Here is a 234,009-nt window from a genome sequence, read left to right as displayed (position 1 = left end):
AAGGTTAGTATTCTAATATGCACATCAACCAGAATGCCCTGTAACAGGGGAAAGATGTATATATAAATTATTTTGGGGTCTGTTAGAAAGGCTTGCCTGACTCAAAGTCTCTTGGATTGTTTTATGCACTTCATTTTATACAGTCCAAGTAATCCCACTGAAAACAAAGTCAAGCATCTGGCAAACCCCTGCAGGATTTTGGTCCGAATCTAAGTTTAGCAAAAACATGAGCACAGATCCACCTTTTTTACCAAAGCCCTCAACTATCTGTTTGCATTTATTTATATAGATAAAATACTATTAAAATCAACAAAGACTGCTAAAATGAAGCCTTATCTTTAGCAGTTATTTTAGATAACCACAACTGGTTAAACACTTCTTTGTCTGCCTTTAGATTTTTCTGTCCACAACAGTGAAAACTTGGCTTATTCACTGGAAATCTATTTTTTTTTCCTTAAAAGTTAAAAGGCGTTCTTCCCCATTAAAAGCTTTTAGAAATTTTAAAATGAGTGCATTCAAGCATGTAGACACAAAATAGGTGGAAGTTAAAAAAATATTATTTATCTTTCCAGATTAAATCAAACTCTCAGCTTCTCTTATTAACTGCTTATTTAATGGAAAGTTTGGTACCACAGCAGCTTTAAGGATTTAGTACAAAATTATCTTGGCCTCTTTGAAAACTGGTGCTGTTGCAGTTTTATAGAGGAAGAAATGGAGAAAACTGGGGTATGTGAAGCAGGATGAAGGATGAAGGTGAGGAGTGGGTGCACTTGTGCCTCTTACACATCTTCTTCTTGACATAGAGACTGTCTAAATATAAAATGACAGTGAGGAGGAGTTCTATTTCTTCACATTTGCATTAATATTCACCCGAAAAGTGGACTGATACTGCAGCAGTACAACTGTTTAACAAACTTCTTTCCTTCCTGTAACACAGCAACCATTTTTGTGACACTGGATTTCAAATATAAAATGCAGAAGTTCTACGCAATCTAGATAAGTTGTTGTTTCAGCCAAAAACAGGCTTCAGCTCTTTCATTTCTGCAAAGCTATCTGGTATTCCATTTTTTTACCTAGATATTGCCAGGAAAAACAAAAAGAACAGATAAGATTTAAATTTTGAAAAGAGAGCAATGGGATGAAAAACACCAACCAAACCAAAACAGAAGCCTTGCAAATCCTCTTACATAATAAAATAGTTCTCCTGCCTCTCTCATTCCTTTTTTTTTTTTTTTCTTTCCCTACAGGCATAGTCAGGAAAAAAAGCTTAGACTTCTTAACTCCCAGCTATCTACTTTACCTGCCTGGTTGCAATTTTACACTGTACTGGTGTGGCACAAAAAACCCCATACAGCAAGGAGGAGAAAGCACTCTTCTTCCAGGTAACAGCCTGAGTTACAGGTAGCTGCACAACAAACCACCTTTCATCATAGCAAGAAAGGATTGAAAGGGTCTCTTTTTCCAGAATGGTGTATAAGTTATCTATACATGTCTTAAAAGTACGTGCAACCTGTCTAAGATGTTGGGATGCAGTAGGGTGTGGGAAGGCAGTTTCTTAGTCTTACAGCATAACACAAAACTGTATTTTATAACTGTCATATCCCTGGAGTGAAATATGTAAGTAAGTGAATAACACATTGAGCTCCTTAGATGCCTCCTTTCATAATTCCCAGTTATGACTTCATTCTATAAGGGCTTCTTATGCTCATGCAAACTCAGTTTTCTTGGCTGAGTCTCTTGTATAACATAGCTCCAGAACTTCTCTGAAAGCAAAGCATGTCAGCAAACACCTCCTACAGCTTCATGACACACAAAAAAAAAGAAAAGCAAATGCAAGAGGGCAGAGGAATTTTTCATGGGTATTTTATGCATTTCATTTTCTTGGCAAATTCTTCTACAGCCATCAAATACATATGATGCATAGAAAAAAATTGTGAAAATTGTTATAAAAAGGTTAGCTTGACAAATGATATTTTCTCATTTAGCATAAAAGTTTGTATTTGTCCAGCAGTCAAACTTCATCCTGATAAATTAAGCTTTTCTAAATCACTTTTGAAAAATAGTCACATATGGATGGTATTATATATGTAGGCGTTTTGAAGCCAGAAAACATATTTTTTGTTCTGTGTCTGCAGCACATAGCAGAGTGGAATGCTGGTGGGTGACCACGGCTCCCAGTTGCAGAGATCATTACAAGCCCAAAACCTGACTCTACATGTAGTAGATGCTAAATGAGAAAGCTTTGCAGACTATCAGGACACCATACTTTTCAGAGTGGCATCCCAGACTTTGAAAGTTTTTGCATGCTTAAAGCTTTTATCTTGAACCTATTTATTCTTCTGATTTCCAATGTCCTATTTCTGAACACTGGCAAATTACCCCTACATGAAGTAATACTTCGAAACTAAAAAAATAAAAGCATTCCATTTTCAAAACCAAACCCAACCCCAAGATAAATATTTTCCCTTATTCAATTTTCTCTCATTCAGCTGATGGAAATCTATACATTAAAACGTTTATATTCTATCAACCTAAATCCAAAATACTGGTTTTTCACCAAGTACAACATTATCCAAGTTTTTCTTCTCAATCTGTGGGGTGGGGCCTCCATCACATGGACATTAATTCTAAAACTCAAATAAGAGAAAGATTTAAATTCTTTAATTAAACAGAATTTTTTAATATGAAGCACAGTCTTAAGCTTGATTTTCTAGTAGATTTTGTGATAAATTTAACTCAATTCAGACTAATCTCAGCCTTTTCTGGTATTGCTTTATACTGCATGATATGAAGTACAAAGCTATTTAAGTGAGGTTTTTTTTCATACAATAATCTATAACAGAATCAAGAGTGCAGTATTTCAATAAGAACTATAGGGCTGTCAATAGAGTATCTTGAAACCAAAGCCCACAACATCTCCTTCCCTCATCTTATGCCATTTATTATTGTCTACCTACTTAGGTTTGAAATAAAAAGTGAAAAATCCTTTTCCTACTTGGTTTATCATACGGCATTTTACCCATTACTTTTGGACATATCCAAAACTCCCAGGAAACTGGATTCTTTGAGTATCACTTCTTTTCTATGGCAAAACATAGGGTTCTTATCCCATGTAAAGCAAAGAAGCTCCCACACCTGGGCAGGAATGTAACAGTGGGCCGGTCCATCCAACACACACTATGCATGATCTTGCTTATGCTCCAAGTCATTAATTACTTCTCAGATACTGCTTGTCTTCCCATCAAGTCAGGAAGATCAGCAGCGTACACCACAAGAAGCTTGACAATCCCCATAACACAAAGATATCCCTCTTCTCTAAGTGCATGTCCTGCAAAATTCATTTCTGAAACCAAACATCTCTGCAACGCACACATCTTTTGTGGCACCAGCTAACAACTGTGGCAAACTTCATCGCCTCACACCTCTGCTGTACAGCTTTGAATATCCCCTAGGACAGCAGGTGGTGAGCAGCAGACTACAGTGGAAGTCAGTGCTTGCTTCCAGCCTTATTACAAGCCTGGTAAGAAAAGTTATGGTTGTATTGGTGAAACAAATTCTTAATACTACATTCCCTTATTTTCACAAGTTTTTCACGAGCACCTCTAGAATTTTAAAGGGCAAAAAATCACTGCAAAACATCAGTACCTCTATATTAACAAGAAGCTGAAGCACACAGGTAGGTAGGCAGGTAAGTAGGGAGGTAAGTAAAGTACACACATTAATATTTTCTGCTTTAAAATATGTGAATAAAATGGCTTGAGATTACTCTTCTTGAATATTTCCAACAGAAAGGAAACTTCTCAAGATGCTGTCATACAAAAAGCACTGAAAACATTACCGATTTTGTCATCAACTGCTGAGTTTTATGTACCCTGTTAGTTTTTCCTCCATAAATTAGCGCCAGATTCACAGCCCTGTAAACTAAGCTTCTTTCTCTCCTTAGCAGAACAGTTCAAAATACCAAGTAAAGCAGTTCAGATGTGCCCTGTCTCTCCTGGACAGCTTGCCTTACTTCTGACCTGGAGGAACATGTCTAGGAGTGAGAGATGTTGCATTTCCAGGTATATTAGGGCCAGATTCTCAAGATGGCATAAATCAGTTACATTTCCCTGAAGTTATTATAAGCTATTCTAATTTACTCAAGAAGAGGATCTGGCCCCTGTCAGTCTTTGGCTTCTCTGCAAAGGCTTTTAGTAAGGCGCCAACTGTCCTGGCAGCGAGGATATACTGAGAAGCGCTCAAAGTTAGCAGTAGCAGACAGGAGCTCAGCCCAGTAACATTTTTCTCTGCAAGAATTAAGTACAGCACTCCTTTTAAGCTTAAAACAATTCTTACTGTTCCACTAAAACAAAGAACAAATCACACAGTGAAAACCAGCAAGAAATGGAAGAGGAAATTAAAAAAAAAAAAAACAAACACCAAAAAACAAAACCAAACCCGAAACTTAAAAAGCCAACAAAACAATAGCAAGCAGCAGTTAAAATCCAGCCAGGTTCATAGTACATGCCACTACCACCCCATGACATTGAAGCTCTTAATCTCAAACCTATGCCACAAATATATGCAGATTCCCACAGACCTCTTTTATACTAAATAATTGCACAAAATTCCCCAATCAGTATTCCAGCTCCAATTAGCAGCAATGACAAGCATCAACAGAATTTCAAGTGTGAGTAAGGTGCAAGCAAGAAGATACCAAAACCTTGTCTATGGCTGGGATCTGATCAGCATTACTGAAATTTTGGAGTAAAATTAGGGAATGTTTTGTTAAAGAATCTAATGGTAAAGGAATACAAACTTCCAAGCTGGAAATTATCTTCTGGATACCTGATGTTAAAAGAACAATGAAGAAAGAGATATTTTTACCCCACCTCCACAACCACAAAGAAATAAATAAAAATAGACATGTTTCTTTTTTTTTGACAAGCCTTTTTTTTTTTTTAATTAATTTATTTATTTATTTCTACCTTCATCCAGTCCAAGGAAGCAGATACAGCTACAATTATTTACCTTTTTGGTAGCCAACTGCTTTGTTTTCCTGAATGAGCAGGCAAACACTTACAGGAATAATCCTACATTCCAACCATCAGAGAAATCTGGAAAATTGTCTTGCTGGACCCAAGATGCTAGTGCCTACTTTACTTAAAACACTCTGTGGATTAAGCTCAGTAAAAGAAAACAGATGGGAAAATATGGTGCAGAACGTTCAACTGCAAGAAATGAAGACAGATCTTAAGGAGGGAACACATCTTCCAGTCCAGGAGATGCTTCCTAAAGGGTTTCTTAGTTTGCTTTAAGTTGGAGTGAGATCTATTCCAGATCAGGGACTCCGGCTAGATGTTTGAGTGCAGTAAAGCAATAAGTGGAGATATTTGCTCTGCAATAGATGCCCAGAAGAATCACCATCTAGGAAAGTCAATGCCAGAGTGGCACGTAAACTACATCCCAGAAAAGTACAGCAGAGGGGCAGCTTGCCTGCAGCAATGCCAGCGTCAGTGCCATCATCGGGCATCAACAGGAGCTCAGGGCAAGTACAGAAACCACTTCCTCCAGCACCCGTGTAACACTGGACCATGGCGCTGGGGAAGGGGCGGCAGAGCAGCTCCCCAACCACCCAGGATGGCCCTAGGACAGGCAACCAGAGCCAGAGAAGGCTCGAAGGGCAGGAGAGAGGTGAATAGACCTCTTCCCTATGCATTAGTACAGCTACTTCACAGAAGAAAAGAAGCATAAAGTCTTTTAACATACTGAGAGATGGGAATTGCGACTTTTTCTTCGGATTCACAGAGGAAGGACCCCAGTTAATTAAAAACATCTACTGATTTTAGTAGCACTGTTTTTTGAGTAAAATAACAAAAAAAAATCTTTAAAAATCCCTAGGCCTCTCCTTCCATCCAACTAGATGCCATTTGCTGTGATTCTTTGCAAGTAATCCTTCACTCCTTCACTGTATTTGAATTTCAGTGGCCCCTGCACATGGATGCATTTTCTCTCTCATGCTGCCACCTACCACTGCACTATGGTTGTTTGCCCTGTGATTGAAAAGATTGTTTTTTAACAAGCTATCGCTAAATGTGTATGACAGTTTCAGCAACGGACCTGATTTACTACCTTGCTGAGCACTCACCTACATAACTGGCACCACGTGGAGCCATGCTCTGGCCCTAGCAAAGTACAAGTTTCTGCTAAATACTGTGACAAGTCAGAAACCTGGCATCTTGCCTACCCGCTACCCCTAATGTAGCAGATACTTTCGTTTGAATTCATCTTCCAATCTGCAAAACCAGGGACAATAAAAATCCCTATTTGTCAGGTGAGATCGGGCCTCTCAAGGCCCAGGGTGCTGTCAGTGCTGGGATGCGGAGGTGCAGGGCTGGCTGCCCTCTCCCGCAGCAATTTCTGCCGGGCGGTAAGCCGAGGTTTGCTTGCAGCAAAGCGGCAGGAACCGCCGCTTTGCCTCGCTCTGCTCCGCGGGGGCTGATGCCCACCGCTGGAAGCGGCAGCTGACAAACGGCTCCTTTTAATTAGCAGGCCTGAAGGTCAACCCGTAGTTCAGAGGCTGCTCCCGTTAGTAGCGACTCTCGGTAGCGCTGCCGCACTCCGTGGTAAAGCCCGTGGAAGACAAACCCCGGTGCCGGAGCGGGTGGGTGGTACAGAGGTGCCCGCGGTGCCCCTCACCCTGCAGACTCGGGGTAAGATTCGGCCAACCGCAGTGCAGAGAGGAGAGGCGGCCGCCGCTCGCGGCTGCAAAGAGCTTGGTACGCAACGACGCTCAATCGCCGCCGGTCTTTGCCTAATTCCCTGGGATCCCTGGGGAAGCTGACCCGGGAAGAGCGGCCGCCTTCCCCAGGGGCTGCGAAGCGGCGCTGAGCTGCCCCCGCCGCCACCTCGACGGTCGGACTGCTCCGGCCGCCGCCGCTTTCAGCCCAAAGCGGGACGTGCACCTCTCTCCGTCCTGCCCACCGCGGGATGCCTGAGGAGCCCGAGCCCTCGGAGATACGCAGGGACGGGAGGGGAAAAAGCCACCCAAGGTGTCCTGCCTCTTGCGGGACAAAAATAAATAAATAAAAATAATATAAATAAATAAAACCCTCTCACTGATGCAGAGCTATGAGCGCGACTGCTGACCGGGAGCCACGGCTTGACACCACCCTCCACACATCCCCGCGCACACACGTACACACAGGTTTATGGGGGATTTTGCCAAAGATACGTAACTCCGGTCATATCTGCAGAAGGCAAAGCTCCTCAATGCAAATTTGTACCAGGGACGGTCGGAGAGATGGCTGCCTCCCTCCTGGCCCCGGCTGGCCGGTGAAGGGCTCCCAACGGCAGCACAGCTCGCCTGGCCGGCTCTCGGGCAGGAAAGCTCCCAGCAGCTCAGCCCCGGCCCGGCAGCGCGCCCAGAAGGGCAGCAGAGGTGGGGGGCTGGAGGCGGGGGGGGAGTTTAACTCTTCTTGGATGTCATACTTTAATGGGGATGGAAAATGTGAATTTTCTTTGCATTCCAGGAACAATTCCTCGGGGTGGTGACCTTTAGCACCGATTCTCTTAAGAGAGTAAAGCAGTAGAATGTTTATCTAGATGACTGAAAGCTTTCCCTGGTGGAGGTTTATGGAAGTGTTAAAGGGGGCGGATAACACGGGCTTTGGAGGCGCTTGTCCAATGATCTGGAGGGGCTTGGAGAGCAGATCTCAGCTGGCAGACATTTAAATGGGAGACAGCTCGGCGCTGCTGCAATTTGTAGGCAGGATCCGAGACTCTCTCTCTATGGACTCCCAGGCAGCTCCGGGCTCCCACGACACCCGCTCCGCCTAGTGAGCCGCCGGGCAGAGCCCCACAGAACCCCGGACCCCGCTGAGGATCCGCCGCCGCCGAGCCGGGCCCCGCCGCGGAGCCTCCGCCGCCGCGCAGGTGAGCTGGGCCGCGCTGCGCTGCGCGCACTCACAGCGGGGGAGCAATCGGGGCCGCAAACGAGGCAGGCAGCTGCGGAGTTCTGCCGGTCTCTGTGGGAGGCAGAATTCTAATCTACCCTGCCTTCGGAGAGGGGTCGTTCGTCGGTGTGTAGCAAAACTCCGGGTCCCTCGGCTTTGCAGAGGGTGATACCCGTCCCTCCCGTCCGCTGCAGCGAGGCGGACACCAACATTTCCGCTGCAGTTCTGGGGATTAGGGCGCCGTTACATCCCTGTCCCCTGACAAGCACAGGGATTGCAAAAGCCCTGTTAGCTCTGCCTCTCATCTCCGCCTACAGCATCACTCCCGACAAATTGGATTCGGCGCCCATCCGACACACGGCAAAATCCCGGCCCGGCCTCTTCGCGGAGCGGGGCGGGGGCAGATCCCCATGTGCCGGCACCGGCGCCTCCCGCCCCGTCCTGCCGGGCTGCCTCCACGAGACCTCTCAGCCCCCGGCTCTGCTCCGGCCACCTTTGCAAACCTCGGGTCCTCCCGGACGGCGTGCCCTGGGCCTACAGGAGCTCCCCGCGGTGGCTGTGCAGCCCGGGGGACTGCGTGTGTGCCGGTGGGGTCGGGCGACGGGTCGCGAAGGGTCTGCACCGAAGAAGGGTCTGCACCCGCGGCGTGCGAGCGCTGCGCGTCCTGGGGCGCCGTCGGGCAGGACGGACCGCGGCCCCTCCGCTGTCCTCGGCACCTCTCTGCCTTTCCCACCGCTACCTCCCCACCCTGCCCTCCCACCTGACTCGGAGCCAGAAGCGTTTTGCCGCGCAGACGGCCCTGGGCATCCGTCAGCCACGGCTCCCCCTCCCCGTACGGACAGGCCTCCCCGCAGTGCGCCGGCCTGGTGCTGACCCGCTCTTCTCGGCCCCGGGCTGACCTGGCGCTGGGCTTTTCCCTTCGGGAGGGCGGTTTGCTCACTCGCCCTGTCCGTTTTAATGCCATCCTCCGACGGCTCGGGAGTCACCGCCACGGAGCTCGTCCTCCGCTGGGTAAGCCCAGACGGCGGCCGCCTCCCTGGTGGAGACCCGGGTGGTGTCTCCAGCTGCCTCGAGAAGCGTCCGCGACCGCCGGGAGCCGGGCTGAGCCGCTCCCGGCTGAGATGAGGATGCCAAACCGAGCAGAAGGCTTCTCCCCTCCGACGGCGTGTCCACGCTGCGCTCAGTGACAGCCCGTCTTACCTAGGCGGGTTGGGCGGTGCCGCGGCACCGTCCAGTCCCGGGCGGGGCCATTCTGTCCGGTGCGGGGCTGCGGCGGCGAACCGCTGTCCTGAGCCGTCCTGGCTGTCTGCAACGGCTTCTCTCCTGGTGTCCCGCTCGTGGCTCCTCTCAGTGAAAGTCTCGCGAGTGAAGCCCGTTTCGCTCATCGGGACTGAGACCCAGTTCTGGGGAGACCCCTTTCTGAACAGACACCAACGTGCGTTTGGCTCGCCCTGCCAGCTGGAAAGGGTTTAGTCACCCCTTTGGTGAGAGGCTGTTAGGATGGAGCGCCAGGAACCCCCCGCCGCAGCCGCTCTGAGCCCAGCCCAGGGAGAGGGAGAGCAGCCGCTCGTCTGCTGCCCGTCCTCACCGTGCGGGAACTCCGGAGTGATCGGCTAGCGGGCGTGGAGACTTTCATGTCGAATTTAAAGGGGGCCAGTGCCCGTAGTTTCCTGCTGCTCTTTCGGATTCGGGCTCAGTCTGTGCTAAAGCGTTCAGTTTTCCTTTCAGCGATGTCACCCAGAAAGGTGTAGCTTCTCCCGAAGACTTTCTCCTTTCAGCACGCGTGGCAGTGCGCAGGAGAGCAGTCCTGGTGGGCCCAGGGCTCCGCGAGCAAATCCGTCTGGAGGGAGCTTCGCTCTGGTGAGCGGAGCTGTCAGGCTTCACGGGTGTCATCAGGAGAGTGTATTTCGGGTTTGCTACCAGCCATGCCCACCATGATGTTCGCCTTCCGTGTGATCCCTAGAACGTCCTACAGAGCAATGCCTCCGGAAAGGGGAGTTTCAAAGTTCTTTTTTTTTTTTCCCTTTTTTTTTCTTTTTTTTTTTGTATTGCTGCCGCCACTCATGACGTTTCTCAAGAAAAGGCATCTCCATGACTTGCAAGAAGAAATTAGCCGAAATGTCAATGTACTCAGATACTACCAGAGATGATAGTTTTGCTGTCTTGATCTCAGGGAAAAGAAAAAAAAAGTTTCTCTGGGAGTTGCCATTGCCATGCCTTTTTGTGTATTTAAAAATACAGATCCTTGAAAACTATGAAAACATTACATAAGACTATTTCTGTAATTCATATATAATAAGCCAGGCATAAAATTATTCCGATCCTTTGGGACACAAACCACTTCAATTTTCTCAGTAGTCAAATGGTTGTGTTTTGCCTCTTTCTTTGGCTGATATTTGAAGCCCGCCAAACATATGTATTTTTTTTAGGTCTTTGTCATATTAGTCTTCATGTGAAGTGCATGAGCCCATGATTCATCATAATATTTTCCTAGTAAATATGGTTCACAGATGAAATTACAGGCCTGCTGACGTCTGTGAGAATTTTGCTGTATATTTCAACAGAACCAGGATTCCATCCAGTTCTTTTGAACAAGTTGCTGTGTACTAAAACTTTTACTAATAACTTTCTGACTGTGCCTGGGAACTCATAGGGAAATTCTGCTTATGAACTGACACATGGCAATCCTTAATTTATAGCAGAAAACGTATAAATGAAGAAAATACAGCTTAATTGCATGAAATAATAAACTTGAAAGCATTTACACTTCTCTAGAAACAGTTCCTAGTGTTAATCCACCAGATTTCTAATCTGTTTTAGATGATGAGATCCCAGGCTCTAGATAAACCACATATGAAGTGATATGAATGTTAGGGCCCAATTCTGCTCCTGTTTGAAGTCAGCAATAAAACTTCTTTTGGCTTTAGGACTAAGAACTTACAGATGAACAGTAGAACTCATTTTAGCAGTGAAATATGAAGAAAATAGATTTTTGAAGTATTTTGTAACTTTAAAAAAATATTAATTCTATCAGATCTCTCTGAACAAAGTAAGGGGGAATCGATAATTTTGGTTATAGTCATCTGTTTGTTCAAAGGCTTCTCAAATGGATCTTCAAAAGGATTTCTGGCTATGCCAGTGTAACAGCCAGTATCAGGTACTGAAAATTTTGCTGAAATCTGGAATATAAGCTTTTGCAGCCTGATTCCTCACAGATCCTACCCAAGCTCCAGAGTTATTATTTCTGCAGAGTTATGACTGTGACAAGGAAAAAAAAAATTATGCTAGGGAGAGATTTCTTTTTGGTAGAACTTTGGGTATGGTAACACTGATTTAGCTACCTGTACTGTTCTGCATTCTATTTTTTTTTTAATTTTTTTTTTTACTAATAAAAGCCTGCTAAGGAAACATTCATAAACATTAATTCATAGATGGATGGACCACTCTAGTTCCTAATGTAAGCAAATAGAAGTGTCGTCTTCTCTTGCAAGCAAATGGCTTGCCTTGGGACCAGAGATGGTGCAGAGTGGCTGCTTTCCTTGCTGAGGCATACCCCCTCATTCTCCTTCATATTTTCCATTTTTTAAAAATAATCCTTTTTTTGTTGTTGTTGTTAATAAATGTTTAGTAAGTCTCTATAAAAAGAAGGTCCTTTTTGAGCTGCTGTGGGGGTCATGAAGTTCACACAACCTTTTTGATGGGTCTATGTTTAAACTGTATTTATCCCTAAATGATTGGATTATTTGTACTTTTAGATGTGTGTTTTGGAAGGGACCATAACAAACGTTTTTGCTGAGTTGCTAATTTCTATTTGAATCACAGTCTCTTTAATGAGCATGTGATATAGCTTCCACATTTAAGGCTGGAAACCAACTCAGTGAAAAATTGCCTCCTGAAATTTAGGATTATACTGAAACACATGCTTGCATTTCCTTAGGGTTAAGCACGTGCTTATTAATCATTCATGAATCTGCAATACAGATATTACAACAGTAAACGTTACCATCAAATTTCCTCTAAATTCCCATCTCAAAGTACATCTCATTTTCCCATGATTAGACCTTATTGTGTCATCAATTGCATGTTTATGGCAGGGGGTAGAGAGAGAAAGATGAAACAATGTGGAGGTCATCAGTTTTAAAAATAAAAATAGTCCAGGAATATGTTTGTTGGTAGAACTTCAACTCAGTTATGGGACACTAAGCAAACACCTGAAGCATGCTGGCACTGCTTATAAACTAGCAATCTATTTTCAATTGCATGCAATAACTTTTTTTTTTTCTTAAAAAAAAAGGAGAATTAAGTTTCAAAAGAAGCATGTTTAAATAACATTCAGGTTGCGTAGAAATAGGGAAAGAAAGCAAATGTGAAGTCCAAGCTGACACTTGAAATTGTGTTACACTAGTCTTCTGTTAGAATTCCCAACTTTTTTTTTTTGTTGTTCTTGTTCTATTTCAGAGCCTTAGGGCTATTAGAATTGCATGTTTCATTTAGATATTAAAAGCAGCCCTTCCAAGTTGTCCACTGGAGTCGGCAGCAGTGTCATTCTTGCACCCCTTGCTTGAAGCCTGAAGTTTCTGACAAACATAGGACATACTGGTACAGAAACATAAATGAATAAACCAAAAGCATATATTTATCATACACATGATTAACTCTAGGTGCTCTAACAATCTGTAGACAAACACTTAAAATATTAAATCCACAAGCAAATTCCTGAATACATTGGAAACTCCCTATGATACTCTTCCACTCCAGTAATTCCTTTCCCAGTCCATTTGGTAAGAAATGCTTTTTGAACAGCATAATCTAATGCTTATTTTCTCCGTATGACTGGGAAGACTAGTAATTGAGAAATTAACAGATATCTTTTCTAGCAAATAGGCTCCACCCTGAGCCTCTGCTGAGTCTCTAGGTGGCCCTTACAGCATTGGCATTTGGCTGCTTTCCTGCCTAGTTGTGTGGTCTTGGGCAGAGCGGGTAAAGCCATCCAGCATGGTGCCCTTGGTTTCCCATGTTTCTTGGATAGTAGCACAAGCAGGACTCTTCAGTTCAATCACTAATTTCCCCCTTACTGATAAAACAAGCCAAATAAGGGATATAACTGCAGCACTCCAAGCAGGTAGAAGACATCCCAAACTACCCAAGTTGTTTGGGGCTTGTATGTTTGTTTGTCTGTTTTTATGTATGTATATTTTTCACAATTCTTCCCTTTTTAATGCATGTGCCTCTTGGCAGGTCTCCTTTTTTACAGTTTTTTTGCAAGCAGTAGTTCTTTTCTGGTGGCTTCTTCCAAGCTCCCACTGGGAGGGTCCCTTGCGAGCTTTTTTCCCTGATCTGTTTGTCTTGCTTGCCACAACCCTGGCTTTCCAGAACAACATGGAAACCATGGCACTTCTGGAAGGGGGAAAAGTGTGACAGGTGATGAGTCTTCTGGCTGGTTGGTGTCTAACTGAGCAGCCAAAAGAACTCAGAGCTTTGGGAAGCAGCAGAAATGGTGGAATAAGAGAGGAAAGAAAGGCTGTTCTTATGCTATTAATTAGGTTTGGAGCAGGGGTGCAGTTTTAAGAACCTCATAGTCTCCACTTACTGCACTTCTCAAAGTGGGTTTTCTTGAGTGCATGAACTACATGACGTTTAGTGTCATATATGGAATTCTGTTGTCCTCATATGTTCCTTTCAATATCTTGCTGTATATAATGAATAAAATTCAGAGATCTGAAAAATTCTTAACACCGTGACTACATCTGTATAATTTCTGTCAAAGATTCAGAGTAATGTGAGAGAATTTGTGTAATTTGAAATTACAGATGTATCTCTTTTAACACACATCTACGTGTTCATTAATGTTAGTTGCGTGTCTTGTTGCATATTTCTTACCTTAAGCAGCATTACACTCAGACACATTGGACCATTTCAGAGGTGCGGCGTGACTGAGCTTGGGATGCTGTAATTCAGACAACAGGTGGATATAGCGTGCACATTATCTTCTGGATGTATATTGTGCAAGAAGCTGTACAAAACTTCTGAGACTGACTTAGGAACACATAGCTAGACTAGATCTCCTGAGTCAAAGTGTTTAGTTCTCTGGTATTGTAGATAGCTATTTCATACAAATCCTCGTGTAGCATAAAATCTGCTCTTCCACCAGTGTTAAGTTGGGAGTAACCTTCCTAATGTCAATGAGGTGCAAGAAGAGAATGAGAACTCTTAACTAGAGTAGTATACATGGAGAAAAGTGATGGAAAAAGGCGCATGATGCACAAAATAGAATTCTCTTTAGACTTGCTTTAGCCTCCTACTTTCGATGACTGTATATGAAAGCTTTTATCACTTGGTAATTTGGAAATTGCTTTCCAGCTGGTAAAAGCTAATGCTTATCTTTTGTAAATGTGTGTTTGCACACACACCCCACACCCCCCTCCCCCTATTTCTTTTATGGAAGTGAAAATATACTGCATGTCTGTCTTCTGTTGATATCTGAAATCCACAACTGTGCTTTATTCCCTCAACTTCCTCCATATAGGATGGTCCGCACACTGTACGCCATCGGTGCTGTGTTTCTTCTGATGGGATTTCTGCTACCAACAGCAGAAGGGAGAAAGAGGAACCGTGGATCTCAAGGTGCTATCCCTCCTCCTGACAAAGATCAGCCCAATGATTCAGAGCAAATACAGACACAGCAGCCATCGGGTTCTAGGCATCGAGAACGAGGAAAAGGCACTTCGATGCCTGCAGAAGAGGTGCTAGAATCTAGTCAGGAGGCATTGCACATCACCGAGCGCAAATACCTAAAACGGGATTGGTGTAAAACTCAACCCCTCAAACAAACTATCCATGAAGAAGGCTGCAACAGTCGTACCATTATCAACAGGTTCTGCTATGGCCAGTGCAATTCCTTCTACATCCCCAGGCATGTCCGTAAAGAAGAAGGCTCCTTCCAATCTTGTTCCTTCTGCAAGCCCAAGAAATTCACAACCATGACTGTTACACTCAATTGCCCTGAGCTTCAGCCCCCAAGAAAGAAGAAAAGAATCACCCGAGTTAAGGAATGCCGGTGTATATCTATTGACTTGGACTGAACTGAGACAAATGTAGTGATTGCACTCTGACTGTAAGCAATCATTGCCAGTGTGAGAGTGAGCAGCATGAACAAGCATGCCTTCAGGGCTTGGCAAAACTGAGAGCAACCTAGCAAATTACCTAAAACAAGTAAAAAAAAACCACACACACACACAAAAAAAGAAAAAAATATCAATGTAAAGAAAGGGCATGCATGTGTGTGTTTGTGTGTAAGTGAAAAAATGGATGTGTGCAAGCAAATCTATGAATGTTCACTACAACAAAAAGAAATTAACAGAGGTAGGAAATATTAAAAAAAATCTGTTTACCTGCAGTCATGAATTAGCTTTCCTAGTGTATATTCACATTTTTGCCGCTTGCTGGGAAAGTGGAGCTGTGGCTTTTGCTCATGTTCACTTGCCGTGCTACTTGCTTTTATTGTATTAAGAGAAACATCAAAGTGAGAGGACAATTTATTTAAAAGCATAAATCTATTCTTACATACAAAGTAGGCAAGAAGCAGTTTAAAGTGTAACAAAACCATCACTGAAAATAGCAGCTGTATCAAGAGTTTGTAACATGCTTCTTCAAAAAAAGATCTGTAGTCCAAAAGCCATGTCTGGAGAACAATGGGGGATGTGGGAGTGTTGAAAAGTCACTATAGGAGGATGGAAAACAGAGCTACAGCAAGTTAGAAAGCAAAAGGCCAAAGTAAGTAGATGGGGAGAGTACAAAAGGGAGTAGAAAAAGGAAAGATACATAAATAGGAATATCCAGAGGAAGAGATAGTCTTCTGTTTATGTTTTGCTTTAATTTATATACCTAGTCATATATTACATAAATTAAAAAGAATCTATATACTAGGCTATAAATACACTTCTGAATTCTAATGGCTCTCTGAATCGATCAAAACCCATTCTTGTGCCACTAGATCCATTTGATGTCTTGTATTTCTGATATCAGTTATTCTTCATATCTACATATATATACATGCAGTATCTTTTAGTCATGGATATCTATACATACATACAATGAGTATGCATACTCCATTGTGTGTAACTGAACTCTCTCCTCTTTTTCACACACATACATAAAAAACATACATAAACCACAGCATAAAAATCTTGCTAATTAAGATCAAGTACAAATGGCAGTAATTTAGTACATAAAGAGCAAAGCAAAAATTAAAACAAGCGTCATGTGACTGCAAATGCAATAACCACACAAGAGACAAAAGACACGGCGTTCATGACTAGTAAACATTGCATTGTTATTGTTATTTTAGCTTTGCCACAGGCATGCAGTTTGTTGGAAAAGAGATGCAGAACTTTGCCAGCAATAATCCTCTTTTATATCTTTTACCACAGACTTGCATTTAAACTGAATTTGGACAAAGTAAAGAGAATTTCCTGAAAATTAAGGGCTAACTGCCCCTCTCATTTAGGAGGAAAAAAAACGTAAAAGGGGACACAATACTTCCAACAGCTTGATGGATCTCACCTATGAGGTTGTCCTGTCTTCTCTTTCCTTCAGGATTAGAAGCTTAAACTTGATGAGGGCTGTAGGTTTTGGCAAGAGCACAGACGGTCCTGCAAAAGAAGCTGTTTTTAGTGAGGTGGACCTTGGGCCATTGAACCCAAGAGGCATGTTGCCCTTGTTTTGCTGGGCACTTGATGAGAAGCCTGGGGGGTGTCTTACTGGACACATCTCATACCACATGGTATGAGTGCAGGCTGCTCATGCTGTCCTGCATGCTGGCTTTGCAAGGGCACTCTCCAGCCAAGTGCTGAAGAGGTCACAAGGTGCTGCACACTCTCCTGTCCATGTTGGTACCTGTGCCTGTGCCTGCAGCGCCCTGGCAGCAGGTCCTGTCTGATAGGATACCGAAGGAAAGGCATATTCCTATGCCAGAGTCAATACGAGGCCTGAAAGGAGTCCTGATATCATCATGGAGGAGAGTGAAATGGGAATTAGGTCCACATTAATTGTATGATGGGACTTGAATAGCCCAGGACTCAGTTTCACCAGTCGGCAGCAATATTCTCTAGTATCCACTGTCAGGGTAATTGTCCTCCTACACCAGATGCCTCTCTCAACCACAAGGTGGTTATCTTGACACTATTTCTGTCCACCGACCACACTTGTTATCTTGACACCATTTCTGTCCACTGAACACTAAGGAAGAAAATTCTGCTCTTACTAATATGCTCAAAGGGAAAAATACACATTGAGTGGCATGTCACAGGTGAATCCCGAGTGCCCTCATTGTATTAGATGCTCCAGCTGTTACACAGTGCATCACACAGTTATTGGCAATATCCTGCATCTCTGAATTTAATATATGTTTATTGTAATATTCACTGCTGTGAGGTCTGCATTTGTAAGATTAAGAGATTGCAACTCATTGATTGATATTATTAAAATGCATTTCATCTGGTGTATTCTCACTCAGCAGGTTTGACACATTTCTTTAAGGATTTTAAAATCCAGTTTTAAAATCTGGAGTTATTGGAGGTAGATTTCCACTGTGTGGAATGTGAATAGTTAAACAGAAAGATATGGCTATTTAATGTTATTATTGATACAAATCCTCTTTCACTGATAACAGGCAGGGGTTGTTTATACTTAAATTACCTTTTTGAGTTGGCTTGCAGGGGAAAGGGTCAATCCCAGTTGTTGATGAAAGTTTCATTGCTGAAAGTTTTGTACTAGCTAGGGTTTCTGTTGAAGAAATGGGAACACCTTAAGAATGAATTTTTCCCTTCGTGTGAAGTTGACAGCAAAACTCCCATTGTCTTTTACAGTGACCACTTTGCCCCTAAACCCTTAGCCACTAAGCAAAGCTTCAGACATTACTTACTCCTTTATTTAAGATTAGGCTAGCATTCTGAAGGAAAATTGGTAGAAGTTTTAGAAGTTTTAGTTTTATGTTCCAAAACAGCTCATGCATAGATCACGATGGAACTCCCCTTGAGGCAGGTTCCCTCCCCCCAGTATATAAATTTTATACAAAGAACTTCTATGAATTGCTAGTTATTGCCTGAGAGTAAGAAAGTTCTGCTAACTTACAATTATACAAGATATTTAATATCAACCATTTAAATGTCTGCTTTATTCTAAAAACAATGGACTATATAACCTAAGGCTGCAGTATTTTCATGCTCGGTCTCACAAAGCAAAACTTGGTTTAAAATGAAGTTTTAATTATTTTGTAACTGAATAGAATTGGAGTTTTTTCTTCCCAGCATCTTGTACGTCATTTTAACTACTAGTAACAAATAAATAAAATATCTTCTCCAGCCCATGTCTATTGTTGCATTACTTTTTTTCATTTCCTCCTTAAGTTACCAGCTCTGTCTGGATCTGTTGTACTTTACTCTGACTTCTGTGGTTTCTTCTAATTATAAAAGGGCTTACATTATGACAATGAGACAGAGACAAGCTATGTCACCATCATTCAACACAGCTACTTCAGTAAGGTTTTTCAGTGAGATCTGTCACTTCCCCTCACCCTTCCACAATTTATAGAAGGAAAATCTCAATATTTACTCACACTTTTCCCTTGTAAACCATATAGCGACAGTTCAAGATATAAATCACCCTGAAATTGTTGTAGAGTTAAAGTTGGAGTCAGCGCGCCTGCTTTACACCTTAGCTCAGTTTTACATCTAGCTAGCGGTTTACTCTCACTTTTAGAAAAAAGAGTAAGGAACACCGTACAAATACAGCACATTAAAAGCTGTAAACGGGGACAGAGGTTAAAATAGTTACAAAAAAGAACAGGAAGATTTGTCCCTGCTGGCAGCACTTAAGCAAGGTCAGGGCTGAGGAAAGACTGCAGCCACAGAAAGCAGGTTTCTTCGAACTTTCCTCCCCAGCGGTGGGAGATAGGCAGCAGTGGTATAAGTTTTACCTTTCCAACCTGCCATATTGTCAGATGTATTAGGGACCTGGTTGGTCACTGCAGATCTCATTGCAGTCTTGCCATCTGCAGTAGTAGGGGCATTGTCTACCCTTTTGAAGAAGGCTGCTCTGACAGGGAGCGCCATCTCGCTGAACCAGACTGAGTACGATCTTTGATTTTGCATAAACCTCTGAGCAGTGATATAAGCCCAGTAATTTTTAGACATGTACCTTTCAGTTCAAAGGAATGAATGATATAGTCATGTATACGGTCATATAAGTGAACAGCATGTAGGGTTTTCCCATGGAGCACACAGATAACCAGAGAATAGGGTCAGATGTCTCATTTCCAGCTTAGAAAAGCAGGGTGCCAGTAAGATCCAGTCTGTTCTTCCTTCTTGCAACAGTGGAGCTGAGCACTCTAGTAGTACTGGCTTTTTGGAGTCTTTTAAAGTTTGGGATTTTTTTGTTTAGTCTTCCAGCTTTTTTCACACCTCCAAAACTTACTGAAAGGATAATAACATTAAAATAATTATTTTTAGAAGGCAATTGTCTATTTTTTGTTCTGAGATATGGCACAGTTGAACAGAATAAATTTCCTTGAGAAGACGCGCATATATATTTATTTGAACATTTAAAACAGAGAGAAAAATCTCCTGGACTTACCTTTCTAGTACTCTGTAGTACCATGGTCTTACTATTTATCTGCTAACAAGTTCAGATACTCATTATAAGTTACATTTGGCCTACATGCCAGCTTTGAATTGAAGATACATCCACTGTGAAGTCGTCACTGCTTTATAGATTGAAGAAGATAGTGAGAGAACTCACACACCTCAATCAGCTTTCAGGGGCACAGACAGAAATAAGGCTATTTTGTCTCACTCCCCAGTGAGGTAGGCTACATTTCTGTTTGGGATTTCTGTGTGTGCTCTGTCATCCATGTGCTCTGCAGTTGATTTGCACACACGTTATAGGACTGAGGCATCAATAGCATGTCAGTTTTGCTGAGCATGTGCAAGACATCTGAGCGACACATGCGCACAGTAGGTATGGTGCATCCTGGATGGGTCAGTGGAACAGACAGCATTGTGGCTCATCTCCAGCTGCCTGTCAGCAGCAGCGCCTGGCTGGGAAGGGGGACAATGCATTCGCAAAAATAATGCAGTAATTTAACCTTGTAATTTACCTTCTCCTGAAAAGAAAAATAAAAGGAGCACCAGAGATCTGCACCCTTGGGAACTGGTATTTCTGTGTGCTATCCAGTGTACAGGAGTAAACCTAGAGCTGTTAGTTCTAAAACATTTCCTAAAGGAGAAGCACCTAGTCACTGGTAGACTGAGATGAGAATGCTGGCTTGCTTAACGCAATGATCTCCTTACATGATCTCCTTATACATTCTTTCTTTGCTTTTTAAAAACCATACATCTTACTCACTCGAAGTAACTCAAGCCTGCCTTAGGAACTACTTCATTAGTTACTGAAACATAGAAATCAGTACTGGCAGAAGGTCCCAATTTTTCTTCTGAATCATTCTGCTTACTTGTGTGGTTGCACTAAACAAAGTCTTCCAAAAGGGAGATCTGCGTAACTTAAGATTTCAGGGAGTGAAAAAATTAATGTATATTTGGATTTAGCCAAAACACTGGAGATAGATATCACTGGTATGTATTTTTAACAACCATTCAGTCTTGGCCTTAACATATCAAAAAGATTAACCATAATAAGATTTAGATGCCTTGCTTTATTTTTTTATCAGATGAGACTGAAATCAGGAATATAGAGCAACTCACAGGTCTCATAACAAAGCCCAGTGCAGATTTTTGATGCTACCTTCTAATGCAGCTTCATAAAAACATCTGAAGCCTGTCTGCACCGCCTGCCTGGGAATATAGCTGGTGACTTTAAGGTGCCCTTTGACAATGTGTGGCTTCTGGCTGCCCGAATTCCTCCTCTAGCTTTTATGGCTCTGAGGAGAAGAGAACAGAAATTTTGTCACTTGCTCCCTTTCCTATTATTTCCTAAAAATACTGAAAACAAAATCAATAATCTGCCTTTTTCAAATGCACAAGGAGCAAGATCAAATTATATATTGACATAAAAGAAGAAGGTTTGGGATTGCATTAAAGACCCCAAACTTCTAAGCTGTGATGATCAATAACTTCTCCTTGCTGTGATACAGATGTAAATAACATAGTTTGGGGATGAATCAAATGGAGAAGTTACACTGACTCCCAATTAAAGTTCTGCAAATCAAATTTGAAATCACCATGTTTGCATTTCTTTTTTAAAGAATGCCTTATGGAAACAGCCATATTCCAATTCATATTACAAGAGATCAAAAGAACAAAGGTTAAAATAATTTCTCCATCTTTCTCTAGAATAATTGAGAACTATATCTTATCCTTCTGTCCAGTGATATCAATATGGATTCCAGCAAGAAAGCAATTGGAAAGAATTAATGTGTCACAGCTCATCTGGGACAGCAACACTCAAATTCATTAATCGTAATTTTATAGTTACTTCATGGCATCACTACAGAGCACTGTTAAGTTTGTTTGATTTATTTAATGATGAATTTGCAGGCCTTAATATTCTTTTTCCTTTAAACTTTACTGAATTTCTGTTTTGCAATTAGTTTGTTAAAGCATAAAGGCGCAGTCTTTTGTGTTTTTAAGAAGCAACATATTCTTAGTCGTAGCTTTGTGTTAATGTATTCTTCTATTTAGAGAATTAAAAGATTGTGTTATATAGATATAATATACATTTAGCTATCTCTCTAAACAAAGGTATCAAAAGCCTAGGAATGCATTAGGTATATTTAGAAGTCTGAAAAAGTACATTTGATAAGTTTATACGTAACAGTATGGGCCAGTTTGTTCATAGTTTAACAACAGACTTTGAGTGCTTAACATAGAATAAAGTCAACAATGAAAATAATTGCAGCCATAAGCATAAAAAATGTTTTTTAAGGAAGGGGGCAGGGCTGTGTGTACTCAGTAACTATTTCTAGACAATTACACGTGATGGCAAAGACAAAGGCTAGCTGAATCTCTCTCCTTAGGATCTGACGGACCTTGGATGTTCCTTAGGAAACAGCTGTTCATGAGGAACGTATATTTCCATTTTTGTTGTTAATTTGTTTCAACTCCACATGAATGAAGAGGGTAGAATTTGGGTGTTAAGTTAGATGTAGCAAATATAAAGGAGAAAGAAAACTATGTGTACAATGGAAAGAACTTACTGAATGTCTCTAAACCCTATGGTAGGTAATTTGATCTAATTTTTGCAGAAAGGCAAATGCCAGATGTGTGCTCCACTTTGATCTTAATAACACTTTAGGCTGCAGACAATAAGATTGGTTTAAAATTTATTGTCTCTTTGATTTCTCCATTCTAATGCTTTTTAAATTCTTTACACAAGACAGATCTATATATAGGCAACTGGGGTGGCATCAGAAGCGTTGTATACTTAAGACATTCTTGAAAACCTCAGTGTGGAACAGTGTTTGCTGTTTTATGCGTCAAAACAAAGCCAGATTTTATACAAGCAACATTCAATTTTCATTTTATTATAATGTCTCTTTTTATTTTTGCATATGAAGTTCTGAGTGTCGCATCTGTAGCACAGCTCCTTATATGCTTTTATCTTTCAATAACCTTATTAAAAGTCAAGTCAATATATTAAATCAACATTAAGCGGCAGGAGTTGAAAGTTAAGTTAATCCATTCCCTTGCATTAGGAGTATAATCTGTGTAGTTTTTTAATTTTGCTGTTAAGTTGCTTTTAGGATTCTTTTTTGTACAGCATATGCTTTAAAAAGAGAGTTGCCATTGAATGGGCACTAGTGAAAGCCTCTGAGAATGCATAACATCCAAGAGGCATCCAGCTTGCCTTCAGTTTGTATGTTCGTGTTCTAGGAGGACATTGTCCGTGAATGTGAGTTGAACTCAGCTTATGTCTGCTGATTAAGTGGCCCCAGGTTCCCCAGCAGAATGTCTTGTATATCCTCTGTTACTGAGAAACAATGGAAAGCAAGTGAGACTGAGAACAAATGGTAGAGCAAGAACAATAATTAAAAAGAAACAAATAGAAAAAAAAATAATCATGGTATGCAGCCTGAATGTCTTATCATAATTCTCTGGCATAGTTCAGAGCCATCTGTCCCTTAGGTCCAAGCATGATGTCTCTAACCAATTGTTTTCACTCTGCTCAGCCCAGTAGCCTGGAAGTTCAAAAAGTCAGACTCAAGTTTTCCTCTGAAGGAAATTCTGAACTTTGCTGATGAAACTGCCATCACTCAGCCAGTCCTGGCAGAGCTTTTTAAAATGGTGGTGTTGATGGACTATCAGAAGTGGTCAGCCTCTCTCCTCTTGTACCGCCAAGTTTAGTTCTTGCAACAAACTCCTTTGTAAATGAAAGAAAAATTCCTTCAGAACCAAACATTTTAGCTCATTTCCAAGAAGAAAACATTATACAGAGAGACTTGGTAATAAATGCTCTTCCTATCACAGAACAATGACAAGTGAAAAGACTTCCTGTTACCTCACCCCAACAGAATTGCCTTAGGTCCAAATGCATCTTCATGTCTTTTCTTCCTTATCTTTGCTACATCTCCTGAGCTAAAACATCTTTAAGGTAGTTTGCTATCTTTATTTATCAGAATTACATTGAAATTCTGTTTGCATAATTCCAAGGCATGGTTTGTGAATCCTGTCCTTGACATAATGTACCACCTGTACCATTAGAGAAGAGGCTATTTGAAAAGACTGGACAATTAAGTCACAAAACGTAGGGAGGTTCAAATAGCATTTGATTTCAATTAAGAGGCATGCAGAAGCACCGGTTTCCTGAAATTCAGGCATGATGTTAGGAGACTCTGAAAAACTTTTGCAACACTAGCCTTTGTGCATCATAGTTGAAAGGTGTGCAAATACTACCCAATGAAATTTAATGGAAGCCACACAAAGAAAGGTTTTAGCCTTGACATTTATCTTTACCAACACACAGAACCACCTTGATCTGTTTTACTGTTGGTGAAAAAAGAAGGTAGTGTCTATTTCATAGGAGAGGATAGGAAGTAAGAGTCAGTGTGATGGATGGTGGAAAGAAACAAAGGCCAAGAGGGAAGAAATATGAGCGTCAGGTACTGATCTCAAAGATGAGGTCTAGTCTGCTGTCAGAATGTGTATAAATAGCTTATTAATAACAGAAGAGATGTATATGCATTAGTGTGAAAGAAGGAGCATACTCAGTTTGTATTGTTTTGTCAGAAATAAGCCATCTGTGTAGACTACAGTTTATATTTGTTAGATATGAGTAGACTACACAAGTACAAGTCAAGTACACATCAATTCCTGTGAAAATATTCACTCACCTCAAGGCATTTATCCAGCAGATGACACTGCAGTAACCTCTGCCATCCTTAGCAAATCTGTCACATTCACTTACTGGGGGCATAGCTGCACTGCAGTGCAGCACAGAAATCCAGAGGACTTTTAACCTCACAGACATGGTTACCAGCAATAATTTAGTTGCAAAAGCTTGAAGTTTATTCTTTAATTAGTACCACTCAATGGGTGAGAAAAAAACCTGTTTTCTGTCCCAGAAAGGGTTATCAGGGAAATTTTCTTTTAATCTTTCATAATTATTATATCACATCATTGCTGAGCACACCAACATTTAGGAACGACCCCTATTTTCTCCCTGGTTCTCTTCTCACTTAACTTGCCTGTTCCAACAGCAGCTCAGCTTCCATCTGGGACTGACACACTGGGAAAAGGAAGGCCAAAATCTCATAGGGATTTATGCTGAGGGTAAACCCTGCCAAGTGAGTTTGGTGCTACTTTCGTCTTGTCCTTGATGACAAGGGAGAAGTGCAATATCAGAAATATATCTGCAGGGCATCCTTGACACAAGTACAGCAGCTTGCTGCTGGAATTTCTCACTGCGAGTGCCAGTACAACCAACATCTCCTGGGAATCAATCTGGTTTATTGCTTCATGCCCAGATTTTTATTTTTTTTTGGTGATATTTAGGAAATGCATCATTCAATGTTTCAGGTCTTGCTTGATTTAGGCACCTAAGTCTCATCTCCAGTGACTTGCAGTGAAGTTGCTCTTTGATCTATTATTTCTTTTCCAAATAAAATTAGAATTGGACAATATATTTTGGTCCTGGATTTTCAGATTTCAGAGACTTGATTAATTCAATTTGCTGCTGAACAACACACTTCCTGATAGCCATGGAAATAGGTTCTCCAATCTGTGGATTGTACCTCTAAAAATAAACTAAGCATAGAGTCTGTTCAAGTGAAATGTTACAAAGGAGTTGCAGTCCGTAGCCTTTCCTCAGGGCTCATTGTTGCTACAACAATGTGAAGTATATGTACGGTTTTCATTCAGGTCAAAACAGCCTGGAAGCTGGGGTGGCAGCTCTAATTTTTATAGCTTCAACCTTAGTCTGTTTGACTTTGCATAAAAGCCTAATCTTAGAGCACAATCTTGGTCAAGACTTGCTTTACGCACATGGCACAAGCTTCCAAAGCTTGTGTTTGGGGAAGAACTTCCACAATGTAAGGCCTGGAGTGCTTATTACCCTCTGAGTTGAAATCGGATGTTACTCCCTGAGGCACAGGTCAGCATGTCCATCATGCACAGACAAGACCGTCTGCTCCTCTCGGTTGGAAAGGGATGTTATTTTCTTAAGGAGCAGGATGTCATTCCTAGAGGTCTGCCCCTTGGTAGGGTCAAGAGTAGTATTTTATGGTTAATGTTTACGATTAATTTTGGCTGTGGCCTTTCCCTTCAGAATCTGTACCGTGTCAGTTCAAGTTGGTAAGGGGGAAGCTTGACAAGGTTAAGGCGTGAACCATATACTCACTTTTCCTTCCAAAGTAAATACTACAACAACAATGCACATGGGAACCAAGCAGCACATTCCTAAATCAAACCAGAAGATTCGAAGATTCACACAGGGAACTAAAACAGCAGGGTCCAAGAGGGTGGGTTTTGCAGGTTTTTTTTTGTTTTTTTGTTTTTAATACAAAGGATACATTTTCAGAAGGATGCCTTGGAAATTAGCTCTACACAATCCCAGGAACAAAAAGGGCAGTTTAGCATCAGATTCCTTGTGCTCACATTACTTAAGAATTAGTACTGCCTTTCCCCGTTTCTCTCAAAAAATGTCTGCTAAAGTAAGGTGAATGATTCTCAGCTGTTCAGTGCTGCTTAAAGGACATGCTAGCATCACAGTGTGATGCAAGTTTATATTAAGTCTTGCTTTTGGAATATATCCAGATTTTCTGTCTGGTTTTGAATAGGATTTTTAGATTCACATGCAAATTGTTCTCTTTTAAAGAATCTTATCTCTTTTCTCAGCTTCTGGAAATTCTGATTTCCCTTCACATTTTTTATTAGTGTTCTAGTTTCACACTAGGCTTGCAGATGGATTTGGTTTGATATTTTAGTAGACACTTAAGACCAGAAGAGATGGGAAACTTCTAAAATCCCAAAGTGTTCTTCTTCTCTCAGAGACTTTCTCTAGCTCTTGTTTCTTATTCATTCTCAAGGAGCTAATTTCTGTAGTGAGAGATTACAACTTTAAAATTCTGGGATCACAACTTTAAAATTCTGGGATCTTTAAAAATCTTTCAACCCTAAAATTACTGAACTTCAGACCCTAAGGGTAGCATGTTTTGGGAATGCATACACCTCAAACATCTGAAAGCATTTTGTGATCTATAATTAAAATTCTGTTATCCCACATCATGAATGCACAGCCTCCTTGGAATACTGCCATCATGCCACTGCATAGCTCAAATATGGGGTTGTTAGGACTGTTCTGAATCACATATAAAACTAGCACTGCCAGTCTTCGTCAGTTCTTCAATGAAAATTAAAGCTGCTCAGTGTAAAAAAACCAAACCAAATACAGGAACAGCTCACTTCTGATTCATAATCAACAGCCCACAATATTGCTATACATGCTGCAAGTGAGATTGGCAAAGAGCACTTTCAAACATCATCATGTTGCCATTTTTTGAGGTTAATAAGAGAAGCAAAAGATTAAAAATATGGACACCAGAATTTAAAAATATTTCCCTTAACTCACACAGAGTCCTTTGGAGTTCACTTTAAATGGCCATCTGTGGGTCAAGCTTATCGTAACAAGTTAATTTCAAATTTTAGCACTCAGCTGATTACATAATTGCAGAATTCTCAATGGTTGACTGGCACTATCTTGATTAGTTACGAACTGCGTGGAAAGCTTTTGTGCCTCTGTGACTAATAGAGTCTGAAAGAAAAAAATGTCAGTATTAGTACAAATACTTCCAAGTATGACCAACAATCTGGCGGAGAAACTTGGAGATCAGTTGATGGAGCCATTTCAAATGGCTTAATCATTCCAGTCTTGGAATTTACAGTTTGAATAAATTCATTATTAGCAATGAACAAATGTTGGAGCTAGATGAATGCACATAGAACCAGCAATGGTTTCTTAAACAGGGAGGGAGAAAGAGTAAGACAAAATTTACAAAGAGGAAACAATGCAAAAGAAAAGAAAGAAAGAAGTCTTATAACACACTGTGATTGAAAAAATTACTCCTCACTCACCCCTCACATTCTTTTTAAGAAGCTGCAGAGGGTTTTCATGAAGGCCCAGCATGCCTAAACAAGTTTCACTCAGAAAGAATAAGTTGTAAAAGTTAAATCACCACTCATTTCTTTTGAGCCTGTCTTCAGCTGTGGTCTGCGCAGCTTTAGTTTCTCTTGTCAGGGATAGATAAAACAGAACTGTAAGACCAAACTTGAAAATCCTAAATTTTCTTAATTCGGTGGGAATTACCTATATAAGAACAGTATTTCTTCTAACAGTAGCTCATGCAGAAGATAACCCATATGGAAACTAGAAAATTTAGAAGCCCATACACCTGTTAATGCAGAAGATGAGATTTGGCACAATTATGAATGTGTCAAAGATTGTTTGTAAGATGCACAAAATCCAGAGCAAATAGACACAATGAAATGCAACAGTCATGTAGAAAGCAAAATGAAGACTTGCAAACCATTTTGAACATTTTTTTCATCCTTCCCAAAAGCACAGCACAGACTGAAAGGCAGCTATCCTATTTGGCTGGCTTTGCGGCTTGTACTTTTTTTCTTTGCATCTGGAATCCCTTGGTTTGTTGACTCATAGTGGTGGCACTCTCAAGACCAAGGATTGCTTTGTTTGACCTAGTGTATTTATCAATATTTGCATTGTTAATTCCATTATTTTGCAAAGCACCTTGGGATACGTCTCATGAAAGAGGTTATACATAGATATCTCCAGTATGCTTTGAATAAAGCTTTCCGACAAGTGCATCTCAAATATTAGTCATCAATAATTTGCTTTTAAATTATTTCAATAACTGCAGTATTCCAGCTGTATTGATCTTGTGCTAACTATCCTTTCCTGAATTAATGATGTATGAAAATTTCATTATATAATAGATCTATGACTGGGTTAATTTCTTTTGCCATATAAATAGCATAGCTTGTATTAGAGATGAGTGTATACATGCGTATTAGAAATATACATACGCATATGTATGCATCCACATATTAATAAAATAACATAGCGATTGCCTGCTTTTATCTCCAACTTTAACCCCTGGATAAATGTCTCTAATGTCTACAGATATGAAACAGTGCATCTCTGAAATTATTTAATTGTAATCTGCCTATTAATTACAAGCAGAAAAGTCGTATTATAGTACTTAACAGCAGTCAATCATAAATTCATCCTGTATTTATGAAGCAACACTTCTCAGTAACCCTAGAGCTGAAATACACTAACAAATAATGAAGAATTGTACAGCATAGAAAGCAAAGTTTATGCCTGGTGAGAAATTTATATGTTCATAAAAGTAGCATTTAATTTAGAACTTCAAGGTTGGTCTCACTATTTTGGATTTCTGTTCAACTTTGATGTTATGCTGGCTTATTCTTAGAAGTATATGCTCTTTATCTGGTGTATTTGCTTCCCTGCATGTGGTAGTTCTCCCTCAGAATAACTGGCACAGCGTTACAGCAAATACTGCTCTTTGGCTAGATCTTGTCAGTTGCTGAAAAAATCCTGCATTCCACCGTAAGGCCAGTTCATGAACTTTGGGACTCCAACACTTCTTTTGGACCTGAGGGCCTGAGGGTCAAATTTAGGTTCTTAATAAACAGTATATCAGTCGTTCATGTGGATGAAGAAAAAGAATGTGTCATCTGACGTCTTCGCTATCAGTAGGATTCCAAGCAAAGAAGCTTATAACATTAATTTCTTCACCAGTACGTCATTTTATTGACTTAAAGGATCAAGAAACTAGACAATAAACAGTAAGAACAGGAAAAGACAGCAAATGTATCTTAGTTAGATTGCTTTGTCTTAGCTAATTTTAATTGGGATTATCTGGCTCATTATATGCTTGCTTAACTGTTCAGTGCCTAGCTAGATATTTCTAACATGCTCGTCATGGTGGTATTTAAGCACATCTTCCCCCATACCTTTGTGTTCCCTTCTCTTCTATAGAAAATGAATTGCAAATGATTCTTCACATTTGGTTAATGTCTATGTCTTGGTGATTATCTCTATCTGGCATCTCCAATTCATTTTTGTAGCTGAAATCCTTGTTCAGGTTCTTATCTTCTCCAGACTCACCACAGTAGTCTCTTCTGTGATGAGAAATACATCTTTTCAAACCAAAAAACCATGGGTTTGAACATGCTGCTGTAGATTTGCCAACTATCTCCAGTGAGTCACTCTTTTAACCTGAGGACTTTATGTTTTTCAATATCTTTCATAGCGTATCTTTGCTCTTACTCTCTGTTGACATGATCCCTCCAACCTTTTATTGGCTAAGGATAATAAATACATTAATGATGTTCTCATAAACATCTGAAAACACATCATATTCTATTCTAAATTTATGTGATGTGTGATGCCAAAATTCCCTCAAAAGTGCCTAAATTATACCAGCCTTTGGGGAGTGCTGGGCGCCCTGGTGAAGATGCGTTCAGCTGCTGTACTCTCCCAATGGTCAGTTGCTGGATGAAATTACTGCACACTGTTATAGTTATATTTTAATTGTTTTCTATTCTGACTGTAGAGAAACTGGAAAAAATATCTCTAATGATCTATAGTAAGGTTTCCTGGCTATCAGTCTACACTAATACAAGTAACTGTAAAATACAGATAAAATATAGATAAAATTGTACTGTAAGTTATAGTTTTTTTCCCCTTCAATATTGGAGCCCAAATATGGATACATACATTTGAGATACTATTTTAATATATAATTTTGTGGGCAATATGCTTCAATATCTGAAGAGCTTTGAATATTAGGTATTTGGACATGCGGAAAGTTGCCAAAGTGGCCTAAGAACTAAAAGAAATTCACATAGCCAGACGTGTCTGCAAAATATTTCAGATACAACCCTCTCCCAAAAACTTACTAAGATACCTTCAAAAAATTTACACCAGTAAGATACATATTTGAATTCTTTGTGGATCCCCAAAATATTGTGTATCTTCTTAAAAAGCATACTGAAGCTGGAATACTAACTGGATCAGTAAAGCAGTGTAAATAAAAACCATTATTTAGACAGAATTATTTAAACACAGAAGCCTACAGTATCTTGACAATACATTTTGCATACAAAAATACAATTGATAAAATGAACAAAAATACAGAGGAGGAAAATTTAGTCTTTTATTTACAGTCAATGGTTCCTTAAGAATACAGTTTAAAAATAAATACTCCATTCCACTACAAGAAATTTTACAAAGTTAATCATGTGCACATCTTGGTGTTTGAGAAAATTAAGCTTTCAGATACATAGTAGAAACACACACACACGTATTTAATTACAATGTGAAGGGGAAGGGCGGGAAAGCACCTGAATCTATTTAGCTTATTCTTTTAAGACAATGATAACAGACTTAGTCAAGAACAACCCAAAGGAGTTTAATTCCTGAAAACCAAAAATCCTAACCCATACTATATTACATTATTTTTGCTGCACATTTTGTGGGATGAAAAATACAGAGTAGAGCTCAATTCAAATAACAGCAAATATATATGCTGAGTCTATGTGTGAACATTCAAGCAAAACTATGATTTTATTAAAGCAAATCCCATCTGGACGTGAAAGACTTAAACGCTGTTATGTCTGTGAAACTTGCTAGGTACACAGAGAATATTAATAACATTGCAACAGAATTTGACATTTTGCTACAACTTCAAAGAGAAGTTAAACAGCCAACACAAGTTGTATTTTGATGATCAGAAGAGAGGGAAGCGTACCAACAACAATAACATTCAACAGTACTACTATTCAACTCAAAATGATTGGGAAGGAAAACAAAAAGATTTCAAAGAACTAAATGAAAGTTGAAAATCATACTATAATCCTACTGAAAACACTTTCTGGATGCCAACTCTGATTCTTCCCAAAATAGTATTTCTTCTTTATTTTTGCTTCCTGTAATTTCTGGGTATGTCAAAGCTTTTAGCCTGTACAGAGGGTAATAGCTAAGTACAGTAACAGGGGCATCTTTTCTTCTTGATTCTGATATACCACCCAAAATTAAATATTATTATAATAAATATATATTTTAAAAGACCTATAAAAATAATTCTTTCTCCTGGGCAACATATTTTCAGTCGTCAGGCTGGGCATTCACATGTTTTCTGAGAGCTCCTGCAAAACCCAGTACTTTTATCAACTCTCTGTAAAAAGTCCTTATCCAATCCCTTCTGACATGGAGCATGACTTTTTCTTTGAAACAGCTATCACTGGACTTTCAAACCAAGTGCAATAAATGAATGTATTTAATTTGGAATAGCTTTTCTGAACTTGAAACCTGAAAATCCATTAAATTTCCCTCTCAAGTCTCTCCCTTCTCTGAGCCATATGCAGATAAAGCAGTGTTATTCAAGGCTACAGTAGCTACAAGTGGACCTGTTGAGCATGCATACAAAATATTACTTGACTAGAACTTGAGCTCCATAGAGGCCTGTCCAAGACAAGCTAGCTTGATTGTCTATTTTAATAGAATCTTTTAATTGAAATAAACAAAACCAAACACTTCAATTGGAAGTTATGTGAGGATGAACTTCTTCAAATGAAAAACCATTAGAAGGAAATAGTAAGCTTTATATTGTTTCAGTTGCATTATTTATCAACATTTTCATTTTACGTACTTTACTGAGTCTCTTTGCTTGGCCCCATGATAAGCTATGGAAAATACATATAGAACGTAATGCCAAAATACTCAGATACATCTGCCATATCACACATACATCTGGTCTGGAACCAAGTAGAAGTCGATTACATAACTAAACATAACTAAACACACAAGTTCTGCCTCCTACTCAGAGAGACAAGCTTTCCTTATGTAAAATGATAAGTAATAGAAATGCATGAAGCCACTGTTATCAATTATCTAATTTTCTGAAACTAAATTATGTTCAACTTAGGCCAATTACAAAAAGTTCAACTTGTGCTCAGTAAAGACACATAAGTCTTTCTTGTGGTTTGGAAGTTAATCGACCTCTCCTCACCCAACATTTGAGCTTTTCTTGGGCCTTTCGCAACCAGTTTGATAAGTACATGAATTTAGTTTTAATAAAAGAAGGAGAGTGAGGAATTATATGAATTGCTGAGGAAAAGTGGTGGTAGGGGAGGAGTTCTGCATGGCAATTTGCTGAACTTGAACATTACAGGAAATCTTTAAGGAATGAGATTCATAGCTGAACCTTCTAATTTCTTTACAGCCCTTCTAAAACACAGTGGACTGAAACACCAAATGAATAACTGAATAAAAAAGGAATCAGAAAAAAAAAAAAACCAACATTGTTTTTATGAGAAATGTAAGCAGTTTTATTCCTTCACCTTCCTGTCAGATATGACAGAATTCTAGAATAGAACTGTGCCCTTGTTCCATTTTGATTCATTACAAAATGGTATCTTTCCCCCTAAAATCTAGAAGATACTAATACCACAAAACCTCATTCTGATAAAGAGAAAAAAGTAAGAATTATAAGAACATGGCTTTTATCCAGTTTACAGTGATTAGCTAGTTATGGCAATACGTTCCTTAAGATACTTTACAACTAAGAAATAAGCATCAGGCAATATACAATATATATATTTCATTTGCTGACTATCAGTGCTCCAAGCAATAAGAAATAGCGCTATATTCTTTGATATCTACATATTTTTTGCAGTTTCTATAACATACTCTCTGTGGATGGTTGCTCAGGATGAGCATTTTTCAGCTACAATGTATTTACAGCATGCCAAATGAGAAAGTAAAAATACTGAACTACAAGCCTGGTCCCACTGGCAGAAGTCAGAGAGAAAATGCACCATTTGAAGTTTTCAAATGCATAATTCACAGAATAACAAAAGTCATCTTGTTGAAGTTTCAAAAAAAGATTAAAGAAACACAATCAACCAGTCATGCCATCTGAATTTATGATGAGGAAAGGCTGAGAACTCAGACGGCATGACAGCTGAATTCATCTTACCTCTAGGAAAATGTGAAGGTTCCTGGCAGAACAACACTGGAAAACTTGAAATACAACTGCCTGCTGGGACTCAGTTAACGGATCTGTCTTTGAACAGTTTTTGTAGTCACCATTTTAGTGATTGCAGCACAATAAACAAGTAGGAATATATCAGTGATTCTGTTCATATTAAATAATCACATGAACAATAAATACAAGAACACAGGCACAGAATGAAGTTCATACAGGAGTGCAGAATTTCTGAAATCTGTATAACCTAAAGAATAAATACAATTATTGAAATTTCTGCTATTTTGGAAGAGTCTGCTATCTTTTACTTTAATCTGGAAATGTAACTATGATCTCTTTCCCCTTTGAAAATGCATAGCTGTTGACAGTATTTTCCAGTCTCCCTTCCAGGAGTACCTGGGACAGATTGGGCTCAGGGAATTCAACTGCAGTGTTAACTCCAGAGAAGCCATACTTTTAGAAACTGATCCCTAAAGCAAAGATGCCATGCCAACAGCCTCAGTCTCCATGCTCCAAAAGGTCCCAGAGCTCCAAAATCTTTAGAGGCCCATGTTACCATGAAATCCACGTCCCATACTAGGACAGTTCAGGAAAAATTCCGTAACAGGATTCTGAAAGAGATTTTATTCAGTCCCATGATGCCATAATGTCCTCTGGATATTTTTTACTGTGTGGGCCACAGGAATACTTATATAAATAAAAGTAATTGCATATATACATCAGCCCCTCTAAAAAGGCTTTGTATTACCTCAATATTAGATTATTGAAGATGAAATTGAGGTGACAAATTATTAAATGAAATTAACCAGAAGCATCTAATAAAAAAACCAACCAACCAAACCTCTGCCTTTAACTGGCTCTAAGATGACATCCAGCAGAAGCAAATCACAGGAAACACAGTGCTGTTCTACATGATGGGAAAGCTGATGCCTGATGTCATCCCAGGAACATGGTGCTTTCTGTGTCTAAGTTATCAGTTCAGCATTTTTATTTCATTCTTTTTAAAACAAATGTTCCTTTATACCCATTACATTTTACAAAGAGGAACTAATTTAAAAGCTTGAATTCTATGAGGTATCAAATAAAAATCATTTAAAGCCAGCTGAAGCTTGTCAACTTACTGAAAATATTACAGACTTTAGGCATGCCACATTTTCAACAAGCGGAAAGAAATTATCATTCATTTTAGTAATGCTTCTAAGAATATTTTTTAATTTAAAAAAAAAGAAATAAAAGTTCTTGCAGACATTTTGAAAAAAAGAACCCAATTTGAAAAACCAACTATTTTTGACTAATTCTATCAATTTTGCTTGCACAACTGTAGAATTTTAGATCTCCAAAAAACACTATGGAACTAGTGTTTCAGTGATCCTGGTTTTGCATTGTGCAATCCAAAATGTCAGTTTTCTCATACCTAACTTGAGAATCTCTAAAACGGTGTTGAATTCCAGAGCATATAAATTTGCTACCTTGTTAATACAACAAGAGCCATCAGGCAGATGTTAATTAATAATTTGAAATAGCCATAATTTGGCAATGGTTTCCTACATTATGTTGTTTAAACCACGCTATTTGTGATATTTTAAATTTAAAATCACAACCGCTTTTCTAGCTTGTATAAGAATATTTCATTACAGCTGAGAAAAATATTTGATTAGCTCTTTTGATATACTTTTCTGTCTAGAGGAACTATTTGAACTATTGAGTCAATGGATATGGGATGCCACTCAGGTACATCTGAGTCTAATAAGCTGTATTAGACTACACAAACTTTTCAGAAAGCCGTTCCATCCTATTTTGAAAACATCAGAAAATGGAGAAATCACAACTATCTTTGCAAACTTTTTCAGTGCTTAACTAGCCTCATTAATGATAGTTTGGGTTTTATTGCTAATGTGAATTTATTTGGTTTTAATTTCTATACTGGTTTGTTGCATTTTTCTTCAAGGAACCATTTATTTCCTAGTATTTTCTGTCAATAGTCAACTTATTGACTATTATCAAGTTACCTCTTAACTTTCTATTTTATTATCTTTACACAGACAAATGCATATGCTTATCTCCAAAAGAAGAATGCCAAAGAGAACTCTCCAGACTGGAAATCCTGAAATTCACTGCAACTGGCATTAATAAATTCTAAAGGCATTAAAAAAAAAAAAAAAAAGAGCAAGATCTGTAACAATATTGAACAAAATTGAGACAAGGCCAAGAAAAAACTAGGTGGATATGATTTTCTGAAATCAAAAGCTTAGACTGGTGACTAAACACAGATTAGGGAAGTGGAATTTTAGAAACACATCAATGCTATAATGAGATTAATATTTCTAAGTTGTTTGGGTATTTCTGAAATTCCACACCCACACAAGATTAAGGCATTCATTTCTAAGATGACCTGAAGGAATGAAGAAATAAGATGACTAAGTAAGAAAATACACAGTCGTCCAGTGCCCCATATTCATCAGCCAGGAAAGATGTTTAGATATAAGAAAGAAATTCTTAACAATTTACTGGAAAATCAGGGCAATGAGCACCCTGTACGTCATATGGAAAACTAAATATTTTCTTCATGTTTCATGTAGAAAAAAATAAATTGATGAGAGATGTTCTGGCTGTTTATATCCGGTTGGAGAAGATATCCTCAGCAATTCAGAAAGGTTGATATCCTATGTAAACTTTATCCTTAAATTATTTTCTCTCTGCTTCCTGAATATTCCATCCATTCTACTCTAATTTTCTGAACTACAGATCACAGTTTCTATTTTGCTGGAAAAAAATAAGCTAAATAAAAAAAGTATAATATTCAGTCTATACATTTATAAATCTATAATAAAGCACATGACAAAGCATTGACATAGGTTAGTCATGGCAAAACACCTGGGTAGTTTTTATAGATTGATAAAAACTTAACGAAAATATAATTTATATTGTTAAAAAATTTAAAGATGCTAAAAGATCTTTAATTTTAAACTTAGTGAGTGATAATGTTGTAAATAAGGTAAAGAGCACTTCACAAATTATTGAAATTTACTCATCTAAACTGAAATCTTCCTAACAATTTGATTTATAAGTCAGTAAGATACATAATTTTCCTGGGTAAAAAGCACCTACTGAGCAATATGGGGTTTAGTAGTGTTTTGCTTTACAGACTTTGAGAGGCTTGCTTGGCAATAACAGAAGAGTTGAAAACAAAACAAACAAAAAAAAAAAGAGAAAAAAACCCCACTCTCATGCCACATCTACTTTGTGGTCACTCAAGTGACTTCTGTGTAGTGTAGAGGTATTTTAAATTGCATAGTCCAAAAAACTGTAACTGTCTAGCTATTGCTGCTTGGCTTAATTTAGTCTACTCTTTACTTTTACTTCCTTGACAGCAATGTAGACATGCAGCAGAGACTTCTGTTCCATTCCATCTTTTTATTTTCTTTCTCTCCTTTTAATTCCCCCAAACTAAAAAGCTCAGGGCAAACTCAGGCACCAAACTAAATGCAAGGTTAAAACATAACTTTTGGTGACACTTTGTGACCCCAAGATTAATGCTAATTGATGAACACTTGTTGTGTCTGTAGTGTCTCTATATATAATATTTTAACAGTTTACAGAGATATATAATACCTGTTGATATCTCTTTTCTAATACAACATTTTAGTGTCTGAAGACACTTCTTGGTATCACTAGGGGTGTAAGTGTGATATTTAGCTGATGAATTCCATACAAGACTCTTGAAGTCTTGATTAAAAGAATGAATCAAAAAGTCTGGGTGAATTGGTTTTTTTTCACTTAAAAATAGTCTAACTAGTAGTAGAAGATTTAAGTCTTGGGTGAAGCTGGAAACAGAATCTGTTTAGGGAGGAAAATCAGTGCAATTAAAGATGAGGAAGAAATAATGTCTCTGAGCTATGTAAGTTTCTGAATCTTCTGAAAAAAAATAGCATACAGTATCCAAGCTCTGGTAAACTGATAATCTGAAAAAAATTATAAATCTGATCAAGGAATGCTTTACACCAACAATTTTAATTTTAATCCCTTTTTATATACATTTTTCAACATTTTCAACATTCATTTTCAAAATGAAAAGGCAATTTGAACTAAAAAATGAAATTTCACATTTAGAAATTTTGAAACAATATTTCAATGATTTAAAATTTTTCTTCATAATATATTTTTAATAAGAATTCTCAAGACCAATACTTTTTCACAAAAAGTGCTACCCTTCTTAACTAACAGTTCACGTAAAACATTTCAGTGAAAAATTCCAGATCAAGTTAAATGGCAACATACTCTAACTCCATGATAGACAGAAAACCATATCAAAACTTGTTTGCTTAAATATTCTCCTTGCTTGCTGTTGTTCTTGGCTTTTATAAGCATTATTGCTCCTGTTGTTTATCCCTAATAATACTGGGGAAAAATGCACTTTACCTATTTGGTGGAATATACTAAACTTAAATCTCTGGAATTTCTCTGCCATGGGAATAGACAAATTACAAATCAGGTTATTGTAGCTGGTATATTATTGACTTTTTCATAAAAATTATGCTTACACATCTTGAGTTTATCTGCAGCAGCTAGAAATTTCAAAACACACATGGGAATCTTGGTTCCCTTATTTTTGTTCATGCAAGAGTGAGTCTCATTTAAGAAACCTGCAGTATATGAAATCTTCAAGTTAAGTCATGTATGGGGGAGCTCCACAACTGCTGTTTTCATTGAAAAGTGTACACTTCTAGCTATGACGTTGTCTTAAGATTTATCACAGTTTCTCTATCTAATTTACTCTATGGATAACCCATGCCTGTCTCCTGTATTTTCTTCCCAGCTTCTAAGCAAAGGACTAATACCTTCCCCCTATTACCCTTTTGTACTCTTTTGCTTCATCTAATTTCTCTTCTAAATCGAATTCAGACATAAAGAAGGGGATTTCTCTTTTATGGACAGCAAGCAGAAACATGTTTTTTATCCAAGTTCGTTGTTCCCATTTATAGGTTGTTACCTACTTGTATTTAAAAATCACTTTTCTGTTTTACCTTAAATTAACTACTGCTTCAAGATCTCTCCTAAGAATCCAAACCCTTAAAATGCAGTAAGAAGCTCTGAGTAACAGTGGATATTCTGTAGGGGTTTTTTTTTCAGGCTCTGACACTTTATGAGCAATGGTTATAATGTTACAGGAAGATAGTGAGACTCTTTTATTTCTTCCTCAAGTTTTACTTATTAAATTATATATACATATGTATGCTGGACACATTCTTCATACAAATATAGTGGGGCAAATGCAGGCTGTATAATATATTTTCGAGTGAGATACTAAGTTTAAAAGAAAGCTTTCAACAGAATGGAAATCCAGAGATTTAATGGCAAACATGTAACTTCATGGAGACATACTGTTGTTTTTTAGTTCAACAAATAATGATTAATAAAACCATAATTTTATGGAATTTATAATTTCAATATATACTGAAATAAAAAATTGATTTTTTATATTTTTTCTTTGAAGCTCAAAATTTACGAAATGTTAGGTTAAAACCATAAAAATAATGACTCAGTTATACCATCAATCATAAAGCTAAAGAATTTTAAGCTATTCTTTTTCATGTGCAAAACATTGTTTTCATTTCCATGTATGGCATAAGCTGAAGCTTCTATAAAAATATTTATAGTAAAATACAGCATAAATCTATAATTACATTTAATCAGTTTTAGAAAGATGCATCCAGTACTTACACACTGTGAAATTATTTAGAATCAGTCAAGTTTACCTCAATTACCGCTGAAGTAACAAACATATGATGTAATAGTCTTTTGTAAGCTGAATGGCATATATTCTCTCATCTACACAAAGCCCTGTAAATAACCTACAGGTTGTTAGTCATTACTTAATTCAGCATCCAAAACGCTCTTTTTAGCTCTGATATTAATGCATTATGCACAGAGTACTTCAAATAACCATCAGCAACCAGATGCATTTAAAGCAATGTAAGGAAGTGTTACAGAAAATAATTCATACTTTCCATGTAAAAACCATCTTAGAATTCCCGCTATGGAATGTACAAACCCCTCTGAAGGAACTCAAAAGTCTTTAGTTGATTGTCTTGGTACAGATCAGCAAAGAATTCAGTATCTAACATAAGGTGCTCCCCAGGCCATGGCTGTAGTAAAGCATCATGCAAGGTATGAAGTCCACTATAATTTTCATCTTTCTTCTTTCAGTTAGCTGTCACATTGGCTTCCTTCTGACGTAGTCTTTCTTTCTGTTAAAGAAAGAGATTAATTATCATTCTTGTTCATACTTTTCCACCTCCTCTCAAGTTGCCATGATCATTTGGTCTAGCAGGCTGAGAAGTACTAAATAAATCACAGTAGATTTGAGTTCTAGCTAAGAAAGAAATAATGCCCTGAGCACTAAAGGAAGGCTCAGAACCAGTTTGTTACTTACTGTGGAAAAACTGAGCTTGCTTTAGGTACACACTTGTAAAATACTTTGTACTTTTAAAAGTACATAGCTCTGTGAAGACCATTGCAGCTAGGGCAAACCAGACACATTTCAAATTCATGTGAATTTAATACCTTCTCTTGTCTGGAGCCGCTTCTCCAGACATGAAATCTCCAATTAAGCATTATCTAGATTATGTTGTTTAAGGACCTCCTCCAGGCAAGTGCAGTCATTCATATCTTTGCCACCTGTCCTGCAACTGATATGCTCTGCTGGGAATGGAAATAATACACTGATTCCTTCATGTACATTTCCTTCCCTTAGACTCTTGCTTCCTAAAGATAGGGAAATACTGATGTAACCTATGAGCCTTGCACACAGACAAAGGTTTCAGCTACACTGCAAATTACTAGTCCTCTTTTTGTGTGTATCAAGGACAAAAAAAAGGAGGGTATGGCAAGGAACAAACTGGGGACTTAATACCTTCCACAACTATTCAATAGAGCAAAGACTTTGTAAGGCTTTGAAAAAACCCACACTTATCCATTAGACAAGTATATGCAGTGAGCCTCAATGCACTACCGAGCATGAAAGAAAATACAAGAGACTTCAGTGGAAATGGGGGAAGAAACCAGAGAAGTAGCTCTTATCATACTTTTTTATCTAAGATAGCAGAGCCATGCATAAGCATAACTAAAGTAAGTTTTAAACTTACATGTTGGACTACCACAGGACATAAGCTTAAAGAGTTCTAATTGGGAACAAAATCACTGCTAAATTCAAAGTAAGCATAGTACATCACCCTTCAACAACAGCAGAAACCTGCCATCATTCTGAATGACAAGAATAGGCATCACAAACCCCTTTCTGAACGTCATATTGATGAACACATCGTACCAGGCTAGCTGTAGGATTGATTTTCTTCGTTTCAACTTTCTTCTCTGCAGTTAACTTGCTTACTAATTGCTGAGCCACTTTAATTCTGAAACAAAATACACAGAAAACAAATTGTTAGATTCAAAGAATTTGGAGGTGTTCTGGCTCTGCCTGGTATATACTCTGTAAGAACTAAGATTTTTAGGCACATTAGCTGAACAAACTACTATTACTGTCCAATGGCACTTAATAAAGTACCAGAAGTAGATCAAAGTACATTTTTAATCAGAGAAAGGCAAAGCAAAAGGAGGGCCTGCCTGTATTCCTCACTGAAAATGATTTCTCTGCTCTTGCAGGATCTGGGCTTTATGGAGTATCTGGGTTTTATGGAGTATCTTTCCCACCAAAAAAAGCTACAGTATCAAGACAAGAAGATACTCCTCTGAAAAAAAAAACCAACAACAAAAGCTAGCTTGCTCAATCTGTTGCATATAGAGAATATACTATTTTATTAGGCTGTTTGCCAGGGTACACCTTATAATTCCTCTGAAAACCTTGAAATTAAAGCATTTATCAGTTTTTCCTTAATGTTTTCCCTGTTGCTTTACACGGAATTGATTGACCAGCCGCACTGATGCAGCAATAGGAGAGGCAAATTAGAGCGGGTTCTTTTCTAGGGGTAGTTAAACCAGTCTGCAGCTACAGTTCAGTCTACCAAAAGCACTACTGAGATAAGCAGTAGGAAGAACATGGATCTGATTCCTGTTTCTTGCCTTTTGCTCTTAGGGTGTTGCATACAGAACCCTTGTTCCTGTGAAGATTTTACAAGAACCCAACCAGAAGTTTAATCAGGAGGAAAAAGAGAAACAGAATTTAACAAAAAGGGACTTGACTCTCCTCTTACAAACAGTGGAAAGGGCAGGGAAGATGATGTGCTAAACAGTGATAGAAAAGGGAAGCACTTTCTTGGCAATCCTAAGACAGGATCTGCTCAGCTATCAGTGCCTTTAAAATGCTGATGCTATGAACACCTACTTTACAATTCCATATGCAAAATGCAGAGGGAAAGAAGTTGTAAGTGAATTTTTACAAGGAGAACTCAACAAACCAATTTTCTCTAATGCACGCTAAATTGTTCTTTTACTAGAAAAAACACGTTTCTTGGCACTCCTGAACTGAAAATTCTACTTTCTTCTCCTATTTAATTTTTTCCACTGGCAGAAATAATTGCTATGGCCAGGCAAAAAGTATTTAAAATACCATGTCCAGTTCAAACCACTTTCGACACACTCAATTTTTGAGGAATTTTGGAAGAAAAGCAAAAACGAAAGTGGATTAGAAGCTGCAATTACTGATGTGTACTTCCTTGCTGTAACACTAGCAGCAAACTAGATTCTTTTAAAAATATAGAACACAATCATAAGTTCATTATTGTGTTTATCAGTGCTTACTACTGGAAACTAAAATTTCTTCTCAAAGCTACCTATCAGCTGAGTAGTATTAGTGTCTCATCTTCCAGCGCTTAAGAACAGGAGGAAACAGTTACACTACTTTCAGGTAAACTTACTTTCAACACTGTTTAGCTACAACATTGATTTAAGCTGCAAGTACACAAATATGAAATTACGATTCTGTACATTTTAAAATATATCCAAAGTTTTCTTAAAACTTAATTAGTGTTCCCTGTTTCTACAGGCAAACGACTAAGCAGCAACACACCATTCCATCTTTTTACAATTTCGTTAATCAGCACAGTTTACTTCTTAGTGATGGATGATAGCACCCTTTGGACAGCATGTTATTCCTCACAGCTGCAAAGTTTATGCAAAGATGATGATGTATTTCAAGTGACTGTATTCAGGTTCAGCAGAATCACACTAAGGGATCATTTTCTAAACTCTTCCCTTTTTTGACCACATTTTTTTTCAACCACATGTTTAAAGTCCATATTTTCATCTGAACAGAGAATTCGAGGGATTGTAAACTTTTAGACTTTGAAAGAAAAATTTGCCTGTCACTTATTTAGGCCTAGCTGTGTGTGTTTTATTCTATATTTGCACAATTTCTGGAGAACTTTTTTAAAAATAGAATGCATACTTTGGAATACAAACCAGAAATAAACCAGCTCACTAAAATGATTTGAATTATGTGATATTTGACTTATAAAAACAGCAGATTTTTTTTTCTCTCAGGGAAAAAGCCATCACTTTGCTAACATAAGATTAGCAGGCATCAGAAACATAAGTGCATAATTTCAAAGGAATGTAATTCTTTGGGATTATTTAAATTCAGATGGCTCAATTTTAATAAAGTAGTTAGCTCAGTAATTACACCAGTAAAGCACCTGTGCTATAATGGTGCCTTATAATTAAAAATTATTCTTTGTTAAACATGGACAGGGTACTAGGACTGGCTACTGCCCTTGGAAATACTATCCCTGGAATAAGTACAATGAAATAGTTTGAAAATAGCAAATTTTTTTCTTCCTATCTCAGTATAAAATAGCATGGATGGACACACTAGTCTGGCCACACTTTAGAGATGTGAAGAGAAACTGGGATTGAATCTAACAGATGTGAAATCAAGGAAGAAGAAAGGGAAACAAATGTCAACAGAAGTGTATCTAAAACAGGAAAGCAAAAAGGGATACAAGTGTGTAGTAAAACATGCTAGGAAAATACTGTCAAGGACACTTTTGAACAGAGATCACTGCGGAGGACAGAGATCAGAAAGGGTGGTATGACAGCTGAATCACAACACAGAGATAAAAGATACGCAGGTGCTAACTTAGCAAAGTGACGAGGCCAAAAATTAAGGAATGCAGGTTAATTATGCCTGAATCTGACCAGCTGCAACATGTGCTCAGAAGGAAAGTTGCTTTCCTTCAACAGTGAGTAAAAGAGGTCAACATCCCTTAATGAATAAAGAAGATGAGGTGTCAACTGTGATACTGAGTAGTATTGCATGTTACCACATAACATGGAAACCAAAATTGAATGAAATTGTCAAAACAATGTATTTTAAATAGGAGAACCATGAGTCCAGTATTGCATATGGATCTTTACTATAAGCAATGGGAATATAACTGGATTTTTCCTGCCTCTATGTGACAGGTGTTGTCTTACCCTATAAATTGCAAATCAGGCCTTGTAAATTAGAAGATATTGGTGAAAAATAATGATATTTTTTATTCAAATTTATTATTTTTATTTTGTATCTAGGTACACAGAAACTAAATCTAAACATAAGCCTGCATTTATTAATAAGTTTCCTTTATAAGCTCATGAAAATAATTTTTGTCCTCGCACAAAAGATACTATTATCAAGCCAGGGATTAACCAGATAAACTCATTATCATTTTCACCCCTGCTTCCCATTCAGCTCAGACAGAAGGCATGAGCTGGAACAATCCATGCTCTAAAGCCCCCAGTTAAGAAAACCAGAATCCCTTCTAAAAACCCAGTTGCTACTCATGTATTTTGAAGCTCTGCTGTTTTGCAAAGACAGGGACCAAATATATGGTTCTTTCTCAACCTCTTGATATTCTGGAATAATCCATTCAGTCCATCTGAGCTAGCCACTAGCAGATACCTAGGAGCATATAAGGACAGCCAAATTATACAGTGATAATTCTCAGAGTATGTTCACATGTAGAAACTTTCTTCATATGTTAATAGTCCTTCATGGATTTTTCTAATCTGAATTTGTACTGTCACCATTTTTATATGGACCATGAACCATGAGCCTCCAGCCTGGTAATGCTGTAGGGCTCATTGATCAAATTTTCTCACAAATATGTTGCCTTTTTCCAATGCTGCAACTGTGAGCACAAGGAACTCCCAGCATAAATCCATAAAGTTACCTAAGGTTCTTAATGATCATATTTCAAATATTTTCTTAAAACTCATTTATGCCGTGATTCCAGTCTGCTTTATTAGACCATTAGTTTAACATCAAATGAAATAAACAATGTCGGTTACATGCATCTTTTGGTTTTAATACAGGCAGATTTTATACGTGGATGATGCCCTATTCTGTAGTGTTTGACTAACTCAGGACAGTGTTCTACCATAGTACATCTTGATCAAATAGGCTGCAAATCAAAGACTTTTACTGACTGTCCTTGTCTTAGGTAACATATAGATGATGCACAATAGATGTACAGAAATCAACTATTTGAATCAAAGCATAAAATAAAATCTGGTCTTTAAAAATATAGTATCTTGAAGCAAAGATTACTTCTTCTACTTGCTCACTGTGATATCGAAAATGAAAATATAATCCTCTAGTTCCTATGTGGCAAGTGTTTTTGTCAAAATTCAGTCATTTGTTAGGCACAAGATATTCTCATAATTAGCTTAATCAATGGTTAAAAATATTAAATATTGTATTGGCCAGTACTGCTAAGAGATTCTGTAATTTACATGTTATCTCTTATGATGATGTGGTGTTACAAACAAGGGTTCTTCAGACTTACTCTTTTCCTGCGCAGAAATGGAGTGCAATGAGCACAATTCATTCTGTTTTTAATAAACGGAAGAGTTGGGTAGAAAGCTATAGCCACCTTTAATTTACTACAATAAACAAAAATTAGGTGAGCACAGCTCAGTGCTTTTTCTTTTTTTATGACATTTCCATCTTTACCATTAGCTACCTGCACTGCTACAATTAGAGCTCCTACTTGTCAAAACTGTTACTGCATTTGTGGCAAAAAAAAAACCCTCACCATATCTTTTTTTTCACCAGGTTAAGGTGAAGCTATCAATATGTTTTGTGCTAGAGATTAAATTCCAGAACAAAGAAAGCACTTCTAAAAAAGAACCTTTTATAAAAAGTACCATTAAAAAATAGGACTTTTCTCCTATTTTTAAGATAATGTAATTCTGTTCATTAAATAATAATCATGTCTTCTCCAACTACTGAGAGAAACTTTGATTCTCTTTTTCTGTTCTAAATTCTGACTCATAAAATCTGTTCAATCTGAAAGAGATGGCTTAATCTAATAAGGTAACTATTGTAGTAACCTTAGCTTTGTAGTGTAATCAGTGTGTCAAATTAACAGCAATAATCCCTTTTTATATCTAATTATGTCATATTTCAAGGCTAACACCAATGAACAGCTAATGATAATATCTGTCACATTTCTTTTGCAAAACATACAGTCACGGTTTGTGATGAAACTCCTCACTGCAAACTATAGTATTTTTCTTAATTTATAATTTTTCCCTATATTCAGAGTTGTCTAGGATATCCTCTTAAAACGTACTTTAATAGACCTTGAATCCTTTAATGGATTTAGAGAGGTGTTCACGTATATGTAGTTTTTATAAATACATATTTGTTTTTATTCTCAATTCACAGACATGCCAATGCAATCTACCATGATGTAAGTCCCTTGTTGCCAAAAAAAAAACCCAACCCACCTTTGTTTTAGCCTTCAATTCAGTTATCATCTCAATGTTTTATAAACAGAAGGAAGTATAAAAGGAGTTATGTACTTGGATGCACAGACATACTGAATTATAAAGCTGTCAACAACAAAACTGGGGTTTAATGCAAAGCAAACCAAAACCACGTCTCCAACATTTGGCGAGTATTACAGTGTGTTTCCATTAAGCGGCTTTTCAGAGATGAAGAGGTGACCATCAAAGCAAATTTTATTGTATTGCAGTTGCATTCTAATATTGAAGGGAATACTAAGCCTGAAAGAAAACTGTCATCGGTGAATGACAGAAATCAAGACAATGACATCAAGAAAACCTTTCAGGAATATGGTATTGAAAATTTTCTTCATTTTATGTTTATACTAATTTATATATCATATTATGTATCATATCTAGTTTTGTTATCTATCTGTAGCTGCCTTGCATTCCTAATTGGTGTGCAAATTTTGTCCAGGAAAGAGACAATGACTCAACTATATTTTGCAGGCAGCTGATTTATTTTCACGGTAGGTTAAATGCAGGGCAGCTCAGTTAAAGTGTTTCCTTTCCTTTAAGAAAAAGTCTCATAGAGGTCTAATTAGATTTCTACAGTTGTGTTACATTTGGGAGCCTAGTAGTTTTTACACAAAACAGACTCTTGCACCTGAGGCTGTCATTTAGTTCAAGGCGGTATTCTCTTTTTTTCTGAAATTCAGAGACTTTAAAGTTGTCTGTTACACAACACAAAGTAGTTAGTTTTTAGTATAAATTTTTTAGTTTGGAATCTTATTTTGACCTATTTCTACTGCAGCAAGTTTTAAGCTAATAAATTTTTAATTATGCCTTTGCCTAATGATAATTCTGGATATTAAAATTTAATTTTGACTTTTCAGAGCCGGAATTATTGAGAGACAAATTATAATCTAATACTAACATTCCTATATGAATGCAAACAATTAAATACATTTTTAGATAACTCTGTGACTAATTCAGACATATTTTATGCTGAATTGATGCATCTCCTGAAATTTGCAGGGTAATCCAATTGTAAAAATGTTCACATAAGGATATCAAAGCCTCAGTTTCAGAACCCAAGTTTGAAAATACTGACACTGCCAATTCTTCGTCTTTATTCTTTCAAAACAAAATAAGTGGCTCATGATAAACAGATATTTTTTATTAAATTGCAATCTTTAAAAATGCAAAACAAATAGTGCATCCAATTAATTAGCAGTTAAGGAAGACACCTGTCCATTCCTGTCATACTAAGGTTTTTAGTTACCAATGTGCACAATGAGTCTTAGTTTGCTTTTATGAACAGCAGCTCACCAACTCCTAGTCTCATACTTTGTAAAACAGAACCTTGAAATGGTCATAGCTTTACAGACCATTTTCAGGTGATGAAAATAGCTTTTCCATCACTCTAATCCACTGATTTCATGATGTTCTTCTTTTCAGTAGCACGGTACAGGTCAATTTAAAATGATGAAAACAGCTCTTCTGACATTCTAATTTAATTCTTATGCAAGGCTCCTTATTTCAGCAGCTCATTGTCTTGACAAATCACCCAAATTCTGAATGTAAAGGAGGATGAATTGTTCTTGTGAGATTAATAAGACTTTGTAAAAATAATTTGAAGTGAACTCCGAAAACATAACACAGCAACTGCTGCTCTTCATTCTACTAGTATTGCCTTACACTTACGAATAGGAATAAAAGTATTCATCAAAGCAGCTGATAAATTATTAGTGCTGCATTTTTATTTGTAGATTTTATTTATATAAGGATTAAACCATGAAAAATTCCATGTAGGAAGGCTAAGAATATAGCAGTTTACATCCAAACAAAAATTTCTTGCATATTGTATTAAGAAAGTTATAAAGTTATGTAGTGTTAAAACATTTGCAAGGCATTTTATATTAATTTTTTTTGAAGGGATCACTGTATGCTATCAGTAAGGTCCTAATTACATAAAAAGGAATGGATGTATGGTCTGGAAATCATTTTTTTTTTCCTTGCTTACTTAAATTCTATTCTTCCTAACTGCTTTTGGTACAAAACCAAGTTATGATTCATCAGAAAATATATCCCTGAGATGATCTTTTTCATGATTATATCTACTTGTGAGTGTTCACTTTATACAGTTTTTAATGTGTGAACCAAAGTTGCATATTGATCTAGACACACGGAAATAACAGATTCTTTGTAAGTTTTGCAGTTACCAGCTTCTAAAATCAATCTAATCATTACATAGACCATACAAAAAGCTACAATTTTCAAGTGTTTAAAACCTGTAACATCAGTAAAACAATGTAGATAATTGGAAATTTATAATTTCTACATCTTGTCCTTTAAAAATCTACTTCTATATGAACCTAAAAGCCCTACTGATTTGGAGAAATATGGAAAATGTAAGTGTAAATGAGTTTACTGCTTTAGCAGATACTATTCAACACATTGTTTTCTAAATCTGTGTCAATTTGGAATAAGCACCTGGATTTGTATTTCATGCTGAAAGTGATTAGACCATTCTCTTCCAAAGCATGAACATGCTACCACTTTTTAGGTCTTTTCAAATTAATTGAGCTATGGTAGCATGGTGCACTTACAGTGAAAATGTTTTTTTCTTTGTAAAAGATTTTAAGCATTTTTAAGAAAATCACTAAAATAACAAGGTTTTTGACTTTTTTTTTTCTTTTTCACTCTAACTAATAAAATCAGGAGACTCTGGTGAGATTTAGCGGCAAGTGGTTTGATGTCCTCAGCAGGACACCAAAAGTCAGAAGTAGTGCTGTAAATTCAGTGTGGGGCTTCAACACTGTGCTAAGTGTGGCCTGAATCTCTGGGGCTTCCCTTTGATGCAAGTGCAGTATATTAACTGGAAAAGCATTCACTTTTATTTGTCTGTACTGTCTGCGACAGCAATATCGCCTCATTTAGGCTAGTTCAACATGAAAATGCACAGAGAAGCAATCTGTTACAAATTAGCACAGCTCTCCTTTCATTTTACTAGCTAGTAATTGGAAGGGGTTACAAAAGTGTAATTTATCAGATTATACGTGTTTATCTTTTTGTGGGGACAGCATGCCTTTGGTGAATTTTCCTACAAACCCTTAGGGAATAATCTTTCCTTGATGTCCATTAGATCTGAAAGAAAACAATGACGCCTGTGAAATACAGGAGTATAATTTGTTGGGTTTGAGAAGGAACAGTTTCCCAGACATCTAAAATGGTATTAATGACTTTATTAGAACCTTACCGTTCCTTAGAAATGCTTTTGCTCTCTCGTTTCCAAATGGTCTTGAAGTCACTGCAGAATTCATACCACACCATGAAAACGTAGTTTGGTGTGATCTCCTTCTCACCAGGCTTTGGCTTTATCCCAAAGTATCCCACTATTTCTTCAAAGCTACAAGGGAGGGAAAAAAAAAACAACTGTCAACACATAAGCCCACTGGGGAAACAGTTTCTCTGAGATCTGGCTCCTGATTCAGTAGTAGAGGCTGGTAATTAATGTAACTTCCCCTTAGCCTTGGAAATCTTAGCAGCAATTCATGATGAGTATAACTAACCTTCCAACACCTACGTCATTCCCAGGAGAGTAACTTGACGATGCATGAGCCATCAGAAAGATACATCACACAGGCAAATCATGGACATTCAATTTTAATGAGAAAAAAATAACTCCTTGCATTTCAAGAAATGCTATATTTTATCTACTTCTTTAATTTTAATTTGCAACAGTCTATGAAGATCTTATTCTTCCATTTATCTTTTCTGAAGGACTATGGAAGAATCACATGCCAAGTCAGGAAAAAGTCTCCAGGCTTGGTTAAATATAACCCTCAAATACTTAGGGAGAACTGGGAGTAGCGACAAAAAAGCCCACAGACAGTGCAGCAGTCAGTATGCAAAATTTTTACTGAAAATAAACCACATCCTTCCTCGTGTCAATAAGCAGATAATTTTATGAAAATACACTGCCAATATTTTAATGCTTTTTTATTTTATAACACGGTTACTGAATTGCTATGAAGCTGGATATTTTCAAAGTAGTCTCTTATTATACTTCTAATAGCATTTTTAGTGATTGTGCATTTTTAAGCTTAGTGATATGGCTTTGTATAAATAGAATTGAATGATTCACGACTAGTTACTTATTGAAACAAGCCAAAAGTACATTAACTTTTGCAAAGGTTGAATAATTCTTCTCTGCAAAGCAGATGGACCAATCCTGAAAGATTTATTGACAGTTACTAAAAATAATGCTATAATTTAAAAAGGGAACGGTCTCTTTCAAAATAACTTTAAAAATTATTTATTTTATTTAAGCAAAATAAAGTTATATTCTTCTTTACAGTTGACAATAGATTCTAAATCTAGACCACAGGCAGTGTAAATATTGAAAATAAAATAAATAAAAGGTATTTTAAAGACTTGTAAGGAGTCCCCAACTATTCCAACAGATGTTACTTAAGCAACAGATGAAGCTGCAAAAAATATTTCTTTCTTAACTTCTACTTGCATTTGCATAGTACACATTGCACGTTTTCATACAGAATTGCCATAGTTACGGTCAATTTTTTTTGCCTTAGGCTGAGATTCAAGCTTTTAGCTAGGCTTGAAGAATGTAAGTAGCCACCAAAAAATAGAGAAGAAATACCCCAAAATAATAAAGTACTTCACAAAGTAAAGAACACACTAGGCAATATACTCTGTTTTTTTTTTCTACTTAAAAGATGGATACAACCCTAAAAAAATTAAAATAATTTAGACAATCACATAGTTAGAACAGTTCATATCCGCTAGGCAATGTAATTTCTACTACATTCACATGGGCCAAATATTCTTCATCTGTTCATACCCCTCTACTAAGATAGCTGATCCAGGAACAGTAATATAGAAATCTCTTTTATCTAGAAATCTCTGCTCAGATTTGCTTCATGTAACAGCAGCCCTGGTAACATCGTGCTCTCTTCTTCCTAACAGAAGCCTTCTCCATCCCAGCTGTAGCTGATACAGTTGTCCCTGCTTGCTCCAGGATTCTGAATTCCTATACACTATCATTCTGCCTTCATCCTGACATGTAACTCCTCAATCCCTCTTCATGTTTCATCTTCAGCCCTTCCCCCAGTAGGTCTGTTCTGCTTTCAACCTGCTTAATCTGGCTTTCTGGGCTGCTTTCTGACTTTCAAAACTCACAAATATTTTTAGCAGTAATTTGAAAAAGTGAACATTTAGTTAGCAACTGAAAAACCCAAACTCCATTTCAGACAATTAATTCCTTAATTCATCTGTAAATTAAGTGCATCTCCACACCTCGGAGAGTCTACTCTGCTCCAGAAAGGCTACAAACCACCCAGGATATGAAAGAGCCTGTGCCATAAATGGTAAGTTTTGACCTAGGTAGAAAGGAAACAAGCCAGGCGCCACCCTCGACAAATGAAATGAAGAGCTAAAGACCTAGCTCATGTCAGTGAAGACTCCAGCCAATTTAGGCACCTTCTGCAAGCAAATAGCAACAATTCACCAAAGACTTGAACTGCATTTGGGAAGTGCCTATCTCTCCTTTCCTGATTGTCCAGGAAGATTAACCTAGGTGTCTCAATCAGATGGAATGACTCTGGGTTTAGAAAAGTAACATTAAAACCCAGACTACCACTAATTTCCCTTTAGCGACCACAAAGACAAAATACTGACAAGAAGTTAACAATTAGTTTACCCTGCTTGATTTATAGTAGCTCCATAGCTAACACAACATTTAATGCAGATCCTTCACTCTCACAAAACTAATTTGTTTAGAAATACTAACTTATTAAATATTTTACTATCTATCTAGAAATCAATTTCTCTCCTCATTTTTCGCCTCTTTGGCCTAACTAAGGCACAGATAATCAGGTAATAAAACATTAGGATTTCACCAATTCCTCAGTATACTGCATTCAGCAGGATAAGGGCTGAAAATGTTCATTGACAATGGAATACATTTTTAATACATGTAGTAGTTAATTAGATATTACTATATTCTGTTAAAACTGTGATTCAGTTCAATGTTGACAGTAATTAAAACCTCAAACATAGTACACTGTTTGGCTAAAAAATCAACTGAACTTTTTCCTGGAAGACTATATGAGAATTTTTCAGAAAGCATATTACTTCTTTGAAGCACAGATCCTTTTTCATATTTAATGCAATCCCTAAGATCAATAATGTCTTTGACCAAAATAAACTGTTAGAAAGCACTAGCAAAAACCTTACCATTTTTGTGCATTTTCCAAACTACTCTCTTCTTTTTTACGTTCTTCTTTAGCTGCCAATGAAAAACATTTAAAAGTTATAAATCCCCACCTTACTGCTTTAGAGATTCCACAGATTAAACATCTTTTACATTTAAAACTGGTTAGGTTGTATACTAAGTATAGTAAGTGTGATAAAGGTTTGCTAATATTCAATTTTTATTTATTTCTTGTACCCAAATGAAATGCACACCAATAAAGTGTATCGGATTTGAAAAGTCATTTAAGATCCATAATATAAAATATAGTCGTAGACATTAATCTGAAGAAAAAGCAAATAATTAAACTTGGCTTTCAGATTTTTAGAAAAGAACATTAAGTTGTGTATGTTTATTTATTGTTGCAGACCAGAACTTACAAATTTAAACCTGGTTTTGCAGCCCAAATAATTGGAAGTTCAATTGGAATTGAACAGGTACCAAACACAGTTAACACCAACTGTTCCATATAGCTATCACATTTTGTTCAGGAAGCTGGAAAGTGAAAACACATGTACTAAGTTTTAAGTGTATGGTATGTACATGATTTTTTCAAAAAGCAGAGCAGAGTTTGAAATATGATTAGTCAATCTGAGACCCTCTGTTACAGAATCCTCATACAAAGTACTTAAAAGAATTTGATTTTCAAAGAATGGGCATTTCTACTTTTGAAAATGTTTTCTGACCTGGGTACTTAAGCAAAAGCATTATTTTTTATTAAACTGTTGATCATTTTTTCTTAATACAGTGGAGCAACTTTAGCTGCGGCAGAATACCATGCAAGTAAAATAATACTAACACAGAAGTTATTCCTACCCCACATCAGAAGAATCCTGTGAGCGCAAATGTTAATATAAACAGAATTCAGACACTTCTTTATACAAAGATAAAGAACTGTATCTTTTTGCTGTCCCGTCTATAAGAGTGCATTGTCTAGCTGAAATACAGTTACAAACTTGAGTTCACAGACAAGGCCACTGCAAAATTTATCCAGAAAGCTTCCATTTTGTTACAAGGCTACTGACACATAGGTTTGTACAAAGAGACAGTTAAAATAATTTAAAAACTGGATTACTTCAGAATATTTCTTGTTAGCAAAAGAAATTAATTTCAACTCATATGTTTTCCTATATTGAGCAAGAGTTCTGGAGATACTTATTCAGGTTATTTCAGCATGACAAAAGCTAGAAAGAACACTGAGTGGCCTTTGCAAGGAAAATGATTAATTCTATACCATTAAATTCTCCGCCTCAAATCCTGGTGGCAAGTCAGCTACAACTGAAATAGGTAAGGCAGCTCTGATTTACTGCTTTCATCCTAGGCTCCTGAGAAATTCAGCTAACGTTAACCTACTGTACTTAATTTATTATTTCCACATCCCTTTCTTTTTATATCATTAAAAATAAAAAATATGGGTTGGAATTCTGATGGTTCATCATGACACAAAATTAACTACATATAGAAAACCAAGAATGGTTAAAAGCTGAACTGTGTATAAAACTTTATGATTCCATTAATAATTCCTTTCTGGTTAAGGAAATGAAAAATTATTAGGTAAGGCAAATCTCCAAACATTCACAGCTACAACAGAAACTGAATATCCTCAGGCCCCTGCACATGAACAAGAACACAATAAGTAACAAGGACTTAATGTATGCTTATACATTTATAGTTAGAAGATAAGACCTGACTTACTAGCTTTTATTCTTCTAAGAAAAAAATAAGGTAAGATACAGGAAAGAGATTTTTAATTTGTTATAGAAAGTAGAAAAAAGGTGTGACTTCTAGGAAGGAATACACAAAGTTTACATGAATATAATAGTGTGTGTGTTTGTGTACCAATATAAGGGAAAAAAAAGAAGGAAGAAAATAACAGTCTTTTCCGTATTTTTAACTGTAAAAGTCTACTAAGGAACTGCTTAAAAGCATTTATTTGAAATTTAGATGTTAAGACTTGCTAAGAAAACAAATTAACAACTCTATGCAACAAATTCTAAGTAAATAGGAGTTACAAATACCACATAATGTTCAAGACAAGAAACCAGAGGAATTCTCTAGTCTTCCATACAATTTCTAAGTAACCTTCCACTCAGAATTCTGCTCTTTTCCTCCTCTCCACAACCTGCAGTGAATAACACTATCAATGCTCCCAGTAATGTTTTCCATGAAACTGGTTTTCCTCAAGAGCCCTCAAAACCCCATTGTCAAAATACCAATTATCATCTTAATTCATGGAATTACTGCAGGCAATTAAAATGAACTATGTAAATTAAAGAACTTGCACTTTTTTATTTCTCTGGCAACACCATCTTTGCTTGCTTAGAATTTCCTTTTTGCTGAAGTGGGATCAAATAATTCTTTCATCTGAGACGACATGTTTGATTTCAGTTTCCTCAATTTCCTTAAATTAAGAATGAAATAACAGCCATACCATATTGGCATAGGGATTCATCTAGGCTAATATCCTGCCTCTGGCAGATACTGAAGCAGGTACTCAGAGTTAAGGACCAGGACAAACACATGATCCTTCTTCCCCTGAGTGTTTCTCTGACTCTGTAGTTTATACAAAATGCTTCCTGCACTGGATGCCATTTCAATGTAATTCTCAATGGATTCTCTCCCAAAAACTTGCTCATTCTCTGCTTAAGCTTTTATAAGCTTTTTAGCTTCCACAGATTGTTGTGGGAAGTGCTCTATAGCCTAACTATATCTAGCACATATTGTTTGTTTTGAAATAGACTCCTGGTATCACTCAGTTCTGCATACTGGAGAAAAGCATGACTGTAATCAACACTGAAATACAGTGACTATTGGCATTAGCTTTTTAATAAGCTAATTTCCTCACTGTCCCCATTAATTGAGCACTGATTTGGTTTGAAGCTAAATTCTGGTGCTTGCAAACTGATTTCCATTAGGAGAAAACTAAACAGGAAGGTCCACAGCAAACACACTCCGCTACTTGATAGGGACAAAAGGACAAAAATAATGCTTAAGCCTTCAGGCAGCCTTGAAGCCTGTGAGATGGACATGTTCACCTCAGATTAAATCTAACTCAAAGCTTACATCTCTACTGCAAACACAATGGCGTCAGCCTCTACTGCTCTGATGATCCAATCCTACTGCACCAAATTATTTCATAACGTAGACACAGGTATTCTACATTACATGCATACATATTAAATAGAGGTCCTTCAAAATCACTTCCCATAAGCGGCATCTGGTATGGAGACACCCTTCTGTCTGTTGTTGGAGTCATTAGACTTAGCTAGCTCTGAAAATGACAGGAAACTATGAAATGTAGAGTTTGCTGTCTGGTCTCACATCTAAATGGAAGTTCTTAATATGCTCTACTGTTTGGATTAGTTCATATCCTGAATAAAGTATCAGATCCTGTCCTATGTCAAGCAGACAATCTTAATCAATGTACCTTCTTTGAATATAGATACAAAAGCCAGGATCAATTAAGAATTTCTATGTCTTTCTACAGACAAGAACTTTGAAAGGAAAAGAGGTATTTACAAAATATGCAGTTCTAATTTGCTGTAAGAATATTCTTTTCCACTAGAGATAGATACAAACCCCGACAACCAAAACCTAGTGTTATTAATCTTTCTAGCTACCTCAAAGAATAAGAGAATAAATGGACTATGATACTATGAATTTTCCTTAGATATTTCTGGTGACTTCTTTTTACTGAAATGCAAAAATAAGTGTTTGAAGTCATCATTTTATAATGATTCTGAGTGAAACAGTACTAGAGTGAAATGGTAACTCCCCTTAACTTATTTCTTCTACATGTTCTATTTGCTGAGGATGGACCAGCATGCCAAACACCATTTCAGAATGAGAAATTACCAGAAAATATTTATTTTTAATGGGTCTAATATATGCATAGCAGCTTCCATTTACAACAGAACTGAGACCTCTTCATGGATCGGACTACTGAAAAAATGAAAAAAAATACTGGATGATGGCACAGACTGAAAGCTGGAGGTCAGTAACTAACAGAGGCAAGCACAAAATGGTGAAACTACTTGCTCTAAGAAGGGAAGACAAAAAAGAAAAAATGGGTAGACACAACGGCACAAAAACTTAAGTTACTTCTGCCCCTCTAGTGAAAATTTTTAATGCTTACTGAGTCTGACTAGATAAATTTTCTGTTATTTCTCTCTGACCTTAAATACATGAAATCATGCAAGAAGGATAGTTTACAGAAGCCTACTGATCTAGTTGTACCCGTTAACAGCTTTTTTATTTTTTCAGTATCTTACTATTTTCAGAATTGAAAGCTCTGGCGCATAACTTTTTGTAACTTTTTGTAGTGAAACAAGGAGGCACAAAATCACAAAATGGAATATAGAAACCTTTAGAATTAGATTTAAGTTAAGTTTGATGGCTTTGTAACAGTAGCAATGGAAAATTACTGAGGTGCATGATACATAGAGAAAAATATAAACAGAGTACAGCTAGAAAACATACTGAGAATTCTCACAAGATAAATCGTTATAGTTGTGACATAGTTTTAAGAAAAACAGTCTAGAAGAACAGGACACAGGGATAAGGAGTATCTGGGAACCTCAGGTGTCCAGGATGGGCTACAGTTAAACTAACTGATAAGGAGGATTATTATGTCTCTGGTGCTAACGAACCAATTAAACTGGTATGAGCATCTACTGCGCATGCTTCAAAGGCTGCCAGAAGTGATGAAGATTGTTGGAAGAAGTAAACGACCCTCAGAGACGACCACCACAATTCTGTACGCATGCGGGGAACTTTCTGGAAAATAATGTAATCCATACGTAGCTTCATGAATATGTATGTATGCCCAGTGACTATAAAAGGACAGCTTGTGTGGCAACGGGGAGACACACGTTAGGAGGAGCTATCCCCCATGTCTCCCGGCACCGCAATAAAGAATACCTGCTTGTCAGCTTGAAAACTTTGTTGGCAAGTTTGTTCCTGGAGTTTTCTCCGTATCAGTAGGTTTTCTAAGCATTCTGGAGCAATGACAATCTTCAGAATAATGAGAACACTCAGGCCACTAAGAGTTAGGATGAAGACATTAGAACTCTTTGTTTTATATTCCAAGACTGAGTTCATGTGGTTCAAAAACTTATGCTTCATGAACTTTTAGAGACTGGTAAATTATAGGCTTTTCTGTAGGGGAAGGAAAAAAAAAAACACCTTAAAACAAGGGTTTTGTTTCCCTGCAGAAGAAAACAGGTCTTTTCTGGCTCATGTCTTCCAATCAGCCACAGTTAAGACAGAATCTAGGATAAGACATAGACAAAAAAAAAAAACAAACAACAAAAAACCTGAAAACAAAACAGCCAACCAAAAAGCCAAACCAAACCATGCAAAACCAAATCAAAACCCCTGATGACATTCCTCTGTGAACTTTAGAGAGCCTGGACAGAGGCTGTTTAAATAATGACAAAAGATTATTATGACATTTTCTAGGCTCACAGGAATTCACCCTCCTTATTAGTCAAGACTAAACCCTCTTAAGAAGGCATGCTGAAAGGTAGTCATAAGATGAAACCCATCCTAGAAACATACTAGCCCTTTAATCAAGGGTTGAGGAAGAAAAGTATATCCTCCAGAGAGGTTCAGTTGTGCTGCCTTTTTCCAAAGTGCCATATTCTATGACATTACTATGTGAAGAGAACAAGCTCATCTTATTCTCAAAAGACCTTATTTTCCTGGTCTTTTTAAAGCATAAAGACATACCAGTATTTGATAACAGAGATCTAAATTCTTAGAAATTATCCATTGCTGATATACTTGGGTATCAGAAGCTGAGCTCAGAAGACTCTATGGGTAAGAGTACGCTATATATATATCCATCCTCAAGTGCAATTGTCATACAAGGGAAACTTTTTAATAACCCTATTTAATCAAAGACCATGTAGAATGGAAGAAAAAAACTCAAAGGCCTTCTAGGTGGGTAAAAAGCAATATAGATGTTCTCTGGTTTTGTGTAAGATTCTGGACATGCTTAAGCTCCCATGCCATATAGTAGTACAAATAACAGCAGGGTCAACAGCGAGATGAATTTAGCCTTCTTTGATTTTGCTTTCAATAGATCTGTTAACACTAATCTTTCTAAATAGACTTAATTTTTACGAAATCCTTTAAAAAAACCTATCTGGACTACAGGTAATAACATGGAAACCAAAATTTTCATGGCGGTGCGCATTCTAGCACCTGGCAGTTTTTTGAGCTACAAAGAACTATCATGAGCAATTTAATGAAAGTGTGCTTTCCTAATGATTGTTATTTTAGAGTAATGGCAGCCAATAGCTATGTAGTACACAGCACTTGCTCTTTTGTCCCCTCACCCCAGTGGGATGGGGAGAGAACAGGAAGAGCAAAAGTGAGACAAACCTACAGGTCACGATAAAGACAGTTCAGTACATGAAGAAAAGGGGAACTAAAAACAAGTGATGCAGGACAATCACTCTCTACCTCTCACAAACTGACTGATGCCCAGCCATTTTTTGAGCAATGCCTACCTCTCCCAAAATCCTTTCCCCTCCTTCATTGCTGAGCATGACATGACAGACATGGCATATGCTTTTGGTCTGAGTCAACTATCCAGGTTGTGTCCCTTTCCAACTATTGACCACCCCGGTCTACTTGCTGAGGGGACAGAATGAGAAAAAGAGAAAGCCTTGACAATGTGTAAGTGCTGCTCAACAATAGCCAAAACACTACTGTGTTGTCAATGCTGTCTTAGCCACAAATCCAAAACAACTCCCATACTGGCTGCTGTGAAGAATATTAACTCCATCCCAGCTGGACCCAGTACAACAGCACATAGTTATACAGGAAACTCACTGTAGATGAATACTAAGATTTAGATCAATTGGATCATTTGGACAGTTTTTATGCATGAAAATCAAGTCTATAGGGTTTTTTACCTTCAAAATGTCCAGACATTTGATTTATCATGTTAAATGATCTGCAGTTTCCGATGCAGTGTGACATTTTATTGTTTCGCTGATGACAGCAAAGCAAATTTCATGGGGCTAACAATTTATACAAATTGTTCATAAGTATCATCAACATCAATTTAATCTTTTTATTATTCATGTTATCATACTATCTAGAAAAAGATAGAGCCCTGCAGAAAAAGGCCATGAATAGAATACATTGTAAACGTTATAAATTGACACTTGCGTACCATAACACATGAAAATTTATTTCATTACCTGACACTATCAGAATCTACTTTCTTGAAATGTGAATTTCAAAGGAATAGAAATCAAAATAACAGAATCTTTTAAACTAATTAATAAAGTTCAAGTGCAAATAAACAAGTATTCACAATAATACACATTAGTGCAAGAAGATGTGAAATCAGAAAACAAATAATTCACTTGGAATACAATGCATTTTGAAAATGGCTTAACTAACAAGAATAAGTTTGGTACTGAGTATGGAAATTGGTGTTTTAGAATTGTTAAAGACACAGAAACTTAATTTCTAATCTACTCTCATATGCTACTGGAATGAAGTCTTACATTTCATACAGACTGATTACAAATTTAGAACTGTTTTACTTCTTAAAAACACATCTTACAATAAAGCATATAGCAACAGAGGGTATAGAAGTTCTCATAAATTAGGTACACACAGTAAAAATTAATTTTGCAATTTCAGACATTTATACTTTTGACTCTGATTATTGAATAGGCTTTATAAATAACCTCAAAAGGTTTTAGCAAATTACAAAGTTTCAGAAATTCTAGAGGAGGTGTGTATCCTGTTCTAGGCAGAGATATACTCAAGAAAAATAGACCTACCTAGAGCTATACATAAAATCTGAATGTTCTGTTTTTTCTACATTATAATATTGAGTTACTTCTAACATAACTCTATGCTTTGAGATATAATATTAAAGTTAGCTCTATAAAAATAGTTCTTATTACTTAATAATTGACTTCATATATAAAAGTAGCAAACAGAGGAGAATATATAGAGTGTAAAACATTATTCATTTGCTTTTTATTGTATTGTATTAATTTCAAATTTTAAAAATACATACCTAATATGACTGCAAATTATTTCACATGGCTAGAGTCCATTATTCTCACATAGAAGCATTTTCGTCTTATAAAAAAATATGTAAATATTTCACTGCATGTCCAGTATACTGGAATACAAAAAAATCCCCAAAGCAAACAATGTCACACCTATCAAGAGATCTTTTTTCCATGGTGTCCATTAAGCAAGATCTGGGAGCAATGGAATCAATGAAACTTGGCCTACTGTGCCAAATCGGTATTTTAGAGCTAGTTCCCAGATGGATTCATTAATGATTAATTAAGGGTTGAGTTCATGATACAGCCTTTTTCTCCTTGGAAGGCCAATAGGGTCACTCTTGTCTATTTAGCCACATATTTTTATTAAGTTTTTAGGAGCTTAGTATCTTAGAATCTCTTAACTCTGTCACATTTGGTCAAAATTGGCCAATGCATTAAAAATTATTGGCAGGGGAGCAATCAACAGGCAGTGGGATCCCATAAGCCTTGTTTCCTTTACCTCTTCTCTAAATTAGAAAATATCACATTCTTAACATGGGATTTTGCTATGCAATTTTTTTTAGATTGTTTAAAACATGGTATAGACATCTTAAATCCTTTCAAAACAATCTTCAGAACACTTGCTGCCATGAGGGCTTAATCATGCTTCCCTTGAAACAGTCCTTACAAGTTTATTTTCCTTTGCAGTGGTACAATTTTTTTTTTTTTTAAACTAAGAAACCCACATCCAGTGATGAACATGTACTAATGTTTCATTCATACAAAGAGTCCCTGCGCAGTCTTGGGAAGCCGCATAACAAACAAACAAGTTTGCCCACAAGTAATCAGGAATATTAGTTATCAACCTGTATCTTAGGTACTGGGCAAGGTCTAATTAACACGGACCACAGAAATTCTTTAACATTATAAAAGATTCAATACTTTTAGTGTTATCAAAACATAACGAATTGTAGACATTTATACACACACAGAGGCACAGAACACCAGCAGAACACATTCAAGCAACACATTAGAGAAAGTGTTTATTAACATAGGTAATAAAAAACCTAGGAAATTATGTTTTCTTTTAAAAGTGATAACGCTGTCTATAAAAGTGCCAGAAAAAGTGTTGAAGGTCATTTTACTAGAACATTAGAGCTAGCTATAAAGAAAAGAACTTTTATATTTATTTTCATAAAGTCCCATATGTCTTAAAATTATGTTTCTTGGTCTGATGCTTCTACTGTATTCTGTGAGAGTGGACTTGTAAGTTTAGACTATTTTTTTTCAGTTAGCTTCTACATAAAAAGGTAATTGCTTCATTAAAATTTAGACTAGAATTAGTCTTATTTTCCCATGATCTGGAGTTCTTAATTCCAAAGCAAGAACTAGCATTACATTTTATAATTTATTACAATTAAATTATTTGAAACTGCATTCTCTTAAAATGCAATCAAGCCATTAATCTCCTATTCTTCCACATTCGTGGTTCCAGAGAATAAATATTTTTAAAAGCTTATTATACTTAACCACTATAGAAATATATTCTAATTCTAATTTCTTTTTAATAAACTGTTATAATGTTATGGTCTAATTCCAAGATTAATCTTTGAGATGATTAAATGTATCTAAACAGTTTATGGAGATGAAAAATTAGTTCTAATCCTTTCAAACAGAACAAGATTAAATCCAATCTGTTCGTTTAGGAAAACTATCCAGATTATCTGAAGCTACAATCTCCTGTTGTAAGCAGAAGTAAAAACTTTAAGAATCAGCATATTTTTATGACAAAAAACCCACCAACTTTTTAATAGTTGAATGATTATTAAAACCAACAGGAAGCAGGAGGTCTTGTCAAAAACCTAAGAAGAATATATATATATATATATATATATAAAAACAATATATTAATGGTGAACCAACATCTAATCTGGTGGGTAAATAATGAATTATACAAATATAATTAAACTAATTCCAGAAAAGCTTGTGAAATCTGTGGCCTGAAAACTTTTAGAAGAGAAAAGCCATAGCATTGCCTCCTCCTGTGGAATGATAACAATGATTGATGAAGCTATAGTCATTTCTGCTGATTGAGCTCAGTCAATATTGGTTTCACATGATCAGCTAAAGTACAGCAATACGTGATGTGTAGTGGCCCCACATGTTTGAACACACTGGGACATGCTCTTCTAGGTGATCCAAGGGATGGGGGTGGAGGGTTAAAAGTTGCTGCTTTGTTTTCCCTACATTTTCCCCTCATTAGGATACACTCCTCCTGCAAAGTAAGTCACTTCTGGTGGTCGGGAGCAAAGTCTCATTGTAAACGCTCAGCAGGATAGTGGCAAAGCTGAGATTAATTCTCCATAGATTTATATATACCTTTCTCACTGTTGATTGCTTGTACTGTTTCAAAGGTGTGCATGTTGCCTTTTTTTATTGCTGGTTACTGACTTTATTCCAGCATATGGTGGTTGGCGCCATGACACAAAGTGAACATTTTATACTAGAATTAAAGTGGATATTTGACAGTTTCTGTCAGAAAGTTCAGAGCAAAGAATTTGTGAGACAAGATTTATTGCATATTTTATATGGGACACATCTGTTTCTTTGCTGCATTTCTGTTTAAATAAAAAATGCAATGAAGGTTCTTTAAGAAACAAAGACTGTCAATAAAAAGCATGAACAGAAAAACTACATTACTGAGAGTGAATTTAATCATTCTGACCTTCTAAAAATGTGCTGCATGGAAGTATGACAGTCACCTTCCCCTTTTTGCTCTGATGTATAGACAGGATGGGGGAGGAGAATTCCAAGACCAAACTGATTCTCAAGTACACAGCTACCCATATTTACAGGTAAATCAAATAAAAATTAAAATCAAATTAAATCTAAGTATTGATATTAAATATTCACATTTAAAAGCAAGCTGAAATATTAAGGTGGATTTTTGCCTATTTCTTTTTAGCATCTATAACTGCATTTTAGTGATGTGAAATGCGCCAAATAAACACTGCTTGTTTTGAATATTTCTTATAAAACTACAGACTGGCTATAACAAGATAAACAGCAAACTTCTCCACATTTATCTATTGACATCACTGCACCTGATATTGTTTGGTCTCTAAAGTTCAATATTTTAGTCTTAATCATACCTGGATCAAAACTGAATTTGGAGAACACCTAGCAGTTAAAGAAAATTAAAAAAAAAAAAAGAAATTGATGTCTTATACAGGAGAGAAAAAAAAATTTCAATAAAACTGAATTTTTAACCAACAATCTTCCTGTTTATAGATTGTTATTTAGCATGAAACCCTAAGATTTATCTTGAGAAATATGAAATTCGAGTAGGTAGAATTAAATAAGAAAGAACAAGTACAATACAAATAAATTATATCGCTAAAAATCACACGTTTTTATGAAAAAGCACACGTGTCTTTTTTTAACTTCTACTTAAAGAATACACCAATAGAAAAATCATCTCTGTTGGACTACATACATTCCACACAAATAGTTATGATAGATGGCAAATAATACATATATATATCGTAATATAGGCTCAATTTTCCAAACAAAAATGTAGTAATTTCCTTTACAAAATTACAAATATTTGTCAAATATTTAGGTATTATTTTTAACTGAAAGTTATTTTACAATTTAGATTTATGCAGGAAAATTTATCCAGCTGCTAGTGTGAAAGGCCTGTGATTTGAAACATAATATAAAGAAGAAGCAAGCTTGGACCTGCAATATTTCTCCTTCATGACACAAATAAAATCCAGGATACTAACTTTAAGAAAGTATTTTGTTAGGATTCTTTCAATCAATAATTTTACAAGAAACATCAAGCTGCATTTAAGTATAAGGAATACATTTTTTCTGAGCTCGATTTCTTTTCTATAAACACATAGAAAACTGTATTTAAACAAATAAAAGTGTCTCTAAGTTTACAAATAAAACCCCTACTGTTCCTCTTATAGGAAAAGGAGGATGGGAGAAATAAAGCACGTGTGACACATTAGGCCATTTAACTCATTCCTAGAAAGCACTGAGAGAAAAAGAGTGTATGCAAAAGAGTAAAAATCTCCTACTAGTGTAATTTAACACTGGAAAGATAACAAGAATTATTATTGCACCTACCTGCTCTGTTTTTTTTTTTTTTACTGCTTGCTTATTTTCTGTTGAAGTCTATGCTGGGAATACCCAGATTTCCCCTCTACCCCCCAGCGGATGTAAACATTTTTAAATGTTCATGTCGAACCTTATTTAAAGGGAATAAAAGAAAATGAGTAGTACATAATAGGACCAGCGAATGTGAGTGCAGTAGCTAAGCCACGACTGCAGACTTTCTGCTCATTGTCCCTTTGGGCCTTTATTACCTTACTGTTAATGAGGTACCTCCTATCTCTTGGAAATGGCTTTTACTCAGCAATAATAATAGTATTATAATCTGTCCATGAAAAAGGCAGACAGAAGAACAGAAACACATGATAATGATCATTTAACTGAAATCCTAAAGTATGGAGGTAATTTCAACTGACCCGTTAGTAGAGGAGTTAAATATAATTGAGTATTAGTTGGAGTTTTAATGGACTACCATTTTCATTCAAACTTACCTATCAAACCCACAAAAAATATTTCTGAGGATGGCAACACAAAACTTTATATGTAAACTCATTCTCCTGCAACAACCCAGTTATAATGAGCTTAATTCCTTTTTTCTTTTTCTCATTAGAACAAGAAAGTGTTGAATGGACTTTAAAAATTATATTCAGTGTAAAACCAAGAATATACTTTGGAATTTAATGTGTTTGCATCTATAATGGCACAAGATTCTTTACATCAAATATTTAATAGGATGAGTTATTTGACAACATTTCTAGAAATGTTATCAAATGTTTGGATTTTTTTTTTTATTTGAAAAGAAATTTTAATTCTTGAAACAATTTACTTCATTCACTTCAAAACCAAACTAGTGTCAAACTACATTAAAATGAGAAAGGACTGGCACTTAAAAGGCAGGAAAGTCAAAGTTCCCCTACCATGATTTCAATCAGTCAGCTGTCCTGGGGATTCTCTGCCTAAGAACTACCCAATTACATGTAAGGAAAGAAGCTCTGATGAGAAAAGCTTAAACAGTCTTACACATAAATACACCTTATCCAACTCCCATTCAATTCTATGTCAATGCTGGGTCATGCATCTGGTGCAAAATTCAAGGTAAGGAAACATATTATAAATATTTACCGATAAACTGTACTGAGAATTCTATAGATAAACAACCCAAATACACCTTTTTTTCAGCATTTTTTCCCTTTAGCATTATACTCTTTTAACATTTAAAGTTTTCTGCTTTGCCAAAGAAGCTACACTGTTGTGCCAGTTATCCCTGCCTGTCCTTGGGCACTAGGAGCCTCTTTGGTACCAAGTTCAGTTCCAGAGATAGCAACACAGTGAAGGGAATTTTCAGATTGCAAGACAATCTCAAGATGAAAGACTTTATACACATGTTTTGTACAAATAGTTATATCCTAAAATATACTATACAGTAGCTGAAGTCCTTTGATAAATATTTTTTAGACATTTTCAAAATAGCTGACTTGGGAAAAAAGTTTAGATGGCTGAAAAATCCTGATGCTAAAAAGTCTGAATTGATTTATACGCCATGAAAGAAGTACTGATCCAATTAATTCCATACATACATCTCTTAAGAGAAATAAAACTACTGATTTCTCCACCTCTGTCAAGGTGTTCACAAAGCAGCAGAACAAAGGTACATTTTTAAATATCTTGCCCTGGCATCTGGAGTTTTTAGGCACAAAGGTATCACAGAATAAGTTGCAGGAGAGGTTGAATGATGACCTGAAGTCAGACTTTCTTGAATTTAGGAGGAGTCTGTCTTTTATCATAGCTGTAATCCTAAAACATGGTTATCATCCATATGTTTTTACTCTGTCATTTTCCAGTTTTGAGAGCCTAGCAGCAACCTGGTGCTTTGTCTTTTAACTAGCTTCGAATTTCTGAGATTTGCCCTATGAAGACTGTGATTGTTATTTTTGTTCTCAAAACAGATGAACCTGCTACATCCTGTTCAACAAGTTTGGGTGTCAAATTTCTTTAACTTTTTTTCTTAGAAAGAATCTTCCTTCTGATGGCTGTTTCCTGTCTGGCCTGCAGGTTTTACCTGTTACCATTGCTTAAAAAAGGCAAATACAGTTTATACCCAATCCAGAAAGCTCAAATTTCCTGAAATTTTCAGCATGTAGTATTTTTATCAATCATGCTCAAAAGCATTAAAGCAGAATATTCATGTGCTTGCACACGTACAAAACATAATTGAGAAAAAAGATCAACATACAGAGAAATTCTACAGAAATGCATATCAGATTAAGCATGTTACTGTCATAAACAGTTTGTATTATGATAGCAGTGAAGGGTATTTCTAAAATTAATCCAAAGATTATGGTATGAAATTACAGAGTCCAGGGGACAAGCATTAGGTGAGAGTGACTGGTGTGATGGTAGGTATTAAAGTCTTTGAGAGCAAGTCTGTTTGGGCCTCTCATCATTCATCAAGTGCATTAATCTCTTCAATCCTTTCCAATTCTTGACTCTGCTCTTTCCTTGCAGTAATATATTCCATATATTCAAGCACTTGCTCATAGGTGATATAATCTAAAGTAATAAATCAGTATCATCCTGATATCCTGCAAGTAAAGCTTTGACAGGGATTTAAATTCTATTAGCTCACTGGCTTGGAATATCAGCACAAATAGGGTAAGACAAGGATGCCAACAAAAGGGCAAAAGCAGACAAACTCTATGCTAGTGGAATTGACTTCAGTACAAAGAATAATGACACCAGAAGATAAGTAGATAAACAGGAGATCATCCAGCAAATTCATAAAAATATAGTGAAGACAAAGAAAACAGCTGGACTAAAAGAACACCCTACTAGGATCCCTGTGAAAAAACAAAATATGTAACCTATGGTTCTGTTTACGTGTAAGCCTATTATATGGGCAATGGAAGAAATACAGTGGAATTGAAAAGAAAATAAAGGTTCAATGAGAATTTAAAGAGAATACTAAGCTCCCAGCAGCTGATAGTGATTATATTAAAGGTATCAGTAATTCCAGGTATAGATCTTATAACTACTGTATACATCTTCATTTTGTATTAAATCAGTCATGGTAATTCAGTATAACACAATCAAATTGAAAAGAAGATGGAAGGAACTGTTGCCTTTAAGAGATTCTTTCCTTGTCTTCTAAGAGATGACGACATTGCATTTTTAATTTGAAGTCCTTCTAAATTATATTCATATTATACTAAGTCATAATATAGTAGAACTGATTATAGCAATTTGATGTATATCTATTTCTAAAATGATCAAATGGAAGTTTCCTAAAATGTCATAGTTTTAATTAACATCAGTTTTCAGGACTTTGATGTTGGTAATTCTTTTGGTAGTGTAAGAGGAAACACTCATTTTAGAGCAAATTCTTGTTCTTTGAATCAGCTCAGTATCAATACTGCATTAGTTAGAGGCATATGGATACAATCACATTCCAGGACACCTTATTTGGTGTGTTATGGACTTGAGGCTATTGTCTGACTATACAATCTCAGTACCACAGCAATAAGGTTGTGTGTTGCAGATTCATGCCAATTTATGTAAATCACTCTTTCATCTGTTTAAATACAATGATCTTTGAGTGATGAAAACAGTTGTGACTGTCACAAACAGTTTGAAAGATTAAAGTAATCCTGCTGATGGCATATAAAACAGCGTTCCAGATCTAAACACAAACTTTGCCCGGTCTGTAATGTCATTGCTGGGAAGGATAAAAAGTTTTATGCAAACATTATCACTGCAAGGAAGTATGACATATTTTTCATGTTTGACACTGGACATAAATATCCTCCCACACTGTTTAATGTGAGAACCGCATATGTGTGGCAGAGATAATAAAACATCTCAGTGAAAACAAATGAAGGGGAAAAAAGAGTTATGATAAGTAGTACAGAAAATAAAGCTTTGAAGTGAAAAGTCTCTGTATTTGTACAGTTTATTCACAAAAGGAAGAATCAGTATTTGATATGCAGACTGGATAGTCACAGAATCTGTAAGATTGTCTGATATAGAACTGGTTATCTTTACAGAAATATGATTTTTGGTTGATAGAAGCAGCTTCATAATTGCAGTTAAAAAAAAAATCTGGAAAACTGTAAGATCATTATAAGTGCTATTGCTTTTCTGCTGCTGTTTACACACCATATTTTAACAAGCAGCTGTTACTTAAATGAGATGCTCTTAAAAATTACTCTTTATTTTCCTGCTTCACTTATTCAGCATTAAAATGTTCAAGAGCTTTACAAATATAATAGAACACAAGTATCATAATCCAATATGTAGTTTAAGGTAGAGGAGTACACTAGTGGGAAGACAAGTATGTGCCATAATTTCATATATAGTTTCAGAATATTTTTCTTTCTTTCTGTTAAATTCTTTTTGGGGAGACAAGCTGTATTTTTATTGCACACAAACTGCACAGAAGTAAAAATTTAAATTATTTCTTAAGGATTTTTGACATTTTGGGAAGTCATTACAGGCAAGCTTTACTAAACTACTATGAATTAGGACTTAAAACATAGTCCTTTTATCTGTTTTAAAACCAGCAATATACTGTTGTCAGACTATTAAAGGAAATAAGTGCCAATGTGTATTTCTTGATAATCTTTGACAATATTAAAATTTATAAAGGCATATCCTGTTGACAGGAAGAGAGATACAAGAAGTATTATTGTATTCTGAAAATGGTGCTGACAGTAGTGTTTTGGAGTATTCTTGACTTCTGATTCACTACTATTAAATGAGATTAGCATCCTGCTTTGATTGAAAAGTGGTAGAGGTTTGAGTTGGAAAAACATTTTTGCTGTAATATAAGAAATTATATTATCATCTTCCTATACTCAAAAAACGTAAAGGGCTATAAACTAGGTAAAGGGCTATAAACAAGGTTGTTTTCCCTGGGTTGATGCAACAGATGCTATTAGACAAAGAGAATAAATTACCATGCACGAGTATCTATAGGCCAAGAACAGCATTTAAGATGGCATATTTATATACTCAGGAACAAGTAGGAAATAATCAACAAGAAACTGGAAGTCTGACAGCTGAAATATGCTAGAGTAGAGTTGAAGAGAAGTTAGTGCATAAATATCTTACATGAAAGTAATTATAAGATGGTATTTTATGTATTATTGACAAATAAAATAGAAACAAGTAAAGCCTGATGAAAATTAGTTTAAGATACCAACAAGTAATGTTATAATAAAATTATCCGAGTAGGGATATTAGGAATGAAAACCAACAATAATAAAAATATCTTCCTGGATGCTAGCTTGAAATCAAGCTCTAAATGATTTACTACTTCAATTATTTGGTTATAAGAAGTCAAAATTATTTCAACAAGGTTTCACTTAGAACTGTGATCTAAAACCAGTGATTCCTAATAAAGAATCAGTATTTCATCTTTTTTACTGCTGAACAAGTTTGTAAGAAAATACAGAATTGCAGTATCCAATGAGAATTTATTACTTAAACAGAATAAATTATTTTTCTGGAAATATAGTTATGAAAGCAGAACTGACAGAGATGCATGAAGACATGGACGATAAAGGAAATAACAATTCTGGATGCAGTTGCAGTAACCTACATCAAACAAATTAATGTGAAATTGCTTCAAACACCTGAAAAAGACAGGAGCATGCTCTATGCTCTTTAGGTAGACAGGTATGTCATGGAATGCTGCAAGTCCCCCTTTTTATCCTCCCTATTTTCATGTCAGAGAAAGCAGCAATTTCAATCAGAGTTTCTAGCTAGTACATTCAGATGATTTATTATTATTATATTTCTTAATTTCTTGGTGTAATCTCCCCAAGAATAATACAAAACGGAGACTAGTTAGCATGCAAGTGAAGGCGGCTAGCCTTAATCATAGAATCACAGAATTACAGAACGGAGTTATATAATTCTTTGGATCTTTGGGACCTTAGAGATCATCTAGTTCCAACCCCACTACCACGGGCAGGGACATCTTCCACTAGAGCAGGTTGCTCAAAGTCCCATTCAACCTTGATCCAGGTTGATCAGGATCCAGCTTTGAACACGGTCAGGGATGGCACAGCTTCTTGGGGCAACAGGTTCCAGTATCTCACCACCCTCACAGTAAAGAATTTCTTCCTAATATCTAATCTAAACTTGCCATCTTTCAGTTTAATGCCATTTCCCCCATGTCCTATCCCTACATGCCCTTGTTAAAAGTCCCTCCCCAGCTTTATTGTAGGCTCACTTTAGATACTGGAAGGCTGCTCTAAGGTATCCTTGGAGCTGTCTCCTCTCTAGGCTGAACAAACCCAACTCTCTCAGCCTTTCTTCATAGAAGAGGTGTTCCAGCTCTCTCACCATCTTCATAGCTTTTCTAGTAGAATTTAGCTCTTATTTTCTTTCCCACTGTACTACCTCAATAATCCTCTATGGTGCATTCCAACAGGCAAATGAGTAAATGTGGATCAATGCTCCTATTCTGCATCAGAAATACTTTTAAAAGTACAATAGATACATTCCCAGGTAGCTACTGCAGCCTGGCTAGAATTACTACGAAGAAATCAGCCAGCGGTAAAAATCAGATTTACTGACATTTTTCCATGTGGTTGCTAACCTATTCTGAAAAATGCACTACCTCCTGACATAACACTGTGGTGAGTAGCTTGGCCTATAACTCTGTTTTTCTATTGTACAGTTCCATAACTGCAGAGTGTTTATCTTTTATGCTATATAGGACATACAGCAGTTGTAGCAAAGAATGAACTTAATCAATGTTTCCTAAATGCTAGGCTAGAATTCTAGACACAGGACAATTTCTTTTACTATAGGATTAACCTCAACAGATGTACTCTATTTGACAAATCCCTCCCTCTCCATCTTCCTGTTACCTTGGACACTTCAGTGTACCATGTGCCTTTACGAAATAGCTTTGCTTTCCACCATTAATGATTTTCAAAAACTGTTGTCTTGACATCAGACTACTTGCTTCCCAGAATCTGCTGTAAATTGATTCCTTCAGTAGCAAAGTCTTCGCCATCAAGATACTTTATTCTTAGAGAAATTAAGAGAGGCAGCCGTGCTTTTCCTATGCTCAATTCTATGAAGCAGGAAGACCTTTTCATTTGCACATTCTAGTTTATATGGAAGGAAATTGAGCCCAGATTAAGGTTTTTACATACTTTCTGACCTGGAACCAGTGTGTGAGACAGCTTCATATCAAAAGAGGACTTTTCTTCTAAGCAATTCTGAGCAAGAATTTAATAAATTAAGGACCATTCCAAACCAAGTATTAATTTCACGATTTCAAAGTTCGTTTTGCATACCATGGCAGTTTAAATGGAAAACATTATGAATATAGTTCTGAAAAAAAAGTCTAAATCATACAGTAAGTCCACTGGAAATACAGTGAATGTATATTAATTTATAGTAATTCTTAGGTTTCCATATTATAGTAAAACTAATAAAATTTGTTAAAAACATCATCATTAAATCTACTAAAGACTACTGCTACTTTGAGGATAATCAAAGCCCTTTTCAAAAGGCATGGGTGTACCAAATACAGCTAATGAAGTATTAACACAGTTTACACATGGTGTCTTTCATGTGGGAATCACAGAATACTTGACAAAGATTATCTTTCATTACAAAAATAGCAAGAATCATTATTTCACATTTTGTTTAGCTACTTGACATGTGATACTAGAATAGTGAAGTGCTCTCTGAAATAGAGATTAACCAACTATACTAGTATCACATGTCAAGTAGCTAAACTGGGAATAGAACCTAAGGGTTCTGGCACCTAATTCCCTGTTGAAGGCACTAGGCTACATTACATCCAGTTACACAAAACAGCACTGACATCAGCAGAAGTACAGTTTATCCCCTCTAGCATTTTAGAATGTCAGTCTCCATAACACTCTCTCAGTGTTTTTTGTTACAACACAGCAAGTATTATATTTAATTGGTATTAATTGTAATTAGGAAATGTAAACAGTTCAGTTTAAGCAAATCAAGATGGGTTTTTTTTATTACACTATTTCCAACTCCGCATCAACTAGAAATGATGGGAAAATGTGTGTGTGAGAAAAACCTGAGTATCTATGAGTTCCAGCCCTATTTTCAAGCCAGAAGTTTCAGAAAAGCATCTGAGCTTTGGATACTTGCTGTGAGCTGGCAGAAAGATAACAGACATTTTTTTCTTACATTTGCTTAAAACAGCCACAACTTTTTTTAAACAAACAAAACTGAAAGCAGATGCTTAACTGATGCTCAGTATTATCAGTTAACTCCTAATTTCAGAGAAGCAGCTGAGTTTGCAGACACTTATCTAAACTGAATCTTGGAGCCTGACATTTGTCCAGTGCCTGTTCTAGTACCATAAATCAAGATGGGTTTCTGTGTTATTTTTCCTTGTCTTCAGGGTAGAATTTTGTAAGATTTTCATTGTAATGCCACAGAAACTACCACCCACCAGGTACTGCGTTGCCTTTGAATGGGGAGGGGCTGTAGTGGTACACATTTGTTATTCCTTCTACTGTTTTTAGCTGGTGTAGAGTTCAACTTTCTGCATAGCAGCTCTTCATAGCACAGGTATGGTGCTGTGTACTGTGTTTCTGACCAAACCAGTATTGGTAACACACCACTGAGTTATTGCTGACCACTGCTTGCACAGCATCAGGGTCTTCTCTATTTCTAACACTGACCCCCTACAGTAGGCTGTAGGTTCAGAAGAAGCTGGGAGGGTCCACAGGTGAGACAGCTGGCCAAATTGACCAAAGGGATAACCCATACCATATGACATCAAGCTCAGCAATAAATCTGGGGTAAGAAGGAAGAAGCAGGGGAAGATCAGAGTTACGGTGTTTGTCTCCCCAAGTAGTGGTTATACATGATGAAGTCCTGCTTTCCTGGAGATGGTTGAACACCTGCCTACTGACGGGAAGTAGTGAATGAATTCCTTGTTTTGCTTTGCTTGCACATGCAGCTTTTGCTTTCGTTATTAAATTGTCTTTATCTCAACCCATGAGTTTTCCCTCTGTTACCCTTCTGACCCTCTTTTCCAGCCAACTAAGGGGGAGTGAGTGAGTAGTTATGTGGTGCTTAGCTGCCTACCAGACTAACCACAACAGTCCCCAAAAGATCTGGGGTGTAATAACAGAATCTGCCATATGGTCGTGGAAGACACCATTTGGTTAAGGTCTTGGCAAGACCTAGGCAAAATTGAATTATGGTCCAGATTTACACATGAGTCTATGATTCTGACTGCTCTGACTGGCTAGTAGTGTGGAATGAATACAGTTTCTTTCTGAGCTGCTCTAACAGGGTAATTCATACAGTACAATGAATCAATCCATACAAGTTACAGTTACACTCATCTGCTATAATAATTTGGCAAGCAAGATTAAGAAGTATGCTGGAGATACAATGGTCCTGTAGAAATACATATATTACTATCTCAGTCTTATTGTCAATCTGTAGGTGATAATTTCCAATTAGATAAATTGGAAAGGCAATACAGCTGTCCTGCAGTGACATTAACATTTCCATTATGATTTCTTGTTTTACAAGTTCTGTGGCAAGAAATTTTAATCTTTAATACTGTCTAAATGCATTTGCAACTAAAAGAAAAAATATATCAAATATATCCATTGAGTTCCATGGCCTGGGAGAAGGGTGAAGGAGAATATTAGTTTCTTTAACAGTACAACAACAGTCTGCTACTTTTAAAATATCCTCTTTTCATTTATCAAAGTATTTAATAAGATAGTCTCATGAAATAAAGTTATTAAAAAGACATTAGGACAATCTTTATAAAAAGGATTAAGCTAATTCATAAATTATTACAATAATCTGAATGAAGTAAACAGTCTGCTTGGATTAGTAGATTCAGATAGTTCATTTGACTTCTCAAACAATAAATTGCTAAACTGCTCACAATTTCTGTGAGAAATACTAGTCCTTTGGTAATACCTCATTCTTAACAATTCCTCATAATGTCATCAGAAATGTAACACTTTGTTTTCCCAAATAGTCTGTACTACTACAACCTGGAGGGGGAAAAACCCAATCTATTCTCTTATGTGTTCTGCACAGCTCTGGAGATGATGGTGTTGGCGGAAACAGGTGACTAGGAACACAGTCTGGGAAAGAGGAGAGAGCAGGACTGTTCTTCTCAACAACAGCAAGGTGTGTTTACTGTTTTGAACTGATATCAAAATGTACTTGGCTCTCACCCCAGTTGTCTCCAGACTCTACCCTGGCAAATCACTTCCCTATGCCTATTTCTGTGTCACACGAGACAAAATCATTAGATATGAATTTGTCAGTTCATAAACCCATACTATCAATAAAAGATGCCACTACTTCATGTAGAACAAAGCAGAAAACAATCAGTAGGAAATCGGTGAGATCAAGGGAACAATTATCTTTGACAAGTGATGTCCAAGATCCATGTAACCATTATTCTTACATACACTAGGCATGTCAGGAACACAATCCACAGGAATTTTCAGAGGCAACAGATACTTAATGCAGCTTACATTATTTATAAATTTGCAAACTACTACACTATATACTACACTACATACCAATTTTATTTTTGTATTAAGATGTGATTACCTTTCTGGAAGAATTCCTCTAGTTTCCCCTTGAAGGGCTGGAGATGTTCTTCAGAAGACTCTCGGCAGACTAACTTCATTTGCTTTTCAGAGGCTACAAAAAGAAGTTGAGATGATTCTATGACATTAGTGGCATATTTCATCTAACCGAAGTAGATGTCAACACTGTAGAAGCCTACATCTAAATTAGTCACCTAGACTTACATTAGAGGAAATGGAAATCTATAAGCACTAAGGAATCCAGCAATTACATTAAAATAAAACCACCAGTACTAGTCTAGCATACCAGACAGAAAATTATATATGTGTTTAAACAGTGGAATTTGCCTTTAGTAACAACTTTGTTCTAAAACTCCACCTGTGTGCTGATTGCTGCCAGGAACACAGCCTGCCTCCACAAATTCTAGATGGTATTTAAAGACTGATTTTCTGCGCTGAGTGGAGGACGTCTCATAACTGGAAGGACTAATCAATCAATGCCAATCCCACAATCAACCATTTTTCCTAACACAGATGCAGGAATTCAGCTTTACTTAAGTATTCAAATTCCAAGCCATGATATGAAACAGTAGAAGACTGTAAGAAAATTAACTTGCATCTATCTGCATTTTGTTTAGTATTTTTCCATTACCTTCCATTTAGTAACTAACTGAATTTATACTATAAGATTTTTTTTTTCACTACAACTTTTCATTCCCAAGCAGCTAAATTTAGATGGAAATTTATTTTGGAGTTAAACCCAAGTTACAGTTTGGTGTCATGAAACATATCCACACCAAATTGCTTCCGCCATCATATATTTCAACTCACTGCAGCAAAAATTAATACAGAACTGTGGAAACAGAACTTCAGAATTTGTAATTCAAATGTCATGTTAACATACGTTTACAGTGCAGTGAAAAAAGTTAATGGAAGGGTGAAAAAAGATGCATACATTTTATTGCATAACTAGTAGTGTACCTACAATGCTATTGGACCAGCAGGACTTAGAAAAAAAGTCTGCTTTTCAATTAATTGAGATCATCTGCACAGTTGTTGTGATACAAAAATTTTGAAAGATACACGTTTACATCTATGTGTACATTTTAATGTAGCATCCCTCCACAGTTCATGCAGGTTGTGGATTACGAGTTACAAAGCTTACGTAAAATGGACTAGGCTACAGTCTAAGTTTATCTTTAATCTCTAGTTTTGCAACCTGGAGCATAAGACAGACCTTTGAAAATGTTCAGAGTAAAGTTAATGAATATTTGTTTTTATGCCAGACAATAGTCAGAACGTAATGTTAAACATAGCATATTGGAAAAAAAGACTTTTATTAGCTGTTCAGTTATGTGTCTTTTATAAACTAAATTAAGTAAAACAAATCGGAGGTCAGGGAAGTTTATACGACTTTTAAAGATTATTTTCTTATGATACATGCCTCTTACCATTAAAAATTTGAACTTTCTATGACTGTTATCATATACTGAATGAATATTTATGTATACTTAACATTTTTGTTTGTAGAATTAGAGGATCTGTACAGCTAATAAAGTAAATTTTAACACTTTGGAAGAAGACAGACACATTAGAATCGTATGGGCGGGGAAAAACTAGCAGAATAACAGCAACAATATTGGCAAGTTTCTGACTGGAAGGTTGAACAAAGTAGCAGTAGAGGTTTGTGGTTTTTCTTCGTGTTTAAACAAATCTGTAGAAAATTATATAAGGCAATATTTAGAAATTATTTTAGATAAAGTGACAAAAATGTAAAAGTATTAGTACACATGTTCAGGCATGTGGTACACAGCAACAACAGAACACACACTATTATAATTATGTAAGATTGCAACTATTGCAAGTTAATAATTATTTTATTATAATCTTCTATAAGAAATTTGTATAAATCAATAAAGAAGTAGATTTCTATGAATATGTATTATAATAAGCTTGTAGCTACAGTAGTATCTAAACTTACTCTAACATACTATAGAAATGCATTTTCCCAAATATATGGTGTTACTAATGCACTGTCTGAAGCATTGAAAGCTTCCTAGATGCTTCCTACAGGCTTAAATAATAGAAGATTTAGAAAAGTTACTCAGGTATGTCCCATGTAAATATTTAAATGACCGAGACTAGGGTGAATTTTTTTCTAAATTAAAATTGCTTTATTTAACCTTAATCAGATAATAAAAGCTACAGGAAAATATGGACAAGAAGTACCAGCATATAGAGAAAAATCTGATTTAGAATTCTTAGGAATTCTAACATCCTTAACAATCTTATCAACATCTGTCATAATGGAAGAGGAAGACTAAGACGAAAGGCATGGAAGAGAAGAGCAAATGAGACAGATGACATGCACTAAGTGAATCAGGGGACCTAATTAAAACTCTGAAAATTTGATATAACATGAAATAAGAATTTAGGAACATCATGAAATTTGCCTGGTGATAGATAAAGCAAAAAATGGTAGAAGTGTGTTCAAAGGAATCGTAAGTCAGCTACTATGAAGGCACACTTGGCTAAATCAAAGGTTCTAATTAAAATGGCAGTTGTAATTCTACAGATTAATTCAGCTTGTCTCTGTCACTGTAATATTGGCAGAAAGCTAACACACAACACTATGACCTGCCTCAGTTCTACAATATAATCATAAGTTTCTGGTAACTAATAGTCATTGAATTTCCTGGTATATAAGTTCTTTTTTTAACAAAAAAACCCTCAAAAATTTACCTGAAATATAGTTCTTTTTTTGTTTTATGTTTGTTGTTGTTGTTTTTTTTTTAAATTACCACATCATGCCAAACATTAAAGAAAAAAACTGAAAAGACCTGTTCCATCAGTTGCTGTGATTCTCTTTCCTAAAAATGCTATAACATAATTGAGGGATTATTACATTAATTTTTAATATTTTGTTCTCATATTCACTAAAATGGCAGCATTTTCCTCTTTTTTTAAAAGAAATATTTTATTAAGGTTTTTATTAGAATAATTCTGAGGCAAGGACCCTATTTATAAATTCTGAAAAGCTTCTTTCTGAATAAATTTCTTTCTGAAATTTTCAGGAATCTGAAGGAATTCTGAGACATCTGACAGTACACTTCTCATCTCACCATCTCATTCCAAAAGAATCATTTGAAAAAATATACAACCTGTTTCAGCATTACTGAGTTCAAACAGATGCAAATTCTCCATTACTGTAATAAACTTTTGGTTCATTTTCTTGGTATGTGTTGCATGTTAGTGAAATTAAATGTAACCCACTACTTTGAAAACTGTTTATTTCTGAATGAGCTATTGCAAAATAAAAAAAAAAAAAAAAAGAAAATACAAGCATACAATAGTATTTGAAAGCTCTTACAAACTGTTGGATGTACATCATGCTTCACCCACTGCAAATCTTGGCCACAGAAATGGAAACCATCAGCAAAACATTAAGAAAAAGCTGGAAACTGCTGATTATCAGTTTGCCACTGTCTTCAGATTTAATGCAGTACTTGGCTCAAAAAGTTCTTTAAAAATCCCCAATATAAGTGAAAATATTTACAAAATAGAATGTCTCTCACTTAATGTCTATTGGGCAATAGTCTTTTAAAACTCCACAGACACTTGTAAATCTGTCAAAAGAATCACTGCCCATAAACAAACGTTCACGTAAAGAGCATTTCACTGTCAATCAGACAGGATTTGGAATTTTTTAAGCACCATTTTAAAAGTAAACGCAAACCCAGAAATAGGTTAATGTTGATAACAGTAAATTACTAGCTATTTACTCACCAGAAGCCACCAGTAGCATTTACAGGAATCATCCTGACAGTGAAATCAAGTATCAACACCATGAATTCCTATAAACCTGTCACTGACACTATGCCCCATGAGTTACGCCATTGTGAAAGCTGCTAGACCACCACTATCCTCTTGTCTGTTCAGAGTCTGGCAGGTCAGACTGCCAAGCTTGCTATTTTATTTCCTTGTTATAATGCAGGCCTATCTTTGACAGGAGGGTTACTATTTGATAATTCTTTTTTAGAACCCTTACCTCTTCTGTTTCAAAGGAGATTTGAAACCATGCTGCAAGCAAATTCAGTGTAGCACTAGATAATCCCAAATTTCTGTATCAGAGGATACACAATTCTTTTATCGTGCAGAAGCCTGATACACTACTTGGCCCTATTTACCCAAATAAGAATCTAATACACTTCAGATAAAATATATAAATCTAAATTATTCAGCAAATGCTATATAACTTCCTCATGTTTTAGTTTGTTTGGATTTGCTTTTTTAAAGCAAATTTAATGTTTTAAATATAAAAATTTTCTAACTTGCAAACAATTTTCCAAGTTATTGGAGATGCATGTTTACTTGTTGGATGCTGTTGCAGTATTTGGTTATATTCTCTTCTTATTCCATGCAATATAGATACATATTTACTGCAGGTACACACATAGTAATGTTGGCTTTATTATAATCCATAATATCTGTGGCTTGTGCTTATTTATAACTTTGTAAGTGTTTCAGATAGAATTTTAAATAAATGTGGATAAGAAGGGAAGAGATTTATCCTGATTCCTTTTGACAACTTCTAACCACTGCAACTGGTTACGGTGCTACTGAGACACAGTTTCAGAGACAGTATTTTACTCATATTTTTGGACACACACTGATAATCAATGCATATCTCAATGACGGCAATACATGAAATTTCGAACACTAACACTCTTGTCAGGGCTGGATTGACTAATACAGAAGCCTTTGAACCTTGTAAGAGAGGGAAATGCCATGAAGTGGGGTGTGGAGTTTTCTGAGAAAAAAGGTATCTGAGAAGAATGTAGAAAACTTGTGGTGCTACTTTATTCTTAAGCTTTGCTTTTACTGTCTGAAATGAACTCAACAATGCAATGCAAAAAAGTGTTAGCACACATAAAACCAGGTGCAGCATTCTAACCTACTAATTGCTTGCATAGCTATTTTATGAAGTTACTTTCAGCTAATTTAGAAGAAATGTGCCTCTATGTACATTAATAATTAAGTTTTCTTAAAAAGCCATTTCAGAGGCTAGAAGGTAATAAGCAAAACTTTAAATAGTATTTCAAACTTTGTTTGAAATACATTTTCCTTGTGCCACACAGAAACAAATATCTGTTAAGCTGCTCAAGCTCTCACATATAAATGAGAGAGAATAATACTTCAGTGATAAGCCCTAAGCTGTGGAAAGTGAAATAATTGTAGTAGCGGCATACAAAACACCCTGTAAAGGTCACCTGTTTGAATGAATTTTTTGGAAGCTTTTAGGAAGCTTTTGGAAGCCGAGTCAGACATCTTAGGAATTCTCACAAGTTTGATAGGTATTCTGTCTTGGCCTTTTGGGTTTAAGATTTGTGAAGCAGTTTGTTTGTTTAAGTTTAACAACATTTTGAACTTTTACAGTATGTGATGACATGCAGAGCAACTCTCAAACCTATGTTAGTTTCAACTAACCTAGAAGAAAACGGGTGGGGTTTTTTTGCTCCTTGTTTTGTCAAATATCTTGAAACTGAAGAATCTTGTCTGGCTAATTCAGAAGAAGACAAAAATTTTTTATCAGATAAACTAAAATTTTCACAGTGCTAGAAAAAAATCGACCTTTCAAACACACAAACACCTTCACTTAGTGTACTGAACAAGGGATCTCGTAGAAGAGAATTTGTGGACAATGGCTGAAACAGTTTATGAGCTAGAATTGTAGAGGCTGGAGAAGTGATCTCCTGTTTACCTCTGTACTGCTAGATGTCTGATTTTCTGTGCAAGACAGATCATAAAGTTTCACCTAATTAATTCTTCTACCAAGTTTATGGCTTTGGTTCTGCTAAAGCATCCTGCTTAGATTTAAAATCATGTAAATTCATGAACTACCTACAATATTAGCAGGAACACTTCTCAAAGTGCTAATTAGCCTCACTACTACTAATTTGTATCCCACAGTCTGCATTAATGTACTTTCAATCTTTGATCACTGGCAGTAAATACATAAACGGCCACCTCAATTCCAACAGAAATCTGCCTACTGCATACTCCCTCAAACAGGAAAAGCTGATGAGGCTCATAAATGTTCCTCCCAACACTGGTATTGCACACTCTTCAAGTTACATCATTCATTATCCAGCACACATATTGATAGGGACGATATTCCTCCTGTTCACAGATGTACACTACCTGCTCCCAAATGTGTACTACCTAGTTATGTAACTAAAGCTTAACAGACACACACACATATATTTATTTATTTTTATAAAAGGGCACACACAAAAGTGCACAGAAAATCATCACTGTGGCATTTCCAGCATTCATTTTAGTGTCTTAACATTTGCAGAATGATTTTTAACATGAAACTCATAAGGATTCTTCAGACAAAGAAAAAATATAAAAGAAAAAATTAACAGCACGCCATTGTTTAACGAACAGAAAGCATTCTCTCTTGCTTTTGTACACACATGTGGACATCTGCTTCTAGGGAATGAACTCTTTGCTCCTCTATTTCTGAATTTTATTATGACCATCCATACTATTTTCTATATATCACAAACTAGAAAATCCAATGGAATTTTAAGAAATGATCCACTTAGGAAAATTGGCACTTCATGTATTCGCTCATGAACATTACTGATGGAACACTGTCAAAATGTTAGTTTGATTGTAAAATATAATCCAATGCACATATACAAGCATGCTTTTTAATGCCTCTGTTCTATCTTTGCTGAATTAAAACAAACTGCAATATATCTCATATAGTGATAAGAAAACTCTGAGGACAGTGCAATTTTGTCAACCCTTGAAAACAAAGTAACTTCTGTACAAAGCTGTCTTTTGCTCTTTTACCACCATTCTTCAATGCCTCAAAATACATAATGTAAACACTGGGCAGTGCAAAACTACAGTAACACTCACCAGGTAAAAAGAACCTGCTCTGTTTATCCTAATGTCTAAAGAAATTACACATGCACCTATCTGGCTTCTTGTGTCCCACCACCAGGTTCAAATTGCTATTTGCTTGCACTTACAAAATTTTAAGGTTAATGTTGAAATTTAAAAGTATAATTACTATTAAGAAAATTAAAGTGACAAGCTCCTGGAATGTATCATATAACTTCTCTGCTCCTGCTGGGAAAATTTTTCCAGGAACATTTATGCGATTTAGATGTCCAAAAGCCACCGTGAAATTGACTTAAAATGTGTCATTTAAATTAGAATAAAGCTTCAATTATTTTAAAATATTCTAGAAAAGAGCTTCTAATACTTTTTTGAATACTTGCTTGGTTTAAGCCCAGCTGGTAACTCAGAAACATGCAGGCTGCTCACTAACCTCCCCTCCTTCTTCCTCCCCCTGCTCCTGGAGGGATGGGGAGGAGAACCAAAAGAATGTAACTCCCACGGGCTGAGATAAGACCAGCCCAGTAACTAAGGTATAACACAAACCACTACTGCTGCCACCAATAATAATAACAATGAAAAGGGAAATAATAAGGAGAGAGAATACAATTGCTCACGACCCACCTACTGATGCCCAGCCCCCTTCTGGGTAACTCCCCCGTTTACATACTGGGTATGACATGCTGTGGTATGGAATACCCCTTTGGCTAATTTGGGTCAGGTGTTCTGTCTCTGCTTCCTCCCAGCCTCTCCTCACTGGCAAAGCATGAGACTGAAGAGTCCTTGATCAGAGTAAACATCACTTAGCAACAACTAAAAACATTGGTGTTATCAGCGTTGTTCTCAGAATAAAATCAAAAACACAGCCCTCCACCATCTACCAAGAAGGAGAAAAATGACTGCTACAGCTGAACCCAGGATAATACTGTCCTCCTGTAATGAATAAACTGTCACCTTTCATTGAAAATGTCTATCAATAAAACAAATTATTTAGGAATTTAAAACTCAAAATTATATAACATTTAGAATTTTCATGATCCAGTAACATTACTGTCTATAAAGCAAATCAGACAATAGACAAAACCTCTCAACATCATAATAATTGCCTATTGATAATTATACTAAAACTCTTGTCCATAAAACATTTTATCTAAGGCCATATTATGCATGAACCAAATACATAATTCCACCTGAATAAGTAAGAACTCATACACTTAATTTCTCCACCTCTGCTTACATAGAAATCCAACAAAAGCTGTACATTTCTCAATTCATTAGCTGAAAACATTGATCAATCTTTAGAGCAAACATGGTTTATAGTTAATTAGTGGACATCGTTGCAAAAATCGTTAACTCAGTTTGAGGACTCTGATGAGAACACATACATTTAACAATTCCAAATTACCTTCTTGTAAATAATAGTGATTAAACTTTTATCCTTTTGTATATTTTCCAATTGGTAAACATATTCCCTTATAATTCTTTACAAAAACAAATGCTCAGTATTTAAATATGGAAAATCAGAGAATTTCATTCTTACATGAGCATGAACTGATTATTTATAATTTTTGCTGCCTTTTCCTTGTCTCTAAAGGAATCCCAGCCGGGTCAGCCAGTAAGTCAGCTTCACTGGGGAAACAACTTAAATCCCTTTATGAAAATGCATGTAGCAGGGAGAATAAACAGTAGGAGTTAGAAACGTGTGCACACCTGCAGGGCTATGATCTTATAGGCACCACAGAGACATGGTGGGATTGGCTCCTATGACTGGTGACTTGCAATGGAAGGAAGGGGAGCTAGCAGATGGAGTGGTTAAACTGCTATCCAGACCTGAGAAGTTGTGGCAGTGCAGTGAGGTTAACACTGACTGGAAAAGGGGAAACATAAACAGTATCCAGTACCTAAAAGGGGCCTATCACAAAGCCAAACAGAGACTTTTTACAGGGGCATGTAGTGATAGGACAAGGTGGAACGGTTTTAAACTGAAAGAGGGTAGATTTAGATTAGACGTTTACGGTGAGGGTGCTGAGACACTGTAACAGGTTGACCAGGGAAGCTGTGGCTACGCCATCCCTAGAAGTGTTCAAGGCCAGGTTGGACGGGGCTTGGAGCAACTTGGTCTAGTGGAAGATGTCCCTGCTCACGGCAGAGGGGTTGGAACTAGATAATATTTCCAATCCAAACCATTTTGTGATTCTATTGTTCTATTTACAGTGTCTGTGGCTGCAAGAATCAAGAATTATTGACCCTTTTCAATTTCCAATCATTTCTCATTTCTAAATTCCCTTCCATTCTTGTCTTATTTATGTAATACTTATCCACTTTGGAATATAATGTGATAAAGATATCCCTGAAGAGGCACTGAATGAGAGCAATGCAGATGCAGCAGTTTAGTCTGCTCTAGTCAGCTAAGTGGAGCAGTCAGCCATACTAACAAACAGTATTAATTAGCAATGATGTTGGTATCTGTTTCGATGAAATCTATGTTTCTATGTTAAAGATTATGCATATATGAATATATATACACACATATTCATATCTGTAAACTAATATATGTGGTCATGCCATTCAAGAATGAAAATAAAATTAAGCACTTGAAGAGGAAGAAGAAGCCAAGCATGTACAGTCTGGTGACGAAAAAGCTAACTGAGGATCTAGTTTTTTGTTTCAACTATCTTATGAATAGCTATATAGAAGATGAAGCCTTCTTATAAATTACATTTAAAGAAAAAGGAGCAATAGTCACAAGCTGCAGCACAGGAAATTCTCACATGGGATAAGGAAAAATATTCAGTGATTCAGCATTGGAACAGGTACGCAGGGAGGTGTTGGAATTTCCATCCTCAGATTCAAAACTGAGCTTCTCATGCCCTGCACAACCTAATCTAAATATGAAGTTAGTCCTGCTCAAAGGCTTTGGACCACAGGACTTCTAGAGATACCTTCCAATCAATCAATCTGCATTTCTCTATAATTTTAAGATGCTTGGAATGCTTCCGTATAAAAAACAATGTGAAAACAGCCAATTTAACACTGTCATTTCTCATTTTTTCAGTGTAGTTTTACTTGCTTCCCTTTTAATCTTTTTGTAAGGATTATACAGTTTTACAAGATGTAGTTGACACAAGCTTAAGTGTTGATGAAGTTACACTACTTAAATATGGAAAAGTTGAGGGTAACATATGCAAGATACATATCTGCCAACTGGTTAAGGGGCCCCCATCTTGAAACCATGTCTCCTGGAGTACTGATATCAAACTGATTATTACAGGTTGCAGATCCATGAATTTTAGAATAAATTATTTCCTTTTGGTTATGTTTGTGTGTGTGTAAACACCTACATATTCATACACACTCAGTTAAGTTAGTAAATATTTTAAACATATATACAGTACTGAAAAAAGTATCAGTATGAAAACGGTGACTAATATCTCTACTGGTGCCCATGAAAGAAGGTAAAAGCAAAAGGTATGTGGATATTCAGTGGGATCAAAATGTTACAATCTCTTGGGAAATTTAATTCATTATGAGAAGTAAAATTATGACTCTTCAAAGCATTCAGAGTGGACCTATGTTGGTTTCCATTTTTAAACATTCAGTAAGTATCTTTGCTCTTTCAGTTATTATATTATTAAGGTCAGGAATACAAAAAGTTATAATGAACATTACAGTACATCACAGAATCATAGAATCAAAGGAACCTAATATTTCTTTCTTTTTACTAACTAAACATCATTTTAAAATTTTATGAACTGTATTGCAAAGAAGAGCAATGAGTATGATAGATGGACTCAAGCTACAGTGTAATTAATTTTGAATAATTAAGAATGTTCAACTTTGGACAGAGATTAATAAAAGTTTCATGATAAAACTTATACAAGTCTATCATACTGAGACTTTCTTTCTAAAAACCTTCTTACAGTTACACATTTCAAACATTCTGTTCTTATTCCAGAAGAACACCAATCAAGTGGCATTGGCCAGACTAGAAGGTAAGTCATGTTTGGTCACAGGGAAAGGAAAAAGTGGAAAACATTGCCCTAGACAACGCATAGGATATTTTACAGTTTAAAAATATTAATAAAAAGCAAAACCCTTTTTTTTTTTTTCATCTGGATTAACTAGAAAGCTAAAACCTGTTAAATCAATAAATGTATCTGCTTATTTCACTACGTAATATTTGAAAACCTTGGACATACACTGACTATACAGACCTGGAGTGAAAATGTGAGCTTACAGAAAACATTTCTTTTTCCTGTGACCTTAAAGTGGAACCAGATTTCACTCTAAAACTTTCATCTCACTATTTAATATTGCATTCTTTTGTACTTCTTTCCCCTTAAAAGTCTATATTGAATGCATATTTTTGTTTATTTTTAACTTAAAAATGTTCATTATTACAAAGTTTGTTCTGGAATATATGTTAAAAACCTCTAAGATTAAGGTTTTCCAAAAATTTGATTGAATTTTTAAGCCAAACTTTAATCCCTTTAGACTAAAGTTAGTCTGTCCCTTTAAACTCTAATCTGAAAGACTTCAAAATAGCAAATTGTATGGAACTCAATCTGTTTATCTGAAAAGGATGAAAGGGTTTGTGCTCCATCTAGATTTGAACTTTTGGTTCCACAGTGTCTAGGTATTTCAAACCAGAGGTTTACACCATTAAGACATGCCACTCATGATAACTCAATCTTTCCTATGTTAATACCCATGATAGAAAGATAAATTAATGCCTCGATAAGCTAGAAAAAAATATTTTTAAATACTAAATTACAACTATTTCGAAAAGTGTCTATCAAAATTGCCACTTCAGGCACAAGAGGTGATATTTATCTTTTTAAAAAAAATATTCAGGCAAAAAAAGTAACCTCATTAACAGGAACATTACTTTGTTCCCTAATGGCACACAAGAAAAAGCCTCCTTCATTTATTACCTTTGTCTCATCCCACTTAAGCAACAAGGTAATCTGCTTAAGACAACCTTACTCAACCAAACTGTGAAATAAACCCAATGTACCCTGTAACACAGGCAGCCGCAGTTAATATTGTTCAAATTATTTACATCTGAAGGGCCGCGCCTGTCTGGATAGCTGGGCCCGACGCTTCTCTGGACTTGGTTTCTGCTACTCACATCTGTTTCAGCTTTAGACTTTCACTGGTATTCTGCCAGCAGCCACAACTTTTTAATGGCTACAATAAACTACAGAGACTCATCAAATCTTTGTTGTACGTGTTAAAATTATAACCTCTTCAATTAAAATTTTGATTTAAAAAATAAACTGCAGCATCATCTGAAGAAAAAAATTTGAAAGGCAATGTTTGAAAGAGATTGAACATTTTTATATGACTGATTGTTTCTTTGCTTAAATACAAGAGAAACTAATCACAGGAATGCTTGTTAGAATTCAGCTGCATATTTCTGAGTGATAAAATACCAACCTCTGAAAATATTTCCACAACCTTTTTTGTTTCAAATCTTTGCTGTCATTAAGTTTACGTGTTAATTCGTTTGGCTGGGTTTCAAATACATCTTTACAAAGAAGAATTATGAAAACAACATTAACATAACTTTTCTAGATTTTCTATAAATATCTAAGAAAATTTGGTTTAGGAATTAGAAATCAGTGTTTGCAAGAAAGATGCAGTTTTTATTTTATGAGAAAATGTATTTAGCTTTTCCTACTTGCTGTCTGTGTCTTTGCAGTGTAGAACAAATATGATGTGAATGTCACAGCCTCAGTGTAATCTTGCAAGACTAAGATGCATGACAGCAAAACTACATTCTGAAAAAGTGCTAGATCAAACACAGATCATGTTTCTGCACAAACTAGCCCAAAAGAGGGCAGGCCAAGAGGTTTACAGGGCCTGGTGATGAGAGGAGATAGAGCACTTACTTATGCCTGGGTTGAACAAACAACAACTGATACTTTCCTACCACTGTTAACCTCTGAAATTATCCTAAAGATGGCAGTGACCTAATCCAGTAATTTCTAACTGTAAGGATAAATTATTTTGTAATGGTTTTCACTGCCTTGTATTGAAAAGAATTAAAAATAATCTTGTTAAACTCTGATTCTAAAAGTACTCTTCATTTTGATGCAGAGATTTAAACATAAATGGAGAAGTTTTTACAGGCTTTCATGCAGATTCTCTCACTAAACTCCATTTTCCACACAAAACTGCTTCAGTATAAGTAGCAGCTTTTCCTTAACAATAAAGACAGGCAAAAAATAGTCATCATTTGCTGGATTTTAGAAAGTTACATGAAGCACAAAATAAAAATGAAACTGCTTGGAATACTTAGAGAGCAACCCTTCCTACTTTATTTCTACTCAGTACCTTGACTGATAGATGAGTTGGGTTTCTGAGCCCCTCTTTATAATAAACATTTTAAAATGTTTATTTTATGTCTCAGGGTGAAAATATTTTGAACTGGAGCTTTCTATTTCCCTTTGCTGTCCCTTGGCAAGCTGTGCTTTATTTCTACATTAATAGTATTCAACTCTTTTTTGTAGCTGTTAAGTTGTTGTTATAAGAGTACTGAAGAAAGTATTTATATTATGGAACTAACAGATATCTACAGTTAAACACACAGTTCTAGAGACGCCAGAGGAAAATTCACATATAACTAAAGAAAATTTCAGAAAGATTTCTTTAGGGGCCTTTTGACTGCAAAAGGGAAAATTACTATTCAGTACCTTTACTTACATTTTTATTAAGTTGTGAGTTTGATTTTTTTTTTCTAATTTATGTGAGTAATTTGTGCCACAGTGTAAAAACTCTAAATGAATCAACACTATAAACCTAATTAGCAATAAGAAAACCTCGTAAAGGTCACATTTTAAATGGCACTTTGTTGTTAGCAGAAAAAATGTGAAAGTTCCCAGTTACCTTCTAGATCTCTCTTCAGTTTCCTTAAGTCTTTTATTAGGTCTTCAAATTTAACTTGGGAGGCCTGGAAAAAATCCTGTGGTTCTGGTAAAGGAAAAATACTCTTGTCTGTTCCTGCTTCCTAAACAAACAAACAAACAAAAATGCCACTATAAAAATTGAATGCATTTGAAGTGAAATAAATTATTTTTTTAAAACATCATGTATGAAACCCTATCATAAAACTGCAAAATAAAATATTTAAAATAATTAATGCTAAAACAACATTCAAGATGAAATCCTGATCATTCTGAGTGTTGAAAATTACTTTTTGATGTTGTAAAGCAAACTTTACTCAATTTAAACTATGAAACAACATTGAGCTCGCAATTCACAACAACGAATTTCTGTTCATTGTATGTTAATCGAGGTTTAGATAAAGGATTAGAAGTTTCTTAAAAACAGATAACATGAATGCCTATTTTAATGCAACAAGTGATCTTATGCCAAAGGTTTGTGGTTTTATTCTCTCACGATTCATTAAATACACACACACTTTATAAGCATATATGGAAAACAATATTCATATATTGCCTGGAGTATTTTATACATTTAAAAATATACAGTTGAAGGTTTATGCAGCTAAATAAATTCCATGGTTTAATGTCTGTATGGAATTCATAAGTACATATACCTTATTTTTAGCACAGTAAGAAAAACAAATCAGGAGTAAAATAGAACAAAATAAAAAACCTTACAAGGTTCAAAGCAATATCTCCGGTGGAAATTAAGTACATCGATGATATTAATGTAACATTGCTGGGTATAAACGTATACTAGTGAGTTTAAATACTCCTGTGCATGGATTTCATGCGATAAATGTAATAGACAAATTGTCATAGGTTGGAAAACTAATTGTTTTGTGAACATGGCATAAAATAATTTTATTATTATAAAGATATAGACTTTTTGGGGAAAAATAGTAGAACTGATGACATTTACACAGTTTCCATTTCCTCCCAAGGAAAATGCTTTAAAAAAATTCCCTGAAGTAAAACTACATTGTAGTACAAAGTTTGCAAAAATATTAAAATAAATGAATTAGAGACATTAGTTTCAGCATACATATGTCGATACCCTAAAAACTTAGAGCATTAAATGTTAGACAAAGCTGCTTTTGTTATGAGGCTTTTTATGAGGCAGTTACTTCAGTTAAAGTAATGACACTTTATTTCCCTGCTCCAAAAAAAAAAAAAAAAAAGAAAAAAGAAAAAAAAGAGAAAGAAAACAAGCACAGATCTACATATATGCTAGCTTGCAATTTTTTATGTCTTCTACACCTCAGCCAAAGGAGCTCTTCCACAGGCTTCTGACATACAGACCCATCAGCATTAAAAATTATAGAATCACAGAATGGTTTGGGTTGGAATGGGACCTTTAAAGACCACCTAGTCCATCCCCCTGCCATGGGCAGTCTTCACCAAAAAAAAAAAAAAGGAAAACAACAACAACAAAAAAGGAAAAAAAAATTATTTGCATTCGACTAGACCTAGGGCTGTTAAAAATTACACTAGTCTTAGATTCAAAGATTAGATAACGGTTCAAAAATAAGCAATTACATACTTAAATTAATAGTGACAATAGCTCAGATTTTCCACTTAAATACTTTGGCTGCTGCTGATAGCTATTAAAAAGCCTCATAAATATAACACACTCAAAGCAGGAGCCACACCTCTTCCTATATTTTCAATCCCTAACTTCATCCCCATGAGCTGACTCATCTATCTTAGAATACAAACCTGTCCAAGTGTTCTGTCATGAGAAGAGAAATCATGCTTCTGTCTTCCATTATTACCACATCAGAACAAGATTTACAACTTTAGAGTAACCAGGATGTAAGAAGACAGGACTGGAGTGATCACCTGCCCAGTCTGCTGCAGTCACAGTCAACTGCCAGTTCAACCATTACTGTAACATTTTCCAAAGCCTTATCATAAAACCTGTAGCAAATTTCAGACCTACTGAGGTCCACATCCATTATATGAAAGCAAAAGAAATGGATTTTATTTTTCTGTCAGTGCTGCTATGTACAGATTTTTAAAAAGCTAATGTAAACCCTTTTACAATATCTTAAAGAAATCTAATTTTGGAGAGACTGATACAGTAAGCGAATCTCTTACCTTATCACAGTGGCGTAGGTAATATATGACAACATAATCCACAAGATTAATACCATTATCCTAGGAAAAAGTAAATGTATTATTAAAAATGTATGTTATTAACACTGCTCAAATGAATGAAAATTTCTCAATTTGTAAATAAATATTTACTATTATTATTTTATATTGCCATGACAAATAGGACTTACAACATCATCAGCCCTAGCATTATTGACCAAAAAAATCAATCTTTCATAACGATTGTACGAGCATAGGACCTACAGCTTCTTTTGGTTCTAAGAAAACACCCACTGGGAGAAGCTGTCCCCATATATTTTTTAAATAATACAAGGCATTACTGAATAATAATATTAACTTGATTAAAAATATTAACTAATAACATTATTCTTTAATATAATATTAACTAAATATTACAGCCACCTCAGATATATCCAGGTGAACTGAATTTCTTGATTTCTCTAGTCTCAATTCATCTACAATGAGGATCTGAAAGAGGCATAAATACTTTTCATATTTTACTCCAAATACAAAACCAGACATCAAGTACCTAACAAGTATATTTCATGCCCTTCTGCCTTCTAAATATGGATTTTAATACTTTGTGGAATCATAATTTCCATGGTCTTGCATATAAAACAACTGTACACAACATCATTTTATTTTGTTATGTTGTTGGGTGAGCATAGGCCAGATGAACTAAAGGAAATGTGTAAAACTGTGACTTACATGTTACAGGGTAGTGTTCAGCAATGTAAAAGAATCATAGCATAGGGAATTATATCTGGAATGTCCTTGAAGGTTTTTTTGGATGTATTTTCGTATTGTATATTAGAAGATATCAGGACAAACATTTGTATGTGAACAGTGTCTGACTTCCTGTACACAGCTGCCTCGCCTATGTTGGAGTCTGCAGCACATTATATTTTATTAGTGTCATACAACAGCAATATTCTTAACTAAGCAAGTCATCACTGTCATACAGACAAAGTCACTCTGCTTGTATAACAGTTTTGGAAGACATTGATGCAGGTCATGCAACAAAAAGGAACTGAGGTGAATCATGAAGTGGTAAATGCTCCATCCCTAGCAGTGTTCAAGGCCACGCTGGACAGAACCTTGGGTGACATGGTCTAGGGTGAGGCGTCCCTGCCTATAGCAGTGGGGGTGGAACTAGATGATCTTAAGGTCCTTTCCAATTCTAACTATTCTATGATTCTATGAACATTAATTGCCCTTTAGAGTGAAATACATCTGTTGCTAAACTGTCAAACCTATTGCTTTGGTTTAAAGTATATTTGTGTAAGATGAAATGCAGAGATTCTGAAGTGGTGAGCTACACATTTTAACTATCTATATAAACTAACTTTCTAGGCTCACGTTACAACAAATGACTTTTATAGTAAGTAAGAGATATTTAATATTGACACTTTACCTTGGCTCCTGGAATTCAGCTTACCTAGATGCAATACTCTTTCTGGCAGTTCCCAAAAAAAGGAATAACGGAACACAGGAAGGATACTTTAGTGTTCAATTACACAAGACCCTGCATTCTTCTTCCTTGCAATACGGTCTACCAATTAATTTTGAGGTTTCATGTCTGCCTGTAGCAGTTGGTCCCTTCAAGCTTTTATGCATTTTGGAGACTAGTCTAAATGAAAACTATATTTATTTTGGCTACCAGGGAATTATAAATACTGTATTTTTATAGCCTGTTTTGCTAAGGAACACGTCTTATGCAATTATATTGTATATCTGTCACTCCTTTTCATAATTAATAATTTTGGAACACACTGGCTAAATTCAGCCAAATTGGAAAGTCACAGAGACAATTAAATTCTTACAAGTTTATGGTTAGATACAAGAGCAAGACTAAAATTAGCACTTCTACTGAGAAAAACCAGGCCAAGCTCAGTAGTTATACATTTTTCTTTATGGCAGCTGGCCAACCAATGAATACCTGAGTACAAGGAAACTTGGCCTGGTTCTAGTTTAGCTGCAGATTGTACCAAGTCTTGTCCATGGAGTAGGACTGGAAGAAAAGTGGTCTGAATGAGAATTAGAAACATAGAATCATAAAATCATTTAGGATGGAAAAGACCCTTAAGATTATCAAGTCCTAACAGTTAAACTAACGTTGCCAATACACCACTAAATCATGTCCCTAAGTGCCACCTCTTTCAAATACCTCCAGGGATGGTGACTCAACCACTTCCCTGGGCAGCCTGTTAAAATGCTTGACAATACTTTCAGTAAAGATTTTTCTTCCTAATATCCAATCTAAACCTCTTGTGCTATCACTTGCTACTTGGGAAAAAGAGTTTGACAGCCCTCTCACTTCAGCTTATGTTCAGGTAGTTACAGAGTGAATGCTAAGGCCTCCCCTGAGCCTCCTTTTCTCCAAGACAAACAACCCCAGTTCCCCCAGCTGCTTCTTGTAAAACGTTTTGTCTAGACCCTTCACTAGCTTGATTGCTCTTTGAACATGCTCCAGCACCTCATGTCTTTAGGAGACAAAGGACTCACAGAACTTTCATTAATACAGTTGCTAACTGAACAATTCATTAAATGTGTTTTTACACATTATTAATGTTTGCATTCACAAATAAAATAAAAAACTCCCTAGATTCCCTAATTTCTGGACATTGGCTGTCACACGAATACATTCTTCCATACATGAAACATAACTGGGAACAAAAGCTTAAAATCTACATTTCCTGTAATTCAAGAGAGCACTTCATTGCTGCTTCATGTATTCATGTAGTGTCTATGTATGCTCTGACAAAGAATGACTTTAAGCAGTGTTTCCATTGCCTACATTATTTAACACCTCCTCCTCTGCCCTACTGAAATAAGGAACAAAGCAATCTCCTCTCAAAAGGTTTCCAAAGTTTGTTTGAGACTAACTCTGATCCTAGCATGACTAATCATGAGTGCTAGCTCTCAATTTTTGACAAAATAAATTTATTGCCATCTATGAGCATTTTTCTCGTGCATGCCATTCAGATTTCATGCCCTACATCCATTTAACTGCTAATTAAAAAAAAAAGACTGAAAATATCTTGCTGGGTCTGACGTGCCTCTTTGAAGAGGATCAGAATCCTGTATATTATAAATTTATATGCCTTAAGTATAATTCCATAGTGTACATGTTACACTGAACCTTCACTGATACTTTGCTTTTAAACCTGATTTTAAAAATATTTTTACTCACCTAGAGCTACATTAAGAGCAAGAAAAAAGAATGGGCACATTTACTGGAGAAGACTTCAGCAGTCTGTGCTTCTCTATATCCTACTGTAATTACATCCCTACTAGTAAGAGAGAGCCCTCCCAGAAGACTTAGTAGTACTGAATAGGAGAAATTGGAGATTATGGAAATACGCACATGTGAAAAAGAAAGTGAAAAGTTGGGTGAAAAAAAAATCAAGAAAATGGTACAAAGTGCCTTGTTCCTTCAAGCGAGAATGGTAAAAAATAAGAAAATACTAACTTTTGACAGATGAAGGACCAAGAATATCACCTGAGAAAAAAATACTGTTAATTGAAAATTAGCACTTACCCTGCTTTTGACATCCTTTAGTTTGGGGAGTATTTCCAATCCAAATCCATCTGCTTGACCTCGGGTCCTATTCCCACCATTCATATAATTTCCAAAAGCCAGAATCAAACCTAAAATTTCCTTTACGCTTGTCATGTTCAGCAAAGCCTGGAAAAAGGATACTAGTCAGTAACTGCTATTGGCACAAAAATTCTAATTGCTAATATAACAAAAAAGCTTTTTTTTTTACTTTATTTTTGCTAGAAGTTTTGTTTCTTGTGTGTTTTTATTCCACTAGGGAAAGGAAGCTAAAACAGGAACAACAGTCGAACATTTAAGAGGAACATTTATTAGACTGTACCTGCCTAAGACACTATCTTTAACTTAATCCATATGAAGCAAATTATATGGTATCACACACTATGCAGATGACAAAAACACATTAATTGAAGATTACTAAGCATTCTTAGTAGCCTTTAAAAATCTTACTGATGAGGTGGTTTATCACTATTCTATGATTCTATGAGTTTGCATGATGCACAGTCAAATGGAGATGTGCTATTTTTGCTGCCACTAGGTTAGACTCAGACTGTCATAGTCAGTCTGCTTCCCATTGGTCCTGGTGCTCTGGAAATTCACATGTCTGGATCCATGCAGACATACCAGGGTGAGGACTAAATTATTGCACGTCAAAATGGAAAAGAAACACAGTGGAGAACTAATAAATTATTTTACTTTACATATAAAGACATCTATCTTGTCAATTGAGAACCTGAGGCCACTGGCCTAATTCTTAAATATGCAGCCTTAGAATACACCTTATACTACACACTGGATAAATCAGTTGTAGTGTGAGCTCCTCACAAGGAAACTGAGAGCAATTCCACTTCCCCTACCTCATACAAAACTGAATCCTTATTTATGTCTCCTTTTTAAAGAAAACACTAATTAACTATTTTCACTAGAATATGCAAAGGAATCCAAAGAGGCAGAACACAGGCACTTTGTGAAGGCAAACAGCAAAAGCTAGCTCCAAATTTGGAGGGAAAAAAAAAAAAGTCAGGATGCTATACTTTAGGTCACTATTTAAGTCCTCTTTGAACTCCTAACTCATTCTACTTTTCATGGTTTATTGGTTAGAATTTAAAAATCTTTAATCATTCATAGTATAGAAATCTTAGGTACAGCTTTGTCAGTTACTAAAAAAATCCACTATATTAGGGATAACAGAAATGTACAGATACCAGGGCAATGTAATAAGCTTATGAATGTGATAGACATCTATTGTGGATGGCATCAACAGTGATGTGAAAAATAAAGTAAGCTTACAAGGCCCTGTACTAATCTAGTCTTATATTTAATTTCTATTTAATGGAGATTATCTATTACTCCACTTAAAGTGCAAAGTAATAAAAATCTTCCACTGGAATAAAAATCAGTTTTCCTACATAGATCATAGGGTATCACACAGAACTCATCTTCCTTCTTTCCTCTTCCTTTTGTTCTTATAAGCAGCTAAGAAATTTAATATATTTTTATTTTCCTAAGTAGCCAATAATCAGCCTTAAGGTTCATGATTTATGTTAAAAAAGAAGTATGTTTCTGTTTTTATTTAGCTTTCATTATGACTTACCTTGGAAACACGAGTTATGATATCAACTTTCCGGTGCACTGATGTAATCCCTTCAGAAAAAACTGACTGGAAGATAATACACTGGGCCCGTTCTGTGAAGTTGGGGATCTGAGATAACTCATATAAAAATCTGTAGGAAAAACAAAAGTATAAATGAATCTTTATATTTCTTTTCTGTGGGGTACAATAATGGATCAAAGCTGTAGTATAATGAAATATACATGCAAGTTTCCCTACTTCAAATCAAATGTGACAGAATTTATGATTCTTACATTCCTTATGCTCGATGTGTTAAGAAATCCTATTAATATCAAGAAAAAGGCAAGATAGTAATCATTATCACACGAATACATTAACCCTGAATAATAAGTAGAAGAAACATAAACCTAGATCATAGGTTAAAAAGAAAAGAAAAAAAAAAGGAAAAGGAAAGAACTAGAGAAACACTATTTAATGTTTCACTCACGTGTTTTTGTTTCTCCTAAAAATTTGCCCAGCAATACGGAACTCAATATATTCCTACAATGTTATTTCATAATATAAAATGTCTGCCAAGAAATTTCTTCTGATGCTCAGCCTCAATTTTCTTTTACTAATTTGCACCACACTTCCAATTATATAGCAGCATGTTTTATGGTAATGCACCTAGCCGTCTATTTAGCTCTAAAATACTTGCAGATTATATCTCTTTTCAGTCACTGTTCAGCATAGTTACTAACTCTTTATTTGTTCTTTATCTGTCCTCATATATGCACTTTCCTTGTGAGTCTGCTCCAGCCTTCTTCCTTTAACTCTTTGGTAAATATAGACAGAAGCATATTCAACAACTGTAGTTCGGCTATGACAAAATGAAAGCATCCCAAAGGCATGAGTAATTCCGCACTTTTCTTCAGTTTAAAATAAATAATAAAAGAAACTTTAGCATTTCTTATAATAAAAGAGGTTGCATGATTTGCTTTGTGGGTTTTGAGTCAAGATTTCAGAGATACACATGCTTTCTTGAAATCCAGAAACAAGTTGCCTTTTGTTCCAGTATCACTTTAGAACATTCTTCTAATCTCATGTCTATAGATATCCCTAGATACCCCTTAACACAATGCCATAAAGATCTTTCTACATCATGGGAAATTATGGAAACCATTATTATCTTGCATTTTTAATGAATTTATTTTAATTATTTAAACCAATACATCTGATTTCCCCAAATTATTTCTTTTTCATAATAGATAATATCACCACCTTCAAATCTGCTTTATAAATTTCTCCTGCATGCAATGCTTTGTTGAATACATAATGGCTGTCTAAATTAACAGCAAAATCCACTTGCGGCTGGTGTGAAATACGACGTTATAATTGGAACATATATATTTTTTCCCTTCTTTTTCTTTCTTCCCTGATGTAAAAATCTATTGTGAGAGAAGGACTGGGGAGGCCCAGCTTGGCTTTTACACTTTAGCAGTGGGGAAAAAAAGAAATGCCAAGCTGGTATTAATAAAAATGCTTCCTATTGGGAATGAATGGTATTGCCAGGAAAAAAAAAAAAAAGAAAAAAAAAAGAGGATACTTTGCACTTTGTGTGAGAGAAACAAAAGAAAGAAAAACCCAAACTATTTCACTGAAGTTCTAATATACGTACATTTTAAAAGTTTAAATTAAAAAAGCCAAATGACACACATTCTTCTCTTCCTTTGAAAAGGCAAGCATTTTCTACATGCTGGTCATTGGAATACAACATAATTGTGTCAAGAGTTAAAAGAGCATCAGCATAAAAAGAAAGTATCTCCAGATTTTGGAATTCAAAGTATTCAGTGTAAATATCTAGACAGAACTCTTATAATTGAAATCCATCAAAAAAGGAATCTTAGTGATTATGAATGTAGTTATGAAACACAAAATCATGGCATGAATCTGTAGTTATAGAATCATGCAATTATAGAACAGTTAGGGTTGGAAAGGAACTTAAGATCATTTGGTTCCAACCCCCTGCCATGGGCAGAGACACCTCACACTAAACCATGCCACCCAAGGCTTTGTCCAGCCTGGCGTTGAACACCGCCAAGGATGGAACATTCACAACTTCTCTGGGCAGCCCATTCCAGTGCCTCACCACCCTAACAGGAAAGAACTTCCTCCTTTACCCAATGTAAACTTCCCCTATTTAAGCTTTAACTGTTACCCCTTGTCCTGTCACTACAGTCCCTAATGAAGAGTCCCTCCTCAGCACCCTTATAGGCCCCCTTCAGATACTGGAAGGCTGCTATGAGGTCTCCATGCAGCCTTCTCTTCTCCAGGATGAACGGCCCCACTTTTCTCTGGCTGTCTTCATACAGGAGGTGCTCCAGTCCCCTGATCATCCTGGCCCTCCTCTGGACTTGTTCCAACAGTTCCATGTCCTTTTTATGTTGAGGACACCAGAACTGCACACAATACTCCAGGTGAGGTCTCACAAGAGCAGAGTAGAGGGGCAGGATTACCTCCTTTGACCTGCTGGTCACGCTCCTTTTGATGCAGCCCAGGATACAGTTGGCCTTCTAGGCTGCCAGCGCACACTGCCAGCTCATGTTCATTTCCTCATCAACCAACACCCCCAAGTCCTTCTCTTCAGGGCTGCTCTGAATCTCTTCTCTGCCTAACCTGTAGCTGTGCCTGGGATTGCTCTGACCCAGGTGTAGGACCTTGCACTTGCCATGGTTAAACCTCATGAGGTTGGCATCAGCCCACCTCACAAGTGTGTCAAGGTCCCTCTGGATGGCATTCCTTCCCTCCAGGGTATCAACCGAACCACACAGTTGGTGTCATTGGCAAACTTGCTGAAGGCGCACTCAATCCCATTGTCCATGTCACCAACAAAGACACCGAACTAAACTGGTCCCAACACCGATCCCTGAGAGACACCACTTGTTACTGGTTGCCAACTGGACATTGAGCCATTGACCACAACTCTTTGTGTGCGGCCATCCAGCCAGTTCTTTATCCACCCACTGGTCCACCTATCAAATTGATGTCTCTCCAATTTAGAGACAAGGATGTCATGTGGGACACTGTTGAATGCTTTGCACAAGTCCAGGTAGATGACATCAACTACTCTACCCCTGTCCATCAGTTCCGTAGCCCCATCACAGAAGGCCACCAAATTGGTCAGAAAGGATTTCCCCTTATTGAAGCCATGCTGGCTGTCACCAAGCACCTTGTTGTTTTTCATGTGCCTTAGCATGCCTTCCAGGAGAATCTGCTCCAAGATTTTGCCAGGCACGGAGGTGAGACTGACTAGTCTGTAATTCCCCAGGTCATCAATTTTCCCCTTCTTGAAAATGGGGGTTATATTTCCCTTTTTCCAGTCACTGGGAACTTCACCTGACTGTCATGTTTTTTCAAATATGATGGACAGTGGCTTAGCAAATTCATTTGCCAGCTCCTTCAGGACCCGCAGATGGATTTCATCAGGACCCGTGGACTTGTGCACGTTCAGGTTCTTAAGATGGTCTCGAACCAGATCCTCTCCTACAGTGGGCGTAAGGTCTTCATTCTCACAGTCCCTGCATCTGCCTTCCAAGACTAAAAACTGGTGGTTTATCAAAGATAAACCATCAGTTCAGGTGGAGAGAAACCGTCAATTTTACTTCAGCCATTTTTTGCAATTTTAATCTGAGAAAAGTATTATTTTGACTTAAAGTAAGCATGACTGTGACACAGCTTTTTGAGAGGTTTCTTGCTGCTACACTTCTTATGGCCTAAAGTAAACAGAATTTGCTGTTCATCATTGTGGAGGTCCATTTTACTCCTCTCCTGCAGAAACTGTAATAAAAAAAAAAAAAAGCCTTTACTTGAGAACTCTTCTATCCTACCAGAATCCTGTAGTAAAGGACTTAAGGGTACTTTCAAGCCAGGCATATTACCATGTTGTTAGTGTAACAGAACATTCTTCCTGAAGATAGACAAGGAAGGCTTACTCTCTGGAGGCAAACTATTTATCAGTTCACATTTACGCACATTTTAAGAATATAAAATTAGTAAATTTTTTTCCGGGGGGAAAGGCATATCTAATTCTGCAAGTTTCTAAGTAAGCCAGTAAAATTTAAACAGAAGTAAAAGGAAAGAAGTCTTCAAAGAAAGCAAATGGCACTACTTGGACAGCAATTATCAATAGCACACTAATTCCTGAATTCAAACATATATGTATAATACATACAAACCAGGAAAGCTCAATACCATATTTTGCTGCTACTTCCTTCATTTGTATTTCTTTAATAGCAGAGAGGACTTCGAAGAGTTTATATTACAACTAAAAGGGTCTTCCTGGAAACTAGCTAAAGCATCTGTATCCTGCTAGCAAACTCCCAAATTGTGGTCAATTGTGCATATAAATGTTTATCATGATAATGAACATTAGCATTTTAACAACTATTATCATAAAGCATAATTTAGGGGGGTATTGTCATGTTGCTGTCATAATTACTATTTGTGCCAACAATAGCAAATTTAACATGCCAGTGAAACAAATCAAAATCACATGTGCAGGACAGCATCAGTGATACCAATAAATCTTTCTACTTGTCTTGTAATCCAAGCATTTAAAAATGGCAAATGTTTCCTTTAGACTTCAGTGAATTCATGTCAATGAATTCATTACATGACTGCCTATTGCTAGTATTTCCAGTATTCTTTTGTCTTTGACAGTAGTATTTGACTCTGAATGATCAGGCATAACTGCTATATTTACAATACTTTTAATTATGGAACAATGATAGCGTAAATCCAACTTCGTGTTTAAGATTAACATTTACTCACTGAAATTTATAAAAACAGACAACCTTTTGTAAATCTGTAGTTCTACAAGATTTGTATTCTCTAGAACAAAAAAAATGCGTTAATATTTGTTTCATTGAGACATACAGCAAACAGACTGCCAAAGATTCAAGCTCTGTAAAACACTAACTAGTCACACAATGTATTCTCATGCCCCAAGACAATGCAATGAAAGCCATGGATACAGGATGCAAGAACAAGCTAGTATATACACTTTACAGCTATTTGTCCTCTAAATCTTACTTAAGAATGATAGCCATTCAATCAAGTATGATAGGCCCCTCTCCAAAATTAACCTATTCCCCAGTGGACAGTCACAAATGAGTATTTAGCTGATTTGTATTAGGAGAAAGAATGTGCTTTTCACCACTAACATTTTAATGGGGAAAAAAAGGTATGAAAAGTCAATACTTCTGACATCGACCAGTCACATACTATCTCTGCTACTTCAGTTCTTCCTCGCCCTACCCCTTCTTACAGCAAAGACAGCATAAAAGGCAACAACTGAAAAGAGCAAGAAGCAAGATGACAGAGAGGCCTCAGAGCAGGAAACTGCACTGTGATTAGAAGAAAATTATGGAAGTACAAACGGAAATTTAGCAAAGTAGCAGAAGACAAACACTACCAGCAGGCCAAAATCTGATATCAAATTAATACACTAAAATAAAATTCAGGATTACAATTCTGCTTATGGGTTCTTGTGATTTTCACATTATGCTAAGGTTTATTACAACGGAAGGGGTAATACTTAAGAAGTTTTTCATCCTAACAGTTGTCAGTGCCCAGAACAGTTACAGGAGATGAACTGTGGAATCAGCCTTGTAGGTCTTCAATTAGCATGACCAAAGCGTACAATGTGTCTTTGTCACAGAATCCACCAAACCCCTCTGTGCATGGAGCTGTTTCAAATAATCAACAACCAAAATTAATCTGGCCCTGCTTTATGACATGTTAATTTAGCCCTAAAAGCTGTAAGGGAAGGATAAGACTTTTATAAATGTGAGAATGGGAACAGAATTTTTCTGACTCAAGGCTACATAATTTATCAGTTTTGGTGGTCGAAGCTGTAGTAAAATTTGTCATATATGAAAAAAGTTGTGATAACGGCAAAGTTTACATCATGCCTTGAATTACACAAAGAAGTTGAAAATTAGCTACCCAAAATTGTCTATCAAGATCCCTTTTAACATACCATCAAGAACTATATTATATAACAATTAAATACTACAGAAAGATAATCTTACTGTTCTGGTTTATCCAGAAGCTTCAGTTCCTCCTCTTTTGAAGTCTGATAATATTGCTTGATTTTCTCCAGTTCATCCTTTTGTGCTCTCTAGGTGAATTAATATAAATTTATTAATAACTAATTTATAACAAATGAATAGAATACTATTTACCCGTTTGTCTGCAAGTAACAACCATACTTTTATTGGAAAACATTTAGACTATGCAAAAGAGTGAGGAATAGAGATCTATGATAAATTTATTCATTGCCTTGTAGTGTCATTTACTACCGATGGACACAAAGCAGAGCACCCTTGTAGAACACAGCACTGCAAGTATTGCTACAGGATACTTCACACAGTTTAGGTTGGAGAGGTAGCTTTGGTACAGTCAAGTGTAAATGTATTCTTCCATGCAACTTCATAGTCATACAGTTTACGAATGCTATATACCTAATCTACAAAGCAACTTAGGTAAGGACAGCAATGCACTAACCCAAGTTAATTGCTTTAGCCACTTATACTGTTAGCACAAAATAGGCCTTAAGTAAAGAGAGTGTTTTTCAGGCAGAAGAGAAAATTGCTAGATATTATGCCTTTTGTTACAGTTTAACCTGATTCCCAAAACAGCCCACTGTTTTAAATTTCTGACATTTAAGAAAGTATGCCAGCAAGAGAAATAAGCATGTCAAGAGTATTTTCTTACGTTACCTATTTTATTACTGTTAAATTCACTAAAGACTTTTTCTAAATAATCATAGAATCATAGAATAGTTAGGGTTGAAAAGGACCTTAAGATCATCTAGTTCCAACCCCCCTGCCATGGGCAGGGACACCTCACGCTAAACCATGTCACCCAAGGCTCTGTCCAGCCTGGCCTTGAACACCACCAGGGATGGATGGAGCACTCACAACTTCCCTAGGCAACCCATTCCACTGCCTCACCACCCTTACAGTAAAGAACTTCCTCCTTATATCCAATCTAAACTTCCCCTGTTTAAGTTTTAACCCGTTACTCCTTGTTCCATCACTGCCGTCCCCAGTGAAGAGTCTCTCCCCAGCATCCTTAAAAGCCCCCTTCAGGTACTGGAAGGAATAATATCTGTATTCTAAAATGGCTAAACATAAAAATAAAACTTTACTTAATTTTGTGTCTGAAATATTGTGATTAACCGCAGCTTTACTCAAACTTACTTACATTTTCATATAGTGCTTCCAGTGTTTCCAGATCTACTATGGAGTCATCAACACACAGTATAGCTGTATAGAACACAATGACAAATTAGATGCTTGAACATCTTAAACTTAAGAGTTCAGTTTGGCTTCCTGAGAAACGTATTAAGGAGATCTGACCTTGACATATTTATATTTAGTTAATATTTTATATTTTCAGCATTTTACTTTTGTTTTGATTTCAAGTCACAGCACTCATGAAAGAACTTATTATAAACTCTTAGGAGTCTCTGGTGAAAGGAGTTCTACTTTTCCTCTCCAGTATACTCAGCAAAGATATGACCTGCCAGGCATTCACCTGATTACCTAGGTGGCCACGCAGAACATAAGAACAACTGATACCGGACAGATTTCATGGTAGCTTATAAGGATGGATAGGAATGAATTGAGAGTTGGAGTATTTAGGTCTCCCGATGGGAGATCTGCTTGACTTGGCACTAGCAATGTTGGAAAGTAGACAGACAGACAAACTTGCAAGATTTGCAAGGTACAAATTTGCAGGAATAGAAGACTGTACTATGGATTTTTAAGGTATCTTCATAAATCAGGTCACGTTCGATTTAGCTTTATCCTCTTGAAAACTACCGACATGACAATTTCCAGAGAAATACTTTTACACATCACACAGAGACACCTAAGTATACTCTTCAGGGATTAATTATGCCTCATTACCGAAAATGAAAAGTCTCAACATGTTTCCTTAGTTCCAAATGTTACTACATTTGTAATATATGATGTTAGGTGTTTCTGACATTTGCAAATCCCATTGCAATTCAGGCAATGTATTGGGACTCTTCTGAAAACTAAATAGTATCACTTCATGTTGATTTCTAATGCTCTCTAATGTTAAATTCCAGTAAACTGAGAGACGCACAATGGAACAGAAATAACTTTGGATGTTTAATTTTTTTAAAGCTGGCTTTTCCTCAATACTCATAATGGGACTGGGCACAATTTCTGAACTCCTGACGTGTTTAAATGTTACTGGGAACATTAATCCTAAAAGAATCAAGTTTAAGGGGTCTACCAATTTTCCATGTAACCAGTGACTCATCAGTAGCTAGTATCTGATAAATTTTAATTTCAACTATATTATATTTTTCAAAGGAAACTTGACTGTGAATTTAGAAGATTTTAAAGCTCTTGATGTATTTGCAATTCATGTTTGAAAGGGGCAAGGCACACATCTTTAAATAATTATTTAAAAGTAATAAGCTTTCGCCTGCTCTTCCACCTACCCCACGATTTTACATTGTGAAATTAACCAGCAGGCCAGTAAATTTTCTCTGTGGCAGGCTAATTAATTTTATTAAAAGGTCCAATGACATTTAGAATGTTTTAAAATTTTGCCTGTCAATTATGATTCTATCTGTTGACATTATACCTTGGCTAGAAGTAATGACTTACACAGAAGAAAACAGTATCAGTGAAAAAACATCAATAGCTCCAACTATTTTTGCCCTATTCAAAAGACGCAAATAAACTTTTAGAGTATAACCAAAATCATTACAGATTCAATCTATGAGATCATCTGTTGGCTCTTGCAAGATGGTTCCATGAGCTGCATTATATTTTGTATTATCCAATATTTCAAAAGAACCCAAGAGACTGGAAAACCTATTGGAAAATTGGTTTCATAGTTCAATATATGTAATTGCTAAGACTTTAATATGCATATTGAGTTCAAAACCCCTTGCAGTTTCACTTTCATCTTATTTTTGAATATTCCAAAATCTGCTTACAAGGAGAAGTTTATTTGTCAAGAGTTATCTAGAAAAGCAACTTATTGGAGGCAATCTGAATTCATACTAGAAATGCAAAATGTTTAACTAATAGTACATTTTTTTTAGCTACAGAACTATTACAGTAACAGGAAGTAGTTTGGGAAAAAGAACACTTTAGTAAGAAGTTTAAGATTTGCACATCTAACTGGAATTTTCAGTCAAGGATTTATCAGAAAAAAGTCCTCAAAATCAGAGTGGCTTTTAATGCTGCATTTTCTTATCTATGTTTCTGTACTGAATACCAGTTCTAAAGAAATCAGTGTTATTTTGAAGCGACATGATAAAGCAAAAAAATGTTTGACATTAAACTAATAAAATACAGTCTGATAAATGAACATATTTTTAACAGAATTAATAATTGACGACATTATTATTTTCTCTTTTGGGCAGGATGTGATTGCATTTAAGTACAAAGAGAGAAAATACTTTCTGATTTACTTGCTATACAACCTGTCCCATGCTATTATTGGCAGTGTCCATACAGACAGGCTGCAGTTAAATATCTAGCCATATTACTCAATTCAGTGACAGCTGGTCATCTTACGATGTTAATATATATAGACCCTGACTTGCAAAAACTTGGAAGTACTGTCAAAATCCACAGCCTCCTTTATTTCATCTTTATGTATTTTAGTATCTTTGTCTTTCTGTCTTTTTCATTCAGACTGGTTAAATCTTATGCCATAGACATTTGGAGAAGACAAAAACATGTAAAATACAGCATGGGTAATACAGTCACAGTGTGCTGTGTAAATTAACTTGAATTTGGGCTGCTGAAAAAAAACCCATTACACTACTTCAAAGAATCTAATTATTTTACCTTTTACTTAAGAGTTAAAGGAACAAAAGCTTTATAATTTTTCTGCAAAAAATGTAACCCAGTTTTAATCATATGTTTATTAACATTATTAAAATGAATAAAAAATGGTAAGCTTTTCAAAGTGATCTTTCTGATACAGTGAATTTAACTGTGATACTTCACTGCATTAAGACCCACATAAATATAAGTAATATAGGTGAAGTATCATAAATCTACAAAAGAGGCTCCAAAACAATTATTAGCTATTACGATATCAATCACCATCAGTGGTTTTTACTTTTATCTTGCTTTCTAGTTAGCTGTCTTCCTTACACTGTCAGTTCAGTTAGAATATTTCACCTACACCTCACAATATGTCAAAAGGAAGTAGACTCATGCTGTGAAAAGCTGGTAATTTTATTGGGTTCCTCTACCTTTAAAAAATCTGTTACTTGGCCAAGTCTGGTTTCTGAGATCCTTTTTTTCAGGGAAATTGAGGCAAACATTTTTATGTGGCCTATGGTGTCTGCTCACAACAAGAAGAATTTATATACACAAGGATCATTAGTGCTGGGTTGCACCCATTAGGATATAATAACCGTCAGCTAGGACAAAAAACAGATCAGCATCATGCATTCAAACTAACAGGCACACATAAAAATACTTGCCAACTACATTTCACATACTTAGAGTATTGCTTTGAATATAAACTTGTACCAAAGTTATTTAACAAACTCACTTTTTAAAAATGAATCTAACTGTAAATAACAGATTCCTTACACACAGATTTTTCACATACTCTGCCTTATCAATTCAAAAATGTAGACCAAAGAAAAGCTGAGAATTTAAAGCGTACTGTGTGCAGCCTACATACATTTTAGGACTTAGAGGTTAAATATCAGAAAGATACTTCCCTTAACCAGCTTAAATACCAACAATCTTAAGGCTGATACTGATACACAGCCTCACTCTTACTAAACATATTTTGGTTAAATCAGGATTTAAGTCCTGCTGACAGAGCTTACATTTACTCAGCAATATCAAACCATTTAATGTGATGATTAAAGTATGAAATATGACGAAATCATCTTAACTGCTCCCTAATGATAAAACAGAAATATGTTATTTAAATAAAAAGAGCTTTCCAAAGTTACATTTCCTTGGCCTGGAAGTACTTCACTGTTTAACGTAGTACATTCTGCTGAGTTAGGCTTGATTTCATGCGAACATGAAGCCCATCAATGGAAATTTAAATTAAATAGTGACTGATCTAGTCAATTAGAAAATGACAACTGTTAAATGCAAATCCCTACTTGGAAAACCAGTTAAAATACCCAAGTCACTCTGGTTTACTTCTGCCAACTTGATGTGTTTTTGACCTGTATTTAACTATCATGCAACACAAAAGCCATTAAAATACACATTACAAAGAAGCACTATGGGCGTAATGTAGGTTTAGAAGACAGAAAGCTCAGCTCCTGCAAGAAGTCAGGAGCAAAAGATTCTGGCAATAATGTTAACCTACTCAATTCAGGCTGGATGCCCAAGAGATTCACAGAAACATATGTTGTGAGTTTTCCAGAGAAAAAACAAAACCAAAAACGTTCCCCTCTAAAAAAACCCCAAACCTTTTAAAGAAAATTGTTTCCCAACTTCTGAGATGGGTATGCAGCAGCTATCTGTACTTCATTCATAGTATACATATATAGAGAATGCATACTTGTAATAGTTTGTGTAGGTAGGAAAATCAAGCAACTTCGATCAACAGTTTCTAAATATTTATAATCTATACTTCCATTCTGCAAAATATTTTAGTTGAAACCCCCATAAAACTATTTTCACATAGTGCAAGTAAGAAATATTCCAAAGCATTTATCTTTAGCCAGAAGTATTTCCAAAATATAATAGAGAAAGGAACTGTGATCCTATTTGTGTTGCACAATACAGTTAAAACACAAATTGAGATTCAGAAATTCTGAGCACACTGAGGTCTGAAGATTAGAGTGGCTTTGGAGTAGTCTACTTTATGCACATAAAACATAGTCTTTTGGATGGTAAGTGCCTGGTTAACAATGATATGCCATAATATATGATAAACCATAAACTGCACTAAGGAAATGCAACCTATTTATTTAACCTCTGTGGCTTCTCATCAGAGGAAGACCACACAGAAATCCCAGGATGATTAGAAGCATAATATGGAATTAGAATGATTATTGGATTATCAGTCTGAGTGAGTTAATCTGATGTTCATATTTTCCCAGTTATGTACTCCAATATGTTGACAATGGAGGTTAAATCACAAAGTTGGAGAAGATCAATCAAACACTTTTCAACTGGTTGTCTGACATTGTACATCAGTAACATAAGAGAGTTCTTTCTAGAAAGCTGGTCCCCTCTTACAATGCCACGGAAAAAAATTTGGTGCAGAATGGCATGATAGTTGCCTGCATTGCTTAGCATTAGAATATCTGTTACACTATAATAAAAATATATTCTACATTTGAGAAGCAACCAAAAAAACCCAGTAACGAAGGTGGATCTACAAAAGCAGATGGTATAACCTAAGCTTTTCAACAAAATCCATTCTAATAAAACCCATCTAAGTGTGATTGAATATATTTTTCTAATTAATTTTCAAAGCTTAGCATGTCTCTGAATAGATAATTTACATTGTTGGTGAATAAAAGAATGTTCCAAATGCACAATAAACATACCAGGTCCCCATACATGCTATTACAGGTTGGCCAGTGCCATCCTGATTTAATAAATGGAGTCTCAGACATTATATTTAATTGTTTAACATCTAGGAAAGAAAAAAAAAAATACTAAATTAGCATTAGAAATAGTCTCAATGCTAAGCATCAGCGTTACACTCCCCACTTTGCCATATACGCTAAGTTCTATCAGTGTTGCAGTGTTACACTGTTAAACTCTTGCCCTGGTAAATGTACTAGCAAAGTCTGCAGCTGTTCTGTGTGGAGTAAGATGGCACTTCATTGCCACAAATAGTACAACAGATTATAAAGTGTGCATCTGGTGTGATCTACTATCACATCTCACAGATTTGGTCCCAAGGAAAACATACCAGCATGTAAGACCATCTAGTTAATGCATTCTGATTGAAATCAGGGGAATTAGACAGTGAACTATTTCTAGCAATGTACAGAAGCAGAACTTCTGATGCCTCGTAATTTTAGTGGCAAAATGCAGGTACTGTGGAGGTAGGGAGGGATTTGGGATAGTCACTCCACTTGACATAAGTGTCTACATTTTCTATACATCCCATTTTCTGTAACTAAAACTATTTTTCATCTGGGCTCCCCCATAATTTTGCCAGTTTACTCTTGAACAAAGATGTCAGTAGCTCATGGGAAGCCAGTACAGATTATGTATGCTGCAGTAAAAATTATTATTATGCATTTTTGAGTATACTGCTATTGCTAGCTACTATATTGGGAACTGCTTGAGTGACTGAAATGTTGCCCTGGAAAAAGCTGAGGCCAGTGCCCACCGAGGGTCTTTGCATACAGGTATAATCACTATTTCCCATTTGAAACAAAACTGAAACACCTCACTGTGAAGCAAGTTATAATATTCAGCAGCAAAGCCACACAAGTTTTCTTGAACCACAAGTTTGTCTCTCAAACTGTAATATTTCAGCTGAACAATAACAGGAAAAGTAAGACAAAAGTGCACTGATACAAAATGGAGATTACTTCTCTGAGTGTGTTAAAGTATGTTCTTTACCTAGCAGCTGACCTCCAGTATCCCTCATCTCTTCTTCATCAAGGTTTTTAAAAACTGTAGAGAATCAACCTTGAAAATAATCTCAAATGTATGCACGACTTGATTATTGCTATTTCATTTTTAAATAAAAATACAGATCCTATATAGCATATTGAGGCAGATTTTCTGTCTGCTTCCTCTGTTCAGGAAATTATTATTATTAAATAGTGGTCCAATCAGAAAATATATTACATTCTTCAGCACCAGATTCACTGATAAAATTTGTCAGTGAGCTCAGAACATTACAGCACCTAGGTTTTCTCCTCCTCTCCCAACTACCAAAAAGCTGAGTATTACACAGGAACAGCATGACAATTTTAAATGTCCCTCTGCATCATATAATACCTACAATAGCCAAAATATTCACTTCTTCATTGTCTTCTACCTAAACCATACTCATACACAGTAAGAATTTAAACTTATCTGCAAAAGATGAACTTCACTCTCTCAAACATGTGTGGGAGATTCCCTTCCTGAAGTATGGCAGCTGGCTCATTATCAAATTCAAAAATGAAACATCTGGGTGCCAGAGATAATCATTTGTTTGTTTTGTACTGTGAGCTATCTACAGAATATGCTGTGAAGCTATTTACTTTAATTTGAGAGGGTAATCCTACTGATGCAGAACTCTTACACTACTTTCAAGAAGGATGTAGCTTTTCTTGTGATTACTCTTGTTTTGCCTTCTCTACAAGTTTGCACCCATCTGCACGCATAGCTTTTCTATCAGTAGAAACATTTTCTACTTCTCAGTATTTCTGTAACTGCTACTTCAGGTGCAATAATCAGTACACTGTTCATTGACAGCAAATTCATCTGTACGTGGCTTTTCAACAAACATGGTCAGAAAAAATTGGAATAAAATTTGATATCCGTTTCTTTTCATGTTTACTTTTTTTTTGCTTCTGGTTTCTTCACTCTCTATTGCAAGCTGCCAAAGACCATGAACTTTCCTCTTCCCTGTCTTTCACATACTGAATTATGCAATGGAAATTGGCTTGAAAAAATGGATGAGCGCTTATTTTTCATGTTTTCTAGAGCTAGTTCTTTGTAACTTCATTTTGTAAAAAAAAACCTTTGATGTTCATCACCCAACAATCATACAGGTTTTTGGTTAGGTGTTCTCATGAGCTATTTAGCTTATTATGATAATTTTTCATTTATTATATTTACTATAGCAGTCTTCAAAGAATTTGTCTGCTGTTTAGCAGGACTGCACACAGATTTAAATTAAACAACATACCAGGGGATAAAGACTAAAAGAGAAACGAGCATAATTCTACTGTTGTCTTCATTGTAGCATGCATTTCTAAAGATCCTCTGTACAAAACAGATCTTTTTCCCTGAGTCTGGCAAACCTTTTTTTTTATTTCCCTAGATGATAGTCTCTGAACACAAATCTTGACCGGAATCACTCATCCTGCTTTGTTAATATATTTCAAAAAGTTCCATTAACAGTTTTCCCAAGTCCCATTTGAATCTCCTAGCTGCTTCCATAAGCCAGAAGCAGCATACCCTATTGCTGCCTTGAGCAACATATGTGGTGACAGGCCGATCATTTGCTACCTCAGAATAGAGAGCGTGATGAGTTATAAACTTTCCTTTAGTGACAGCACTTGTTTTGGTGTCTCTCTTCTACCAACACTATTTTTTATTAAACTTGTAGGACTACATTAGCTATGTCTTCAATTGCAAGTAGCGTAGTCTTTAGAAACAGATTTGTAGACAGCAACAGCTGGTCCTGAGGATCAAGGGTTCACACTATACACATTTCGGGGAGTTTTAACCATCTCTGATCTGATCCAGCAAAATTTAAAGCCTGCTGTAGGTGGAGACTGCTGGCACACTCCTAGAGCAAATCTTTTCATTCAACTTAATTCTTAATGATGTTTGCCCACTCTGAGACTGCTCTGCATTGCTCTGCAATGCAAACACAGCAAAGGGGCTAACTGGTAGATTTGACTCACAAGTGTACTGCTGATTTGACCTAAAATGCTACTGTATACATACCAAACATTTGATTTATTCTTTTCTCTTAAATTTGCTATGAATTGGCCAGAGGGTTTCAAAAGCTATAGAAGTACAGCAAATGACTTGAGAAAGACACAGACAGAGATATGTTCCATTTTAGTAGAACATCATGGCATGGAAAATAAAAAATCACAAAAACATCTCCAAAGATACTTAAGAATACTACCCAGTTTTTATAATACAGCTTCTATCCTATCTTATGCTGCTGTAATTCCTGCCAGGAAATTATTCAGACCTTTAGTAACACCAGTTTTTTTCCATCTCATTCTGATACCTTTCACACAATACTGGCAGGCACAAAATTATTCCTTCTTTTCGTTGTTTCCCTCCATTCCAAGAGACATCTGTAAGCCTTTGTGCTTTCAAAGTGCTAGATGCTCAAAGGCTCTTCTGAAATTAATAATAATCAATGCCAGCAGCATCTCAACACCCTTCCCAGTGTTTGCATGTGATGGAGGGAAAACAATAGCAAAAAGGAGACATCAACTTGAATTCTTCCAGCAGTTGTTTTAAATGGTGAATATTTTCCTTTTTTAATGTGAAAAAGAAATAAACAATATGCTTAAACAATATCTTCTAAAATCCAGAACATAAGCAGAATCTGAATTACCCTAGTGTTCTGAAGATTCTGTATTTCTCTACAGTCCTACTGGCAAACTAAGATAATTTCTACCAGTAATGGAATTTATACTCTGAGTAGCTCTGTGCTTTGAAAAATGCCATCCAGTAATCATCTTTCTGATGATTGCTACATGGTAGCTGCATCAGTTTGGAATGTGTTTTTTTAAATTTAAACATTCAACAAATACTGGCTACACACTTGGAGGGAAAAAGATTTGTATATAAGCATTTGATTTCATTTTTGTCAGTGGAGGACTTGCTTAAAAAAAAAGGAGGGAACTGCAGGGGAGAAATGAAACAAGAAAGTAGTGTTTGAGAAAACACTACAGAAACTGATATGCTAACTGAAACAGTATAGAGGATTGTATCTAAATGCAATTCTGATTATTTAGGGGAAACTTTTACATATACCGGAATATACTGGAAGAATGGATTCTTCTGATAACTTAAAGAGGATAATACTCAAAGCACATTCTGTTAATGTATGAAATTCTCTGAAGGGGTCTATGAGAAAAAAATAGCCATGCAAATATGACACATTAAGTGCAAGAAACACCTACCTTGTTGAATATCCTTCATCTCCAGGTGCAAACTGGATATTAATATTCCTACAGTTTGAGACCGTTTTCCATCCAACAATTTGATAATCTAGAAAGATGATGCAAAATGATCTGGGATCAAATGAACACTCTATAAAGAATTCATTCACATTAATGACAGAAGCTAATTTGTGAATTGAATGTCTCTCCAAACATCAAATCTTTTTATTAACTAAATATGATAGTAAGAAATTCATCTTATCTCTATGCTCTTCACCTTAACAAATGGCTCATAAATGTAAGCTTGACTTCTTACCAGGTCTACCAAAGAACATCACCTCTTACTTGTAGGATGCTATTAAAAAGGGAAAAAAGACACATCAAATATTTATTCTGGAATTTGTTTTTTCCCTCTTTTCCTTTAGTTGATCAGCAGAACTATGTAAGACACCCTGAGTACATCACAAGTTCCTTAGGTTGTCTGCTAGTTTATATTTCAGTGTGAACACATTTAAGTCTATCTTTTTGACAAAGGATTGATTCCTGAACAAGGAAAATTGGAAAACTGTCTTTTTAAGCCCTCTCAGCACAATTTCTGGATTACTGAAAGAATGCTTTTCACTCTTGTATGAAAGTGCTTCTTCCACACCCTTGACACTTCACAAAGACTTGAGGATTTTGTTCACATTTTGGGTAACAGACACTTGTTGGTACAATATACTGACACTTAAGAGTTTAATCTTTTCAGATGTTGGGTGGGGGAGGAGAAGAAAAGGAGGGAGGGAACCTTGAGGAAATTATTTTGGCTGGTTAAACCTAGTGATATTGATGTGGATCAGTCCATAAATAATGAAATGTAAACCAAGAATTTTAGAAGTATAGTTCAGATGTTAGAAATACCAAAACCAACTTCCCACAATGATTGGACTGTTGGTATTTGTGATTTTGATTTATGCCATAAGGAAATACAACAGCAGCACATCACAAAATTCAAAACAGAAGTTCTTCAAAATAAGAAATGTTCATATCCAAGCTGTTGTCGTACTTTATAGTATTGATGAACAAATAACATTAAAAATACTGACTCACAAGTAAAATGAAAGCTAACAGCAAAGTTTTCCCTAAATTTGTATTTATAATATATGAACAATACTTAATCTACATATCAAAATTTACTTTTAATAGCTGGGTGACAATAATATTTGGATATTTAATAATATTAAAAACTTTAGGTAATTTTTATCCCTTATCCCTGTAATATTCTTTTAGATGCTCATACTGCAGATAGTTAACTGACAAAATTTGTACTAGCCCATGCAAATGTTTCCTATATATGTGTTATAGGATTTAGGAATATTTAACTGTGCAACTACTTAGTCATTCAATTACATGAAATGCAGATTTGTAATAGAAAAATACAGGAAAAAGAGAAATGATAGTGACATTTTCATCTGAAAATGCAAATTTAGTTCTTATTTAGAGACTACTGAAATTGGACAATACACAAAGAAGCAGGTATATATGTTGCCTTCAACAAAGTTCTGACAGATATTTTATGTCCCTGTTGTAGGGACTAAACAGTTAATGAACTGATGTTAAAGTAGATGTTCTGCCAAAGTTGGAAATAAAATCTACCCTGAGAGGATTTTCATCCTGTATGTATAGCACATATGCTGAATAGTAAAAAAGCAATATTATTTAAAGTGTTTTATTCAAATGAGAAACAATTCAGGGTCTTTATCTTCTGAGTACACAAGCAGACAAGATGATGTGGCTACAAGTTACTGTAAATGAATACTCTGTAAGCACCACATCCTGTTGATTGTGCTTTTTCACTGCAAAAGTAACTGCCCAGTTTATCTTGGTAATTTCTGAAGCTTTACATGAATTTGCTGAACTCCCAAGCACATTAACTTCTTACAGGGATAATTACAGACTTGAGTAGTATGCAATTTGTATAGCATTCACTGACCTCCAAGTTGACCTTGTTCAGGGGCAAATTCATAGGTTGTCATAAACCCATTAGACATGCCTAGTTTGAGACAAAACCTTTCCAGACTATAGCTGTTGTAGACAACATATTTGAAATTATCCTATTAAAGTATTTTTAAGTGGTAATATATTCTCCAGATATGATCAAACTAGCTCATGTTGCTAAGCAAGACTTCCTTCACAGATTAGTGAAAAAAAGTTTAAAGATGACCCTGTATAATTTTAAAACCTAAACCAGAGATTCATGTTTTAAAATGGCCAGCTAACTCTATGTTCACATGCATTTTAGACAAATGTACACATGGTCACAATTACCAGGCACCAAACTAGACTCAGACTACCTGAAACAGTTTCAACCAACTGAAATCTGTAACTGAAGGCTAATACCTTATTCCTTAGAGAGCAAAAATGGAGCAACAAGACAACAGAATAGCTTAAATTTGGCATAAAATACTCTAAAAACACAGTTATAATGCTGAAATACATTTTTTACAACCAATGTGTGACTTGAAAGATCTTGCAATACAGAACATATTTTCAGAGATACTCATTTTCCCAAAAATTCTGGTTATTCTGGGAAGTCACTGTGACAGGGAATTAAGCATGTCTGTGAATTCCAAATAGAAATGAGACACAAAAAATATCAGCACTTTTCCAGTTCATAAAAAAACATAAGGCAAATGAAGTAAAAGTTTGTAAAGACTGCACTGAGCTACTTAGTCTATGCTTTTAAAAGACAAATCACCGATCACCTCTCAGCATACTGGGACTTGCTTGTAGCTGGCAGTGACAGGTAAGCAGCTAAAATCCAGCTGACGCCAGCTGATGCTTCTATGCCAGCTGGCAGGCTTTGCCAGATGCCGGCTGCTCCTCCGGACTATGAATGTATCTGTGTAATGGATGCAGCATCTTCTGGCTCAGTGACAAAATCGTAACTGCGGGTGCTAATTCATTTAATTCACTGATCCATGACATTATTTTCTCTGTGTGGTGTTCCCTGACTACTTTTTAATGTTATTAAGTGGGTTGACTTGCTGTACGCAAGTGCCTCTCCTACATCTTGCAAATACTTGTAATCTAATTTAAAAGCAGAGGCACACTGAAGCTTGAATGCATTCATAAATTACCCTGTCATTCCCACCAGAAGGTGTTTCTCTACTGTAGCCAGAAATGTATTTCATTAAATATTATAGGATAGACTTCACTGTTTTGTCTAACGGCAATGTCTACATTCTATCCAGGACACTTACTGGTGCTAAAATGTGAACAGATTCAGTTTACTTTAGTGATTAAAAGCCAAGTCCTTCCTCCGGCTGGTACATGGATTCTTTCCATCATAAATTTACTGAGAGAAACCATAGGCTAAAAACTATCTTGCATATCACAGTGTTTCCCTCCATTCCCACTCATTAACTTTTATGGTGAAGTCACCAGCCTGGACCCACGAGTAGTCTGCTGAAACTGTGTTCAAGCAAAGGAAGAATATCCTGTACAAGAAGCAAGTAAGTATGCCCTTCTAGCCATTCTACATAAACAGCCCAAGAGGCACCAATGAAATTTCAGAAGCTTAGGACTAGACATTATCTCTTATATGTCGTTTCACAGGAGAGCCAAGTTTAACTATTTTTTATTTAATATAGATGAACCATAGTTTTATCTTTTTTATTTAATATTTAAAAAATATTTCAGGAGACATTCTGTTTGCAGTCCTACTGGATGAAAACAAAATAGTATTTTTAGCCTTTTGCTAAAAGACATGCAAACAGCAATTTCTCAGTATAAAATAGGAGGTAAGAAATGAACTAGTAAGGAACTTATTTCAAGATCTTTATTCCTATCAAAACTGTAAAAATAAGATAAAGGCACAAAATAGATATTTACCCTTTACAAATACTTTCCATATCCTACCTGACTGCAGAGCTTTGTTATAAGTAAAGAAATGTCATATTCATTCTTCTCCATACAGCATAAAATATAAAAATAAAGTGAGAGTGCCTCCGAAGAGCAAATACTAGCATTTACTACCTCTACTCAAGTTTGAACACTATTTATTATCTTATGCAGACAGCTGAAGACAGTCATTGTGTCTCAGCCCTGCAAAGCTTCCAACATTTTCTGCAATATCTGCCCTTATTGCGGAAACACAAAATTCATTAATTGTAATTCCTCATTTAGTTAGATGGATAGATGGATAAAAAACTTGCTGACAGACATATCCCTTTCAGTTAAAAACATGCAATACACTCAAAATATTGACACTCTTCTTAAATGAGAACACATGTTAATAATTATGTGAAGTCTGTTAGAGATAATAGACAACAGAAAAGTCATTATCTTTAATGTCCTCCTGTGTCTTTGAAATGATAATCATTGCACTAAACAGCCAAAAATGATTGATGGACTTTCATTTGGAGCATACACCTGACACAAATTACTTAACATTTACTCATTTTTTTTTGTAAGATGAAGATAGAGTGACATCACAAACATGCAACTATCCTGTTTCTTGAAAAGTACAGAAAATACCTGAGGTTTTGAGAATAAATTACTAACAAGTGCTAAATACTAATGCAGCTTCAAAATACGTTTAAGTCCAGCAATGGCACTACAGAATGCACTTGGAATAAATCACAATAAGGGAATGTTCTTCTCTAAATTACCTTTTTCAGGCTTACAGGGTATCGTAGTTTAATACATAATGAATCATGGCTTTTGTTTCATTCCAAAATATATGTCACAATTCTGTCTGGTATTACAAGAACAGATTTTGGTTCTGCAAATTTAACAGGAAAGGGAGAACCTATGGATTGAAAACCATTACATGCGCGTATCAGCTTAAAAATGTTCATGGTTATGTACAGATGAGAAATGCTAACAGTTTAGAATGAATGAAAGCAAAATTCCTTACATGTAAACTTCAGTCCTGTATCTGACATGAAAACATCTGCAGAATAATTTCAGAGTCTTGAGAAAGATGTTAGATCCTTCAAATTATATTCAAATCTATTGATTTCTTTTTCTTTCAAAAACAACCAGTTGGTTTTGGTTTGGGTTTTTGTTTGTTTTGTTTTCACAAAAATAGGTTAGTTTTAATATTCTAATTGATTTCAGTTTTCATTGTTTTCATGAACAACTAAGGGCTTTAATGGCACTGTACTGAATATACTTACAGTTGAACATTGTTGATGCATAAAACTTCATAACTGAAGTCCATTCACAACCTGACAAATGTAACTTTCAGTATGTTTTTTTTTTTAATAAACCATACATTCCTAGATGAATGCTTTAATAAGAGTGTTAGTGGATAATACAATAGGTGCAGAAATCATATGTTTGGAATGCTACACCTGAAATCTAAGCATAACAAAATATAGAAACGATGATGAAAACAGTCTAGATTAACAGCTGTCCTTTCACAAGCATGTCAGGGATACCTTAAAAATAGGACTTAAAAATAAGATTAATATTTAAAAGGCATTTAAAGTCTAAATGTCCAATAGAATTATTCCCTAAATTGAAGTTATGTACTAAATTAATCTGGCGGATCTAGTCCTTTTTTTTCTTGATTTCCAAGGTGTAACTTCTAAGTAATTTTCCAAGTGAGACAAACTACAAGCATTTGAAAAAGTTTCTCTGAAAACACCATCTTACATGGTATAAATACTTTTAGATCCAGTGTTTATTGCCGGGCTTCATCATACCAGTAACTTCTGTGTTTACAGTAAACAAACTGAATTAACCAAAACCAGAGAGAAATCTGATTTTCATGTGCTAATAAACTTTAATTTTGTCCACTAACTACAACTTTGCCTGCTGCAAATTCAACCATTTCAGAACTATGCTACAAAATAAAATCTACTCCTTCTATACATTACTTATCCATCTAGAGTTCTTAGAAAGTCTCTTCTCCAAGCAAGCAGTAGTCTATTTTCCATTTCATAAATATCACATCCAAAAAACTACTGCATTTTTTTACCTCATATAAGATTATAATGCTTTTAGTCTTACAATTCAGGAACATTTTTATGAAAGAAGAATCATAGTTATTAATTCTTAAATATACTGCACTATATTTTGCTCCAATACTGGGACATAACTAATATATTTATCTAGAGAGTAAATCATCTTCATCCAGAAAAGACAGACATAATGCCTAAAAAAATTTAAAAAAAATATTTTGACCATTATCTACATAATACTTTGGAACTTTCATTTACAAGATTGCATTTCAGGGTTTTCTGAAATATTTCATAGGATGTAGAGTTGGGAAAAAGTAAGAGTTTTTTTCCAAAGTTCCTAAATTTTCCAAAGGAGTGAACAATTGAAGAAGCATGAGCAGCTAAACACTTTGCAGAGCTTCTAAGTCCAGATAAGCATGACCACAACAAACTTCAATACGCCAGTATGTCAGAAAGGTACATCTGACCTTCATTTAAACTGTATTATTCTTACATTGCTTCACTATCAAGTGAATGTACTATATTTTCCAAAATAAGTTAATATATGCCAAAAACTAAACCACCCTCTATTCAGTCTTTGAAGCAATTTATATACATTTATATTAGCTGGAAGGTTCTTAGCTTGCCTTCCTTTTTTTTTTTCTACATACTTGTTAGAATACCTTTTTTTTAATAACCACATTTCAAATTCTAGTAATTTCATCCTCATGTCAGGATGATAGGTTCTAGAAACTAGAGTAACTCAATAAGAGTAACTAGTTACAGTAGAAACTAGTGTAACTCAAGTAATAACAAACTAGTGTAACTCAAGTAATAACCATTCCATGATAAGCCATTTTCTGGGGGCATGAAAGCAAAGAATTTGTGAATCATGAAAATGCTTCCACTCTGGAAAACAGGATAGCTACCTATTTTCATTCACAGGACAATGGACAGAAAATGGATTTTATGTTTTTTACCAAGTTAATGGAATCATGATGTCATCTAAAGCATTTATGCACTTTGTCCTGGGTTCAGCAGTAGCAGCAGAACTGTCGTGGTTTAAGCCCAGTCAGGCAACTCGTTCACTCACCCCCCTCCCCCTTCTTTCCCTCCCCCTACTCCCGGAGGGAGGGAGAGGAGGATCGAAAAGAAGGCAACTCCCATGGGTTGAGATAAGAACAGTTTAGTAACTAAGGTATAACACAAATCACTACTGCTACCACCAATAATAACAATGATAAGAGAAAATAACAAGGGAAGAGAATACAATATCACCCGCTGAGAAACGACTTCGACCCCGAAGCCCCTGTCCTTCTGGGTAACTCCCAGTTACCCCCCCACCCCAGGCATGACGTGCTGTGGTATGGAATACCTCTTTGGCTAGCCTGGGTCCGGTGTCCTGTCTCTGCTTCCTCCTGGCTTCCCCTCCTCCCTAGCAGAGCATGAGGCTCACAAAGTCCTTGGCCAAACCAAAACATCATTGTTATCAGCTCTGTTCCCAGGCCGAAAGTGAAAACACTGCACTGCACCAGCTACCAAGGAGGAGGAAAATGACTGCTACTGCTGAACCCAGGACACACTTCAAGACAGTATCAACTATATGTGTATCATTCTAAACAAATTTTTATAAAGATCTTCCAATATAGAAACACAATCTCCCTACCCAAAATTGTTCTGCATTCCTCTGGTATCCTTATTCTTAGAAAGCTTTTCATAATTTTTCTTTGCAGCAGCTGCATGCACTTGATGACACTTACTGTGTGTTCCAATCAACCTTCTCTTTTCTAGACTAAACAATCATAATAATGCAATTCTTTTCTCAGAGATGATTTTTACACTTTTCATCATTCTCACTCTTTACTCTTTACAGTTATTAAACATTTGTAATGAAGGGCTGTAGTGCCTAAATCTAGACGCATTTCTTAACTGAGACATGGCTGAATAAATTGTCTTGCAAGCAATACTTCTACAATCTATCAGAGTTTCATTTTCACTTTTAAGTAATACCAGATTTGGCAATTCATGTTACTTTTGTGAGCCAAGAGTTAACTGGTATCTTGTTAATTGTATTAGCTTTGTGCTAGTCCCTACCTTTTAGACCACATCTCTGATACACAGAAGATTTCTAAAGGGTCTGCTCTAGTACATTTGAAGTCTCTTGCAACTTGGTGGTGGCTGCAGAGTTAATATTCCATTATCTAGGTCATATGTGAAAATACCAACTAACCAGACCCAGCATAGATGCCCAGAGAATCCTCAATATATTCTCGTATTTTGACACTGAGTATATATATGAGTACAAATATATTCTATATTACAAAGATTTATTTTATAAATTATGTATTATATTGTATGCACATTAAATATATGTGCGTATAAATACATATGAATATAAATACACACTCAGAAGTTCCCCTTCTGAGCATAGCTTGCCAAATGGTACTGGAAAACACACCATCCCTTCCATTTATGCAGGTATTTAGATATTTCTGGCTGAAAATGGTAGATGTCTACCAGCTGTAAGCAAGAAAAGCATAGCATACAGTGAATATTTTAATCTGTGTTGCTGTAAGGTGTCTACTATGTGGACAAATATGTAAGAATAGTGCAGAGTGAAATTTCTATAGGTTTAATGTGATTCTTTCCATAGAAGCATTAATTTCACAGACTAAGCATCCAGATTATTTTCACTTGTTTCACAAAAAAATAATAATTCTGAGAATAAATTGAATATTATTTCATTTAGAACTGCAAGAGAACTGTAAATAGGTGGTAAAGACGTCACCATTTGACAAGCTACCAATTGTTAAAGTTGACTTAGTCTTACAAAGTCGACCCAATTAAATGAGAAACAATTCCCCTCTAATTTGAGAGAATCTTACTTTCAATTCCATAAGGAATTTGATTGCTAAGCAGTGATGTAATTCATGATGTAATTCATTCAAGGAGAAATTTATTAAGTAATCATGATTTAATAAGCAATCCTGCACCACCTGATGGCCTATCTTTTCTCTAAATACCAAGCAGGCTGAACTTAGTATATATAAAATGGTATGAAATATGACAGTTTCTGCAGAGAAGAACAAGATTCGTGTCTATCCTAATGTCTGTAGAAAGACAGACTATAGAATATGATACACTACAACACTCGTAGCATCCTTAAGGCCAGACAAGCACAGGTTTCTGTACTGAAGCAAAGAAAAAGATTGCTCTTTTAAAACCCTAGTAGGTAGACAAAATTGTTAGAAAAAAGGCAAGAAAAGCTGACCCGAGAAAAAGCATGAGAAAACACAAATGAAGCCAGCAGAACTGAGAGTTTTACATTAATCTATGGGAGCTTTCTGTTACTATCTACTAATAAACCCTCCTATATCTAAATAAAATGTATCTCTACTGTTGTATCACTTGCAGGCCACCGAGACTGATCCACTGGAGCCAGCTTGCAGACATCTGGGTTTTCAGAGTGACAAAGAAAAACATAGGACCATCCAAGAGGACTGTCTGTAAAAAGTCAGCAGCTACTATGAATTATTTAGCAGAGAAGGGTGGAAAGACAGGATATGCAATAAGGAAATGCTATATGCAATTAAATTCAAATTTCATCTGAATTCTGAAAACTGATTTATTTTTAATGTTTAAATTGACCAAATAATGGAAAGCTTAGTATTGCTGACCACGGGTTTTTAAAGTTTTCACAGAAGCCCTACAATTTCCATGGTTTATAACATCATGATCATAATCCCATGACTTTTACCAAATTAAAGACGTAATAATTGATATCACTCTTTATCTCTTTAGTCTTTGTATTTTCACACAGCACTTTAAAGCAACATTTTAATTTCATTTATTTCGGTAAATATGTTATAAGTTTAAAATAGTCTTAATAAGTTTACATTTAATAGCAAAACAGAGTTGAAACACTGACATAAATAGATATCTTTGAAAGAAAACACAATGTTTTTTCACAAGAAATAGTACTTATTTTACCGTTATTTTCCATGGTGAAATGGAATAACTATTTTCCAATTTGATTTGGCATAAAGTTAAGAGAGATTATTAAAAAATGTGCTGATGTAGCAAATAATTTAGTTTACAAAACAACAAGAAAAAGAATGATGAGATTTCATCTTTCGGAACACAGGCTTAATTGTCTACCTGGTTTGCTGTCATACACCTGGAGAAACAGGTATATTCACATAATTGGTGAGATTTTGAAATAGAAATGCAATTATTTGTTCATATCATTTCTTAAAATTACACTGGTTACATTATTTTTCAAAGTTCTTTAAAACCTGTATTTCCTATTAAACATTTTTTTCTGAAAGAGGTAAATTAATGAAATGTGTACAAAAGCTGTGTACTAGATGCAATATGCACTTGAAGAGTTTGTCAAGTAAAGTATGTCAAAATGTTTTTCGCAGAGATGTTCATGCTCAACTTCAGTCTAACATTTTAAGGATTGTAAACATTACTGATTTCTTTAGGGTGTATTTACAAATGCCAGCATGCCTCCATCTTGGCCCTATTTTTCCTTTCCACTTTTTGTATCACACAAGTTTGAATTTTATCAATTCTATAGTCTTATTTAACACTTCTCACTAAATACTGTGCTAAAACACAGTACAGGAAGCTTATGATTAAGGATGTTTTGAAAGATCTGATTGCACTGATACGTATCTATGCATGTATATCTCATGTTATATGTATTATAAAATTAAGATAGATAGACAGCATAACTTACATACAAAGTGCCCTCTTGTGGTTCCAAGCAGGTAATCTCTAAGAGATTTATGATATATTTAAATGGGTTTCTAATATATATCCACACTGGTTTAGAATAACAGTATTTATTACTAGTTAGCCTAATTTTCAAACAGCAAATATTGCTAAGCCTTTTCTTTGTCCTCTCTACACACAGTAATTGACAAGTATATACTCTCTCTGTAATGGATCTTGGCTATGGAAGACAATATCTGTGCTATAGTAATGACACAAGTACTGCTTAAGTTTTTGTCCATTAAAGACATGATTGTCCTGCCCATTCCTGAATGGATTCTTCAGTTATACCAGGAAAAAGTTTTCTGGCATTCATTATTCAAAACATCTAACATATAAAGCCCTGTGTTGCTTTATACTTTATTTTTCCAGTAAAATTAATCTCAGTGGAAGAGAGGTTTGCTAGGGTAACAATGACAGCCTTTAATTATAAATCAGTTCAAGGGCAGACACAGCCTGAAATATCGGGACTTTCACGTACATAATAGAATTTGTATTCAGTTCTCTTATACAATATCTTCTCTACCTCACTGGGATGTGGAACTTTCATTTTCAAAGGCAAGAGATCTTCCAATGTAAATAAGAGCCCCACATTCTCAAGTAAGAATTAAATCAGCAGTTTGCTTTGAAATGAGACTTAGAAACCTATCATCTGTTTGTTCACAATAAACAAAAAGGGAGTTTTCTTAAAATGTAAAACTAAACAGTGACACAAAAGAATCAACTACAAAGAAAGAATAAATACCTTTTTGGCCTTGGGTTTTTTTTCATAAGTCTCTGATAATGGCTTTCTTTTTTCCTGAGTGGTGTCTTTGGAGAATAAATATTCAAACTCAGTAGTATCAAGTATATCAGGTTCTTCTAATGATTCCCATAATGTTGGCATAGCAGTTTTCCTATAAAGGAAAAGGTAATAATCAAATTTCCAATAAAATTTTATGAAGAACCACAATAGACCTAACTGCAACAGATGAAAATTCACAATAGATTTAAAACTCAAAGAAACATGCACTGCTGCTACACAATCAGCATTCTTTCCCTATTCCTTCCACTGAATCAAAATGTTTTATAGAAGGCTGTTCCAAAGAGTTTAGCTATTCCATATCTATGCCTTCTAGACTATTAAAATGCATTATTTGTATTGCAGCTTTTGGTACAACAACCAAATATTATAACTGCAACTTATGAAATATGTCTCAAGAGATTTCTGCCACTTCAACTAGGATTAGGAGTATTTCAACAGCAGTTTTAAAAAATTCCCAGTAATCTATTTAGACCTATAAAAATAAACAATGTCAACAAACAGTGAACAAAATTTACTCAACCATATTTTAAGAGCATTTGAGGTCATTTGTATAGGACTTGATTCACTGCATGTTAGCTGCAGTTGTATGTTCATATTTATCCTTGTTGCAGTTCTGAGAAACTAGAGTAATTACATGGCCTATATTTTTGGAGACTAACCAGTGTTCCGCTCCATTCAACCCACCGTAAATTTTAAATGTGTGTTATCTTCCCTTAGTTTTTTGCCTTCCAAAACCAGATTTAGTTTTGGAACAGTCTGGAACTTGTTTAAACAAACCTCTAGTATTATCTGGATTTAGAGAAAATACAATGTAGTGCTGCAAACACAGCACTTCATTTCTGAAGGAGCTATTTCAAAATTTCAATGTTTCTGGAAAATATGTTGGACAAAACTTTGAGTGCTCTTCTTGTCTGTTTATCAGCAGGAGGTGGGCCCACTTCTTCCAGCAGATGTCACTACAAGACAGTGAAATTATTTGCGAGGAAAAAAAAGAAGTGATGAAACCCCCTAGAAAATACGAATGGCTGATGTCACTAAAAATACTTTTATTAGATGTAATTTGCAGAAAATGCAACACCTACAGATTCAGGCAAACCAAAGTTATGGGGTATTTCAGAGTTAGGATTTTTTTTACTTGGTACTCAACTGTACATTTACTATTGTGAATGTCTGTGGAACTCCATTAGCATCCACTGATGCAGCATATTCTGTGCCACAGGACATGCTTACAGCTCCACAGCTTCACTCTCCCCAATACCAGAGTTCGTGTCAGCAACACAGAAAAATGAAGGATTCTTTCTGGCTCCAAAAGAAGAACTCTGAAGTCTTCGCTGGCTGTTGATCTGAGCAGCAGACCCCTGAAGAAGTTTCTAGTTCCAGTACAGACCATGAAAATGTTGGACCACTACACCTGGTGACCAGCAGTTCACCAGAAAGCTATGAATGGGACCTTACCTTGCATTCAGCAAAAGCTTAATTAACCAGCAACATTTCAGAGCAAGCATTTTGATTTCAGTGAATTGAAAGAATTACAATAACACTTATTTAGGGACCAATGATTTCTTCACTGCGAAACCATTTTTCACTAGCAATTATGGAAAAGTAAAACCAAAATGTTCAAATTTCATGCTCCAAAATAATTCAATGCCTTTAATTCTGAATCACTGAAAGAATATAACTGATATTTCATTAAACTCTTTGTTCCTGTAAAACATTTATTATAAAATATTAACACACTAAAATGCTTTCTTATACCAGAATGATTTTTCCTTACCAAAATAAATTCAATCAAAAAGTTGTAAACTAAAATTAAATTCAAATAAATTGCTATTAAATTTAAAATTTTAAATATATTTAAATACAGATATTCAATTTACAGTGCTTAAATATACTAAAGTAAAATAAAATATTAAGAATAATCATAAATAATTTTTATACTTAAATACTTTATAACTACAATTTATTATAATTATATATAAGTGCAAGGGAGACGTTAAAACAGCCTTGCAATACCTCAAGAGGGCCTACAAGAAATCTGGAGGGGGACTTTTTCCAAGGGCATGTAGTGAAAGGATGAGGGGAAATGGATTTAAACTGAAAGAGGATAGAATTAGATTAGATCATTAGGAAAATGTTCTTTATTGTGAGGGTGGTGAGGCATAGAACAGGTTGCCCTGAGTCACATTCCAGCTTTTTTGTAGGCACCTGTTAAGTACTGGAAGGCTGCTCTAAGGTCTCCCCCGGAGCCTTCTTTTCTCCAGGCTGAACAAGCCCAACTCTCTCAGCATGTCTTCATAGGAGAGGTGTTCCAGCCCTCTCATCATCTTCATGGCCCTCTTCTGGACCCAATCTAACAGATCCATGTCTTTTAGTACTGCGGGTCCTAGAGCTGGATGCAATACTCCAGGTGGGGTGACACCAGAGCAGAGCAGAGGGAGAGAATCACCTCCCTCGACCTGCTGGCCATACTTTAGGGCAGCCCAGGATACAGCTGGCTTTCTGGGCTTCAAGCTTGCTTTGCCAGCACAATTTTTTTATCTGCCAGAATATCCAAGTTCTTCTCTGCAAGGCTGCTCTCAACTATTCACCCCCTAGTCTGTACTGGTATTAGGGATTGCCCCAACTCAGGTGAAGGACCTTGCACTTGGCCTTGTTGGACATGGAGTTTGCAAAGGCCTGCTCCTCAAGTCTCTCAAGGTCACTTTGGAAAGACCCCTTCCCTCAAGCATATCTAGCATTTTATCCCAGCACTGAATCACAATAAGACTGGTAATTTTATTTTTTTTTAACTACAGAGATGTCTGTAAGTATTGATACTCCTTAATGGATTCTTCATGCTGCATGTTCCCAAGCTGCATATATTTATACATATGCTTTAATTTTCCTGCTCTGACACAATTAAACACAGAGGTTAGGTCCCAGTTTAACTGGTTCTAGAACTAGCATCATAGAGCTCTGAAGATGGTATTACCTGAAGTGACTGGGAAGCAAAAATGAAACTCTGTTCTTGTCGGAACAAACACATAAATTCCATGTCTCTACACTGATTCTGCTATACATTCCTAGAATGTTAACTTTTTAAGTATTAAAGGGTATACATGCCCTTGTATCACACTGTATAAATAGCAAGTCCAAATAAATATATTTTACCTGGTATCTTGTAATTGTATCCGTGTCCAATACAAAGGCTTCATGGGACGGCTAGGTTCAATGGCAGGCTTTCGAGGACCTTGGTTTGAAGATAAAGTGCTGTTAAAAAATAACCCAGGCCCAGGAGGTGGAGGGGGTGGTGGTAAGACAGATCCAGGCAGTGGAGGAGGCACAGGAGGTCCTGACCCTGGAAGCGGGGGTGGTGGAGGTGGTGGTGGTGCTTGAAAATTCCTACAGCTTTCAGAAGGTGGAGGTGGCAGTGGTGGGCCAGATCCAAACTGAGATGTCAGTGAAGTCGTACACACTGGCAAAGGTGGTGGTGGAGGAACTAAACCTGGTAGTGAAGAATCAGGAAGGGGAGGAGGAGGTGGTGGTGGCGGTGGTGCTAATGGTGGAGGAGGCAGCATTTGTTTCGGTTGACAAGGTAAGACACTTTCTGAAGACTGCACATTGCAATTGTCCTTATTTTCACTTTGGGCAGAAATATTATGTGACAAAGAAGAAATATTAAGCTTTTTGGGTACTATTTGGTTATTTTTCACAGCTCTGTTTTCTTCTTCACTAGGCTTTATGAAAGTTTCTCTGTCAGTCTGTATACATACATTTCGGTATGTCTTTGGTGGGTTACCATCTTCAGTAGAAATGCCAATATCTTTTGCTTTTTCACTCCTTCTGTTTAATTTATTATCAAGTTCATTCTTCAGATATGCAATTGTTTCCTCAAGCTGAGCAGTTGATACAGCATGTTCTCCACGAATATGGAATACCCTGAGTTCAAACTGAGACTGCAGAAAAACAACAAAAAAAAAACCTTAGTGCAAATATTTTCTAAAGTGTTTATTTTGTTGTAATTAAAAATCTTCACATTTAGCCCACATTCTTACTTTAAGCCAAGACACACACAATTTACTTTCCCAGTTCTAAATAGCTTTATTACAAGCTATTACATAAATGGACTACTACTAATCTTTAAACAAGTGTAATCAGTGTATGTTTCAACAAAACGTATTTCCAGCTCTGGAACATCAATTTAGCAAATTCTAACTTGCACCTTGCCTTTAAGCAGACTTCCTGGTTTCTAATTGCTGAATGAAATAATTACTGGTTAAATATGAGGAGAAATGTAACTTTTTCAAATTGTATTGCACTTATGACGTGATTTTATTGACTATTTAATTTCATACATATGCCATATACATAGTTAACATGTTAGGAAGTAAAAAATAGAGTAAACATAACAGAAGTTGAAATTCTCTCCCCCCCCCCCAAAGAAAACATTAAATAAACAAAATACTTTCTCAATCCATTAAAAGTGTTCTCATCTATTAAATTCACAAAAGTACACAAATTCTCCTTCAAATTTATCTTTACTATTAGATTGAAACTTCATTTCTACCTCATGTATTTTAATCTAAAATTCAGGAAAATACATCTTAGAACCAAGATCAAGAGGGTTTCACTGTTATAGAAGGAAATAACAGTCTTTCAAGAATATATATAGGTAAAGAAAAAACCAAAACACTTTTCTTACCATATATCAGAAAAATACAAAACATTTGACACAGAAATCTCTCCTTTAAGTAATTTAATCTAAGACTGCTTTTCCAGATGACTGAATCCCTACAAGTTATTTTCTGTTATGCCATGCTACTATCAGGCAGCTGACTGCTGCTCTTTCTTTTTAAAGCAGTGACTCCTGAAAGAGCATATTCCATGGTTCTTTCAGGATCTCTGTACAAATGGAAGCCAGCATTTCAACAGAAGCAGCTAATGAGCTGTGATATTCCAAAATTTCTGCAGGCAGAGCAACTTACACTTCAAAAAATCCTGCAGTGCTGGTCAGAAGCAGCAACATAGAACTCCCTACTTAACATTTCATCTTGAGTATTATGTCAGACTTAATAGATCACAATATTAATTACTATGCATCTAACTCATGCATGTGTAGCTCAGTATGGAAGATCAGTGTAATATACTTTATATCATACAAAGAAGCGCCAATAGGTATGCAAAAAATACGTTATTTTTTACAGCAGTATAATCAACTTGCATTCTAAATCCATTTAAGATAAAGTCCAAAGTAAACAATCTGAAAATACTGGATACAAAAGGCTCCTTCCCTTAACTGGCAAGCATAAAGGTGGGAAATTGAAAGTTTTGCAAAGAGAATCGAACAGCAATTTGTATTGGAAATAACCCAATTTCTATTAGCTTTATCGAAGAACTAGAACTAGTATGTATAACAAATTGAACGTTGTTTACTTGGCTTTACTTGCTGTTACTATATCAAAGTTTGTTTTCACTCTGTTCAGTTCAACTATCACAAGATTTTCTGTCATCTGAACTGCTCCAGAGCAATCACCTTTCTTTTTAAATTTGGCATGCTGATTCATAAATGAGGCATTGAAGTAGGTTTGCCTTAGGGAATTTAGCTATTTTGTTTATCATAGTATTTTGCCCCTGTTGGACACCAGAAACTACCTGACAGAACAATTTACTTCGAATGTTAAAGATTTTTCCAGCAGTAAATCTGAAGTCACCTTAAAAACACGCTGTAAAACAAGCACAGTATTTAACAAAACTACTTATTTCATCTAACTGGGCATGAAAGCAACTGTGTTAGTATTCTGTACATTTTCAATCTCAGATCTTCTATCTTTAATTGACAATATAAAATTGGTGATTCAAATCCAAAATTGGATTTGAGAAATAATTTTAAACTTTGTTCTTGCTTTTTACTCTTTCACATTTTCAAAATTATTTTCTGTTAATAAAAATGCTAAACATAAACAAGAATTAAAGCTGAAATTACTAAGCAAAAAAAACCAAATGCAGACAACAAAAATGAGACATTGGGAATCTGTTCTGAAAATTTCATCAATGCAAACAATCAGTCTTATCTAACTGAAGAAGTAAGTAAGATTAAGTAATAAAGTAAGATTAAGTAATAAAACACATTTTTGATTGCCTTACACCTCAGATTTTGTTCACTGAAATAAGATTAAATAATATTGAAATCTTTTCAGTTTACGTAACCATGACAGTATTTTCAACAGAATTTTCAAGAATATATATAGATACTATTTTTAAATATACACATAACACGTATTCTTAATAACGGTCTGCTTAGTGACAAATATTTCTTCAAGAGAGATGGAATGCTCTAAAATCTTATAACAAATTAAATGAAATCGAACAGCATCCAGTCATTCCATGCAGGTAGAATTTAAAACATTTTACATGGTCACTAAATTTTTCTACAGCAATTGGCGATACAGTACATATCCAGGAAAATCTTTTCTTTCTTACAGTGAGACTAAGGATAGGAATAATGGAATCTTATTGTACTTCACATTATTCTAAACAAATCCAACATACTAAAATGCAGCATAATAAAACTACTTCCACCTCACAATTTCAAGTGGGAAATAAATCAATCAAAACTAATTTCATACTATATGTTGTCACCAGAATCCTGAAATATTAAAAATATAATGTGAAAAGAGAGACATTTCGTTGAACAGAAATTAGTGCTTGAAGCATTTGTGCATTTCCAGTTAAAATGCTGTTTAACTCTAAACGGGAACCAAAGTTCTTTTTACTTTAGTATACATATGTCTACCAAAGCTTACAGTTTTATTTCCAGGCATCTGTCAACACTCCTTTAAAATGCTTATGATGGCTACATTAACAATACCTGTGGCTGGTGGGAAGAACCAATTTTTAGCTGAATTCAAATCTATAGGCACTTGAACAGGTAAGAGTTCAAATTATTCAGTTGGATAGATACAGTTAAAATTATTCAGCATCTTGTTACTGAATCACATCAGCGATTATTACTATCATGTTGGAAATATACCAAGTCTGTTTTCTTGGCACGTCATGCACCAGGCTCAGAGTATTTGGAAACTGCTGTTAAATTGAATAATGACCAAAAGCTACCTGCAATTTGGTCACAGCTATTTGAAGCAGAAGGGGGGGGGGGGGGGAAAGAAGAAAAAATATGGTGATTCCTAGGGAAAAGGATCTGTGATAGCATAGCACAAACGGATCGTGAGTCAACAACTCCATATTAGAACATATAAATAGAAACAAATGTAATTTGCAAAACCACAGTCCTTGTGCTCTATTCAGCTGCTAAAAGTCATGTGTATGTTCAGTTTAAGAATAATGCTTTCCCTGTGTTCACAATCACTGATACTGAAATCTGGGCCAGTTCATTCGGTATTGATTTTCCAGGTTCAATTTACATTGCCTTTGTCTTCACCTCACCCTTCCTGGGTAACACCCTCCTTGCGTCCTTAGTTTCTTTCTATTGTTGAAGAATAGTTCCACTGAACCCCTACATTTGCTTGATGTAATTCAGCTGGATTGTTGTCTATTATCCTTTTAATCCTGTGCTTTTCTCACCTCTAAAACTAGCCTTTCTGGATGATGACTTCTTTTTCCATTCTTGAAAGGCTGTCTGCTTCCAATATCCATTTTAAAGAGGTTGAATAAATAGGCAGTTTAGTCTACCCCTCTAATTAATCTTATTTTGCTTCCAAATCTGCCATTTCATGAAACATAGGTTTCAGAGTTTTTGCACTTCTGATTCTGACTAAATAAAGGCCATGCCCATTTGCTATTCAAGCCTCACCAAGCCTCTTGTATCTGCCACTGGAATGGGCACAATCCATTTTCCTTGACTAAAATCACCTCTCCAGAGCAAATGATCCCAGCTAACTCCCAGTTCCCTTAAACATAGACAGTTATATGTAAGCTTAGAAGACCTGTATTACTCTCTTCCTGAAAGTATACTGTTTATGGGTAAAATAAAAGCCACCCCTATGAAAAAAAAAACACCCGTCTTACTAAAATAATTGTTATTGCTATGATACAAAGGTGATTATGTAAATATCCAAAATACTGATATATCATAACCTGGAAAACAAGAGGAGGTTTCTGGAATGGCTTTCTAATGTCTTTAGGTCCTTTCTCCTTACACACACCCCTCTGCTGTATGAGTCCAGTGACATTATTTTTGCACCTGCTAAGTGACTTGACACAAGACAAGATATATTTGATATATTTTCCAAAATAATGCCAACAGCTCAGCCTTGGTCCTGTGAGGCTCAGGAACATATAAAGCATATGTTCAAAGGAAGAAAAAAGAATCAGTGCAGTATACTTCCATTAACCATTAAAGTCTCTAATGATAAAGCATGTAATTTATCACAAAAAAAAAACAACAAACCAACCAATCAAACAAACAAGCAAAACAAAGAAAAAAAAAGACTAAATACTCCCACTGATAATATAACCTACGGGTTGTCTCACTGTCTGACATGATAATGCCGACTGACACAGACAAATCTAAATGCCAACATGACAGCTTTTCTCTGTGCTTAGGTAGGAGACAAAGTTTACGGCCTCATTTAATACAGTCAATATAGTCAATTATAGTCTATATAGTCAATTAAATGCAATCAGCTCAAGTATGTACTTGTTGTGTTACTGCTTTATATAATGTGATTTTATATGGACAAAGACTTTCTAACCATGACATAGAATTGCTTTGATATTGAAAATTTTATAACAATTTGTATGCATGAATATGAAGAAACCATATATCTCTACAACAACCTACATTCAGAAATCAGTTGCTGCCTTCTTATTAGTCAAGACTTATTTGCACCATAAATGTTTCAAAAAAATCCTACGTGGAGCAGTAAAACATTAAAAAAAAAAAAAAAATCTTTAAGCCACTGGTTAGAGCTAGCAATATGCAGAACTTCTGCTTTGTAAATAGTGAGTTAATGCTTCGCTGTTAATGCATAATATTTTTTCTCTAGTGTTTACAGCGCTATTCTACTCTAAAAAGCGACTGTGTAAAAATGGTACATCTTTAATGAACAAAGCTGTTCTAAGTATATCAGAGACAGACCTCTTCTTTAACTGAGAAACACACACTTTTACTAGTTTTTACTCTTAATTAGCCGGGAAAAACAAAGTTGTAGGGAGAAAGTGAGCTCGATTTTATTCCCTTCTGACTGTATACACTGATTGCTACGTCTAATCAGTTACTTATGCCAAGCCATGGAAAGGAAAAAAAATGGGAACAAAGAAGAAACAAAGTATCAAAGCATATGGTATCTAGAGGGGAAGGGGGAGAGAGAGATTAAAACAGAAGAGAAGAAAGGAAAGGTAAGTTACTGAGTTGGCAGTGAAAAACATTTTCATAGACTTTATAGCTTTTTTTTAAATTTATTCTTTATAGTATTGTGGCCATCAAAGTATTGTGCATAGAAAAGAGAGGAAAACCAAATTTTTCACAGACAGCCTCTGACTTTTTGGTTTTGTTTATTTTAAGTAATTTCATCTTCAGCTTTTGGAAGAGCTCACACTTTTTATTCTTGTATTGTGTTGACAAAGAAAAAAGAGGTCCTTTTTTGTTAAATCTCTGTCCTTAAAAAAAAAAAAAATCATTTGTTTTAAATTTTAACAACAATCAGTGATTTAGGAAAGGATTTCTCCATGAAAAAAACCTTAAACCTGTGCCAATTTACATAAAAATCAAAATCCCCTTCCAATAAGTACCTCAACCAATATAATCAGTTACATATGATACATCACCTTTTTCAAGGGTATGCAGCAAGAACTGTTCTTACATCTCATAGTCAAAAAGTAAGCTAAATGATTGACCATTCTCAAACATTCAGGAACTCTAAATATTTGTACAGGCTATGTATACAGAGCGCAATTATCCTTCCAATTTAAAAAATAGTACAAGAAGTTGGGAAGAAATTTTACCATAGTGGATATGAAGAACATTGTTTTTCTAGATATTTTTGAATATTCAGTTATTTAACAGTTACTGGCATTTGGGTAGTTGAGAAAGAAATACAGCCTTATAGACAGTAACTCTGGAGTACAAAATTATTGGCATAGCACATCATTAAAATATACCCAGTTACATTGCAAAATACAGGTTTTTTTTTTAAAAAAAAAACATAATGTGCATGACTACTTACATACAGGACTACAGATAGCTTAAAATTCATGCAACATTTTAAGCACTGATTCATGTAATGTTTTGTAATTTAAGTATTTACTGTGAAAACATAAAAATTTTGATTCACACACACACATATATATTTCATGTTACGAAATACAACTTCTGATTTAACAACACCTGCAATTACTTGTAAAGATTGATATTAAACAGCTACCATTTCTACAAGGATATAGTATGAACAGGTCCTCAATCTCAAGTAACTACACTTAAGTAAAAGCTACAAATAGACACCAAAAATGTAGCTATTTGATTACACTTTAAAAAAATAAGGCATTATTCTTCCAGGAACTAAGTTGCACAACTATTCAACTCTGTAATTGAACTGCATTTTGACATGCCAAATATCATTAAACATCCACAAACCAAAGCAGACCTTTACTAGATTACTATTTAAAACACAATACGAAAAATCTCCATTTACAGAAAGGAAACGTAGATATAAAGCTGCATGAGAATTTTAATAATTCAGTATTTGAGTATATCAGTTACACACTTAGAATGGCTCAGAAGGCATTTTCCATACCTTCCTTAATATTTTATAGCCATACTTAACAGATGGATTGCCATATTTAAAAAATGCGCATTCACATAATGAGTGAAGTTGCTAAAAGCTCTGTTTCATTATAAATGCGTATCACTGTGAGCTTAAGGAATTTGTTACAGAAAGGGTAACAGAAGACAGAAAGCTTGGTGAAGTTAACATGTTCAGCCTTTATAAGGCCCATATTTATACTATATGAAGGAATGACTAATGTAAAAAAGGATTGTTAGTATAACTGCACAAGTCGTGAATTATCATCAGAAAGAAGAAAGTAATGCCATAAGCCTGCAATTCTGAATTCACTTATGAATTTCTACTTCCTATGTCACCAATCTAGATGTCTACAAAATAAAAAAATCCCGTGCATTTCTAGACTAGTGTAAAGGGACTTCTTCCCTCTCTCACCTTTTTGATTGTACCGAAATAATTGGTACAATACACTTAATTTCATCTTTTTCCTTGTCCTGTCTGGAAGAAACACCATCTAACCAAGATCAGCTTCAAAAAAGCAAACAGGTATATGAACAACTGACTGTATGTATGAGAAAGGAATACACTCAATACAAGCAGGTATTCGAAGGCAACCTAAGCAAAATTTTTTTTTGAGACATGTACTATGCTTCGCACTCCATCTGCTGTTATTTCAGGCATTTTCTTATTCTTTGTTAGAAAAACTCCAAAACTAGCAAACAGCAATTCTCAGAATGCAGAAAATCAATGAGAAACTGAAGATATTAACATAATAATATCTACTCTGCTGCAAAAATATTCAAAGTAAGCACGACACTTTTTTTTGTATTTAAATTAATATATGCTTACATTTGCTTGTATGTTTATATGTTTCTAATAATCTTCCACTCGTTCCAGTTTTCAGTCAAAACTGTTCTTAATGTAGCCAGTAAAACATTCTTCAGGCCATTTCAGAAATAGCTGGCATTTATAACACATTTTGAATACTTCTCTTCTATAGACTCAGTTCTGCATCCAAGAAAACACATTTATTAACACCTTCAGCCACTCTTCCTGGTCCTCTCTCTATACAGTATGTCCACACTGCTGCACTGCTCCTTTACTTTGCTCCTTGAACTCATTTCCTAGCAATTCCCAGTGCTGGTTTTCTCTTCGTCTTTCTGTTCATCTTTTATGCATATTCAACTGTATGCTACTTGGGGAATGTGTCAATGAAATTATTATATTGTTGTCACCCTTCACTTCTGTCATATAAAATGAGTCTTCTCCTAAATTAAACCCCATTCTTCAGCAATATGATTCTTTACATATGTTTTCTCCCTCTTTTTCCTCCTTTTTACCATTTTCCAGGACCCAGATAACAGCCAGGCTACCATCCTTCCAATTGCAAAGCCTGTGTACTTTTCTCCAGCAGGAAGTGCCTGTCAAAAGACTTGCAAGCTTTTTGCCAGTGCATTTGTACATACTGAGTCTAACGGCTCTATAAAGACATGACAGAGCTGTTTAAAAAAAATAAATATATATATATGAATCACAAGTTTAAAAAAAAAAAAATCCACAATTAAGTCTGCTGACAAAGAATATAGTGGAAGCAGGAACTGAATCAGCTCATTCTTTCACACTAGTGCTAAGCTTTCTGAGATCATGTAAGTCTAATGTAACAAACACACCTTCATTTTTCTCTCTACAGGAAGAAAATAAATAGCCATGCAAAGCAGATCTATGACACAAGGATTCTGTAGCTGTTTTCTGACAGGACCATGTTTTTCAAGGTATTATTCTGTGCAATATGCCAACCATCCCTTGCATTATGGACTGCAGACAGTCCTATATTCTTCTAAGCTTTAGCATTTCCTCTTCCAGCTGCTTGCGGACCTTCAGTCTCTCTAAATGTTCTGTCCTCTTTTCCATGCTCTTCACAGAATGATTTCCAAGTTGCCTCAAATTTTGCTTCCCTCATCCTGATTGCTTTGTGTCTGCTCTGTGTTTCTGTGAAATTATATTCAACTAGGTTTTGTTTCCTGCACATATACATTTCCTCTCCTCAATCCTTTTACTACCATCCAACCATTTTAGACTGCACAAGTTAACTCACTTGGAGAACTTTGTTATACAATACATAGCTCACAACAGCTCATCTCTAATACTTGCTTTTCTACAGCTGTCCTATTTACATATAATTTTACCCAGATGAACCCTTTTACTAAGAGTAAATCCCTCCCCCTCTGCACAACTTCTATTCAAACACCTTGATGCAGCCTTGAAATTTCTTGGTAATATCTCAAAATCATGCAAACATTATGAATGCAAATACATGGGAAAATATCCTATTACGTCAACTTGGTAAGCCATGTACTCTCCTGTGGCATCTCTGTGCCCGCAGAGAAATCTCACTGGAATCTAAATCCTTCTTGAATCTAATGTATATATCAAGCAGAAAATTATTAATGCCTTGGATGTATTAACTTCTCGCCACAGGCACATCTGCTAAGCAATGTCATCCCTTGACATAATGATAGCACCTCTAAAATACTAGACTGAATATTACTTAATAAAGCCAAGTGTTAACAACGTGCGCTTAAAGAGGTACATTTCAGGCTATAAATACGTAAATATTAAGTAGATAGTTTAGCATTTTATGTAATTTTATATTTTTGGTAGGTAAGATAAAATTCCAACTAATACTAAAGTTTCTCTTCATTTGAATGAATGTTTTTAAAAAGAATAAAACCATGAAAAAAATTAACTGACAAAAAAGTAAAACAAAAACCTGTATGTATCTCAGGTAGCAGTGAGAAGGGAATACCATGCTCACTAGAAGACTGCAAGTTAGGAGAAGAGAAGGCTGTGTGGTGACCTCATAGCAGCCTTCCAGTATCTGAAGGGGGCCTACAAGGATGCTGAAGAGGGACTCCTAGGGACAGTAGCAATAGGACAAGGGATAATGAGTTCAAACCAAAGTAGAGGAAGTTCAGGTTCGATATAAGGGAAACGTTCTTTACTGTTAGGGTGGTGAGGCTCTGGAACAGATTGCCCAAAGAAGGGGTAAATGATCCATCCCTGGCAGTGTTCAAGGCCAGGCTGGACAGAGACTTGGGTGACATGGTCTAGTGTGACGTGCCCCTGCCCAGGGCAGGAGGACTGGAACTAGATGATCTACAGGTCCTTTCCAAACCTAACAATTCTACGACTCTGTGTAACACCCAACACATGCCATACCATGCAGAAAGGGAGCAATCCTTGCATAAAGTGACTATGAGTTGATTCTTCCTAAATGAAAGCTAGCCATGCTAGGAAAAATAAATCTGACACAGTTTGTAAAACATGGGTAGGCAGCAAAATTGAGACCTTGGAAGTTTCAAGTAAAACTGATACTTTCATGGACAATTTAGTTGGTAATATCTCTACATATTGTTAAGCTCTGTTAAACATTTAAATTCTACAGAACAGAATGAGACAATTCAACATGCAACATGTCAATAAATGTAAACGATATATCGCATACAACTTCTCTGAGTCCAAGCTAATTAAAGAATGAAACCACATCATATGTTGAAAATTCATTTTAAATTTCTGTTGAACTAGGACCAGGAACAACTAACATGCAGAATACAAACATGATAACAACAGCCTTTCCCATCACAAACATTGTAGTTACTTTCCTATTCTGTTTCTCACTTGCAGCTGCTACCCTAGTCTTAAGGTTACCTAGCTTACTATGTCTGTATAGGTATAAAGGTACTAACACCTATGTTATGTGGTGGTATTTAAATTGCTATGTCCAATGAGAAAAAAAAAAAAATTGCTATTTAAATATTTTAAAATACAACATACAAAAATATAGGCAGGCATTTAAAATTCTATTTTAATTAACAGACTTGTTTTGATGAAAATTTACTTTCAAGAAGTTACAGTATTTCTCATTTGCCAGGGAAATTATAAGAATCATTACTTTTACTGATATATATAATGATTTGGCACGTAAAATGTGAAAACAATGAAAAAAAATGCCTGAAAACAAGTTGAAAATAAAAGTTTCTGTGACGAAAACTACAGAGGCAGTATGGATCCAATAAGAAAACTGATTGTAGTAGAGAGCAAGTTGTCTCTGATCTTGGGAGAATGTTTTTGGACACCTAACAGCTTTTTTATTACTCTGGCTGATTAAAATAAAAAGCCTTACTACTAAAATGTTCTTTTTGATGAGTTTTTTTGCCATGAACTATAGACCTTGCAATCCAGTGGGATACAAATCCTTTGATCCTGTGCAGTCACATAAATTCAAAGTCGTAAAACAACATTGAATTTGATTTTATTAGTGTGGCTGATGTTGCCAGAATTGTAATGCAACCTTGTTTTCCTTCTCTTTTCTTCCTTTTCTTTTGGGGACAGGGTGGTGAGGAAAGGAGAGTTTACTGTCAACACTGCTTCACAGTATGAAGAACTAATTTATTAGGCAACCAGACTCCAAGATTAAGCCATTATAACACAGCTTTGTAACTGTATAGGAAAGTAATGATATAAATCACATTCTGCTAAGTTGCAACCAATTACTTGGTTGAAGCAAAAGTCAAAGCAAAAAAGAGTGTAAGTAAAGCACAGGTAAAAGAAGAGAAAAAGTTATACATCTATAGAAGGATATCAGGCAACAGCGAATACTACTTTTCAACAGGAAATAGTCAGCCAAATAGTTTAAGAAAAATAAAAAATATAAAATATATAAAATATAAAATAACTCCTCACTTTTATAAGATTTTTATGTTGTATGAGCATAATTTTTGTCTAAAAATTCTGAGAATACCCAGACTGAGGAGATGACTAGCCTCTCCACCAATAGAGAGCTCTCATGTGCAATGAAAACAACTAAAAGATTTTTAGGCGTAGCAAACCACTGACTTCCTAGTTAACAATGGAAATTAATTTTCTGGGACCTTTCTGACACCAGACAGCAAAATAACAATGGAGATTCTATTTTACTTTAAGTAAAATAGACTTTACATAGTCACCTGCTAGATGACTATGTTCCTTAAGAGATGACAGGTAATTAAGAGATGACTGATGCTTACAATTATCACATTCCTCGTGTTACAGAGAGGGACCTCAACAACACAAAAAAAATGATGGCTTGGTGAAACAGTCCTTCCTTCAACATGGAATATATTATACTACCTTTTTCTCTATAGCAAAGAGAATGAAGGCAGAGGTTAGTTTCACATTCTGAAAACAGAAGTTTTCAGTAAGTTAACATACTTTCTACGGAAGCAAAAAGAAGAAAATCTATTCTTTTTCTCACAAAATTAAAGATCTTTTCGCATTGACAATATAATACTGGGCTTGACTACAGTGATTAAACAGAAGATTTAAGCTGTAGATATCTTTGTCAAGGTAAAGCATATGAGGATATCCTACACACACATGGTTATGTTTTATGATTTCTATCTTAGTTTAACTTGGAAGCTTCCAATTCTGCATATACAATCATAAAATTTAGTGGTAAAACCAGAAGACAGCCTTTAAAAATTCACCAGTCAGGTAATATTTAGAAGAAAACTCAACTTGTGTTTAGAAACAGTCTTCTTTTTAACACACATAACTACTTTAAGCTAATATATCCTATAAGCTAATTATGCATCATTACATTATTCCACATGTATATAGAATTATAGAATTTGAAGAAAATTGAATCAAATTTGAATAATTACAGAATTTGAAGAAAATATTGCTCACACAAAAATGTGTTAAAAAACTACCTTGGTCAATTATTCAGAAGGCAAAAACTACAAGTATGGTTCCCAGAGCAACCTTAATTTTCTCCATCCAAAGCATGGAACCTCAGGAAGAGGAACAACATATTTTAACAAAGGCATGATAATGCTGACCTGGAAAAACGGTTTCTATACCTACTCAAACTGCAAAGTTCCTGTAAGATGAGTCGAAAGCCATTTTAGTCAGTGTTTCTCAAGTGGTAACCAAAGATACATCTTATTTTCTAAGCAACTGCCTTAAGATTCTGGGATCCTGTTTACAGCTGCAAAGTAAGTCAAAAAAAACAGTGATATGAACATAAGCATCCCACTAAATTTTTTATATCTTAGGTCTCTGTGCATAATAATAATAATCATAATACATGCCAAACTGAATACATATTATAAAAATCAAATTTATACATATAAAAAAACCTGACAAATTAAAACTTGTGACACTGGAAAGTACATAATGAAACTATCTATATTCAGATTACATTTTGATTCATAAAAGGGGAGAGTACTACTCACTGACTAACAAAAATAAAATGAAGAACTGAATAAACTACATTAATTCTAGGCTGTTATTCCAGGCAGAATTGTTCACTTCTAAAAACCCCTGTATTATGATGCCCAGATCCAAGTCTCTGCAATCTATCTCTTATTACCTTCCAGACTACTTCTTTCTCCCTCCAGCTTGCCAGTCTCATCCTCATATCCATTCTCACTATTTTCTACCTAACGTCCTACCTCTCATATATCCATACATCTTTCCAGCTCTTGTAGTCTGCTTCAGATTCCAGTGGCTTTTCTTTCACACTGACTCACCATCAAAAAATGTGTCAGGAACCAGGCTCCTAGCTCTCAAAGCATCTTTGGAAGCATGATTCCAACCTAACCAAGAGTAACGTATGGCACCCATTGATCAGTGGATCTTAGTTTTGCCCCAGTGTTATTTTATAACAATTTAGGCGGGTTTGGTATCTTGGGTGGAATTGTGCAAATGGTACATTAAAAATCTGGTCAGCACCAGAAGATGCAATAGGTCCAGTAAGCACTAAATTTGCAAAGTCAGAAGCTGCTAAAATATGAAGTCTTTAGTGACTTATAAAGAAACGGCTTAGAATTATTAGATTCAAATAAATGTCTGGTGTAGTAAATTTCAAAAAGCAGAGGCACGAGCTACATGTTTTCAAAATCAAAATGGTAAAATAACATTGACAGTACTTAATTTTTAGTGCCTTTTTTTACTTCCTTGACCACATGTCACTTAATTTCTCTTGCAGACAACTATTCCACATTACAGAAGTCTTCCAAATCTGTCAAAATAAAATGTTATCATATTCACCGTATGTATTCTACTTTATTTACTCAAGATGACAGGATAAACTTACTTTCATAAACTATGATAAACACAGGGGTTTACAATGCATTTTTTAGAAGAGCTTCATTTTAGCCCTAATTAAGCAGTGTGTAGAGTATCTAAATTTGAGCAGGAGCTCAGTCTTGATGAATTTTCAAGGCTATAAATTATCTTGCTGATCTCTATGCACATTTTTAACTGCATAATACCACGTCTGTGTTCATGTGCTGAAACAAAGTTAAGATTTTCACTGTATTCAATATGCAGAATATGGTCTGTGGTAACTTCTTAAATAAAAAGGAGAATCCTTGGATCAACATGTGGAACTAACAGCATTCTGAAGCTGCCATGAAGTCTAAACAATCCAAGTTCTTACAGTGAAACTGTATTGATTAAAATAATAGAATGGCAATGTAAGATACAGCAAGCAGCAGTGAAAAACAAACCCAACACAATGGAAGAATAGCCTTCCCGGATATTCAAGCTATATAATAAAACAAAAAATTAATCACAGTGTAAACATATAAATAAAAGACAATGAGGATGAAAAGCAGCCATTGCATCAAAACCATAGCAAATAGGAAGTCAATGGAGAAGGGGAATAATTTTGTTTAAAGTAAGTATCAGAGCATGACAGAGATACTTAAAACTTCATCAAGAATTTAATTATGTATGATGTGAATATAGGCATTATAATGTGCAAGTTTTTAAAACATAATTAAGCACTGAACTGGGGAATATTTTCATACACCATGAAGAATCATTCCAGCCTCTTTTTCTGAATGAAGACGCAATTGTCATCAACTGGTTCCGAAGGGATTAAAGTGCTTCATGTTAGCTCTTTGTGTGCTTGTATGCACCCTGAAGAAAGTTGTTATTTCTTCTGTGTTTTGCTATCATCCCTAGTCTGCTACTCACCTTTTCTACCACTGCCAACACAAATTTTTCATTACAGGTAGATTTTTCTCCTGCTGGGATTTTTCTATTTCAGGAAATGCATACTTTAGAGATTATCTTGCTCCCATTATCTGAGAGCCTTAGAAATACTGAAATTGATATTTTAATACAATTTTATTGGATTTCATTTTCCTTTCTCGTATTTTTTACGCATTTTTCTCAATCTTTATTTTCTCTGTCTTGCACTGTGGAGAGGCTCCACACTGAACAGGGAGGATTCCTTCATGAGGACAAAGTAGCCAAGGAGATACATAAAGACACACAGTTCACACACAGTGGTGAAACCAGACATTTAGCAGCTAAGCACAAAAGACTGAAACATTCCAAGTTACACAAGAGTAGTATCAATAATTAACCACAAGCTGGGAGACCTTCATCAGTAACACCACATGGAAATTCTGAAAAGCCTGAACAGCTCATTAGGAAAGACTGACTAATAAACCCTTACTGACCTTGGCTGCTGCTTTGAGCTGCAACTCCACCAGACAGAAGCATACATGATATAGATTTTCTTCTATTTGTGCATGCTGGGACATAAAAATCCAGCAAAGAACACACAAAGCAGCTAGCACCTGACGGACGCATTTCATTGTGTAAAGGTTAAAAACAACAATCTCAGCATCCTGAAGCAAAAAGTTTTATTAGCATATTGTCAATTTCTTAAATGTTGTTTTGTTAAGTACCGTGGCATATCAAAGCTTTCAACAGTATCCATCACTGGCCCCCATATTTCAGTAGTAGATTTCAAAATACAGTGACTTCTGTTAAATTGTGGAATCCCTATTCACAGATGCACACACAAAACAAAGAAGAGAAAAAAAAAAAACTAAAAATTTTTTGTTTCCATTTCCAGAAGGGAATGCTAAAGATCCCTACCTATTCATCCAGGTCAGAAATTTTTCAATAGAGTCGGTTAAAAAAAAAAAAAAAAAAATCCACTTCATTGTATTAGACTATCTACAAAAGAGAAGATTTAGACAAATCCAAATGTTTTAAAATGCTCTGATTTAGTGTTAAAGCATCTAATTTATTATGTTCTTTCTGAAGCAGAAATGAAATTTCACTTTTACATATAAATAAAAGGCATTTTAAATTGTCAAAATAAAAGTGAAATCACCCACTTCCATAAAAAAGGGGTTTTGAGAAGCACTGGCATATAACAGTGTCCTGGGTTCAGCTCTTAACAGTTGTCTCCTTCTTAGTAGCTGGTACAGAGCTGTGTTTCCCCTTTAGTCTGAGAACAATGCTGTTAACTTTTCAGTCTTGCATGCTCTGCCAGTGTGGAGAGGCACAAAAAGCCAGAAGGACGTAAAGACAGGACACCTGACCCAAACTAGCCAAAGAGGTCTTTCCCTTTCACATTACTTTTTCTTGCACATTTTTCAACCTTCTTCTGTGGCACTTTGAGGCACTAGTCTTTAAGGTGAATTTATTATACAAAATTGTTTTGAAAGGTAAGCAAGCTCAGTGAAAACTAAATTGCTTTCTACCCACTTCTACATTTCAGCTCTTGAAACCTTTGCAAAAATGCAAAAATGCAAACATTACTAGGGAGATCATAAAGGTCACAGAACACCCAACATTCCCCCCCTTAATGAGGCTTATTCTTTCATACTGTCATGGGCAGTTATACATCAACTGCATTACTCTTCACTATTTATTAAGTTTTGATAATATGTTCATAAGATATTACGTTCATATGTTAGATGCTGTTACAGGTATTTCTTTCTAAAATTTGCAATGAGTTACTTTGAGAGGTGCAGAAATATTATTTGATTATAATATTTTTTATAGGTTATTGTTACCAATTATCTAGTACGATTTCTGAAAGCATATATTACACAATGTGCATAATACAGAGTAGTATCACTACAATGTGGTAATGGCTAAATCCACCATTATTCTCAGTTTGGGAACATGTAAAAGATGTAGTGAGTTGGTGGAAGCCAAATAACCTGTACAAGAGAGAGAGATCCATACATAGGGTACAGAGTTATAGGACAGCTTAGGACTTTGATTCCATTTTACAAAAGCAATATTAAACTTCCACGTAGCTGGAGAGGAAGGGAAAGGGAAGAAGGAAAAGTCAGGGGAAAACATAACTTTTTTACTCATTTTATCAAATGAATGTACAGGGAAAAAAAAAGTATGCTGCACCCTTTTGCAGCTATTTGTTGGATTAACTACTGAGTACTGCAATCAGAATATTGCTTTCAAGTTAATTCTTTCCACTCAGAAGTTAGTGGTCCATTTACAATATTTTGATTTAATGTTAAGTCGTTGTTGTCTACTTCATTGGTTACAGATAGCATAGAATTGGTCCTGTAGAGAAAATCTACTGTTGCTCAATAGATACTATTGTTGCTCAATAGATACTATTGTTGCTCAATAGATCCTTACCTATTGTGCTAGCTTTTTTCTGACCTAAAACTAAGACTGTGCCAGATCCACAGATAGTGGGTAGGATGCTACCTCCACACATCCTCTCACAGTTTAAGAAGGAAATAGGACATTTGCAAACACAAGGAGAAGCCGTGACATGCTTTTGGAACTTCTTCCGCAAGACTTAGCTGACATCTAGCGGCAGGAGAAGGAAAAGTAAAAAAATCAGCAGTGGAGAACGGAAATAGTTTTAATGCCTTAAAGATATATAAAGTCAGGGGTTTGTAAATAACACGTGAAAAATTGAATGTTTTGAACACAACACCTAGTAAATGTAGTTAAAAAAAGATGGGTAAAACCGAAGTATTTATCTCTATCACACTTTCTAAACATTATCTACATGTGGACGATTAGCTGAATTATGTACATTAATGAACCTATAGAAGCTTTTCTTGTTGCCCTTGTCATTCCTGGACAAACTAATTGCTGGAAATGGCATACTAGGGCAGGATTTCTCAGTAATTTAGTCACTATGCATCTTTAATGAACCTGATACCTGCCACCAGGCTGGGCTGAGGTCCAAAATCAAGCAGCACGCTGCTAAGGAATGGCCATGGAGGCAGTGATAGTAGTACAAACACAGAAGAGACAATAATGACACTTAAACATGCCCCCCCCTCCCCCCCCCAGCCCAAATCAAACCTAAAAAACAGTATACAGGAAGAAGGCATTACCCTTACACTCTATATTTCTTACACGTATTCTCTAAGCATTTTCTAAGCACCCACTGCTGGTCACTGCTGGAGACAGGATACTTGCTTCAACTGGCCTTTGGAGAGTCTTACAAATGGAATTATCGTGTCTATTTTTAAGTTCACAATGACAGAAAACTGCTTCTACAGAAGTATGTTTCACTGAGAAAGTCAGTACTTAAATGCCAGAGCCTTAATATAATTACCAAATGTAAAAGTACTTCACTGCTGAGTTAGAGGGAAGAATTTAAGAGTACAACAATAATGAAAACTACAAAGGGGAAACACGTAAAAACTGCTTTTTGCCATCATATATGAGTGCATCTATGGATTTTAACTAGATTAATTTTAACTGAGCAGTCAACTGAAAACAAATTTTAGAAAGAAGCAAGTTCTTACCATTTGATGAAAACCATATATTAATGTACGTATTTGCATTACTTAAATCCATAAAATGCACTATAGTCAGGGAAAGAAAAAAAAAACAACAAACTACAAAAGTATACCTTTAATGTTTCAATTTCTTCTTTGTGTTCCCTCTTCAAATGTAAAATGGCCGCTTGGTACTCTGTAAAAATAAATAAAAAAATGTACATTCCATTAGAGTCAGAAAACAATGTGCCATCTTTAGCACAGTGTACTTCATACAACAGCACCGGGCCCAGAATACAGATGTAGGCTCTCAAATAAAAGACCTTTAACAACGGTGATGGAAAAGAACATTTGAACACAGTAACCAGCATTATTTTCTAAGGCCCCATGACCACATTTTCCATGGTGCTTCTGAAAGTAGAGGATAAAACAAATAGGTCTTCCAAACGGGTAGGTGAAAGTGCAGAGAAGACACATCAGACTCAAATAACAAGAAGAAACTTTAGTTTTGCTTAGGTTTGCAGGTAAATGTAGAGCTGATAGGATATTAAGATGTGCATGCACATATGCATGCACACATACCCACCCCTGAATTCTAAAAAAACATGCATCAAATACAATGATTTAAAGTCAACTGTAGACATACAATCACTATCACAGTCAAATTGGATAAGAAAGCAATCACAAATACAAATGAAGACCTGGAAACGTACCCAAGAGCAAGAGACACAAATAATTCTTTGCCTTAATTCTATCAGACGAATATTAATTACAGAGTTCAAGTACCTTCACAGGGTACTGAACAGCTCTTCCATTTAGCAACAATACAATGAAATCTGAAGATATAACAAAATTGAAAGCATGAAACTTAAAGCCAAAGAAATTTAAATCAGCAATGAAAAAATTAGGAAGTTAGGCACTGATTACACAGGTTTAGTGATGGCTGTAATGTTAAGGTGAAGATTTACCAAATGAAACTCTGGAACCTGGGTCTCATACGATGGTTTCCCTCAATCCATACCATGGCTACATATGGCTAGATGAAGAAAGATAAGACCTTTCATTACACCTGTGGAATGATTTAAGAGAAACTTCTCTTCTGTAAGACACTGGCCCAGAAGCTACAGTCCTCTCAAACAAGCAACTGGACTTCATCCTTGGACTGTGAAAGTCACACTTCTATCTGCTTCTAAATCAAAATTCATCCAAAAGTGGATTTCCAGTTCCCTGTCTTGGCTTCTGCTTCCTCGACTAAGAAAAGAATCAAATGCTAACTTTAAAAAAAACCAAACAACTACTGAAATGAGTCCAAAGTCTTTCAATTTTACTGTGAATGTTCTCTAACACTAAAGGGTTTGTACGGTCCCTGGAACATTAGAATCAATGAAACAACATGAGAACATCAAAACATGGATCAAAGCACCAGATCAGTAAAATATTCCAGTGCTTTGGTGTTTTTTCTTGTTTTCTTTCTTTTTTCTCTTGGGAGAAGACGGAGAAAAGAGAAAAGGAAAGATAATCTGGTCTTCACTCTGAAATCTGTATGACATGGAAGCTGTCAATACAAAGCTATTGGTTTTAAACTCAGGTGAAGCTATATGCAAGCAGCTGAACTGATATACAAAATTAAAAGGAAAAGGGATTGATATTGTATATATCAATGTATAAATATTTTATCACGTATATATATTGTATATTGAAAACCTTGGGTGATTCCAGCTACTAATAGTATCTATCTTGACTCCTCTTTCTTCTCTAACAGGCCTTTACTTAGAGCTTTCCAGCATGAGAAAATTGGCTGCTCTTCTGGAATCAGAACCTGTTAGGTCTACAGAGTCTTAGATTTCCTGCTGTTAATTCCTTTGACTGGTTGATATTCCCTCCGGACACAGGCTCTGCTTGTCCATTCACCTGGCTTAACAGGTGAATGTTAAGCTGTTTCGTTAAGTCCTGTCAGGACTCAACAAAACAGCTGGATCAGGTCCCCAGAAAAAGCTGAGACCCTTCTGGCACCTCAGCTGGTTAAGCACTCACTCAGTTTGCAGGGTGTGAACCGTATGAACATCTTGACTTGAAGTTTAGGTCTTTAAGGTCACGTGAGAACTGAAGGAAACAACAGACTTTGAAAATGCTGCTAAGGATCAGTTCTTAGTTTGGTTAATAGAAGGATACAGATCTCTCTTAGCAAAAGATTTACCTTCCCCGTGGGACTGCTCAATGCTTAGGATTCTTTGGGATTTGGGTAAGAGACTCATACTTCACATATGCTGATGCAGACCTGTACTGATATCAAAAGCAGATTTTTCACCATGTCTATCTATTACCAGCCTCTGTTGCTTATTTTCTTATCTTAGCACAAATGTTTGTGCAATCAGAGAATGGTGGAAGAACCCCCATGGATGAAGCCTAAAACAGCATAAAAAGTTAAAGAATTTTTTTTTATTAAATATATGTCATTTTTGTGACATTCTGCAACATACCATGATTTTAATTTAAGTTGGCATGCATTTTTCATTACTTCTGCCAGAAAAAAAAACAACAACAAAACATTACAGAAATTGCTTTGCTTAATCCTTGTTCTAAAGCAGAGGTAAAGTAGAGGGTAGCAATTCTTTTATGGTTTACTTATTCCTCTAAAATATGCTTGGAAATTACTAGATTATAAGAACTAAGAGACCTAATTACTTAAAATACTGCTACTGCATAAATTGATATACTGTAACATATCTATAGACTGTCAATAATGCCATAATCTGACATTCTACAGCATATGCTGCTTCTGTTTCATTCTACCAGTGTCTCTTTTTTAACTAGAAGAAACTATCTATTGGATAAAAGCCGACAACCAACAAAGTACCTTTAATTCCTCTCAAGCATTTATTTTTGTGTGTACGATAACATAATGAAAAAGAAATCACATCACAATTATAGTTTTGTATGATATAAAGTATCATAATAATAAAATTTAAGTGGTTGTGTCACCATCTCTGGAGGTATTTAAAAGATGTGTATATGTGATGCTTCAGGAATGGTTTAGCGATGGACCTAGCAGTGCCAGGTTAATGGTTGGAGTTCATCTTAAGAGATCTTCTCCAACCTGAACAATTCTATGATTCTAAAAAGGAGCTGAAATTCTTACCAGAAACTTTCCAGAAAACCCTCCCAAATGCAGTGAATTAAGCAAAACCATCTTACTTCAGGCTTACTCATATCACATATCCCTAATCTACATAGGTTTGGGGACACAATGCAAAGGCTATTTTTGTTCCTATTTCTTCAGGCTCCTGAAGAGGTGAACTGGGACCTGCCACAGTGCACAGTGAAACAGTGCACAGTGACTGTGAAATAAAAACACTGCTTCATAGTGAACAAAATCTCTGTAGAGAAAACCCCGTAGCCTATTTTGCTAGTATCCTGTCTCAGTAGCCAAAAGGCAGACATGTAAAATATTAAAAGCCTGAAAAAAAAGTAGTAGTACACTCTTTCCAGTACACTCTTACAGCAACCTGATTTGCAATTCAGGAACTTCCTAACCAGAAGTTGTTTGCATATTTAATAGTATGCAAATGGATACCTCTTCCATGAATGTGCACTGCTGATTTTAAAACTGCTGCAAGCAGACAATGTCCTGCAGCAAAGAATTAATTGCAGGTTAGGTAAAGACCCTTTTATTTCTTCTGAATCTGTACCTGTTATGTTCATTTGATGTCTCCAATTCCTGTGCTGGAAGAAAGAGTGAAGAACTGTTCACCATTACCCATTTGCTGTTTCTTAAAATTTTAGAGATCTCTATCATATATTTCCTTGACTGATTCTTTTCCTGTTGAAAGGATATTAGTCTACACAGGCTTTCCTTATAAGGAACATGTTCCAAGTTGTTGATTAAAGTTGCCATCTTTCCCTGAACATTTTATAGTTCTACTGTACCCTCTATGAGTTGGCAAAACCACAGTTTCACATGAAATTCAAAATGTGGACATTTATACCATGGCATTATGATGATCTAGAAGATTTTTATCTCCTATTTCTTTCCTACTACTTCCTATCACTTCAGTTGCTTTTTGATCACTACAGAGCACGGAGCTGCCATTTATTTTAACATCAAGGTCTTGTTTTTTAGAGAGTAATGATCAGACCACAGTTCATTATTCTCTATATGGATTTAGTATTTATTTTCTCTGTATTTTGGATTTCCTTTGCCATTTTATTGCATAGCCCCTCAATCTTAGATTTTACTTTTAAAAAAAAAATCTCATGAAAAAAAAACCTGCAAACTTCCCCTTCTCAAGTCTCACTTTTCCAGTTCATTTATGAAAATGTGTAGGGTTGCAGTGTCTTCACCCACAGCAAGTTTCCTGAAGATACAAAACTGGAAAGAGTGGCTCATAAACTGGAGGGGTTTGCTGCCATTCATAAGGGCCTCAAAAAGCTGGAGAAAGGGGCTGACAAGAATATTACGAAGTTCAACAAGGGGAAGTGCAAAGTCCAGCACAGCAGGAGGAAAAGCCCCAGCCACCAGGACATGCTGGGGAGTAACTGGCTGGAAAACAGGCTTGCAGAAAACGCCTGGGGATCACCAAGTTGAACACGAGCCAGAAATGTGTCCTTGCAGAAAAGGCAGCAAACAGTGTCCTGGGCTATGTCAGGAGCCCTCTTGCCAGCAGGCTGAGGTAGGTGATCCTTCCCCTCTATCCAGCACCGGTGACAGCCACACTCATAGTAGTAGTGTGTCCTTTTCTGTATTGTTAGTTTGAAATATTATTCTCTACTATAGATAGATATAATTACAATTAAAACAAGAACATTGGGAACAATTTCCATAATTAGTAAATATATTACACATTCCTGTAACAAGAAAATAGATCTCTGACTTTTTGAAAATGTAAAATTAGCCACTTCCACTGGGTGGCAGTTTTGTACTCCATTAATAACCCTTTTCTTTTTTTTTAATTATAGTTTACCAATTTATGGCTATAATTTTCTTTTATTCTGCATGTGAATTTGTCTCATTAGATTTTAATCTAGATTTTTATTTTAATGCAGTTTTTCATCGTCTTTTTCCTAATGATTATCTTGTTAAATTTTGACAGTAACATGAACATTTGATCACGACTAATGTCATGATCCTGTTTACACCCATAGATATAGTCAATATTAGAAAGTATTGTAACTTCACTTAAAGTCATACTATATTTGGTCCTGCCTACAAACAACTGCTGGAAAAAAAAAATTACAATTAGTATTTTATCTGATTTTAGACAAGTATTTTAGCATTGACTATTGCAAAGATAGAGCCACTGCAAATCTGATAACATTCTTCCTTAGCTAACTTCCAGATATGGTATCAGTCTGCTTCATGATTTGAAAGTATGTTGGCAATATGGCTCATATAAAGATAACATTAACTAAAAAGATATCAGTATATAAGGAAAAAAAATCTGGATCTAAAAGCACAGAATTTTTTGTAACATTTTCTTTATCATAAGGTACTGCAACACTAAAAAAATGCTCCAGTTAAAGCATGAAATTAGTATCTATCGCAAAGTAATAGACTGCAAGAAGGAATTTAGTTAAAACAACCAAATATGAGTGGTGTCCCTCAGGGATCGGTTTTGGGATTGGTCTTGTTCAACATCTTTGTCACTGACATGGACAGTGGGATTGAGTGCACCTTCAGCAAGTTTGCCGATGACACCAAGCTGTGTGGTTCAGTTGATACCCTGGAGGGAAGGAATGCCATCCAGAGGGACCTCGACATGCTTGTGAGGTGGGCTGATGCCAACCTTATGAAGTTTAACTATGACAAGTGCAAGGTCCTACGCCTGGGTTGGAGCAATCCCAGGCACAGCTATAGGTTGGGCAGAGAAGAGATTCAGAGCAGCCCTGCGGAGAAGGACTTGGGGATGTTGGTTGAGGAGAAAATGAACATGAGCCAGCAGTGTGCGCTTGCAGCCCAGAATGCCAACCGTATCTTGGGCTGTATCAAAAGGAGCGTGACCAGCAGGTCGAAGGAGGTGATCCTGCCCCTCTACTCTGCTCTTGTGAGATCTCATTTGGAGTATTGTGTGCAGTTCTGGTGTCCTCAACATAAAAAGGACATGGAACTGTTGGAACAAGTCCAGAGGAGGGCCACGAGGATGATCAGGGGACTGGAGCACCTCCCGTATGAAGACAGCCAGAGAAAAGTGGGGCTGTTCAGCCTGGAGAAGAGAAGGCTGCGTGGAGACCTCATAGCAGCCTTCCAGTACCTGAAGGGGGCCTATAAGGATGCTGGCGAGGGACTCTTCATGAGGGACTGTAGTGATAGGACAAGGGGTAACAGGTTCAAACTTAAACAGGGGAAGTTTACATTGGATATAAGGAAAAATTCTTTACTGTAAGGGTGGTGAGGCACTGGAATGGGCTGCCCAAAGAAGTTGTGCATGCTCTATCCCTGGCAGTGTTCAAGGCCAGGCTCGATGAAGCCTTGGGTGACATGGTTTAGTGTGATGTGTCCCTGCCCATGGCAGGGGGGTTGTAACTAGATGATCTTAAGGTCCTTTCCAACCCTAACTATTCTATGATTCTATGATAATGATTGTAAGGAGGAAGCAACTCTGTGTCCTTTAACCACATCAAGCATAGTATGTAAACAGGTAAGAGAATTATTGTGGAAGCACAACAGAAAAGCTGAAAAAGCAAAAACAGAAAAATAAAAATGGGTGAATAATTAAGATGGACAAGATGTGAATAAAGGGCTTAAAATGCTCTAAGGTGCAGAAACTGAATTAATTACAGAATCATAGATGTCAACTGTGTGAAAATAACACAATATTGTGAAACAGTAGACAAATGCCTACAACCACTTATACACCACAGCTGCTGGAGCAAAGAACGGACAAATACGTTAAAGAACGTTAGGGGTGTGCAGGTACAACAACAAGTTTTAGTCACATTTTCTTGACAACAACTTAAACATAAAAGTACTTGGAACCGAAAAAGTTACCAAACACCAAAATTTATACATGGGGAAAAACGGAAGGCAATAGAGAGAAGTTGCTTATCCTGACATAAATTGAACAAAAAGAACATACTTTTTGATAGCTATTGTATTTTATCAGTTTTAAACTTTAACAGAGAATAATCTGAAACAAAGGAAGATGTACTCAATATACTGGACTTATTTTTACAGCACTGTGTTTTCTAAAGTTTTTGCCCTCCCTGCTAATCTTGCAAATAAAATGTGTAACACAGAGCTGCTCAAATGTACCTTTAATAATAATAAAACCCAAATACCTAAAACAGCAGCATATTCTATTATTGGCCATTGATACCTGAATATCAGAGTCCATCACTACGCATTGCACCAGCTGTTCAGCTTCTGCATTTATCCTGACCTTCTAGGATAAACATGGCCTCTAGGCAATACCCCAGTAACTTCTGTGGACCTGTTTGGGTCTATGGTTTCTACAAAGAAAGCTGAGCTAGGACATCGAGGTGCTAAGGATATTGAATGGAGCGTTTAGTTTGAACTGGCTCCTTTAAAACACACAAAATTTCCAAATAATTAGACCTCTAATCTTTCTAGTTACAAATTCAGAACACTTTCAAAATCTGAACTGTATATATGTATGATCAGTAAATATTGCTTACTGTGTTCAAGAAATTGCATTGGCTAGAATTCCTTCACCTCAGAACTCCAGCTTTTTAGGGTAGAGATGAGTGGTAGGATTTTCTTCTTCTGATCCACAAACAATTCTAACATACTGTTTACTTTTTTGTTTCATTGGAAAGGAGGGAAAAAATATGACATTCCTATGGGACAGGCAAATGTAATAGCTAGCTCATTTGCCCAGTCTCCAAGCAAGCAGTAAATCACACACATGGTGTTTAACTCTTAGTGCCTAAGTGTTTCTAGACCTCACCACCAGAGTTCTGTACAGTAAGATCTACTTCAAGTGAGGGAAATGGGAAATGCTAGAAATTGAATTGTTAGGAAGAGATGAGTCTGTCAACAAGACCAGACTCTTCGGAAGTCCACTTAATGACAATTTCTGTAGACAACTTAAGTTTCCTACGCTAAGATCACTGATCTATATGCAGGGAAATTCTAACAAACTCCGATATAAGTTGCTTTAATTAATGCAAAAATCATCTGAACTTTGTCTTATTTCCTCAGAAGTATTCATGCAGCTGTAACAAACATGAGCAGACTTTCATTATGGAACTTCAAAGGGAACAGCACAGGGCTTCAAAGTCCTTTGGATTTATTTCTTCTAATATGATGTCCACTTGCATCATCATCTAAACGGTGTTTCATGGTACAATTAAGGACTAACTACTTCTTCAGTGATAATAATGCATCAAGAGTTTATACTGGTCATAAGCTTGGTCTATAAGTCTTGTAAAATAAACACATTGAATATTCACCAACAACACCTGTTTAGTATTCCTAACTCAAGTACAAAAAAGGATAAAAAAAAAAAAAGAAAAAAAAAAAAGAAAACAAACCTTAATCCTTTGGAATTTATAGCAGTTTGCCATACCGTAATTGTTTGAAAAGCACAAGAACAGGAAACTGCTTAATGAATAAACAAATACTGATCATCCATACACAGTCTAATGACAGTTTCTTAACTTAGAGAAATAAAGGAGAAAACAGACTACAGATACTGAGGGAATACATTACACTAAGAGGGTTACTCAAAAGCAACTTCCGGTTCTTCGGAATGGGTGTTTTAATCACTGAGGAGTTGGCACTTCATCATTTCAGAATGTCTTCTGGAAGCTTGCATTCAAATATTTATTTTAGAAAAAAGGCAGATGGAAATTCCTGAGTACTTTCTGTACATTATGGATTACATAAACTCGTACGTATCAAAAAAGCAGCATATTTATAAAAAGTACACAGGTTCACCACCTTCATGACATCAAAATAAAACTAGTCAAGTCTTCAACTAAAATATCACAAAACCCACTTTCTATCTCCACTGTCACAGAAGGACCCTACAGAAGATGTCAGTTTCTTTCTTTTCCACATACATGGAAAAACACAAATGCTTTGAAACATGCCTTATTCAGTTATGTTAGTTACTTCAGCAAGCAAGTGCAGAAGACAACTCATTGTAGAAAAAGAGAGAAATACTACCAGAAAATCCTCTTTTAAAATGAACCAAGTTCCAACTCAGCTTCAGTTACTTATCACTCATTCAATAATAATTCGATAGTTTGAAAGACCTACTTCAAAGGAGTTTCCAAGTCATGAGAGTTTTGTTCAAAGTAAGTTCCTTAAGCTTCATTTGAAATCCAACAATGGCTAGGGCTCTGTATGTCCTACTCTTGGTGGGATACAAAACTGAGCAAGAAAATGCAGAAAGACACAGTAGGTGCTATATCTGAAATAAACTTCCATGAGTCAGGTTAACATTGTTCATCTCCTTTCTTAAAGCACAGTTAAATCTTCCTTCAAAAGACATCTCTACAGATTCATTGCTAATGATATTATCAGTTAATATCTAACTAACCCTCAAACAATTATAGAGATTTTATTGTATTTTGGGATTTCCATGGGATTTTATTGTATTTTGTTGGCAGTATTAAATGTGCTCTTCTTTTGAATAAAAACCAGTGTATACCCAAATACAAGGTTATGTCCAGTAATGAGGTTATGGAAAAGTAAAATCTATCATCCACCAAACTGGCTAGTACTAAACTAGCAAACAGGGCAAATTTAGTTCTTGTAAAAAAACTTCAGCTGGCATTTTTGATGAGCAATATTCATTCAAAGCGGTAAAAGTATGCTACTACAATATTTCTCATTACTTATTAATTCATTTCACCTTGTCTTTTTGCTTAAATTCAACTGTTACCACTGTTTTATACAAGATGCATCTCACAATGGAGTACCATAGCCCACCAACTCAGAAAGCATTTTTCCAGCTCGATTTTTGCTACATCTCCAGTCTTTAATTCAAAGATTTTTAGAGTAAGCACTGCTAGATTATAACAAGCCCAATTATTACACAGATTATCTCTCAAATGGGTTCATATTTACCTGGAGTTTGCCCACAGACAAGATAAAACGAGAAAGAATTAAAAAAAAAAAAAAAAAAAAGAGAAGGTAATACACCAGTTCTCAATGGTGATGCTCTGATCGTACTTCAAATCTTAACTTTGTAAAATTTCACACTCAGCATTGTGCGATGGATCTGAAGTCAACGAAATCAACTTAAATTCCACTCACTTTAATGGGATGGTGGCCACTGAAAGTGAAGTAATGTAAGCTAGAATTCTGAAAATAGTTCCTCATCTATCTTACAGAACTTCTGTAGCCTTTATCAAATGTTTAGTCCTAAACGTTGGTAGGTACTGTGGACTTCACCTTGATCATTTTTACTCCATCAAGGAAAGGTAAATATTGCCTTCACAGTAACAAAAGAGACCAAAGACTAGACACAGACGGACAACATTACACTGTTCCACCCACCTGGTGGTCCCTCCTTGTAAAGCTTGAGGTGAGCTAGAGACAAAAGCATAAGTAAGGCCGTATTTAAGCTTCATACCATGAATTTCTATTTTTACACTCATTAAATACATATTCTAGCAGGGAGTCTGGCAGAAGATGCAAGATAGGGGTGGAAAACTTTCAAGAATGCCTAGTTTTGCTTTTTAAGTTGTTTCTAAAACACAAACACACACACAAAAAAATAGACTGTGCAGTAACAGTGACTAATGTATGACATATGGTACCGGGTGGTAGCAATAAAGCATATCAAATACTACTAGTGATTAGTGAAGTCTGAAGCATGCATGCTTCACTGTTTCGCAAAGAAAATACACACTATAATATGCCTGCTTTTCCTTAATACATAGAAAACTAAGCATGAAATAACACTGGGATGTTTTGGACATCCTGTGATTAGCATATGTCAATTGTATATTTACATGGAAATTATCTGAATAGAGAGCAGAAATAACGTTTACAAATATAGACAATATATGCTCATGTAAATCTTTGTCATGACACTGAGCAAGCTATACTGCTCATCACTGTTTCTAAAAGAACAGGTACAAGGATTCACTCGTAAATCTGCTGACCTGAAAATTTAACCTTTAACTTTGAGAATAATGGGAATAGTGGGTGACAATGTTTTGAATGGCAATTTTCCAAAACTGTTTCAAAATGCAAGTATACACTTTCAAATATTTTTCAGTATTATTGTGTCAAAACTGCTGTGCAAAAAATACCTTTTCTTCTTTCAAAATAAAACATCTTACTCACTTGAATAATTTTAAATAAAATTTCAAATGAAAACCTTTCACACAGAAATCTGCATAACCCGTATTTCAAATAAATTAATTGTTCCTCAAACTTTACACAAGCAATTCAGGAACGAACCTTCTCTGCCATGATCTCAAAACTTCAAGCCGAAAGTAAAAGCTCCGAAGATAAATTACCCATATAGCCACTTCTTGTCAGTGCATTCTTTTTTGTAAAAAGTCTTGCACATTCATCTCAGTGTGTGGAAACATGCAAAATAATATTAACACAGTTTAGAAGTAATGAGAGAACAAAAGCTGGGAAACCCGAGTACAACCTACCTCTCTTGAGATGTACCACACCCTGTAGCACAAAGGAAATCATTAGCTGATTCATTAAATTTCAGAACAGTGAGGGTTTCTTAATTTCTTCTCCCTCCTTGGCAGCCCTTGGAGCCATCGTTTTCAGCATTCCCGTTTACAACAGCCTGTTTCCTCCCCCATTCTTTCCCCATGTAGTTTTCCCCTTCAGCCACCAGGTGTCAGAAGGGAATCTACACACCGCAGCTACACCTTTTCCATTATTTATACATTGGTTTTTACAGGCGCATTGATGAGATCTTACGGCCTTTTTCAGGCTAGAGTACTAAAAAGCAGTAAATTTTCAGACTTTTCATCCAATAAGCACAGTCATGAGCAATTTTCAAAACACGGCATTTGTTCAGTTTTGGAATGGTGTTTATAATGCATGATTTTACACAGAAGTTACACTGGGAGAAATACAAACATTTATTTGAAAAGCTACATGAATGCAACATTTTAAGACAAATTGTGGCTTACACATTTTTTTTAGAAGATGATTGGTCAGTAGCAGCACAAAGCTTAGGTTTATGAAAAACTGACTTCCTTCAACTTTCTGAATGCCAATTTGAACAAATTTTGCATTTAATTTTAGGTTTAGGAAATCAAAAGTGATTTGTGATTGAAGAAATTTTTAGAATTAACCATTTTTTTTAGGGATAGGGGATTAGCTAAAACAATACTGAACGCACTTTCGACCCGTTATCTAAATCCTTCTCACCCCATTCCATCTACTATCTGTCCTCCTTTCTTTACTTCCCAGCTCCATAACTCAACACATGTAAGGATGTCAATCTTCCATACTAGGAAATGAGCAGACATCCTTCACTTCAACTTATTTAGTTAGTTAGTTAGTTAGACTTTTAAGGGAAGGAAGAACCTTTCACACTTAAAACTGCAATTATTTTCAGCACCTTAAAGATCCTGGTACAGTACAAACATGGAAGATGTGAGGAACGGAGACACATGGAAGATGTGAGGAACGGAAACACATGGAGAATAAACACACCTAAACAAGACAGAATTCTGTCTAAATTGTGTCCAGATATTCAGATAATAGAGAAGATTACAAAAGTTAACTTACTATAGAAAATTAAGTAATTTTACAACACTCACTGAATTCCCTGAGAGCAACCAACAGAATGATGCCCACAGAAAAGCAGCTTCCAGAAGGAAAAAACAGCAACCCCTTAATTCTCCGTTATGGAAATGAAGAAAATAGTTCTTACTCTTTCTGACTGCAAAGCAGCATAAAGCACTATTCAGAAGCAGTCACCTGAGTAACTTACCTACTTGACCGTTCCTCTCCTGTGAGAGGTTACAGCTACAGTTCATTTACCTGATAGGGGAAATAAATAGCTTCACTTTTCATTTTCACCCTCCCAGAAAAGCAGCGTTAGAGGTGCAGCTGCTGGGGACATACAAGATGATTTCTTCCTCAATAAATATCCTACTTTGTCTTTACAAAACCAGTCTATTCTAGGACGATATTCACTAACGCAATACGGCAAACAAAAAACACCTTACCAGCAAACACAAGGAACAAATTTATTGAAGAATTTCTTTGACGAGTTCTAGACTCTAGATACTTCATCTAGCACAAATATAAAATACAAAGCACTTATTCTAGATCTATAACACCTTCACAATTGCTGTATACTATATATAGTAGGCATACATTGAGAATGCATGCCTACTACACGTGCATTATATTTATTCAAATATGGGTGGGTGGGTATGTGGGTGAATGTAGGCATACTACACATCCACACACATAGGCACATCACTTAACATGTTCTCATCAATTCTCAAGTTTAGAGCTGTTGACAAACTTAGCACATGGATATATACAAAACTAGGAGCTGGGCTTTTTACAGGTAAGAGAATACATGTCTGTGCCATAGCAAAGGGTGTAAACTTGGCAGGAATGGTATTGAAGTCAACTAAAAAGAAACCCAAAATGCATTTCTAAATCCAAGTACAAATTTTCAGAAAGTGTCCAGGTATTCAGGCCCAGTGTTTCATATAGTCCAGCACCTACATCTCTCATGTTTAAATGCTGGGCCAACCAGAACTTCAAATCACATGAAGAGTGAAACTGGAGAACACAAAAGTGAATTCAGTAAAACTCAGAGGCATTTCTGTTATACAAAGTGCCTCATATATTTTGAAATAGAAGAATGGAAATAAAATACAAAGTTGTCCTTCCTGTGCTGTACACAGTCACTCTTTCACTGTGTTCCCATTATATAACAAGACTCATTTCACAAAACCCTGTGACTGTTTTGGGCTTTGCCATGTTGCACTGGTAGGACCCTACACTTAAAAATAAAATCTACAATAAAAGAAACAATTCATAGAACTTGCCTTTATTATATTCAGATAATAGATTAATCTTCTCACTAGGAAAAATGGGGTTTAAAAATCAAGTTTCGACTTTGAGTGGACCAAAGCTGTTCTCTATGTTCTTAAGCATGGTATCTATAGCTGTGTATGCATTCCAGATATGGCTTTGAATACTGTAAAACATGCCTTGGTCAGGCAGCTGCTGCAATAGATGCATCCAGACCCCAAAACAATAGGCATTGCAAAAATCACTACATTTCTATAGGTGGTATGCATAAGAGAAATAAAGGAGGGATTTTCATTGAAGAAGTGGAGCATAACTCTTCTGCCTCATCATATGATATCATTCTCAGTGTATAGGAGGCCATGAACATTTTACCACTTGGCCATAGGCACAGTTCCCATACTATAAGTGTGCTTTTTTGCAGATTGAAGTTTAGGAAGTCAGTATTCTTTTCAATTCTGCATTTCTATCTAGTGCTAATAGCCCATGAACATAAAAAAGGACTTGAATTTGGCTTGAAAAATAGGTCAGGACTCTTATCCTAATTTTACAGATGGGTAAATTGAAGCTTAGAAAAGTCTCACAACTTTCCTGAAGGCATTCCAGGAAGCAGCAAAAGGGCTGGAAATGGAATACAAGCATCTTAACCACAAATCTTCAGCATTAACAGGGGCCTACCTTTTTGTTCCTGTCTCAGGAGGCACAGTGTGAATGACTGTATCAGCTGAGGTGGGGAGAGAAAAGGAAGATTCTGTTGCATGCTTGGCTTTGAAGTTTTTTGGTAATATCTTCAAAGTAAATCTTAAGAGACAGAGCTACAAGATACCCAGAAAAGCATCTGCTGCATTGATCAGCATATGCACAACACATTTGTCTGAGACTACAGGGATTTCCAAGCAGCACTATGACCAGTACCTTCCGTATCCATAAAATTATAGCTTTCATTGGCATAAGTAAGGGGACAAAATGTTGCTGTTACTCTAGAGGAATATGATATGGCTAAAACAATCTTGTAATAAAAACTCAGCTTCTCAATAACAAACTAGGGTATTTGTCAAATAGGAAACACTAACATAACATGGCCAAATACACCTGTCATGCTGCACAATAAATTCAGTAAAATATAGTAAAACAATTTAGAAACCCTTTATGCAGTCTACCTGCACTCTGAGGTTACATGCAACTGGTCAGTGACCATTAAACCAGAAAAACACTACCTTCAACTGATGCATAATATCCTGCTTACTGTAGTCCTGCTTTATCTAATTCATGACAATAAAATCTATAATAGAATCCCAGAACTAAACCCCAAATACCACAGTGAAATCAAATAAATTGAAAGTACTAGAAAAAGTCAAGTTTTTATTTTAAACTGAAATCAACTGTTAGCAGCCACTGTTACAACAACTTCCTTCAGAACACTAACAACATCAGCATTACGCCTTTTTTAGAGACAAATTGTTCAAGGCTAAAAAGGACACTTATGTTAAAGAAAGATAAGAAATCATGTTCTTATCTCTCATCATTTTGTTCAGACCATTATGCCTCTCTCTCTCACATAAGCTGGTTATTCTCTGCATCTACAGCATGAGCATAAAGTGACTTCGTAATGGGAACCAAGAGCGTAAGGGATTTGGTAATAAAACTCTGCCATTAATTTGTATTTAAGTCACCACTTACTTAGACACATTTTTTTAACAAAAGCTTTCTCAGTCACCTCCTGATTTTATTTACCCTGAAATGTGCTTACAGCATCAGACTGCTGTCACAGAAATTACAGCAGCATTACCTCACTGCAGATTTAAGGATGATGAATAGACAGACTGTGAGAGAACAGGGGTTTTTAGTATTAAATATAGACATTTGAATTAACAGGAGAACATGTAATGGAAAAAAAAAGCACTAATAGATTAATGTTTCAACTTGATTTTTTTAAAATTGCATTTTCTCCAGCAGGAATGTCAAATACTTCTGTCATCACTTGAAATTTCTTTTTTGCTTAAGCAAAAGACTAAACTGTCTCCGTTTTGTATAAGAAACTATGTTAATTCTAATGGCTAAAATGCAATTTTAACAGGAATCACAGGATCTGTATATCTATACCACCTTAATATGGAGATTGTTCTTCAAACACAAATAGTTTTATGAGCAGCAGAACTCATGTCTAAAGTCCTCGTCTTGGATGTGAGAGGTTGCAAGTGCTGACATACACAGATGCAGCAGCTGAGATGTTCATTATGTGTGGATTCTACGTGATCTACTGTCACAGATGAGTTCACTCAGTATAGACAGTCTCCTCTGCCTGGATAGATACTCTTACCATACCTAATGGCTGACACATCTACCCTTGTATCAGATTTAATGATTTAAAAATGGGAGAAATCGCTCTAAGAATTATGGAAGAAAAAGAAACTTTTAATGAAAGCAGAACTTTAGGACCAGAGAAATATGCACAGAAATGTCTTTGACTGCTTGGTAGTTTCCCATGGAATTAACCTGTAACTATAAATTAAAATACTTTTCTTCTAGTCTTCCAGGATATAAACAGTGTAAAGCACTACAGACTTTCTGGACTTCATCTATTTTAGACTGACACACTTCAAAGAAGTTCCAGTTTCTCTAGAGAACCGTGCAAGCAGCTTGTGCTAATTACAGAGAGCCAGTTGACAATGCAGTCAGTTGCTTTATGGAAACAGAGGAATTAAAGGATTAAGAAAACATAGTAATATCATCCTTTTAATTCAAAATTTACAACTCAAGATTTGGGTCTTGGGGTAGACAATACTGTGACTACACAAGACGGTATCAAAGGCATGAAAAAAACATATTGCAGAGTTATATTTGTTCACTACCTCCTTTCACTTCTAATATTCCTAACAGGCCTAGTCAGCTTGACACATGTGTTCCTTGTTAGGTCCATTTGCTTTTCAGCTGGTTTCCCACACAACAAGCCAGACTACAAGCTTCAGGAGGGAGTTAGCTACTCCTCCAAGCTGCTATGAGTCACTGTGATGTCTGCTGCATAGGCCAAATTAAGCCTGAATTTCTTGCTTCCATCAGGCAACAAGAACAATGAGGAAAAACATGGCAAGGAAGCGAGAAGAGATCAAAAAGCCAGGAATCCTCTCCCTCAGTGTCCCTACCTTCCTGTCAGAGCTGCCGTAATGCATGGAAAGAATGAATGTGGATGAAGGAAGTAAATCAAAGACTTGGTGCAGAACTGTAAGAAAGATTACAGCAATCCAACTTTCAAATTTTCAGTGTTACTCAAAACACTGATTTCTCATGGCAAATGCAACCTCATAAAATAAGTACATATTCTTGTACTCTAAGTGCAAAGACTTATGTCCATAGATTTACCCTTGAGTATGACCGCACTTGTGACAGATGCATTTTGTTTAAGCTTCAAATAAAGCTGTGCTAAATGAATACTTACCTAATAATTCAGCCTACTGTTGTTGTTTGTATACAGATTCCTATTGTTTTGGTAGATAAAGCTCTTAATCACAGAAATTAAAACACTAACATAAATCATAGACTGAAAGGTAAAACAGGTCACTTCAGCATTTCTTATGTTACTGGTAATCACCTGTTCAGGAACATAAGTGGAGGAAGACTGGAATCACAAATATTCCTGCCAAACACAATTTTTGGGCTCTATTCTGAAATCAAGATTCTTTTTAGTTGACCTTAGCTGTCAGGACAAGACACTGGGGTAAGAAACAGAGTTTCACGTTGAGATTGCTTGAGACTAGTCAGTTTAAATGTGATCATTAATCTGCTTTGTATCATATTTTAAGAAGTCCACTATGAAGCACTGGTGGCTGGGCGGAAATTTTGGATAGAAAGGCTAATGAGAGCAAATGCCCGTATACACATGCACTTTGAAGGTACCAACCACTGTCAGAGAAAAGATAGTGAGTTTAGAAGTAATGCCATATTGCCACTTTAAAATTCTTTAAAAGAAAAAACACAAAACCTGTCCATCCTCCCCCAGCAGTAAGACCAACACTGAATAGGAACTCCTGTTTTTTTAGTGTCAGCACTACTCATGAGCAGTACCTTGCTTCACTTGCAGAAGACTGCAGAAATTAATTCCTTAGCATAGTGCTTTAAAACAGACACCCTTTCACTCAGAAAACCAGAATGTAACTGATCCATCATACGCAACTTACAACTGCTTGCAGTGTCCTTGCTGCCACAACTGCTTTCTGGGCATCCATGAGAAACATAAACCTGCTAACGACTGAGGTACACCTATAGCTCCACTGCACTCCTAACATATGTTGCAAATACGGCCTTTCCCAATTTCCTTTAAAAGCTCCTGCTTCTGTCTCATCTTAGCTGAATCATCAGCAGTTTGTTTTGATTCAAATGCCTCTCTCTGCCAGACACTGCAGTGACTAATGAACTGCAGAATCTGGTCTGTATAAAAAATTGACTTAGCAAACTAACCATTAGCATGTTGATGACACTGCCACCCAAAATATCACAGTAACAAAAGAGCAACAATTTACATGGGCTTTAAGCCAGTCTGCCCTTCCTATTCAAATTTCAGGAAAACATGACCTAATTTCTCTACAAGTAGTAGAATCTGCAGCTTTTGTTAATTCTGTTCCCCTTCCTTTTTTTGTTTCATCATTATGTTTTTGCCACAGATGATTACAGTCATTAGCAGAAAAAATACTTATTTGGGTAAAATTAAATATGGCAAGTCTATAACAAGAACCTAAGAGTAACAGAAAGAGCCTGTAGCACTCTCTGTAAACAGCTGCATCCCTGTCCTGGTCATCTATTGACAAACTCCCAGACACCATAAATTCAATTCTGTGTATATGCTGTTCCTCTCAAAACTGAAGTTTATGAACCTTCCAGCAACTTTTATACTTCCAATATTATGCCCCCTTTACAAAAAAAGGAAGATTGAGGCAGAGAAAACTGAGGGAGAAAGAAGTAATACACTAAATAATACAAAGCAGTAGATACATTACTCCTTTTTGTTCCTTCTCATATGCAAGGCCAAATGGATATCTACTGGAGCTGGAAAGAACCATACAGTATTACCCTGTACGATTTCTCACAGCAAGGTAGTATAAAAGCTTGGGATTTAATTGCACTTAATCCTTTCTAGGTGGTTATTTTCCAAGATCTCCATGTATATAAAGAACAGATGGTCTATGGCCTTTCCTTTTGATACTTCAGACAATTCCAGAATTTCTGACTGATTTGAGTAACAAGGCCTCCTGTTTATATTTAAAAATACACATTTGAAACAGAGTTGCAGTAGCTACAATAATGTTTTTGTTTCCCTTGTACGTATGTCATGTGAATATTTACCTACAACACACGCAAAAAAATAAGAAATATTTTTCTGTGGAAAGCATATCTGGTAACTTGTTAGCATTGCACTTTGGACACACTCTCTCATACATTTGTATAGGACAACATACATAGCTAGTTATAAAAGTGACCTGAGCAGATATAAGTATTCCTCTGTTTACACACAAGTTGCAATAATCTGTATCCATTACCTTTATTCTGGACAGTACCTGAAAAAAAAACTGCAGCCAGACTACATTCCAGCAGGTCACTGCCCCTCACATTCTAAGGCAGTCAGGTTTCCACTCGTTCATTATTCTGTCACTCAACTGAACAGAACCCCGTTAAAAATTGATAATCTAATTCATCAGAAACCCACTTCTTTCCTCATAAATTTCTACAGGCAAGCATTTAGGTTTCAATGCAGACTTCACTGCTTACTTTTAAAAATCAGATGCTTAACAAGCAACAGCAAACAACACATCTAAAACAAAGTCTTGTTTTTCCAGATAATACTATGACTTATTACCATCTCCGTATTAAACAAGATTAAAAATACCAGAAACTAATTTCTGCAAATGCTTCACCTCTGTTTTACCTGCTTCTGTGTACTTTAATCCTACTTTTACTTCTTCATGCTTTGCTTTTGGGGGTGGCCAGACAGTCTGGAGTCTCCCTGGAGTCTTGTCATCTTGCTCTGAGGGACTCAGGTCAGGCTGTTAAAATGATGCAAGAAAAAATTAAAGTCTGCAGTGTCAATTGATTCCAAAACAGCAACCACCATGCTCAGCTCTAGATGTATGCTCCAGAATGCTCATCTGCCTCATTCTACCAATCGAAACAGTGCTCACTTGATTGGAAGGGGTACAAAGAAATCAGTGTAGAAACATAATTTGACAAGGAAAATAACGTAATGTGTGTGACATACAATAATATGTTGAAACTGTTCACATCAGTGTGGGAAGCTGTCTGTGTTTTGGTGAACCAGAGGTGGTCAAGAACACCAAGGAGTTTTACCTGTATCTTTTCTTCAGAGTGAAAGGACCCATCTGTGCTCCTCTTACATGTAAACATTAGTGCAATTCACCTAAGACATCATTTAACAATATAATTTTCTGGAAGCAGCTAGTTTATGAAATTCCTGCCCCACCTACAGCAGCTTGCTCAGTCCACATACCATGTAATACTGTCACATTAAAATGCTGTTGCAGCTGTTAATGGGACAGCACTGTCAACTGGAATGCTAAATTAACACTTTAAATGGGGAAAAAACAAACCCAAACCCAAACCACTAAACAAGCACTCTCATACAGGTCTAGGATTTGGGTTTTTTTTTCATCTATGGCATTTCTTATAGTCTGATTTACAACATGCTTCTAAAAGCAACTGCACAGACACAACTGCAGCCACAGCAAAACCCAGTATGAAAGTGGCCCCAATGGCCCACACAAAGCAAGACCTTTCACTCTGGCTTTGCTCTGAGAAAATGTGCATTTACACTACACCGGACATTAAGCAGACACTTATAAAAGCCACTCCTGCTGAATTCTGCACTTCCTCACTCACCCTGTATGAGGACAGCTTCCCAAAGAGGTTTGCTGTGAGCCTCGCAAATGCTTACTACAGCACAGCGCAGGGAATGGTGCAAGCAGGAAGAAGCAAGCCAGGAATGGGAAGAGCACATACAGACTGCAATTGCTGTACGAGCCACAGCCAATGAGTATCTCTTTTCTCCTCCCCATAGGTAATTTACTACAAACTGGTATTATCAGTCTACGCAGGTGTCACTGAAAATATTTTAAAAGTTTTTAATTTTATGTAAGAATAAAAATTTGAAAGAGAGTACAACCAACACAGCAAATTAACTTAAATAGCTTCTGCTGTAGGGCCCAATCCTGCAAATTTAATCATTAAGACAATTCCCCCCTTTAGCCATCCAGCACAATCTTCTCGACTGATTATACCTGCCAAAGATGTAGCTGTAAGAATTTCAGTTGAGGGAACCCCAACCCAAGGGTTACTCATTTAACTAAAGAGTTCAAATCACATTCAAAGTTATTTATCATTTTGGTACTATGAAAACTTAGCAAAGGCTTGTTTTTTTTTTCTTAAACATTTACTAACTAAATCTCCATATGCTTAACAATATTAACCTTACAAATGCTTACGTTACTCCATAACTTGAGCCATCTAACTGGAATCACAAAGTTATTTGCAGGTAAGGCTAAATGCTTATCAATATTTTCAAAGCCAGACACATGCATGCAAATAGGAAAAAAAAACAAACCTACTTTAAATTCTACATCTTGGACAAACTGAGTTGAAAATCATCCGTAACTTCTTGTACAAGCTCTTAACATAGAATTATTCCTAACGGTAAAATGAAAAACTACTTCTAAAAATAAAAACCTCAATTAAAAAAAACAGAGTGAGATTGAGAAGCTATGAAATAATACTACAGTAGATATCTGCAGCACCAAACTGATATAAACCCATACTTACTATACGGACAACTGTTTTGTAGTGATCTTTCCTTAAAAATCGAAAACTGTTTTTTTAAGCTGTCACTTCTAATTGAAAGGCTGTGACTACCATCAGCTCTTACTGAACTCTGCTACAACTGAAGATGATCAGGAATTTTGACAAATTAGCCCCAACATTTCTTCAGTTGGGAATCCAAAATTTGATATTGCCAAAAGAAGAGGACAATTCTGACATTTTGACCTTCATTCCCCACCAATAATTTTTTTTAATCTATTTCCAGATCTTAGGAAGAAAAAGTAATTCAACCTACAGATTTGTCTGATGGTCCATCCCCAGGTTTCGATTTTGACCTTTCAAATACAGCTTTCAAGGACTCTTTTTCATTTCTCATTTTGCGTTTTATGGCTTCCAGCTCTGAAGTATCTGCAGTTGTTTCTTTTTTTGGAGGCCGTGTGAATAAAGCTTTAAAGACATCCAGTGCAGATTCAGCAGGGCTTGATTTCATTTCCTCAGAGGGAAATCGTGATTCTGTTTTGCTGGAGGCTTTGTTTTCTTGAGCTTCATCACTGCTCTCAGTCACCCCAGATCCTTCACCAGAATCCTCAGTTCTATCTTCATTCTTAGAGACATCTATGTTTAACAAGTGCGAGAGTTGTTCCAGGAAAGTAGGACTTGCTTTAAGTTCAGCTGATTTTTTTTTAGTGGCCAAACCTGATGTAATACTGGATTTCTTAACAGGCTGTCGTAATTTGAGCAGAGCTAAATCATTCTCCCTTGGTTTAATTTCTGTAACAGTTTCCCCATCCTCTGTGGTCAGTCCCTTTTTCCTCACACGTAGTCCACTAAAGAAAGCGGGCAGCTGGAAAGTCTTTTCAGCCAGTGCTGGTTTTTGGAGCAATGTATTATCAGCTGAAGGTCTTTGTTCTTCATCTGGAAGTTCTTGAGGGCATTCCCCTGTAGCAAGCAAGACACTGAACTGCTCATCCATTAACATTTTGTCTTTTCCACAGGAGTCATGCTCCAGAATACCATCCAGCTCTTTTGGGAGCCGCTCAGAAATTGGTGGGTGTAAGCCAATGTCATCTGAATCCACATTGTCATCACTGTTGCTGTGTCCTTCTGATTCTGACTCTTCCTTATTTTGATTGTTGTTGCCCGAAGTCTCAGCAAACAAAGCAGCATTGTCTAGACCAGATTCGCTTGTACTGTTTTCACTGGTGTTTAGGTCCTTACTCTCCGTGTCCGATTCTGTATCGCTTATTGTCTGAACCAAAGTACCTTGTACAAGAATAGCATCCTTGTCATCATTGTCAGATTCAGACAAAGAAGTCTGTACAAACCTTAAATGGTGAAGAAGTAATTCATTTTGTTCAGCTAACTCCAGCTCCAGGTCCATGTGCCTACCAGACACTGGGTCAGCTTGCCCACTGGTACTATTCATGCCAGGCTGATTTTCTGAGTCGTCATTACAGTCATTATCATTCCTCTCATGCCAGGTGTTAGCATGAGTATTTATACTGGTGTGCAAAGGTTGAAATGCTTTAAGCACTGTTTCTTCTTTGGAAGCTGCAGATTCAAATTTAGTTGTAAATCCAAAAAGTGTTTTCACTGAAAATGTAGTAAGAAGATCAGGTTCACTTTCTGCTATATTCTCCAGGTCTGAAAGATCAATACAGTCAGGCACTGCATTTTCTTCTTCCATGTTGCATGAAGTACAGAGTAAGTTTGCTTCTACTACTGCCACTAACTGCAAAACAAGTATTTACCGCATGCACTCAGCCAGCAGGCTGAACTCACTACAGGCACTGCAACAGACAGCGCTCCCCTGCCCTGCGAACGCACCCAGCCTCCCCCAGGTCACCGGGCCCCTCCTTCCGCTTCCAGCGCTCCACCCGACCGCCGAAGGGGTCGTCGGGGCTCTCAACTCTACTTCAGGAGCAGCAAAAAAACCCACCGTAAAAAAAAGTTCTCAGCAGCGTCAGTAACTTGTTCCTTTACACAAAGGGCTTTTTGTCACAGCAAATATGCCAACGCACTAATCTCGGCTGAAAATTCAACCAATGGTTACTGCTGGGACGCCTGCAATCCTACTGGCTGCACGCAGCTTCCTACGTGCTAAAAGCACAGAGCAGCTATATAAAGAAACCTCCCGGACGGAGCTGGGCACATTTGGAGTTTGCTACTTCCTTATCCCAGTACAGAAGCTGCGAGTGGTTTTCAGCAGAAAAGTCCTGATGAATTCTTTTGCGTAGTCTTTCCCCTTTAATAAAGATCTTCTTCTATAAATCCGTAACAACTCAAAAATGTCAAATGTAAACCTGAAGTAACAAATCCGAAGCTTCCAATGCCACCACCCGGAGTCTGTGCGGAGTCCCCAGCTCCTGTCTGGCCAGAGCGAACTCGCGTGAGTGCCCTTGAAGCCGAAGAAAGCAGGAAAAAAAAAAGAGGCTCTCTTCCGATTTGCTGCAGGTTTCATCTGGAATGCAGATTTCAGCCTCCAGGGCCATGAACAAAAACCAACGAGACTGGTTTCATATTACTACTGTCCTAAGTCTGCACAGCTACTTCTGTGAACTGTACACAGGTACTTATCAAAGGCTTTTCCCGCCACACCCAGTGACTAGGAGCTCTTTGGGTGGGCAGGGTAAACAGCCAGCTCTCCCAACGCCGAGTTAACTGTTTAGACATCAGCAGGCTGTCCAGCCGCGCAGCACCAAGCGTGGGTTACTTCAAACCAGAACAATCTCCGCTGACACACTTTTTGGTAACGTTCATATATTTATATATATATATTGCCACGGTAATGCTGCATGTGTGAGATTTGTTTTAGTTAATACTGGCAAAAACACTTAAAGGAAATCTTCAAGACTGTATAACTCAGTATTAACAGAAGCTGCCAGGGACACTACTATTTTTTTTTTTTCCTAAAACACCTACAAAGCAAGCACGAAATACTCTTAAGCACCTTTGATATTCAGAAATTCAGTAACATTTAGGTAAGGTTCCCATCAAAAGTCTTCACTTTGTTCTTTATTTTTGGAACTACAGACTGCAAATCTACAGGAATTGATACTCTTATATTCCCTGGCCTGTAAGAAGTTTGTTTAGTCAAATTTCCACATTAGTACCTCAGAAATTCAAAGATACGATTCTTTTTTTTTTTTCCCACAGAATTCTGAGGGTCATTCTACGGTCAGCCGTTTAGCTGTGATGAGTAATCTTAAACAAGCAGCATGGGGAAAGCTGTCATTCACAGGGAAATCAGCTGCAGATCACAACACCGTGTCAGATTACTCAAAAACATTGAGAAGCTAAACATTAACAGACAAGCTACAAAACAAAGTATCCCAACACATTTAATTTTTGGTTTCATGTTTAAAAAATGTACATTGTACAAAAAGTATGTATTTACCTTTTCAATATATTATAAAAGATCATAAGGTCAACCGCAAAAGTCAGCAGGAAGAAAGTTCCCCAAAAAACAGATTGTAACACTAAGGCCTTTGATGAAGCTTACAGGCACCTTTTCAATGACAGGCTTGCATGCATACCTACAGACAAAGGGCACCGGAATCATTCCCATCTTTATCTGTGATTTAACAGAGAACAGTATCTTCTGCCTTACTCCCTGCTCTGGACTTGCTTCTCCGCTGTGCTTAAACATCTGGTGACAAGGACAGAAATGACTGACAGGTCACAACTCCCCTTGTGTTCTAGGCTTTAGATAAACATCACAAAAGGAAGCCCTACTCAAGGAAAGAGACACAGTATCTTTATCACTCCCTGTACCAACCTACTCTTACAATCCCAGGGTTTGTAGAACAAATGGAAAGTAGCTACCTCAGCACTCATGATTTCCCTCTAAAACAAGAATTCTTGAAGGCAAATCTATAGCATTTTCAAATTTAATTTTATGACAAATTACATATAGTGAGAGGACAGTGGGTAATGGGTTTAAACTGAACTAGACTAGATTTAGGTTAGATATAAGGAAGAAATTCTTTACTGTGGGGATGGGGAGACACTGGAACAGGTTGCCCAGAGAAGTTGTGGATGCCCCATCCCTGGAAGTGTTCAAGGCCAGGTTGGATGGGACTTTGAGCATCTTGCTTTAGTGGAAGGTGTCCCTGCCCATGCAGAGGGGTTGGAACTAGATAATCTTTAAGGCCCCTTCCAACCCAAGCTGTTCTGTGATATTCTGTGACAACTGGGGCAAAGTGACCCTACTGAACCAAAGTTTTCTACATTTAAGTTTACATCTATGTTCAACCATGGGATTGTTCATTGTCCTTACACTGCATATAGTTATGCCTTGCTTATCTGCTTATGTACCTATTTGTTTGGGGGTTGGTTAACTTATGATGGCTAAACATTAAATCGCATTTTTCATGGACAGTTTCACTGCTCACTAACAAAAACTATATGTGAACAACTTCATGGTACCTTTTAAACTAAACATTCAGATTATGACAAATATTTATCTGTTTATGTTAATGACAGCCCATACTTAGAATAAAACTTTACTGTAATAATCTAGAGTCATCAAGCTGTAACAGTTCTATGAATATTGTACATAGGCAGGTTACTGAAAATAGTCACTATGTAACTATTTAAGATTTTAATATTACAGTACATATGAAAAGTTTAGTTTAAAAGTGACTTAAAACCAGGAAAGCCATACTTTATATCTAAACAACATCCCAACAAAACTTAAAAGACAATGATCAAATGAGTAGTGAAAAGAATGGTGCTTTGAGTGTCATGCCAAGGTTATGCAATGCGTTGAGATGCTAGAAAAAACAGAGTTGAACACTGAATAACTGAACTCCAGAAGCAGAAATATACCTTATAAAGCCAGAGGTAATCTCATAAACCTGCAGAAAATGATACTGCTTTATATGTACTTTTGATAATAAACTTGAGAAAGCGAGAAGAAACTTTCAAGCTTTTTCAGCACTAGAATGAACAAGGAAACTTGGGTCTGTAACTGTCTCTGGAGAAATGATCAAAATCTGGAAGCTAGCTGATCTCTCAAATTCACCATGCAGCCCATAAACCCCCAACCTCAAATAATGGTTTTGTGAGGACTTATTTCTCACAGTCTGATGATCATCCCAGTGGACAGTGCCCTGATGAGGGACTATATAACTGATTATGAAATACACATTGGTACTTACCCAGTAGAGTATTTCTGGGTAAAATACCTAGATCGATACATGCCGTTAATATTTTTACACAAGAAGGAGATCATCATATTTTGATGTGTAAATGAGGCAGTTTGCTGGCAGAAGTGGTTTAATGCTGGCTGGATCTATCTCATAAGGGAAGTATCACTGAAGAGGTTGTAATACTGCATCTGAAGGAAGAAACAACTTCAAAATCTCTAGAAAAAAATCAGTTATGATATTCATGTCACTTAATAAAACTGACAACTCTCTGGTGCCTCAGAAAAGCCCCTAAAACCTGTCATAGCAACTTTCAGAGCAGTCAACTTGCTAATTATACAAAAGGACAATCATTCTTTACAGTTTAAAGCACATTTAATAATCCACACCCTTCCTGACCTACATTTTATCACAGACAGAAGTCACACCTACAGCTCACTCTTGTTCTGTTTCTGAGGTGTCTTAAGATCTCCCCTGAAGTAGGTTTTTAAACTATCTTTGAGAAAACACACAATAAGCCAGAATAAAGTAATCTAATTTCTATGACTGTCATACGACAGGACACAAGGCTTCCTGACCCCATATCTATTCAGATTGCCTTTTCAGATCTCTGTAATAGCAAACTAGAGAAACAAGAACAGGACCTGAAGACATTTTACAAGACATCCAAGTGGCTAAACATCTGTACTGTTTTTCAGCACAAAGAGCTTTAACCAAGAAAATGTGTATAATTTATTGAAAATAATAATAATAGAATCATAGAATGCACAAATTGTGTCAGGCTTCAGAAAAGCCACGTGCAGCTGCAGGCTGTGGTTGTGGTTGTGTGAAGCTCAGCTGACAGTCCTGCCCTCTGCCCTGTCCGAGGCCCAACCCTTACTGCGCTGACTGATAATGAATCTTAACATTTGCCTGCTGTCTTGTTTGTCTCTCCTGGTGTTTATCTCATTTTGTACTTAGTATTTTAACTCCTTAAATGCTGTCAAATAGAAAAGGCAGAGAAGATGGAAGGAAATCTTTAAATCCTGGATTTTCATCATTATTCTCAGCCTTGTTACCTCACCGTGGACTGTTATGTGAGCAATTTTCCTGAGCTCTGAGGATCTGGATATCACCAACATAATCGTTTTAAATGCAAATAATTAAGTTTAGCTGTAGCAACAGAAACATAGATATGATAATTCTTATCAAAATTCAGCATTACATGATGTTAACAGAATGAGTGGGCACAAGACACACTTGGTGTAGGGAGCTGTAGAAATGTAATGTGGTTTTTATCATCTTCATCAAAATTCTTCCTGACACTGAAATATGGACTACTTTAGAGAATTTGGAAGAAGATGATAATGGTTATATGTTTATAAAACTAGAAAGAACATTAGGAAAGCAAGCTAACTCTTATGAAGAAATGCATATTGTATCAATACATGTATGGAACAGTTAGCCTGTAAAACCTGTCACATCAAAACTCAGTGCTAATTCTGATACAGAATTTGTAGAAAGATGTGTTGACTTATCTCCTAGTTAAAACAAGTGGACATACAAATAACAAAGACAGGGAATAGAAGATCACTGTAAACTGTGTAAGTAAACTGAGTAAGATCTTTGTGCATTAAGGCACAAAGGCCGGCACTTAGTGTAACAAAGAATGGAGATGAATTTTTAATCTTTTCCCCTTGTGCTTTCCTTTTCTAGGTTGCTCTCTTTTCACCTTCTTTTAATTTCAACAGGCTTTTTGCTCCAAATCTACAGTATGATATAATAAAGATTAAACAAAAAACTGTATAAAATAAAATCCACATAGTTATGTAAATTTACCAATTTTTTTTTTTAATTACTACATATTAAGTTATATTAGCTGCAATTTCACATCTCATTTATGTGCTTTTTTATCTGAGAAGAAATGTTGCATAAAGAATAGGGTGGAGCTGCATTTCTATTTTGTTTCATTATCTTCCATATCGCCGTATCTTTTCTATGCTGGCTTGTGAATGAGAACACAGCATGCTCCAACTAAAATTTAAAATCCAACATAGGAATTTTTTTCAGACTTCGGATACAGATTGTGCATTTGAAATTCCTGTCGGAGCAGAGTTCATCCACTCTCTCACTCAGTTATTTTATTTGCCTTCTCCCAACTACCAAAAACATAGACACATCTTTACAATAACATTAGCAAACAGTAGTGTATCAATATGTGCACATATACAAATATATTATAAATTTCTGTAAGGACGATCCTAATCCATAGAAAGCATTCAGTAAGAAGCTTGGGGTTTCACATTGTCATTATTATGAATGTAACTGCTTTTTGATCAATCAGGTTAAACTTTTTCTTCCAACATCATCACATGGGTGGGTGTAGCACAGCTGTGAGGAAATATATTAGTCCATTTCAGTTGCTATTTCCTGGAAACATCATCTTTGTTTCAGAGTTCCTCTTCAGACACAGACACATTTTTTGACCACAGTTGTCTTCTTGTCCAGTCTGAGGAGTGCACAGGGAAGACAACACCTGGGAATTGACTGCCATCACCAGACCAACTCACGCAACCTATTTTTGGCCATTATCTTTCTTATAGGCTGGTTGTAGCAGTGCTGCAGTCTAACGGATTCTGATGGCAGCACCGGCAGCAGCCTTCTCACTACCATTCTTTCGGCAGCTCCTCCTTCAACCTTTGTCACGCAACTAGACATGGACTCATCCTTAAGCAGAAAAATAGTCTACCAAATGCAAGGGCTCTGTGAGTAATTCAGCCCAGAGTTCAGCTCTGAAAGACTTTCAAGAGTCACAGGGAGTAAGCTGCAGGATAAAGTGTCCTAGTGGGTCATTAACAACCCATCAGCGCATACTGAGCACCCCTCTTTTTAGAAATGGAGGCTTTTGTTCTGCATCTTTTGGAAACACTGAAATAAGTATTCTTTCTTCAAGAAACTGAAGTCATTCCCTTTTTCACAATTTAATTAATTGGACAGAAAATATGGCTTTAAAAAACGTGAGCAAATGGAAGCAAACTGCTTATTAGTCTTAGAAACCTCTCACTTTACTCAAATTATTGTTCTTAAATGGCTTTTAGCTTGAAAGGCCTTCTGCTCTATACAATGACTTTGTAAATGCAAAAGAAGTATCCTCACGGACTGGATTATTCCTGTTGTAGCATATATTTGTAGCAGTGATGACAACTACGTCACAGTACTTTTCAGTCCAGTAATTCGTTTTCATCTCAACATTTTATTACAAGGATAACCCCGTACCATCACTGTAATACAACAACATTCTAATGAATTATTTTCAGAAAGGAGGTTAGAAGAAATCAATTTTTTAACAAGCTCAAGAGAATAATGAGTAAAAGAATGCTACAAGAGTTTAAAATGTACTTCTAAGTCAATTCTGGTATTTCTACCAATAGATGTCACTGTTACACAAACTGCCTTATGTAGTCTGGTCTTTAAAGCATTTTCTTTCAACCATTCCATCCTTTTTATGTTTCTTTCCTCTTCTACTACATTCTGTTCCTTTGCCCCTTCAGTTTGAAAATACTGCCAAACATGGCTATCTGTAGGCTAGTTACTGCTCATTCCTGGAGCATACGCATATCTCCAGCTAGATTAGGCCAGGTCATGTTGAGTAAATATCTTGCATTGTGATTGACTCGGGTTGCCATCAATTGTCTTATAACCCAGGAAGTTTAGAAACTTTTCCTATCAAATTCCTGGCCAGTCTGACTTAAGTTCTAATTCAACTGCTCCAAAACTCTGAGAAGCAATAGCATGGCTCCCAGCAGTCCTGGGCTCTGCACACACACAAGCACGTGCGCATGGTACATGTACTCACACACATTGCTTGCCGATTTTAATCTTCCTGGTATCTGTTCTTATCCTTGTCATCTTTTAGTTGCTAGCATCTTCAATCCATTTCCAAGAAAACAACTAATTTAAAATAAACACCCGTCACGATTTTAAAAACATCATATATCAATCTATTTGTATAATTTTAAAAAAAATTCTGTATGTATTGCTCTCAGGCTTAGCAGCACATAGGCATATGGATGCACAGACCATCTGGAAAACTGTATTTTATCCAAAACTTTGGAGTTTGTCAGATATTTTGGAACATGGTTTTAGACACACTATGAAAAAAATGCATGCCAGAAATGTAATTGTATATAATAAATGCTTGTTGAAATCCCATATAGCATGAATAGTAACCTACTCACATTCAGTTCCAGGCTCAAATGCAGCATATTTCTATTGATCTTCTCTTTCTCACTGAAATGAGCAAATGGGTTTGAAAGCCCCACTGTGCAATCCAAACCCCAGGTATCTTCATCTCTGTTTGCCACATCCAAATTAGTCAGCCGTTCAGTGAGGTGATCCTTTAAAGCTGAATCTGCTGGAATGAATGCAATGTGAGATGAAATGAAATAAAATGAAATAAAATAATAATAAAAATAAAATAATTGTATGCATCTGCAGATAATACCTGCATATAGAAACTTCTGTATCTTTTTGAAATTCTGGTACACACAATCAACATACGCACTTAAAGTCCTGCTTATTTACAACAAAATATAATGGCATAAATGGGGTACATATTTTCACTGAGAAAAAAAATGGGTTTGTACTTAATATTTGTGGGACAGATCTAGCAAAAAAAGTGGGCTGCTTGTCTTTCCCTCATACACAGATACACGTTGTGTGTAAGGTGCTTGAGATTTCATCTCCCCTGCCAAGGCACTCTTGCTTGTCCTCCTGAATGTGCCTGTTACACATTTATATTTCAGAGGTGGTTGTCAAGTATAAAACTAAGCTAAGGAAGCTCAACAAACTGTTTAGACAAACTTTGTAACGCTAGCTAAAAACAGTCTTAGCGGGGACTGCGCCAATCCACATTAGTCCATTACACCAAATGCATAAAAAGCAGTCTTTCAATCAAAAGTGGTATGTTAACACTTGATCCAGTAGCCTTAAACATAACATCAACCTAGCTGGGGGGTAGTTTAGCTACAAACAACCAGGTGTGAATTTAGTACAAGAGATAAGAGCAAAACCTGATAGTCAACAATACACACCCCTACCTCATGCACTGCAACCACCCAGCACTCTCCCATTCACAGAATTGCTGGATTACTGGTCCCCCAAAGGAGTAGTAAGTCTTTTTCTCCACCACAGTTTCTATGTTAACAATGAGAAAACCAGTGAATGCCACTAAGTCAGTGTGTTCTCTGATGTGATATGTCTGACATGCTATAGGGCATATACACCTCTTTTTATATTCTGTAAATATGTATATATTTATATACACTCTTTCATATACACAGACTCATCAATCTTGGAACATTTTCATGGAAAATTCAGATGCTATCACAATTCCTCGCTGCTATATATGGTGGCTTAGCATTATACAAGCACTTGAACTTACAGTTTTGTAACTTATTTTTAATTTTTTGCATCTTCCCTAAATTTAAAAGACCATGGTAAAAAAAGAGGCACTAGGATCGAATCTGTAGGACTGTTTGCTTAAATATAGGCTGATTTTCAAACTTTTTGAAAGCTTACAGCTCCAAATAATTTAGGTGCCACGCTGTATCAGTAAGCAGAGTAAAATAAAACATTTGGCAAAATGGCCAGCAATCCAAAGTAAGATCAGGTATTACTGTGTGAATAAAATCATCTATTCACACAAAATCTCAGCATAAGATCCTATCAAAAGACAGCATTTTTGCAAAAAGTGTATTGTACATACTTTATACTTTTGGAAAGTGTGCTGTCCATAAAATATGAAACTGTATCAACATACTAAAACACAAAACAGTATAATTTAGGATGTGTTCAACTGCAGATGTGCCATCTTTAGTAAGATCACATATGTACAGAGAACTTTGCTGACTGTCTGAATCATTGCTTTTCTGTATACTTTTACACATTTAACAAACTTTTTTTTCTTGTTGGCCCTTATTTAATTATGAAAGTCATTATGATATTTAGAAAACTTAGGTTCAGAAATACAAATTTGTTTTGATTTTGTAATTATCTATTCACTGGTTGCCCACCCCACACAGCGTTACCTCTAGTACTTCAAAGCTTGACTACAGTTGCATTCTGCAATCAATTTCAATCAATTTAAATCAGTTTCAATCTCCTCCATTTCAAGATGCCTGTTCTAGGTCAGCTACTGCTAAAGTGCTAAACTCCTATGTAGCAGTGAATTTTACCCATAAAGTGGTTACTCTAATAATTTTCATTGATTCATAAGCGATGATACAGAGCTGTCGCAAGGGGAGGGGCCACATTCAGAACTCTTTCTTGCAGCAGCTGTTATTTCCCAAAATTAACCATGACATAGCTAAGAACAGTCAGCCTGCCAAATGCTTTCTGGGCTACTAAAAAAAAATTAGTACCTCCCTCAGCTGCAGAGATTCAGGTTTTGTCCAAATTTAATTTTTCTCACGACCATATTAATTTATGGCATTTTTGCTGTTGACAGCAATTTGCTCCTATGTCTGTTACCAAACCTCTATTCACCTTCTATTCCAGTTGTTACTTAATGTTCTGTTTCCTGTGTTTACCCTGCAAGATGACCAAATTCTTCCCTGAACCATTTCCCACCTGTATGCACCATTATCATACAACCACTTCTTTGCTAAAGGACCTATCCACTTCAGCAGACAATGGAATAGGAAAGGGGAACTTTAATCATCTATTTTATTTTAAGCAAGTTTTTATATACTTAGCCCTATTTTTCCCTTAAGTTCACCAGTCTGTCAGCTCCAACAGATGGATTTTACTGCTACTTACACTTATCCAGGAAACTTTTTTTTTTTTAATTGGCAACACACTGCAAGGAAATTTAGATTGTTTCTATAATTTCAGAGACTCCTGTTGAATTAGGTTTATTTTCTATATAAATTTACATTATTTAATGTTTTAAATACAAGAGTGTTTGCTTAAAACAAAGATCACATATTTAATGCATGTATATACAAACATGTTTATATCCATTCATTGATAGGCTAAATTTAGGAAGTTTTAAAATGCATATGCTTATCCTTTAGCCAACTTAACAGATTTGAGAATTTTTTTTTCTTTATTTGTTTGTTTTCCTCTGGAAAAAAAGGGCTTCCAAGAGAGTCCAAGTGTCTTCCACGTTTTGCAATTTACACCAATTAGGTAGTGCCTCCTATGTACACTGAATGTAGAAAGAAGACTGCCTAAATACAGATTTGCTGCCACCTGTTGTCCCAAGGGAATGGAAGTCAGAGCAAAGTAAACGCAGGAAGACTGAGTACTGCATGCTTCTATGGCAATTTTTACCACACAGACTTCGTGAGTGTAAGTAAAGAACTTATCTTGTCCAATGTACAGATAAGACAAATGAGGTACTGAAACCTCAGGGATACAGGCACGGTCATATCATCAGACTGTGATAATAAATAGTATATCCAGGATCTCCTAAACCCTCCAGTCCTGTGCTGAACCTACATAATTAGAAGGTCATTACACCTGTCTGTTTTTTTGTACAAATGACACATTCTTGTCATAGAAAGTCTTTTAAACATGATTTCTTAAATTAGCAAACAGGCATATTAGATAACATGTAATATATTTATTACGTCACCGTTGCGGAATCCACAGTTCTACGGTTGCTATGGGACACGGTATGTTTTCGCTGGGTAGTGTCTGTCTCTAGAATGCTTCTTGGTACTTTCCGAGCTGTCTTGGGAAAGGTACTTGGGGAAAAAGAATCAGCTTCTCAAATTAATTTTTTTTTGTTTGTCCAGTCAATTAGGATGAGTCATAATATGCATAACCTGTGGGAACATTGTTTGCTTAACCACAACACACTTAAGTCTGAGACCAAAGTTTACACTGTGTTTTTCTAGCTTTTGTTTCCCAATCACTAGTCATTCTATATTATATTAATCTTTTAATTGCACTCCATCATTTCTAGATTGCGTTGTTGTATCACACAGGATAAAAATATAATGGTTATTCTTTTTGTACTGTGATTTATATGTCATGTACAATTCTACTGCCTATTTGGTTAAATACTATAAGCACTTATATGTGAAGCATGAATAAAGAAAGCTTCAGACACTTGCGTTCACTGCTTCTTGGAAGGAGTGAAAAGAAGGTAAATAAAACAAAATTTAAGTTTTTGTATACCTCTTGAGAACAAGTTTCAGAATGCCAAGTTTTGTGGACGTTTAAGATTTTGGGGGTCTTCAATTTTAGAGAGAAAAACAAACAAAACAAAATAACCAAGTAGATTTATACAGTAAATGGACCACAAAAGTACAACAGTCTAAGTGGCAAAATCACTTATTTAAAGGCACTGTTTTGACAGCAGATCTGAACATCAGAACTACATTTAGAGCACTTAAAATATTACTTACTGGAAGACAGTGATATTACCATAGGGATTTAGCTGTTCCAAGATCTTACATCAGCAAGTCCCAGCATGTTAAACAATCTTTGGTATAATTCCTTGCCCAAATACATTAAGCGTGAGTAATGTTACTGAAAGCATTGGTGGAATGTGATGGTAACCTCAGCTGAAAAGTCAATGCATTTTTTAAAAAATATGGAAATCCAAAATATGCAGATCCCACCAAAACTAATTTTTTGCAGTGTGCGCCTCAAATGTTATGATCCAGCCTTCTTGCCTTTTTCTTTCTAAATCAGGAACCAAGTAGTAAATGCATCCTGACTTTTCAGGTTTAAAATTTCTCTTTTCTTTTTGTTGCTACAGACACCAGTTTAATAAATCTCAATTTAAAAATAGCATTGGAAGTAGTCTCAGCAGTTTCAGATTATGCGTATCTCCATGCACATGCCATATGTGGTATCTCAGATCTTTTAGCACGTAAAGAGATTCGTTCTGTCTAAACATATAAATTCTGCACCCAATATTCCCATGTATGTAGCTGATGCAGAGGACAGTAAGATATTTTTTTGGGGGGAGTTAAACTCTCTTTTGAAGTTGAAGAAATAGGAATAACTTGGGAGAAAAATATGAAAAGCTGAAAGGGAATTAAAAAGTCTAGATGGCGACCTTCTCCTTCCCTTTTAATTTTCCAGATTTCCTTCACGGGAAGGAAGCAAATAGAAGAAGCCTGTTTGCTTCACTAGAGACTCGAGAAGACTGAAGAAAAATCTTAGTATCAGTACAGTCTTTTCTATTGTATTGAATAGCATGTAAAGCAGTACATAGCTTTCTGCACAGAAAAGTGCACAAAGACTAATAAATGCTCTTAACATTAAGAAAATCTCTAGATAAGTGCAAGACTAGAGAAACTAGAAGAAGATGCTAAATACTGCCTTTGGGAATGAAGATATATGTGACTTCTGTCATCTTTCCTCCTATTTCCTATATTCTGTTTGATCTGTATTGGAGCATGTGGCGATTCACACTGTAAGCAGTTTAGCAAAATCCTGCTGAAGATTGCCTGTGTTTCTACAGTACATTTTGCATGATGACAAATCATGATTTTAAAAAAGCTGGGCCTGCTATTTGCTAGACTGCTTTAACAAAGAAGCCTGAATAGCACAGTACTGAGTACATTTTTTTTAAATCAAATCCCTGAAAGTGTTGAACAGAAGGGGTCCTTGTAATGCTCAGAGAACTAGAAGCTCCTGGAGTATCAATATCTAAATGAAAAATACATTGTCTTTTGGTTGTGTCCTGTTTCTCCCAGCAAAGAATAAATACAGTTTAGTTACTGCTAATAATGAACAAAAATGTTGAGAAATCTATTATCAACTAAAATTAAGACCTCTGTCTCAAGCTAGCAAGTAAAGGTTAGTGTGTTACTCTGAAGTGTGAACTCAAAGTAGGGTATCTTCCCACAGGAGGAGATAAATTGTACACAGCCTTGACATGTGAACTTCTAACATAAAACAGTGAAGATAACATTCTCTGGCCTAGAAGATTTGAGTGTACAACTACTAAACACAGGAATGTGAAGGAAATCCAAAATATTTATTTTCTTTCAGAAAACATATGTGCAATTTCTCAGTGTAGAGTGCATCAACTCTAAAAGTATGTGATACAACTCAAAGATGTTTAAAAAATGCTTCAGATTGGTCACAGACCTGAGAAAGATTAGCAACATGTATCAAACCCTATAAATTACTTGCATAAATTTCATGGTTTTGTATTAAAATAACTTTCTAATTAGGCTATTGACATTGTGGGGTATTTTTAATTACAGATTTACATTTACAGTAATTTATATACGTTATAATGCTTTTTTCCTCCAACGCCATCTACTTACTCTAGACAAAAAAAATCCTAATCCCTAATTGATCAAACTCTAATTGCATAAATGAGAATACTTACAACTAACTTGGTGTAGAAAAACTAGTAAATTTGGATTAGGAAAGAAAAATAAGAGCAAGATCACGAGCAGAAAAATGAGAGAACCCTATTCAAGTTTCAATGCTGTGCAATCACGAGCAGAAAAATGAGAGAACCCTATTCAAGTTTCAATGCTGTGCAACCACCCAACAAGGGCCCAAGAAACCTGAGGAACAAGAACTCTGACAAGTACAGAATGTATTTGCTGAATTAAGATAACAGTCCTCAAGCTACTGTGTAGTTTGACCCTATTCAGCATACTGTTTTAGCACATACTCAAATTTAACAAGTTTAGTTGCACTGAGCAAATCACAAGCAGGACCTGACTTGTCACTTTCCAGACATACCTTGTTTTCAGATGTAAGTGGGATGCTCTCCAAGTGTTCACAATTTTCATTATAAGCAAAGAAACAAAGAAAAAAAAAAAACCAAGAGGACATACATGGGAAGCAGTTGGCACTTCAGTGCAAATTCTTAATCTCTTACTGTTCTCACAGGAATTGTATATGCCAACAGCCAAACCCCACAGTCAATGTAGAGACCAAGGTTCTGAGCTGCAATGCAAGGAACTTTTAGCAAATGGCTCATTTTTAATGTCAAAGAATTTTAGTTCTCACAGTAACTTCCAGATTGGGATAATACCCAAAGTAATCTAGTTAAAAATCCAACCAGCATATATTAATTTTACAACATTTCCCAAATTAGCAATTAGTGGGCATATAAAAATTATATATTACACAGGGCTTTGAAATATGTAACAATTCACATATGCTTTTAGTATTAAGCATGTACTAAATGGTAATTTTCCAAAACCAGTTTACAACTGTTTCTTTCATTACCTGAAGATATTTCTGTATAATCACAGTACATACTATACTTTTTATGGATTACACTCAAAGCTGAAGCTTACTTAATACCACAATTGCTGTCTAGCGCGAGGGAAGTGTTTTACTGTCTCTTCTTATAAGTGGTTTTCTTATCTGTGACCTTAGCCAGTGAGCTGAAAGAATGTGGAGGAGGAAACTGATGTTTAAATTCTTTATTCCCCATTTTGTTTAGCAAGATTTAACCATGCAAGCAATAGTCTTAGAAAACTGTGGCTCGTGCAATAGGAGAATAAAGAAGTACAAAGAAAATCCAGACAAAAACCTACACAGTTGAAAGATAACATCTTTCAGGCAGCAAGCTAGGAATAGAGTCTACAAGAGTCCTTGACCACAATGTCAGTAGGTTAAGTAAATTTAATAATCTACTTAATGACTTAAAGTGTTTACATTACTTTTCTCATGTGCTTTATAGAATATTTTCCCTTACTCAGTGGCTCTCACTCTTCTGTTTACTATTGGAAAGACAGTCGCACCAGTAAGATTTGGTTTGGGCATTAGATAAGTGAAAAAGCATGACATGTGTAACAAGATTGATTATAAATAATCTACATCTTTTACAATACACTTAAAAATGTTGAAAACTGCTAAACTCTAAAACTGAGGAATCTATTTGCAGAGGTCACTTCTACATTGCACAAATGTTCTTATATACAGATTTTCAGTACAAGTATTAAGATCTGAATTAATGAAATATGGATAGAAATGTGCAAAAGCACCAGCAGCAACAATTAAAATAATAGCCTGTACAGATACCTAGGGACACTACTGACATCAGCAAAACTAATTAACACTGTGTTATTTATATGTAGACCATGGTGCATATGATTCATCAGTGGAAAACTGCACTCTAATAACAGGAGGAGGATGACAAGAGAGTTATACACCACATGTCCTGTTCTGTTCTTCTTCCTCCTCATGGAAAAACACTACATTCTTTTGCCTGTTATCCAACAGGCCAATAGCCACAGTTACTGAAAAACGTGAAACAAAGACAATGGGCAGCAACCTTGCTTAACATCCATGACAGGCAAAATACCCAAGCTTTTGTGGCAAAAAGATCATACTAACTGCTGAGTCTACGGGTAAAAAAATCTTTTTTATCCTTAGGGGACAAACCATTTGAGTCTAGAATTACTCCAGTGACGTAGTGAGGACTTGACAGCTGGTGTCTCTTGTTCTCTATAACCTCATTAGCAATGCTGGCCATGCACATTACCTTCAATGAGAGTGATAACATGCTGGGAGTGGCAGAATCAACTAAGAGAATCCATTTCCATAGAGATTTTAGAGACTATTTTCTTCTGTAATGTCTCACAAAAATTGTTGTTACATTAATTTCCTACATCCAGCTGGAAGGATGTCAGAGTTAGTGGCATCACAACTACTAATCTAATAGCTAATTATACTAATAAATAGTACTACTGTTTAAACAAGCCCTCCATAGCTGCACTATAGTATATAGCTGTAGTATATAGCTGTACTGGTTTCAGACACAAACTAATATCTCTTCCTGATTCTGCACTACGTCATGCAGGTGCACCAGCTGAACTCCACACCAGTTGGATATTTCTACACTGTTACACAGTGTAAATCTATCCCCTGGGAATTAATCACCAAGCTCTTAATTCAAGAATGAGTTGAACACTGGCTCCTTTCCTTACTTTTATTCCAGCACCTGTCTTCCATTTAAAGAGAGGTCACAACTTCTTGTTCACCGCCTGGGGCTGTGGTGGTGGTAAGAAACAGCGCAGGTTGGATGACGGATGGCCTCTACAGATCCAGTATTTTACAAGAAATACCAACAGTAAGACTCAATGAAATGTGCAACTGATTTTAATTTTTGAATGCCTGTTACTTAGACACATTTGATGGAAAGTTAAAAATATATTCTTACCAAAAATTATCTTCCAGAAAAAATCAATAGCTTCCTTCAAATATTTTTAATATAACTTTTTTTTTTTTCTTGTAAACCAACATTTTTTCTCCAGGCTGTTTCTCACAAGTAGGTAAACAATTTCAGTGGACATTTCAAAACCTTCAATTTAAGATAAGAACACAAGTTGTATAAAATTATCAAAAATTATTAAAGGTTGATGAATTTGTATGAACTGAAAGAATCAGTGACGGGCATCAGTAACAGCTCCAACTGTAGCCTATAGCAATACTTAATACTTACTAATTAACAAAATATCACCTTACATACCTTCATCTCAGTGTGTAACCTGTCCTATCCCTACTACAGACAGTGCCAAATTCATATGTGCAGGAATGCTATCTATTAAGTTAAAGATACAATCCTCAATATATACTCCCATAAGCAATGATTAATACACAATCATCTAGAAGAAATTAAAAGGTACTAAATGTAGTGCATTTTAGCTTGATGTTTTACTAAATAGTGATGACAGATAAGTCCAATGAAGAAAGATGTAGAACTAATATTAATGATGAAATGCTCATTTTCAGTATTAAATTTTTAAAAATAAAATAAATGTTAACACAGGAAATGACATATCCAAGAGAAAGGTTGGTTACTTTTTTTTTTTTCTTTTTCAGGATTTAAACATTAGTGGGGTTTTTGCTGTTTTTGTTGTTGTTGTTTTGTGGGGCTTTTTTTAAGATCTATCTTTAAATGTTCTAATCCTGTAAATTAACACGTAGAGCTATGCCAGGCTCTTATGAGTGGAAGGATTTAATCTATACAATCAAGTAAAATTTTGTGATTAGCAGTGAATTTAATGCTAAACAAACAAAATAACACAGTACACAAGAATTAACAGTTCTAAATGAGAAAGAGGAAACATGCTTCAAACAACATAAAGCAGGTCAGGCTCAGCTAGTGACCAGTAGAGACAGAGAATAACAATCTGTTTTTAATGGTGAAGGATTTACATTATTTGTCTCCAAAGAAACACCGAAACTTCTCAGAATATCTGAGGGTATAATGAGTGAGAGATGTGAGTGAACTGAAGGCAGAAAGAAATGGGGCAATGACAGTGCTTGTGCCAGTCAAGATGCCAAAAGAGAGACAAAGCAGAGGAAGTAATAAATGGAGGAGCTGGATGTAAATTGTCCAGGGTCAAGGATTAAGATGAGAGGAAGATGGAGAGGGAGAGCTATGACACAAAAGACGGTGAGAGAGAAAGCAGATGGAGATTTAGGAGGAGAAACAGACTGTGAAAGGATTCCAATTAAGTATTTAGTGCGCTGTAACTACCACAAGTAGTACTCAGGAAGATTTTCTTGGCAAAGTATACAATCAAGCAGCTTAAGCAGCTGAATTTATCTGGGAGGGCCGGTTCCTTTAAGACATAAGCAGTAAGAAAATAATCCTGATATTAAGAATTTGCTTGTCAACACATTTAACCATGTGAGTACTGAAAATGGTCAAGTGGAAAGACAACAAGCCTGTCACTTACCACTCCATATAAGTTAAAATGTAATCATGGGTTGGTTTACATGACATCAGGCCTGCTGGGGTACACCTGTCTCAAAAGGGAGAAAGGATCTTTGCACAGGAATTAGAAGGGCTCATTGAAAGAGCTTTAAACTAGATGTGAAGGAGGAAAGGGATGTCTTGGGTTCAGCTGTAGCAGTCATTTTTACCCTTTTTAGTAGCTGGTGCAGCACTGTGTTTCCAACTTTAGTCTGAGAACAGTGCTGATAACACACTGATGTTTTAGTTACTGCTAACTAATGTTTACTCTGATCAAGGACTTCTCAATCTCATGCTCTGCCAGCTAGGAGGGGCACGGGAAGCCGGGAGGAAGCAGAGACAGAACACTTGACCCAAACCAGCCAAAGGGGTATTCCATACTACAGCACATCATGCCCAGCATGTAAACTGGGGGGAGTTACCCAGAAGGCCCGTATCGCTGCTTGGGTAGGGCTGGGTATTGGTCAGTGGGTGGTGAGCAATTGTATTGAGCATCACTTGTGTTTATTATTTTCTTTTCCTTTTCTCCTTTAGTTTTATATTCTCACCCATTGTTATTTCCCTTATCATTATTATAATCTGTGGTAGTAGTAGCTTTGTATTGTACCTTAGTTACTGGACTGTTCTTATCTCAACCTGTGGGATTTACATTCTTTCGATTCTCGCCCCTATTCCTCCAGCAGCTGGGGGGGAGAAGGGGAAAAAGTGAGTGAGCAGCTGCGTGGTTCTGAGTTACCAGCTGGGCTTAAACCATGACAGGGATAAAACAAGTCTCACTAGAGATAAGCCTTAGGGGCAGCACACCCCCAGGGATACTGTTTGATGGATGGTTTGATGATGCTGATCTTGGAGGGATGGTGTATTATCAAGATCCTCAGTGGAGGCAGGGGATGTAGATCCATGCAGCAGCAAAGACATCAGGTTTATTGACCTGTTAGAAACTACTGAAGTGGACACACGGAATTAGGTCTTCTCCCCCTCAAAAGGTGGTGGGATCAATAGGCCAGCTGAAGTGCAGCTACACCAGCATACACAGCATTGGCATAAACAGTAGGAGCTAGAAGCCATTGTACAGCAGAAAAAGTATGACATAGTTGCCATGTGGCGAGGTAGCCCTGTATATTAGGAAGCGTTTTGATTGTCTAGAGCTAACTGATGGTGTTTATGGGTAAGAATGAGGGGGAAGGCCAACCAGGCAGATATGGTAGGAATCTGTTATAGACCACCCAAGTCGGGTGAAAAGGCAGATGAAATACTCTATAAGTAGGTGGGAGAAGTCCCACAAACACTAGCCCTAATTCTCACAGAGGACTTCAACTTACCAGGTGTCTGCTGGAAATACAGTACAGCAGAAATGAAAATTTAGGAGGTTCCTGGAGTGTGTGAAAGAAAACTTCCTGATACAGCTGGCGAGCAAGCCAAATAGGGAAGGCGCCTGGCTGAACCTATTATTTGTGAACAGGGAAGGACTCATGGATGATGTGATGGTTGGAAGCCATCTTGGGCATAGCAATCATAAGACAGAGTTTTCAGTTCTCAGAGAAGTATGGAGGGGGTCAGCAGAATAGCTACCTTGGATTTCCAGAAGCCAGACTTTGGCCTGTTCAGGAGATTAGTTGACAGAGTCCCTTGGGAAGCAGTCTTGAAGGACAAAGGAGACCAGGAAGGCTGGGCATCATGGGAGACAGTTCTCCATGAACTGCTCCAGCATGGGTCTCTCCCACAGGGTTGCAGTCCTTCAGGAACAGACTGCTCCAGCATGAGTCCCCCACGGGGTCACAAGTCCTGCAGCAAACCTCCTCCAGTATGGGCTCCTCTCCCCGTGAGGCTACAGGTCCTGTCAGGACCCTGCTGCAGCACAGAATTCCCACAGAGCCTCAGCCTCTTTTGGGCACCCCTCTGATCTGGTGTGGGATCCTACATGGGCTCCAGATAGATATGTGCTCCACCGTGGACCTCCATGGGCTGTACGGGGCCAGCCTGACTCACCATGTCTGCACCACAGGCTGCAAGGGAATCTCTGCTCTGGCACCTGGAGCACCTTCTCCTCTCCTTCTGCACTCACCATGGTGTCTGCAGAGTTGGTTCCCTCACATAGTCTCACTCCTCTCTGGCTGTATTTGCCATTGCACTGTTTTGTTTTTTTTCTCCTTCTTAGATATGTTATCCCAGGGGTGCTGCTACCATCACTGATGGGCTCAGTCTTGGTCAGTGGTGGGCAGCGCCTTGGAGATGCCCAGCATTGGCTCTGTTGGACGCAGGGGAAGCTTCCAGTAGCTTCTCACAGAAGCTACTCCTGTAGTTCCCTGCTACCAAAAGCTTGCCATGCAGACTCAGTACTTCCCCATTAAATTGTCTAAGGGAAAGTAGGGAGCAAATTTAGGCGGTAGGGGACAGAAGTCCTCACTCTTTTCAAATTTGCTCTGGAGTCCTTCTGAACCCTCCTTAGAGAGGTTCAAAGGTCTGCACTACAGGCTGAAATAAGACAGATTGGTGGGAAATAGGATAGAGTATTCAAAGTGCCAGAAATTTTAACCCAGATTCTCATGAATCAACTCTGCAGCCAAATAAAGGTTGTGGCTTTTGCAGATTAAATGAAGACAGCTGCTATAATCTGTAAAACTGTAAAGATAAAGTCGACCCACTGCTATGGGTGCAGGACTTGTCTTTATCTCCCCTTGGCATTTAATCTTATGTATTACTTTTCTGTTGACATACTGGGTATAGCAATGGAGACTTAAAATATCCCAATTCATACTTGCTACTGGCATAGTAGTTTGCTGGAGTGATCCTCCAGTCCAAGGCTCAGAGGCCCTATATATATTCTCATGGAAATTTTGATAATGAGTGTTTAAAATGTCTCCCAAGTTAAAGTGCTGCTGAAAAATAAAAAGTAAATATGGAGGTCTTGAAACTGGAGTTTTTAATAATAAAAATCTTGTGCTTCAGCAATTGAAGGATTAGTCTCAGCTAGTTATTTCTGACTCAGTCCTCCAAATAATTCCACAGAGATATCAAAATAAAATGCAATTCTTATAGTATAATGCTCATATGATGTAAAGGAGGCAGCTATTCAAAGAGTCATACAGTGGGATCACCCTTGGTAAATGTATTTGCTATATAAGTATATACTGGGCAGGAAGTATACATTTTATTTGTAAGAGGATTTTTTTATTTAAAATAACACCTAGGATAATTGTCTCTCTGTAAAATACTTCCACTAGGTGGTATAATAAGAGGAGAAATACGAAATTTCATTTTAAGAGAGAAGTATGTTATGAATTTTACCAATGTTAAAGTCCCAGTCCAGCGAGTTTAAACAGAGAGGAAGTATATATTGTTGCTAAGTTATCTCAGAAACATTTATAGTAAGTTGAAGGTCTCTGAAAAGATGGTATTGATCATTATCAAGGATTATGAGTCTGAATGGAGTTGTTTTGTCATGCAGAAGCCTTTTATATATTGTGGGTTTGTTTGTGTTTATTTTCTCCCAAAATAAATGGGCTTTGAATAGCTCACTTGATTTGACAAATTGCCCTTTGCTTTGGATACAACCAAAACAAACTCTCAGCCAGTTGGTTTTGAAACTTTTTATTTAATACATAATTGCGTATGAACCTGAGATAAATTTGTGCCTTTAGGTAAAAAAGTTAAACCTGGCGAGAATGGTCAAGGACAGCAAAAAGAGCTTTTTCAAATACATGGCAGATAAAACTAACACCAGAGGCAATGTAGGCCCACTGATGAACGGGATGGGTGCCCTGGTGACAGAAGATACAGAGATGGCAGAGTTACTGAATGCCTTCTTTGTCTCTGTCTACTCTGCTGCAGGCAGTCCTGAAGAGCCCTGTACCCCTGAGACCTTAGACGAAGTCAGGTCAGCGGAGCAGTTTGCTTTAGTCGATGAGGAATGGGTTAGAGACCAGTTGAGCAATCTGGACATCCATAAATCCATGGGTCCAGATGGGATGCACCCACGGGTGCTGAGGGAACTGGCGGAAGTTATTGCTAGACCACTCTCCATCATCTTTACCAAGTCTTGGGAAACGGGAGAGGTGCCTGAGGACTGGAGGAGAGCAAATGTCACTCCAGTCTTCAAAAAGGGCAAGAAGGAGGACCCGGGTAACTATAGACCGGTCAGCCTCACCTCCGTCCCTGGGAAAGTGATGGAACACCTTATCCTTGGTGCCATCTTAACACAAGAGGTTCCACTTAAACTTGAGAAGAAACTTCTTCTCAGTGAGGGTGACAGAACACTGGAACAGGCTGCCCAGGGAGGTTGTGGAGTCTCCTTCCCTGGAGACATTCAAAACTCACCTGGACACATTCCTGTGTAACGTTATCTAGGTGTTCCTGCTCCGGCAGGGGAATTGGACTAGATGATCTTTTCAGGTCCCTTCCAATCTCTAGCATACTGTGATACTGTGAAAAGAGTTTATGACCTTTAGAAGGGGAGGCAATTCAAAGTGACTAAAAGGATGTTATGAGGCTATGCAGGGAGGAAATTAGAAAGGCCAAAGCCTGACTAGAACTTAATTTGGCTACTGCTGTAAAAGACAATAATGTTTCTATAAATACATTAGTAACAAAAGGAGAGCTAAGGAGAATCTCCATCCTTTATTGGATGTGGAGGGGACACATAGTGACAAAGGATGAGGAAAAGGCTGAGTTACTTAATGCCTTTTTTGCTTTAGTCTTTAAGATCAGTTGTTCTCCAGGTACCCAGTTTAGTTTTCCACTAAACTGAAATAGTAATACTGAATGATCTATTTTTCATTATTTTATCTGTTATTATTATCCATGCTTTTATTTTATCTAAAGCATTCCAAGGCCCCACTTGCCTCAGCTGACCGTGAGCTAGCTGGCTCTATTAAACATAGGACAATGAAAACAAAAAAAACTATCCATAGGCTGTCTTCTTTCTCAATTAATTAAAAAAATAAAATATAAAAATCATTCATTTACTTATTCCTTTTCTTTGGTACCATTTCTGACTTGATCATTACACGCAGCCACTGGACATTTCTTTTTTCCATTCTCACAGCTCCTGAATATTAACTGCTGTCATAGATTTCACAAGAAGCTAGAGGTGAACAGTACCTCTGAAAACAAATTATGCCACTTACCTAGATACCTTCCCTTGTGAAAACATGGGCTTGTGGAAATGATAACAGATTGCTTAAAATATTTTAGTTTTCCTTGAATAACTTAAGGTTCAAAGTATTTCCTTTACAATTAACCTTTTCCTGTCATCTTGGAGTTTTTTGTAAACATGTAATGAGATATACTCTACATGAGTAACAGCTGTGAGCTCAAGATTAATTTACAGGGACATCCGTGAGTGGCTTCTCTTAAAATGTTAAAAATGGTTGCAAACTGAAAATTCTGCATTCAGACAAGCTGCTGTACAGTTAACATATTCATTCTACCATCAACATTTAGATGAATATGAGTGACCTATCAGGTTAATATTGAGTGTCCAGATACAGCAATCACATATATTCACCCAAACTAAATATGTTTTATGACAACCTCTCAAGAGCTCAAATCCTGTCTCAACATATGATTTGGTAGCCCCATTCTTCACAATTTCCTCTTACACTGGAGCAGTGGAGAAGTTCTACATTAAATATTCAGAAAATACTATTAATCATATTTACCTCCTGCAAGCTAGGTAATATTTGTGCAGAACTCAGGAAGTAGCTGGGTGTAATATGATATCACGTATCATAGCTTATTAATTGAAATAAAAATTAACAAATTTATGTAAAATAAAGTCATTCCAGACTAAAGCACAATGTAGGAATGTGTTTGGTTCCTCCCTTTATATCTACCTGAAGTAGGAGCTGCAAGAGGACTAAAATTCTTACACGTTTGTATTGCACTATTGACCTTTTCTAGACTGAAGCCTCGAGTACATTGTAGCTGAAACATGATCAGTTAGCCAGGCATTAAAAAGAGAGATCATACGCTCGTTACTATGAAAAAATCCCCAAACTTTAGAAAATAGTTCTAAACTACTTCTGATCTATATGCCAAGAAGCATAAACATAGCTCCTGAGGAAAAAAAAAGGGTTGCTTCTCAGCAAGGGAAAGTGTTCAATTCTATATATTGACTGACATTGTATTTACTCCAATACAAAGTGAGTAAAATGTTCAGGAGGGTAAGTTACACTGCCTCACCTCAGCTTTTCGTTTTTCTTTCTTCCAAGGACAGAATGCATTCCTAAACGGTACTACATCACTGCAACAAGCCAGTGGGCAACATCAGCGTAAACAATGTTTTTAGCTGGGAATACATTAGTTTTTTACAATATCAGAGAAAAAAAATTAAAAAGAACACAAGACTCAAATGTCTACTAGCTGAGTATCCTACATCTAACAGAGCCCTATGCCTAAGGAAGTGTGTAAGAATATGCAAGCACTTACGATACTTCCTCCTCATTCCTCACGATTTTTTTTTTTGTGCTTTAAAACATCCTGTTGTCCTTCCCTGAACATGACCCGGTTTTACCATATACTTTTTGACATGAAGAAGTGAGAAATGCAAGATATTTGAACCTTGAGAGCACGAGATCTTGTAAAGTGGCATAATGTTTTGGAGGCATTTTTCTTTTCTAAAAGTCCCTAGCATTCAATTTGCTTTTTGAAAGTTACTGATTTTTCAAGAAATATTTACATGGAACTATCTGTCATGACTCAAAAATCACATTCCTGATGGTCAGATTCATTTTATGTATGAAATTGTATTTTTTGTGTGTGTGCATAACTTCATATTTACTTCCTTGAATTTTACCTGCCTTTTTACTGCTTTCTCTAGTTCTTCACAGCACTTCTCCCCAAATAGCATGATACGATACACATTGGCTAGAGCAGTATTCCTGCTCCTCAGAGAGGTCAGTTTGGGTATCACGATTTACATCAACATTGTATTTTATATTTAGTAGTAAAAATTGACTAGGACTGGTGGAACTGCTAGGATAGTAGAAAATAGGGGAATGGAAAGATAATGGTGCAATGGAGGAGGTTTCAGAAGTTATGAGGGAATATGCTACTCTAGAATATTTACCTCTCAACACCACTCATTTCCTTTGTATTACAGTAAGAGTCAACAAAGGACTGGCTAATTATAGCAATCTTAAAACTACTGACCAGTAATGACGCAAAAAAAGAGCTAGAACTTTACATTAACAGCTACCGCCTAAAATTCTTTTTAATACAGTCTGTATTTAGTCATATTTTAACAAGTATCTGCTGCTGTGACAAGAAACATTTCACAGTCTCATCTACACACAGCTACATGTTAAAACCAGTCAAGTTTGAGGACAGCTTATTAATTTTATTTAAAGTGCTTTTTTGGAAAGACTTCTTCCCAGGGTTGGTGTATGGCTGAGTGATTGTATAACATCTACAAGATACTACATGCACGTTCAGTAACACCTGTACATCAAAATAACTGTATAAACCACCAGAAGAAGCCACAAGTATCTTTGCTTTATCAAGGCTTTCCGCACCCAAAGAGTTCTATTATGAAACAGAAGAAAACACTCTTCATATGGAACATTGCCCTTTTTATTTGCCTCAGTCAGGTCTGGCAGAAAAAATCCTTAGATGTCTAAGCACCTAACAAGTAGCCTGCTTAATTCATTTAAAAATATTTCTGTCATTCAGTTCATTTTTGCAACTGTTCCATGCAGTTATATTACATTACTAAGGAAAAAAATAAGCTGTATTCTTTTGAAAATTCAAGGTCTAATTAAAAGGTGGTTCATTAACCAAATGGATTTTTGTCACATGAAATTTTTCACTGCCATGCTAATGAACCAGATATAAATACCAGTTATTACTGCAAGCCAGCAACCTCAAGGCTGCCAGTATTAAATTTACTTTAAAAATAAAATTACAACTTAGCAATTGTTAGCCACGTAGCATATAATTTTGTTTCGGAAAGCATTCCTATTTAAATCAATTATAAGCACATACTTAATCTCAGTCTTGCTTCAAGTTAGGCGTGTATTCAATACTCTTCTTGAAAAGGGTGTTTTTCTCTTTCAAGCCACAGTGATAACAAACGCCATGCTAAAGCATACCACTATGTGAATGTGACAGCAAAATGCTTTTGGTCATATTCCTGATTCATACAAAAGGAATACTTTATATTTTAAAATTCTTTCATCTTCAACATGTAGATGCCAAAGGAACCAAATGAGAGGCGTGACTTTCTTTTAGTTCTGTTGCTCACAGTTCTGTTGTAACAGTAAACCTGTTATGTAAATTCTGCACCTTGGCCATAGATCTCTAAGGTTTGTCCTATACTTGTGAGCCAAGAACAGCTCCTGAGCCCTATACTTGTGTCACCAGGAACTATATTCGTTTCACTTGGTCAAATTTCCTACTAGGTTTTAAAAAAGGGGATGCTGTTTCAGTGGACTGAGAACCATAAAAAACAGCAAAAAACCAGTATAGTCTGTTAAGTTTTATGGTTAAAATTCAAATGAAGTGCCTTAATACACTGATACAAAGACAATGACAAAAGTATACTTAATTAGAAATGTAATTCAGAAATACAGGTAGTTCACAGAAGAAAGCATGCAGAACTGGAGTTCAATTTTTAGAACAATGAACAGACTACAAATTGCCAGAATGTATGGTGAGATTCTAGACAAAAATCCAGATATGGGCTGGGTTTGGGGTTTTTTATATATTTTTTCCCTGAAGGAATAAATACAATTTTGATTAGTTTTGCTTGATGAAAATTAACAACAATAAAAATAAATAAAAAGCTGTCACATAATTTACATACAATTATTTGGATTCAGTTGCCTAAATGAACCTTAGATGCTAAAATTAATTTATCCCAGTCCAAAAGGTGTGGAAAATTCTGGATCAGATTTGCTAACTCTGTGCCTGTGCCTCAGACACCCTAGGGCACCTAAAACTGTGTTTTTTCATTCTGCAAACTTTTGCACCCATCCTAAAGATCTTGTGGAATAAGGAGGTAACAGTAATTCAGAATTCTTTCCTTTAATTTGTAAAATGGTCTTACAGGTAGTTGCCCAGGGTATCCAAACAGCAAGCAGAGATCGTTTCTTGTGAATAAACAAAGTATGAGCTTTCTTCTTTCAAAAGGTACAGGTATGAAAGTGTCTCGTGAAGGAGAAAAGTAATAGGAATAAAGCAGAGGTGCAAACAGGCTGCGGAAGTGTAGTAAGGATGATTGCCGAGTAAGAAAGCAAAGCGGTATGCTATACACCTGGTTTATGACCACATCACCAGAAGGATGGGTGGAAACATTTCTGTGACTATTCAAAGCCGTGACTGTTTAAATATTAGTATCATTAGATGTTGTTTTTAGCAGCCAAGGCTGCTAAAGCAGACCTGAATTCCAAGAAACCTTTCATTTGTTCCGCTGGAACACCCAGCTGTCATCCCAATTTGCACATTTAATATCAATTTCAATGAGAGTTACACATAAGAGACCTCAACCCTCTGATGACAGAGCTGCAACTTACCTTACAAAGTTAACTGAACCTGCTTTTATGCTCTGTCTCATTGACCATCTGCATTATTACTCAAGCCCAGGCTATGTCACAGCCTTGTTTGTAGCCCAAAATCTCCTTTGAACCTATAGTCACACCTAACCCACATGAAGAAAGCTTAAGATCCTTGCTCTGTGCCACAAGGGTGGAATGACTGTAACTCATTAGAGTGAGAGAAGCTGTGTAATGCCAGCCCTGCCGTGAAGATTTTGGTAGATGCATGAGGTCTGTGCAGACCTAGCAACTCTAAGTATGAAAGGCTTGTTGAAGCTCAAGCTACTCTTTAAACTCCATTGAGTCTCATAGGCCAAACTGCAAAAGCAGTGTGGGTTGCTAGCATGGACCAGACATGCAATGCAAACACACCCTACATGACTACTTTCATACAAAACATCTACATTATCCCAACTAAAATACAATTACACGGAGGGGGGAAAAAGTAAGACTTGAAAGTAAATGAGTATGGTCAGAAATATCATGGAAGACAGGAAAAAAAAACCAAAACCCAGACTTCTGCCTGTTCTGGATAAAACCCATTTCATTTTGGAGCTGTTACAGAACAAAGTAATCTCGCTGGACTTACTAGCATGCAGCATATCTTTAACAAATGAGATACCGCTCCCTAAATTCATGTCATCCTGGAAATCTGTAATAGCTTCAAACTATCACCCATTTTCTGCTAACCTTTGAGCAAACACTTTAAACTTGAAGATCTTACTGGCACCAGAATCTGAATAGAATGGAAACAAATCTCTTGTCTAGATTGACAGGTGAAATAGTTTAAAAGTTATCCAACCATGTTGATGAAAAAGCCTGGACAAGCCAAACATCCAACGCCTGATGAGATGAAAAAGATGGCTGCTTAGACCAATTAGGTTTGGCCTCTTTTGCTAATCCATATGCTAGAAAAATACCCTCAGGATGGATTAAGACTGTCAAACTAAGCAACAAAGTTATGATTTTTTTTTTTTTCATAACTTGGAAAAATATAAGAAAATATTGAAATGGAACACTGCCTCAGATTATAAATTAGATGACAAGATAGAACACTGAATGCTAAAAGTAAGAGATTCTTTTCTAAAATTAAAAACTGAAGAAGTATGTGCTAACATTTTTCTTCCCAGCTCTGGGTGACAGCTTTCATTTTTTCATAATTAGGTATAAGTTGCATAAGTAAGTGCAGAAATGGAATACAAATTAATCCCAAGAATGAAAGGTGAAAACCATTCCTGGGAATTTATATGGTGGTATTTATCTTAGACATAATACTTAAAACTGTAGTTTCACTGTGTCTCAGATTTAAAGAATAACCTGTTTTAGTAAACTAATACAAACATTATTAGGTCCATATCACACAAAAGAAGCATATGAGAAGAAATTAGGGTACAAAAGCGTCAAAAATCAATACTTAGGTCTTATACAAGACTATGCTGCCTATGCATATATGTATTAACAGCCATGTTCTTGGTGTATTAATTGGGTTTTACTATTCTAGTACATAATTTTCAGAAGGCTACTACCTTTCTATATGTAGGATATATATATATATTACTGGCACAAATTAGTATACCTATCAGATACATGTTCAATTTAAACTGTAATGGCTATTTGAAATTTAGACCTAACTAACTACATTTTAATATGCATTTATTTAGAAATATATACTCTCCAAAATGTGATCGTTTTTATTTCAAAAACATGTTTTCAATACATTTTTCATACTTAACTACTACAGTTAAGACAAAACAAATCTCATTTTGAAGATTCAGAAATCAATGAACATTTGTTCAAGTTTACAGTGTATTGACAATGATATTACTGACAGGAATATATACTCCAGAAGAAACTTAAGAGAAAATAACCTCTGGATTCTAATTACTATGAGATGAACTGGCTCAATGCTAACAGCTTTACACATATATAGATTATATATGACTTAAATTAAATAAAATTAACACAGGAAATAAAAAACCTAAACTTCTACTCACTCTAAAGAACTAAACAAAGCTTTAGATTTCACTTTTATAACAACATTAACTATTGGACTCAAGTATATGTTAACAAATTGCTAGCCAAGGGACTTCCCTGCTACATAAAAGAAGCAATTTTTTAGTAATTGCCTAAAGAACTTGGAATTACTTTTGTTGACTAATATTCCTAATTTACCATAACATGCTCAAGAAAATTCTGCAGCTTTTAGACAAATCTGCCTTAATGGTTGTAGTGTTCAGTTTCTCTGGACATGGAAATCAAGCTATTTGTTATAAACACACTGACAATATGATCCAGATCCCACATACACATTATGTATATGGGGTAAGCCTGATTAACATCTTAGGTTGCCCAGAAGCACCTGGTATTTTGCAGATAATAACAACTAGAGCTGTTGAGAGCAGGTTGGGAACCAAGGGTGTGTGTGCTCCTCCAGCTGGCAGGGCCTCCCAGGGCTGGTCAGGCTGTGAGCCTAGCTGCTGAAAAAGGGGAAGTGGTAGGGGGTAAAAGGAACAACCAGATTTACCCTTTATGCAACTTCCCCCTCAAAAATAATGATATTCATATAAATCATACATTCATAGAAGTAGTAACTTGTTATACACCAGAGTTCCGGGTACTACAGTTTTGTTATTTTTACTGGTGTTTCTGTAACAGAAACACTGAAGCTTAAGAGAACAAGAACCAATCTACTTGAGTTTGTACATATATTAAGAATTGTTTTTTCTTCTGTTCATAAATATTTAGTGAGGTTTGGTGAAGTAAAGGGTTCCAATTTACAGGGGACAGCAATCAGGAAATATTTTCTACTCATAAGGTAGACATACAAATACAGAAATCACTGAAGAAGTTACGGAATAAAATCTCAGAATGCCTTTCTCCATAAGTCAGTCTTTTCTAGCACACTCAAAGTGTTTCCACCTTAATTTTCCAACATACTAAAGAGAAGTGAGTGTAAACATGGTCACACGTTAGCTAAACCATTCATCAGTTATATTCTTAAACCTTGTAGTTTAGAATTATCCAAGGCAAAATCATTAAATTGTGTACTGATAGCAAAGAAACGTGATCACTCAGGAGAATTTCAGAGAACTTCATTGTATTCAAAATACAAAAGTCTCCCATATACGTCTCCATTGTAACAAGAAACCTGATGGAAAAAACAGCACTTTTCATTTTCACACTTTCAAAACATAAATGTAGAAAAAGGTAGAGTATTACAAAGCATCAAAAGTGCTATCAAACAGGACCCTACAAGTGGCACTATGAAGAGAATGTCACTCTGGTGAGGGACTGTGAATTCTTTATATTTCCTTCCTTACTCACCTCTTGTTCTCATAGAGAGTAATTTCACTCAGCCTTTAAAATGTCTCCTCTAAAACACATCCCACAGTTCTCCAAGTTTTCTCTGTCCTATTTTCACCTCACTGATCTCAGCAACGTAACACACAACCCTGAAGAGATCTCTGACACTGCTCTGGAAAATCCTAAACACTCAAAGCAAATGAGAGGCCTCTGTAATCTAAATGTAAGAGTAATCATAATCTAATCCCAAAGAAAAATTCCTCTGACACATAAAATTAAATACATCATTAAGATACTAGGTGCAGTATTTTAATGCTATAACTCATAAATAATACTGATAAGTATCATTTAAATGTATTATTGTATATTTAATTTCATATCCAAATAATGAGATATTATTCAAAATTATTTACTGATAAGGTATACTAGAAACACAGAACTTGCATCTTGATTAATCTTCACTGCGTACATGTTAAGATACGTTTTTAGCAGGGGATATGCAGAATTTTTTACCACCTTTACAAGTTGGATTTGGTGCAACATCACCTTTTCAGAGACAAAATACCAAAAAGTAGCTATTATAGCTTTTAAAAAAACCTATATACATTATTAATTAATACTTACAGAGGTAAAGACTTTAACTTGATCTCAACTTTTAAATCATCCTGATACATCAAAAAAAATGTCAGCTGAACCATTTCTATTGACTTGTTTTAAATAGCCAACAGCATACATACAGATTTAAGAAATCACAACTTCCACATTATGTCAGTATGTCACTTCAAGAAATTCTTCTTACACTGATAAAAAAAAGCCCATTTCATTACAGTAAGTCTTTTAAACTGCGTGCACAAACTGTAACCAGAGTGAATGTTTTGGCCTTTTCCCCTTCCCATGAAACAGAAAATTGTTAATCTATGATCAGCATAAAACATTAAGCTGCCTCTGGTTTTTCATTCCAATTTAATTCACTTGGTTTCCTCTCACTGATTGCCTTTGACTGAAGAGTCACATGTTACAAAGAGAGATGAAAATATAACTGTTGCTTAAGTGCATCATGCTGGGAACTCATTCAGCTAAAACAGGAGCTATTTGTTCACAGCATCTATCAAGGTCAGTCTTCAGAGGGTCTTTTTAACTCAGACTCATAATGAACTTCCAGTTCTGTCTACATTCATTTCAAACTGCTATAAATCTACAGTTTCAATGCAGCATTGCCTTATATTTTTTTACAGTACAATGAAAAAGATTTTGACTTCACTGGAAAGAAGTATCAATGATCTTTTACCTTTACCATGTGTCATAAGACTCAATCGAGTCTTATGATGTCAATGATGTCCATGAAGGAAATCGTAATACACTGTATGATGAGTGACTGCAGAGAATGTAACAGGAAAACTATGAACCATTAAAGAGCTATATACAGACTGTGATTTTAGTTAGACATATTATTAGCAAACTTTGCAAGACTACATATCTAGAAAGGTCATGCAGACTTTACTGGAAATTTTTAGATACAGTCTGCAATTGTCTACAGAAGGAGCAATAGAAATCCATATCAAAGAAAGTATCTCTCTTACAAATAGCAGTCAGGATGATTCAGAAAGCCAGTATCTGGAAAGATCTCATAAATAATTACCTCCTTTTAGCCATACTGAGTCTTTTGGTAAAATAATTACCACAAGATATTAAAGACCCACTGAGATTTTAAACTGGGGGGAAAAAAAGTTCCAAATAAAAGTTAATGACATTGACAACACCGACACGGTAACTGAATTTTGCAGAGATGATAATGCACAGGAAAAACACTGAGGGAAAATAGAGCTCATAATTGCTACCCCGCAAGTATGTATAGCACACTTGTTCTGTTAAGTCACTAACAGATTTAACATAAAATTTCATTATTGTAGATCCAGACTCTAATCTACAGAATCATTTCATATTCAGAAAAGGAAGGCAATAACTTTAAATAATTAAAAAAGATTGACAGGATTTATATGATCCAAGTTTGAATTCCAAACTTTTGAACATCAGTATCATAATTAACCTTATAAATTTCATGCACTTATCAGCTGGATCTTTGTTTAGAAAAAAACCTGTGATAAAATTATTTAAGTTTGAAAAACCATGAAAAATTATCATCTAAATAATTGATGAATGGAGGAGGGTAACTGGGGACAAATGACATAGAGAAGACCAAACATACCAATGACTTCTTCACCTTAGTCTTTACCAGTAAAACCTGTCTTCAGGAATCCCAGGCTCCTGAGTTCAGAGGGAAACTGTAGCAAGGAATACTTACCCTTGATGGAAGAGCACTAGGTTAGGGGGCATTTAAATAAACTGGTTGTACACAAATCCATGGGACCATGGGACCAAACAGGTTACACCCAAATGTGCAGTGGGAGCTCGCCTTTATCATTATGTGTCCACTCTGTATTATCTTTGAATGGTCATGGCAATTAGCAGAGACTGGAAGAGAGCAAATACCACTCTTCTCTTCAAAAAGGAAGATCCAAGGAACTACAGGCCTGTCATTCTCACCTCAGTCCCTAGGAAGGTGATGAAAAAAATCCTCCTGGGATGCATTTTTAAATACATGAAGGACAAGAAGGTGATCTGGAGTAGTCAGCATGGATTTACAAAGGAGAAATTATGCTTGATCAACCTCACTGCCTTATACAATGAGGTGATTAGCTTGGTGGATGAGCTGAGAATGGTGATGTTGTTTACTTTAGTAAAGCCTTTGATGCTGTCTCCCATAACATCATCACAGACAAGCTGACAAAGTATGTGTTAGATAAGCGGACATGGAAAAGGATTAAAGACTGGCTGACCTACCAGGCCAGGAAGTTCGTGATCAGTGGAACTAATTCCTGTTGAAACTAGTGGTTGAAACTAGGCAACAAACTAGTGGTGTATCCCAGGACACAATACTGAAGCCAGTACTGTTCAACAACTTTATGCTGTCCCGGACAATGGGGCAGAGTGCATCCTTAGCAAGTCTGCTGATAAGACAAACTGGGAGGAGTGGCTGATACACAAGAGGGACTTCAACAGGCTGGGATAACACGAACCTCATGAAGTTCAGAATGAGGAAGTGCAAATTCCTGCACCTGGGGAGCAACAACCCCAGGCACCAGTACGTGCTGGGGGCCAACTGGCTAGAAAGTAGCTTTGCAGAAAAAGACCTTGGGGTCCTGGTGGCCACCAAGTTGAACATGAGCCACAAAAAAAAAAAAAAAAAAAAAAAAGCAAGCCAACAGTATCATGGGCACAAATTAAAATGTATGTAATTCCACGTAAACATGAGAAAAAACTCTTTCACCATCAGAGTGACCGAACATTGACACACATTGCCTGGAGAGGTTATTCAGTTACCCATCCTTAGAGAAATTCAAAACCCTACTGGAAGCTGGCCTGGGCAGCTTGCTTTAGGCAACCCTGCTTGAGCAGAGGGTTGGACTAGATGATCTAAGATTTTCAACCTAAATGATTCTGAGATTCTGTGATTCTATTTTTTTTTTTCTCTTGGTAATTCTGTTCTTTCCCTTGCTGCTCAATTCTGAACTCCATAGCATCTTCAAAGAACACGCACTCTGAATAAGCTGCTTTTAGTGAAGCAACACACTCATACATACTGCTTTCATGTGAATTACCTGTGAGAAACTACGCATCATGCTTCCATGTGATCTACATGCAGACTTACCTCATGAAGTGCATACTTGTTATGGACAGAACACTGCAGTGCTTTTAAAATGCTAATTAGCAATTCCCTGAACCACTTCAATTAGAGAATATATTTATAAACCTTTCTCTTCCTTATAAAAGGAACATCAAAAACAATATAATATCATCTGCCTCCTGTTCTAAGAGCCTTCAAACAGAGTTTTGTTTATATGAAACTTCATTTTCTAAAACCATTGTTCAGGAACACATCATAAGGTCATGTTATTGAATTTCTCTTAACTGACTTTATTTGCCCTTTTTCAGCTTAAAGAGTTAGTTAAATAGGGAAAAGACAAAATAAATTTAAAATAGTAACTTTAATTATTTTTGCTACCTTCATTAAATATCTAGAATAAAACATTGCCTGTATCCCATTTTTCAATGAGAAGTCTTCTAGCTCTAGCAACTGTGATAGATTAAGTGCTTGTGGTAAGTGAAAATATATCCAAACAAATTCAAACCTAAGGTTTTTCACATGGATGCTTCAACCTGCTACTTTAAAGCTAGAAATTTAAACAGATGTGTAGAACTAGGACTATATAACGTCTATATTTGTTGAATCTGAGTATTCTTGTTCATGTGCAAGTTAGCTATGTTTACACAGCAAACAAAGAGGAACACAGGAAACATGTGAAAACCCAGTTTCAACTGACAGTTAAAAGCTATAAGGAGTAGGGCAGCCCTCAGAGCACATTTATGAAAACTGTTCCTCCAGCCACCAGCAAGTGAAGTACTGAAATAAAAATATCATTTTGTGCTTTTCATTCCCTTCAAAGCCTTTGAGGACTAAAATACAAGGTTTGATGATTTTGGACCAATTAACAATAATACTTATTCACATATTTATGCACATTATTAACAGTCCTTTATAGGCTGAAGTACTTATATTTGAAGACTATAAAAAGGATCTACCAGTGATAGCCATTAGCAGTTGCCATGTTTTCAAACAGCAGTGCAAATTTTTTACAACCTCACAAAATTGCCAGAATGATCATTTTCAATTCTTTCTAACAGAAGGTGAATTGGTGCCACAAAACTCTCATTGGCAGCAAAACAAGCAAACAACATTCTCCATCTAAATCATCAGCAGGGATAGATGAAATTACAATTACATACAGAATGTGTTACAAGAAACATTTGGGTGTGTATCTTAATAGTAAATTAAAGAAAATTATTTGAGAAATAATCTGAAGAATTGCATTCACCAAACTCTTCCAGCAGTTAAGACACCTTCAGCTGACAGGAGGGAGGTTTAGATTAGCCATTAGGAAAAAATTCCTCACTATATGAGGGTGGTGAGGCACTGAACAGGTTGCCCAGAGAAGTTGTGGATGCAGCAACCCTGGCAGTGTTCAAGGCCAGGCTGGACAGGGCCTTGAGCTACCTAGTCTAATGGGGGGTGTTGCTAACGCCGGGGGGTTGCAAATATATGTTCTCTAAGGTCCCTTCCAACCTAAACCATTCTATGATTCCATAATTATAACTTCTACAGCTTTAAAACCAAAACCTATTACCTCATCTTTCTTTTTCTTTCTCCCTTCTCTTCTCTACATCTCCAGAATTTCATCTGGTATTACACACTGACTTCATGGATCATCAGCAAGACTGTTTGGTTTACATCCATGATGTACATTCTACTGGTTACAGATCCTTTTGCACATTTTCCCACAAAAACAAAAACCAAAAAGAACCCCCCCCAAAAACCAAACCAACCAACTAACAACAACAAAACCTCTTATCTCTAATCTGCCATGCTCCACTTGTTTTGTGATACTCCACTCCTATTCTCTATCCTAGCCAAGGCCACACTCCGCACCCAGCCCACTGGAGTTCCCTTTTCTTAATTGTCCACCCTCTCTTGTTCTTCATGCTTCACTGCTAATACCACTCGCTTAAAAGATCACAATGTCTCTGCATGCTCATCCAACTTCATCCACGTCTTATCTCCCACTCACATCAACTTCTGTTATTTTCTCCTGGCTTTCAGTTTTGGGATGCAACTGAGGCTTTGGATGCAAGCAGGGCTGGTCTTGCTCATTTTTCATTTCTACCTCCTGGCAGCACACTTTCATGTCCTCCCTCAGCCTAGCTTTGGTTTTCATCAGATCACTAGTGAGCTCTTCAGCTCACTAAACCAGCAAAAGCTAATCACCTCCTTCCTTAGCAGCTCAGTTTTCAACTAGCTTAGTGATCTGAATCAAAGAAGAGGGGGCATAGTGAGAGAGGAGGCCTCTGCTGGGAGAAGGGAAGACAAGAATGGACCTGTTCCTTTCAGTGCCATAGGCTCAGCCATTTTACCTTGCACAAGACTTATTCACTCAGTTCTATCATAGAATCATAGAATAGTTAGGGTTGGAAAAGACCTTAAGATCATCTAGTTCCAATCCCCCTGACAAAGGCAGGGACACCTCACACTTAACCATGTCACCCAAGATTCCATCCAGCCTGGCACTGAACACTGCCAGGAGCATTCACAGCTTCCTTGGGCAACCTGTTCCAGTGCCTCACCACCCTCACAGTAGAGAACTTCTTCCTTAAATCAAGCCTGAACTTCCCCTGTTTAAGTTTTAACCCATTACCCCTTGTCCTGTCACTACAGTCCCTGATGAAGAGTCCCTCCCCAGCATCCATGTAGGCTCTCTTCAGATACTGGTTATCTCCCATTCGTTTCATTTTTTTTTAATCTGTAATCCTGCTCATTTTGGATTTCTGTGTCTGTTGGCTGTGTTCTTTTTTCAGAACTACTAAATACCAAAAAAGGCGCAATCTTCATTGGCAGAGGAGGCAGGGTAACACCATTCTCTTCATTTGTTCTCTTTCTTGCTTTCACCATCCCCTTGCCAGGTTTTATTCTTCTTCCACAGCAGCACCAAAATACAAAATGAAGTGTGGTGGATGGCCCATCCCAGTCTCATCCTGACTCAAAGCACAGTCACCAGTCATTGTCGTGGAATAATCAGATGTCTTGCCTGACTTGCCCTAAGTCACAGAGGCTACGTCATAACCAAAGATACTTATTAAATTTCCTGCTCTGAATAAATTCACTTCAGTAACTGCTAAAAATATAACTTTTCTTCCTCCTCTTTCAGATAATACTTATTAAAACAGCATATTGGTGTTATTCTGTACAAAACAGGTCTGAAAATTTTCTTCCTATTTTTCTCTACCACTGTGGACAACTTGAGAGAGAAGCACAGTCAGAAACTAAAAGGTCTCAGAAAATCTTTCCTCAAAACAATTTCAGATATACTGAGGTTCATTTCAAAAGCAAGCTTGACTTCTCCAAGGTTATAAAACCATAATTTATTTTATGTTACAGTAGAAAAGGAAGTATGGTTTTGAGGATTTAATAAATGTCTTTTTACGAGAAACTGTGGTGTTTATACTTTTTTGATTTTTTTTGCTGTTTGAAGCTGAACATTTTATTTCTCAAAAGTCTTAATTTGTTCTAAAGCTTTTACTTACAATTTTGATAATTCAAACAGAACTATTAAATGCAAATATAGGAATGTTAATTCCCAGTCCCACTTACAGAGAAAACTGCTAAATAATTATTGCGGAACTATAAATTCTTCCCAGTTAACTATTAACTTGCCCAGATAAAAGCTGTGACCTGTTCCCAGGGCCAGCAGTTGCACTTCAACAGGAAGATCCAGAGAAGTGTACTTTCAAGTGAATTACTGATAGAACTTTATGCAGTGAAACTAGGAGATTTGTGCCACAAATATCTGCTGTAAAGAAACTGAACTTGCAGAAAGAGTAGAAGTACAGAAACAAAGGCACTCTGCCTTAGCTAAAAGTTTTAGTTTTGACTGCAGGAATAGTTTCGAATTACCGAGAAAGGGAATGAAGAATCATTATTTCACACAATCAGAAAAGAGACTTGAAATTATGAGGAGAGCTGTCTGATGAGTCCAATTCATTATTTAAGCAATAAACTAAAACATTTTAACCCATTCATGAAATTTTTCAAATACAAAGTTACACAGCTAATAAAAGTTTCCAAATGTTTCACAGAATGAGGCAATGCAAACTGTGGTTGCACTGGTACCTGTGCTAGTGCCTCATCACCCTCACAATAAAGAACTTAATTAAGATCTAATTAAGAATTTAATTAAGATTTAAGAAATCATTTCACAATAGCACCCCATTACAGACAAACTTGCACAATAGTCTTGAATTTTGCTTTTCACACATGGGAGTAATCTGCTAAGGATCAAATCAGGACTGCAAATTTGTGTCTGCAAATGTTAACATCACTTATGTTGTCTAAATTTGGAGATACATGATTTATCCCACTGCACTACAGTCAGTTAGTTATTACTTATGTCAGTTTATAGAAGAGTGGTACTCCAAATGCTGTGTCAATAGGTATGACTCCACCCCTGGTGCAGAGCAAAGTGGAATGTTGCATTATCCTAGATCCAGAGACATGCCTACAGTGTTGTATATGCCAGCAAAGCAGGAAACTTTTCCTTAAAGTTACAGATTGTCTGACACACCAGTGATAATGCTGGCATGCAATCATACATGAAAATGAAAAAAAAATAAATAAAACAACAAACCAACCAACAAACAACCTACCCCAGAATAGTATTACATATTCCAGAAAGTTCCAGTGATATTTTCTATCTATATTAATGTTGCCCTTGTTGGTAGGGCAAGAAATAAGAAGGCATTGATGCTGTGCTAACACTGCTCAGCACAAAGTAGAACATTAGTGTGTTACCAACACCGTTCCATCACAAATACAAAACAGAGTATCGTACAAGATGCTATGAAGAAAATTAACTCTCCCAGGCAAAACCAGTATAAGAGTGTAGTACAATAGGTACAGTTCCACATCCAACAGTCCTAAATGGTAAACTAATTAAAAAATGCAAACTAATGCAAAACAGGGAGAAAAAGATCAGGCATCCTACTTTAGTCTTATGAAGGGGTGAAATTTTCTGCCTGCTTTCATGAGCTAAACAAGCTCACCAAAAAGTACAGGAAGTAATGAGAGGGGTAGGACATCACAGAACAACAGGAACCAGAAAAGGAACTCTCTCTGATTTAGTCTTGAGGTGAACCAAAGCAGCTTGTACAAGTAGCAGGCAGAAATGCAAGCCTCATAAACAGTATTCAGCACCCTCTGGCTAAGGTAATGGTTTCACAACCCTACACAACTCCCCTTTTGGAACCCCCCTTTCCTGTGTCTTCCTCCATGATTTAGTCTGCAGAATCTTGTAATGAATCCTGCACCAGCTCTTGTAGTCAATCACTGGGCCACCTTAAGAGGCAATTTAGGTAGTTAAATGGCAGACTACCCTCTGTCATCCCCCCCAGCTCCTACAAAACCAACCAACCAAACAAAAAATATTTTTGTGCCTTTTTGGTGAGCTGAATCAGCCAAAGGTAAGGCAAGAAACCTAAATGCACTATGAAGGGAAGCAGGGGTAGGAATGGGAATATTTATCATGTAAGACACTCAAGTCAAGGTAAATAGTTGACAAATACAGCTACCAACAGGTTTTTCCTTTTTTTTTTTTCAGTTTTCCTTTAATTTGAGACTATAGAAAATTATCCTGTTTTCCAGGAAAAACGACAAGGCTGCAAATTAGCATCTTTCCCTTTTATAGTGAAATCATGTCACTTGGCACTGTCAGCCCTCCCTCTAACACATAGCGACTAGTCTAAACCACACCTAGACCACTGTAGGGTTAGATTCTCCAGCCTTCCTGTTTCCTAGAGAAAAAAATGAAGGGTATAGATGTTGATGTTCTAGCTAAGAAACCAGTTATTCAGTATTCCATATATTTATGCATTTTTATATTGACAGTATATAATTATAAATAAACCCATGCACTGTACTCAAATAACACTGTATCATGACTCCTGCATGCAGTCCTTTTAAAACCCAGCCTTTTGTTGTTTTCAGAATTTACATCAACCTCTTGTAGCTAAATGGTCAAAGCACCAGTCCCATACTTAAGGCAATGTAAATTAGCTTGCCCAGACAATGTTCATCAGTTAAGCCAAACAAACTAAAAAGAACATTTTGGATAACAAATCTCGTAATAACATTTTGACAGATTAGAACACAGCACAGGAAAAGCAGGAAAATAAGGACGCAAACTTTTTTCATTTTATATAGCAAAACATTTAACCAGCTTTGGTCAAGAGGTCATTCAATAACAACTGGACTGAATATAAGCTGACATAAAAATGCATCTGAAAGTAAATCTTATATGGCTGTAACTTTTGTTTAAAAAAAATAAAAACAACTTTTCACTCAATCCTTAAGTAGTGAAAGCATACCATTTATTACTGAAGGCTAGTATTAAAAAAATACTCCAATACTTTCATGGCTGGCCAATACTGTTAGTTTAAAAAATGAAATAGGACTGACCTGGACAGAAATTCTGCTGTGTCTGAGTAGTTAATTTTTCTTGTACGGCGCGCTTTTCAAAATGCCCTGCAGTTGCATTCTGATGTAGGCCTCGTTGTCTGGTGGCAAATCCCGATTCTCCAGGTTCAGAAAACTTCAGATAAAACTGTGGCTCCAGATCACCAAGAGAGAGGTTTATAGCCCCATGTCTCCCATGGCCATAGTCAGGGAACACAGATTCGCCCTCGGTGTTCTGTGTTGGTAATGGGAGAATCCGATGATGCAGCTGTGGGCTAGGCAGTCTCGAAGATAACGGAGAAGGAATAGGTGACATTTGTTTGTGTATATTAGATACCGGATATGAATTATTAAAAACATTACTCACTGATACTAATGAGGGTGAATGCAGCTTTTTCTCTTCCAGTTTAAGATTATTACTTGTCTGAGAAAGATCAGAACTTTCATTTACAGGCAGGTTCAAAAATAAATGCTTGTTGCTTCCCCGGGATAGCGTGGTTCTTTTCTCATCTATTGAGCCTGGCAGGTTTCTGTCTACTCTTGTAATTTGTTGCAGTCTCTTCCATTCTGCAGCTTCATCTAAACTGTCGCTCCGAATAACTTTCAGAAGAGCTTTATTGACTGCTCCCACAAGGTTGCATGACTCATCAGTAATGTGCACTCTCTCTGCTTTGTACTGCAAACCAGAGCTGCCTTGCTCCTTTTCCTGCAGCACAGCATTTTTAGAGTCTCCAGCAGCTTCATCTATGGAGTATACATGAGTTCTTGATATAAACTCTTTATTTACTGTTGTAAGAACAGGAGGAATGGTTTCTTTATCTCTGTGAAAATCAGCTAAAGACTCTGAAGGGGGTTTGTCAACTTTTTTAGTACAAGCTTCTGAATCCTGTACTTCAGCAACAACTGTGATTTCTGGTTTCTCCCTGCATACTGGCTTAGTACACTTGCTACTTTTCAAGCTTTTAGCAGCTGCGGATTTACTTAATGTCTCAAGTGTGTTAGATAGACTGTCCTGAGATGACTTTATCAAAGCAATACCCTGTTGGACTTTCATAACTTCAGGGATGCATTCTCCATTGTCCACTAGTTCAGCTGTGACTGTGTCGTCGTCTTTTGAGCTAGAACTTGGTAAGTCAGCATCCAGTTTCACAGCTTTGTTGCTCTCAAGAGGGCACCCCTCTTTTATCCACCTTTCTGGCTGTATACTATTGTCTACTGGTAAATCATCCTTACCTTTTACTGCTACCCAGCTGGAGGTAGAAAAGGAACTGGGAAAACTCTTGGTAGGAAATGTTGCGGGGAGCATTCTCTTATTTTCCAGTTGCTTGGTTTTTGCGTTCAGTAAAGAAAGATGTTGTTCATGTATCTTTTTCCCCCCTTTCCAGTGTCTGAACTCCTCAAAGCTCTCTTTCCTTTTATATTTCCTCATTTTTTTGTGATTCAAATTGTCTCTATTTGTGGAATCCAGAAAGACCTTCTGCTGATGTGTAAAACTGAAGTAATCGTCACCTTTAAGTTTTGGGACTCCAGAAATATCCTGTCGCTTTCTCTGCTGATGTCCTATGTTGAAGTCCAGAATATGGTGTGATCTCAAAAGACTGGATAACAGTGTTTCCTTTGCGAAAGTTAGTCTGTACAGTTCAATAAGAATGTCTTTTGTGGTACTTTGCTTGAAAATAATATCTCCAAAGTCTTCATACGGCTTTTCTCTCAACTGTATCTGTAACCTCTGTCTTACTTGATAGCAGCTACAGAAATGTTTACTGGTTCTATCCAGAGTTAAACAGCACCTGTAAGTAAATCCTCTGACTTTGCCTTCTGGAAGATAGAAGCTGATGTAACAAAGCTCCATAATGGGTTTGTGCAATTGAAGGACAGTATGCGTGCCTTCCATTATGCTTGCCAAATTAGTCATTCTTTTAAATTATGTGCTAAGTATTTCAAAGCTTGCATGACATAGAATGTGAGGCAGGGAATGGATGGAAGGCATCTGACTAATCTTCAGCAATAATATTGTCTGCGGAAAAAAATAAAGAGAAGCCTGTCAAACTTGATTATGGCAAATGTAATACGACAAATAACAAGCCTGCAGAAGCACAATCTTCTCTCAGTGTTTTCTGATACAAATCTCTTACCTCGAAAAATCTGACCCAAAAAGGATGACTTTGCTAACACTCATAGTTGGAGTCATAATCCATCTCTCATACATCATTTTTCTGTCTCCAGGATTCTCAGTTCAGAGAACTGTTCCATAAGGCCACAAAATGTTCACTGAACCACACATTTGAAACATAATTTACTTTTAAATACTATATCCTGTTGCCCTTTCTCTGTTAAAAGTTAACTTGCTGTTGAACATTTAGTAAAAAAGAACCATTCAAGCACATATGTTGCCTTTTTTCTCAGTCAGCACAACCAGCACCACCATCAAAATGTAATTAGCTCTCACTGCTCTATTTACCAAGAAAACATTAAAAAAATAAAAGGCTGAACATTTTCTTCTAGCACTTATCTGTGAAACTGCCGTGACATCAAAAAAACTTGCAAGAATTAAAAAATAATTAAAAAGAAGATCAGGTTCTGTTTACTTGGCTAGCATATAGGTACCATACAAATCTATTTTGACTCAACTAAATAGTGTAATTGTACTACAGGCAAGTTTATTGAGCTCTGTAATTTCCTTTTCTTTGCATCACATTGTATTTTCTTGCTACAGATTAGATCTATTTACATTTGATACATCATGATAGAAGATGGTTTACTAATTTTGATCACTAAATTGGCTTTTTATCCAGAAAGAACTCTATTGCCACAAGTAAAGAAGTCTGCAGTCACAACGAAACACCTAAACATCAGGGAAAGACAGAAAGCTCAGCAGCTAATCCAGCAGCATGCAAAGCTGAAGAGCGCTGACTTCCAGGGCTTCTCTTTGTTGAAAAATGCAGGAATTTCAGTTTTCAGCTTCAAAACACAAATACATGGTAACTTTCTGTCATTTCAAAAAGTAAAACTCAGCCTCAGGCAACAATAGTCAAAAGAAAGGTGTCACGTTACCATGCCACATATTTCAGTTTTATATTTTTTTTACATATATTAGCATTGTATCAGTTTTTATTATGCAGGGAGTTAGATGCGATAAATTGTTGGCATAATTTCATAAGTAATCAGCAAATCCTAACTCTTAAGAAACAAGCAACATTTACGCAAAACCTATCCTCCCAGCAAGTAGTCATTTATTACAGTGATTTTGATCTAAGTTTTGTTAAAGCATTGCATTTGTTTATAATGCGCTTTAAATAATTTCAAACTTTCCTTTTACTTTGAGTAGTATCACTTTTCATGCAAGCAAAACTCTTAATTTGCACACATAATCCTTGAAGTCAGAGGAGTGATCCTAAGGAGAGAGATTAACGGCAAGAACAATCTTCCATTAGGGTCAGATAAGCTTCTTAATTCCATTCACCAGCAGTCAATAGCTACGTGGCATGACTCAGAATCCCATCCAGGTATCGGAAGGTGTAGGAAAGATGCAAAACCTTTAGTCAACGCTTCTGTTGAAGACTGGCTTGTTGTTTCATAGGCCTACAATAGTTTCTGAGAATATTATGCCATACTGTTTCTTCTTGCATTCTTGTTTTAAGTCATTGCCAGAGTTTTGAGTTCAAAATATGGACAAGTTTGAGTACTGTCTAAAAGAGCAGCCTCACTTTAGTCTTCCCTGTCTTCAGCTGTGCATGCCTGATGTTCTTCTAGTGTAGAACTGAGCGATCATGCAGCCACGGTGTGTCACTGGCAGATGCAACTAAGCAGTTCTGCATACAGAAATAATAACTATCAAAGAAGATTTTTTCATCACAGGAGCAGTCTTGAACCTGCTCACTCTTCACCCAAGCCGTAGAGAATACCCTTTACAAAGCAGTTTGTCAGTACATCACCTTAGCCAAAGCACCAAACTGACCCTCAAGTAATCTGTTGTGGTGAGCTCCATGAAACATGAGCTAGTTAACGTGGGCATTTCCGTAAATGAATACTCAGCAGCGCCAGCTAATGCATGCTGAGTCAGTTCATTTTAGGAGAAGTTTATTGAGGAGCAGAATTTCAAGAGTTACTAGGCAAGGAAATGGGATGGCACAGTTGGTCCATTGGCAACATACAGCTGTTAAACCAGGAAGAAGAATAGGCTACTGGGAAAAAACTAGCTAAATTGAGGATGAGGGTGGATATCCCAAGGAGACCAAATCTATGCTTAGTGTTGACTTAAGGAAGATGATGCATCACGTCAAAAGTATTTGACAATGCATTGATTTAGAAAATAATGAAAGGAGCAGTAGCAAAAAAGGGAATTGGTTGTGGGTTTATTTAAATAAATGGAGTAAGGTTGCATTATTCATATTTCACAGTCTTATCTAGGAAAAAATCTTAGTTAAATTAGTCTGCATTATTATATGTGTTCCTTTGTTTCACCTCAAATAACATTGTATTTTCTCACTGAAATATGATTAAGTGACTAGAAGGAAATAGCCTCGTGGAAAATATAGACCCAGTAGCTATAGACACAGACATTATGACCAAATTTAATACCCTCAAATGACTCTGTGGTATCAGCAGATGAAATTCAGCTCAGTTCTGAAGAGTACATTTTTTATTTTTTGACAAAATAATAAACGTGTAAAGGAGAGAACCAGCTAGCCCTCACCTCTGCCACACAGATTTCCTAGGCTATGTCCTCCCAAAACACAAGCAGTTTCCCTAATCTGATCTGAGCTTCAAGTCATTACATTACTGAAATGAGACCTACGGCTCTCCCTTATATCATATTGCAATTACAAGCAATTTTTCAGTTACAAGCAAATAAATCTACTGAAGAATTTTTTTTTTTTTTAAATCTTGCCAGGCCAGCTTAGACCTGTTTTACAGGTTACATCCCATTACATCTCTTCTTAGTTACACCAAACTAAACATTGGGTTTGATGCACACATGATGACACATTAAAATGTACAATCACTTTGAAGAGAACATAATACCCCCCTTACAATGAGAAAATTTACACATACTTCAAAATTAAATCATATTAAAAGTGAGTTTTAGAGAAAACCAGTAATAATAACAATAGCAGTAACAGAGGAACATTTTGTTACTATTAGGCCAATAAAATATTCTTTATCAAATTTTCTATTGATTTAAAAGATAATGTGATACCATGTACTGCAGCATTGTTTAGTGTATTTTGAAGCTTATTTCTATTAATAGATACAATCATTACTAAGAAAACCTTTTTCTCTCCAGTGCTTCAGCATTTTTTCAGTCTTTTAATAATCTGCCATGAGAAAACAAAGTGAACTCTTTGCTCTATGAGCAGCAGCATTATAAGAAACTATCAGGAGAGTTATGTTAAGGAAAAGAAACTGGTTAAGGACATTCAAACTTAATTACCCCTACTTTTCTGTTTACCTTGCAATCTGTTAATAATCCTACTTCTATTTGCAAAACTTATTACAGGGAGTGAATTTTTGCAAATTAAAGGAATATTTTTTTTTTTTTTTTTTTTTAGTTTAGTGACAAAAAATGGCCCAGATTTAATGCTTCTCAAAGTCTAGGGACCACACATCCACCCATTTTGCTGTTCAAAATGTGCTCTTAGGGAGCCAGTTTCTTCTCTCTATTAGGACATACCATTCATTGCTCAGCATGACAGATGGTCTTCCTCCTTTCCCTGATCTTTAAGTAAGCAAGAATTAGAACTCTGTACTTTCCCATCTCTCCCCGGTATCTGATTGCTATTAGGTGGCAATCTGTTCATTAGTATGCTATAGCTAACTTTCTGTGCTGTGTTATGTACCCAATTTACATACCAAAACAGAAAAAGCATTGTAAAGGTAGTAAAAAAATGGACAGAAGGATCCATGTCACAAGCTAGAAAAAACTGAAATGAAACTGCAATGATATTTGTTTACTGAGCACAACTTGTTGATAGAGACAAACTGCATCATTTCCTTCTCCTGCTTAAACTCTCTTGTGGCATGCAAAGTTAATTGGTTTTAAGTTTCTGAATGGACTAAATCATATGATGACATCTCACTAGAAACAAATATATTCTCAGAAGCCAAACTGCCCTGTGCTTGTTCCTGGTCCTTTACAGACCACTGTCTCATTTGTAATAGTTCTAAATAAGCCTATTACCTTTCTAGTGCACAGGAGATGAAAAAAAAAGCAATGATGATATTTTGGGGTTTAGAACTAATGCTCACCATTTATTCTTAAAATTTATATTACATTTGACTAGTCGGGTTGGGAAACAAACATAAAATACATATATTACTCACATCGCATCGTCTCCAAAATTGTTTAAGAAAAACATACACTGCAAAACTAGAACAATATGGAAATTACTGACTTCACTAATAGTTTAGTTTCTGAAGTGTTAACAGTATTTTTAAAACAGTGACCTTCTTCACTATAAAACATCACAACGCCTAATATTTTCAGTTGTACTCTTAGCAAGGAAGTCCCTTTATTCAGATTCTTGCTCCTATGATTTGAGCCAGGTGACCTCCATTACAGTTCATCAAAGTTAAATGCCAGGCATGAATTACATTTTTCCTTATTACAACCATGTAGTTCTAGTTCCAACAAGTTCCACCCATCTGCACTAACTTGCTAGTGACCCCTTTCTAAAAGCCACATGGTGAGAAGCTATATAAGCCTTTCAATGAAGGAACAGGGACTTATAAAAAAATTGCTATTGCAAAAACAGAAAAAATTAAAAAGGATGCCTTAAAGGGTAATAAATATCACAGAATCATTTAGGTTGGAAAAGACCTTTAGGATCACTGAGTCCAACCGTAAACCTGACACTGCCAAATCCACCACTAAACCATCATAAGGGTATCTTTAGAACGCTATTTTTCAAAGACCTCAGAATGAGATGTATATAATGTCAATGATATTCTTGAAACTGGTCTTTCCTATTCAGTGGATTTCTTTTGGTTGCTTATAAAACAGCTTAACTCACCATAGTATTCCTTCAATAAAAGTTCTTGTATGCCCTTGTGTTAGTAGCTTCCATTTTACAGTAGATACATAATCCCATAAAAGAAAAAAAGGTTTCCAGTATTACACTTCCTGTAAAAATAGTTTGCCTGATATTGTGTTGCAATCTCTACTTAAAACCAAGTATCTGCTATAAACTTATAAATAATAAAATATACTCCTCAAAATCCATATTTCAGTGCTGACTCCTTTCTTATATATGATTTTGAATTTTTAAGACAGAATGACAGAAAGTACAAAGTCAAAGGACATGACAGAACAATGAGAATGAAGGAGATGTTAAAATAGGTAGCAGAGTGAGAAATTATATTAGGCAAAACCTTTTGATTCGCAAAGCACTGGCAAGCTACAGCTAACTAGATGAACTTGTAACCCTAATAGAAACTCTGGGTTACCTGGCACTCCGGATTCATTAGAGACAATACATCTTCCAAGCTACATTTAAATGGCCACTAGCACAGTACAGATTGACCAGGTAGTTTATACAGTGTTTGGAACAACAAAATTTAATCCATAAAGAGGTAAACCATCCTTTTAATCATCCACTAATCAAACGACATTCATGGTTTCTTATTGATTTCCGAAGTACAATATCACGATATGACCAGACAAGGACATTTATGCTCTGCTACTACAAAGTCTCATTTTCACTCCACTTCCTCATGAAAGTGGTCTATGTGAAGAACCACAAGCAAATGCTTCTGGTTTCTCACAAATCTGTCTAAGGCCACAAGACAGCCTTGGTAAATCACTTGGTAGCAGCAAATCTACACAACAGGAATCAAAGCAATGGATATAGGGTAATGATCTGACAAAAGAACTTTCTGTATGACAACCACAATTACATGGATGAGAATAGATGGAACACATATAAAAGGGACATATAATCTCCAGATAATAAGCACTTTTAGATATCCTATTAAATTTTGTCACCTAATTAAAGTTCACAGAATGTTTTGTCTTCCAGTTAGACTAAGTATCTCACTGAAACCTCTTGTAATAACACACAGTAAATTTTAACAAAAGAAGAAACTATCACAAGATTACAGAGAGCCATTACCTTGAAATGTATGACAATTACAGGTTTTACAATATCTATATTTTATCTAAAAGGTGATGTATATTTTAAGAATGATGCTGGAATGAAGATCACAGAACAGAAATCTCTCTTAGAACATTATTTTCTGCTGATGATTACAGTTGAAACAGAACATTACAATTTCACAGAAATATGAAGATGTTCAAAGACTTGAACTGAATTTTGCTTGTTAGTGCATTGTTACAGAAGAGAGCACATGAGAAGGAAGAAAAAAGAAGCACGGAGCATATCTAGAAACATGATATGAAATATTTAAAATATGATAGGATTATTCCCCTAATTCCGCAAACCCATTTTCTGACATAGCTAAATACAAACTTTAAAAAAGAAAAGCTCCACAGGCTGTTCCTACATTCTAATTGTTCCAAATATTCCCAACTTAAAAGTACTGCAGAATTCCAGTGAATTACATTTTTGTAATTGCCTTTTTCAACAGTAGAAAAATGTTATAGATGGAAAATAATTAAATAAATAAATAGTAATCTGGATGACACTGATGTCTTTTACAGTAAAAAGAGAATGGGAAAGAAAGAACAGAGCATACAATATTTGAAAAGTCTATTTTTAAAAATCCAGATAAGAGTTTTACCATTATACTGCAGGTTGAGCAAGAAATCTAATGCATCATTTCTTTAATAAATAACTTACAAAAAAAGATAAACCATTTCCTGCCAGGTCTAGTTTTGAACTTGGAGTATAAAGTAGGAAATAACTGCATTTGGAACTACTAGTGATTAAAGAAAAGCAAAGAATTCTTTTAAGGAGCTTAGTTAGGTATAAGCTGATTCTTGGAGATTAAAACACGACTAAGCAAACTGAGAAGTTCGTCCACTGGAAGCACTGGCAGATGCTAATGGAAGCTCTGATAGAAAGTAATATATTTTTCTTCTATCCAGAGTACTTTCTGAATATAACCTGCCATAATTTGAAAATACACAAAATAATTTGTACAAGTGTTTGTTGGAGGTTTGTTTTTCTGCTAATATTTTATCTGTGCTAATTGCACCTTTTCAATTTTAGTTACAGAGAGAAATGAGACCTCTCCCCCTTGAAAAACAGAGACTGACATGAAAGTTGTTATCCTTCTTTAGCCTACAACAACTTAGTAAAGCAGTATGTTGTTTTTTCACATACAACTATGTCAGCAAGTTAAAAGAAAAGAAAAAAAAAAAAGGAAAAAAGAAAAAAGATGACACACATCCTCATCACTACCAGAATTTTGTTGGGAGAGTTCAACCACACCCCAGAACATACTTGCCCAAATCTGTTTGAGAAAGGTGACTAATTTGCAACAAGTTAACAAATTATATTTCCAGCACAGACTCTCCTATTTGACTAAGACATTGCTAATAAAAGGTTCTGCAATATTACAACTATGAAAAGTCTTTAATGTAATAAGTAGTAAACCAGCAAACATTAAAGACCAAGCAATGGCAACACATATCCCAAAGAAATCACTGTTAACATAGTCTGTTTGAAACAGAATATTTGAAGAAGTACAGCATTTAAACAAACAAAAACAACCTCTCTGCACTTCAGTCAGGTTTTTATATTCTTCTGCTCCTGGGCACTTAGCAGGGAAAGAACTGAGAGAACAGATGAGTTAATCATCTTGCTTCAGTTTTTTTTGGACTGGAACAGTTTTCTGACTGCTGAAGAGGCAAACACTGCATTCCAGATAAAGATACATTCAGCATACAGGATTTAATGCAAAAGGTCATTCCCAAATTTCATAGCCTTATAAATAAGGGAGTTTTTTCTAAGTAATGTCAATAGCAATTCTTACAGAATTTAAAGATATTAAATAGGTTTAATAGATTATAACCTGATCATAATTATATTTGTCATTTCTCACCCCACTCCTCCAGTTTTACTTCCAAAAATAATTGCCTTAGTTTTTTACTAAGATTTTTTAAGGAAAAATATTTCAGAGAGGAATATCTGACAGGGAGAATGCAGCTGATATAACTAAATGCCCCAAAGCTGTTACTGAAAAGAGTCTTATAATGAAACATGCCTGACCAAATTCAGTATAGATGGTAGTAATCAGCCTTGCTGGTTTTGTTTTTTTTTTTTAATTGAGTATCAGGAAACAAGCTTACGTACATGGGAGGTGAAACAGGAAGAAGCTCCAATTTGCATGATACTTGAAACACAAGACAGACTTTGATTAAATAAACATTTTTTAAATAAAAGAATTGTCTTTTTAATCTTTGTCCAAAAGCTTTACTTTTGCTTGTTCAGACAGCAGAGTCTCAAGGCAAGAGCTGCATCTTGGTCTGTTTTGTATTGCTTAGCATCTTCAGTTTCACTAAACAAAGACATCATATTTTTATTTAATTATTGCATGTCCATGCTTGTTAGTCCCATGAAGCATTTAGTACATAGCCTTTCAGACCAAAGGTCTTTTGCCAGACTTCAATTTCAGAGACACATCTGGCATACCCATATAGTCTGAATTTAAACTCAATTCAGTAGTTAAAAAAAGCAAAGGAGAAGAAAACTAAAAGGCTATGTTGTATCTTTGAGCTATTTCATGAGCAAGGAAAGTATTTCCAGCTGCAAAAAGTTTGGACCAACTGCAAAAGGAGGCGTAAATGCCAAGGAAGCTTCAGTAGTGAAGACAGAAGAAAAATTAAATTTAAAAGAATAATAACAGCAATTAGAAAACCCTCTTATAAAAACACTTCATACCTTTAGAAGAATCCTTCCATTAAGTCCAGCAAGCTTTGAATATATCTTTCTGTAGTGAAAGGTCAAAGATGCTGTCCACATTAAGTTCTTAGGGATCAAGAACAATTATTTGAAATAATGTATTTGACGAGTTAACAAATCTATCTTTAACTATGCATATTGTAAAATATTAAAAAAAAAAAGCAAATTTGAGATTAAACTCAGAAAGCTTTTAAACTTTTCCCCCTTCACTTTAGTGATCTTCAAATTACTTTAGCCTTAAGGAATATTGGTTGCTGCAAAAATTATACTTATCATACATGTTTTGAAAGTCTTGGCTGTACTGGATGAAATAGAATGTAATGACTTGTGATGATCACATTAACACTTCAAAGGAGGAAGTGTTAAAGCAGAGAAATACAGTTTCATTTGTTTTCTTCAGTGCAACTTTTTGCTAGCAGCATTTCATCCATAGCTAAATGTTTTTGACATATGACTACAAGTAACAAAAAAATTATAAACCAAGTTGCTATCTGTCTGAGAGGAGAGATAACAATAAGTTAAAGGCCTGTTAAACAAATATATACTTAAGTATTGGGTTTTATATATATATTTAGTCTTTTTTTATCTGTCCTATGCAAATTAATTAACATTTAAAGTCTTGAAAATGGATAATTGCTTAAATGTCATTGTGATTTTCTTGGTCTGAGGCCTATCATAGAAGACGGTACTTGGAATTTTCATTAAATTTTGCAAGTGTGTCAACAGGCAAATGCACTTCTACCAATAATAATGTTTACAAGTATTTATAAAACTCAATTTTTTTCAAGATTGAACAGGTTGCATAGATCCCCCCCCACAGAGATCTAACTTTAGCAACAAGATAACCCTCATGGGAAAAAAGCAAGAAGATTAAAACATGAAGTCACAGTATTTCAGTTAATAAGCTTAAAATACAGCAAGATAAAAAGAATAGCTTTGAGAAATGTGTCAAGTTAAATCTTGATGTAATTAACGTATTTAATTAATTTTACTTCAAGATTTCAGTAATACCATTTAAAATAATTTACAAGATTTAACAACTCCTTAAATGGAGGACAGAAGCAATTCAATATTAAGAATTTACAGGTCTTACATAATTTTCTAAGGGCCCAACTCAACAAAATATATATGGTATTATGAAGATACTAAACCCTCCATTATTACCACATAGAACTGTATTGAAAATCAAGCTGAATGCCCAAAATAATGATCAGAGGTTCGACCTTCCATGGAAAGGGAAAAAACAGCAGTATCTGCAGGACTAGGAGGTAGTTACTTGGATAAGAATTCATGCAGTACAATTTGTGCACTTTCTTTCCCTGTTCTCAGGTGGAAATGCTGAGACTCACTATACATACTGTATCTCTACTCTGGCAACTTACAGGGAAGCAGAATCACAAACATTAAACTGGAAAGGCATTATGAAATTGCATAAGGTTTTAAATGATCATGGCAAAAAGCAAAAACCTCCCTCAGCCTCCCTTTTTCTGGCAGCTCTACAGTTTACAGGCTCCATTGTCACAGAGAATGGTTGAACTAAACAGATAATTAGGCATACAATCAGATAAAAATAATCAACAAAAATCACAAGGACTGACTTGTTGTGCTTGGTCATTAAAATATTAATGCAGCCTTTCCTCTTACTGTCTTCAAATATGTGCAAATAAACCTGGATGGTGCCAACTAGCAACGATAACAAGGAGACATGGCTATTAATAACAAAAATGAGCTTGGGCATAAAGGAATAATGTATAAATATATGAAAAATGCTGAAACAGTAGAAACAATTTATACCCAATTAAGGTTCAGATTCCATTGATTTATTTCTATTTGATCACTCTGTGACAGACAGTGTCTTGCCTTTTTGGTGCTCTTCATGATACCTAAAACTAATGGAATATACATTCAGAGTATATATTTTGAAAATCTTATGAGATCTACGCTAGAAGAATTTCTTTCATGCCAAAACAGCTAAACCAAAATTAAAAGCTGACAAATGTTCTCAGAGGCCAGGAGGAGAAAGGGCTGCAAACTAATATCTGAAAGCATCAAAACAGAGGCACATAGAAATTTTTTCTCATTCAGTTCTTAAATACTGTATAGTAAAGAGCAGCATGTGATCCCACCCTAGAGCCTTAACAAAGACCTCTGTGTTTATTCTTGGTTTCCTTTTCCTACTCTTGACCATCTCTGAAGAGTATAAGTCGTGGTAACTTACAAAGCTTGCTTTTGACTTTTGGTTCCACTTTCAAACATTTGATGTGTGCAAGTTAAAACAGGATCAAAGGCGCAGAAAGGATCACCTTGTTAAATGATGCTGTAAAGGCCCAAGATTACATATGCCTTTACATAGACAAATTTCATCAACAGCTGTTCTTTAATAAAGCAGAAAAATTACCTTTTTTTGCTGCCAGAGTAAAAGCAGGTTGTTAAGTCCTTTCCCAGTTAGGGAAAAAAAAAAATGAAAACCACAAAGAAACCCCCCCCAAAACAAAACCAAAAAAACCACAAAACCCACAAACCACAGGAACCAAACCAAAATCCACACACAAACCCCAGCAGTTCTTCATGTCCCAGACAGAACTAGCTCTTCACCACATTTTTACATCCTAACAGGTATCAGTATAAAGCTGACATTCATTACTTTGGTACTTACTTTGAAAAGTAGCCATTTCTCAATTTTCTATTTGATATTTGCTTAGAGCAAAAAGGGGTCTTCAGTTCCTAACTGTTAAGCTTTCTCAGAGTGAGATTTTACCCAGTTTGTCATCATCTTACAGTAAGACATTAATTTTTTCTTTGAAAAAAATTAGCAATTTATTTTTTAAATTAAGTGAACAAGGATTGAATAATGGATCAGTACTTCAGTCTTATCCTAACAAGTTGCAAAATATTAGGGAAACATTCACCTGCTGTTCACTACTTACTACATGATTAAGTCACCCTGGCCAATGCAGCTGTACACCTTACCCATACATCTATAAAAACCCACAAGGAAACATGCATGTTCATGGCACTTGACTTTTAATGAGATAGGTGGCACTCAAGTCAAAACTAATTTCCATTGTTAAAAAGGCACTTCACAAGATAGTTTGATTTCGTACCAAATAGCAGCTCTCTATTATCTCCCTTAGATATTCTGTCTACAGTCCTTCAAATTAAGTTGATGATGTTATGGGTTGACAGTTTCTTTTTTTTTTTTTTTTAGTAAGACAAAAAGCACTTCTTCTTTCTCTCTTCCACTGTCCATTTAATCTAAAGCGGCTGAACTATTTCTGCTGAAACTTACCAAAACAAGACAATTCACCTGCAAGCACAAGCCAAGCTACCTGAAAGGTGAAAGTTTCAGAGCATCATGTGTAAGTGATTTACTTCATAGTAATATACAGATATACTTGTGGAAATAGCCTTAAATGTGCACATAATGGTTTAATGATAACACTTGCACAAAGCATTTCTGCAAGTAAAATGATCATTAAATCATCACAAACAATTCAAAGGATGGATAGAAATAACTAAAATTAGGAACATAATAAAATATTTTCTGTCATTTCTTAGCAATTTTTAAGTATTATTCATTTTCTGTGAGTCTCTAAGAAAGTAAGGACTCATGATGATTCCTGCTACACTCTAGGGAAAACTAGTATCACAAGACAAGACAGTGGGACAGCCGGAAGGACTAAGTATATACAGTTCCCATACCAGTTATAATGTGATTTAGTATTGCACTGAAGAAAGGAGACAGTGCAAGACAGCACTTGAGGAGTTCTCCAGAATGTCATTATGTGTCCTTTTCCTACTTGTAGAAGATATTCGGAAATGTCATTACACAAATGCATTCTAACTCTGGATAACAGTTCAGTTGCCTCATCTGCAATGGTGGCTCCCGTAAGATTTACAATATAGAGTAACAGATTGTCTGAACCTTGTAAATATTAATCACGTGTTTTCCACTCCTCTGCCCTCCTGAGTGCATGAGGCTATTTGCACTGGCCAAATGCTGCATCCCCCACTTCCCTGTGCCCATCCCATATATTAATCAAGAATAAAAAAAGAGCATACAGATTTAAGAGTAATTTTGGGTCGGTATGAAGTAATCCAGTGACAACTTATATTAGCAGAGCTGACAGGAAAAGGGGAGAGAAGGGGGCAGGGAAGAAAGCCACGGACTTCCTTAGGACCGCAAAAGAAACTAAGCGATCCCAGTTTTTATGATGCCGCAGAAGCTATTTGTAAGTAAACACAGAGGAAGCCGACGAGACGCAAATGAGGACGAACCAGATCCCTTCTTTGCAGTCCTGAGTTAGAGGTTTTATTTTCTAATCCATTCGACTGCGACAGAAGCCACTGCAAGGAACCGAGCAGATGGGCAGAGCGGTAGAGGAGCAAACGAAAGGGCATTACCTTGCGAGAAGCGGAGCCCTGGGTTCAGATGCTCCCGCTGCTGCTTGAGGTGCAGGGGAGGACATGCGATGCTGAGTGGCTGCGCGACTGCAGCCCTCCCGAGATAGCCCTGACCCCGGAGCTCGCCTCCAGCCAGCCCTAGCCCTAGCCCTAGCCCTAGCCCTAGCCCTAGCCCTAGCCCTAGCCCTAGCCCTAGCCCTAGCCCTAGTCCTCGTCCAGGTCCTGGCCGCCAGACTCATTCCCAACGCAGGAGCCCCTGGCTGTGCGCGTGCCTCAGCAGCCCCTGCCGGCGGGGGAGGTGACACGAAGGGATTGACGGAGCCAGTGACCAATGGCGGGACTGCGCGGCCGCCCGGCACTGACGGCAGGCGGCGGGGAGCGGCGGGGGGCAGCGGAGCCGGGGCTGAGGGCGTGCGGGGCAGTGAGTGGCCTCTGGCGTCGCCTCCGGAGCGCTGGCGAGGGGCCGGAGGGGTTCTGTGGCTCTCTGCGAGGGCCGTCGCTGTGCCATTTATTCTTGCCGCTTGACGTGTCAGGAAAGGGTTCTCCAGCGAGCTGCGGGTTTGCGGAGAGCTTAAAGCATCGAGGCTCCTGCCTGCGTATTTTTGTCATAAACTGCCTTTGCGTAATCCACCAAAGCTGTTCGCCGCCTGGCAGAGCGTCACTGCCAGTCATGGAGCTACCGCTTACCAGAGAAATTGTAATCGGCCCTTAAGTAAATCAGACATAACTCTGAACTGCAGCATTAGAGGACAAGGAATCCTGCTACCCGTTACTTCTAACGCTGCTTGAAGAGGTAAATCACAACACAAGCTTGTTTCCTAAAGGACCTTACAAAATACTTAGCTATTTCAAGGGACAGGATTCTAGGTGGAGCAAGAAAATTACCTCATTTATTGGTGTAAACTTTTTTTTTTTTTTACAAGTAATCTTCCATTTCTGCTACTCTTCACTGAAAGTATTCCGTTCTGGAAGACATCGTAAAGGAAACAAAAAGTCTTTGGAACAACATACTTAGGTGAAAATAATAGAGACAATTCAGAAGTAACAGAGTTACAGTAAAAATACTAGTAACAGACAAATGGGAGAAAGACACGGTCTTGTGATTCCCATTGATGTTTAAGACCCTTCTTGATACTGAAACAGTGCAATGAAATATCCTTTCTCACCATGACTTACATACTCCTAAAACTGTCATATTTGGTTCTGCTGAGCTCCATTAATATGTGGTAGGTTTATTAAATTCTTTATGAGCTCACTGCAGATCTTTCATAAACAAATGTGATCTTAACAGAAATCACCCATCTCCCTTTGAAACACGGGGCATTGTCAGATTCCTATCCCTTTAGGCCACTCACAACATCGTTTCATAATCAACTGATAGCCTGTACGTAAATACTGGCACATACGCTGCATATTGAGACATGTCTGCAGACTATGGAATGGCAAAACAAAAAAGGCTGGAAGTAAGATTTTCTCCTGTGGTGCTTAGTATTTTCAAAGAAAGATTAACAATTACTCTGTTAGTAACTGCCCTTTTTATGAGCATATGGTGTATATGGAGACAGAGTTCACAAAAAGCAACCAACATGAAATGATCATGTCAGGCTGCAATGTAGGGCACACTGAGAGCAAAACCTAATCTGCAAGAGGTTTCCACTTCATCTGCACTCATCTGCATAATCAGCTTTTCATCTTGTCATAGGATAAATGCAACCTGCCTTCTGCTTCATTTACCCTATATAGAACACTAGTATAGATTTGTATGAAGCAAGCGGTAAGAGCTTATGTAGAAATGTATTTAAAAAGGAGCTTGAAACCATTCAATTTTTAAAGGAACATTAAAAGTTGGAAGTCATCTATTTGCTAAATTGACATACTAATTAGAGCTATTGACTAGATCGAGTATGCAAACTGATCCTTCTTTAGATGAAACAATCCTTACTTTCAGCTACAGTTTAATGTCTTAATCCATGCATTTGGATGGTAAGCAATGATAACTGTTGCTTGAAGTTCTCGGGAGCTTTTATCAACTGTTAAATTCCAGTATAATAACCCAAGGTGTTGCATGGAACCAGTATGATTATTACTTGTTTTAGTTTCTGTTCAACTGAGTGTGGAAGGCTCATACAAGTGAAGACCTTCATGGAACAAAGAAATGAGTAACAGCCTCCAATTCAGGCTGCTTCTGTATTCTGAAAAGTATCACCAGAAATCATAGCTAATCATCAGCTGAAACACTTCAGCAAAAATGTTCTCAGATGCAATGTCTGAATTGGAGAGCTACTGACTGACTTTGATGTCTGGAAATCTGAGTCTAAAATAACTTCTAAGGGCTAAATATGAGAATACAGGGTGGCCAACTGAATATTTATGATTCTTTGGAATGTTCAAAAGATGAATATTTTTTTGCACTATTGTTAGAAAAAATGTCCATAGAGATGTACAGATAAAGTCCTAGAAGTACATGAGGAAAACACAAAGTATATGATGCAAAAATGAGACTAGAAAAGGTACAGCAGCTTGCTGCCAAAGTAGTTGTTACCAGTCTGTTTGAACGTGAAGAACTAAAAAGCAAAAAGCCATCCTGTATAAACCACCTTCATTTTCCTTTCTTTTCATGACTGCACCAATTTCTCATCCCTGAACAGGTGTTTCCATCTTTCAATATGTTTATTTTCTTAACATTGCACGTCAGAGCTGACACTTCAGTGTAACAGGGATATAAGATTTCATTTTCTCAACTTAAAATTAATACTCTGAATTCTGAGGCAATTCAACAATTCATTGTCTACTCATATTTGCATGGCTAGTTTTGAACCCAAAAGAACTGTTGTTTTTTTTTTTTTTCCTGACTTGTTTGAATGAATTGAGTCTGTTTATGGCATAGTATATATACCCAGATCCCCCCAGCTCTGTATTCTTCAATTCCGACTCCCACAGTCCCTCAGATCCCCGTTGTGTCATCATCCCATATTCTTTAATCCACACTGCCCTATGCCTTGGAACAGCAGTATGAGATGTGCTTATTAGCTTCATAATTCCAGAGATTCCATGCTCCAATTACTACTTCAGATCATGATGTCTTCTCTGTCCCCCCACCAGTTTTCTTCTCATGTCTAAAGCTTAGTAGAAATTCTTCTCAATAATACTGAGAATAAATTGTGAAATTTTATGGAGTCCTTAACAGGATCAATTGCAATGCTGGTTTAATTGATAGACAAAAAAAGAGAAATCACCTAGTTAAGTGTAAGACACCAACTGTTTTCTTGAATATTATTAAAATAAGTAAAAATTGACCTGTAGGACCTACATTACTTTGTGTCTTCATGCAGAAGAAAAAGTCAATAGCACTACTTATGAACAACCTGAATGCAAATATATAATCAGGGGACTGGAGCACCTCCCATATGAAGACGGGCTGCGAAAGTTGGGGCTGTTCAGCCTGGAGAAGAGAAGGCTGCGTGGAGACCTCATAGCAGCCTTCCAGGATCTGAAGGGGGACTATAGGGATGCTGGGGAGGGACTCTTCATGAGGGACTGTAGTGATAGGACAAGGGGTAATGGGCTCAAACTTAAACAGGAGAAGTTTAGATTGGATATAAGGAAGAAGTTCTTTACCGTAAGGGTGGTGAGGCACTGGAATGGGTTGCCCAGGGAAGTTGTGAATGCTCCATCCCTGGCAGTGTTCAAGGCTAAGGTTGGACAGAGCCTTGGGTGACACGGTTTAGTGTGAGGTGTCCTTGCCCATGGCAGGGGGGTTGGAACTAGATAATCTTAAGGTTCTTTCCAAACCTAACTATTCTATGATACTATGATTCTATATTAGAATGTGTTTATAAAATTGATTGGATGGAGTTTTTTTGAGCAGAGTGGGGTTTTTGTCTCTGCAACGTATATTATACTGCATTGTGTTAATTTGGTTTATACATAAATCTTGACCTCAAAAAAAGCTAGTACAGTTTACATTAGCAATCCATTTGTCATGCATCAATATAAAATATTTTATTCTAATCAGAAATACAAATTTGCCTGTTTCAAATTTTACCAAGTCTAATTTTTCAGTTCACCCAAACGATGAACTTTGGCCAAAATAGCTTTCTGCCTGATTAAATAATTCAGAACTGCAAAGGACAGCAGAAAAGCTTTGTAATTTTCAAAATTCTGAATGTATAAGGCTTCACAGTGCTGCCAACTCTTGCTATTACATGACCTGATTTTCAACAAGAAGGAAGCTAATCTTACAACAGAAGTGTGTGTTAGCACATTTCTGAGAACAGGGTGAAAAATTACTTATCTTTAGGGGAAGGGAACGTGATCAGGACTCTTGCAGAAAGCAGACAAGATGTTACAAAAAACTTACTGCAGACGATCTCTCTGGAAATGAACATGCATTTACACGACTTAAACACTGCTAATGGTAAGGGTGTTAGTAGGATCAGTTTTGTCAGTATGTTGATACTGAGGTTCTCTGTCAGGCTGGAGTATAAGAAGGGAATTAAAGAACCTCTGGCAATTAAATTTTGAAAATAAGGAATACAAGAAAAAATATCACTTGATTCACATACTGTAGTATGAAAACACAAGCATGCATATTTCAAGCATTCTCTAATGCTTATACAGACCATTTATTTGTAATGATATTTTAAAAAGTTTACTGTTTGGCATATACTACATGTTAACAGATTTACGTTAAGCTAATACACCATCAAACCCTTATGAAAAAAAGAAAATTAGCATGACTGCTTATGCAAACTAAACACTCAGATTGTGAGAAGAATGTGTGTGTATGGCATTGAATATTATTATAAGACTAATAACTCTAGATACAGCCATTCATTTAAGTGAGGCTAGTAGTGGAGTGTTGTGACAAAAAAAAATAATTAGTATATAATGACATGATGCATGTATCTGTATGTATCAGTTATACAGGGTGAAAGATTGTGGAGACACTGAATGCATACCTGAAGAATCAAAACAAACAGTTACTAGCAGATGCACTGCTTCTATAGGCAGACAGAACCCCTTCGAAGTCAAGAGAGCTTAGCTCTCACATGGTATGTTTCCAATACTTAGCCAAATTATTCCACCAACACACCATCAAAGGCACTGTGCACAAGACTACTGCCTCTGCATGCCTGTGGTTTTATTCTCTTTGGCTCATCAGCCTGCCCGAATGACAGAGCTTCAGATAAGAGATTTCAGAGACCTCAGAATTTTCTCCTGCTTTGTATGACAGCAAATGCCTGCTATTTGCAGCCACAATTAACTCATTTACATTTTATGCCACACCATTATTCATAAAATCAGTTGTTACAACCAACATTCAGCAACTGTGCAGCGTTTTTCTATTTTTTTCTTTCAATCTCATTGTCCCCTCAGAAATGATTTTAAGTTAAAAAGAAAGGTCTTAGGACAGCAGAAACTCAATACCACTCCTACCTCTTTTACCTCTCTTTCTTCCAGATACATTTGCTATTTTGCAGCCCTAGTCAACAAAGAATCAAACAGGTGCATTTCCCAAAGAAGAAATGGATTCAGTCTGCATAGAGATGTTTAAAAAAAGGGTATAACTAAAAGCCCATTTATTGTGTACATTCAAAATAAAGGCTAAATGAAAAAAGTGCAGAACACTGATGGAGTGTGTCTTGGTTTCCATGTCACTCTCAGTATACTAAACTACATACAGATAAAAGCAGCTATAAAGCAGTCCAGACGTCTGTCTCCATTATGCCACTGTAGCATTTTTGTACTTGATGTATATGCTAAAGTTTAATATTTAAAAAGTCAGGAGAGGATCTAAAGAGACTAAAATAACAAAAGCATACTCAATAGATACACTGTCACTTACAAATGCTTGCTTAAGAAAAAAAAAAAAAACACAACCTCAATGAAACAATGTTAATACCAAACAGCAGCAGTTCTGCATAAAAAATAAAAATACGGAAAAACATGTCATATTCTTTCTACCTGTATCAAAGGCTTTAAACACATTTTAATCAAATGCAGTTTAGCAACAGTGACAATTAAGTAGAATTAACAAGATGCAAAACTAGTATTTCTCAGAGCTAGCAGTCTGAAATAAAACGTGGGGAAGAAGAAGAAAAGTAATACATGGACAAAAAAACAACAACAAACAAACAAACAAAAAAAGTTGCAGCTTTTCTAACTCTGTTTTGGTTTCAGATTTTTTTTGTTGTTTGGGTTTTTTTTTTCCCCCTCAATTTATTCTGATTATAAAAAAGAAATCACACATTCAGCTGTTCTGCAAACACGATAAATATTTGGAAGGGGAAAAACACAGATTTAATGAACATTTAATCACATGAGCTGCTTCATAAATTGATCATGTGAGTTTGACATATTTCTCCTAAGGACAGTTAGCTTAGAAGAAAAGTAGCTTTATTTACTGAAAGTTACTAAGAAATATTTTCTTGACAACAAACATTATGCAATCTCACTAAAATAAAATCCCAGTTCAAACTCTTCAGACATTGAACAACAGTATTACTTAAAATTCTGTCCCTATCTAATTTGAACTTCTTGTAATTGCCTGATGCTGGCCAGACTTGGCGTCTACACTGTCTACAAAACAGCAGAGCATGCCAAGTCTAAGACAACCAAAAGGAAAGCAGTTAATACTCCCAATTGTTCCAGAAAGAAGACTGATATTTAACAGTGACACAAGAATCAGAAATGCTGTTTATTTTACCTTCAAATTCTAAGCAGTCGGAAGCTTTGTAATCCTAACATTGATCATAACAGATTCTAATTCTGTGGTCACTACATTAAATAGGATAATCAGCTGATTAGTCATCAGACTGACTTTATTAAAAATGTAAACTGAATTTTAGCTTGTTGCTGTCATATGGGCTGATACCATATGATCGCTTTTCTGCTGATTGTGGTAAACCTAGCTCCATTTTATCTATTTTAAACCTACCTCAGTTTTTAGTTTACCTCAAGGGAAGCTGTTCAAGACCTTCACTGGTGTCAAGGCTCAAATTATTTTCAGCTATGGTATATTATTTTGTTCCAGAGTGCAGAAAAAATTTAACACCCCCCAAGAAGAGACAGCTTCGTTTCTGTTTTCAAGACGAAAGATAGTTAACATTCAGTAAACTTTATTTTGTAGGAATGGGATTGCTCCTGATTTCAAAACATGCTGATGTTGTGAAGTACTAAACACATCACTTTTCTGGGAGACAGCAAAGCAGTT

At 36.3% G+C, this 234,009-nt stretch overlaps 2 protein-coding genes across 8 annotated transcripts; one reads left to right on the top strand and one right to left on the bottom strand.

The window, feature by feature from the left end:
• Positions 1 to 7,550: 7,550 nt before the first annotated feature.
• On the top strand, positions 7,551 to 16,838 carry GREM1 (gremlin 1, DAN family BMP antagonist). 2 transcript variants are annotated; one of them, XM_057420103.1, is made up of 2 exons: positions 7,551 to 7,914; positions 14,461 to 16,838. In XM_057420103.1, the coding sequence occupies exon 2, from the start codon at positions 14,462 to 14,464 to the stop codon at positions 15,014 to 15,016; it is 555 nt and encodes a 184-aa protein (XP_057276086.1). In that variant the 5' UTR covers positions 7,551 to 7,914; position 14,461; the 3' UTR covers positions 15,017 to 16,838. The 2 variants fall into 2 exon arrangements, with proteins under 2 accessions (XP_057276086.1, XP_057276087.1); XM_057420104.1 differs by lacking the exon at positions 7,551 to 7,914 and adding an exon at positions 9,642 to 9,794.
• Positions 16,839 to 39,029: 22,191 nt separating this feature from the next.
• Positions 39,030 to 226,933, bottom strand: FMN1 (formin 1). Of its 6 annotated transcripts, none has more exons than XM_057420082.1 (20): positions 226,794 to 226,933; positions 211,528 to 213,541; positions 178,106 to 178,281; positions 166,838 to 166,955; positions 157,438 to 157,470; positions 147,107 to 147,168; positions 127,835 to 128,619; positions 124,625 to 124,775; positions 113,192 to 113,279; positions 103,573 to 103,634; positions 102,396 to 102,484; positions 96,346 to 96,475; positions 94,734 to 94,880; positions 91,175 to 91,234; positions 89,016 to 89,136; positions 75,232 to 75,324; positions 52,462 to 52,513; positions 49,463 to 49,612; positions 40,802 to 40,886; positions 39,030 to 39,722 (listed from the first exon to the last, which is right to left on the bottom strand). In XM_057420082.1, exons 2-20 carry the CDS (start codon positions 213,437 to 213,439, stop codon positions 39,678 to 39,680), a joined length of 4,359 nt encoding a protein of 1,452 aa, XP_057276065.1. In that variant the 5' UTR covers positions 213,440 to 213,541; positions 226,794 to 226,933; the 3' UTR covers positions 39,030 to 39,677. The 6 variants fall into 6 exon arrangements, with proteins under 6 accessions (XP_057276065.1, XP_057276067.1, XP_057276066.1 ...); XM_057420084.1 differs by having other exon boundaries at positions 178,106 to 178,278; XM_057420083.1 differs by lacking the exon at positions 226,794 to 226,933 and adding an exon at positions 222,369 to 222,445.
• Positions 226,934 to 234,009: the final 7,076 nt, after the last annotated feature.

This window comes from Pezoporus wallicus, unplaced genomic scaffold (genome assembly GCF_028554395.1).
Source record: "Pezoporus wallicus isolate ANWC-B61680 ecotype Strahan unplaced genomic scaffold, APGP_CSIRO_Pwel_v1 contig_5418, whole genome shotgun sequence".
Taxonomy (NCBI): domain Eukaryota; kingdom Metazoa; phylum Chordata; class Aves; order Psittaciformes; family Psittacidae; genus Pezoporus; species Pezoporus wallicus.
This window is presented reverse-complemented; position numbering and strand designations above follow the sequence as displayed.

Excerpts from the sequence above, each read along its gene's own strand:
- GREM1 (XM_057420103.1), top strand. The coding sequence starts at position 14,462 with ATGGTCCGCACACTGTACGCCATCGGTGCTGTGTTTCTTCTGATGGGA.
- FMN1 (XM_057420082.1), bottom strand. The coding sequence starts at position 213,439 with ATGACTAATTTGGCAAGCATAATGGAAGGCACGCATACTGTCCTTCAA. Across the intron at positions 128,620-147,106 it reads AAGAAATTGAAACATTAAAG|TCTCAGTTTGAACTCAGGGT; the intron begins GTATACTTTTGT and ends GTTTTTCTGCAG. Across the intron at positions 91,235-94,733 it reads TAAAGGATGTCAAAAGCAGG|GATAATGGTATTAATCTTGT; the intron begins GTAAGTGCTAAT and ends ACTTTTTCCTAG.